Raw genomic sequence first — 283,247 nt, 5'->3', positions numbered from 1 at the left:
TAGTGCAGAATCACAGAGCATCTTTGGTCTTTTAACCCCAACGCCAAACTCGGAAGGCTCTGGGCTGCCTCCTGTCCCCCTCTACCCACTCTCCATGCAGAACCTCCACCCTGCACCCTGTAAGGCATCGTTCACGCAGCACCCCGGCGTACGCCCTGCTCAGCACAACCCTCAGGACCCCAAATGCATCCAGGTATCGAAAACTTGGATAAATACTGACCATCACACAACTGCCTGCAGGAACTGGCATCTACTGGTTCAAGCTCTGGTTCCACAGCCAGATGCCTTAAAAGAAATGAAAGCCAAAGTCTCATCTTTGAAGATAACTGGAGCCTTCATGCATAAATTCATTAATCTAGCAAGCTCCCAGCAGGTTCAGCACTGCAAAGAGAGGACATTCATTGCAATATCGCAGTCCATGCAGCACGTTCCCTCTTTAGAGGGTATGTTTCACATGCAAAGCAAGCCCAGTTACTGGACACATTACAAATTCTCCTGCCTGCCATCTTCTGGACAATGTCATCACAGTGCCATCACAGCTGTACACTACGAGGGCATGGCTTTTTACTGGCTATAATCAACATACTAAAAATACATGACCGTTCACTGGACTCTGTTAGCGGTTTTCAGCTTTTTACTTGCTATCAGCCAGGCGTCACCTTCAATTCTTTACCTTCGTTTGTGGCTTTGCACCTCTTTACAGATCTCTGTGGTCTCCAATTTTGGTCCTTACCAAACAGATGTATCACCCAAACTGGCCACTAAGCTTGGCTGCAAACTGCATATAAAGTATCAGTAGAAATATTATCCCTCTGTACCATAGTAACAGGTAGCATAAACCTACTTAAGGAATTCATTTTAAAAGTATACCCAGCTCTCCACCTGCAGACTTTCTGTGAGATACATGTTCGCAGACTGCTGTCCCAAGATACCCAGGGGTAAGAGTTATCTCTCTCTTCTTACACAGGCTTTCTATTTGTGAACTATTTAATTTTAATATGTTTTAGAAATACATCAAACACACTGGACTGAACTGCTGTGATTCAGCAGTTGCTACACAACCAGCAAAATCACCTCTGCAGGTCAGAAGGCTGAGGGAAGCAGAAGAGACAGCTTGGGGCACGCACCAGAATAAGCACTTACTTTTCTTTAGTCACTACCCCACGTTTCATGTTGAATACTCCCAAGATGAGGAACACTTCCCATCCATGAGAAGTTGGCTTCAAACCACCAGACTGACTTCACCAAGGAACCCTCCAGCAGAGGCGGTGACACAGCACAGCTCTCCAAAGCAAGACCGAGCTTCCTTTGCCAGCTCTTCCTTCCACGCAGTCCCATGACCGATGCAGTTCAGCTCAGCTGTAGCCAGCACTGTGCCCCAGATTTAAACCTATAGCTCAAGAAGGCCTGTTAAGTTTTCCATTTACATGTAGAGCTGAGGAACAATATTCTTTATTATCAGCTTAATAAGGCCTGGATTTTCTTCACAAGACATTTACCTTTGCACCCCTACTGAAGGCAAAAACCGAACGTCTTTTGCACCAAAACCTTAACAACCAGATGTCCTGAGCAAATCAAGCAAGTTTGGAGCAAACTGGCTGAGTAGCAATGTCTGGACAAGAAGCCTGGACTGCTTCTTGCACTGATAAAGAGTAGGACTGGCTGAGCTGGAATCTAGAGAAGCAGCTCAAGGGTGCTTGTTTCTCCACGCAGGAAGCTCTTGTTGGATATGCCCTACAGATGTGACAGCTCTTTGCTAACAGCATGTGGACGAGGTTCTAGGTCAGGCAACTGCACAGGGTGCTCAAAACTCTAAGAAGCTGATGGGCTAAAGGCAAACCCACCTAGGAGTTAACACTTCACAGTAGAAAAAGCAAGACCTGATTTACAACTTAAGCATAACCTCAACGAATGAAGAAAAAAGGGTACAAGGTAGTCACTGAAAGCTCTACGAAGCTGAGGGAGGCATTAGATGCCTCTGCAACATAGGGTATCCAGAATTTGTTGCCTTTGTTAGACACCTGCTTCTCCCTCATCCAGTGCTTCACTTACTCTGAAATATTTTCCAAGTGGTAAAGGATTTTGACGAGTTAAATAAGCTCCAGATAAATGAAACGGCCAAGATGACCCCGGAAGAGCCAGTAACTGGACTGGTCAGTTAAAGTCACTTTGTCTGTCCAAGCCTGTATTTGACAGATGACCTGTCACTGTGAAGGCACCAAAGCTCAACCGAGGCATCTCAGACTAATGCTGTGGTGCATGTTGTGCACATGCTTGGAGGCCACCCCACAGAAACCTACCCTTGCTGCTGTTTCTGCAGCACTGAAGATAGAGAAGCAGAATAAGGTGAGGAAGGAACTACTGAAATGTTTGGACAAACAATAAAGAGACAGGAAATATGACCTTCTTATAACTAGATTTCTTCCTTCTGATTAATCTGAAATCAAATCTATTTGATGTGCAGGGTCAGCATGACCTGTCATCACTGGATTCACATCCTAAGCTGTGCTGAATAAATTGAATACGTGTGATTTCTGTTGTGGGCGACCTATCACATCTGCTTGTGCTGCATGTTCTTGGAAATTTATTGTGTAATTTAGAAACCTTGGAAAATACTGGAATTTACTTTCAGTTCGGGGAGGGGAGCAGGGAACTGTCAGACAAAATAGTTGTGTTTGTATATTTAGTTCCTCCTCCCACATGCAAATGTCTTATGAATGATGCTTAAGACTTGAACTGGGACGCTGTTTGCATCTTCCCCATCCCTTTGTTTCTTTAGCCAAAGCAAAAGAAAACCCACAGCAATAACTTGACATTTAGTAAGAAGGAAGAATCCAACAGCAGTGTCACTGAGTCTGAAAATAAACCTGATGCAGAGGAAATGCAGGAGAAAAGGGGAGCTCACTCTAGTCCAGGTCACAGCACTCACCAGCTTCAGCGCCGAGTCTTTGTTCCAGTCTGCACCGGAACTGTGCTGTTTGGCGACACTCAAAATGACCCTCTAGAATGTGAAAAAAATTCTTAGTTTTGAAGAAGAGTAGGAACTGGAAAACACTACCAGGCCTTTTACAGCTGAACACACAGACACAGCTGTCCTGTAAAAACTACTGCAAGTCAGTGTGGTCTGAAAACACCAGTTCCTGCCTACAGGCCCAGCAAGATTCAGTAAGAGCTCACAGCAGGCTGTAAACAACTTTCTGTATTTCCCTATAGCACCGCTAATTTAATGCTAATATGAAGTCATAAAGGAACGTCAAGTCACTTTTCTCTTTCATACATACATTTTTGTAAAACACTCTTCCTTTACACATACTAGGGCTTGAATTAAATTCAGAATAATAATGTAGCACTACCTTACAGCTTTACTCGCTACAGATCATTGCTGCCACAATCTCATTTTTTTCCTTCTGTTCTCAAAGCACCATTCCTTACACTGCAGTCTCCTGTTCACAAAAGGAAAAATACAAGAGTTGAGACAGATTAAGAAGCACAATTTTTTTTCTCCCCTTAGAGACAAATCAACCTCTGCAGTGATAAGCATAGAAAGGAAAACAGAATCTTGCAGTAGGCAAACAAACCTTGCAAGGAAAAGCTAACCCAAACTTACTACGCTAAGCCTGGCGAGTTGGCTCTGAGTAGTCACAAATAACTTCAAGCTCAAAATTTTAGCAGCAGCCATCCTGTAAAATACTAGGAAGAAAGAATGAAAGCAATAGGATGGAGACAGGTCTAAGTTAACAGGGATCAGAGGCTCTAACTCATTACTTGTAACACACAGCTTACACTGCAGTTTCTACACGTGCTGATTAACCTGACTTACAGATAGGAGACTGAAATCAATACAGTATTTCAGGAGAGAAACACGGATTTTTAGGAGGGAAAATTGGTTGTTTAGTCACATCTACTTCAATGTGTAGTGCTGAAGTCATCACAGGAAAAGGACTTTATTTAATTCAAAACACTTCAGAGCACTAACAGGAGGTGAGGACATGAGCTTTGTGTTAATGACAGCAACAGTACTACAAAAATGACTGATCCCTTTTGAGATCAAAAAGGCTGTGTACTATTTTCATTTCCTACTATCTGTTTTTAAGGATTGATTATGTGTAATACCACAAGTCAGACTTGAAACCCTGCAAGAATGTATCACAATAGATTTCCTATTTAAGCCATTTACCAAAACTAAAACTCAGTCTATCAATAGACACAGAACTACACTACTAACAAGCTGCTGCTATGGAAATAATCTTTATAAACATCCATTACTTTCAGAGCACCCATAAGCTAAACTACACCTTTTATATAAGCTTGGTCAAAACCTTCCTGCCTCCAGGCTCATCTCCATTACTCACTGGTGCATTTCTCGCTGCTGAGCTGCTGTTCTGACACAGTTTACAAAGGAGAGGGGAAGCAGCAGTTGTAAGCCCAACGCAATGCGCAGAAGTGACACAGCGATGTGGATTGAGATATAAACGTACGGCATCTCTTTACTCTCATTATGCAGCAGTTTCATTAAAAGGCACTTGCTGCATGAAGAGATTGGTTAAAGGCTTCACAGTCTGGTCCAAAAGTGTAATAGGGACATACCTCAGATACCACTGTAACTTTAAAATCAAATACTTTTTTACTACGGATATTCCAAAACCCTGTTAGAGAAAAATGTATGCGTATCAGGCACTAACTATATTTTAAATATGAAAACCTCAGAGTACTATTCACTCTTCTCTATGCAAGCACTTTCTCTAGTTACCAGAAGCATATCAGTAGGAGACAATTTGCATCACCTCAAAGGGCAAACTGGATAGCTGTAACAATCCAAATGCAGATGCGTTTCACAAACGTCCTGCACAATATCCTGTTACTGTAAGCACATAAGTATTCTCTATTAAACTGCTAGCATCACCTGTTGGTGAAGCTTCAAAACTGCAAGCAATTATTTTTAAGTAAACATACCGATAGCTGGGAAAAGAACTGCAATTATCTCATGAATTAGATACAGATCTATAAAATAAACTAGTGAAAAGTGAAGACAGGACCACTCTGTATTAAAGACATTCTAATACCTAAGTTGAATTTGTACCCTGTTGCCATTTAATAACTGTGCCATTTTTGTACTCTAAGCAATTGCATTAGAAGCACTATCAACACTAACCAGAGTTCACACCAATGCCAAAATACCAGCAGCGTAACAGAGAAAGAGATGCAGCAGTTACAGGTCAGGGTGGTTTTAGGGGTTTTGTTATTATCAGGTGTTTTTTGTTTTTTGGTTGTTTTTTTTTAATTCTTCATATGCCATTTTATATAAACCCAAAGCATTAAGCAATTCCACTCAAAAAAAACCCAAAACAAAACAAAAAAAACCCAAACAAACAAACAAAAAAAAACCAAAAAAAAACCCCCCCAAAACAAAAGCAATTTCAGCAAGACTAGGAAACCTACATGGAAAATAATATCCTCACCCGTTTATTGTTGATTTTACCACTTGGTAATGCGGCTGTTTTGAACTCAGTGTAAATACAATTTAAGTTTTGCAGAAAAATCACACACCTGTATTTTTCACACATAGCAAACACATTTAAAGTTTGAAATTTGTGTGCCTTGACTTGCTCCTCTTAATGTCTCTTTAGGGATGTCCATTGTCACTGATTCCATAGAGTCCAACTCAGTCTCTCAAGTGAGGTGACATACAAATTCAAAAGGTGTAGATTTCTCAAAGCCGGTCTTCTCTGTAGTGCATTGTGCTAGTGCATTCAACCAGTGTGTCAGTATTCAACCATATAAGCTTGAGGGTTTGTTTGTTTGTTTTTTTTAACTACACAATACAGAAATATAATTTTACATGTAGCTTCGCATGCCGTATGGCTGCTTGCCCTACTATAGGACAGTGCAATAAATACAAATATATGCACACTAGAAAAGATTGAACTGCCATGACCTACATCTCGTTTATGAGTACAAATTTACCTAGTCAACAATATGACAAATTTAGCAGAAAAAGTGGCGATGGCAGTAATATTCTACTACAAAAACAAGGCTAGAAGCAAAGTGTTCTCAAGCTACAGAAAACTTCCTACCTCCTATTATATGATGTAGGGCCCAGTTCTGCCAAGTGCAGAGTTGTGATCAGTAGATTGCATCATAACATGCTTTCCCCTCATTTAACAATGAATACTTCTACAATTTATTTGGTTTTGATAACTGTTTATAAATAGCACACTATAATGACTATTAAACTATACAGCAACATGACATTTATAGCCTAATCCTGAATACAAAGTTCAAAGAACATGACTACAAAGGCCAGAGAGCAAATGTCATTGACTAAAAGCATTTCCACTTCAGAGTTTATTGAATGTTCTCTTAAACAAACACTTCTCGATCGTGAAACCAAAGGAACAGGATTTCCTATTCCCTCTCCGCTCCAGTAGTAATTTAGCCACACACCACCCTTATAAATTAGTGATGGATTTTAACAGGTAGCCCCTTGGGGCTATATATTTTATATACTTTATATATATGCACATTTACTTTGAATTCTATGTAAAAGTTGAAAAAAATGTTTGAAAGAAAAACTCAGAATATATCACAGCTTTTTCAGCGAAAAAAATACAAATTAGTTTTATAACCACTATTCAATTTATCAAACTTTTTTTTTTTTCTGAAGTATTTACCTTTAATTATGTACACATTACAGGAAATAAAACTTTTTCCACAAACATTCTCTAAGGTGACAGTTATCAATAGAATGATAGAATAATAGCAGGAAGAATATTAAACAAATGGGGGTGATCAATTTCTGCTTTTAAAAAGTAAAAAGTCACCATATAATTAAGTACAAAAACCTGCATTGAATGACAACTGCTGGTGTAGTAACTTGATCAGGTATGGAGACCAAGAGTATAGTAAAGCCCTATGGTAATAATATTTCTGTAGCATTACCACTTGGTATGTGTATACTAAATGTTGGCAAAGTTTCTGTAGCGTTAGCTTATACAAACACAGGAGTCCTCAGTCTGCTGCATAAAATGGAACAACTGTGTTTTAATTCTCCTGAAATGCACCTGAAATCCAGAGTGTCACTTACAAACTGCATAATGAAACTTCTCTTCAGAAAAATATCTGTTTGGCATCTCCAGGGCTCTGTTCCATCGGACAATAGGGGCATTTTAATCTGGGGACAAAGACAACGCGTTAGAACTGTGGCAGTGTGCGACAACCCAGCATTAAGCTTTTCCATCCATTACAAACGTATCCAGTTGGCAGTGACAGTCTTTCCTCTTTTTACCCCCGTAGCACGAAACAAATTACTCTTAAGCCATAATGCTTTACTCAGCTCCATTAAAAGTCACCTTTAGCTGAGAGAGACCTCAGCACGCTTTTTCTTCCAATTATATTCTTCCTCATCTGTCACCTGCACACCTCTGAATTATTAAATACCAAGAAATTACTCTTCATGATTAATCTATTATTTCTACTTCTGGATTAGTTTGTTGCATTTTAATCATTTTAAATAGGCTGGTAGCTTTCATTCTAATTTCCTCAGCACCCAGTGCGTTTTACCCTCCGGTTCTCAAAAATGCTGTGATTTTACAACCCACTTAGATCAGCTCCTGCAGGCTATCACTGAAGCGGTCAGCCTGGCCTCCCTGCTGAGGTCTCCACTGATACAATTCCACCTGCTTACAATATTTCTTCTAGCATTGACCCCTTTTTTCCCCATCCCCCCACCACCCCAAGTTAATACTGTCAGAGCTGTGCTGTCGCTAAAGCTGATCAATGAAAGCATCAGGAACGAGCGGTCATGGACAGGAGTAATGCAGCAGCGAGTTCACTGGCTTAAAATGGCTAAAGTCACCCACGAAGGCACACATTTAGGCTTCCTGAACAGGGCAAAGAATGCAAACATCACTCCATATTTGCATTCATAGCGTCACTTATTTTCACGCTGGATTTTTCGCAAAACAGCTTAGGGCTCTAAATTAAGCTGACAGCCTCCACAGAAGCTGCATATATCTAATTCAAATTACTACTGGTTCTTCCTCAAGGAAATCCATATAGCTCTCTCCCTTCTATTTCCTCCTTCCCAAAAGCCTGCAGGCAGGTCACTGATATCTAAGAGGGAGTATTTCCACAGTGATAATTCAGCTACCTGCTCAATTACTAAGCCCTAATTCCCCAGAGGTTTAATTTTACCTTTTAAAGGACATTTTATGCATTACTAACCTTGCTCGCAACAAAGAGTCATGTGTGTAAAAGCCTTCATTTTGAATTTAACACAACACAATGATACTTAGAACTTGTAAAATTACTCTGCTCATTGCATTCCTTCATGCAATCCCACTTTCTACAACATCACAGGGTTTATTACGCTTTTCTCCAGCATATCAACCCAGCTTACTTGGCTCTTAAGTCATTCTCAAGATTAACAAGCTTCCACCAATCATGTAATTATGGACTCAGTTTTCCCAAAACACAGTATTCTAGTCTTAAGATCTGCCCTTGTCTGTATGTTGCTTGAAATAAAAGAATAGCACTTACTTGCTGCCATTAAACATTTTATTCAAAGCATCTCTTGATATAATATGACCACAGACTAACTTCATAGGTGGATTATTATCTGTTGTTTGCTGACGAAGAATGGGACAGGCAAATATTGAATGATACCAGCACTTTTTACCAAGGTCCACTTCAATCTGTGAAAGAAAGAAATCATCATAACAATTTATCTTGGGAAACTACATTTCCACATAATTATCCCTTTAGGTCATGGCCCTTACTTAACGGATTTCACAGTTCAGCTGTGATGGCAGTAAATACATTGCGTGGATGCCTGACAATTTCCCAGCCAAAAATACTTAATTGTGATCTTAAAATGGTGATTTCTTTTGCTTCTCCCCATCCCCAAAGCAGAGTATTCTGCCAAGAGACAAGCGCATATTTTAGTGCGGATCCATGCCCTGGCAGGAAAACTGAGCTGATGACCCAACAAGACTTTCTGTATTTCCTAGCCAGTGATTTCCTGAGTGGTTTAGATGATAGATCTAATTTTAAAGCGGGGGGGGGGGGGGAAGAGGAGGTGGGGAGAGATAAAAATCCATGAATTGATTATATTAATGTTCTATAGCTTCTTGAAAGACACTCCCAACGCTTACATGTCATGTCATTAATGAAGTCTATCATAATAATTTCTTTTCAGTAGCAACACAGAAGACACTGGTACAGACAGCACAATTCTTGCCATCAGGACCAAATTATTTCAGAATGGGACATGTCACAGAGAAGAACATATCCGTGACTTCAGGAACTGAAAACTGCAAAACTCCTCGCTTCTGTACCTGAAGCTCCTGGATCTGACCAGTCCTCAGTTCTGACAGGTTTCACCTTCAACCAAATCTGACAATATAACCTTTTCATGCTACTTCATATCTGTCTCTGCACGATGAAAATAAGGCTTTCCATCCTCATACTGCCTTAGCAGTACATGCTAGAGACCCTTAAGTTTATACAAACTGAGTTTATACAAATACTACTAACTGTTCTGCATCTGACAGCAACCTTTTCCCAAGGGCTCCCCAGCTAATCACCAGACATCAGGGCACGAATCTGGCACACTTGGAGGTTACACTCTCAGTGTTACAAAAAACATAGCTGGGAGAAAGTTATCACACACAATTACACTATAAATGAATCTCTTCCAGCTACAATCAAAAAGGCTAACTCAGTTCATGACCAGCTTCCGCTAAATAGGTTTTATTTCCAAATCAGGAGCAGGCCACTGGAGAGTTGCATGCACTCGATAAGAGCTATAAAGGGAAACTGTCTTTCGTAACAAGTGAACTTCATTCCAACTGATAGAAATGAGATGTGCTGGAAGCATAATGCACTGGATCCTAACTCAGTTCTCACATCCCCAGACGTAGCACTAATTCTTTCACCTCCTACCTGCCTGATAAAGAGTCAGAGCAAAGCAACTCCTGGACAGAGCTTAAGCATAGTTAGAGGAAGTTGATGTTTCTCAGTGGGATGCATTTTCCTTCCAGTTATGTTCAGTCTATGGCTAAGGAGATGGTGAGAGATCTGTTTTGTTAACGTCATTTGATCAAGGACCCTTTCAATGGGAAAGGGGATAACAAGTAAAGGGGGGGAGCAACAGTCAAAACAGAGACACAAACCTGCCAGGCTAACATAATGGAGACGATAACAAGAAACGACCTTGTCAGTCGCAGTAATTGATAGATCATCAAAACAGTGCAACCAAACACGGACTTTGCAGAATGCAAACCTGAGGGTCTCGGAGGAGAGGAGGTAAGTAGAACTATACCAAATGCAGGAGGAATGTGCAGGGGAAGGAGATTGGGGAGCAACGGTCAGAAAGGGGTATTAAAAGGGGCCAGAAGGGCCATGCCAGTATTTGAGGGTTCCTGAACATCCATTTGCTTGTGAATCTAGAGTGGCAGTGTGTGTGCTTTCACCAGTGAATTTCAATCTTTACCAAAGAGAAGGAAGGGATCTTGGCTGTCTCTACTCATGTTTTATGCAAGCCTCGTATGTGGGTGCTGCTGAAGGCAGCGCCTTGTCTGTGGCAGCCTGTGTAGCTGGTTGTATCAGCGTCCTTTGTGTACGCGCGCGTGGGTGGGCATCTGCGATTCACGCTCAGCTTTGCTACTGGTTGAACCTACAAACGGGAAAGCAGCAGCCACATCCATCAGCCTGGGATGGAGACCTCAAGGTGTCTGTACAGTAGGAAGCTCCAAGCCCCGGAGCTGCTGGAGGCAGCGGCTGTGCATAACATCCCTTAATATTCAGCACAGAAGAAACCTGAAAGCAGCACTCAACATTAGAAATCTGCCCTGGGATAGCTTAGCATCCACTCACCGGTAGTTCATCCTTCTGGTTCCAAACACCTGTGCACTGCCTTTGTTCAATAACTGCCTTGATATTAATTAGAGCTGGTAATGCTACACAACCTGCTGAAAAACTGCAGAAAAAGGAAATGTTAACATACGGTGCCTGTTAGGAAATCAGCATATTTTTTTGTATTTCTACTTTAAAAGTTAGCTGGCACACATTCTGGACTGAAAACAATAGTTAATCTCTGCTCTGAGTCTGACAGTGAATCGGTTTCTTCTATCACGTGCTTTGATTTTTAGCTGTACAGGAGGAAGACATCACGTTAGCTTATATAGGTAGTTGCTCTCAACCATGGAAGAGTACATGCAGTCTAAGAGTTTCCACATAACCCACACATACATGCAACTCATAATCCTTTAATTACATGTAATTATAATGTAAAGAAACATGTCTTTCCACCTCCACCTTAAATCAAGAAAACAAATGTAGAAAAAACATAGGAAGGCAAGCTAAGGAAGGAAACCACAGCCTGTAAAAAGAACAGCAGTATACAACTGAAAAAAGTCAGTGTCCCAACAATTCAGCCTGCTTTGGGAGTTACCCATTACCAGAACTTACCACATTATTTTGAAATATTTCACTATGTTACAAAAGAAAGCGTGACAGAGTTTCCACAAATTAACAGATCTTTTGATGGATTTAAGTCTAATGACAGTACTATAGGTCTGGAAATAATCAGCAGCAGAAACAGGATTTGACCTTGGTATCAGCCTGCTCTGCTTCTTTAGCAGATTATTTTACTATTTGTGCAAGTTTTGTTGTCTACAGAAGTCACAACCTTCCTCTCCTCTCTGCCCCTCCAGATGCTTGTACTTATGTTTCTAGAGGAACATTTTGGGTAGTTTACTTGGGGGCGGGGGGGCGGGGGGGATGTGCCTGAAACCTCTAGATCTCTTGCCTAAGGTTAAAAACAAAACAAAACAAAAAACCAAAAAAACACCACAGCACACTCCCAAAAAACCTCTCACCTCCAACTGGCCATTTTAATCCTTACACTTTGCTTTTTGGTTATTTCAGCCAAGTGCAACTTGTGTTAACTCTGTGGAAACTTCAGACAAATAGTATTTGTAGAAATAAAAGCATTACTGCTTTAATGCTTCTGTATGGAAACATCTCTGGAAGAGCCCTTTAAGAGTAAAACAACTCAAGGAAATGCTAAATTAAAGTGGTACCCTGTAGTCCTTCAAGACTCTGACACATGACCTCCTCAATATAACAAGAGTTTTCCCACTGACTCCACGCAGTAACTCAGACCACGAGCCCTGTACAGGATTAGATAGATACTGGAGAAACCAATCGGCCTTAAAAAAGTGACCGCTACTCATGTTCTACAAAGTAATATAATTTATAGCAAGGATTGAACTTCCAGCTGGTTTAATTTCTAAAGGATTTGCAGCACTCAAAGGTCACGCCAGTTTAGATCAGTCTTGTTTATGACAAGAGTATCGATACCACCTATACAGTAAATACATTTCAGTGCAATCGATTTCACACCAGGCACAAAGCAAGCAGCCAGCCAGTCCAAACATCAGTAATGGGGATTTTTCACTTCACCAAAAATCTCCTGGCCTTTTGCTCTGAAAACCACATTACAGCATCAGTGCATGAGCAATTAAAATGTAAAGGATTGCTGTTAGTTTGACTGAAACAGGAAGAAAGATGTAAAACAAAAAGCAGAGATCTAAGTTTTAGATATCTGTAAAACCCTCAAACTAAAACTCAATGTTTATTGTAGGAAGACAATTAATCTGAAGTACTCCCTTGTTGCTTCTGTTGTATTTTGTGACAAATGCCAGCAGGAGAAGCAGAAGGTCTGACAATTTTAATAGCTCTAAACTAAGCACAGAAGTCTAATAACAGTAAAAACAACAACAAAGAGGTAGCGAAGCTTCTGCTAAGTACCAAATCTAGCCCAGAAAGATACATATGATTTATTTTTCTATTTAATGTCTGAAATGAAAATGAGAACATCAGGCAAGTATATCAGGGGAACTGGCATGCAAAGGCTAAATAGCTGCTAATCTGTTTTATCTTCAGAGAAGCTAGAAGGAGATTAGATTGGTTTTTCTTCACATTTCCAACAGCCTCCTACAGATTTGCATTTTGTCAGATTAGCTACTGAGCCTGAAAATACTTCTTTCTTCTTTGCAAATGAGGTCCAGCAAACAATTTAGAAATTTTAGCAGCTGAAATCACAACATAACTCTTAAGCATTCTTCTAAGGAGAAGACAGGTAAAGCAATGTGTGGATTAAAAATCAAGGTGATCAAACAATGACAGAATCATGGCCACCACAGTTTGGGTGGGTTGTTTTTCTTTTTTTTTTTCTAGTTAAAACAGCAGGGACAGTTTTCACGCATTTGCCATCCTCATCTTTTCCACTGGTGTCTAAACTATGGAAGCCAAATTCCATCCCTGAATGCTTCCTCTTGAGCTGCAAAGGCGCAGGGTAAGGCCCAGCACGCGGGAAGCTCTGATTTCTAATCTTTGCAAGTCTTGTTAGAGCTAATTGTAAACTACTGTTTATTTAATACAAGCTAGATGAGACTACTTCTCAGTTGTTTTGTCCTCAACAAGAAATAGAAACCAAACCACTATGTACCTGGGCTTAAGAGTAAGTGGAAAGCAGCGTACCTAACACTGAGAGGCGATTCAACCGAGAGACCCAGAAGAGCACAGGCATCTCTTGTGAAAATGTCACAGATGTCCGCCCATTGGTTGGCATCCAACAGATGAACGTACGGAGAGTTCTCTATACCTTGCCGCAGATACACCAGGCTGCCCATCAAAACCTGAATATCTGAGAGGGACCAGGAACAGTTAGTTAGTTAATACCACAAATAAAAGCTACTGCCTACAGTCGTTGCTTTTACATGGAAGCAGACAGATACACCAAATCAATACAAACACATCCTCACCTCTACAAAACACAATTACAGCCATCACAGAACAGATGTCTACAGCTACCAGAGCTCCAGTCCACTATGGACAGACTGCTGGGGTCACCTGCCCCCCGCCCCCAAGCACAGCATGCTGCCTATTAATTTGCTTCAAACAGGTTTACTTTTTTTGTAAGCTTTCTGACACACACAGTACCCTAACAATTAGGCTTTACTGGATCCATTTTGAGATGGTTCACTTAACTCTCATATTCCCCCTTTTTCAGAAGTTTCATTTCTCTTTGTATTACCCCACGCAGCAGAAAATAGCAGATGACTATTCCAAGAACATTTCTGTGCATTTTTAACACTTCACCCTGGCAGCAGGCCTATTCTAGATGTAAGCTACTATCATTTAAAGAGTCCAAAACCTTGAATTTAAGCAAGTGTGCAGATATATTAAAATATAATTTCCTGTCCTCTTAAAAAAAAAAAAAATAGATAACTTAATCCAAATTGTAAGGATTCAGGTTATACATGTTAAATACAAAAATAAGACGCCTCTAAAAAAATTAAAATAATGGAGTAAAACAGATTCAGAACATGATTTGTGTTTTACTAGGAGGGGCCACAACCAAAGTCCCCTTAACGTGACCGAAAACTTACCTTTCTGATGATTTAGGGCAAACGGCTGGAAGTTTTTCGCATACTGAAGTGCTTCTCTTTGATTTGCTGTTCCACCCATCAATAAACTAATGAAATATAATCTGTGTAGTTTAAATTCCAACGAACTATTCTGTGCCATAAGCATTTCTCTGTTGGATACCGCCCACCTAGAAGAAACGAGGAGGTACAATGGGACATGACACAAGAGTAATTAAGTGTCAGCCCACATGATATGAAATTATTACAATCATCAACCACCTATTTCAAGAATATGACTGTTCCCTGAACTTCTGATGAGTCTATACAGAGCACAGAAAATGGCCAGACCCTTGACAAGAAACTGAGCTACACAGGGCCCGCAACACGTGAACGATGGTGTTTCTGCTGCTGCTGCGCAGGTTAACCTCTGCAAAATTCACACTCACTGCCTGGAAGGAAACATTCAAGGCCAGGTTGGACGGGGCTCTGAGCAACCTGATCTGGTTGGAGATGTCCCTGCTCCTTGCAGGGGGGTTGGACTGAATGGACTTTGAAGGTCCCTTCCCACCCAAACCATTCTATGAGTGAGACTGAGACTGAATCAGGCACAATATGAGGTAGAAACTGCTAGAAGCTACTAGATTTGGATTAATACCACTCTGAATCTTAACAATTACAGACAGTCTTCAGCTGCATGTTGAAGAAGTTTGACCAAGCCTTTCAAGAATGTATTTTTCCAACTTCCTCATTCACCAAACATTTCCTTGAAGCCACTATGTTTATATCTATGCATATGTTGCCCTGGAGAGGGGCAGCGTAGCTAGATGACATCAAGACCTTACAATGGGGGACACGGAAAAGGGAAAATAGTTTAAATATCATACTTTACCCTACCTAAACTTTGTTTTCTGTGCTATTTTCAACTTGGGCAATAAAAATATTTCTCACTTTCTGGGTCTCATTCACCACGACAACACTAATGTTTGGCTCCCAAATAACACGGAAGAACTCTTAAACAGACATCAAGTAAAATGAACTGGAATTTTCAAAGCATGTCATAAAAAGTTATTGTATTATTTAGACTTTATCCATCCTTTTCTTGTTTTTTTTTTTTGTGGTTTCCACCCCTCCTTAATTCAATTTAGTCAGGTCTAAATCAATCCAATTTTTCTCCTAAGAACTTCAAGTTTCAATGTTCTTCAGTACATCTGTTTCTCATTAGTGTTAATTAGTTATACTGTTTTCACTGTGGGGGCCCATTAAGCAAAGAGCTTTTCTCTTTTCAGCAAGGAAGTGAGGTAGTCTCTGTTCCTTATAAAGAAGAAATACGTGAGGCTTCTGTTCTTTTTCAACCAATATTAAAATAAGAAATTAAGCATTCTTACAGCACTGGTAAAGCTTTCAATGCAAGTTAGCCTTCTGCATTAAGATGTGGCATTAAATTGCAAGTAGGTACTTGCTCATTATTGTGGTGAAAATGTCAGGAGTCTGGCTTTACCGGCAAGGCTTTGTAATGACAGCAGTAACCTTTCAGTAGGAAACAGTGAAAAATGTAGTCCTTGAACTAAGAACAGGCCTTACCGTGCCTAATTTTTAAAAAAAAAATTCAAATGGGCTGTCTCAGAAGACTGTCACCACTGTCATCTCCACCAGGAGGGAAAAGCACACTCAGTAACCATGGTGCATGCTTGCTCCTCTCCTTGCCCATATTCACAATCACAGGACGCGGTACTTCACCTTGCTGAGATTGAGTCTATTTTTCAAAATTAGCTTTTAGGCAGGCTCTCCATTTTTAGCTCTTTGAGTGGCAGCACAGATTTGTATCAGAAGAAAGCAGCCACAGAAGCCAGGCCTGAGGTGTTTCGTCTAGGATGTGTTGTTCCTAGTTCTAATGGAAAGGATAAAAGCCAACAGGTGAGGTTTAAAACATTCAACCTACATACTCTCTACCACCGTCCAAAATCATTACTAATCACAACACCTTCCTCCTCTCCAAATGATACTGAGTCTTTTCACTTCTGAGACTCAAAACCATCTGAATTTTTTAAAGTTGACAGTATATTACTCAACCCACAGGTACACAGAGCTCTCCTCTATCTCCCACAGTGGATTTAGTTAAAATGACTTTCACAAAGCCTAGTAAAGATTAAATTAAGTTTAAACCATACCCCAGAGGTCCCAGCAAATACCAGGACCTGTCTGCCTTGCTCCTTTACAGACATAAGAGAAAACAGTTTCTCTTCCCCAGGAGATTACAGTCAGAAGCTTTGAACCTGCAAGTAATTCCCACCAGACCTTCACATGGAGACCCTCCTGGGCTCAGAAGGGCTAGAATCCGCCCAGAAAGAACCTATGGATTTCTCTCCATCAGCCAGTTACAATGAGAAAAGTCACTGGAAATTAATAGGATCCTGTGGTGGTACAGAGATTACACGCCTTAGGGTGCAAAGTCTACAAAGTCAAGTTACACACCCTACAAAAAAAAAAAAAGTCATGGCCGGTCACACCAAATCTAATTCTGAAGTGCAATATTTTAAGCATTGGATTTTGTATTAGTAAGAAAATCTGAAAAAAACTAGTTAGGGTCTTTTTTCTTTTTTTAATCAGCTATGACTACTAACTCCTCTCTATCACCGCAGTAGGGCTTTCAAAGTCTTTTTGAAAAGTCATTAATCTGACAACTCCCTTTTGATGGCAGTGACCAGGAGCCACCCGCGTTTGCTTCATTTTCAACACCCAGTTAAGCCGAGCACCAGCTGCAGAGTGCTGGCAGAGCTAGAGAGACCGGTTATTGTTTTCATCCCAACCTTCTGCAATTTTTCTGGGTAAACCCTGCTATACTCCCCTTCCTGAACCGTGATACTGTAATTAATTATCCTTGTGTAACATTGGCTTTCTGCTTTAACATCACCGTCAGAAGCCTAACTCTAAACTGGGCCAGTCTGGGACTGCTTTTACGCACCCGATGCAAATTTGAGCCATTTATTAGCTTTTTGCCTGAAGAGCACAACGCCATCCCTCCGAGCTCCTCTCACACAGAGGCTGACCCTCCAGGAGCAGTTTCTATCCCTCCTCCTGAACACCCACATCTGCTGGGAAGTAACATGGGAAATATCCTCATTAGCAGCAGCAGTTCTGTGGGATTTAAGACATCGGTTACCTCCTAAACTCTAGAGTTTTGTCACACTTTGATCATCCTCACTAATAACCATGTTTTTTACATAAGCATCACTACAAATAAGGACCCTCTGTGCTCAGCAGCAGGCAAAGAGAAGCAGATAGCTTTTGCACTGAAATGTTTAAACAGAATAAACATTATAATAGAAATGAGACGAGTGGGGGAGGAAGACCAGCATACAAACTGTGGTGACAATACACCCTATTCTCTCTCCATTCAGCTGTCTTTGGAATAAGAGTTCCTTTGAAGAAGGACCATGCCTTCTCCTTTGTTTGAAAAAATACTTAACACATTGCAGGAACTACAAAACATGACTAAGTAGCAATGAGTAAGGCGCGATGCCTAGCAAACTGGAGTTAAAATGAATTTAGTGACTTCAAGTGAACGGACGTACCAGCAAGTTACTGCTCCTCGGAGAGTACCCTTCACAACACCTACGGTGCTATGTGAACTACAAGAAATACGTGGTGTAGCTGACGGTACATTCTGTTTCAGTTGTAAGACCAAGCACTTCAGCGCTGCTTCCCTTCAGTTAGCCACTCCAACAGCAATAAAGCACCTGAGCTTTCCACCTGCGTAACTATATTCAAAGATCAGCTATTTAGGTCAAATTTCGCATGACCCAAAAGCATAATCCAGGATTTAGTTTATGGACACCGGGGTTTGACTGTCTTAGTTTAGATGCCAATAAGCTCTGAATTGACATACCTGTGTTGGCTGTTAAAGGAAAAAGAAAGTGGATAAAGAAAAAAAAAAAAAAAAAAAAAAAAAAAAAAAAGTATCTCAAGTATAGGAATTATGCTCTGGACTGAAACACAGATTTTGAATATGCTTTTGTTTCATTGTTTCTATTTTTAAAAGGTCATTTCCAATTTGGTTTGTGGGTTTTTTTGTTTGTTTGGGTTTTTATTTGTTTTGTGAGGTTTTTTTTCTTACTTCTGAGACCAACCTAAGCTTATTAAAGCTCTCTTAATTTAAAAAAGAAAAAAAAATTAGGCTGAGGGTTTGTTTGGGGTTTTCTTATTTTTAAAATAAGAGCTACTCTGAAACAGTACTGCACAGTTATGTATCCACTACTGTAAATCATAAAACAGTAGCCCATGAGACATTTCACCACCTTTCCATCCTCACTGTCACCCTTAGCATCAGCTTACATATCTAATGGTTGTAAAGTCTACTAGGTCAAGCAAATATCCTGGTCTAAGGTTGACCGACAGACCTCAGATCCTCCCAGACTTGGTTTTCATCTGAGCGTTCGGCATTATCCACGGACTTGCATATGCCGAATCATTTTGTTCGGAAGAAATCTCACTAACAAACAGATCTCACTGTCAGTCCAGGCTCCCAGCGGCAGCCCACCTCGCACCCAGCATAAATCAGCACCCTGCAAAGCACACACCTATCCTTTTACTCCCTCTTCCCACCCTCTGGGCCCTTATCTGGAAAGGGAGAGTGACTTGAGAAAAATTGAGAACTTTGATCCTGAGTCAAGTTCTGCTCACCCCAAAGTCTTGGTGAAGCCCGAAAGACTTGGTGGTACCCAAAATCTTTAATAAATTCTTGTATCCTTCGTAACTAGACCTTTTAAAGTAATGATACACTAATAAAGCTAAGTACTGTCATGGCAGACAATTGTTTCTTCAAGTGATGTTTCTTCCCAAAACCTAAAATTAGCATCACAAATGATTCAAATTAATCCTTAATCTAAGAAAGAGACCTTTAGTTAAGCACGGCCCGTGTGGAGGGACACAGAAGGGATAAAACAGGGAAGGGGTTCACTCAGTAACTAGACCTCTCAAAGGACAAACAGGGACACATCAAAATACACTGAACATAATACTTAAAGTGAAAAACTAAGGATTTATTAAAAGCATTCAAAAAACATAAAAGCACAGAAAAGAAACCTGAGTAGACTCACTCTAGCGCAGGTCTCAAAAGTCTAACTTTTAATGCTTCCAATATTCGATTTAACTCCACAAATGGTTCTTTTTGACTTTGATCTATTGATAGACCCGATTCCTGAGGAAAAAAAAAAAACAAAGGCAGTTTTTAGTTAAAGCATAAAAAAAACCCAGGATTAAACTGCTGGTTTTCTGGCAGCTTAAATATCCACTTGGAACATTCAAATAAGGACGCTAACACAAAGCATGATTTTCCATGGTTGATATTAGAATAAATAGAATCAGCAAGGTTGGAGAAGACCTCTAAGATCATCAAGTCCAACCGCCAACATTCAACCCCCACGCTTATCGTTACCTGACAAAGTTCCTCGGCTACATCCAACATTCCCTGCCGGAAGAAGTGCTCCACCATCACCTCGTTGAGGATTCGCTGGCTGTCAGCCTGCCAGCACCCATCTATCCCCACACTGCTGATGTCAGAGTCAAAATTCTGAAACATACAAATTAACAGTTAATAGGATGGAACAAATCGCCCCACGGAATTTTTCCTCGCTTATGCAGGACACCTGTATCTCCACCCTGATGCTTTCTGCCTTTACTCAGTTGGCCCTCAATAACTGTTTAAAGTGAAATAGTTGTGTCAGCTGCTTAATTATCTCCTGTGTACAGAATAAAAATCCTTTGGCTTAAGTCTGAATATTATCCACCATAAGGAATTATATTAACAAATTACAACTCTAGCTAGAAAATCAGAAATCTAGTTAACTAAGAAAGGGGTTTCCAGACCACGATGCGTTTTTGAAGGAAGTACCTGCAGAAAAGGCTTTTTCCGTATGTGAAAACTGAAAATGCATAGCGAACACAAAATCAAATTGCCTACAAGAGAATCAAAATGGCGTTATCAAAGTGTCATTGTCACCACAGCACACCAAACTAGAAGTAAAAGCTTTAACTCAATAATTTTTTACATAGCTGGGAAGGTAGACAGTGCTGAAAAAGGAAAATGTCACTTCTCCCTACCCCCAAACAACAATGAAATTAAAGTCTCTGAAGACTTCAACAGCCCAGCGAGAGGATGAGCTTTGAAGATCTGAGAGATCTTTTATAGATCTAACCCTGATGATCCTACTGCTGTGTATTTTTAGGCCAGTGGCCTATGGATGTATTCCAGGAATAAGTAAAAATATTGTCACAGTGACTCTTTAGTAACACTTGGCACTGCGCCTCTTGGCAGCAGGAGAGCAACACTTATTCTAACCCAAGATATAAACCAGGATTTTAACTGCTAATACGTTTTATGATCAGGATAGGCAGGTTAATTTGAATAAAAATCCTCACCCACTGCCTAAAACAAACCTCTTGCAAACGAAACAGTCTGCAAGTCAGTGGATTGCCTGCTGCCTGACCTGATGGCCTGGTAATTATGGCTTTCTTCCATGAAGGAATTTCAGAAATCAGAAGTCCGGTGAAAATAGCAGTGCTTCAGCTAAAGCTCTGTGACAACAGACAGCCCTGCACAATACGGAAATACACGCCTAGCACAAACGCATGCTCCGTCAAAGCAGGCAGAGCAAACACCACCAAGTTGGCACAAGCTATCCGTCACCCACGTATTACCGGTTTCCCGTCAGCCAACACGACACCGGAGCAGCAGGTTAGCCCATACTCCACCTGCTCTAAGGTCTGCCAGCACAAAGCTGGATAACCAGCTTCAGAACAAAGCTAAGCAGGCGACACGGGTTTATGTTAGATCGGCACTTTGAACACCAGGGATGGGACATCGCTGACCTGCAGCAGGAACCCAAAGAGTCATATGTTGTTTTGTCAAAACACATGCCAGGCAACAGACATTTGCAGAGCAACGCTGTCAAGAGCGTTCAGGAACCTACTATTAACCTGTTCCAGAAGTTAAATGCAGCTGGAAAAAGTTTAAAAAAAGTAGAGAACTTCATCATGGCAGCTTCAAACTTTCAGACCAAGGGGTCACTTTTGTCTCTCTTGGGAATACACACAGTTACGCCTCACTGCTTTTTCTTCAGGAGGTATCAAGTACCTAACCAGAACTGAGATGTTAGCCTCAAGGGCTGAATCTGCTGCCTTTGTAGGCTGGCTAGAGAGGACCGGAGTGGCACGTGGTGATCAGTTACAGTAAAGACAGATGCATGGCGGCACTTCCCACAAGGAGGGAATCAGCCCTTCAGAGCCAGCCTTACCAACAGCGAGCACGTCCACCTCGTAACGGGGAAGGGGGAAGTTAAAAGGGGCACAGAACCATAAATCTGCCAAGCTTCTCGTTCTTCCTTCCAGTACTCTGTGCAGCTCAGCTTTGCACTGTATCTTCCTTTTATTTGCCACTTATTAGTTTCCTTCATCAGCCACCTCCACATCTCCTTTGATGCTGCTCTGCATCATCATGAGAAAAGGGCAGCCTTCCAATTCCCGTATGGGTGGCTTCAAAACCACCACTACCTTCAGGTCTCTTAGTAAACTTCCAGTAAAACATTAACCTTGGGCTATCAAGTTGACTCTTCCATCTTTCAGAGATGGTGGAGCAAGATAAGCATTTAAATTACTGCCACTGATTCAAGTCTCTCATTTAAGAACATTTTCTCTTGGGTGTCTTAACCTGTAAGCTCCTTGTCATGCGGTTCATCTTTAAGCTGTATCTTGAAAAAAAATTAAGCGTCTTGAAGACTAAATAATACCGCTCTTATTTGTGCCAATCCTTTGAAGCCTTTAACCATCACTGCCAGTTCAAACACCACCAGCAGGTAACAAACCCATCACCAATGCATTAGAGAAATAGCAGAGGCAGCAGCAAGAATACACAAGCTTGCTTTTGTTACTCAGGTATCGAAGGGAGGGTGGGGGAAACCATCAGTAATCTAAAAATAATTAGCTGAGTTATTTTGCATGCAATTACAAGTCCTACTGAATATATAATACTGTAAGAAGAAACTGTATTCTTCTGCACAGTTACGAATCATTAGAGCTGAACCTACGCCTTAAACACAGTCACATCCTTCTCACTGCTTGGGGGCAGAGGTGGCAGAGCCACTTACCTCAGCTCCTTCACAAAATCCATATTTTATACTGAAACAACAAAACTTTGAGCCTTGAGAACCTTTTCAAAACCCTACTGTAGATTTCTTAAACCGTGTAAAAGATGGCAACAATGAGATGCTCTGTAGATTCAAGTCACATCATATCAACCTGAGGACCTCAATGTTTTTCCCTCCCCTAATCCATTCTCCAATCAACCCAGTCTTGACCATTTCAATAGCTTTTTTTTTTTTTTTTTAAATCAAAACAGTTTGAGGTCTTTCTTATGTGGGATTCTACAGTTCTGCCTCCTCTGGGTCTCGAGGCACTTCAAGAACTGACTGCACATGTTACAGTAAGTGACTGTCGCATGTCAGAACAAATTACTGCTTGCCTTTTGTTTATACATTCAGTTTTATTCCTCACTTTCTCAGCTGAGATTACTTCATGCGTTCCTCCCCTCTTCTGAATTCTGACCCAAAATACAAATAAAACACCTTTGCTTACCTTGTCTGTTCAGTTTGTTGGTTCGTAAGATAATGCTTGACTTACAAAGACTCTGTATTTATGCAGCCATATTCTTCACAGCAACATAATTTAATGATGTTCAGTAAACATTAGTTTGTTTGTACATTAAAAAACCACTAACTTCAGTAAAAGTTTGCTTTCCCAAAACAAAGACTAAAAAAAAAAATTGGCCCTTTAAAAAACAGGCTTAAAATTCAGGGAAAAAAATGGAAGGAGCTACCATTTACTCCACTTACTTTCCTGAGTTGAGGCATTTAACCACTACTTGGATTGCTGCTAGAGGAAAAACATTCACTAGCCCCACCAAACATGCTTTGAGATGAATTCAAATCATTCCAGAAGAGCGACTGATTTACAGGGAGACTGATGAGTGAGCTACCTGATAACAACTTGCTGAACAACAGTGACAGATGAGTGCCGGAAGCAAAGCACATGCTAGTACAATAAAGAAAAAACTGGATGCAAACATTTCCTTTCAAAGGAGAAAATGCTCTTCGGAAGAAAGAGGATCAGAAGCATGTAATCCAGGTAGAACTACTAGGAAAAAAGGACTAGCTTGTTTGATAAACTTTCCAGGAACTGCTAACTAAAAAGCAACACACAAAGTGTTGTTATTTCAGACTTTAACATGGCTCATATTTGATGCCAAATTCGAACTTCATTTTTCAAACGCTTAGGAGCTCCTGTTCTCAGAATGAACTCTGCAGGCAGACAAACCTGGGTCCCATCCAAGCTCAGCAGCAGTGACTATGTAACTTAAAAATCGACCAGGCTAAAATGCTTACATGTAGGTGCAACCCTGCCTCAACACTGGGAAAAATAAATTTAACCTGATTATTTGCCATGAGCAGATGATTCAGCAACTTCTTTCAAAATCCAAGCTTTTTAGGACATTTGTTGATTCTACATGTAGCAACAGGTGTCATTTGGGAAAGGAATGGGGGGAGGGCAATTTCAACAGGTTATGGGACTCAGATGCCAACAGAGGCTTTGCTGGCAGGTTTCAAGCATGTTTTCCACAGGCACAGGGAAACCACATTACGTACATATGGAAGACTTCCTTCAAATGTCACTGTCCAGGGAAACATTAAATTCCACCTGGATTTAAACAGTACACGTATTCATCTGACAAGCAGGTCAAGACTTCAGGGTACATTATGAAGTCAAGGAAAGCTAATAGAATTCAAACTATTTGCATCAAAAAAAAAAAAAAAAAAAAAAAAAAAAAGAGTGTTGTTGGACTTCAAGTAGACAATCCTAACAGATGCTCTGAACTTCATTAAAATACATCCTTCGTTACGAGCAGAACCAGGGACTCATGCAATTCCCACTGCTGCTGTCTTTTGATGTAAATACCACAGACACAAACCAAGAGTGAAAATCCAGAGGAACGAGCACACCGAATACCACAAGCTGAGCTCACCGGAACAGCCCTTCTGACACTCACCAGGCACAGAGCAGATTACTGGTATCCTTTCTACTCTACGAAAGCACACACTTGAAATTTAAAAAATGCTTTTATTTACAGCTATCCTTTTTCAAATAAAACCAGTAGATAAAACAGCCAAAACTATGCACATGACAACTGAAACAGCTATTTGGAGATTAGACTCAAGTCTAAACTTTATTAAGCTGGCAAAGGTTGTTTCCCTTGCCCTCTGTGAAATACAATCAGCAATGTCCACGGAATATTAACATCCTCTATATATGGCCTAGGGCTGCTCTACCTCTGAGTATTTAAATGAAAAAGACACAGACAAACCTGAAAGCTTATTTGTACAAAGTCCACTTGGTAAAGCAGAATAGGAAACTTTCAAACTTAGGACAAGATTACACAGATTTATTTCAGGCTTCAAGCCAGTAATAAGGATGGAATTTTACTCTACTTAATTGGTTTAGATACAGCAGCAAGGATTAGAGACAGATGCGTCCTTAAGCTTTGGATAACAGTGACGCTCGGATTAAAGCTATTAGTACAAAGTTTGAGCTCTCCATGATGGTCAATCATAGATATAAGCAAAAAATAGAAGAGTTGCGTAGACATTCTGCCCAATAATGCAGCATTAGGTACTTTGTTTCTTCATTGCACTACTGTCAAAATTATGCTTTAACAGATTATCATTACTAATAAAGTTTAAATGATGTTCCCAAAAGATGAATAAGTATTCTGTAATGCTGCAATGTTTTTTGGTTTGTTTTGTTGTTTTTTTTTTTTTTTTCCACTAGTGTCTTCCTTAGTAAGATCATAATGTGCATCTCAAACCAAATGTTTAAATCCTATCAACATAAGCACGTTTTGATATGAAACAATCACATAAGAATGTCCAAAAAAGCAAGTACAAGATTCCTTGCATACAGAACTTTATCACATGGATAGAGAAAAGCATGACCTGAAAGTATACATGTAGCATCACTTACTGCAAAAAAAAAAAAAAAAAAAAAAAAAAAAGAGGTTTAGTATTACTTCCAAAAGTTGATAATATCTGTCAATACAAAAATGTATTCAGATCCCAGTTACTCTTGGACGTGGAACTCATAGAAAAATGTCTCACACACAAAGCTTCAAAGATAAGCTGCCCTACCTTGTTATTTTCTTATGGTATAGACATAGATACTATGAGAAGTTGAATCTACTCTACTTACATTAGGAACACCATGCGTTTTAAAGTTACGCCCTAAGAAGCAACGACACACCGGCAATATGTACAAAGTGTCTGTCTGTCTTAAAAAATTCTGGTTTTTATACTGCCTGCTAGAACAAAATGCCACTTTTGAGTTATTTGCTACTGAAAATTAACTAGGAACGTAATACACATATATATCAAAAACCAGTATTTCTTATTGAGACAGATATTGAAGAAAACATTTTGCTGAACAAGAATAACACACACTATTACTAAGTTTAGTAATTGCTACAGGGCATGTTCTCTCAGAAATTAAGAGATTTGAGTTGCCCCAGAAGGAATATTCTGTATACAAGTTGCAAAAGCAAGTACTGCACACCCCACCTGCCTCTGCCCCAAGCCTATGCTCCTGCAGCTGACAAGATTTAGTTAAGATTAAATTGTAGTATAAATCCAAATTTTGTAAAGCAGAGTACACATAACAGAATATAAGTGACAATACAATCAAACCACAATATAAATACCTTATCAATGGCTTTTCCAACTCGGGATACACTGCTGTGAATGTCTTTATGATCAGAGGCCAGTTTTTGAACTGTGTCTTTTATTCTTTTACAACACTGTGTCATAACGAGTGAAATTGTCCCCGATAAGTCTCCATCTTGATCTAGACAAGAGAGAGGAAAATTACTAACTTTGTTATAAACAAATGACGATACTAAATCTCTTAATATGCCACAACATATAAAGACAAGAAATGATATTGAAAGAAAAAAAATGCAACGTAGAGAGTATTTGCAAAGCAAGATCTGTTTAAACGAATGCAGTTGTACAGGACACGGTTCACGCAAGGAATTAGGAATCTAGTCGGGAGCACAGTAACACTGAGTAAGTGCAACAGTTTAAAAAATTTATGTAAAGTTCTCATGTGTCTCAGTCACAGCAGATTAACAAATACATCGCAAAGAAACACCCCAATCCACAAATCTCACAGGATAAAATAGGAAGCTACTGAACCTATCACAGCACCAGTTTTCTTTTAGACCGTTCCCTGAAGATCGGTCAGAACATCACGTTTAACTTCAACAAGATGCAAGTAAGATTTGGATTAACGAGGGCCCAACTCACTCTTGCCCCGCAAGCTACCCACTTATATCAGACTCTCTCTGCATCTGAGCTGTATGAAACTTTTGCGTCCTGACTTGTGGAAATAACTCTAAGCAGTTCAGCCAACCAGCCTCCAATTCCCCTCAATGAACAAGGAGCAGCTCGTAAAGGACCTGACTGAGAACATCAGATCCATTCTTTCTTCTTAGAAGATTTATTCTCTAGAAACTGTGACATTTTTACACTGATGTCCAACCAATAGGTGCAATGCTGTATGACCCATTCTGTGGGCAAAATAATCAGTATGAAAGGTTTACGAGCCCCTGACCACATCATCACACTCAACAGTTTACACCCTTCATGCTTCAACTCAAACATCACTCAGGAGCTTTAGTCAGAAAAAAAATTTACATTTTGTGCTTTACTCCAGTTTTTTTCTTCCAGCTTTTGACTTCAAAATACAAGGAGAATCTCTTTTTCCAGTCTTACCTCTGACGGTCTCTCCTTCCTCAAAGTTCATTCCACATGAAGAATTTTTCCTATAGGAACACAGACTTAGAAGACTTCAGCTGCACAGGAACGCTAATTTAATTGGGAGAGCAGTCCAGAAACGCTTCCCTAACCCTCCAGATCAAAAATTTTCATGTGAAAAAAATAAAATCTTTCTTCTAAAGAGATATTTTTGGGATTTTAAGAACAACCACGTCTTCCATAAAGTTTGTTCCCTTCTTATTTTGTATTTTAAGACCCCTTTGGTTTCAGCTGGAGTCCAGTTTCTGCTATCTCACAGAGAGCAAAACGCAATCACGTGGAACTGCTGCTGCAGGAACAGCAGCTTGAAAACAGCAGAAACAAACTGTAACTCTTACAGCGTACCCTTTAATAACATGCCTCAGAGAGAGCAAAGGAAATCCAGAAAAAGCTGTAATCATAAGGGGTACGTAATAATTTACCAGCCACTTATTCTAGATACCTCCCTTTATGCATCCCAACCCTCAACCCTGCTGCTGACGTCAACAGCAAAACCAACCTTCTGTTGTTACACACTGGAACTAGCTCATCTCTAGAAAACAGCTCCTGTTTACCCCCACAAGCCCCGGGTGAGGAAGCTTTAACAGCATTTTTGCAACAGCCATAGCTTTTCAGAAAATTAAAAAAAAAAATAAAAAGAAAAAACCTTAATTCTTTTTTTTCCCTCCAGCCTCATGAAGCTAATGGTCATCTCCCAGGCAAATGGATAACAGAGCTCCCTGTTTTCCCTCCTGAATGAGTGAGGAGCAACAGGACTGAAACAGTCTCTCCACTGCACATTCACTAACTTGACTCTATGCATCCTAAATGAAAAATGGAAAATCCACTCAACTGCTACATAAAGTTCAAGAATAATCATTACTTCTTGCTTGCTATTTAGTTTTTACGACATACAAATAAAATCACATGAAGGCTTATAAATAAACTCTCTCATTACTTCTGCCAAGACAAAATGATCAAAGATTACGCAACAAGCAAAATGGAAATAGTCATTCCCCAATAAACAGAGAGGTCAAAATACATTATCTTATTAGCTACTTTTCGCAAGAAAGGCCATTAAGCTAAAACCCAAACAACTTAGATGCATCCACCGTTTTTAGCCCAAGCAAGTAAGCGGCCCCTAACACTTACTGTACCAAAAACCAACTACAGTAAAGCAATGAAAATGTCTACACAGAAAAAGCCAGAGCCATAAGATAAAAGATTTCCCCTCTGCACTCATCCCTTCCAGCTTTAATTAAACTCTGAGCCACCTCTAATACATCCGCAGAAGAAAGCCTGCAGACAGTCCTCCCGGTAATTCAGTGTGCACAGAACGCTACACACCAACAGCTTCTCTCTGTATTGTGCATGTACAGTCATCACTTAAAAAAAAAAAATTAAAAAAGATATATTAGCAAGCAGACACTAGGCACAGAGTAGAGTCCAAAGCCAAGTTTACTCAGCCAGACACATTTATACCATCCAAGAATATGTAATCCTGCCTTGGCTACTCCAGGAGGCAAGATACATTAGGGGAAGAGAGAAGAAAAACAAACTTTGCCTTCCTCTTCACAGGCCTCAGCACAGGGCTGTCCTGTACTCAGGCTTCAATACAAAAACAGCTCAAGCAACGTTAAGAGACCGAACAAGTGAGGAAAAGAAAACCAGTTTAGAGGCTGAAGCAGTTTCTAACAGTTTCTTTTTCTCTACCTACTGCCTTTTTATATCCACTGCCTATTTAAGGTCTTTTCATAAATCTTTGCCCTTATATCTTGTCCTACAGCATTAAATTTCTTCTTCAACAGTGAGTCCTCTTCAACACTTTTATTTTCCTTTTTTCCTTCAAAATTATATATGCAAGCATTTTTCTGCAGCTCATGCCCCTGGATTACAGAGCTCCACATTAAGAAGTCTGGCTGCTTCCACTTCCATGAATTTTCAAAAATACTCAGGATACAGTATAGAAAAGTCGCCAATATCTGTTCTTATTAGAAAGTTATAAACCACATGTTAAAGAAAAAAAATAAGAATTTTCTCACTTATGAAGCCAGCTTACCCTCAGATGTCAAAATTGAACAGAGTCCCCAGATGTTTGAGACTGCACTAATAACACATTGGCTTCGTTCTAGAGTACTGAAAAGAAAGTTTAATTGGGAATGCAGTCTGCTGGGACAGCATCACCACTTACTTGGAACGTGCTGAAAACACGTCCTCGGCCTTCACAGGACAGGCCCAAAAACTGTTAACCCAAGCCTGGATGGAAAACTCAACGAGTACCCTGAAGGAAGTGAACACTGGAACCTTTTAATTTTACTACGAAGAGAGCAAAAGCTCTGGACCTCTAACAGGATTCTGACAACACAAATCTTTACAGCCCCCCAGAGTCCTACGAAGATCAATACAAGCGTAAGGGTCATGCCACGCAGCTTTCCAGGCAAGGTCAGCATCTCAGTTTTGTGAAGACAAACTTAATGCACAAGCTCAAACTGTTTCGAACAGCACAAAATACATGTATTGAACCACAGTTCAAAACAACGCCAGAAAGACCAAACATTATTTCATCCCAAATAAACGCCTCAGAACCAGAGTTCCACGTCTGCTCTCTATGGAAACTGCTGCGTACACCCAGCAGCTCTAACACACTCGTGTTTGTGTTCCTGGAATTACACACACTCCTAAGTGAGCTTTGCACCTGTATTTGTACAAGGCTACAGCAACCACATTTTCCTCTGAACCAAACAAACGCCAATTCTGCAAAACAGTGAAACAGCACAGTTTGCTTTCAAGTTTAGGCTCGGGAGCAAGTTCCCATTTTTAATCCCTGAGCCATCACTCGCTTCCTGCACGGCTCTGGGTAAAACACTTCAGCTGTCTCACCCTCCCCTCCCACTCCATCAGTAAACACTGCATTACCTCCATCTCGGGGATTTCGCAAGGTTTAAATGGCTCGTGTTTATAGCGCGCTTTGGCCATCCAGCCCGCCTGCGCACGGGCTCTACATCAGCTGGAGAACACGGACAAGACTTCAGAGGCCGTGTTGACTTCCTGCTGCAGAGCGGCTTTACCCTAAACACTTCCAAACCCAGCCACACCAAAAGAAAACAACTTAGTGACTTAAGGCGGGTGGGGGGGGGGGGGGGGGGGAATAAGAGGAGGGGAAAAAAAGAAAACAAGGCAGCCGTGCTGTTTACTTCCCGTGGGGGTGACTAACGCCATTGTAACTCAACATAAAGGGGCAAAAGGCACGGACACGCTGACCAGGGTCACGCTGTACCTGCTGATCAGGAACAAACCCTCCTCTTCAGCACACAAACAGCAGGAGAGGCCGGGGGGGGCGATACCTACTCCTACCTTTAACTTTTCCCTGTCAGAAACGCAGACAAAGCTCCGACCCTGGAGGGGTGAGAGGGGACAGACCTCCCGCTCAGCCCCTTCCTTCCCCGGGGCCGGCCAGAAGCGAGGGGGGAGGGGGGGAGTCTCCTCGGAGGGGGCCCCCAGCTCACAAAGGCCCAAAGTTTTGGGCCTTTTGACCCCAGAGGAAGGAGCCGGGCTCCGTCTCCTCAGGGATGCGGGGAATGGGAAGGGGGGGGTCTGCACGTACTCTCGGTTTGGAGGATCTCCCGGCGCAGCCCGCCCGCGTACTGGATGAGCTCTTCCAGGTTGCGCTCGCAGAGCTGCCCGTAGCCTGAGAACTTCTGCAGCACCTTCTCCAGCTCCCGCTCCACCGTCACGCACTGGTCCATAGCGGCCGGCACCGGGCCGCACTCCTCTTCCTCCTCCTCCGCCGCCGCCGGGCCCCCTTCACCGTCCGGGCCCCCCTGCCTGCCCACCCCACCCTCGCCGCCCTCCGCCAGCACCGTCCCGCCGGCGCGGCCCAGCTCGGCCCGGCCCGGAGCGCCCCTCGCTTCCAACTTCCCCGTCTCCTCAGGCTGCGGCAGTTGTGCACAGGCAGCGCAGCGGGCAGCCGGGGACCTCAGCGGCGGTCGGTACAGGCAGAGCCGTGGACACCTTAGCCGGGGACCTCCCTGCAGCCCGTGAATGGGCGGGGCAGCGATTATTACTCAGGCAGCGCGGCGGACAGCCCTCGCCCGCCGGCGGGACGGGGCCGGGGCCCGGGGGCGGTGAGGGCGGGCGGGGGTGACTTCTACCGGTGCCCGGGGTGGCCTCGGAGGTCTCAGGCGGCGCTGTGCTTTAGGTTTTTCAGTGAGGAGGCCCATGGGGCTTGGCAGTGGGGAGATTAGGAGATCCTTCAGGTGTTACCGGCTCAGGCAGGAAGGTAGGCAGCTAAGAGCTGGGGCCTGAGAGGGGGGCCTGTTGCCATGGCGACGGGGAGGCGGCGCGGCCGGGCCGGGGCTGGCGGTTCCGCGGCTGTCCCGGGCCCGCGGGAGGCCTCGGGGGGCCGGGGCGGCTCCTCTCGCTCTCAGGGCCGACGGGGTGGGTGTAGTGTGAGCGCTGAGGTAAAACCCCCGGCCGGCGGAGGGCTCCGCGCAGTCGGGTGGCACCGGGGGTAGGCGGGGGTTCACGTCCAGCCAGGCTGGGGGAGGCAGCTGCCCCACACGTTTCACAAGTACATACCGGAGAGCGGCTTTAAACAGACTCAGGGCTGCGTCAAGAAGCCTGGCGTGCCGGAAACGGAACATTTACGCTGTCATTAGGTTGTTAACTTGGTCGGTAAACTTCCTCTCGAGTTTTGTGTTGACTTACAGACTGAAGTGTGTCTGGCTGGCGAGGGTCTTGTAAAAGTGTGCTTGAAATAAATGTCTCGAATACCACTTGCTTAACATACTCCAGCTTTGGTGTTTGGAAGTAGCAGCACAAGCCAGATACAACTTCGTGTTTTCTGTAGCACAGTACAAAGCTCCTAATAAACTTGGACAAATTTGACTGCAAAACCAGCATTTGGTCTGAGTCTAGGACAGCGTTGCTTCATCTGTGCCCATATAGCTGGAACAGGACAAGAAAATCAAGAAATCTGCATTCTAAGAATACAGGACTTGTGTAGGTGCTTACAAGTCTCTCTCATTCTGTCCGATTTAGGGCCAAACTGCTGCTTTTGTTTGTATTCTTGCTCTTGATGTAATAACAGATGATGTTTGAATGCATCTCATTTCTTAGGTCATTACCACAGTGGTTTATTTGTTAAGTTCTTTACCACAAGCAAGGTCTCTCTTTTTTTTTTTTTTGTCATTAAACAGAGCCCTTCAAGGGGCAACAAACAGTTTTTCACAGAATAGTTTGGGAGCGGGACCGTCAAAGGTCATCCAGTCCAACCCCCCTGCAAGGAGCAGGGACATCTCCAACCAGATCAGGTTGCTCACAGCCTCATCCAGCCTGGCCTTGCATGTGTCCAGGGATGGGGCATCCACCACCTCTCTAGGCAACCTGTGCCAGTGTTCCACCACCATAAATTTTTTTTTCCTAATATCCAATCTAAATCTACCTCCCTCTATTTTGAAACCATTACCCCTCATCCTATCGCAACAGGTCCTACTGAAGAGCCTCTCCCCATCTTTCCTGCAGCCCCCCTGAGGTACTGGAAGGCTGCTCTAAGGTCTCCCCGGAGCCTCCTCTTCTCCAGGCTGAACAGCCCCAACTCTCTCAGCCTGTCCTCATAAGAGAGGTGCTCCAGCCCTCTCATCATCTTTGTGGCCTCCTCTGGACCCTCTCCAACAGGTCCATGTCCTTCTGATGTTGGGGGCTCCAGAGCTGGACACAGTACTGCTGGTGGGGTTTCACCTGGTGTACAGTTTGTAACAGTTTTTTCACTGTTAGGAAAAAAAAAAACAAAAAAAAAACCAACACACATAAAACCTGCCTAAGAAAAAAAAAAAACGAAGTCTTCTATTTCAAGCTTTAATTAATCTGCTCTGCTCCTGTAAGTTGTTTTGGCCTTGATTGATGCACATTTCTGTGCTGTTGGCCACTGCACGTTTGTAGGGAAGGAAAATTGCCACAGGAGAGGAAGGGGGGACTACCATAAACTGCATAAAGCCCTGAGCAACCTGCTCTGGTGTCGCAGCTGACCCTGCTTTGAGCAGGAGGTTGGACTTCACATCCTCCTCAGGTCCTGTCCAACCTGAATTACTGCCTGCACCACCGCAAACCCCACGGGGACTGCCTCACCCAAACAGCCGCTGCTTTAGCTGAGGTGTCAATTTCTGGCCGTTGTATTGCAGAATAACACCTCTATATTAAATCTACTTCTGTTTGGCTCCTTGTAGATAGTAGGAAACACCTGATTTAAAATTCCTCTGTGTAAAACACAATAGTGTCTGGGCTGCTGTCATCTCGCTTTGAGACTCTCGGACGGGGTTGTTGTTTTATTGAATAAATACCAGATAATGACAAGTAGTCACAAGTTCGTATAATGCATAAAAATGTGTTGAAATGCACCTGTGTTGCTTAAAAAGTACATCAAGAGACTCTGTCTTAGTGACCTCCTAGCAATTGTACTTACAGAGTTGTCTGGCTCTTAGGAAAACTGAATTTCAGGTAGTTTAAATACTAGTTTGCTGAATTTTTTCTTGATATACGGCAATATTAAAACTGTCCCAAAAAAAGGGCATGACAATATTTTAACATGGTAAGGGATTGAATTAAGACTTTCAGTCCTCGGTTTGACTGTCTTCAAAATTACAATACTTTTCTTAATATTCCCTCCAGAAGTCTGGAAAGTGGATTATTGTCCGTATTCCCAGGCTGCGCAGTCAGCAACTGCTCATAGGAGAGGGAATCCGTGCCATTTATCAACGGGCAGTAGAGACTTCGGGTTTGGCTGGCTGACAAGAAAAGATGGCTGTCCCAGTTCTCAGGATTTGGTCTTGTTCTCTCGTAAATCATAGTAAAATATTTTTGCTGCCAAAATTGTTTAAAAGCAGGTCCTCGCTTCGGGTTTTTATTTAAAGGTGGAATTTATGTTCTTCATTCTCTTCACATTTGTAATATTTGCTCCGTGAGCACAGGACTGATTGAGTGATGACTGTGTAATGTTGTTAATTAGGTTGGGTTAATCCTGGGGTCTTTAAAAATGTCAGCATGTGTCATCTCTGTTTTCAGCCTAAATGAATTTTAATTCACTGTTAAGATATTTAGATTTTCCAGATAATTAAAACTCCCTGAAAAATTGTTTGCAGGTGACATGTCAAAGACGCTCTGAGCTGCAACTGGAAACCAACAAATGACGGCTGTATCTAGAAAATATAACCACTTCCAGTAGAATCAGCTTAATAAATCAGGGATGTAAAGGTAGGGAGGAAAAAGAGGACCAGAGAGCCTGGGAGAGGAACCGCATCGGTTTAGGTTTTCTGTGCCAGGCCTTCGGTCAACCGATCACCCGCCGTCCCTGCTCTTCATTTGCAGCTCTGCCCCTGTCCCATCTCATTGCCTGGATGCTTCTGTGTTGGTAGCTGCTTTGCTTTTTTGTTGTCCTGGGGGGTTTCCAGTAGTGGTTTGAAACATCATTTTTACTTTCTGGAAACGACTTCAGGGGTTTGAGTTTTGGCAGATGATTGGCTTCATCTCTGCGAGCGACTCGTCATCAGCTACCACTGGTGCATGTTAAGAATTGATTTAACTCAGCCCGTGAGCATTAGGAAATGACATACTGGTGACAGCCTCCCCAGCAGTTGGTGTTGCAAATAGTTTAGCTGTGAGCGTAGAGGCGTAATTGTTGCTGGGTGCTATCCTGACGAGGGAAGCAAGGGCATCCCCAAACAGGAGAGAAACAAGGGGATTGGATGGAGAAGGGTCTGCAGCGCTCATTATAAACAAATTAAAAAACCCCAACAAAACCTCACGGTATGTTTTCTAACTGAAATTAAATATAGAAGGTTCCTTTTCAAACACCATCTCCCATCTCTTCCTCCCACCCATCACTTCGCATACGCTGGAGCTGCTCACTTGAAAGAAAAGGTAGAGAAATCAGGCGACTCCTTGCACGTGTAACAAAGGAGGTGGGCCCTCACAAAGCTTCTGAAGAAGAACTGTGTTCCTGGGGTGTGTTTGCAGGGCTCGGGGAGAGCCTGCCGCTGGCTCTAACGGTAGGTGATGGTAAGTGTGTGTTTTATTGAGTCCCTTGGCTCTGCCAGCTGCACTAACAAAACCACTCTCCTCTTTTTGCCAAGGGGAAAGGATTCGTCTTATTGACGCTTTGCCACTTTCTCATTAGGGAGATGGGCCCGGATCTGTTGAAGGGGTAGTTTGCCAAACTGCAGCGGCTTTGAAGGAGAGAGCAGCACTTCAGCCCAGCCTCCCGCAAACTCCTTCTCCGGACTGTGCCTCCGGTACGTTCTGTCCCAGCTGGACCTCCCGCCCGAGGCTCGCCGCAAACCCAACTGAGCTGCTGAAATCCCTTTGTGTTTAATCGAGCAGCATCAGCACAGCTGGGTTTTGCAGTCCACCTTTAATCTTTACCATTTAAAAATTCAGGAGAATAAAGTTTTATATGACTCTCAGTGGGAGGCATGACAGTAGTCAGCAGCTCCTTTTGCCACCCCTCTACTCGTCCCCTTTCAAGAAACAAAATGAGCCCGCTGCTGAAGAAAACAGTGTCATGATTTTCTGTCTCAAAGAGGCCATAGCGGCTGCGCGCTAACTTGCAAAATAAAATGAGCTGAACCTGGGTTGTTGTTGTTGTTTTTTTTTTTTCCTCCTTTGTAAATCATATCAGCACGCTGAGAACCCTGTAATTGTGTTTTTAAAGGCTTTGGGGAGCACGGCCACTTAAGTGCTTTCTGCAGGTCAATATTAATGTGTCTTTTTGAAATTCAATAGTACAGAAGTACTTCAGCGTGTACACCCTGGGGGGTTGTCAGTGTTTTTAAACTTACGCTATGCTATTTTTGTGCTCATCTGTATGAGCTGGCAATTTTCAGACAAACTATGGATTCTTAAAATAACTAAACATACAAAAGAAATGTTGAGTTTCCTTCAGAGGAGAGCCTTTGTCTCAAAGACAAAGCTTGATTTTAGTATGTTTTTTTGTAGCAGACTGAAGGGTTTTTTTTAGCTTTCCAGTACCTAAAGGGGCCCTACAAGAAAACTGGCCTTTTGACAAGGGTGTGTAGTGACAGGACAAGGGGTGATGGCTTTAAACTGGGAGAGGGTAGGTTTAGATCAGACACAAGGAATAAATTCTTCATTGTGAGGGTGGTGGGACACTGGCACAGGATGCCCAGAGAGGTGGTGGATGCCCCATCCCTGGAAACATTCCAGGCCAGGTTGGCCGGGGCTCTGAGCAACCTGATCTGGTTGGAGATGTCCCTGCTCCTGGCAGGGGGGTTGGGCTGGGTGGCCCTTCCAACCCAAACCATTCTGTGATTCTACGAATCCAAATAAACTGTCTTAAAACCTTCCAAGCACATGGACTCCATTCCGCCTGTGTAAATATTTTTCTTCTCATGAAAATCCTCGATGGGGGTGCGCGTGGGATTTGGATCACCCCGGTAACCGATACCCGCGGTATTGATATTTATTTTATTATTTTTTTTTTTTTTCTTTGCAGCAAACGCAGCCGCCAACTCCAAACCCGGGTGCGGGGGCCGCGGGGTCGGGCCCGCGGTGCTGAATCACCGGGGAACGCGGGGTGCCGGGGGGGGGGCGGGCGGGCACGGGGCGGGGCCGTTCCGGGTGCGTCCCCCCCCCACCCCCCCCCCGCCGACGTCACTTGTTATGGCTCCGCCGGCGGCCGCGGCTCCGCCGGGGCGGGGACAGCGGCGGGAGGGAGGCGGGGGGGCCGCGGCCCCGCGGCGCTGACAGCCCCCGCTCCGCTCCCTTCCCTTCCCCGGCCCACGGCTCGGCCATCCCCGGCCCCGCGGCGGGAAGATGTGGGTGAAGCTGTGCTGTTTGCTCCTCTACTTCCTGGCGCTCTTCGTCCTGGCCAGGGTCTTCGAGGCCGTGGCGTGGTACGAGAGCGGTTTCCTCGCCACGCAGCTGGTGGATCCGGTGGCTCTGAGCTTCAGGAAGCTGCGGACCATCCTGGAGTGCCGAGGGTTGGGACATTCGGGCTTGCCCGAGAAGAAAGATGTGCGGGAGCTGGTGGAGAAGTCAGGTACGAGGAGCTTTCCCCGGTCACCCACGCGTGGGGAGCGAGAGGTCGGTCCCCCGCCGCCCCTGCGTGGGGAAGAAGATCCCCGGTGACCCCTCGCGTGGGCTTCCCACGCCCTTGAGACGGAGACCCAGGCTCTGCTTCCCGCACCCACGGGCCTTCGCAGGGCTGGATCTGGGGAGCCAACCGGCTTCCCCCCACCGAAGCCCGAGAGGCCGGGGCGGTGAAATGGAGGAAGGCCCCGGGGGGAAGCTCGGGGACGGTGACGTGAAAAAGCTCCGCGGCGTTCTAAGCCCGAAGAGGCTGCGTGGAGGGAAGGCCTCGCCGGGACGGACGGGTCACCCGGCGATGGCTCTTCCTGCGGAGTTACCGTTGCGTGGGCCCTTGGGGTCGGGGTGGCGAGGCGGTGGTCGCACGTATGGCAGCGAATGTCATCCACCGTGAAAAACGAGGAGGAAAGAATCCCAGTATGTGCCGTGGGTTACTATTTACAGCTGGGGCCGGCTTTTTTTTTTTTTTTTGTCCATCTATTCCTCTCCCTACACGTTTCTCGGTTTTATTACCGGTATTGCAATCTAGGCGGGTACTGAGGAGAGCGGGGAGGTTACAGCAGGAGGGACGGGTACTGAGGGATGCGGTGGTTTTACAGAAGAGGAGCAGAAGTAGATCCTACGTACAAAAAAAAAAAAAAAACAGCTTGGGAAAAGGCAGGGAGGCATTTCAGGAGCAGGGAAAACCAGGTGAAGGAGGTGGACATTTGAGGGTGATGAACAGCGAAGGACGGACAGCGATGGAGACGGAAGGAGCAGCAGGAGTGGCGTGAAAGTGAGGATGCTGGCCTGGAGCTGGCCCCGAGGACTGGGAGATGGGGCTGATGTAATATCTGTAGTGCCAGCCAAGCAGGAAAATGTGAGTAGCTGCTTTTAAATCGATGATCGAAGGGCTGCTGGTCCAGGAGAGAGAGAAATCCCAGTGATCAGGACAGGCCGTGAGGGGCTTACGTGTCTGGACAGAAAAAGAGAAGGATTTGGATGAATATAGTGAGTGCCATAACCTGAAAAATGCTAACTCTTTAAATAATTTATATTAATGCTGGGCATTCAAATCCAATTTGTTTTTGTTGTTCATTGTTTATTTATGTTTATTCACTTTGCTGCTCCAACAGTAAAAAGCATTATGTAATTTCACTTTTGCTTCCAATCACTTTCACTCCTTGGTTGTCAGGTACTTCCATGATGTCATGGTGTTTGGGTTGCAAATGCTGCAGGGAAGTGTTTAACTCCAAACAAACTGTATTAACCGGCTTCTTCAAATGTCATGGAAACACTTCGCATACCAACAGGCTTTGCAGCATTTTTCTGTGATTTATTTTTTTTTTTCCTAAATTCTATGAATACTTTTGGAAAGACTTTCAGCTGTAACACTTTTTTTTTATTTTCTATGTTGAAAGAAGCAGCTTTTTTAGACAAGATTTAATTTCTCCAGGCTTAGTAGATCAGTTACTAGAATGCTAGTTGTCATTAACAGCGTTCGTAATGATTGTGAAACAAAACGTAAGAAGGAAACGAGATTATAAAGGACACATTATCAGATGATTTTACTGTGAACTCCTTACGTCACCAGGATTGGAGTTCATGGGAAGTTTTTCCAACTTTGCAAACAGAAGCCAACAGCTAAATTATTTTGTCTGAGATTCTTGTAGTGGGACAATCAACATGGTTTTTGGTACAAAATTATTGATTGAAATTTTGGAATTCTGTTTGAATTATCAGAATTAAGAAGTTAGTTGCTACAAAATTACTATCCTGTGAAATGAAAGCAAAGATACACAAAAATTACTCTCAGCCACACAATATTGTTATTTTCAGAGAGCGAGGCTTAGATGATTTTCACAACAAACTGTTACTGGAATTTATGAAGTGATTTTTCTTGAGTGCCATTTTAATTGACTTTATCCAATTGTCTCTCTTTCAGGAGACCTCATGGAAGGAGAGCTTTATTCTGCTCTCAAGGAGGAAGAGGCCTCTGAATCAGTTTCCAGTACAAACTTCAGTGGTGAGATGCACTTCTACGAGCTGGTAGAAGACACGAAAGATGGGATCTGGCTGGTACAGGTATAGCAATTTGATCATTTGGTTTTATATGTTCATCGCATCCAAAATGTGTTTCAAAGGAGTTTATGAGGGTAGTTAACTAATAGTAAAAATGTGTAACAGAGAGATGGTGACAGAGATAAGCTACGTCAGGGAGATGATAAGGAATAAATCTGTTCAAAAAACCAAGAAAGGCTGGAAGTGACAGAGTTCCTATACAGAAAGGAAGAAAAAACCTGTTATTCTTTGGATTGCTTTTTGAAATCCAGGTACTTTAGAAGCAGAAAACAAGCAAAGCAGCAGACACTTCAGCACACAGGCTATGCAAGTGCTTGTCCCTGGTATGGTAAGAGCTTGTGTAACGTGTGAAGTAGGTGCACTGAGTATATATAGATGCTTCCAGCTGGCACAGGAGAGGTGCCTCTGGTGCTGCTCTTCCTTCTGGTTGCACTACATGCTCAGACCCAACCAGTTTAGGTTTTTGTGTATCTAAGGGCCGTGGAGCACTTTACAAATCTCTGTTGCCTCTTTACAAAGGGAAGATCTCAGTGTGCTGTTTCTGCAACTGATCCCAGTAACTTAAAGCTAACCTTCTCCCAAACGTTTTGGGCCCGCTGAATTTAGAGTGTGCTTCCCCAGGGCTGCATGAGAATAGGAGAACATTTAGGAAAAGAAAGAAAGACTTTGCAAACAGGATTCTGAAATCATCGCTCTTGAGAACATAAGTAACCTAGACCAAAATGTAAAAATGCTTTTCTGCGTCAACTTCTCTATTGATAAGAGATTTTTTTAAGACGCATCAGGCTAACAGCCACATCAGGCAATCAGAATTCTGCACCAGACAACTAATTGTTCAGTTGAAAGCTCTTCTGTCTGGTTTGGCTGGTCTCCTGACTTCATGTTTTCTATTTAAATAGATTATGAAGATTTAATGACTTCCTGTTATTAGACTTGCATTATCACTACATCAGATCTCACCCTAAAATAGACAATGAAAGGACAGATTACCTTCACAGTTGAAATGGCATTTGTGTTTTGGGAAAGATATATTTGGAGTTTATTGAATCTAAGTTTCAGGTTTAAATCATACAGAGCGGGATTCTTCAAGCAGAGAGTGAGTGTTGAAGTTTACAATCTTCAAGCTAGTTGACAAATACGAGCATGAATATGCTATGAAAAACTTTCCCTCCTCCCCATGCAGCTCGAAAGAGTAAAATATGGTAGTTCTCCGTTGTCTGTTGCTTGCAGAATTTTCATCGTAATATATTTTCAACTAGCTTCATAATAGCAGATCAGATAGGCTGCATTTTGATATCTCTAGTGTGATGAATGTTGTCATCATTCTGGGAATATTTGCACAGCTATTCAATTAGTCACAATAGCTGTGGAAAAAAAAAATAGTGGAATTTACTGAATAATTTACTTGCTGAACGCTATTTGTTTCTCCACAATAAAAACCACTAGACATGTCAAATTCCTTTTTTTCATTCCTGCCTTTCGAGTTTTCATCACTTTGAGTTTTCTATTGCTCCCTTCCCCACCATAACTGCTGTTTGGATAACTCCTGTTGTCGTCACACAATTCTTCGTGTCCTTTCACAGGTTTTCCCATGCCCTTTTCTTAGATCTTGTCCACGTAGAGCTGTTTTTTATCATCACTTCCCTGTTCTAATTCTTGATTACCCTCCTTTGCCCATTCTCCTTTACCATTAAGCATCCTGTGGAAACTTCACAGCTGATTAATCAGCTCGGTGCTTAGGCAGAGGACAGCGTGAGAGCGAGGATGCCTCGTGGATGGGTTTGGTGACAGCAGACAAGGTCGGACCATTCCCCTCCTCTGTTGTTGCTACCAGCTGGGAAGCAGAAAGGATCTCCAGATCCATTTCAGGATCCTTACTCTGAATCTCTGTTCCATGGAGGCTGCTGGAAAGCAGTAGAGGGAGAGGCTCAGCTAGCACGGTGGCTGTTGGTTGAGTTGGTTTTGAAGACTTGATGATGATGTATGGGAGGATGGGGACTTTGAAGGTGATTTTTATTCTTCAGTGCATGTAAAGGAAATTTCTGGGGTGGCGCAGGCTGGTAATGTGATAGCCATCACGGTCTGCAGAGAACCAAAGGAAAAAGAGGAAACAGTTATTTCTTGATATGTTTGACACAAATTTGGATATGAATTTTTCATGTGCAGCCAGCAAGATGAATTCCTTGAAGAAAGTCAAAGTCCATACACAGGGAAACAGTGTTTTGTGGCTTTTTTTCTTTATTTTCTGGAAATCCACATGCAAAGCATCCAGGCTCAGAGGTAATTTTTTTACCAGTGTAGTTGTTCACAGGTGCCCTGTGCTCCTGTGTGGAGCTTCTGTAGAGCCACAGACAGCCGCGTGTTCTCTCTCCTATTAGCTCATGATCTCATCACCTTTCCTTTTATGCCCTTCTTCTCGCTTGCCACCTGCTGCTGTGCACTTCTTTGGCTGGCAAGGATGAGTGGTAGTTTCTAGAGCTGCTCCTCTTGTTGGTAGAGGAGTAACACGTCACGTTCTGGCCTTTCCAGACTCTGCTATGGCTCATGCTCTCTGGTTAGTGTCTAGGAGCCTGTCACATCCAACAATATTGTAGTCATTATGACTTTTAACAAACATACAGTAAATGCTCTACAGATAAAAATGAAGTTAAAATCTGAACTGATGTGTATTTTTACTTTAAAAGTAACATAGCGGTAGAGAGAAGTAAAAGGAACTTTCTTCCTGCCATAGAAGCAAGAGAACAAGCATTTTGATCGTGTCTGGTAGAATTGCTAAGGACATTATTATGGATATAAAATGCTGCAGTCTGTTCTGCATCTCAGCTTCTTGTTCAAGTGGTGTAGCCACAGAGCAAGGGATGTGCCTACAGGATTTTGGTGGTGGTTTGTTTCTTCTTTCTTTTTTTCAGCTTGCATGTAGGATGAGTAGTTTTTGTATTTGCTTTTTTTGATTTTGCCAGAGGGTCAGTTGTTCTCACTACAAGGAAATTAAGTAGAAACACTCAATTCTTTCAAAATACATCGGTCAGTATTTGTGTCTGTTCCAGTAGCCCTTCAGGATCATTTACCGTAGGACGCCCGATTCTAACTTTCAGTATCCTTCTTGAGAGTCTTCATATCCAGTCAAGGGTGCAGAATACCATCAACTAGAATGTAATAGTTCTCATATTGCCTGGATATCTGTGTTAATTCATGACAGAAGCTCATTTATTCTCAGCCTCTGACTTAACTGACAGTTTAACTGAGCCGTTCAGATTGGTGCATGGATCACCCCGCCTCCCTTCAGAAACTACACCTAATTTTGAGGCTTTTAGTTTTTGCATGCTGTGATGCATGTAGTCTTCTGTCTTTGCCAGTTTTGATCTAATTTCTCACGGTCTCTTTCTCAGAAGAGAAAAGCACAACATCTCCAGACATCTTTAATCCCTATGGATGGATCCCTGAACCAGTTGTGAGTTCTTAGGAAAGAGCGACTATGCGGAAATTCAGCTTCATCAGCACAACGCCGAATAACAAACAGAGTGAGATGTCTCAGAAGTCATGAAAGTACAGACAGTCATGTAGAAACTTACTGACGTTATCTTGAATAAGTGGGCTTTTTGCCATGCTTCTAATAACTAACTCACCAGTCCATTTATAATTAATTGTATTTCTAAATGGCAATTGTCCAAATATTTATTATTCTGGTTTTATTTGTGGTAAGATAGCTTGCAACATAGCTGTTCATTATAAAGGGTTCTACGAAAAGCACATAATAAGCTTAATTAATAGACATGGGTTTTTGAACCTTTGTGTATCCCTAAAAATCCTCCAGCAAGTGCACAGACTCTACAGTAAAGTCAGGCTTCATTTGCTTATTTACCCTCTGCGGGCACTGTGGAGGAGCTCCTGGAGCTCCAGGGGTCTAGATACCTCAAACTGGAAACTGCTGAACCAGACTGACAATTCTTGCATACATACAACCTTGCCAGTTCGTTAAGTAAGTCAGAAATCAGCTTTGCCTTTGGCAAAATCATGCAGTTTTTTCCGCTTCACGTGTCTGTACTCCTTCACGCAGAGACTGACCTGCTGAGGCCGGGTGAGGACTGACCGCTCCTGAGAGAACGACCTGTACGTGTGTATGTGCAGCAGGAAATGGTGTCTCTTATTTAATAGGTTTTGTTCTTCTTGATGGTTTAAAGCCTGTCACAGTGCCCTAGTGCCCAGAGTTGATGAGCACTTGGAGTTGTTGTCTTCGTGGCAAAGCGGTAAAACCAAGTTTTGAGTATTCACGCGTATTCAGAATTGTATGCTCTTGGTATGAGCAGGTGTGCCTGACACCTGGTATCCTGGCCAAATTCCAGCTTAGATAATGCCTGCGCTTCCTTTGGCACTTTCGTTTGGATACAGTTTTCTCTTCCTTTTGTGGCACACACTTTTATCCCATAAAGGCTGAGAGATGCTGCCAATGTGAATATTTTTCCATCACAAAAATATATATATAAAAACCACATGCACATCACTTCGCTTGCAGCTTCTGCTGTATTGTGATGATCTCACAATTCTTGCTTTCTGCTTTGAGTTCTTTTTTTTAGTGGTATTCCCATCTCTGGTGCAATGTAACAAACACCAATGGAATGACTGTTAATCAAACTAGCAAGGCATAAGGGCTGTCAGACGTGTGAAGTAGACAGTTCATCAAGATGTTTTTCCCTTCAGTGTCACTGAGGTTACTTTCGATTCCTGAGGCTGTTAGAAGCAGTAATAACTAGTTTTAAGGGCCGATTTTAAAATCTCCTCTTTAAAAAAAGCTATCTGTCAAGGGTGTTCAGGTTCTGCAGGAAGTTACCCTTTGTGGTCTGCAAAGTATTTGGCTTCCTGCAAGCTGCTGGAGTGGAGGCAACTTGTTAAGAGCGGTGTTTTCATTTCAGATGAAATGTACCTGGTCTTGTGCACGGTAGATTGTAGGGATTATTGCCCATTAAAAAAATACCGGTTAATCCTACTTCAGTATCTTTGCTATGAGGATATCTGTAAGCTCTTTCCCTCATCATGCTGTAATTCTTCTTATGCATCGAATGGTTAGTATGATCCGTTCCTCTGTATACCTTTACCATAAGAGAAAGCAGAGAAAAGAGTTGAAGGAGCTAGAATTGGTTAAAATAATGAGAGCTGAAATACCATGAAGTGTTGTTTGTTCTGCATTTGTCGATCTCTGACTTGCGTTCTCATACCTTGTGATACATTTTTAGTTGTGAGTGAGCTTCAAAATTTACTGAGACAAGTCTTGTTAAGTGACCTGTTCCAAAATCTTTACATACCTGTCTTGAAAGGGATTGAAGAATATCTGGTTTAAATGAAGAGAAAATAGGAGAGTGCTCAAATAAGGCTACTGTCACGTTGTGTTCAAGTACTGCTGGAGTACCAGAGCAGGAATCTGTCTTTGCACATCGCATTGCTACGGCAAACTTTCACCAGCAGCAGTGTCTCCTTGAGCCACTTCAATTCTGACCCATCTTTTACTGGTATTTTAAGAATGCGTGTTTCATAAAACAAATTTTTTAAAAATCCTTAATCATAACCGGGAAATGAAGAAGCAACTGCATCAATGACAGTTTTGAAGTAGACATTGTGATACCTAGGCATCTACCTACGAGACTTTTGGTTTGGATTAAGCAAGAGAGACAAAGTGCCTTGCTGCATTGTCCTATTTTTCCAAGTTTGTGTATCTTTCTGTCTCTGGGGTATTTGCTCTTAAAGTCTGTTTGCTTCTTTAATGTCATAACTATTTTAACTTTCTGCTCAAAATCATTCTATTAATTACATTCTCGATTGGCCTCTTTTGGGACAGTTCTGTCTCATTTAAAGTCAGAAGAGCTCTTCCAATGCAAAAGCTACCCATGCAAATGCCTGAGATAATCAGGATTTTGATGATTTCAGTATTGCATGTCCTGAGATGAATTCTATTTTGTTTTCTGTGGTTCCTGGAAGCCACCTTTTTAGGTATTTATGGAAACAAAACAATCACAACATGTGATTCCATTTTTACTTTGCACATCTTGGCAGAATAACTAACTTGCAGTATTGCAGTGTTGATGGTTGAGAATCTCCTGACCTTTTGACATCCTGTGTACTCCTACCAAATTCACAGATGGAGTATGAGGAATTTTGGACCTGAGACTTCAAAGAGAGCTTGTGGATGAATGTTCAGTGAGGGCTTGGCCTTCTCTCCAGCATCTTCTTCCACTAAAGAAGCTGGTAATTCATATATAGAGGAAAGACAGTCATTCAGATCCTGCAGTTAGAGCCAGTCCTCTGGCCTGGGTTAGGTGTGGATTAGGGAAAAGATCGATTCCGTGATGTGGGATTGTTAAATGGCAGGGTTATTTTGATCCTGTTGGATTTTCTTAGTCCATTAAGATGATTAATGGATTAATTCAGTTATCTTCATTGTCTTGTCACTCTGACATACGACATTTTGCAGATCATGAACATAGCTAATAATAAGAGGAGCTTGAAGGGTGTGTGTTCCTCTAAATGTGGTGTTTGTTTCCCAGCTGTGCTAGCTGATCTCATAAAAGATACCTTCTTCTGTAAGCTTTGTCTTTATTTCTTCAAAATGAAATAGAGCACATGACTGAAAGGGACGGTCTTGATGAGCGAGTTCAGCTCTCTGCTAGGCTGTGGAAAATGTGTTTATAAAATGGCTTACTGTCTTTCTTAAATTGTTGTCAGAGTGTAATACTCATATTGACTGTTCCCTGCTTCTTGGAAACCCCTATCCAACGTCTGGCCTAAGCAGATTCATGGCTAATTCGTTCCTATTGCGCTTAAATTGACATCGCCCTTTAGCTTCACTGACTCCTGATGTCTACCCCACTACTCCCAGTACATAAGATCAGTCAACCAGTTTGTTTCGTCAGGCGTAATATATCCTGGGCTTTGCTTATTTCACAGCCTGTTAATACTGATGGCTCGTGCTTCCTTTTGGATCAACTAATAGACCCAAGCTTTTCCTCCCATCGCTGTTTCTAACTGATGAGCTCCCCGCGTGTCCTGTTCATTACTGGACTCAGTTTCATTTCTGACACTTTGCATTACAAGATTGGAGCCGCTCTTCCTGTACAGTGTCATAATCCTCTTTTTGTACATAGATGTGCTTCCCAATTTTATGTCATCTACAAATGGTTTTGGGAGGCTTCAAGTTTCTGCGGGAAGGGCATTAATAGGAATATGTGCTGAACTGAGCTCTAAGGTAAATCTATTAACTCTGTTAGCACCTTTCTGAAGAAAAAAAACATCTTTTGATGTTTTCTTGCCTTAGCCAATTTCTCACTCACTTGAAAACTTTTTTTTTTTTTTAACTCGGTATAAAAGCTTATCTCCAATTCTCATTAAAATTTTCCACATGGCACAACACATGATACTCTGCCAAACTACAGACAGCGTACTACATTCCCCTTCTCTTGAAACTTGGTTCTTTTCCTGCAGGAAAGGATAGATTTTGAACTCTCAACTTAATCGGGAAGGATACATCTTTGGTAATTCCAGGAAAGGAATGGAAAATTCAGCCGTCTCTGCACCTTTACATTTTTTCTACAGTTTTGCATACTGTTGAGATCAAACTAGTGGGATAATTTTTTTAATTGCTCTTAAATATAGTTACTAACTCGTTATTCTCCTGTCAAAATGTAAATTAGTCTGACAGGGGTTTATAAGAAATCTTCACACATTCATCTGTGACTTTGTGAGCTTGTTGTATTGCAGTTCTCGGATGGAGATTACCTGCTTGCTCTGATTTAAGTGCATGAAGTTACTCGAGTTTTGTTTCCATCTTCAAGTGATACAGTCTCTTCCCATCAACTCGCTAACCTGCCCGTGGCCAGCCATCTCCTCTTCATTGAAAACTGAGTCAGAGCATTAATTTCATTTTAAAAAGAAAATTCTATTACATTTCTATCCTGTCTTCATTGGATGGTGATCCTGCTGCTTTCCCACCTGTTCTATTCTTATTCATACGGCTGAAAAACCTTTTGGTGCAGCTTGTAATATTCTTTGTATGCTCTAACTTGAATTGCTCTTTTTTTTTTTTTTCTTACATTTTTTTCATTTCTCTCATAGCTTTATTTGCTAGCTCTTCCTTTTGACCTTTTTTTTTTTTTAATCCTTGTAGATTCTCAAACTATTTCTAACATCTTTTTGGAAGTGCTTGGTAGGAAGAAGTGCAGGACCTGACAACTTTTATTCCCCTTGCTTGAAGTATAAAAATCCTGATAGTTTTTACACCTTGGACTTGAAGAACTTCCAGGCCTCTTCCACATTCAAATTCCTGGTCTCCTCAGTCACAGGTTTTTCAGCTAAATTGCTTAGCTTATCAAAATTCACACTTCTTAAATAAAATCTGTTACAAGTTATCTTGAATTTAAACTGAATTACATTGTGATTGCTTAACCTGCAGTATTTTCTCAGATTCCGACACCCACAGAGATGAGGATTGCTTTCCAAAATACAAACCCTTGCCTCTGTCTGGTGAACTCCCAGTGTTGTAAGTGGGTGTTGTCTGCAAGGAGCAGCTGCAATGGGCATGTTTATTTGGGGTTATTTTTGCCATAATGACATAAAAAAGGCATGAGCTCAAGAAATTTTACAAAGCTTCAGTGTGCATAACCATAGTAGGGTTCTCTCTACCTAGTTACCAAATGCAAACTGCTAGTTCTGTTGTTGTCCTACAGCATAAATAACTTTCCCCAAGAGGAAATACTTTTTTTTTTTTTTTTTTTTAATAGGAAGGTAATTAAACTGATATTAAAAAATCCACCAGTGCAAACAGCCAGATGGTCTCCTTTAGGTGAAATTCGTGAAAGGAAGAAGTTGAAAATATCCAAAGTAATTGTCACAGTTATACCGCGTGATGTAAAGAAGCCTCAACAGCACAGCAGATTTCCCTTGCTGGTTGTCCCAGTGCTTGAAGGTTATGTTTAGCTAATCAAAAAGGCTTTTCTGTGTAGGGTGTGTGTTTTGAGAGTAACTTGAAGGATTCTTATTTAGATGTTCACCTCTGGTTTTATTTAAACATGTTGTGCTCAGTGGATTGAGAGTGTAATCTGTAACTTCAGTTTACCTTTGTTTCCCTATACAGAACATTCTGTGTAGTGAATTCTCTTATTTTTAGTTTCTGAGGTGATGCTAGTTACACAAAGCAGGTAATTTTTTTTTTTTTTCTTTTTTTTGAGTCTCAAAGGCCAGGCACACTTTCCAGCTCTGTGTATGAGCCTGTATGTAGAGAACCGTTAATCACGGTGACAACCTAACTTCCAGAGCAAAGCTGACATTTCAGGTTATTAAGTCAGACGATTGGGAGAAGTTTAATGGTGGGTAAACAAATACCTAACAAATGGAAGTTTCAAAACTTAATTTAAAAATGTATTTTAAGCGGTTGCCAGTCAGCCTGCAGAAGCATGTGAGGCATTTCAAAAATAGAAACTGCGATGGCTCATGGAATAATGCATGATCAGTCATGTCATTCAAAAATTACCTGTCAACCGCAGGCAGGCAGATTTTTATTTTTTTTTTAATTTTTATTTTTTTCCTTCTCTGTGCAGTTATAAGTCAGAGGACGAGTGGTTATTCTTTGTCCTTTGTGTCTGCAGAAGCTTACATCTAGGTAACCTGAAGTACTGCTGTAATACACTAGGTTAGAACAAATTAGACCTTGCGATATATCACAGTGAATTATCATCCTGAAATGGCAGGTAGGACACTGCAGTTGGTGGAACAGTCACGTAAAGTTACAGAGTGAGTCACTGGCAAAGCTGGAAGGTGTCAAGATTTTTAGGCATTATCTGGGAGTTAAATCTCTGGTTTGCACTGCTCAGAAGTGGGGTTTGGCAGTCTAATCTAGTACCAGCTACATACGTTCTAACCCACTTTACTTGCTCTGAGACAACATGTCTTTGGTATGTTGTAACTTCTTGTGGAGAATGGTAATAAACTAAGGGTCTTTTTTTTTTTTACTGTGAAGAAGAGGAACCCGCTGCACCCTCTTCCTTTCTCCCGTACTATGACCTGGTTAATGATAGCTTTGTTACTTTCCCAAGGTTTTTGTTAACTACCACTGATTTTACTGTCTTAACAGGTACTTAAAATGATGATGCACTTTTCTCTTTCTGCAGAAGCTGAATTTCTGTCTTAGAGCTTCACTCTCTTAGTGTGACTACCAGTTGTACATACATATTGTGTGTTTGAAGAGAAGGGGAAAACAGTATCAAGGGTGACCAGATCACTGTTTTGATGAAACTTGCCCTTTATTTCAGGAAGCAAACTTACTGTGATACTAAATTATTATTTCCTTTTGGCAATAGGTCATCGCAAACGACAGAAGCCCACTGGTGGGTAAAGTCCACTGGGAGAAAATGGTGAAGAAAGTATCAAGATTTGGAATACGTACGGGCACTTTTAACTGTTCCAGTGACCCCAGGTATATTCATAAAGGATTATATAAATCCAAATAATATCTTAAGGCTCAGCTGTGTTCTGGCAGCAGGGCTTGCTGTGTTGTAAAAGTAGCTGTGACAGAAGGCGGCTTTATTCATGTTTTTATCTCTACTAAAGCCTGTTCAGAATTCTCCATGACATTATTTATCGGCATCATAAACCCAGATCTGCAGCTTCCTAAAGCATCCTGTGGGAAATACATTATTAGACTACATGGAGTGTAATGTAGAAATGGAAGGGAATGGATAGAAGAATGTGGCCTTACAGTCCAAGCATTAGGACTTGCCTGCTTAGGACAAAGCTGAAAAAAAAAAAAAAAAAATTATATCCCATGTAAGAGAACGGTATCAGTTGTAGAGCTGTTATTTTGCCATCTGGAAAGGAGAAACACAGGTTAGCATGTACCTTGCAAACAGTGCCTGCTTCTCAGGGTTACTGACAAATCCTGTTCCGGGACAAATGTGCGTATGTTTATATATAAACTGGCACACACCCTTTGACAACACACAGTGCGCTATGCACGATTCACTGTTGTTTGCATAAGTTTTTGAACAAGGAAGAAGAGCAGAGCCAAATAAGCTATTAATAATCTGTGCTGCTGTAAAAAGATTTTTTTTTTTTTTAACATTTTGTTGGAAGCATTTGCTTCACACAACAGGAAACTCTGTGTAGAATTCCAGTACTATGTACGATACGCACATATCTTACACAGCTTAAGTCCTAAGTGTTTACAGAAATCTCAAAGTTAATCATAAGGGAAAATTCTTAGACTTTGGAGTGCTTATGCAAAATCATCTTGTATAATCAAAACACTGGTATTTGAACATCTTAAAAATTTGGCAGTGTTTCTCTTTGCATAGCTCCTAACTAGTCTTAATGTTATGATCAAATATTATGTTCTCAATTAATTCATTTTTTTGTGACAGAAGAAATGTTTTGTTGAGTAAACCCTCGTGAATAGCTTTGATCAGGTTGCAGCTGACATTCAGAAGAACACCGCACACTCAGTAGTCAGGATACCTTCATTAGTAGAGCGATAGCTTATGGCTCCTTCTAAAAATGTTATGCTCAGGTTCCTGAGATCAGGAGTTGTGATTGTCTAAATAAATGTTGACAGACCAAAACCAGAGAGGGTGCAGGTACGATGGCTGGTGAATGAGGCTGATGGCCCCTATTTCAATGCGCAGGGTTCTCAGAGACAGTTTCCGTGCTTGTTGCTGCTCTGTAATGTTTTGATTGTTGAAACTTGCCAGACATTTGCCAAAAGGAGAACTAGATAAATTGAGTGGCATAATGATGCTGATACAAAAGGATTAATGAGAGAAGGGATCTTCTGAGTCACCAGGCTCGTCTCATAGTTACTGGGGTCTGGATCATGACTCAGGGTTCAGCCTTGAGGAGTCTCTTCTTTTAGTTATGGATTTGGAGTTCATCCCATCTCAGACTGCCTGCCAGACAGCAGAGGTGTTCTTTTAGCCCAAATCATCCGGCAGCGTGTGTCTGCTTCCTCCTCCGCTGGTTCTGTGGTGCGCTCTCTCACCACGCTTCTTAACCTGTCTGCGTCCTTCCAAAATGGCCCCAGCAGGAAGAGGACATTTGTCAGCCTCGTTAAAGCAACTGCAAGCAGACCTGTGTCTTGTTAACTTCACCCCACTGCTGCTTGGCAAAACTAGGAGAGAAGGAAGCACTAGGAAAGTTACCTGCAGGCTCAGGAAAGCTGTGGGATGTTGAGTTACACCGTAGTGGTTCTCTTCTTGGCTGGAAGGCCAAGGAAAAATAGTTTCTAATACTAAAGCTTGATCGTGAAGAGTCAGCTTGCGTATTTTTCAAATCCAGTTGCAGAGCATGAATGACTGTATAGCCTTGTTTAGTACAATAAGCCATGAAAATTAACACTGTTCCTCTTCTGGGTTATAAATACATATCTCGTTACAACATTTCTGTAAGATAGATAGCAGATGTGTTGTAAGAATAAATACACTTTGCCAGAGAATATTGGGTGCTCATATTTCCTGCTGTTACATGTAAAGACTCCCAGGGGCTCAGCACGTCTCATTTTTGGACTCATAACAGAAATTTAAGGACTGCAGCTCCAGGGGTGTGAAACTCTGCAATCTAACTTGCCATTTTCTTTGCAGATACTGCAGGAGGAGGGGTTGGCTGAAATCCACTCTCATTATGTCGGTTCCGCAAACCAGTACCTCCAAGGGAAAAGTAATGCTTAAGGAATACAGCGGGCGCAAAATCGAAGTGGAGCACATTTTCAAATGGATCACAGCCCATGCCGCTTCTCGGATCAAAACCATCTACGACTCCGAACATTTAAAAGAAGAATGGAACAAAAGTGACCAGTACCGCGTGAAAATATACCTGTTTGCCGACCTCGACCAGCCGCCAGCGTTCTTCTCTGCACTAAGTGTAAAGTTTACTGGAAGAGTAGAGTTTATTTTTGTGAACGTGGAAAACTGGGACAATAAAAGTTACATGGCAGAAATTGGTGTCTTCAAGACACCATCCTACATACTTAGGACTCCCGAGGGGATTTACAGGTATGGAAACAAAACTGGTGAATTTATATCACTACGTGCCATGGATTCCTTTTTGCGCTCGTTACAGCCAGAAGTTAATGATTTATTTGTTTTAAGCTTAGTTTTGGTTAATCTGATGGCTTGGATGGACCTGTTTATTACACAAGGCGCTACTATAAAGCGTTTTGTGGTTCTTATAAGCACTTTAGGGACGTATAATTCATTATTAATTATTTCCTGGCTACCTGTGTTAGGTTTTTTGCAACTACCCTACTTAGACAGCTTTTACGAGTACAGTTTGAAACTATTCAGGTACTCTAACACAACTACTTTGGCTTCTTGGGTAAGAGCTGATTGGATGTTCTACTCTTCGCATCCAGCCCTCTTCCTCAGCACGTACCTTGGTCATGGTTTACTAATTGACTACTTTGAGAAGAAAAGAAGACGCAATAACAACACCGATGAAGTAAATGCTAATAATCTGGAGTGGCTGTCAAGCCTGTGGGACTGGTACACCAGCTACTTGTTTCATCCTATTGCTTCTTTTCAACACTTTCCTTTTGACTCGGATTGGGATGAAGACCCAGATTTGTTCTTAGAGCGGTTGGCCTTCCCCGATCTCTGGCTTCACCCCCTGATACCAACCGATTACATAAAAAACTTACCCATGTGGAGGTTCAAATGCCTGGGTGTCCACCCTGATGAGGAAACGCTGGAAACCTTTCAAGACAGCGAAAGTGACTCTGACAGTGAAAACAAAGAGGTCTTCAGTAGTGAAAAAGAAGTCTCGGAGGACGATGAGCTAACCGCGTTTCGTAGGCGCGGTGAAGGAGAGCCTCGGTGCAGTGCTGAGACCTGTTCATGTGCCAATAAATATTGTCATCGCGAGCCATGTGAACGGAAAGCGAGATCCTACGGCTCGTGCAGCGCCGCAGGTGACGTGGAGCCAGACTGGTCAGCCTGGCCCTCTGAGATGTTGCACTGTACGGAATGCGTTGTGTGTCTAGAAAATTTTGCAAACGGTTGTCTGCTCATGGGCTTGCCGTGCGGCCACGTGTTCCACCAGAATTGCATCGTGATGTGGCTGGCCGGTGGGCGACACTGCTGCCCTGTCTGCAGGTGGGCTTCGTACAAAAAAAAGCAGCCATACACACATCCGCAGCCTTTGTCGAATGATACCCTCTCTTAGCTGTGTGCTGATGTCCTTTGTAAGCTTTCAGGATATTACTGCTTGCCTTTTAAATGTTAGTCACTTAAAAGATTACGTGGTTTGAAGTTTTAGTTTAAATGTTAGTGCAGTGAACTAAAATATACACGATGCTAACGTTAACGACAGAATCATTTGGTTGCCTTGTCTGTTGAACTGAACGCATACTTACCGTACGATAATTTTTTTTTTTCTTTTCAACATCTGGAAACTTGATGCTGTTTTTGTAAGCACAAAAATGAAGCCTACAACAGAAGCGTATTCCAGCAAACGTTTACAAGTTAGGATGTGGGTGAAACAGAAATTCTAATCGGAGACAGTTGCTTAATTTAAGTGTTTCTTATTTTAGAGTCCGTTCAGCACATCTTTGTTGAATAATGTATGTTGTAAGACAGTACCATTTAAAAATAAATCGGTGAAATAAATTATTTTAAAAGGAGATTTGTAATGTTAATTGTTTTGATAAATATTTTGTGTGTATGGTTACAGATGTCTTGCTGGTCTGATTTATCTGTGAAGACAATAAAAATATAACACAACTTTCGTGACTAATAAATCATGTCCTAGTGACGCAGAAATTCATTGCTCCAGTGTTAGCCACTGGCCAAGCAGAAGGTGATGGTGCTTCACTGGGTACTTCTTCCTTCATAAGCCCTCTGAGTTGAGGTGCTTCTCTGCTTGACCAGTGGTTTTCCAGCTGATTACAACCCGCTGTGTCAGATGGAGACCCTCTTCTACCAGCTGTCTCTCCAGCACCCTCATCTGCAGACATCTAGGAAGACTTCAGGGTGGTAGCACCTCTACGGCCTCAAAGTAAACCATCGTGAAGTAGCAGAGCACTGTCACGCAGTGACAAACATGGATCGTAAAGGTAGAAATTGCCACGTTCCAACTGCTGGTGTTTTGAAGTGATTTCTGATTTCTTAGAGAAAAGTGCCTTGGAAAAAAAAAGAAAGAAAGAAGAGCCTGAGATGATGTAAGTAGAAGAAAAGACTAAACTAGAAAGGTGTTTTCAATTGTCTCATTGCTTCATTTCCTTCCTAGTTCTTGCCCAGGTAGTATAGAAGGAGGATAATTAAATGAAGATGATAATAGGAAATGTAAACACAGGTCCCTCTCACAGTTACGATCCATCTCTCTCTGTGCCTTTACAGAGAGCTGGGAGGTTAGTGCTCACAGGGGACCTGGGCACTATTTTTTTTTTTTTTTTTTTTTAATAACATGTTTTGTGCCTCCAGTCACCAGGTATGTTCCCAAGAGGATATCCTCCTTACTATCAAAGAGCTGTTTTTAATTGTGAGTACTTTTTTTTTCCTCTCTCATTTCCTTTTTCCTATTGCAGTACTGAAGCAGGGAGGTAGAAGGGGCATAATATCACCAACTCTCCTGTGGCCCAGAAAGGAATTTTTATTCCAGTTGAGGCCTGTCAGTACATGCCCTTTATCTGTCATTACAGCCACAGCAGAGCAGTGGAGAGGCATAATGAGGGCAAAGAGCACTCCTGCTTCCAATTTGTGTGGCAGTGGGACACTTTTTACCCTACGTGCTTACCATAAGCAGCTGAAGTTGAAGTCCACGTTGTTTCAGGACTGGCTTGAAACCTGCACTGAACTGAGGCCTTGCCATCTCAAAAGGGGAAACGGAGAACTTCTGTGAATCTAAATAAGGCTGTAGCTCATGCCCTGAAGGACACAAGCGATCCGCTGTATCGCAGTCCACTGCAGCCTTTCGCTGGTACCTCGGCATTTTGCCAAACGCTGCCAGCGGTAAGTTCAAGCAACGCTGCGTGCGCAGGGCACTGTGCGCTTCTGGAGCGCAGCTTTGCTGCTGAAATCTGACCTCCTCCTACAAAGCCCGAGCAATTCTACGCTTGTGTACAGGTTCAGCCTTATTTGCAAACCATTCTGCACACCTGTTTCAGCTGAAACTTGTTTTAATGACCCTAGTTGCTGTACTAGTCCAATTCTTTTGATGAACGACGCAAACTGCTGTTTAATTAGCAGGAGAGCCGCAGAGGGCACATCCATATGAGCAGATAATTATGACCATAGGTGGCTGTGAGTGAAGGTTCGGTCCCCTCGTGTCCGTTAGCCTGGGTTATATAAACTGCTGTGATCCAGTTCCTGGCGATGTATCTGTTTCAAAATCTACAGCAGCTGGTGGAGTGTATTGGTAGTCCCAGCAGGAAAGAAAAAGCAGCTGGAGGTATTTATTTTATGAAAAGCTTGTGTTAGTAACAGCAGAAGCATCCAAGTACAATTGTTTTCTACAGAGTGCAGAATCTCAGATTGCCCTTAACCAATGTGTTGGCAGTTTAGTGTCTGGAGAACAGAGCAAAGACTGTGCCTATAACAAGGTCAGCAGTTTCACCGCTCGCTTGTTTTGCCTTGCTGGGCTGGGTTGTGCTAGTATTTGTAAAGTGTTTTAAGTTAATGGAGATGCTAAACATTCTTAAAGTAGCGTTTTGTTCTCAGACATCTCCTGCCTGAAAGCTGGTGACCAACTGTAAACAGAAAATGTCAAGCGATTGGCGTGAGGTTACTTATTTCAGTAGGTTTAATGAGGGCGATGGGCGTTTTGTGCTGCTATTAAGAGAGAGCGGTTTTAGGTAACTTCTGAAGGTCTTTGCCAGTCTCAATTTCAGCAGCTACTGTTTTGTTACGCTGGCTTTCCCACTGCTGGTACCCAGTCCAAAATGAGCGCTCTCCTTTCCAAAGCTTATTTAGATCTTTGTGCTGCATTAGGTTTTGGAAGAAAAAGTCAAAGGTGAACTGTACTTTTTTTTGTAACTGTTATTAAAATGCCTTCCTCTAGGAATTAAATAATGAGGGTATTTGTAAGGTATTAGGAGTTACATTAAGCTAATAGCACTTTTTTCTTCCTAAGCTTTGGCACTCTTTCTGTGCACTGGTGATTATTTCTAGTCCTGTGCGTCTCGGCTTGTGCATCAGGGCGTAAGGAGAGGCAGCACCCAGCCGCGCGGCTCCAAGCTGTCTGTTCGTTTTGGCCAGGTTACCCACCCTTTGCTGCGGAGAGCACGGCAGAGGCTGGAGCTGAGCCAGGCCTGGCAGGTGGGCCATCTCCAGAAGAGCCCTGGCAGCTGAAGACAAGGCAGGCAACGTCTTCTGTGCTAGCAGCTGCTTCTCGTTCTCTTTGGGTCTCCTGCAGGTCCTCCCTGGGCTGCAAGGGAAAGACATGAAGCATAGTTTGGGTCACCCCTTGCACGACTTTATAAATACTCTTACGGTGCTTTCATGCAACCCGGGCGACAGAGTGAGGGCAGGCAGTGACATAACCTGCTCTGCCATCTGCTTTTATTGCTCTCAACAGGAACAGCCCACCGTAAACTCCAATTCACTCCCCTCGGAGCAGGCGGCCACGCACTACGACCACCACCGCCAACCCCCGCTAACCCCTCCGCGCACGGAGCTGCGTGGGGCCGTGTGCACGGGGCCGTGTGGAGCGCCGTGGGGCCGTGTGAAGAGGGGCGGGGCCGTGTGAAGCGCGGCTCCGCCCATCCCGACCGCTGGGACACCGCAGGGGGCGGGGCCAGGAGTGGGGCGAGGCCCTCCCACACCGGCCGCGCATGGGCATTCCCGGCAGGGGCGGGACGGGGGAGTGCGCATGCGTGGCGAAGGGGCGGAGTTGGGGAGGGAGGGTGCCGCATGCGCAATGGGGATTGCCCGGCCCTGACAGCGGGCGGAACCCGGAAGTGTTTGGCGGCGCGGGGCGGCTGCCGCCATGGGCCTCTTCGGGAAGACCCCCGAGAAGCCGCCCAAGGAGCTGGTGAGGCCCCGGCGGCGGTGCCGCCTCAGGCGGAGGCCGGGAGGCGGCGGGGGCTTGCGGCTGGGAGGCAGCGGCCTAAGTGCACGGCGTTGCCATGGCGCCTGGCGGGGGCTGCGGTAGGGGCCTGGGCGAGACAGCGCGGCCCTGGGGGCCTCAGCCCGAGGCTGAGGGAGGGCGGCGAGCCCGCACCCCCGCGGCCGGGAGGAGGAGGAGGGTTTGGAGCGGGGCGATGGGCCCCGGTGAGCTCTGTGCCGGGGCATCGCTGCGGTGGCCGGGCCTTAGCAACAGGTGAGGAGCCTTTGTGCCGTGTCCCCGAACGGGCTGGGGGCACCTGCGCTGGGTTCCTTCGTTTTCTCTGAAACGCAGCAGCTCCTAAACGCGCTCGGTCCGCTGTCAGAGCCCTCCGGCACACTGGGGGTGCGCAGGGACCTGGGGGGGGGGCTTCTCAGGGGCACAGAAGCAGCAGCCACAGGAGTGATGCATCCCGGGTGGCGTGGTTTGGGGAGGCTTAGTCAGCCGCTCCTGGATTTTTAGCTCGCTGTTAGGTGGCTTCCGGAACTTTGCGCTCTCTGGCTTTGTTAGAGGCTTCTAGCTCTGGTTGCGAAAACTGGCTTTAAAATATGAACGGCTGAAATATGGGGACTTGGTGAGTTTTTTGAGTCTGCAGGCAAAGTGTGCAAGCCTTGCTTCTACTCACAGATTTCTAATGTCGATGAAATAACCGAGATGCTGACTGATTTGACTGCTGCCTTTCGTAAATCACTGCTAATGTGATAATGAAAAAACATGGTTTAGGAAAGATAAATCCATCAGAAGTGCTAAAAAAGCAACGGGGGGAAAGTGGCAGACACCAAAGCTGAAGGTGTAGAAAAGCTGCGGTGTCGCAGATATTCCCCACTGCTTTGTAGCTGCCGGGTTCCAGGGGAGCAGGCTGTGGTTGTCACTTGTTGGGTGACAGCACTGGATGAGGAATGTGCCTTTGATGTTGTGCTTTCCCTTCCTCCCCCGCCTGTGTCGGAGCGCCGTGCAGGCTGGTTATAGTCTCCTGCAGTGGTGTTGGAAGATACCACATAAAGAGCTGGGATTTGGGGACTGCTGCTCCCAAGGCTGGGATAAAGCAGCACACAACCGTTCAACCCGCGCGCTGTGCTTGTACTGCACTGATAAGTTCTTGTTGTTTCGCGTCTGTTGACCGCTCTTTCCCCTTCCATAACTGACAAGATTGCCATGTTTTCCAGTAACACAGCATGTCTGTAGGTTGTCTTTGAGCTGGATGCAGAAAAGCCTGCAAAGACGCTGGAGAACAGGCGTGTCTGACCCACAGGGAGAAATGACGTGGGTCATCTTGCTGCCGTGAGCACCCTCTTGGGTTGCAGGCTGGCGTGATGACTTCACAGGCCTTAACAGCGATGCTGAGAAACCCGTTAGCAGGAAGAAATTTCTTTCCTTCTGTTTCTAACTGCTCAGCTTTAGAAGGAAGAAGTTAATTCTGCTTACTAGATGATGGGGAAGCAGCACCGCTTACCTCGTGTCCGCCAGCAGCTGTACACAAGATACTGTTGTTGAGTGGGGCTGCAGAAAGCAATCCGAGCACCACAGGAGGTGGCTGGTGACGGGAAGGGGTTAAGATTTTTGTGATGCCAGTGAGTGACCCTGGCTTTGTTGTTTGCGTGCTCGCTGTCTGTCCACAGGAAAGAACTTCCTGACTGAATGATACGAGGCAAACATGTCCAGTCCTTGCGAGGAACTAGTGACACATCTCAGCCTGTCTAAAGCTGGGGGTCTGCAGTACACTTGATGCTGCGTCTGGATTGTTTGAGCTTAAAAAGTGGGTTCCCTCCAGTGTAGTCTGAGTGATTTAGAATCATAGAATCATAGAATGGTTTGGGTTGGAAGGGACCTTTAAAGGCCATCCAGTCCAAACCCCCTGCAAGGAGCAGGGACATCTCCAACCAGATCAGGTTGCTCAGAGCCCCGTCCAACCTGGCCTGGAATGTTTCCAGGGATGGGGCATCAACCACCTCTCTGGGCAACCTGGGCCAGTGTTCTATAACTCGCATTGTAAAAAATTTTTTCCTAATATCCAATCTAAATCTACCCCCCTCTATTTTAAAACCATTGCCCCTTGTCCTATTGCAACAGGCCCTACTGAACAGCTTCTCCCCATCTTTCCTGTAGCCCCCTTGAGGTACTGCAAGACCGCTATCAGGTCTCCCCGGACCCTCCTCTTCTCCAGGCTGAACAGCCCAGGCTCTTTCAGCCTGTCCTCACAGGAGAGGTGCTCCAGCCCTCTGATCATCTTTGTGGCCTCCTCTGGACCTTCTCCAACTGGTCCATGTCCTTCTTGTGTTGGGGGCTCCAGAACTGGACACAGTACTCCAGGTGGGGTCTCACCAGGGCAGAGTAGAGGGGCAGAATCACCTCCCTCGACCTGCTGGCCACGGTCCTCTTGATGCAGCCCAGGATGCGGTTGGCCTTCTGGGCCGCAAGGGCGCATTGCCTGCTCATGTTAAGCTTCTCATCCACCAGCACTCCCAAGTCCTTCTCCTCAGGGCTGCTCTCAATCCATTCCCCGCCCAGCCTGTATCTGTGCCTGGGATTGCCACGACCCAGGTGCAGGACCTTGCACTTGGCCTGGTGGAACTTCATGAGGTTGGCACGGGCCCACCTCTCCAGCCTGCCCAGGTCCCTCCAGATGGCATCCCTCCCTTTTAGCATGTCGATGGCACCACACAGCTTGGTGTTACTGGCAAACTTGCTGAGGGTGCACTCTATCCCACTGTCCATGTCGCCGACAAAGACGTTGAACATGTTTATTTCAGCTCAGTGTTTTGCTGGCTGACTCGCTGGTGCGATGCCATGGTTTGTAGCCGTATTCCTGCCCGAGATCCGCAATGCAACTTATTTACTGCTCGACAAATCGCTGTGTCTGATGTAAGTGGCAGCGTGCAGTTGTCTAGGTGAGAGTCAACGGGGTTTTCTCCTCCTTACATACACAAAACTCGTGATGAGTGTTGGGAAGCCCAGGGAATGCAGAAGCACACAGCTCTGCCTTCACGAGGACAGTCATGTGAAGCAGCTTACTCCTGGGCGGTGTTAGAGATGAGCCATCAGTTTTCTGCTGTCAGAGTTACAGGGGTTGATGACAACATACGGCCAGTCATGATTTCATGGTGTCTTTGTGCTGAGTTGAGCATCTCAGAGACTGCTTGTGAATCCTGCTGTAGCTTGTTTGACAGTTGCTGATTGTGCTTGTACTTAATGCATGTTGGTTTGTTCTAGAATACCAGTTTTAGAGCAAATCTCTGGAAGATGTGACATTTGAGACGTGACAGTTGGCCAGCCAGAGTTCAGTCATGCTTTACCTCAGTCTCTTCCCCTTGTATTTCTCCCTCCGGTGTAGGCATGCTCAAAAGAAGGACCTTCTTAGCCTCATATCAGGGTGAACAGTTAATTTACATGAAATTTTCTGCTCTGCTCTGAAGAACAAAAGGGGAAGCTGCAGTTGGTCCTGCGAAGGTGTGATTTCCCCTCCCCGTAATAAACCAGGATTCAACTAAAAGTATAGAAGCTCTCTGAAATCCCATCAAAAGTTCTGCACACCCGTAATACGTGTGCACAGAGCTCTACGGGGCACTTGGGTCATTTTGCGTCAGATTTTGTGCTTGAGCAACTCGGATGGTGGTGGTTGTCTGCAGTCAAACCGTGGTTTCGTTCGTCATGACTGAGAGCATTTTTGTTGAGACTGGTAAAAGCCCAAGAATTTGTTTTGCTCTGCTGGCCTCATGCAGTCAGGAGTGCTCTTTTACAGTTCTGTTATAAAGCTTATTCAGGTAGATTAAGCTTTTAATTTGAAAAGTCAGGAGTGCTCTTTTACAGTTCTGTTATAAAGCTTATTCAGGTAGATTAAGCTTTTAATTTGAATTGTGAAAAATCACATAAAAATCAGGGTGATTTTCATACGAAACTATTCCTACAGCCAGCTAGACTTCCTGAGCGGCCTGTGCGCTGGCGTGTACGGAGTGCCGGTGGATCCATGAACTAGAGGTCATCTCAATATTTCGGGGTTTCTTTAGATACTGCACCAAATGTGTGCTGCTAATAATAACAGTCGCATCAGAGCTTCTGCTCTGTTTGTGTGCTAGTATTGTCTCCTGATTCTTGATTCTGGTGTTGTACAGCCCCGCTCTGCTCCTGTTTGCCACAGTGCTCCCAGTTCTCAGCTGCTGCCAGGCCGTAGAGGGGGTGGCTGTGTTTGAACCCAAAGGCAGGGGAACGAAGCTGGCGGGCGGAGCTGTCGCGTAGAGGGACCCGAGCAAGCGGGAGGAACGGGCCAGGAGGAACCTGACGGTACTGAGCAACACAAGGTTGTGCACGTGGGACAACCGTCTCTGTGTGTAGCGATGTGCAGCCTGGGGCTGGCTGGGCAGCAGGAGAGGACCTGGGCTTCCCATGGATAATAAACGTGAGGTAGCAGGGCGTCTTTGTGGCGTTGAGGGCAAACTGGGCTTCATTAGCAAGCTGTAATCATCATGTTCAGGCAAGTGGTTGTTCGATTATTCTGTTACATTCTGGATTAATGAGGCCACATCTGCAAAACAGTGTCCCAGTTTGGGTACCCAGTGCAAGAAGGGTATCAACAAACTGCTCCGGGGAGACCTTATAGCGGTCTTCCAATACCTCAAGGGGGCCTACAGGAAAGATGGGGAGAGGCTGTTCAGTAGGGCCTGGTGTGATAGGACAAGGGGCAATGGTTTTAAAATAGAGGGGGGTAGGTTTAGATTGGATATTAGGAAAAAATTTTTTACAATGAGAGTTGTAGAGCACTGGGACAGGTTGCCCAGAGAGGTCACGGAAGCCCCATCCCTGGAAACGTTGAAGGCCAGGCTGGATGAGGCTGTGAGCAACCTGATCTGGTTGGAGATGTCTCTGCTCCTTGCAGGGGGGTTGGACTGGATGACCTTTGAAGGTCCCTTCCCACCCAAACCATTCCATGATTCTATGAAACTGGGGAAAGTGTGGCAGAGGGCCACCAAGGTGGTGGAGGACAGGAGCCCATGACACAGGAAGCGAAGTTGAGGGAACTGGGCTCATTTTAGCTCATTTAAACATCACTGTTTAAATTAAAGCTTGCACATTTTGAAGTGCTTCTTTTGATATTGAATGGTTAAGTTACATGGAAGTATAAACGCATAGTTTTAAAGTTGGAATTTCAAGTAACTCTTACTTTCTCTTTTTAAGGTCAATGAATGGTCCTTGAAGATAAGGAAAGAAATGAGAGTGATTGATAGACAGATCAGAGGTTTGTACTTATGTCTCATTTCTTGTTTTTCTGTTCCCTGTCTGCCTTCAATTTTTATTATTATTTTTTTTAAATTTAATTGAGGGAGGCTGTGAAACGTAATAACCTGGGGTACTCTATTGCATCTGGAATAAAGGGGGACAAATGTGACCCTGAGGCTAGACTTAGTCTGTGTTACAAAATGATGTAACTTTGAAGTTCTCCAAGTAAAATTTTCAGAAGAACCTGAATATTGTGTGCTTCCAATAAGATACAATACTTCTCAAATCCCTTTTGATAAGATGAATTAGATGACTTATCCCGAACTTCGCCCACATTGATTTAATGAATAGTATCCATGTGGTATGTAATTCCATGTGTACAAAGTTCCGTGGGTATGTACTGGTGTGGAGTGCGCGTGCTAAACAAAAGTAGCTTGCTGTCAGCTTGGAAAAACTGCAAACAAAAGAGAAGGAAAAAAAAAAACAAACCAAACCAACTTTTCTCAGTAGGTGTTTTGCTGTTAAATTATGAGCGTTATGCTTTTGAAGATGTCTTGAAAAGCAGAGGAGTTGATTTTGTCCTCTCTTCTGCCCACCTTCCCAGGATCTGAAAATAGATTTGAGCCTAGATTCTATTTTCCCCTTTTTGTCTCCTGCTGTGTCCTCAGGATTGGTCCATGGGACGTGCTGGTAAAGGGTATTTTGTGTCAGCGTCTGGTAATTAGGCACGTGTCTGTTCTGAGTGACTCCTCAGGGAGTACGTTCTCCTTTTCCCCGTTCATCCCCAGCCACACGCTCCTGGAGTAAGCTGGCAGGGTTCATGTGTTCTCCCACTTGTAGATTTGGACGAGCTGGTTGGAGGGAGATGCCCGTGCAGTACAAAGTCTATCTTTGTCCTCATCTGTAAAATGAGAACAGGGTTTTACGCCTCTTCCAGGAAAACCTATGGACAGTGGTGTTCATTATGCTTGGGAATTGTTTTGAATTCTGCAAGGCACTTTGTGTGGCTGTATCAGGCACAGAGCAACTGAAACGTGGCTGACTTTGTTAGCAAAGGGTGTTTTAGAGGCGGCATCTTCCATAGGAGGACGCTGCCCACGTGTTCGCTATTGATAGTTTATTGAAATTTTGGTTTTCTTTCAACTTTGTGTGTTATAATATTTCTAGTGGCCTATCTAGATATTGGGTTATGTGGTAGTCTGATATTTTGATATGGCTGTAAATCTAATTACTGTAACAGCTCTAAACATGCCTGTATTTGTATTTCAGAGTGTTACATTCAAAGAAATGCAGTTCAGCACGTGAGAGCCTAGACTGACCACCAACTGTTGGCAATTCTGATAATGCCCATTCAAATAAAGTACAGGATATCTTTGCCATGCCCATATTGTGCTACGATTTCCCACCTTACCAAGTGTCAGCTGTGGAGTATGTGGTTTTGCTGGATGCTTACCAGGCTAGCAGGCTGCTGCTGAAAGACAACAGCCGTGTGTGCCAGTAAAGGTCTTCTCAAAAATTGCCCACCGCAGTTGGATTCTGCCACGCTTTATCATTTCGATTGAGATTTACATAGGCGATTGCTGTAAGCGTGGAGTAAGGATGCTGAGCTGGGGCCTGTCCCAGTTTCCCTGGCGAACGCTGTTCCAGATGTGTTTTCATACGGCAACACCTGGATCCACCTGGGGCTGACTGAGTGGGCTTGGATCACTCGAACACTTGGCTCGCCCAGGGGCGCAGTTACGAATGTAGCAGCGCCCTGTTTCAAACCAGCTGGTGCTGGACTCTCGCTGTTGTCGTGATTTCTGTTTGGTGTAGGTTGCTTTTGAGGGCTTGGAAGGTTCGAAGAAGTGAAAGGTGTCCTTGTGACTTCAGAATTGGTTTTTTTTTTTTTTTTTGTATTAATATAGTTGGAGTAATACAGTAACTTTGTGCTTTACTGAGCTTGCAAGTCTCTCTCGCAGGTGCTTTGGACTGGGCTTTGTGCCTCTGTTGTGCTTGGTAGTGCTGCAGAGGGACTGGTGTAGCGACTTTGGCTCGTTAGAGGTGCTTAGCTGGCAGTGTTCCTCAAAGTCAGAGTGGGCTGTTTGTGCATATTTGTGCCACTGATCAGCAGTTCCTCATGCAGTGAAAGCATTCACTTGAGTGCAGGCCACCCTACGCTAGTTTGGATGTAGTAACACGATCCTTGTGGTTATTTTTAGCCTGACAAAGTGAATGTCAGGATTCCTCCGTAGTGCTGGAGTACTCTGGTGCTTTCTGTTTTCTGCTGTGCCACTTCAGCTGTTTCTCACCTATTCTGATGTGCTGGGACTCGGCTCGCTCCCTTGTCTGACACACAAATGTCTTCAAGCTTGTGACGTTTCTGCAGATAGCAGTGGCAAGTAGCAAGGAGTATGTTTTTCTCATTATGATCCTACAGATTTCTGCCAGTCCTTTACTAGAAATCATTGTTCTTGTGGCCATTTCCTTCAACTCCTAGCAGGAAGATGAGCCTAACCCTCACTAGCTGAATTCTTTATTTACTTTAGAGTAATTTTTTTGCCTACTCCAAGATCCACATTTCATCAGCGGCTAATTTATTGCTGAGTCTGGAAAAGGAAGGGGTTGTTATAGCCCCTGCTTGTTACTGCATTTCTTACTCTGAGCTTTTTGAGGTATCTGGCTTCTGTTGTACGCAGCCAGCGTTATCTAACAAGGCAGGCATGTGAACAGTCACATCAGATTTGCTGGAGAAACCTACGTTATTTAAGGAAGCCTGTTTAAATAGCTGATTTGAAATATTACACACCAGTTTTTGCTGATAAATTATCCATAGCTTTGGCACCAGCCAGCCATCTTATAGTTTGAATATGCCAGTTTATACCAACACCTAAGGACAGTGTGTTTAAAGTCTGAGCAGTAGAAACTCAAGACCTTAACTCCTTGAGCAGAAGTATAGGCTTGGCTGGTATTCAGTTGAGGCTCAATGAGTTGTGCCTGGCGGGCAAGGATGAAGGCTTTTTTGGCAGTAATTAACAAACCTGTGGTTCTAAGTAACTCTTAAAGTTGCGGACACACCCTTACAAATTCACTGTATAAATGGTTACGCCCTTTTTCAAAGGCGGTGTATATCTAAAACTTTCTAGCATCTGTGAGATCAGCCTTCTGCAATCTTTCTGAATGTATTTCTTCAGAAAAAAACCCCACATTTCAGAGGTTTAGAAACAGTGAGGACAATTTTCCCTACATCAGCCCTGAAATTAACTTGAAGGTGGGCATATGGTTTAAGCTTTGAGGGTAGTCTGACAGGTAAATATTTTTGTTAGTAAAATATCTGCCTGTCTTCTGAGATTACTAGTTTTAAACTCCTTGTGACAGCTTTGTTCTTTCCTGGTGAAGTGGAGCTATCTGATGAACATGGAAGAGGTAATCTTGTAAGCAGCAAACCAATACAGTAGTCTTAAGCTGTGTGTGTATATATTTTTATATCAGGCCAGTTTAATTATCAGCAAGTTATTCTGGAGTTGTAAGTCAAGTACTCATCTCAGAGTGCTTTGTTCTTACTGGATTTTTTTTTTTGCTTCTTAAGAATTCATCTTAGCTCAGCTTCATGCAAGTGGTATTCCTGGGCAGTCCTTTGCAGTACTCTTAACTGCAAAGGGAATTACAGAGCTGGGTATTTAGTAATGAGAATTTTCCTACTAATATTTAGCTGAATTAATCAGTGAGCATGTAAATCAGCCTAGAACAAGGTCTTTGAGTAACAGAGGGGATCTGAAATCAAGCAGAAAGAATTATTTTTATTGGAAATACACCCCAGCAAATGACTGGTTTCTCTTCCAAATCCTTAGCAGTTTGTCACTGTCTACTGTGTTTTCCTGTACTCCAGATATCCAGAGAGAAGAGGAGAAGGTGAAGCGGTCAATAAAAGATGCTGCCAAAAAGGGTCAGAAGGATGTGTGTGTGATCTTGGCGAAGGAACTGATCCGCTCTCGAAAGGCCGTAAGCAAACTCCACGCATCCAAAGCTCACATGAACTCTGTTCTCATGGGGATGAAGAACCAGCTTGGTAAGAACAACTTCAGAGCCCAAGTACAATGACTCCTCTAGCTTTAGAGGTGAGGTCTGAGTTTCCATTTTCAGAACCAAGGTCAAATGCAGGCAGAAACTAGCAGAATACACATATACACGCGTGCGCAATATGTGAGTTGTGCCAGTAGCTGCTCTCAGATGCTCTGTGCTGGCCACCTATCTGGTAACTGGCCCCAGATCTCCTCCTCTGCCTCAGCTGCTGGTACCTGGACCTGTAGGCCCCTGAGGTTTGTGGTCTTCCCTGGTCCACCTTGATTCCTCCGTTTCTCCAGCTTTGTCCTTCCCCTACACATCTACTAAAAAAGTCTGTTGCAATACATTTCCTGCGGTATTTTCCACACCTTAAAGCATTTCAGCCTGTAACAAGAGCAGAGCAGAAAGCATTGAAGAGAGGGAAAGACATGGTGGAGGTTAACATGCTGCTGAAACGTCCAGGTATTTCACCCCACCTCAGCGTTATCTGAGCGAGGTGCTGGTGGATTTTAACGTTACATGAGTGATAAATCAGGAGTCACAGTGTGAACTTTAAGGGTGATCTTGCGTTAAGTCAGATGTGGTTCCCTGTGGACCTCATTCAGGAAAGGAAAACAGGGAGTATCCAGCTTGAGGTGTCTTTTACAAGGAAAAACTTAAAGCAGCCTCCTCCTTATCGCCTCTACCAGCATCCTCATCTTACTGGGAATGTGCTGATGTGCTTACCCGAGCAATAGGAAGGAATCTAGAATCCAGTCTGGGGTTTGTATGCACTTGCTTCATCTTGGGAAATGACCGCTAAAGGCAAGATTTCTGTTAGTCTGTTAACACTACAAGTGTAATTTTCTTAAAGCAATGACGTATTGAAATGAAAAATAATATATGCTGTACCTTCATTTTGCTTCATTAAGGAGAGGCTATTTCATATACAAACAGGTAAGTCTTCCATGACTAGGAAGCTGCAAAGTTAGATGACACAATTCGAGAGCCTCAAAATCCCCTTAATTATTGTGTTTTGATCTTGGTATATCAACCTATACGAGAAGAGCTATAAGCTGTATTATGAGAAGAGCCTCTGGAAAGAATATTGTTAAGTTCAGCTTAAACTAGGCTTATTTTCAGCTTATCATCTGCTTCAGTGTTAATTTTGTTGCTTACTGTTTGCTGTGAAACTATTGCACTAGAACTTCTGCCAGAGTTGTTTTTCACTGCCCGGAGTCAGGCGGAAGGTCAGCTGGACTGTAGCTCCACTGGTGAAACCCTCAGCAAGATCTCTGGTTTTTAATTAAATGACCTAGATGCAAACAAATTTCTGTCCATGTGGGGAGGATGTAATTTCTCTGCTTTCGGTGGTGCATGGATCCTTCAGGTTTTTCTATGCCTCTCCTTCACAGCTGTCCTGAGAGTAGCAGGCTCATTGCAGAAGAGCACAGAAGTCATGAAAGCTATGCAAAATCTAGTAAAAATCCCTGAAATCCAAGCAACGATGAGGGAGTTGTCCAAAGAGATGATGAAGGTAAGATCTGTAACATAAATAAGACTTGAGTGAACAAAAGGTGGTCGTTAGCGTGCTGTGCAACTGCTCAGGTGGCCCCTTTGTCAGAGGGCTTGTTTGAGCTGTGACAAACAGAAATTAAAGTAGCACAGTAATAGCTGGAGACTTTATGGCAAGTTACTGTATGCGGGGAACACCCTGACTCCATGATGCCTGCGAAGCTTGAAGCTGACAAAAGCTGCTCAGGCTGAGGATGGAAGGAGGAAGACCGGTCCCCGTACAGAGCAGTTGTGGCTCGGTCATCCTGCGCCCAGGGGCTGCGGAGACGGAGACTCAAAGCAGGATTCACAGCTGTGCCGGTAACTGCCTGTGTCCCCCAGCTTCTGTCTGTTCTGGGGGAGACTGAGTTTCCTGCTTTCACGGATGAAGGTGTTCAGTAAGAAGACCCACCACAGCCTGTTGTGGAGCAGGAAGGTGGAGGTCCCATCGCAGGCAGGATGGCTATTCAGATAATCCAGCTTAGCGTCTCCATCTGATGAAAGCGCTCTGATTTTCAAGTATACTGCTTCCCTGTCGTGGCTATTTTCTTTTCGACTACCAAAGTTGTTTTTCTTTTTCCTCCCTCTTACCCCTCTAGATTGTTTACGTCAAATCAGCTAATTTATTAATAATTTTACTGTTGTGCACCAAAACAATTTGGCCATACCTAGGTTGCAGACCTTGCAAATGAGGGTTTTCAAATGCAGATTAAAAAAAAAAGGGAAGCTGTGTCAAACACTAATTTTACAGCGTGTTATACAATTTGTGCTTCATGACTGGAGTTTGCAGTTGTATTTCACGTGCTGGGTTGTCGGTGTTTAGATGTGCAGCAAGAAGTAATAATAGCTTGAGGGTTTCAAAGTGAGAACGAGTGAATTTAATCCTCGGTTTCCCTGCTGCATTTCCTGTGCAGCAGTTGTACGGATACGTGCATAAACCTTGGGCAGATGTGTTGGCCAACCCTCACGCAACAGGAGAGCCGTGATCTCGGAACCCCGAGCAGCAAGCAGGCGGTTGTTAAATGCCTGGATAGGCGTCACCTGATCTGAAAGTAGGAAGTGTGTCCTCTACTGTTTCCAAGGGCGTCATGCTCTGCCCTTTTGTTTTCTGCTAGGCTGGTATTATAGAGGAAATGCTGGAGGACACTTTTGAAGGCCTGGAGGATCAGGAGGAAATGGAAGAGGAAGCAGAGATGGAGATTGACAAAATCCTTTTTGAAATTACAGCTGGTGAGTTTGTGCGTGTTTGCCGAGAGTGGAGCCTTGCCCCTGCTCTGTTCGATAACACGCAGGAATTTAAACCTGTGTCTGCCCTGACTTCACTGCGCCCTGCCAGCGGTGTCTTTGCTTTGCTAACAGGCAGAGTGCTCTGACAAACTGGTTTCTCTGGGAATACTGGCCAAGAAGGCTGGTGAAGTTATAAGTAAGAATTCATCAGCTGATGTCTGTGCAGTTCTGTAATTGAGGCTTTGAGATCAGTGGTTGTCTGTTGAGTGGGTCTTCTTGACAAGGTGAAATCTGTATGATTGACTAGATCCTATTGTTAATGAAGCCAAGAAATGAACTCGGCTGCATTGCCTTGAGTCTGAGGCGATGCTGTGATTCCTGGCTGTACAATGCTGTTAGTGTCCCGAGTTGTTGGTGTGACAAATCTAAGTACCAGAGCTGTGTTCAGCTGTAACATCCTGACAGCACAGTTCCCCAGCTCCTGCCCTGCTGTTACCTTGTGCCCAGCTGCTGGCTCGTTGCCCTCTCTTGTTTCTCACATCCTGCTTTGCTTTGCTTTCTTGCATCCTGTTTCCTGGCTGGGAGCAGCTCCCTTCCTGCTGGGCCGGCTGTGTGAGTGGGGAGCTGCTCCTGTCCAGTTCACCGGCAGCCACAGGAGCTCAGGAGGGGCTGACAAGTCAGTAGTGCTGTGTCGGCCAACAGCCCAGGGCTGATCGAGTTCAGAGGAGGCAATGGAGGTGATGAGAGGGCTGGAGCACCTCTCCTGTGAACACAGGCTGAGAGAGCTGGGGCTGCTCAGCCTGGAGAAGAGGAGGCTCGGAGAGACATTATTGCAGCCTTCTGATATTTAAAGAGGGCCTACAAGAAAGAAAGACAGGGAGAAACTTTTTAGTAGGGTCTGTTGTGATAGGACAAAGGTAATGGTTTTAAACTAGGAGGTAGACTTAGACTGGGGATAAGGAAGACATTTTTTACAGACTGAGGGTGGTGGAACACCGGCACAGGTTGCCCAGAGAGGTGGTGGATGCCCCATCCCTGGAAACATTCAAGGCCAGGTTGGACGGGCGGGGCTCTGAGCAACCTGATCTGGTTGGAGATGTCCCTGCTCCTTGCAGGGGGGCTGGACTGGATGGGCCTTAGTGGTCCCTTCTGACCCAAACCATTCCGTGATAAAGTCAAACAGTTCTTGTGAGTGACCTCTACCAAAAGTGACGGGTCGAATTATTTTAAATATCTGTACCTGAAAGTTGCTAACGATCAAATTAAGACCTAAGGTACGCTAACGAGCCTGTGTGTTGTTTGCAGGGGCCTTGGGTAAAGCACCTAGCAAAGTCACGGATGCTCTTCCAGAGCCTGAACCCATGGGTGCAGCCGCTGCTGTTGACGAGGAGGAAGACATTGAAGCAATGCAGTCGCGACTGGCCACGCTCCGTAGCTAAGGGTGACACCCGTGTACAGTTTGCCTTTATTTTTGTTTGTGGCGGGATATTCTGTCCTACCTTCAAAATGCAAAAATTTAATATGTGAGAATACTTTATGTAATATATATGTATTTTTTCTTCCTTGGGGAGTGTATTGTCTAAGAAACTACTGTAATATACTTCTTCCTGGGGAGCACAGTCTGTTCAGCCCATTTCCGCTGTGAGGCCGTGGCGAAACGGCACTGGTGGTGTCATGTTACGTGTTTGCAGATAGAAAGTCCTGAAATACATTCTGAGCTTCCAGTACCATCTTTCTCCAAAAGGCACTTTGGCGTAATCTGCTACCAAAACCCTTCAGTGGTGTAAGATCTTTTGTTTTTCTGAATCACTACAACTTTTATTAAAGCTGCTTTTAACAGGTGCTCCCGTGCATCAGTTTAGTTTGCATCACTTCAAACTCTTTTCACAAACAATATCCTCCTCTAACAGCTCCCTCTTGGTTTTATAACACCTTCTGTTGTTGGGTGTGTGTTTGGTTTTGGTTTTTTGTTTTTTTTTTTTTTTTAGCGCATTGCCCATCGCAGCTGCATTTGTTACCAACTCTGCTCATCTGCAAATCCAGTTTTACAGGCGAACACTCCCCAGCCAGACCTCTTCAGCTGGTGTTTTGTCAGTCACTGAAGTCCTACACTTCAGCTATCCTCACATTTTCTTCATCCTTCCCAGCACTATCACTTCACTCTCCCATGACCACAAGTGGTGAAAAGCCATCTCCTGTTCAAACAGCACGTTTTTAGGGTCAAAAGAGAGGTGCGTCTCCTCTCAAGGAAAAACTTCAGGCAAAACTGATGTCATGACTCACAAAAGGGAGTTTGCAAAGCAAACTTCCACTGTGTCTCACACCTGAATGTGTCAATGGTACAAGAGCCTCACAGGCAAAGGAAAAAGTTTCTAATTTTAAGGAAGATTTACCAGAAGAAAGCTAACCCTATAAGCACAAGAACAGGCACGTGGGACAATCTGTTCCTCATGGTCTTAAATCCGGAGAGGACAAGATAAAAAAGGAGAAAAAAAAAAGAAGAGTTGGTAAGGCTGGGTAGATAACAGCTGCAATAAAAAGAGATTGAAAACCAGCACACTGGTGAGAAAGTTCAAACTCCAACCTCACCAACAGGTCTTTTCAGAGGTCTGTGCGTGTGTAAGTGAAAATAAATCAGTGTGACTCACGTCGCTGGCTGGGAGGTGAGGCACCTGTACAGCAGCTCCCCACAAATACTCCTGCTGCCTCCAGGAAAATAAATGAAACTGCTTTATTTCATTTACTTCAAACTTGATACTGCGAGAAAGAACATACCCACACATCAGCTTCGTTTATGTTTCTGTTTTTCTGGTTCTGGGTGCTTGCTTTTGTCTCAATGTTGAGAGGAAGGAAGCAGATGTACCTGCTCACAGCAGACAAATCTTTCACTGTCCCACTTTCTTCTAACTTAAGAGACTCCTACTCCCTGCAAGCACTGGAGTCCCTGCTCTGCTTCAGATACTGGGGGATGGACAAGAGAAGGTTTGTCTGAAAAAAAACACTGTCACCTGAGACAGACTCAGAACAGTTAATGCTGATCACTGGTAGCAGGTGAAGTACTACAGGGAGGGGAATGCATACAGCATTTGTCCATTTGTTACATGAAGTTCAGAAAAGTGACTTTTGACTAACTAGGAGGCTTCCTCTCCTGCTTGGCTCTTCCCAACAGCCGTCCTGCGCACTTCAGTGCTGGAAAGGACACTGAAGAACAGAAAGGTTCATTTTGCCTCAGCTAAGTGCCTCTTTTAAGTTTTATGATGTTTTCAGTCTTTCTCCCAAGTAATTTTGGAGCAACCACGTGCGCCATTGAAGGCTGAAGCTGCAAAACCCATTTGACGCAGACCACAGTACTGGCAGTGGCTGGGAAGCAGCAGTCAAGCCAAGCCGCGTTTTGGTTAACCAGAAAAAGCCATACACAGATCTGTCGCTAAGTTCAACGCTCTAAGTCTTCAGATCGTTTAAAAACCAGTATGAACAGTATACACCACACAACCTGATTTTGCATTTCAAAGCACTGCATCAACTTAATTACTTTTTTTAAAGTCAATTGAAGAAGCCAGGCAAAGAACAATATCTGAAATAGAAGAATTTTATGTAGACCATTCAGTGTTAAAAACCAGAGAATCAAACATCAGTTCAAATTAAAGAGCAGTTTCAAACAGAAGACATTTGATTAAAAGTTTCTTTTAACATTTAGAAATTTAAATACATTTACCTAAAGATGGTGAACCACCATCTCTATGTTACTATACAATAGCTTAAAGCTACTTTTAAATGCTAGTTCTATGTTAATGTGAAATTCCAGAACCGCATTCGTATTTTTTATGCAAATTGGCTATTAAACTGGGTGACTCCGTACTTCCTCCCACCCCAAAATAAATTTTTAAAAATTGGAGCTTTACAATGTCTTGAATAATATTTGTCAAACGAGTAATTTGGAATAGTTTCTGACAGTTCTACAGGAGGTATTTTGTACAGTTTGGAGAGCAACTCCGTATAAAGTTCTATTGCAACTGAGCATTCACAGTATGCCACAGTCCATACATATTACTACATATACATATCAGGTTTGTAAACATTGGAAGAATACACAGAACATAGTACCACGATCCTCTGGTACTGCTGAAAGGAAGATGAGGTAACATTCATATAATCTCAAAGTCCACAGAGGTCCTGACTGAGGAGTTAAAACAGCTGCCAACGCTTCTGTTTCATAGTGTGTGGTTAAGGCTTTCTGCTTCACGGTCTGCTAAGGCTGGATTCATTCGCTCTCAGTATCCCGACTGCGTCTTTAACAGCGTGGTATATGACATTCTTCACCTAGGAGGGAAAGGAAAGCCTTTCAGTTTTTACAGCAAACAGCACAGTTACGGGCAGGCTGGAAGACTGACATACAGAAAAACATCTGCACGGCTTTCCAGCTTTCCCGCTTGCCCACAGCCCGTGCGGCTCTCCTTCCAGTTTAAACATGCTCGTCCGCCAAATGAGCTTTGTTTAAATCACTAACTGGTGAAAACAAGGTTCAGATTTTACCAGGATACAAACTGTTAGCCTGAGGAGAGTATTCTGACTTTAGCTAGAGGGAAAACAAGAGATGGAAGAGGGAAACATTTGAAAGAACCTCAGGAGAAGCTTCAGGTGCCTTCCTCAAAGCTCCTAAAAATCAGTAACAACTTAACAGCCTATGGAAATTCCTCGTCAAAATCCAACGCATTACACCGGATCTGAACATGAAAGCAACCTGGGTTGTATGGATGGCTGAATCTTCATCTTATGGGTTGGTGAGGGTTGAGTTGTTTGGTTTTTTTTGGTTTTTTTTTTTTCATTTGTCTGGGGTTTTTGTTTTGTTTTTTTGAAAGGGGGAGGAGAGACAGAGTTCCTCTTGAGCACTGGTTAAGTTACCTGCAATTTATCTTCATGGTTCGTATGCGTATGCGACAGATATCTAAATTCCTGAGTGAGCCAGAAGCAGTGTTTGACATGCTCTGGGGATACAAAGTCTTCTGCAACTTTAATACAACTGTACAAATTATGAACCTAGAGAGAACAAACAAGCGTTAGCCATGTGCTCAAATGTCTGCCCAAGGGGGTCAGGCTGTAACAGTGTCCCCGGTCCTTGCCTGGTGCGGAGCTCCTGCTGGAATGAAAACTACATCTCCTAGAAACTGTACAATAGCCCAGCCTTGAACTCCATACTCTTGATGAAGGCGTTTCCTTAGCGATCGGTCCAAGTACCAACTCTGATCGTGAATGGGATCGTGATCTACAGGGTTTTCTTGACCTTGTTCTTCTGCAACCTGGAAAGTCACAAGATGACAGGTATTACAACATACCGACCCGACTGGATAATTACGGTCTGTCTGTGGTATTCTGTTTGCAGAGACTTGCACCCTGTGTTCAGACACAGGAGTTACACAACGAAAGGTTTGGATTCTTATTCAGTTCTTAGTTTGTCAAAACCACATCATTTCTCAGTCCCACTTGCTTCACAGAACATTGCAAAGATGGGTGTAAGAAATGCAAGTAAAGCCAGTTTACAGTAAGAAGCAGCGGAAGGGTTAAGTGACTCCATGCGTTCACAGTGGGAACTACCGTCACATACGGGACCAGAACTCTCACACGGCTATAGCCCGTCACTGCAAAAAACACACGCGTGCAGAATTCAGCGGTGTCTGCCCTGAGCCCAGCACCAGTCAGTGTGCTCACTGATCAAAGCAGGATACTAACTAGACTTCTAGGAGCAAGGAGGCTGGGAGGCACAACAAAAGTACTCAGAAGAGAAATTCGAGGGGCATGGGGAGAGAATATATGAGAAAAGTTCCAGTATAAATCCAGTTTGCTGTGGCAATCATTTACACCCAGGACAGCAGCCTGAAAACTCATTTGGGAGGAGATAAACAGCTTGGATCTACTCCAAGACAAGCTGCTGAAAGCCCCACGCCTGCAGGCAAGTATGCTACAAGGGACCAAGAAGAGGTGTGAGCCACAAATGTCAAAACTCAAAATGCCAGTGCTTATCAAAGTCAGTACCGTGTTTTATCAAGTATGAGATTTGTTCTGCCGCAGTCTCTCTAAGCTTCCACCCAAGACGGCAGGCAGGCTGAAAAGGCCCACAGTTCTTCAGATCATCCCATTTATTCGTTTTAAACACCACCATATTAGCTATTTCCACTTTTAGAGCACCAAGGAAGTTTCAGAATTAAGACCACCAAGAACTCTGGACCATTTCTGGTGAATTTAAATACTGTAACAAGCCCTTTTGGATGTACTATCACTTCTCTATTAAACCTTAACTCCTACGGACACATCACCCAGAATACCTCATGCTTCTCTCCCTTTATCCAAATCTCGTAAGGGTAGGGGAAAAAAAAAATGTAGGAAGAGGCAGAGAATGAGGGAGAAATTTATGCGCCACATACTGCTCTGACATTTCCCAAGAACATCTTGCATGCTTTTAAGGAGGATCTAGTTTAAGGTTAAACTGTGGTTTTGCTTAAATCCAAAGCATTTAGTTTTCGCTCGTTACATGACATCATTACTTGTGTGTGCAGAAGCAGTGTGTCTACATACAGCCTAACTTCAAGCTTCAGCTTGCTACCCTGCTCAGATCCTACAAGATTCATGGCACACGACAAGTTTCGTCCTGGATACAACTCAAGTGCATTTGTTTCCAGAACAAGTGGGATAGAAAGTCCACGGGTACATACTTGCAAGCCTACACAGACAGAAGATCGGTTTAAGGTACAACAGCTTACCTTTTTAAGGAATTCCCGGATCTTCTCTGTATCTTTAGCTGCATAAATGTGCCACAGAGCTCCAGGTTTTTCTCGACTTTCAGTAAAACGCTTAATTGTCAATTCATCAGAGTCACCATCTTGTATGGTTTTAAGCACTTCTGTTGAGAGTAAACACGAGCAGTTACACTAAAGGGACCCAGAAATAACGCCCCCCCTCCGAACACAAGTCAGACTTTACCTTCTTCTTGATCAGCCTGGCCTTTGGGGATGCCCACATAAACCATAACATTGGCTGCATCAGACACATCCAAATGGAGGTTTGTTGTGCCATATTTTCTATCCTCTGGTGTTATTAAGCCTGAAAAAAAGTAGCAGGTACTAAGATGAAAAATAGACTTTATGCCCCTCTCAGCAGCACTGTCTGAAAAGACCAGCGAGCTTTCACTTTTAGCAGCAGATGACTGCAGTACAGCAACACACTTTAGATCAGGACCTTGCCCCATCTCATTTGTATCTTCCCAAGCGACCAGGTTACAGGCTGACACATCGACCCGTATCGATACCTAGCCTGTATGATATATAAAAGCCACATTTCAGTCCTGCTAGAAGAGGGTTTCTATAGCTGTTTAGAATAAAGCATTCTCAGAAAGGGTCTCTTTTTCACCCTAAGAAGCAGCTGCCACAGTGACTACCAGCCATGACCTCTTTACTGGCCGTGATCATGCGCAGTTTTAAATGCCTTCTGAGTGACAGCAGATGAACTAGCCACGGAAAGAACTGTGCAAGAGGAGATTAAAAACTAAATGATACAGCCCCAAAGGAGAAGTAACAACTGTGACACAGCCAGAAGCAGCAAAACAACAAATACAGGTGGCCAGCTACAGGAAAGGGAGGCTGTGTATCGACAGGTAGAGCAAGTTGACTGGAAGACTGGGAATAAATGTTATTGGCTTGCACTCACCTGGACGAAAAACATTTAAAAACATCATATAATGCTCTGGACATCACTATAAATGAGCCAGAATTAGGTTTTCAGATCAATGGGATTAATCAAATTGTCTACAACAGCAAGGATTCCTTTCATTTACAGTAAATTTAAATTTGACTGTATGGCCAACGCGACCTTTAGAGTGACAAATTCCTTACCGTATGCGTTGTACATCTTAGGGCCCAAATCTGGTCGTACAAAATAGTTGGGAAGTCGAGAGGCAAGGTTGAGTTTGCCGCCTCTCCTCGTGTATTCTGGCAATGGAATATTTTTCATCAAATCATCAAACCTAAAGTAATATAGCACAATTTAATGTTAGGAATTTGTTAACAAAACCAAGCAGACTAGAACAGACTGCAACAAAAGGTTTCTCCAGTCAAGAAACTGTACTCCTTCCCCCAGGGGGTTTACTGGACACCACGAAATGAAACAAAACAAGTGAGACGCAGAAACATAGCAGATACACAAGTTTAACTGCTCTGCAGTAACGCTATTTCCTTGCGTAATCATGTCAACTAATATCAAATAGAGTAAACCAGAATACTTAAAAAGGTTTGGGGAAAAAAAAAAAGCTTCAACTGGACTTCAGATTTTAAAATGACTCGGGCTTTTAGGAAGCTTCCAAAGTTTAACCAATCATTAGCAATTTTAGGTACTCACTTTGCTTGGCAATAAATACAACGACCTACATAAAAATTTATCATAAAACTTGTGTAGCATTTCCAGCTATGTCAGGCATCTCTGAGCAACAACATGGTTCACATGTGACTAATAGCTTCTCACAGCTGAAGCAGGTGTCACAACGTAAGAATATTCCTGCACTCCATTACTTAGGGGGCGTACCACACAAACGACGAACAGTTTCTTTGTAAATTCATACCGAGAAGGCATCATATCTCTGAAGTCTTCTCCTGGAGGCCAGTCTTTAAGCTTCAACACCATTGGCTCTCCTTCTTCTGTTCTCAGGCGACCTATTGCCAAATATTAACAAGTCTTACTAATTAATAGTTGTACAACTCAAAATCCAAAGAATCAAGACAAAGGAATCCTTATCTTAGTTTACAATTATGTTCATTCCACAAGTATGTACACAGAACCAAAGCCATACAAGTTCACCTGACACCACAGTGGGGTATTACTGCCGTGAATAACGTGGTACCACAGGAGATTTCAGACTGGACAAGTAGCCTTTACCAGCTGCCCTGCCCAAGCACTTCCTACAATTTATCTCAGGCAACTGTTTGGGTTTGAGGCTAGAGCAGCTGATAAAGCCAAATCTTTTCAAAGATCAGGTAACAGAAAAGAAAGGTGTAAGTGAGCCTTCCAGCTCCCACTCTTCTTGCCCCGAGTACCAAATTCCATAAGTTTACATCACACAAACAGATTAATTATCCTAGAAAAAGTTTGTTTCACCTAAAGGTGAAAACAATGCCAAACCTCATGCTCGTCTCCCAAAACCCATTTTTATACAAAATAACTTCAGTTCCTTAGGAACAAAAGGCACATGCAAGTTAAAACAGCAGAACCCAATTACGCCAGCCCTACACTTGCTCTTTTATGTTCCGCTGAACTGGGCAAAAAAGCTGACGGGTGAACCTACTTGCTAGGAAGATCGCAAACTTTCTCAGAATGCTTCCCCGAAAGACTAAAGGCAGCCAAACATACTCCTGGAAGAGAGCCCTCCATGGGGCTGACAGTTTCTGTCCAGTCCACCATCCCACGGGCATACACAGTGAGAACACATTGCAGAGACACTGTCCAGGATGAAGAAAAAGCCTGGAACATCTTTTATGCTGCTCAAGGACGACAATTTTTTGCTAGGACAAAATTATTCCTGCTGAATATTTTACCTACTGGAACAAAAATTCACACTACTTACTGGAAATATCTTCAAATCCATCCCAGAAATCTCCCACAGTAGCTCCAGTGATGATTTCATTGGTCCTGCAGTTAACCAGATCTACTTCCTGTTGGCCAAATTCCTTCCTAAAGGACTCTGGTCTCCAGAGGTCTGCGTTTAATTTGTGATGCACTCCTGACACCATTACAGGCTATGAAGAAAAAGAATACATTCTGAAGAATTATTAAACACATAAACAAGCTACGAGGCAGCTTTTTATGCAGAGCCATTCTGCAATGCATTCAGAAACTGATTTCAAACAGTAAAATATACATCCTTTTATCCAAGGATCTAACAGTGTTCACGTCGCACATTTTTATGAAGGTTTAGCGTTGCTCATCATTGCCCTTCAATTAAAGGGCAAAGCACATGAACTGAAAATGGAAAAAATAGAAAAACTTAAATACCTGTCCCTGCTTCCAGCACTCTCTGAAGACATTCCAATTACTTTCATTGTTGGGATCTTGAAGACATAGCAAGCGGTTATCACATAACCAGTAGTGAGGCGTATCAAAGCCCATTATCGTAGGCTTTATAGTCAATCCTTGAGGTTTCTTAGGCAAATCTGTAATTGTTCTGTTTTGCACCAGGGAAGCAAAAATGTCGTCAAGGATTTTGGGTGTACTCTTGAGTCCATTGTCTGTCTGATTTAAAAAAAAAAAAAAAGAACAAAACAAAAAGAGAGAGAAAGAAGAACAAAAAAAAAGAGGTTGGTGCACTTTTCTGTTGCCTTTTTCTATAGACTTTAAAGAAGATACTTGCCTCTTCGAAAATTTTTCACTTGAGCTCACAATTGTGCAGAGAAACAAAAATCTGCAGAACTTTGCTGTCTAGAAACTCACCATCATTAAATGCCAATGTCATTTCTGACACTTGGTCTACAGCATTCTGGCATAAGAAGTTCTGCTCTGATTTACGTTTCAGCAACGCTGCAGAAAACCATGAAATGCAGCATGGAACAGGACTTTCTTTGTACCAAAGAACAGAAATGCAGTTTCATCTCGGAATTCTCAAGGCCAATATTTTACCCCACTGTTTTGAAGTCCTATCTGTAAGAGCAAACAAAGCCCTGGAACATCTGAAGTGAACCAGTCTGCAAATGACATATGAGAAAAACAGTCACCCACCACAGAATGTTTTTCCTTCCATCTCCAAGTTCCTCGATGCTTCTATTTCGAGTCTAATGGACAAGCCAATTAACGCACCTGACAGGCACTACCCTAAGTAAATTCATCTGCTTTAGCACTTGGTTTCCAATCCCTCACCAAGCAAGACTGGCTCACAGTACCGCTAAGCTACTCCTCTAGAAAGTGCTAACTGGAGCATTGCAAGACAGACAATTAAGTCCTTTTTCCCCAGACGAAGACAGAATTTTACCTACTGTGACATATGTCTGTGGTAGTTGTTCTCAGAACAGTAGTCTAAGGCTGGTATCAACTCAAACCTGTAAACCAAAATTTTTCATATACCTTTCCTCCAGAAGAGTTCAGCAGATTCCGCAAGAAACCTGTGTTGTTGTTGCTCACCGGCGTTAATATTGCACTGTTGAATGTCTGCAGGGCTGCAGTGGGCTTCGCTAAACTAGGGAGTGTCTGAAGAGGTTTATTTTCATTCTTGGAAATAGGGATGAGGAGTTTCTCTGAAATGAAGAAAAGAACACACTTGAGAATGAAGCAAGTTATTAATCAGAGGATTAATTCTCTGAACAATGAGAAGTGTATGCTTTGGGTTTTTTTATTTTTAAGACAACAAGGTACCCCTATATGCACATGTATGTACATTATATATATAATCTCCTCAATACATGCCGATTAAATACTTTCACTTCACTTTCTTCAATACTCCAAAGGTTTTAAAATCACACACGCTAAAATAAACACATTCTCAAATTGAATTTTCAAGAATGCTTGCATCAACGGGATATTAACCTAGTTTTCAAAGGCGAATATGCTAACTCTGCCAGGTTTTACTCCACGTCATTGCCACGGATCAGTTCTGCAGCACAGGCACTGAACGCCCATCCCAGCATGCAGATTCTCCGTGGCAGATATTGCTGGGTCTGATCTATATTCTTCTGACAAACAGCCACAAGAGACTTACTCTTCACTGGTTCTGCACATACCTTTGTTTTCTTTATTTACATTTCCACTTGTTAGGTTTGATAACCAGCTTAATGAAGGAGAAGTATTTACTGAAGCCGTTTGTTTACTTCCAATTGCTGACTTCAGAGGAGGATCGTGTGTACTGACTTGTGGGCTCAGGACAAAACTGTTCTGTTGAAGGCTGGTCCTCTCTCCAGGTACCAAGTTCTGAAAAAACAAAGTGAGAAGTTGATTAGACACAAACACACTCTATTCAGAAAGGGGCAGCAAGTGACAACACATCCAAATTCATTCTTTTTAAAAAAAAATGGTCTGGTCCTTCAAAAAATCTTAGATCTCCACAAGAGGTCAGCATTGAATCTCAGTATGAGCCGGAGATGACGATTCAGCAGGATTTAGGATCCCCCAACTTTAAGAGCAGGCAGAGTCCATCACCACTCAAGACAAGCACAGAGAGCTGAGTTTCCCACCTGCATTCTCTGGGACTGCTTTGGGAATCAAACGCAGTTTTTATAGCGGCACTCTCACAATTCCAGTGAAAGCTGATGTGCAGAGCAGTGCTAAGCTGGAGGTCTAGTTCAGCAGTCTAAAACAAATACATAGCGCTCCTAAATTTTTATCTTAAGAAGGCAGCAGAAGACCACTCATCTGCCAGGTCTAAAATACACCTGCCCATGAGTGCAGCCTGCCTGGCCAGCACAATCCAAGCACAGGACGTGTGCAGCTGATTTATCTCCTGTGCAGTTGATTTATCCACTCATTTGGAGATTCCAGGTAAGAGGCTAACAAGAACTAATGCTTTGGCCTGGGATTCCTGCATGACTGGCTAAATTTCTTCTCTCTTCTCAAATACCTTCCAGTCAAGAAATTATTCTGCACCTGCGTCTGCCTATTGCTACGTTCTTTATTTCATCTCTTTATGGCTGCTGATGCTTAGTAAGGATTCCAAACATGACATAACATAAAATGCTTCAGGAAGTTCATTCTCACACAACCAGTGCAATGCCTATTTTACATAAAGAGAGGTATAGATAAATTTCAATGCAGCTGTTTGTCCAGGGTCGCAGAGGAAATCTTGAGAAACAGAAGATTAAAGCTAAGTCAGTCATAGGCTAACTTTTGAATCACGTAACCATCTTCCTTGCTTTTAACACTTCACAACATTTTAGATCTCTTCTATTGATTACCAACATCAAAATCAAGTTCAGCCTGCTTCTTACACTTAACACATTGATTCTCAAAATAAGTTCATGGCGAAGGATACAATAAAATTAAAATTACTTAATTCAGCTGGTTTCCTGCATGATGCTGCAAAACGAAGCCATTAATTTGTGCTCTATTTTCAAAAGTAAAAAAAAAATAAAATACTACATCCATTTACAAATAGCATATTGTGGGGGCTGGTTTCCTTGTTTTTAATTTAACAAGCAGCAAATTTTCTACTAGGATTCCCAGAGAATACTGCTTTAGCTCTCACACTTTTATTCACATTTAGTTCTTTTACAAATTCCAGTGCTCTTCCACCCTACTTATTCTTTTAGGTGCTGCATGTATTACATCTTAAGGACCCAAGGGATAGCCTACACTTCACAATCATTCCCACTAGTCAGTTCTTAAGACTCTTCAGGATTCTCTCAATCTAATCCTATTTTTTCGCTCTAAAAAAAATAATCACTGAGCATTTTTCAAGGTTATGTCACTTGCTGAGGCATCAGCGTGTCAAAGAGACACAATGAGATTTTCCCCAGAACTTAAAAAAGAACTGAACCGGAAAGATGAATACCAAATACAAATTTTGAACAAAAACCTACATGGTGGGGCTGTCAGTAGTGGTCAGGATTGACATGCCTACAGAGTCAATTACCACTAGCTTAAAATACAGGCAGCAGACTGAGGCAAACCTGTATTTCACAGACATAATGTGAGACAGTAGCAATACCTGTTTTGAATCCTCCTTTAGAGTTGGCTTCGATAGTGCCTTGAACTGCTTATTTGCACACGGACAATTTGCCTTTATTCCCCATTTTGTTCTTATGGAGTGAACAATATCACCAACATCATAGAGAGCTGAAGGAAAAGAGTCATCAGTGAGCTCACAAGTAATTAGAACATCCAGCATTCAGTAAGACTTTTTAAGAAACTGCGTATGCTGTGCAGGTAAACAATAGAACATGAATACAGTTCATCATTAAACAAGAAGTTTTACTGCTTCTTTGTAAAGGTCAAAGATAATAAAACAGTACTAAGTACACAGGCTATTCCAATCTTTGGACAATAAATACTAAGCTTTTACTAACTTTATCACTAAAAAAAAAAAAAAAAAGAAAAAAAAACCACACCCCTCACTCAGTACAGTATCAACAACATACAAAAGACAGCAAAAGCCTACAGCATTTTTTTCATCTCAGTTAAGTATTGAAAATACCTTTTCCGGGAATTATTTGTGTAGGCATTAGATTCTCTGGTTCATGCGCCTGCCCCTTCACACATTTAAACCAGGAGAAAGTGTCTGAGTCATCATCTGTAAAACAAAACCATTAAATTGTTTTATTAATGCATCTCCTCTGGAAAGCTACATATTTTCCTGTTATTGATATACCAAACCACAGTTTTACATGTTCTGTTGGGAAGACTTATTGTCTTGCCGTTTAAGGTTGTTGTTGACTTCCAAGTTCAAAACAAAGGTTTTACTTCCCCTCTTCTCACTTGGTTTAAAGTAGCAATACGCATTCTCACCTTCATGTAAGCTTTTTTTCTTCATCCTGTAACAATCCACGCATACGCCAAAGCCGCACTTAGAGCAGACCCAGTGAAGGTTGAAGATCGTGGTGTCGCAGACATCGCACATTTCTCGAACTCCACGAACTGCACGCTTCCAGGCTACCTGTCCTGTGGTAATTGACAGGTGAGTCAAAGTGTTAGTTTAAAACGACAAAATATTCACATGTTAAATACAGCTACATTAAAACACTTTAGCGATGTAAGATGCAGACTTGGTTTTGTATCGGAACTCCAAACAAAGCTTTTGCTGTTACAGGCTCAGAAAAGTAGGTCCAGAACAGAGCCTAAGCAATCAAGACCATTTTGCTTTCTCCTGTGCAGCACCAACTACATCTCTTACTCCTGATGTGCATTTGCCCAAGTTAACATGCCACACTGCTGACATTCTCTTAAGTAGAAATTCCACACCTACCTTAGGGAAAAAAAAAGTTACTACTAGCAAGCTAAGCCTAACGTCTAGCTTGCCCTTATAGTGGGCAAAGTAGTTCTTTTCCTTTTTAGTAGGTTTTCTAGATGTTTATAGGTGTGTATCAGACCTTCGCGGAATGGCAAGTTGTTGTTCTCTGAAAAACTGACCACTGCTGTTCAGGTTTCTTATGTACCCATTACATTCCACCTCTCCTCACTCCAAGCCCCTTCTTCAGTTCACTCAAAACATCCTAAACGTTGACAGATCTTCCGAAAAAAATTACAAGCCCTTCCAGGGCTGCAGTATACAAGGATTATTTTATCCTGATCTTCATTTCATTATTCCACCAGCTGGAAAACTAGACTAGACAAAAAAGCACACATGTTCCTCCTCCTACCTCTTTCCACACTTGTAACTTCTCTGAAACTTTTCTGCCCACAACATTTCTTAATTTTAAAAGCAAGTTATGAGAGACCATGTCCTAACATACGCTAAAAAAACCACACCAGGATCCAAGACATCTGTTGCTTTTCTTCTACATAATACCCATTAACTATGTATGGAACAACACTAGAATAGCTTGGCACAATTTGTTCTTAAGCAGGACTTAAAAACTGTTTGACTACTTGCTTCAAAATTCTTCCAGGAGACAGAGGTCTAAATGTCAACAGCTCCATTCTTCTCTGCCTTTTAAAAACATGCACTCTATTTACCATTTTCTAGGCCAAACTTTCAATTTCCCCAAAACAGGATGAAGGGGTTTTTTTTTGTTATCTTTTGCATGTCATTTCATACTTGTTTTCTGAATTTTGTCCTTTTCCACTCCTCCTAGTCCTTTGTCTCCTCTCTCTGTAGGTCTCCTTTTGGAGGTTTGTGACCAAGGAGCAGCGTGACCTAACAAGCTGTTCTTTCTACACTGGTCAATCTTTCACTACACAGGGATAGTGTCACACGTGCTTTTCTACGAATCCTTTAAGGAACTCTCTTTAATGAAGCTCTCCCAATTTTCTCCTTCACACTTGTTTATCTTGTGACTCTACCTAGCAGTCAAGTAACTCACTGGTAAAAAGAGAGAAGGGGTGACCCTGAAATATACTGTGCAGTGCAAAAATATTCAAACATAAATGATCCACTAAAAAGTAGTGTCTGAACAAAATATTGTGACATTTGTCAGAGACAGAATTTTTATTAAAAGGTGCCGTTGCAACTGAACTCCGCCAAGAAAAGTTTACCACAACTTCAAATCATGGTGGCAGGAGTATCTACGTTTTTCTTGTGCCAACTGAGAGACGCTCCTTCACTGAACTGTTCAAAGAAAAATGACTATCTAGATTGTAAATTGCTTCTTTACTAGCCAGGGCATTAAAAATATCCTCCATTTTAATGAAACTGAGTTCCCTTACTCTCACCAGTCAGGGCAATAAACAATCAAAGAGGAACTCATGATATTTTGCTCCTTCCAAACCAACTCCAGAATTCACATGTGTCTTTGCTTTTTTAAGCACAGGATGTAGGTGGTAGGTATGCTAACAGATTCATCCTCTGCTATTAAAAAACACCACACCTCCCCTTTGTTTCACGAACTTCATGCAAAATTTTATCCTTCTGAAAATGTTTCGGTATTTCAGCCTGTATCTCTCCCTCTGGCTCTACAGGCCTGAATATGTTCCAGTTCAAGCAAAGAGCAGAGGTCGTAGATTGCAAGTAGTGCAGGGTAAGACCTCACAGCATGCATTTCAGAAATACCTCAACTCTTCCATCCCCTTTTGAAAGGCATTCAAGCCTGTTCTTTTTTTTTTTTTCCTCTTTCTATTCAAAACCTTGGAGTGAGTGGTAAATTGATATAGTCTTTATATTATATAGTCAGTACTACCCAGATGCAGAAGACATTAGGTAGACAGTCTTCCGAACTGTACTGCATCTCAGTCATGTAGTTATAATCCAAAAAACAAAGATAGTTTTAAGAGTAATTCTGCTCTGAGAAGTGATTATGCAAGACCACATGTCTGCTCATGTTTGCTACAAAGAGGTTCCGATGTGGTTGAAAACTTTTGTTTGAGGATGCAAGGTTTGCCCCATCTGCGCTGATGAAGCTCTGCAGTCAGTTACCCCACCAACAGCACCTCTCCAGTCTACTCCCAGTAGGGCTGAACACATAATCACTTGAAATTGCACCTACAGGCGCAGGAAAAAAGATTTCTTTACTGACTTGATAGGCAGCGTTAGGTCTATTATGCAATAACAACAAAATAGGACCAAAGCAACCTAACAGAATCTGCACAATCAAAATGAAAGCTTTATTTCAGGTACACGCTAAGAATAGACTGTTGTCAGGTGGCTGCTTTTTTATTTATTTTTTTTAAACACTTCTGTTTCATAACAGAATTACACTCTCTGCAACAGGAAAAGTATTTTGATAAATTGAGAAAAGTTTTCTGACAATAAAGAAGGGTAGAATTACTCTTCCCTTTCCCCTGCCTGTGAACAGAGTTGTTCACACTGGATCTTAACCAGTACCTCTCTCTGAGAAGAGAGGGAAACACTGGAGTCTTATATGAATGATATTTCCAAATGCACGCAATGTATTATCACAGGTCAGAAGCTTACAGTTTCACGTGAACCTATTAAAATACAGATTATTTTAATACAAATTCATCTTACTGTGTGGTTCAATTGTAGACATAACTTCCTTTTCAGATATCACTAGCTGACAAAAGTGATCTCCAATGTTGGCTAGGATATACTTCGCTGTGTCGAGATCTAGACCCACAACATTTTTTGATAAAGGTAGCCATAAGCTGATAGCTTCAGGGTCATACTGATTTGGAGTTAAGAAGCCTTCCTCACGCAGTATTCCATGCTTATTGAACTGCAACCTGTGAAAGAGAGGGAAAAGGAGAAAGAAATCCATCATCTCAAGTTTTTTATTAGTTTACATTCATTCCAATGAGTCAATGACTGAACTGTAAACATGTATTCTGTATGTCAATGAGTTTAACACTTAACAGTTTCAACAGACATGGGTAAACATACTCATTGTTAGCATTAAGTATGCTTAATGTACAGCTTGTTTAAAAAAAAAAAAACCCAAACATCATATTTTTGGTAGTAAACTAGATTCCCTAAAGATTTTTTTTTATTCACACAAAACCAAATCAGGTTAACAACAGTTTTAAAATGCATTGGCATTAAAGATCACATCTAGAGGAGGCAGTAACAGTAATTTAATCTACAACTATGTACAACTCACAAGAGACATCAGAACACCTTAAAAATACAATATATTTCAGGAACAATTAACTTGAAGTAGCTGCCAAAAAATAGAGTAAAACTTGAGTAAGATTCTTGAGTGATTCTGTGTAGGTGGAAAAGATGAGATCTGTGTTGTTAATAGTTTATTAAATAAAAAACATCAAGAGTTCTGCTCATGGTTTCAGAAGCCTTTTAACAAAATGCTGTAGAGGAAAAGTTGACTTCTGATAACATCATGTGCTCACTGTAGTGTTAATGTGGCAAAAAAAAAAAAAAAAAAACACACATGCTGGCAACTGGTATCACCAGACAAACGCCACCTTCAGACTCTGCAGATTTTCACATTAAAGAAAGAAGGTTCCATCAGCTTCAAATTCTAAATTGAAGGATTAAGTTGCTTTGAACTGCACTGCAAGTCTGGATTTTTACCCTGAGAAGATGAATTTGTACAGTCTGTTGTTACTCTGGTCTGACACATTTTTTAACATTTCAATTAATGTCAGATTATCCCGGTATTTACTACAATAAAATTTCTAATCTGAGGTTAAACAAGGGATCAGTAACACTTTTTTTTTTTTAAAAAAAAACCTTTAGCTGCAAAGTGTGCAAGGGGGGTGGTGTTGCAGTGGAAGAAGAATAAACCTCAAGAAACAAATAAAGGAGTGAAAAAGGTTTGGTTTTTTTTCCCCCATGATCTTTGTAGTCTGTTTTCAGTTCTCTCTCTTCAAAAGCTCTTCAGGCCTATAGCTTCTTTTCATTCTACCTGGAGACTCAAAAGAACATTATTCCTCTGAAAATCAAAAGGAAAACTGAGCGTAAGTAAGCTTCCCATCTCCTTTACGATAACTAGTATTTTTGCTTTTCCTCTCTAATATCACAAGCATTATCTTCCGCTCACAGAATAAAGTCTATGCCTCAAAGCTTAAATAGGTGTGGTGGGAAATAAAAAGCATGCAACAACATCTGGACATAAGATTAAACATTTCACAGAAAAAAATTACACAACTTGAAAACAAAGGAAAGGAAATGTTAAAAAACAGCCAGGTGTTGCCGTTTGACTACTGGTTTTCCAGATGGGCTTCAAGTACCAGTTTAACACTTTTTGAAAGGGTTCCTCATGGTGTCTTAAAAGCTATAGAGATCAAACATCAAAAGAACTTGACTGTTCAACTCAAGAATCAGGCGCTGGGGGCTGTGGATGTGTTATAATGGATCTGAAGCTGCAGATCAGGTTTGGAAAAGCAATCACCACTCCATGCTCACCAGGTTTTCCTTAAAGTTGCCTTGCTGACCCTCCCCATCCACCTTCCTGAAACCCAGCGAGTGTATTGATTAAGTGTTTCTACGGACAGCTTTAAAAAGTGGCACAAACTCAAGTATAGAGTAGAACAAAGAACAGAGCAACACAATGCAAATTATTATTTTGCCCATCACTATTCCATGACTCCAGCTGAAAGTCCCCCACCACTTACTGCAACTCTTCCACAGCTGTGGATACAAGTCTAACACTTCATATGTCCAGCTGCTAAACTCTGGGGCACGTGTACAGAATCTGCCCTCTGACTACTATCTCCAACACTACTGAGCTGTAGCACTCAAACTGCACTCGTGTTATCCCACTGGCACTCAGCCCAAAACAGCAAAATAAAGAGCTCAAATTCCTGCCAAAATATTTTCTACTCAAAGCAAGCAGTTAAATTTCTGAGGGCTAAAAACCCCATAAGCAATCTCTCATTATTTAGGTATACTAGCCTTACAGCTTAACAGCTACACTCTGACATGTAGCAGTTTTGAACCAGAGACCTAAATGAGACCACTTTGACCAAAGAACTGGTTTTTTTTTAAACTGTCCTGGAAGATGAAGATTCATGTTACTGCTAAGAGTGAGCACTCAACAGCCCTGCTTTCAGCAGGGGAAAAAAGGTCATATGTCCAACTCAGACATGGGGCATGTCATTCACATGTAAAGAATATAAAGGTCTACATAGAGGCAAAATTGCTCTTACCTTCTAAAGTGAAAGAATCGACAGAAGACAGTGGAGTCTCTTTGCTCTTTGTTCTTCCGATAACTGTCCAAACGGCATTCCCTGCATTTATGCAAGTGAGGTGCAATATTATTGCAGGAACCATCCTGTACAAACGCTTCCCCACTTTGCTGCAGCTTCTTCACTTTAGAAGCATCTGCTAAAATGGACTTGCGGACAATTACTGCAGGGAAGAGTAGTGTAGATTAGACAAGTTTCAGTTTGTTATATAAAGGTGCAAGCAAATGTATTTTAGTGAAAGATCCATGTCAACTTCTCCTGTGAGCTTTACATTAAATTGAAACAAAGTTATGCTAAAATATTTGCAGCTGTCAGAAACCTTTTTTCAGGTCAGTAGAAACTTTCTCAAGCTGGAGAAACAGTCTGTGGACCCAAGTTTAACAGCTCCTTTTGCTCCTTCACAGAGGAATATTTTGAAAGAGTGTCTGCTTTTAACCAAAGTTCTTCAGCCGTTGGGGCTGGAGCATCTGAGCAGACTAGGCCATGAAGCGACCACATTTCACAAGTAATGAATACAGAAGTACAACCTGGCCATTTCTCAGTCCTGTTTTCACCCTTCACGACGCAATGGCTTTCAGCATCTTACTGTAACAGAAGCCAAACATATCTCTTCCTCCCACACTGTGAGTGAGGCCTAGCAGGTTACAACAGCAACTTCCTGGCTGGCTGTGTTAATTATGGAATAGCACATGGTAATCCAAGACCAAGCAACTTGAGATTGGAAAGGAAGAAGAGGTGAGTGTGTAGGGAGATTCCCAGAACCCTGAATGATCAGCTGTACTGCCTGATGTGCAGCACAATGCATAACAGCAGGAGGCAGCTCCTTAAACAACTACAGCCTTCCCATTCTGTCCCATGTGGAAAACTTGAAGAGTTCACAAAGTGGAACGGGGACACAGAAAACACAGAAACAAGGTGGGTTGTTTTGGGTTTGGGGGGGGGGGTTGACTTTTTGTTGTTGTTGTTACTTGGGGTTTGTTTGTTTTCAGAACAGTTATTACATTCTGAAAGCCCCTCTTCCACAAAACTTTGTTGTTAATTCCCATCTCTCACCATCTTACAAAATCTAGGACCATTGCTAAAAAAAACAAAAAAAAACAAAAAAAAACCAAAAAAAACCCCAAAAACCACCAACAAACAACCATTCTCATTATGCCACCAGCATTTGCATTCCAAACAGAATCTTGCTTTTGTAACCCATTTTGCCATTCTGCTCTTGCATACATTTTGAACAACTTATTTCTAGAAATTAATGATTAGTCCTTTTCCTTTATCAGGAAAGGATGTTTTTCTCAAGTTTACTGCATTTCCCTTGTAAAAGAACCCACAAGTGACTCAAATTCCAGATTCACTCACATGATTTAAATCACTGATTTTGCATGCATTACAAAGGACCTACTTGTATGTAGTTACACATAAACTACAAGGACTCTCCAATGACAGGAAGTTTTACAAATACTTACTATTATCCTGAACCTTGGCACTTCCAGTCCAAAAGCTTTCGTTTTCATTTCTGTCAGAAAGAATCTCATTCGAATTTCGTCTAATAAAAAATTCCATGTCTGTAAGTTCATCAGTCTTGTTTCCTCTGTGGCTGTTCTGGCTATTGCAATTGCTCTGTGGTTTAACTCGAGACTCAGCAAGAGAGTGAAGATGAGCATCTGAGGTTGAAGGTCTACAGTCTAAAGTCCGCTGCAGTTCAACAGCGCTACTGACTCTGGGTATTGCTATGGTAGAGTTAAGATGTTGCAACTGTTTTACAGAAACGCACTCTTTTGGAAAGTTTGTTGTAGGCTTCATAAGAGGTTCATTTGTATTTTTCAGGTTGGTTCCCTTTTCATTAGCCGAAGTCAAAGACGAAGATCTTGAGGTTGTCAAAGAGGTATATTTACCATTTTGATCGTTAAGATTTTGTGTTTGTTCTTTAGATATAAACCCCACTTTAGGAAAGGCTGTCAAATCTTCCTTCAATGGTTTAATTCCAGTATTAAGACAAGAAGGATGAGTTTCCGGTAAGCTTCGTCTACATGTGCTGAAACACAAGACACACAATAATCAGACAAAGAAAAAGATGTCAAACGAATCCAGGCATCAGCTGCTCAATTTAGTCAGATTTAAAGCTTGAAAGAAGAAATTTAATTACGTACTTGGAATTCTGATGTTCTAAGATTTTAAATTTTGTGTGAGGTTAAATAGGTTTGTGTTTTTAAGGAGGCTTTTTGTTTGATTTTTAAGAGTTGTAGGTAATGATAAAGGCGTGTGCATACGTAGACACACACAAATTTAGGTGCTGCAGCTATTCCACTACCTTCTCTCACAATCAACCAGTTACTTTCTCATTTTCTCCACGCAACAGCTGTATAACCAAATGCATATTTGTTATACATATCTGTGTGAGAAGATTCTAATACTCAAGTAACTTCTGGCTGGCCCTACAAGTCTACGTTGGAGGTAGTAAAACCACAGAAAGCGCAAATGAAAAAAAAAAAATCTTTTCTGCATTTATCTTGTGAGATATATTTGCAAAACTAGATGGAAAAAACCCCCATACCACCTGTTTTAAAGCTAAAATACAGAATTTGAGTTGTCCTGTCACACTATTTCTATCATATATGTTCATTTTTTGAGAGAGAATTGGAGGCACAAGCACAATACGCTAACCTTCAAATTATGCAAGTTAGGAAGAAGCTGTGATTACACCCAGGAAAACAGCTACATGGTACAATACTGTTCCCATACCTGCTATGGTCAGAGAACTCACTAAAACATACTCTTCATCTTAGGCCCCTGACTGCCTTTCCTCCTGTCACAGCTGGTGTAGAAGTTGGTATTTTGGAGACATTTATCTGATTGAAAAACACGCTGACAACATGACTTCTAGAGCTAGATTTATAGTGGAAATGCAGTATCAGCCCAAATTTGTTCAAGGAAAGTTTGGAGTAGGAAACTGTACTGGAAGGTTTCACACCCAGCTGGATGTTTTCTAGCCTCCTACAGGTAACAAGTTTAAAGCCACTGGTGCTCAAAAGAAACAGAATTGAGGACCTGTACTTGATCTGCAAGAAGCTAGTGTACAGGACACCTGCCTGAATGCGTTCTGTTTTTCTTGGGAGCAGGGAAGGAACGTGTCTGACAAAAAGTAGGGACCACACCTATGTATAACTGATCAGTTTACAGATGTGTACAACGAAGCAGTAACACTGGCTTGTGAAGCTGCAGGGCAACTACCTCAAAGATAACATCAGCAACGTATGCTTGCAGCCCAGGAAACCAACTGTGTCCTGGGTTGCATCAAAACAAGTGCAGCCAGCAGGTCAAGGGAGGTGATTCTGCTCCTTTAGTCCACTCTGGTGAGACCTCACCTGCAGTACTGCGTCCAGCTCTGGAGTCCCCAACGTAAGGACGTGGACCTGTTGGAGCGAGTCCAGAGGAGGCCACAAAAATTATCAGAGGGCTGCTGCACCTCTCCTGTGAAGACAGGCTGAGAGAATTGGGGCTGCTCAGCCTGGAGAAGAGAAGGCTCTGGGGAGACCTGATAGCAGCCTTCCAGTACCTAAAGGGGGCTTATAAGAAAGATGGGGACAAACTTTTTGTCAGAGCCTGTTGGGATACGACATGGGGTAATGGTTTTAAACTAAAAGAGGGTAGATTTAGATTGGATATCAGCAAGATTTTTTTTTTTTTCTGATGAGGGTGGTAGAACACCGGAACAGGTTGCCCAGAGAGGTGGTGGATGCCCCATCCCTGGACACATGCAAGGCCAGGTTGGATGAGGCTCTGAGCAACCTGATCTGGTTGGAAATGTCCCTGCTCCTTGCAGGGGGGTTGTACTGGATGGCCTTTAAAGGTCCCTTCCAACCCAAACTATTCTGCGATTCTATAAAAAGAAAAAAAAAAATCACATAAGCAAGCATATTATCATAGAATCGGTTGGCCTTCTGAGCCACAAGGGCGCATTGCCGGCTCGTGTTAAGCTTCTCATGAACCAGCACCCCCAGGTCCTTCTCCTCAGGGCTGCTCTCAATTCACTCCCCGCCCTGCCTGGATTTGAGCCTGGGATTGCCATGACCCAGGTGCAGGACCTTGCACTTGGCCTGGTGGAACTTCATGAGGTTGGCACGGGCCCACCTCTCCAGCCTGTCAAGGTCCCTCTGGATGGCATCCCTCCCTTCCAGCGAGTCGACGGCACCACACAGCTTGGTGTTACTGGCAAACTTGCTGAGGGTGCACTCTATCCCACTGTCCATGTCGCCGACAAAGATGTTGAACAGGGCTGGGACCAGCACAGACCCCTGAGGGACGCCAGTCGTGACCGGTCTCCACGTGGACATCGAGCCGTTGACCACCACTCTCTGAGTGCGGCCATCCAGCCAACTCCTTATCCACCGAGTGGTCCGTCCATCGAACCCATGTCTCTCTAGTTTAGAGAGAAGGATGTCATGCGGGACAGTGTCAAAAGCTTCGCACAAGCCCAGATAGATGATATTTGCTGCTCGTCCCCTGTCCACTGATACCATCACCCCGTCATAGAAGGCCACCAAATTGGTCAGGCACGATCTGTCCTTGGTGAAGCCATGTTGGCTGTCACCAACCACCTCCTTGCTCTCCATGTGCCTTAGCATGGTTTCCAGGAGACATTATGTAACAGGATAATTAAGTCTAACACTTTTCTATGCCAATAAGACAGAAGACTAGTTACTGCAGTTCTTTAAAATGACCTCTGAGTTTGTTTTTGTAAGAACTGGAGTAATTTCTGGAGGAAAAATATAAACTGTTTCCTTACCCCTGAGGAGTTTCTGCACCAAGATTGGGTGGCGAGTTCGCTGGCAGGGGCAGGCCTTGATGCCTTTGGTCTTTATTAGCAGGAGTACATCCTAGCAGTGCTTCACCCAATACTGTTGGTACTGACTGCACATGTCCCTGACCGGGAGTAACCTGGAAAGGAGATTTTAACAGTTAGGAAACTTCAGGATAACAGAAATACTGCTTTGCAGGGTTCAGCTTAAAAAGAAAAAGAAAAAGTACATTCATGTCCTTCCCACAGTGTTTACTAAAGCTCATTGAAGACCACTCCCCACTCAGTCCATAAGACAGAGAGACCTTAAAGCATCCTTTAAACCTTATAGGTTCCATGAAACACCATGTTAATTCATTTTCCCCTCAATTAACAAACTTTTTTTGGGGAAGGAAGGTGTATCAAAAAGCTTAAAAGACAAAGCTCTGCTCTTCACAACTCCCAGTGCAACAATCTTTCTAAAATAATTGCAGTAATTAGAATTCAGAAATAGCTTTCAGAGTTCATCTGAAAAATCTTAGGGGAAGTTAAAACTCTGAAGTCAGTCTGACAACATTACCAAAAATCTAGATGTGAACTTCCCTGTAGTAAGAAAACCTTTGTACCAGGGTTCTAGAAAGCGTTAAGCAGAGAAATCCTGTGCCGACCGAATCACTAGCTTTACAAAACAACAATTCTTTTAGGAACACAACAGGCCTACTAAATTAGCAAATGTCCTTATAAAGAGTAGTTTTCTGTGGGGCTTCTTGCTCTAACCTCCATATTCCACTCCCACATGCTCAGCTTACTGTTGGAAGTTACACTACAGACTCATTACCATCAACTCCAAAATATTTCCTTTCTGTTTTGGTATAACACAGCTGTGAGGCATCAAGGCAAGCTCAAAAAATGCTGGAACTAATTAACTCCATATTAGAAATCAGAGTGCTATCACATACTGAGTAAAACAAAAAATATGACTTCAGCTTATCACTCCCATATATTCACATCCACCAAAATCAGAGAAACAGAGCTTCTGTTTTCCTTATTAGAAAGTACACTCACTTGTAACCATTTTGAGAAAACAGTTGCAAGACATTTCCCAACAGTACAAAAGTGATAAAGGGTCCTTCAAAGGAAGGCAGACTAGAAAATTAGAAGCAAGTAACTTCACTACTTTAAGGAAAAACTATGGTGAAACAAGCTATGAATTCAGATAACCATAACTCATCTGCTGGACATTTGGAATACAAAATAAAAGACTAGCTTTTCATGTATCAAGCAGGCTGCTCAATGGCTGAATACGCAGAAAGCCAAAGCCTGGCAAAAGGAGCACCCAGAAGATGCTAGAGGTACTTAAGCACAAGCTATAGAAACAACGTAAGTAGAGTATGACTTCATGCTGATTTGCTGCACACTCTTCCTCAGCAGTAAATACAAGACAGATCACTCTCTTCAGTAAGGCATCTTATCCTGTACTTGCTACCTCATGCTGTATCTTTGTGAAGCCATTAAAAGATTTCTAATAATGGTATCTAGTCATTAACCAGATCTACGCAGCTGAACTGGCACAGAACCCCAAAAAAAAAAACCCCAAAACAAAAGCAGACCCTCCCATCTCACCATAACTCCAGAGCCTCCAGAAGACTGTTCCTGCCTTAAATGCAATTTTTGGTCAGAAACACCGAGGCAAAATTATAGGAAAAGTTTGAAGTACTGTTGTTTAGCCAAGCCATTACTTTTCATTTGCATTTCTATACTTAAGTTACTGAGATCATCTTTTGACCTTTGAGATGGTCTTCTTAGATCTCAGTGATACTTGGCAGGTCACTCACAAAAGAAATAAATGTAGACATGGAAGTATTAGAGAAGTACCCATATTCCCTTTTTTTACTGAAACAACATTCTTCCAGACTACTGCTTGTGCAGCTTGAATCCTCAAAGCATGCAGGTGTAGCTGAAAGTTCTGAGTTTAAGTACAAAATAGTTAAAAGAGGTGAAAAGCAAAAGTTATAAACTTGAGAACTGCTTTGTGTTTTCTCCCACTACAGAATACATGACCAGGCAGGCTAACTCCTAAGTCGAAGGAGGAGGAGGCAGAAAAAGTACAGTTAAAAAAAAAAAAAAAAAACACCAAACAAAGCCTTCAAGGCTCAGTAACTTTTTCTCTGATTATCACAAGGCAAGATGTTTTACTCATGTCTAGACAAGTTTCAAAGAACTCAACACACCCTCCCAGGGATTGTATTTATTATTCTACTTTCCCATCTAATCCTTATTTAAGAATGTTCTGAGAAATGACATAACCATTATATAACAGTAATATGTAACATAGTAAGACATTACCTCAGGAGAAGATTTTGTGTGTTTAGCATCAACACTTCCACTATTCTCAGACGATTTCCTTTTCACACCCCCAATTCTTTTAGATTTATCTAGAAGAGAAGGTGATCAAGTTTAGTCCACTTATTACAAATATGCTAGTTAGTGTTTGAATGACAAACAATAATAGGTCTTACCACATTTTCCATTATTGTCATATATGATTTCAACATGAATTAACTCTGGATCAAGAGTCTTTAAAGCTGGAATCTTGGAAAGGAACAAAAAACACAGAAGCAGCCATTTAGAGATGTGAGAGTTACTGTTTGAATGTATTTATATTAGATGTTGCGGTACAGACTAAGGTTAGACACTTAATTTCTAGATTTTTGAATATCGAGATGAATTTAGCAATACACTGTTGTGACAGTGTCTCTGCATGAAAACACAGATACAAACTGGTGCTTCAAAGCACTGCCTACATAACACAGAACACAAAAGAAACGAAGATCATACATTTGCCTCACTCTTCAAATAAAAACTCCAGGTCTCCCTCATTTTGCACAGAAGGTCATTTGCTACTTGATAATTCTACCAGCAGCATACAGAAACACTTTGAGGCAACAGTTATTTTGCTGTTCTCCACTTTTTCAAGCTTATTACAGTAAGGACAGAATTAAAAATGGTGTTGTTGAACACGAGTTCTCACGCATTCCCCATCTCCGTTTGTAAATGCACAGTAACTGGTTCCTACCTCCTGACAGTTGACTTCTAGAGTTCTTGTAGCTGGATTGCCATTGACAACAACTGCTGTGAACCACTGAGTAGATGGATCCAGGCTATAAATTCTAATTTTTGAACCAATGATATTTTTTCCACCTTAAAAATTGAAAAAATACAAGAAAAGGGAGCTTAAGAAAAACTAAGCATGAAGATCATCACAGTTACCAATGCGAGTTTAGCAACTGTACTGCATGCAAGATACAAGCAAGCAAATCAAACTGAGAATCTTTAGACAATTTCCACACTGCTGGGTGGCGGCAGGTCATGATAAAACTATGTTCCAGCTGCCTCCTTCCTGGGATAGTTCAAAGTTTTCTGGAGGTTAAGACACGCAGCAGAGGCCAGACTGACCTCTAGATTTCAGGCAGTGAGGCAGATATGAGAATGAAAATTCAGTGATGAGATGTGAGTTTCTCCTCTCTTTACAGTATTGGAAATGACAACTCTCAAATTGCAGTATTTACATGTCCATTAAAATAAGACATTTCACACATATGCGAGCATACAACTACAAGTATGTTCGTATGAACTCAGTAATTAAGACTTTGAACATGGCAAACCTAAAAACAACAACTTTAACTTGACTAAAAAAAACACTCTATACAAAACTTTGAAAGTTTTTAAAAACAAGCAGAACACTGGGGGGGGTGGGGGGCGTTGGAAATCAAGCTACCATAAACAACTCCAAGTAATTTCTGTGAGAATTGCTACAAATTCGATACCTCTTTCACAAGTGCCAGGCCATCTATATGTGCCTAAATTATATACTCACTCTTACAAAGGAAATACTTGAAACTTAAATCTCTATAATCCTTCACATTTGGCATTCACTGCTGCCAAAGAAAGTGGAATTGGTATTTTAAAAAAAGTCTTTATCCCTATAACAGATTACTGCAATACACACCACCACTGCAAAGATTTCCCCTTTGACTTGGGTATTTATTGCCAGAATATGCTTGTACCTTGTACCAAGCGTGTTTCATCTAGGTGTTTCTTAACCAAAGCCTGAATTTCTTCATTAACATGTTGATCATCCTTAAGAGGAAGCCTGGAACTTTCCATATCCTGTTCAGAAAAAAAAAAAAAAAAAAAAAAATTAAAATATAGAAGCTAGTATTAAGGATAAAGCTTTTGATTAACAAAATCCATAATATTTAGAAACAAGATAGCAGCAACTCATACAAGTCTAACAAGTTTTTTGTTACCCTGTGCTCCTTCAGCTCCTAGGATATTGTATTTATTGAGGCAGACATAATTTCCTTACCACTAACCTGGATCGACCATCTGCAAGCCAGACTGAAGAGAGCTCTCCAGGTCCACTCTAATATCGTTCTGAAAATAATCTGTCTTTGTTTTACTACATTGCTGATAAGCACCGCATTTAATTGAGCCATCCATTTTTAAATTCAGGATTTTAACTTCTCAAATCTTTTTTTTGTCCCAAGCACTGTTCTGATATTTGTAAGAGGCAGAAGGCTGAAGAGCTTGTAGTCCAGAAACTGTTATTCAAGATGTCAGAAAAGCAATCTTCTCCATTGCAGTATTGAGATAAGGCTTCTACATGAAGAAATCTTCACTCTGTTGTCTGAGCCAACACGGGCAAGACAACAATCTGCAAGCTCAACTTTAGCTTTAAGTGATTCTTTTGTCAGCTTCTCAAAAGGAGTTGTTTATTTGCTGACAACTCAAAGTAGAACACTAATGATGGCACTACTAGCAGTCTCAACATGGGACATCTATTACTAGCTTTATTCAGACTCTTTATGCGTCTTGAGAGTAGTTTCCTGAAAAGGTTAAATCCTTTATTGGATTTAACTTGATATAGATAACTATTATTGATTAACTTGATATTAACTGGATATAGACTTGATAACAGGAAGATTTTTTTACAGTGAGAGTGGTGGAACACTGGCACAGGTTGCCCAGAGAGGTGGTGGATGCCCCATCCCTGGAAACATTCAAGGCCAGGTTGGACGGGGCTCTGAGCAACCTGGTCTGATTGGAGATGTCCCTGCTCCTTGCAGGGGGGTTGGGCTGGGTGGGCTTTAATGGTCCCTTCCAACCCTAACAATTCTATGATTTATCAGTAGCAGACACCAGTCAGTCATGCAGGGCAACTGTTCAATGTGCCTCTACTTAATGTTCACTAAGAAGCTTTTGTCCCAGTGCTCAATAAAGGGACTATAATTCAACTACCTCATTTACACCCTGCCCAATCCCAATTTTTTTTGTCTAGTATTAGAAGTGATGTGTTTCTATTACATAGCAAGATTTCAGACATCCCTGCAACTCCTTTAATAGTAATGACAGTCATGTCCACAAAAACAAAGGGAAACTATTCTGGATTATCCCCACCATCAACACAACAAAATTGCTGTCATCTGAACTGAATAACTGTCCCAGAACACTCCCTCACCCAGCTCTCTTAAGTGACTATGTCCTGGATCAGCTTCAGAAGGTTTTTAATCAACAGGCACATTACATTCAGAACTGATATTCATCAGTTATAGCAATAAACACCTACTCCAAGTTTTTAATCCATCTAAAGTTTGCATTTATAATATATTCACTTGACATATCTTAAATACCAAGATAAAAGATTTCTCTTCCACCTTAACAATGTCATACAATGTTACCTGAATGGGTGTCAAAAGGTCTTTAGAAAGAAAAACACATCTCTCTTCACCAAGATAGCGTACTGAAACCATTGATCCCAAACCAGCTTTGTCCACTAAGGATTTGTAAGTCTAGAAAAGTAATAAACATTTTCTTAGAAACAGAGTAAGAAGATCTCATCATTCATCATTTCCATTTAAAATGTTATTTTACTCTTGCATCTATTTCTCTGTTAAAATTCCTACATGCAACTGTTGAAACAAAGCAAGTTTCTCAGAAAACTTCTAATATATGCCTAATAAGAGAGTTACTGGACTACACTTGAAATTAATTTCATTTATGAGAATGAGTTTGGAATTCAGTTCAGGTGGCTGTCATTAAAAATAATTTATCATTCATCTCAACATGAAGAATTCACTAATATTAAGAGTTCTAATTGTGGGTATGTTAATGAAAAACCCTCCTTATGGTATATTTGGGGAATAACTAGCAAATCGACGGAGGCCTGCTGCATGGCTTACATTAAAGTTCTCAAAGCTCATGCAGTATTGAGAATATACTGAAGCCTTAGTTTAGGTGCGTGTGATGACTTGGATGGCCTCACAGTTGTTATACCACTGCAGTAGAATGATGAAGTTGTGTTCAGGTATACCAAAGGCTTTAAGAACAGACAAGAAACAAAAACTTCCTTTAAAAGCTTCTGAGTTCTTCCTAACGTACAAGGTTAAGTGACATCTAGTCCTGCAGTAACAGCTCTCAGTGGAGCCTGCAACATCAGAAGCTGCAAGAGTAACTCTTCCCTATGTGAAAGGTACATCGGTGCCCCATTTAAAAAGAGAAAAGAAAAAAAAAAATCACCCACAAAAACACACAAAAAACAACCCACAAAACCACTATTCTGATAGACTAAGTGTCAGAAGGACAGTTAGTTAGAAAGACAGGAAGACTGTCTTCCCCTTTGTTGTTTTCACTTCAGTTCAGACAGCATTGGCAAAGGGCAGTATCACCATAAGAGGAACAGGAGTCTCTGAACTCTGCAAAGCTATTCCATTTGTCAGAAACACTCTCCTGCATACTTGAATCACTAAATTGTGATCAAGATTTAAATAAATTAAACCACACATCTCTTTTGACCCCTTCTTTCCTGCCTTGTGTGGTGAGAAGGGGAAGTCTCACTTGCCAAGGCAAGCTCCAGTACCGTGATTTACTTTATCCTACGCTGTTCCTCTGCTAAATGAGCTTTTAAACACGTACATTGCCTGAACTGACACTTCAAACACATCATGAAGGAAGCTTCTTGCATAACAAAGCAAGTATCCAGCATGAACTGTTCAGACACTTGGAAAGCAACAACAGCTACGTTTAAACAAGCAGGTTTTCAGAACATTGTATCAGCAAAATCTCCTAGCAGAATTGCTGTTATTAATGCACGGGTCAGGAAATAAAATCAAAGATTCATCTTCCTACTTCCTCTCCCATCCTATTTGGCCCTACTTCCATTCCAATAAATACCTGCTTACATTAAAACTTCAGCTAAAATGCAGCAACATTAATCACATTACATACTATACAACTAGAGAAGTTAACAGTATTAAACATGGAGTACAACTTCAGCATAATTAATGTTCAGCAAACGTGCATATTCATTTATTTCACAACTACCTCAACGACTAGCAATATCCAAAGGAGTCAAGTAAAACTATACCAGCTGAATACATTAAGAAACCTTCCCTGTTCACCTCTGCTGCCTAATTTGCCTAACCAGCCATGCATGGCAGCTACAGAAAGCTTAGTTCTCTGGCTTGTACAGCATAGCTCAAGTTTTTATACGCACAAAATCCAGATCTCACAAATTATGTGTGGCAGACAGCCATCACGTAAGAGTCATTAAAATTATTTTTGTCTCAGATGAAGAAACACTGAAGAACTAACAGTACTTAAGGCAGAGTAAAACAAGAATTTAAGATAAAAATAAAGGCTAACCTTACCCCTTTTCTCTCTATTCTTAACTGCAATTTTGTGAAAGAAGGAAGAAACATGAGACTAAAGGGAGAAGGAGTTAACAGTGTACAGAACAGTGGTTTGGGAGGGAAGCAAAGTCATAAAAATACATTCCTCTGTCTCCAGGCACAACATACCAACTTCAAATGCTTACAAGCTCCGCCTAGCTCTAGCTGCACAAAGAGATTTAGTCTCCTTTCAGATCACATGTAAGAGTACACGAGTGAAGCTGTACTTGAGAGATTCACACTTGTAACAACTCTGTCCTCAAAAGATGGAACTGCAGAACTAAAGTGAGTTAGGTCAAGTGTATACTTGCCATTGCAGGCCACTGGACAGGAGACATAGAACTGGCCTGAGATTTCCTTTCGGCCAGCACCAGCTTTTGCTCCACCAGGAATGCTTTCATTTTATGGCTGTAGACTTCTATCCATCTTCTCTTTTCCCAGGACTCATCATCAAATTCTACACAAATCTACAGAAAGGAAACAAAGGAGTGACTAACCACAAAATTCGGATACATACAACATAAAAAGGATAAACAAGCAACTATTTCAGTAAAGAAAAAATAATTAGAAGTACTTATAATGCAACTGTGATTACTGCCTTACTGTCACACAATCAAGCAATCACTAGAGCATCCCAGGCTGACCTAGTATTTTATAAGCAATAATCACTGTTAACTGGTTTGTCATCATTACTGAAACATAAAATATTAATATTCCTATTTAACTCTACAATCTTCCCATCTCAAAAACTGTCCTTGAGCAGCAGAAGACTTAAGAGTGTTAACTCTGCCACTAGTGTTTACAATCAGGGAAAAACCCAGCAAAAAATCCCCAAAACTTCAAAAGACTGTATACAGCAGTGGCGCATACATTTTCCACCAATTCTAGAGTGCCTGAATGAACAAGCTGGTTTTCCAGAAATATTTTAGTTAAGACTCCCAAAGAATAACCGTAGTTAATTTATTGACAGTACAAATAACAGTAAGCCAATAAAAGTGATCAAATAACAGAATGTGAAAACAGTAATTTGCTGGCTGCTTTTAATTGGTATTTATCTTTACAAATCTCTGAAGCATCTATACAAACTTTTCAAGAGGAAAGCAGCTGTCACTTCATGGCAAAATCATGGTGGCTTGACTAATTTCTTTGGGATGGCATTACCCTTCTTTCATAGGCAACATGCAGAGATTAGCAAAGGATTGGGAAAGACCACAAATACAACTCTGCCTGAATATAGGAATTGCAATGTCTTCGTAGAGAACACTGTTCGCACAAAAAAAAAACAGAAAAAACACTCCTTCTTCCCATAAAATACAACGATCTAGTTCAAATACATTTAACTAATTTACCCTAACAGCAGAGAAATCTCAGTTGAGTGAATCTTAGAAACACTGCCTTGTGTTCAGCTTCCCTCTGAGGCAAAAGGCAAGTACAAGCATGCACACAAAAGAGCATTACCATGGATAGGAGCTGTAAAACTAATGGGTGCAGAAATTAATTTAGTAATTTCAAAGTTCATGGAAACAATAAAAGAGATAAGCAAATAACACAAGTACCAGAACGGCTTGTTTTGTCTATACTATCAACAGCACACAAGCAGGAAAATACAGTTGGGAAAATACTTTCAAAAGCAGTTGGCAGTCCTTCTACTCTGTAGCTTGCTCCTGACACTATACAAAAAGATTAAATATTTCTACTCTTTTAGAGATTTTTTTCCCCCCCAATCCATTACTATTTTGACTCTAACTATACGTTACTCTTCCACATAGCTGAGAGAGAGGAAAGGAGATGGCATGTGTTTTGGTACAAAAGCTCTCTATGCTTCAATTGTCTACTTTGCAACTTCTTTAACGCTCCTGTTGGAGAATGAATTAAATCAATGGCTTCTGACAGAACCGTAACCAGTTACAAGGCTCACAGTAAAGCCCCCAACAGCACCTGCTCCTTCTCCTTTTAAGTCCCAGAGAAGGTCCTTAAGAAGAGCTTTCTGCAGCAGCAACATCCTCCTCCTCACTCCAAGTATGGCATGGGCACAGCCCCGCTGGCCAAAGATGGAGAAAGCTCCACCCCTGCCGCAGATCCACAACAAGAAGCTCGGCCTCTAACAACTCGGGGACTCTTCATAACAAAGTTTACACTTTCAAAGAAAAGTTAGAAGCGCCCACAATTTCTTCTTGTTTGACAAGGACTAGGTTCTTCTTCAGTTAATCAGAGATCACAAAGTTCTTCCCGTTAAAAAAAAAAAATAAAGGGAACAGTTTAAATTGAAAGATGGTACTGTTCTTGCTGTCAAAGAGCCTGCCACCAAAAGTCCCTTGCAAAAACAAGTAAAAGTGTAACAAGACGTCACTACTATAATGCAGTTTTGTCCTTAGCGAGTACTTTGTATACTACAGTAATTGCCCAGACACAGCTGAATAGTTCTACTGACTACAGTTGCCAAATGGCCCCTTAAGAGCTTCACAGTCAAACTGTGAAAGTCACTTGACTTCCACCCAATACATATAGTTAACAAATTACAATAAGCTGGCCATAAGTGATTGTGTGTTTAAAAATCCTGTTGGCAATCATTATTAAGTAGCTGACACGCAAGATGAGTCCAAGAAACCTCCAACACCATACGTGAATTTGGTATATCTTTTAAGACAGTAGAAATACTTGTTGATTACCAGCTACTTCAAAGAGCAAGAAAGAAAAGTCACCAATCCCAACAATATAGGAGTGTTTCAGTTTCATCTCTGGAGAAAAGAAAAATCACTCACAACTGACAAGGTCTTAAGTTCCATTTAGGAAATACACAAAAATAAAACGCTGAAGTTTTCAACATGCTGGTGGAAGAAAGCACATGTATAATTAGTTTGCGGTAATTTCCAGTGTTAGTACAAGCACACTGGGAACTCTAGCTAGAGGTGCACATGTTTTCAAGCATGTTAAGCAGGCAGGTTGACCAAGAAGACCTCTCTCCCTCAACAACACTGCGTGTGTGTGTATATCTGTGTATGCACACACCCACATGCATGCACACACACGAAGCTTCCAGGTCACAGGGTAAGCACTCTCCTCTTAGAAGGTCTCTAAAAGTTCATAGTTACCTTCAGGTCTTGTTTGGATATGTCCGTGTGCGAAACCGCTCGAATCTTGCCTGACTTCCAGGGCCATTCCGAGATGCGACTGGTGTCCCACGACCTGTCGTCTTCCTCCGACAGGCTGAGGAACTTCTTCCCCACCAGCAGCGACCAGCTGCCCTCGAGCCTCAGCACCATTTTAACTCATCGGGAGGCCTCCAGGGAGAAAACCGACGGAAGGAGGAGAGAAGAAATAAAAAAAAAAATAAAATAAAATAAAGACAAGGCGGCGGCCAGCTGGCAGGCCGCGCTCCGACGGGCCGACCCCCGCCCGCCTTTCCGCACGGGGAACCGCGGGGCCCAAAGCGGGCGGGAGCAGCGTTGCTTCCTTCTTCCTCTCCCCGGCCTCCCCCCACCGACTCCCTCCCCCGCTTATGTTCAAGCGGCTCAGGCCGAGCCCTCAGACACCCACGGGACGACGCTTCCTCGCCCACGGTCCTGTTAATCACTGCCTCGGCGGGGGCGGCTGGAAGGAAGTATCAGAAGCCGCTGCAGTGCGGCTCCCAGCCATTTCCAGCCCGGCCGGCCGCCACCCTGCCTCCCCAGCCTCTTTGTTCCCTCCCTCCGACGAGCCGAAGCGGGAGGCGGCAGCTGAAGGGAAGGCAGGGAAGGAGGCGACCGGGCCAAGCTCCATCCGGACGCCTCTCCGCCTCACCAGCACCCCCTCCCGCCCGCCCAGGCAGCCCTCGAGCCTTGCCCCTGCCCTCACCTGCTTTCCCCCCCACCGCCAGCCCTTGCCGCCGGTTGCCCCTCCCGGCGCCCCCCGCGGTCACGCACGCCCGGGCAGCGGGCTCCGCGGACGCGGCGCTTCCCCTCCGCCCCCAGCAACAGCCGCTGCGGCGACCGAACCGGCGAGCGTTACTACTCGGCCCCGCGCTCGCGCGCACGCCCCCTCACCCGCCCCCCGCCCCGGCCCGCGGCCGGCCCCCGCCGCCCCATCCCTCGCTCCCATTGGTTCTCCCGAGCCAGAGGGGCGGGGCTCGCGGCAAGCCTCCCGCTGCGATTGGCCTGGAGGGGCGGTGCCCGCGCTCCTGGCCACGCCTCGAAACCGTTGCTCAGCAGATGGCGGATCAGAGAAAAATAAGTATCCTTCCGCAAACCTTCGAGAGAAGGAGTGCGCCAGCCCGCCCACGTCCGCGAAGAGACCAAAGACGGGCCAAATGGAAAAACAAACATATTTCAGGCCGTAGCGTGCCTTGAGACTTATGTTTCCGCGTCAGGCGAGCTGAGCCTTAAGCCATAAGGGCCGCTTTTGGAGACGGCGGAGGGATCTGAGGGAGGCAAGAGGCGTGAAACGCCCGCTTATACGTGCGGTTCGCGGCGTACTCAGATATAGCACAGGGGGAGGGGGCACCTATAGAGTGCTTCTGCGCAGGCGCACATCGGCAAGATGCACCTGCGGGGGCGCTGCGGACAACCTTCTGCGCACGCGCAGATGGGGAAGGGCCTGACACCTGCTCGGGGGCCGGGTCTGCGCCTGCGCAGTAGGGGTTTGGCAGCGCGGAGGGACGGGCGGGGTGAGATGGAAACGTCTACCAGGCCACCATTTTGTTTGAGTGCCTTGGAGGCTGAGAGAGACTGGGAGCAGCGAGCTCCTGCGTGACAGGAGATGCTGTGGGGGTTAAAATAATGTGCACTAGAGGTTCTTTGGGAGGATGGCAGCCTTTAGAGAAGCTCTAGTTGTAGCTGAGCTAGGTTATGTAGTTATATTTACAGGCAAATGTCTTCCACCACCTCAGACCCCTCATTCCTTTCATGCAAGGCCTGCGCGCTCTTACAAAAGACTGTAGCCAAGATAATGAGAAAAACAAGTAGTTAAACTGAGAATATGGTAACAAGCCAGCTGATGGTGTTCTGCAGTGACCCAGCAAGACACACATACTGCTCTCTTACCACAAGACTTTCCTAGCAGAAGATGTGGGAGGAAGAAGACCAAAAATTAAAAAAGTACCCAAGGCCAAGAAGCCATTGAGTCATCCAGTTTACTGGAAACCAGTGGTATTCAGCTTATGCTTTCTCTGAGGTTCCTTCCATCTCGAAATGTCTGAGCTCCAAAAGTCCCCATCAAACAGCATCAGGGGCTCTGCTACAAGTGGGATATTTCTGCCATATTCTGTCTCATGCTCCCATTTTCTCAAAGAAGTCAATCCCACCGTTGTGTTAAATGTGTTTTTAAAGTTTTTCCCATCAGTTTGCTTCAGGACTCTCCACTGATCCCTTGTCTACTGCTACCTTCAAACAAACGCATTCATGTATGAAATCAAAAGGCACAAAAAATTCCTCATGCACCATGATGAGGAAGTTACTGTCCTTCACGCCATGGAAATCAGGCAGCCCAATTTCCTTCATAACTTTAGGGCCTCTTCAGTGATTCCTAATAACAAGATGGACCTAATAATATGTAGCATTTTCAGCAGGGAAAACAAACAGACAAACAGAAGTTGAATAATAGGAAATGAGTCTTAACGTATCAGCAACTGCATGTAGTCTGAAAAAATACTTGGTAGCAGGCACTGAAAGGAAAAAACAGGTACGTTTGCTTCTCAGATGTAAATATTTAATAGAGTAGACCTACAGAATGGAATTTGTGATAAGATATTTTATAAAGCAAGCTATATTTGAAACCACCAAATTACTTGTTTCATTTTAGGTATTAGGTTCTTGTCATGGCAGCAACAACAGTGTATACATCATACGGTATAGGTGTTGTATACCCTCCTTATTTAAAGGCCTTAGTTTTTATGCAGACATAACACTTTGCCTCCAAGAGTTGCTGATTAAGACATACAGAAAGGGCGGTGTCAGGCAATAAGGAAGCAATATTAGTTGATATAGTAGATCAAACTGTCAGTAGCACTCCAGTTGACTAATGGTATTTTTTTTCCATTGGCACCAGAATAAAGGTAAGTTTTAAGGAGAGATTTGAGAAACAACGTGGTTTTTGTGAATGATCAGCCCGCATATGCAAAGAGTAGCGTGAATATTGATCAAAGATGTTTTAAATTTAATGGTTCGAGTAGGTACTGGCCTAGAGGGCCGAGAGTGAGAGAGCAAGCAGAGGGTGATTGCTACAGTGACACAGTCCATGAATGACCTTGAAAATGAACTTACACTTTTATGGGAAATTATGCTAAAGGAAGAGTCATATGATCAAAATGCAATATTCTGAATGTATAGAAGTAACACAAATTAGGAGAAACCAGAAGAGACTATGGTGAAGCACACAGAGTACAAGTTGACAGGAGCCTCAACAAAAATCAAGCATTTGGCAAACGAACAAGCTTTCAGGCCTGAAAGAGTAGAGGTATTCAAAACCCAGGGGCTAGAAATTGAAGACAGATAACTTAAGATTTTTAAAAATTTTTAAGCAGGGAAGATAATTAGCTACTTTCTCCACTTCCCTACGATTCTTCATTCCTTGAAGATGTTAGATCAGGACGAAATATCTTTTAAAAATTATCTGGCTTCTTTAAAAGTTATAAATTTGAGGTAACCAGTGAAGTCCTGGGTCAAAAAGTCAAAGATACAAAATTTTAAGTTGTGACTATAAACATCTCTGAATTTGTTGCATAGTTTTATAATATATTTCTCAGGATTTTAACCATACAATACAGAAAAATAAAGTGGTGTTTTTGTTGCCTGATTATTTTATCACCACTCACAATAGTCTCCACAGAAACTAACGTCTACTGGAAAAATTTAGTGTCTGTATGCCCACCCTCACTCACGCAGTGTGTCAATAGAAATATCAAAATGTTCCGAAGTAGCTTTCAAACAAACAAACGCTATGACGATGGCATAGATGCAAGTATCTAACTCTGGATTATATACATCTCAAGAACAAAATACCATCCAAAGTACTTGCAAAATAAGCTATTGCTGTAAATATGCAGAACTGATTAAACGACAAAGCGGCAGATTTCAACCTGTTCTGCCTCAAGAAGTCTTGAACCTATTTTTTTACAGCTGGCTTGAACTAGGCTAATAGATAAGCCTTTAGCTCCTATTTGAGAAAGGAGTGATCTCTGCAAATAGCTGCTCTTTAAACAGTAACTTCAAAACACGCTTGAATAAATTCCTCCTTTCAGCCACCGTTAAGTAAGTAACTACTTTTCTCTTGTACACGGTATCACTGTGAAAAAAAGTGTAAGAAGCTTTGGGTGAAGAGAAATTTGAGTTTAACAATACATGCAGTAAAACTCAATAGCCAATTTTATAACTATCAGTACCTGAAAAATTCCACATTCAGACATTTAAGTCTTCTTCTCCCCATATAAAACCTGGATGTGCTATTCAAATATTTGTGCTTGAGAATTGGTCTCCCACTGACTAAAAGTATTTGATATCACCAATCATAGACACTTTGCAAGAAAGAGACATTTTATTCCGAGTAGGGCTCATAGCTAACAGTAATTGTCGTGGCACTGTGGTCTTAGAAGATGTTTTCTGTGATAAGTGGGGGCAGGTTGTTTTTCAGGGCTCTCCTACATTTCCAAGATAAACCTACAAGTTTGTGTGCAGTTGCAACAATGATTCATGCAAGATCCTACGGATACAGTTTTTTAAAATCTCTACTGTAGCAGTGGGCTTCGTTCTCCATCAAAGCCGCACTGGATAAAAGGCGGTACAAGCACAGAAAAAGAATATAAAGTCCTTTTTCTTCTCACATGGTTAATGGTGAAGGTGTAAGGATGTGTAATTAAAGTTGAAAACACTTATGGTCAGACTGCAAAAGTACCAGCCTGTGCCAACTAGAAACAGGGCTTTGGGACATGCCTAGCAGTTTCATTTCTCCAATGTGTCTTGACATACGGTGCTGAAGAACGAGTGGTAACAGACTACCAGAAGCTTTATTTTTCACTAGCACCCAAATTGATGTCGTTTAATTGCTCCCTAAGTAGCTGAAGTAGGTCACTTACTACTCCTATTCAATCTACCTCCAGTTGTAGCATGAAGAGATAAAAGCTTGTATAAGCTCTTTTCTCAGGCACAGTCATGTTACCTCAGCACATCTCGCATGGATTAGTTTTGCAAGACCAGCAGGACTAGTTCCTTCTTTTTTTTCCACGCTTATCTCTAAGTTAAAATAAAATAATTTATGTCTTACGTTAGTTAATATTCTCACCCTGTCTAAAGCTAAAGCAAGCATGTATTTTGACACAAAAGTACGTTGCAGTGCTATGTAATTAAGTTTCCTGAAGGAAAAATTCCATAAGAAATGCTGAACTTACTCTTTTGCATTACCATACTTCATTGCAGTGGGGATTAATTTGCTTTTCTTTTGCTAGCTATAAGTAAGTAGGATGTAGATTTGCTATCACAGCTCTAGAAACAGGAAACTGTGAGAGGACTTTTAGGATAATAAATCAGGATTGACTATTCAATTTTAATTCACTATTAATTTAACATTTAATGAATTAATTATTTAATGGGACGTTAAATATTGCCTGGGGATTGGGATTGGATATTAAATTTTTCAGATTAATTCTGAAGTTAAACAGGTATTTATAGATAGAGTGATGCAATAACCTGTAAAGAATAACCACGAACAAACATTAGACAGAAAGTGTGGCCAGTAAATAAGTGCTGATTTTGTTTTTCCTTGTCTGCTCCAGATGAAGAAAGCATGTTTTGGAAGAAAAAAAAGTCCTTTCCCTATGGGAGTTAATAATTCAAAGGGTACAGGGTATCATTCTTTAATAAAATAATGTAAATCAATATTATCTTGATGGAAATAGCTGAATCAAGTCTGAGGAACCACCAGCATCGCAGGAATGTTGTGTTGATATTGCTACCCACGTACAAAAAGAGCCACTGAAATTTAGGGAAAGCTACACAGTGAACTTTAAGCAACGTTCCTTAAGGAACTGAGGAAAATTGTTCTTTGTTAATTACCTTTACCTCCGAAAGCCTCACAACAAACTGAAAGCATGTCATGTTGTTCATATTTTGCTGCTGAATAATGTTCAAGCTCTTTCATCATTGAAATAACATAACCTGGATTTGGCAAAGACCAGTTAGCCTTTAAACCATTCCCTACCACTGCCAGAAAGGTTCTTCAAGTTTATTACAAGTGCTTCCTGCTGTCTCTTTTAGTTTTAAACAACTCTGTCTTGTGACTGAGCTTATTCCTTTGGGAGAAAAGTTACACCTTTCTCTTGTTTCTCTGACAAAAAATGTTGTCAACTCAGGCTCCCAGGTCTGTGTGGCAAGGTGTGGGGTCAGTGAATCCCGCGCTAGGTGACAGAAATGTTACTAATACCGAACTAGCCTGCTACATGCTTTTCTAGGATCATTTGGACAAAATTCAGTGTTGCTTTTGTTTTTTCAAAACTACCTGTGTATTCTGTTGAAAGTATTTGAGACACTTTCAACCTTGGTAATTTAATGTAGTTTTTGACAAAATAGCCGACGTGGGAAAAGTAGTGATTGTTGTGAGTGATGAGTATGGGCAATTTGGGCAAGAACTTTGGTTGCTCTTGAACGTGTATTTGCTTAAAAAGAGCCTCAGCCTTTTTGACTTGAATGCAAAGAAAGCAGTGGAGTGATCTTGATGGCTGGTTTGTACGTGCTTGAGTCTTGTCCTATGCACTGCAAATCCTTTCACTCCCCGCAGAGAATGCTGGCTTTCTTGACTCTCCTTCTTTTGTCCTGCTGCTTACGAGCCATGGGTATGTAGCAGAGAACATTGTATGTTTTACCTGCTGGTGTAGTAACTCTGATTCCAGCTGGAAAATACAGTTTCTTTTCATGTCAAGGGCCAACTGAGAAATATGACCTTTTTTTTTTTTTAAATTCTGCATGTTGTGCTGTTAGGATGTTAACAAAGTTAAAGTAATGCTACTAGCTTCAGTATTGCTGAAGCTAAAAAAAAAAAAAAAAAAGAGAAAGTAAAAGGTTAAGATCCCAGATATTGGTGACTATAGAACTGGCAATTTTTAAAAAATTGTATATTGCTAAATGTGACCTAGTTGGTATAGCACAGAACTGGGAGCCAGATCTGGAATCTAACGCTAAGTGTGTCATTAAGCAGATAATTTAATTCATTTAATTTCTCTGTAAGATGGGGATAACAATAATCGTTCTTATGAATTGCTTTGTGTTGTGCACCTGAAAGATGATGAGTATTATAGCTACTAATTAAACATTATTTTAATCCTCAAATTTCCTTTTCCTTTTAAAATTTTTAATAAGTGTTTACACTCCCTAATGCCAGGGAAGAGAAAAGCATAATTGTGAAGCAGCTGCTAAGAACTTTTCCCAGAAGATACTTAATATTGAATTGGGATTGAGTCATCTCTTTCAGATAAAGGGACAGAGCAAGAAATAATATGCAAGCGGAAAGATTTTGAGTAAAATATATTCAAAGCAGCTGACACACCTGTGTCTTACCTCCCGTGTCCTCTCAGTTCAGAAATGGAAATGAGCATTGTGTTTTCTCTACGGCTTAACTAGAGAGAGCAAATGCAAGAACAAATACTTGAAAAAATAGGTACAGCTGTGAGTTACAGGCTTGTTACTGATGCTCTTTCAGTCTCTGCTCTCCTGCCTTGTGCTGAGGCCTCTTCCTCTGCACCAGCCAGCCCAGCGGAGGGGAGCACTGGGCAGTTGCTTGGCCACTGGGATGGCAACTGAATTCCAAGCTGAGGCCTGCAGTGCAGCTGGGCATTGATACTGGTACTGGCAATTCTGGTGTGTTTCACTATGTTTGTCGCTGTAAAGCACTTAGTAATTTCCTACTCCGCTTCTAAAGCTCCCCAAGTCAACCACATGTCAGTGAAACTTAATAGTGTCTTTTCCCTAACCATCTCTCTTCACAGTTGTCAGAGACTAATGGCTTTTCTCCAAACCCTAGAGTTTGGCAGTGGAGATTTGTGCCTAAAATTAAAACAGTAGTTCTAAAGCAAATTCCTGACTCCAGTGAAACCAGGAATTTCATCTACTGTTTTTTTTTTTTAAGACATCATGTGTCAGCCTTGTCTTCTCATAAGAAGAAGATTGCAATCTGTCTTGTCTTTCATCTCTTCTAAAGGCAAAAGAAGGCAAAATTGAACTTTTCTTGCTTTCCAGTATCTAATGCCCTACGTGGTAAAATTGTCTAACTGCAGTTATCCAAGAAATGGAAATGACATTTTCCAGTTTCCTTTGCAAAGGAACTAGTACTGCAGCATAGGTTTCTAGTGCTGGTTCTTAGTCATATTTCCTAGGCACTAATCATCACAGAATAAAATTTACAACTGCAGTTTTCTAATAAGAATATAACAGACACAGCTAATAACAGGTAACAGACACTAATTTGGTGGCTTTCTGTGATGGGGTTACAGCATCAATGGACAAGGGACAAGAAACTGATGTCATCTGCCTGGACTTGTGCAAGGCATTTGACACTGTCCCGCACAACATCCTTCTCTCTGAACTGTAGACACATGGATTTGACGGATGGACCACTCAGTGGATGAGGAATTGGTTGAATGGCCGCACTCAAAGGGTTGTGGTCAATGGCTCAATGTCCAGGTGGAGACCAGTGATGAGTAGTGTTACTCAGGGATTGGTATTGGGACTGGACCTCTTTAACATCTTTGTCAGCGACATGGACAGTGGGATAGAATGCACCCTCAGCAAGTTCGCCAATAAGACCAATCTTGTGTGGTGCCGTCGACACGCTGGAAGGGAGGGATGCCATCCAGAGGGACCTTGACAGGCTGGAGAGGTGGGCCCATGCAAACATTATGAAGTCCAACCAGGCCAAGTGCAAGGTCCTGCACATGGGTTGTGGCAATCCCAGGCACAAATACAGGCTGGGCGGAGAATGGATCGAGACCAGCCCTGAGGAGAAGGACTTGGGAGTGCTGGTGGACAGGAAGCTCAACACAAGCAGGCAATGCGCCCTTGCGGCCCAGAAGGCCAACCGCATCCTGGGCTGCATCAAGAGGAGCATGGCCAGCAGGTCAAGGGAGGTGAATCTCCCCCTCTATTCTGCCCTGGTGAGACCCCACCTGGAGTACTGCATTCAGCTCTGGAGTCCCCAACACAAGGAGGACTTGGAGCTGTTGGAGCAAGTCCAGAGGAGGCCACAAAGATGATAAAAGGGCTGTAGCACCTCTCCTGTGAGGACAGGCTGAGAGAGTTGGGGCTGTTGAGCCTGGAGAAGAGGAGGCTCCGGGGAGACCTGATAGCGGTCTTCCAGTACCTCAAGGGGGCCTACAGGAAAGATGGGGAGAGGCTGTTCAGTAGGGCCTGTTGTGATAGGAGTAGGGGTAATGGTTTTAAAATAGAGGGAGGTAGATTTAGATCAGATATCAGGAAAAAAAATTTTACACTGCGGGTGGTGGAACACTGGCCCAGGTTGCCCAGAGAGGTGGTGGATGTCCCATCCCTGGAAACATTCCAGGCCAGGTTGGACGGGGCTCTGAGCAACCTGGTCTGATTGGAGATGTCCCTGCTCCTTGCAGGGGGGCTTGGACTGGGTGGGCTTTAAAAGTCCCTTCCGACCCAAACCATTCTGTGATTCTAGGATTCTCTGTGAGGTGTTAACTTCCCTTACTCACACCACTTGAGATGATTAGCATTGTGCCTCTGGTCCCAGCAGAGGTAGGATGTGTCTCACTTTTTATAACATGTAGGTCACAAACTGCCAATACAAAAAAAAATGTATTTAATGAACTTCATCCACGAGCAGACATCTCATTGTCTAGCCTTACTCTGCAGGGAATGAAGAGAAGCATCTCCAGAAGGGGATTCATACTATAATAGGTGTCTAGAATAAGTGGGACAAATTATCCCTCAGAGATGTCTGATCTTCCTCATTTGCTGTAGAGGTCCCTGATTATCGACTTATGTTCCACCATTTCTTTTTGAGTAAATGCTGAACTAGATACAAACTAGATACAAACATAAAATGATGCCTCTGCTACTCTTTGGTTTACACATTGTTATCCAAATTGGGTAAACCCTTTTCTAGGTTTACCATCGTAATCAATATGCTTGCTCAAAATATATTTTGTGTAGATTCTTTCAAATTTAGCAAAAAGTGAGTAGTGAAAATAGAGGCTTAATTAGCACTAAAATTGTTGCTTTCTAAGCAGACTTAGCATGAGAAAACAGGATGTGCTGTAATTGTTAGGGCTTTATGAGCAGGTCATAGCAACTGATGGCTTAAGAAATGCTGTGTTAGAGCATGCGCCTAGGGAGAGCGCTGCAGGTTCACTGGTGGAACTGGCGTTATTACTTAACCTTTTTGCGCTTACATTTTCCTCTCTGGGATTAACAAATATTTACCCACCTTTAAAAAGTACCTTCTGTTGTTCAGAGAAGTGCTGAATAAATACGGAGTAGTATTACCATCATCGGCAGGTAATCCTGTTAATCTAACACGCACCCTATGGGTATGGCGAATACGTTCCATGCCACTTGATCGTTGTAGTTAGATTAACAAAGGATATTGCAGGGATTAACTCCTAAGTGATGGCTGCAGCTGCCCACTATGTGTGTTCACTGTAGCCCAAACCCAGGGTATGAAATCCTCTTGCCTATAGTGAATAGAAGGAATGCACTTGACTTCTGCAGCACCAGTTCTCTGTTCAAAAGAGCAGTACCTTGACCTAGGTGATACCAGTAAGAGGTTTGTAACACAACCTGTTGCACAGTGCTCTGGTAGCTGCTGTGCTGCTGGCACCAGGGAAGACAACTTCAGTGCTAAGAGAGCTTCAGGTCTCTGCCTACCGCACCAGTTCTACGGAGTTGTTGTAAGGTTAAATCTATCTCATGTCCCACTGCGCTCTAACAGCCACAGCTCACAAAGTCGTGTCTAGACTACTTTATAAAATATTAGCTGTGGCCAAGGCCCTCCTCAGTGTAACGCAACTTCAAAGTTGGCTCTGCTTTGAGCTAGGGGTTGGACCGGATGACCTCCACAGGCTACTTGCAACCTAAATTATTTAGATATTCTACAAAGTCAGGTGCAGCCTCAGAGGCATGGAGTTCAGCATGAATTGAAAATCCCCCCCTGGATACTGAGGACATACCGATGTAGCTGTCTTGGAGTAAGCAACACCAGTGCCCTAACTGGTTTCAGGGTAGTTCTGGGAAGACCGTGTGATTTGCCAGCACACTTCTCACGGGATAGAGATGCACCTTCACAATCCTGCTGTTGGCAGTGCTATGCACTGCCTTTGTTTTGTCCATTTCATTTCAGTGGTACTTGGAGAATCCCAGAGCTGTGATAGGCATTGGAAGTATTTTCAAGAGAGGATGGCTGAAATGGGGTCTGAGGGAGAAGAGAGTACAGAAAACACGCCATCACCTGCATACATTGCAATTAAGAGTCTCATTGGAGTGTGGAGAGAGAGGGAAGGAGAAAATGTGCTTCCAAATGCTTCTCTTAGCAGCTCAAGAGGTTGGAACTTGCAGTTTTCTGGCTGGAGACTAATATGGAAAATGGAGATTGAGCACAAAGGCTTTTTTTTTTTTTTTTTTAAGCAGTTGGCTGTTGTCCTTTTCTCTCTTCATTACCTTTATAGAGTAGTTTGTGGTATTAAAATATAGACTTTTAGGAGTCTGAATTGCCAGTTTCAGCTGAAGCCTTTTCAAATCTTGTGCTAGGGAGTTGGACTGGATCACTATTTGTGGGGAAAAACTACTGCTGCTTTCCTCAGTCAGACATGCATCGTTCAGAAATGTGCTAGAATATTATCACTTCCCAGTACCAAATGTTGGGAGTGCTCTATATGCTATTCCCACACCAGTCACTCTGACCTTTGTAAATTATAAGCAGACACTAGCCAAGAAACCGTTATCTGGTCTAATTAACAGTGGCATTAAAGTGAGATACTGTCAGTCTTCAAAAGGGAGCAATATTTCATAGAATTATAGAGATGGAGTCCTCTATAGATAAGCTACAGAAGGTAGCTTGAAAACTCTTATCACAGTGGGTGTATTTTTCCTTTGTCTTTTTTTTTTCTGAAGCCTCTAAGTTGTTTGTTTGGATCCTGTTTTTTTCTTTTTTTTTTCATTTCAATTTTGGAGCTTAGCCTTTTTTGTCCCTTGGAAGACAATTCTTCTTCTTAGTGCCACATAGAGAGAGAAGCAGGATGATACTGCAAGTTTCTCATATGCCCTGACTGCAGAGAAAAAAAGTAGTTATATAACTTGTCCATAAAGAGGCATCTTTTCCCTGACATCCTTTTTACTTTTTCCAGAATTAAATAGTACTGTGGTGAAATTTCATGTTCATGCCTATATGTGGTATGAGAGCCAGTGTCTTTAATATGTGCTTGTGCTTTGACACTCGGCATTTCTCTTTGCATTTTAACTAAGGAGAAAGTAGTTACAAAGCGATGAGTGGTTTACACACCGGAGAGGAAGAGAACAGGACACGCGTGGGAGAGGCAGGTGTATTGTGGCATATGGGAACAGGAGGAAAGCCCTGGCAAAAGTATGGGAAACCCCCTGGAGAAATGAGTGCGCTCACAGTGAGGATGCTGCTCACCTGCAAGTACTTCTGAGCAGCTCCTACGGGAAAGCATCTTTGCCAGGTGCGCCAGTGCAGCCAGTTTCCTTCTGCCTCCCCTGGGGCTCTGCACAAAATTGAAATCTGTAGTTGCCACATCCTCGTTTGTGCTGGGATTTAAATTGATCCTAAAGGTCAATAGCAGCTTTTTATTAAAACTTAACATGAAGTAGCATTTATACTGTTATTAAAGCATGTTTTTACAAACCGTGGAAGTCTAGTAATTGCTTAGTAATTTTAATCCTATGTGCAGGATACTGCTAAACAGAACAGTGCCTGCAATACTGAATTGGTTGGTTAAAGGCAGTTCAGCAAGGGATGGCGAAGAAACCCACTTTGCTTTCCTCTCTTATTGCCTTCAAATTTTTTATTACATCAGTCTGTGAAGACAAACTGTCTCTAGAAACTGCTAAGACCAGTCTACAGCAGTACTTTAGCTTTCCTCTAACATAATTAGGGCTGCCCATAGCCTCCCCCACATTCCTTCTCTGTTTCTTGAAGGAAACCTCCTCTCTTCTGCTCATAAGAGGGGCCTCTTTCACTTATTATTTACAGCTTCTTGTTATCTTCAGCATTCCCATCTGCATGGCACCTCAGTGAAACCTCAAGGCCGTGCACTGACCATATTTCTTTCAGCATCCCTCTTAACAAATGCCATGTTCACACTAAGACTTAGTTATCTTCCTCTGTCTGCTTTAAGGGCAAGAACATGGTCAAGTCATCCTTCAGTACATTTACTATTGTATTGTAGTCATAATTAAACACTGTACAATAATAAAATGTAAAAAAGCCCATTCTTCCAATGCAAGAATCTAAGAACTGGATGTACATTGGATCAGACCAAAGCTCTGTGCGTCTTAGTATCTCCTCCCTGGCAGTAGCTGATAATTAGGTCCCAGAGAGGCACACACCAGCTAATTTAAAGAGTAACCCTCCCCTGGTCTTGACTCAGTATGCATTGTTCAAGCAGTTTGCTCAGGAAGTGGCCCTTTCCTTTTTCAGAATTATTAAATGTCCTGTTTTAAAGACAGAACAGGCTTGGTCTTGCTACTGGCTTCCAGTCTTGAGAGTACCCCTTATTATTAGAAGTTGCTCTTGCAGTTCTTTTAGAAATTTCTTTTGCTTAACAGAGGGAACATCCCTGTCATGCTTGCATTCTAACTCCAGTAGACATTCAGAGAGCTAGCGTTCACGAAGAAGAAAAGTCTCAAGAGGAATATGGTGAGGATCTGAACCTGCTATGGGGAAATCCCAAGCTGACATTCTCCCAGCATCCAACCAAGATATCTGGGCAGCATGTCTTCCTCTTTGTTTGCAGTCTTTATCAAATATGTGAGCAGGTTCTTGTCTGACAGGGAGAGGAGAAGTGCTTCATAAAAATAAGGGAGTTGTACATCATGTACCTAAGCGGAGGCAGTGTCTCTTCTTACCTGCTCTATCAGGAGGCTATACAATTTGTGCCAGAAGATCTCTCTTCCAATAGTCTGTTTTCTGATCACCATATTTTTTTTTCTCATACATATATATATTTTTTTTAATTGAACTGTTTCCTTTCTTTTACAATTTCTGGTCCCGATCGGGGCTGAACTACGACACTGTTGTAAGCTGTCCATAGCAGGGTGTTTAGGACATAAACAGTAACAGGCAGATCATTTGGAGACATGGAATAGCCCGGATGGTTGTGCATGTCTAGGCTGAGGTAGAAAGATGGTAGCAGGTAACAAGGGACAAGAAGCCTAATCTGAGTGTCAGAAGTACTGTAAAAATAGTGGTAATTTGTTGATGTCTTTATTGACATTTAAGGCTGAAAAAGTAAGTTCCAGTCTAAGATACAGTCCTTTTAAAATCAGTTTAGAAAATACTGCAAAATATTCTGAAATAGTAGAATGGAAAACATGCTGAACTGAGATAATTTCCCATAGAGCTGGAAGGTCTGCAGATGCCTCACAGCCACGAATGAATTAATCTAAGACATATGAATTTATTCTAAGGCAGAGACATCTTGTATCATGTAAGTTACAGAAGGGGATACGGGAAATAAAGAACAAACTTCTCAGAAGACACTATTGATGCACAACTTCAGGTATTCAGAGCTTAATATTGGGAGATGTTGAATACCGCTGACTGATCTTTGTGCTGTAAAGTTTCACGTTAGAATATTTGGTACCAAGCTATCTCATTTTGGTTACCCAAAGCCAAATGATACATTCAAGCATGCTGATCTTCATGTTTTCCCCAAGCTCTTGCAATGAGTCACTGAGAATGAAGAGTGCTTCTCCGCAGTCACAGTTCCCAGCTCTAATGCCAGACCACACCACTTTTGAGTCAAAATAGGCATTTCTTAATTTCTCTTTGCTAATGGGCATAGCTCTGAAGCAAGTAATTCAATAATAAAGATGGAAATGGCAGCCAGGAAATGCTGACTGTCTCCACATGCTTTAACAATACTCCCCATAGAGTCGAATTAACCTTTTCTGATCTAGTCCATTTCTGTTCATAAAGCTGTAGTTTTAGAAATGGGCATTTTTCATAACTGTCTTCAGGAGCTGCATTTTTTCTGAGATCTTTGCTCTACCATGTTATCTTTTTAGGGTTTTGTTTATTTGGTTTTTGTTTTGTTTCCCAAGTAGAAGTCAGGAGATAAATCCAAGAGGTCACCCCTTCTCTTCCAGTAAGTGGAAGACCAAACATTTCTCTTCCAAGAGGCTAAGCATATGTATCTATATATGTGTATATGTGTGTGTCTGTATATAATCCTTGATGGGATGCAGAATATCTATTTGCTGATCAAACTATCTTTCTTTTCCTGATATTTTTAAGGTACTGTAACAGTACTATACAGTATGTGTGTGCACTCCTGCTATTGCATGTGTATTTTATTTATTTTTATATTCATTTTGTTGTTTTGGTTTTTCCACATGAACTTCAGCACCTAAACATCACCACAGGTTTCATGTCTGATATTTTTCTCTATACCTGAAGACATTTCCTAGCTAGGTTGTCTGTTCTTCTCAAGCTGTTCTGAAATGCCTCTCATACAGATTTGATCTGTTGGAGGACATCCCTTCTTGATAGGAGTTGTCCCTCTCTCTGCACTTGCTACTTCCTGACCTTTTCTCGGTTTGGCGACAGAGTGCCCTGTGCATATGCATCAGTCACTCTTTTTGTTCTAAGAAGTCTTGGCTTGGCAGTTGTTGTTCAGCTGTGAGGCTGACATCCCCTCTCCCTGGGGCCAGAGAGTAATGAGTCTGATTATGATAGAGCTGTTGGGGGGTCTGACTTTTCCATGGCTCTGAACTGCTCAGGAAAAGTAGTTGCTAGGAGAAGGCTGCATAGTATTTAGGGCAAGGGTGGTGGCTCTGCCTTCATTACCAAAGCTTCTTTATTTTGTTATTTGGGGAACAGAGATCAAACCATCTAATGGTGCAATCTGCATAGGATTTTTCACTGCCTGACCTTCCACTGCTAACGCTGTTCCAAAATGTTCCACTAGCATTGGGTGGCCTCTCTGCTGAGCTGGCTCTGTAAAGTAATTCATATCTGTCCCTACAGCTTTAACTCTTCTTGTGTTTCTCCATTATTTATAGACTGGGTTGGGTGGTTTAATAGCAAAGGAAAGGCTTTCTTCAAGCAAGGCATCTTTCCAGAATTCTTGGGACGTCATATGCCGAGGTTACAGTCACAGGGCTGTATGACTGTTATCCTAAGACCATGAAGAGTAGGTAGGGGGCATTGTCACCCTTCCACTGATGACTCAGTAGAGCTGAATTTCTCCTCTTCACCTTCTGTTTACCAACTAGCTATTTAAGTAAAGCTCGCGGCATTCACAAGGACAGGCTTGTTAGGTTTTCCATCACCAGACTACCTTGTTAACTAGCTGTGTATGTTTGAGCCTTTAGATCAGTCAGTAATCATCAGATGGTGATTGTGTCAGTTGTGTACAAAGCAGCAGCACAAGACTATCAGAGAGAGCTGCCCAGCGGAAGAAAATATCTTCGAGCCTTTCTGACGGTTGCTGCCCAGAAAAGAGAGCTGCAGGTCAGCAGTGATGGCGACTAGCAGGAGTTGCAGGGAACACGGTGAGCTGGAAGAGGCTGGAAGGAGCCAAGAGGGCATGAGGCTGAGTTATCCTTTGGGCACTAAAATGTTCTGCTGCAGCTTTGGGTGTTGTCCTCTGTGTTGTCTCTATCATCTGATATCTCCTCCTGTTGGTCCATTTTTCTATGCTTGAAATACACAGCAAGTACTAAGTGGCAAGTTCTGTGTACTGTGGTGATTACACAAATATTCGTGCAGAGATCTGTGTCTTATACTTGATAATATCACAGCATTAATTGTAATAATGTTGTGGAGTATCTGCCAACGTGCAGTCTAAAATCTCACACTAAATAATCTTGACGTGAAAAATCTTGGATAACATATTTCCAAGTACTTATTTGGCTATGATACACAAGCAAGACAGCCACAGGATGATTCACTGCCTTAGAGTTTGGGCTAGATGTCCTAACGGCTTCTTTCGGAGAGAGGGCAGTTCTTCCAGAGAGCAATCTTGTCTGGAGAAGATGTTAATTTACACTTGCTTATTGCAACAGACCACCCACTCCTGTCATTGCGGTGCTCGTACAGCAGTCAAAATGCTGGCTGTAGCGATTGGGCCACTGTGGGCCCTTGCAGTCCCGCAGGCAGGAATGTTTGGTGGTGGCCCTGTGCCTCCAGCTGCGGTTCCACGGCCTGTCTGTAACCATGAAAATACCGGTGTTTGTAGCAGAAATGCTGCTGTATCCCAGGGAGGTGGGTGAGGAGGTAACAGCTTGTTCCAGGTCACAGCATGAGGTGGAAGTTCCCTCTGGTGGAGGAGCAGACCCACTACAGAGAGAAGAGAACACGGCGATGTCGCTACTCCCTCTACAAGATAATTTTTAGAGGTGCTGAACTTTAACTACATGTATGTCTATACCTGCAGCTTTAGCTGAAGACTATGGGTGCTATCGGTTTTCTGGGGACCAGATCCAGAGAGCCGACATAACAAAAGACGATCCCGTTATAGAGGATTTTGAGCTGAGCAGAAGAAGAGTGTTAGGTAAGGGCTGGATATTGTGTGATGACCGTCCCCCTGTGGAAATGGACAGCAGTGTGAAGATGGCTGTGGCCAGCTGGGATGGGAGAGGTCTGCGGTCAGCTCAGAGCTCTGCTACCTCTGGTTTGAAATGTTCAGTCTCTCCGTAGAAGAGTTCCTCGCAGGTTACTCACGATACATTAGAGAATTTCAGCCTCTTTCAGCTATGCTGTCTCAGAATGATGGGGAAAATTTGCTGCAGATGCACAGTCCAATAAAAGAACAATGTGTCGGGCACGGAGGCAGGGATCCTGCAGTGCAGCCAGGGCGGCCAGAGCCCTGGCCCTAATGCCTGAAACCAGGCCAGCTGCTCCACAGAGCGGCCTCAAGTGAAGCTTGGGGCTGGTCTCGTGGTGGCAAACTTGAGATCTAAGGGTTGTCACAAGACTAAAACACATCATGAATTCCCATGGGCATGTGTGCTTCTGATAAAAGAAAAAAAACCAAAGCAGTGGAAGATGATTTCTGGCAATTTAATCACATTTGGCATGTGCCAATGCAGTGAAGGAGAACCCAAGAGAAATGTAGGGAAGAACAACCTGGCAGGTCAAGCCAGTGTCTGTGTGGGCAAATGTTCCTCCTGGAAATTGGACTCGATAGCCGTGAGACCCCCTAAGGAAAACTAACGTGGAGGAGAGATTGGGGGATTCACCTGGATCGTGCGGCTAGTGCCTTTGTTGGCTGTGCCCGCAAGCCTTGGGGGCATGGAGGGGGATCCCTCTCTTCCTCTGTGTCCCAGAAGCCCATGGAGACCATGCCTTAGCCTTGCCCTCCCTTTGATACCCAACAGTCGGTGGGGTTTGCTTCGCGTCCTGCTCGGCTGCTCTGGTCCCGAAGCCCACGCGTGTCTGCCCCACGCCGCAGCGTGGGGAAGGGACCCCTGCCCGGCTGGTGCAGCCACCGCCCTCTCCCATTCCTCCTTCCGCACCCGAAAACTCCGCTGACGCCCAGGGCTCTCCGGCTGGGGAGGCCGAAGCAGGGAGCGTCGGAGAGGGGGCTCCTCCTCCTCCTCCTCCCGTGGGGCGCAGCACGGTGGGGGGCGGCCGCGGGCCCTGCCCAATCTCCGCGGCCGGGCCCGGCTGCGCGTTGGCTGCCGGCGGTGCCGCCAGTGAGGCTGCGCTGAGGCTGCGGGACCGGATGGCCGAGCCGCCCGCCCCGCTCACTCGGGCGGCGGCCGGCGGCGGGCGAGGAGCCGGGGCGAGTCCATCCCTACCGGGAGAGCCAGCCCTGCGGCACGCAACGCCATGGTCTCCTGGATCATCTCCAGGCTAGTGGTGTGAGTAACCGCCGGCTGGCACCTGCACGCGTGTGCCCGGCGTGTCCACGCGTGTGCCTGCATCTGTGTGCGTGTGCGTGTGTGTGCGGTGTCCCCGCCGCGCCTCGCCCCCTCTATGGGTACGCGGGTGGCGGCGGCTCGGCTAAATTTAGCAGGGATGGGGCGCTCGGCTGCTTGGTGGGTGAGGGAGAAAATGGGTGAGCGGAACGTTTTTTTTTTTTTCCAGCGTGGGAAAATCACCAGGGGGTGGAGGGCAAAATGCCGCGGTGCTGCACAGCGCAAGGTGACGGGGCAGAAGGAGAGCGCTTGGCAGCGCCCGCTGCTCGGGGATGGACGGGGCTGGGGTCGGGGGGTCGGCAGGGGGGAACGGAGGGAGCATCAGCAGGTGGGAACGTGGCCGTGGATTTGGGCAGCGGCGCTTTGTTAGCGGGGCTGGGGCTCGCGAGGGGGCGCAGGGAGGGGCGGCCGCGGGGTCTCCCAGCCGCTGCTTCCCCCCCCCTTCTTTTTTTTTTTTTGTAAAAGAAATATCAAATATGCTTTTCTTCTTTGCACCTTGCCGCCCAACCTCTCAAAAGACGTTCTCGATTTCCCTTTAACCTGTCAGCCTGGGAGGAGAGGCGTGTGGCTCTTTGCGCTTGTCCTACAGCTTTTCCATAGCTGGAAGCGCTACGGGTGGGAATAGATGTAGCAATTCCCTGGAAATTCTTCTCCAGCAACAGGGGAAAATGGAACAAGCTCGAGATATATGTTCATCTGCCCCACCTGAGAAGGGATTCAGTGAGAAAAGGGCATTTTTGATGCTGCTAGGAAAATTCCTGGGGTGGGGAGTTTATGCTTAAGGTGGGGCGGAAGGGTGGCTGATCTGCCTGCCTTCTGGAAATGTGGCTGGTCAAGGTTAGTGCACGGAATCAGGTGATTCATTTGCCAGTTCACTCTGTCTGGTACATACAGCTGCAGACTCAGAAGAACATCTGTTGTGCTCTTAACTTATTGTAGAGGGTCTACAAGGGCCTGTCACTTTCTTTGTCTGAAAGAAACGTGCCATGATGTTGCACCATCAGCATAATTCCAGAAAGGCGTTTTCAAGGTCTCCTCTTTTGCCATATGAGATGAAACATCAAAAGGAAAACCCACCTTGATCTTAGCTGTCTCTCTGTATCACTAAGACGTGAGATGGCTGTCAGATACAAAGATTTTGGGGGGTTCCACGGTTGAATTTAGCCCCTGGGAGGGATATGATCTGGATTCAGCTGCAGCTATTGCTGGCTGTTATTGGATTTGCACTTCATTCTGGGAAAGCATGTTAAATATTTAAATGATTTCATTTGAACAGTATAACTGTGCAGATATCTCTGATGGCAATGTGAGATGTAGCGTGTATTGTCCAAAGCTGCTTTTCTTTCCTCTTTACTAGAGTAATTTCCACTTTGAAAAAAACTGTCATCATTTCACCCAGCTAATCCTCAAGAACAAAGAATGTCTACAGAGAGACGGTAGTTTAACTTAACTTGCCTCCACACAGGCACGTGTACACAAGTGATTTCATCCAAGACACATAGACTGGGTAAAAATCAGATAGGGGCAGGACACAGAGCCGTTGCCATCTTCAGTCAGGTAATTAGCTGAACATACAAACCTTCCTGTTCTCTTCAGCTTTTTCCGAATAGCGTGTCACAGTATGAATTTTTCTGTGTGGAGGGTGGTACCATTTATTTACTGTACTAGAATTTCAATAGAAAACAATAATGGGAGTATACAATGTAAATATTAATCATTTAGTAATCGTAGCAATAATTAAAAATAATTTTGCAAGGAAACCTAGAGCAAGCCAAGCTTAATCACTGCTTTCTTTGTGCTGCTACTTAGTATATAATCCTTTAAGGATGTTTTGCACCAGGAGGTACTGGTTTATTGTGATCCCAGTAAGAAACTCGGACTCTGTAGGGTGTTGCTTAAAATGCCATTTATTAGAACTGCATTATAAAGAAAAAGGGGAGAGTATAAATAATCTTACATCCCTTCAGATGCTGGGAACCCTGAGCTGCGCAACATGGAACAGCCCTCCAGTCTGGGCGCAGCACACCATGCTGATCTGTCTGTGGAAGGGTTACCTTACATTTTGGTCTTTTGAGACTTACAGGATTTTCTTTTAAAAAAAATACAAAACAATTCTAGTCATCATTTCTACTTCCAAATTAAAAGAATTTTCACAAGAGAACTTGTTGCCATGCTCTCAGATGAAGACAAATGAGGACAGGCAGGTGGTTTAATTGCTGGCGACCAGTGTGGTTCCTACAGTCTCCTTCGTTAACAGTTAACCAGCTGAGTTTATCCTGCATCCGAGGGGTATGTGCAGCGCAGTGCGGGCCAGAAGGCCAAGGGATACGTACAGCACGGCACTCAGGCTAACTGTTAGGTGGATCACCGACTCCCGGGTGTCCAGTGGTCTTCCAATTAGGAGGTGACAAAGATTTAATCCGCCTAATCTGGTTTCCCCATCTCATTATGAATCACTGGTTGATCCATCAGTACAGATAGCTGTGCTCTAAGTAGAGTGACCACCTGGTTGGGCTTTTTTTCCCCTGCTTGTGCCTATTTAGTTGTTTCTTCCTTAAATCTTATTAGCTGATAAGGGTTATGAGGAAAGTGGTGTGGTTTAGTCACACTGTGAATATTGCTTTGTGCTCTTACGACTTCTGCTGATCTCCATGGAGGTTATGTCTGATACGACCTGGCTAACGGTATTTTAAACAAAAAGCAATCCTTTGCTTTGGCGCTTGAGTGCTTTGTTGCTTCCATTATCTCTGATTTGATTGTGACTGTCTCTGTCCTGGCAATTTTTGTTTCTGAAATCTTGCTGAAGAGCGTGAGCACTTCTCACCCACTTCTGTGTGAAGTCAGGCAGCTTACTACAAACCATCTCCCACATAATTTCAACTTCGGTGTTTGGACTTTGTGTTAACGCTGCTCCGAAGGGCTGGCTTGTTCTGTTCTGCCTGCAGAGCTGTGTGCTGATAACCTCCAGAAAAGAAATGATAAAAACTTCAGAGCAGCGTCTTACATTGCCATAGCTGTGTGTTAAAGACTATTGTTGTTAAGATCTGTGCTTGGTAGTATTCAAATGCAAACCAAAAAGATAATCCTGTCCCTGGATGTCTTTTCTTTTTTTTTTTTTTTTTTCCTCCAAGACCTCAGTTCTCATCCAGCCGAAGTCCAGGTAGTTTTTTCACTCACCTCAATGAGAACAAAATCAGGATGTTCATTTTCTCATGGTAATAGATTACAAGTGACTTTTCCGCCAAGGGATATCTGGGATCACTGTAATTGCGAGTGTGGCATCTTGGAGTTATTTGTTGCTTTGGCTCTCACAATAACTGGAGTGGGACAGCATCGTTATTTGTTGGGTTAGTTACAACCCCTTTTCTATTCATCGTACATCACAGATGTGGATGAAAGGACTTCTCGGAACACCTGTATTTCAGTTTCCTCATCTGTGAAGTGTAGTGAACTGTGCTGAATTTATCTTCCCTGAGACAGACCAGAAGGGATCAGTAGCATGTCCTGTTCATTTCAAAGGAGATTCTTTTTTTTTTGCTTCAAGTGGTTGAAGGCAGAAGGACTTGGGATTTGTTTTTGTTATTTCAGTACAGTTCAGCTACAGAGCACAGCACTGGCAATCCTAGATGGTTACTGATCTGCTATACTTTTTTGGCTGTTGCCTCAAAGCATTTTGAAGTTAGAAGTGGTGTATATATACAAATGCAACCTATTGTATTTGCATGGAAATCCTATTATTTTCTCGGGAACATGGAACTTGCTTTTTGTGCTTGGGATCATGCAGAACAGAAATACACATTTTGGCTCCGGTTCTGGAAGTTAGGCACATCACGTTGAAAGGCTTTCAACAGTCATTCTGGAATGTGTGGCAGAGGAAGGGGACGTCAGCAGAAGTGGGACTGGATCAGACAGGTCATCGATAGTTGAGGTGATACTGTGTGACTTGGGCATTTGAATTCCTGCTGTGAGGAGCTTAAAAAAAATGGTTATAAAGTAGTTAAATAACGTTCTTTATGGTGAAAACCCACAGCCTTAATAATACTTTTTTCCTCTATTTGTTTTCTTTTAAATCAAAACATCAGTAAAGGCCTGTCTGATCTCTTGTGGTTTGATGTGAAATGGGGTGGCAACCTCAGATATGTTTACTGGGAATTCTCAGCGCTATGGGGAAGTAACAGGGATTTGGAGATTTATCAGAGATGTCTTTTCTTACGGCTGTCGCTGGAAATGGGTAGGTCTGAACTGAACCAAAGAATTCTTTAAACTGGAGTGAAATTTCCTTCCCTGTCACAATTTCTCAGCTTTCTCTTTTGTGGTTAGTGTGATGCCATTTTAGCAAGGGTAGGGGAGATCGGCCACCCCCATCCTCAGCTGGTGTAAATCCGTAGTGCTACTGAGTCAGACATTGATTTAATCAAAAGACGCTGCTTACATCAGTAAAGCGTTTCTGTTTTAGAGAAACTTAGCAGATCCTTCCTCCTCCTGTTTTTTGTGTGTATGGGAAACTTGAAGAGATTTATGAATGAAAAAGAAAAACAGAAGTCATATAACAGATATTATATGAGGGTAGAAAATGATAACTTCTGTCCTTTTTACCAGAGGCAGAGTCTGCTCAGGTGGTTGAGAGCTGTTCTCGTGAAGGCATAGTACAGCCCGTGCTGTTGGTTGTTGGTATGTCAGCATTGGGGTTTCAGTTGATACACACCGCGTATGTGAAGGTCCGTCTGCACAGCCCACGTTATTCGCTTGGTGCTGGCAGCTGGCGTGAAGGATTCTGGCGCTTATTGCTGTGTTCAGGCCTCAACACCAGTGCTGCAGAATTATCTGAAAATATATCAGTGGACCTAATGTGGCTTGAGCTCTTGACTAAGGCTGTGGGAAGAGGTTGCAGTAGACTCTTTCACGTGCTCTGAAGCTGAGAAGTGGGAAGAGACCACCTGCCACACGTGCAGAACTCCCTACGAAACGTTACCTATACAACAAGGTGGTGTAATCCCTCTGAGACGGATCTTGCAGTTTTGCGCTGCTGCTCTCCCTCGCCGTGGAGAGCAAGTGATCTCTGTGGCTCCCAGCTCAGCTCGACGTCCACCACGTGCATCTCTGCCGCAGCCTTTACGGCTCCGCTGAGGGGGCAGAACCTGTTGGGGACAGTAACTGACAGAGGAGCATCCAGCGCAGGTGCCACATTTGCTTTGCCCTTCGCGTGAGATGTGACTGTGCCGATCACACCGCAGGGGATAACGCTGCCTGCCGCTTTGTCAACTGTGACCCAGATTTTCCTGCGTAAGCACAGATGTGCTGGAAATGCTCTTGGCCCCAGTGGGGAAGGTTTTCTTGCACGCGCATCACAAGTGTTTCTAGTCCTGCTTTAGTAAGGAAGGCTGTTTTGCCCAACTAGAAGTTATGGAAGGGGCTTGGCCTTCGCAGCTGCCTTAATACAGTATTTTGCCTTTGTTGGGACCCTTTCCATTTCACTGTATTAAAGCACTTCAGAGTATTAATTTAGTAAGTATTGTGTCACAAGTGTGACTTTTACTGCCATTTTACTGGTAAGAGCAGTGAGGCACAGAGAGATCAAGTGATGCGTCCAGTATTCCACAGAAAACCTATGGTAACAGGTAATACATTTCTTCCAGGCTCCTTGATCGATACATTAATGAAAGGGGATCTGTTCAAGGGAATTGGGCATTGTGTTTGTGGCTTGTATTATGGATTTGTGATGGGTGTGGGAGGGATAGAAGAAGACTGCATGCTACCTGAAGCAGTCAAACAACCAAAGGCTTGAATATTCTGAATAAAGACCTATTCCTTTTTAGATCCTCAGTGCTGTTGTCAGTGTCATAGACAGCAGAGTGCAACAACCAGATTGCCTGATTCAGGCTACTGTGTAAACTGAGTCTACACAACCTAAAATTGGTTACTTAGTCCCAGCAGGGAGATTTAGAGCCAACCTGTGGGCCACGGATTGCTGGCAGGCCACAAAACCTCAGGCACTCCTTGAAAACATTTCAGCTCTAAAATGGAACTCCTCGTACAGGCGGCTGTCAGTTATGTACTAACCAATTTAATCAGGTGATACAAATTCTTACTACATTTTTAGTTACAAGTTTTGTAATTGTAACTACTGAATTATGGTTTTGTAAAGTACTAACACTTCAACATTTTACCAATTCCATGTGACTTACTTATCATCTATCCTTAAGCAACAATGGGATGTAAAATGAGCTGTATGTTTCTTTTCAAGTGGTCCATTGATTGGGAGAGGTGAGAAACACTTCTCTGTGCTCTTACTGCAGTTAATAGAAGGAGACAGACATCTCTAAGGAGCTTCCATTAAAGGTCATGTGTTGCACAGAGAGCTGTTTGATCAAGGGGAAGTGCTTTGTACAACGAAGACAAAGGAGGACATCTAATCATGGCTCCTACTTCTCGAGCAATTGCTTCTAGGTACTGAGCAGTGCATTTGTGTTTCTGCTTCCATGCTTTCGGCAGACAGAGGTGGTATCTTGGGAACTTTCAGGCTACTCATAAAGGTAGATAAAGAGTTGGGCGCTGCAGAAGTATTGGCCAGTTTGGATTGCCGTAGAACCTTTATATGTCAACATTTCTTCTATGTCCTCATTAGGCAGCTAGGACTTGAGTGTGGATTTCCTTTTGTCTTGAGTGCATTGGGCTTGATCAGGGCCACTCAGCAGATTTCCCATAGGTCTTCTGAGATGAAATGGCTTCATGAAGACATGCATCCATTTAATTGGGCACTTTGCAAGCAAAACACGTGGCAAAATCTTACAGAGGAAGGTGTCACATACTTTTGTTATTCCTCATATGCTGTTTAGATTGTAAACTCTTTTGGATGGGAACTCTCATTTAGTATTTTTGGTTTTACAGCACCGTAGACAAGAGGATTTAGTCTCTAGTTGGTTCTCCTAAGTTCTGTAGAGATATAAAAATAAATAATGTAGGAATAAATGCAACTCTGCCTTCTAGGTGAATCATTTATGAGACTCATCCTGTGCTCCCTGGTAATTTCTTTGTGACGTTATTACTGGTACGGTGTTCACGTTCTGTTTTGGTGTTTCACATGCATGTAGTAAGACAAGATTCCTGCTCTGAGGAGCTCCTAGTTTAAACCGGTGAAATATAAGCAAAACAGATGGTGAGATGAGTGGTAGAATGAACTAGAAGAAGCAACAAGATGAAAACTGTTTTTTATCTTTGTGTGTCTTGTGTGCTTCTGAAGAGAAGAAGTGAGATAACAGGACACGCCTCCTCATTCTGCAGGCAAGACCCAAGAAAACGCTTCCGATCTGGAGTGGCATGCTAGAACTAGAAACATGGGTGGTATTTCCACGAGCTTTGTGCGCGGAACAACTCCATCTTTTGAGAGAAAGCTCAGAGCAGGCATATCTCCTTAGTGGGGCAGCCTGCTTTTTGTTTCTTGTAGACACATTTTGCAGGTTCTAGAAGGGGAGGACAAGGAATCTTAATTTGATGTGGGTGGTAAAGCAGCGACCTGCAGGCTGGTAAAAGCTGCCAGCTAGCCAGAAGAAGGGCAAGGATGGTATCGAAGAAGGAGAGAAGTTGGTTGTACAGTAAGAAGAAATGAAGAGCAAGGATTATGTTTCAGAAGGGACATGCATTTGTATGGAGGCAGAGGATTAGGTGTCAAGTTGAAGATTGACTCTTGGGAGCGACAGGGGGACAGCTGGGAACGCTGGCCTGGTGTCACGCTCAGTAAAGGTTTGTTTCTTCAAATGCTGCCTACTTGCTTGCTGTGTCCCTTACTGCTAATACACTAATTGCTAATAAATAACCAACCAACCAATTTCAAAAAAGGAATCCATCAGCTGGTGAGTAAAGCTGCAGTTTGTCTTCCCCCTTCTTTCTCATGGAGTCAACAGTAATCTTCTGCTTTCCAAAATGGCAAATTTTACAGGACAACAAAACCAGCATTGAAGAATCTATTTGTGAGGAGCTAGAAAGAATGCCCCTCATGTCTGGAATTTTGTGCTTTTTTGGATGGGTCCCAGGGATTCCAGGGCAACGTGTGTAGCCTGCCTTTGAGTCTACGAAGCAACTGAGTGCTGTGGGCGTCAACAAACAGTTGCAGCTCCTGCTCAAGCAGCACTTCTACTCTGTTGAGTTCATAGTATTGCTTCCTTTCATTCAGCTCAGTTGAGCTTATTTATTTGATTTCTTGTTTCCAGCCTCTAAATATTTTTTTTTTTTTTTTTTTTTTTAGAGAAAAGCCAAAAACTGACAGTCATTTCTTGCCTCATGTTTTGGAGGGAGGCTTATGACCAATAACCAGCCTCATATGAGGGAGGAGGGAAGGACTTGTGAATACCAAGAGCCTGGATTCAGTGGTGCTGCAAAACTCCCTGTGGGAAGAGGGCGAGTTATTTATTCTTTCTTAACTTGGTACCTGTAAAATGGGCTTAGTGATAACTTCTGTCCATCTGAACTATCAGTTCTGCTTTACAGAAGCCAGTGGTCAAAAGTTCACAGGTGCTCTGGGATGTTTTGCATGGATCAACCTCTTTTGTGGTAGAGTTCTCCTGACTGTCAGTCCCTGAGAAGCACTCATGGAGGAGTGAAACGAGGAATCCTGGATGGCATTTCATGAGGAATGCCCTTCTGGAGAGGATGGATGGGAAGCATCTGGTCAAGAGTAAGAGCAGAGCAATCCCAGGAAGATGACCTCCTGTAATCACAACATTTCATTGCTACCTTTGTCTCGATGTCTTTGGCACAAATGCCCTAACACTCGCTGTGAGCGTGTTGGGAGAGCAGCTTACCTAGGCTGCAGGTCACATTAAACAGCCAGAGTGATACGGTTGCTGTTCTGCCTCAGGTGGTTCCTGCAGGGCTGCTCTGGGCCATAGTCAGCCTTGGGCCCTTTTTTGGACTAGCAGCTCAAGGCTCTTGAGCCTTGTCTTGCTCATGGATAAGTTCTGCTTGTCCTGCTGCCTCTTCTGCTGTAGACTTGGGAGGGCATGTGTCTGTACATGTCTAAACTTAGACCTATGAGCCACCCATATTATGTGACCCACAAGAAACTATCCCCGGTGTTAGATCAGCCTGGGTAGCACCATCTGGCTCCTAAAATCTACCTGCAGAATTTGTGGTGACGCTTGAAGGAAAAACATGGATGTTGGAGCCACTCTGAGGCTAAAAGTCTTTAGGTTTAGTGATATGTTTCATGGGAAAAGGTAGAATGGTTTCACTGGGCTTGCACAGCTGGAGAATGAGCACAAGACTTGTGGCCATATGGAAACGGATTGATGGTCAGTGTTTGGATTCCACTGAACATGTTCCTTTGCAAAAAAACCCCATTGTTCTCGCTCGTATTTTTTGCTGGAAATCGCAGCAGGGATTGCCAGGGACATAATGGACACAGGCACTGAATGAGACGTTCTCCCTTCCAGATGATCCATCTAGGTCTGAGCTGAAGCACACTGGCAGAGCAGCTTGGAGGCTGTTTGCGTCCTCCGTGGCTTCATTGCACCAGTTTTGCAGGTGAACAAAGCATTCCACTTTCCAGGTTTATGGTTTTCACTCTGCTTATAAGGATTTCAGTCAAAACAGAAGGATGTTGCTATTTAGGAAGAACATTAATAATTAAATTGAGATACTCAGGGGAGTATGCCCCATAAGGCTGGATTTGTTGAATTTAAGTAGATCATAATAGTTTCCATGGCAACACACTTTGCTGTCCTATATACAGAAAGCGCCTTTCTTGTAGGATCAAATGCAGAGAGGAAGCTGTTATTTAAAACAGATACCTTAAAAACATGACAATGAAATAAGAGTAAATAGTTTCCTGCATAAATGATGTTGGGATTTCTCATGTTTGTTATATTGTGCTAACCTCTCTTCATAGCTGTCAGATTACAATCAGTCAAACCAATCCCCTACTGACTCTAATGATTTAGGGAGAAGCTGTGATCTAATGATCCTTTCTCAGGATATAATCTCACTCTTACGTATCCAGAGCTGTAGAAGTATGTAGCTGTAACTGTTGTGAATCTGTAACATAGACTACTGTGGTGATTTTGAACAGGCCTACTGGAATCTCTGTGCCTTACTGGCTGTGCCTCTGTCTGCGCTAGTAGTCTCCCATCTCACTGCATTAGATAAAGCTTATTTCATCGGTGTTGGGATAGCATTTTGAGATCCTTGTGACTGGTGTGTTCTGTTACAGCTGCCTGTTGGATGGGAATTTGTAATGACCGCCTAGCGCCTCAACACTTGAAGATAATTGAGTAGCCACACATTCACTTAGAAGATTTGGAGATTCTTAGATCCAACAGGCGTTGCACCAACTCTTTTTCTCTAATCTAGCAATCAAATAAGTGTATCATTTTATATGTTCAAAAGAGCTTTACAGGCACACGATCAGAGTTACAGAATCTTTGTGAAATGAAAAGTGATCATCCGAACAGAAAAGATGGAATTGAGTAGAAAAGTTCTCCATGTAGCCTTCTAAAAAAAAACCAGGGAGAAAAAAGTTAGTTCATATCTAGAATAATTGCAGCTTCTCTGTTTTGTCAGTGGAAGTAGGCTAAGTGGTGCCTTGCCAAATTTTAACAAGAACTGCCACAAAAATTCCCGGTCCTGGCTTGTGGTAAACCTGAAGGACCAAGGGTGGATGTTCTGCAGACAGAGGGAATAAATAGCTGGAAAATGCTGATTCAATGCAAACCTCAATAATTTTCTTATCCCTAAAGCAATCCCAGGGCTTCAAGCTGTGTTAACTGGTGCAGTTCTGTTGAAGTCAGTGAGCAGGGTAAATCTACCCAGGTCAGAATCCTGAGGTTGTGATTGTCGCTCAGAATGGTGAGGGCCTTGTAGAGGGTGCCCTCAGCTGGGTCATAGAAAATTGAGTATTATAGGGCAGAAATTGGCCTGTTCAAGACAATAGAGGACTTCTGTTCCTTATGAGCCTCCAGTTAAACTGCCCTTTGAGCAGTGACAGATTGAGGGATAGAGGGCTCCTAAAGATTCTGTCAGGACAGTTATTTTATCCTTTTGTTCATTTTTGTCTTGGGAATTTTCACCACTAGATTGGCATATGGCTTTACCTGCAGTTCAGAAACGAAAACCGATCAAATGGGATGTCCCAAAGCCTGGAATCAAGATCTCTGACCTCAGATCTGGACCCCTCTGTTGAGCTTCACTATTGAGCTTTTCTCTGGTGAATGTTAATACCTGCTGAAAGCTGAGATGAAGAGCATAATCGCCCTTCTCTTTAGATTCAGTCTAAAGAAGCCTAATGCCTTATTGCAGACCACCCAAGCATGTGTATTTTAAAGGCAATTTTAATCATCTCAGACAGGGAGAAACTCTTGTCATCTCTCATGCTTCATCCATGTACGCTTATGTGAAGGTCTGCTAGAGAGGGTGCGCGTTGCAGCCCGCTAGCTAACCAGGGCCTGCTGCCATGAGCTCTTAGCTTGCATCCCTGATCCTGGCTATCGTAAACCCCTTTCAGTGCTGCTTTGCAGGCTTTCCAGAACTGGGAATCCCAAAAGCTCGTTGACAGCCATTTCCCGGGCCCAAGGGGATGTGACAGACGTGACTGATGGTACAGACCCTGTGCATATTTCTACAGATTATTCCTTGATCACTGCAGAATGAGCAGAGCTGGTTGAGAGACTGCATACAGCCAGGGTGAAAGATCTTGCCTGCTGTCCATGAGGCAGGACATGCATTTTAAGTACATAAATACTATGCCAGATTTTGCACAGTACTGGAAACTGAACCAGTCAGCTTTCCTTGTGGTTTGTGTATGATTCACAGCTAATCTGATGTAAATTCACCCTGTAAAATCTCTTTCTCTCTCTGCCCCCTCCCACCTCTTTCTCTCCTCCCACCCCCTCCAGGATTTACTTACAGATTAGATACTTTTCCTCTCTTTACTGTAGTGTGTCCTGAGGTTTTTGCACTCAGATGTGCTATACAGCCACTGGAATAGCTCAGCATTCTTTTTCAATTATTATTCTGCTGAGGTTTGCAGATACTTGACTGGAACAAATCAGATCCCTATTCAAACGCTATTGTGTTTTACGTATATTCTTGAAACCAAGAAACCTCACTCTGGGCAGTCAGTCCATAAATGGCTGAAGCTTGTGAAGACGCAGTTCTCGAGGCACGTTTTATACAGCTACATGTTGTATGTGAAACAATTAACCATTTCACTTCAAAATAGCGATGCTTTGTTTCTGGAGAGTGGCACTTGCAACACTGTCGTCCTTCTGTGTGAATCTCCTTTCCTGGGAGGGAGAACAAGCACTGGACTGTGGCGTTTAAACCAGCAGTAATACAATGAAAAAGAAGTGATGGCAAAGCATACATAAGATAGCAGGCAGCGTGGGTGTTCCCACAAAAAGTACGAGCTGCCTTCTCAAGCAGCTGCTTACTTAGAAATCTCTGTGACGGACTTGGAAGCATTGGCTGTCTTTCCCTTTGCTTTCCTCTAAAGTTATTTCTGTGAAGTCTCCATCTGTCTCCTAAGCCTCAGTTTATATTTCATTTTATATTTTGAGTAGCTGCCAGCTGCAAGGTATATATGTGTAAGAGAAGGTGAGAGGGGAAAAGAGGTGAAGTCATTAAACCAGAGGAAGGAGGAGAGGCAAAGCCTTTACTGTTGTGAATTGTACAATGCACTGGCTTTTTATCCAAGCCTGAAACAAAGAGATGTTCCTCACGGTCTAAGAACGGAGCTACGCCTGTGTCAGAGGCTTTGATCTGAACACATTTGTGTTTGGGGAAATGCAGAATAGAAGAGAGTGGCGTAGCTTATCCCTTTTACTCCCTAATGCTCTCAGCCAAAGCCTGAAATTCAGAAAGAGATGAGAAGTCTGGGAGAGATCAAAATTTAATGCAAATGGGAACATGACATCTTCTGTCAGAACGAAGACTGAGTGTCTGGGTAGCAATACTGCTGGCTGGAGGCATTAAAAGACCTGAGTGAAACCCCCTCACCCCTTTGCCAAATTGTGAGACTGGATTTGAAATCCTGACTTTTATAATATGTGCGTATATATCTTTCTGTGCATCAGATCCTTTGATTTGTACTTTGAACCTGCAAGATTGTTTGCGTACTCTTTTCTGAGAAACCATTTGAGTCTGACAATTTATTTTGAAGTGAGATGTTTCTATAATCACTTCCAAGAAATCACCTGATGAGATTAAATGAACAAATGTGAGAATTGGCAGTACTGCGGTACTAAGCTGGGCTCACGGAGTGAGATCATCTAAGTGTAATGATGGAGATGATAAAGGCTGGCAGAGAACCATAGCCTAGAAATTGCAACTCCTCTTTCCAGATCTCACATTGACTTTACCTTGGGCTGTGACCAAGCTGCTGATTTCCCATGGTGAAAACCATTTAATTTCCAGCACGGTCAGTAGAACCTGTAGATATTTGTCATCTCTGAAAATCGCCTTTTGTCTCAGACTTCTCTAAGGATTTTTACCCTAGGAGTTTCTCTATCCAAAATCTATGATTTTCAGTTGGCGTCGTGAAGCTCTCAGTATGGAGTGCTGCACCCTGAGATGCCTGTCCTTGCTATGGAGTCTCTCCTGCACTTTAGGTAACAGCCGGTTGTTAATAAGTGTAATGCAGATGAACGGTAGTTGTGCTATGAAAATTGGTGGAAGCCTAAAGAAACCCCTTCCTCCGTCTTATCTTTGGTTAAAGACCCAAAGTTCACTTACTAAAACACTGCAGGGACTGAAATCGAGAGTCCTTGGTGTAACGAGAAAGTGTTTAACCTGTTAAGCTTCAGGGAGAAGCTATGGTAAGGTAGGAAAACACCAGAAATTAAACGAAGAAATTGGATGTTGGTCAAGAAATACAAAACCTGGAGATACTTAATGAGATAAAATTATTTGAGAAGGGCAGGGAAATAATTATTTTTGTAGCAGAAGAATATTCAGTTATGGGATGAATTGTAAGGTTGGCAAGTTAAATAGATGTAAGGAGATTCCAAAGTTCAGAAAAGAAGCCTTGCATTTTAAGAAGCATCCCAGAGTGGTGAGGAAATGTGTCTAATTCCAATATTTCTGCCTCGATGTGTACATTTCTACATATATACTCTTCGTTGAGCAAAGACCAAAAATATTTTAGAATCCTGTGCAAGCTGCATGAGTTATATCTGTCACATGCAGCTGCAAAGTGAATTGCAAGTCAGAGATTTTTAACTTGGGCTGTGGCTCTGGGCAACATGCAAGTGTTACTGAGGGAATGGCATGAATTTTACAGGCTATGCAACTACATCTCCTGAGAGTATATTAGTACACCCACAGTGTATGCTGGTATGCTCCAAGCCAGAAACAGGGACAATATCCTGCCCAACCCAAGCAAGTTAAAGGCACAACAGACGCAGCTTTTGCGTGTCAGCACTGCTTGATGAATGTCCAACCAGGGGATTACTCAGCTGGGCCTGTGAGAAACCAGTCTGTAAACTGGGGATATGGGAACTTAACTACTTCCCAAAGGCCTGGAGAGAACTAACTGAGGGTGGTAAGACTTACAGAGACGCTGATACTTCTGTGCTCTCAGTTATAGTCCTGAAAAGCCTCTTCAGGTCAGAGAAATTAAAGCTTCTTGAATCCTGGGGTGTGTGTTTGTCCTGTCACTAACATAGGTGAACCCTTTGAAAGTGCTGAATATAGCTCTTCTTAGAATCATTTTAATTTACTCTTTCTTCATTTAACTTGAAATTACAATTCTCCAACTGGTAAAGGGTGATTTTAGGCACTACGGTGGAGTTTGTTATTTAAGGAAGCCCTTTAAATAAGTTTTAGCTCTGTCAAGGCTTTGCTGGGTGTTGCAGCCTCTGATGTTTTTAAAAATGGTCATAGCATGACTATTCCCCATGTGTATGGGTAATTTACTTTCTCTGTGAGCTTCCCAGCAAAAGAAAGGATGTGTGATTTTATCTCCAGATACGTACTGTGGGCTATGGTGTTTGGCACAGAGGTAAATAAGCTGATAATGACCTCCCTACTTGTGGCTTTATGCAAAAATAGCTCATGCAACAGCATTACCATAAAGCCATTACCTTCTGCAGCGTCCCTGCACAGTTAATGACACAAAGCTGACACTGTGGGTATGTGGCTGTAGAGATAAGGGCAATGTAGCTGTTCTAGCTCACTAGAAGCAGCTAAGCAAGAGAATCAAAGCAATAAGTGTTTGTAAATATTAATTTCATCTTCCTCACCCCTTTTTTAAAAGCTTTTATGGTAGTGGCAACTCAGTCCATGTTAATTCCTACAGTTCAGACAATGGTACTTCACACGCTTCCTTTGGCAGTCAAGTTTTATTTTGTAAGTGGCTGAGTGAGGTTTGTGCTACTGCAGCAGCTCATTTGGAGCAGGCTAAAAGCAGCATTTTCAGAGTCCTGCTGTAGCGTGACGTCTGTTATTGTCATGCCATGACCCCAGCTTAGCTCCTTAGGGAGGGCAGTGCTTGGGATGATGCCCTTTTCCTTTGGGAAAGGGTGTGGTGTGGCTGAGCAAGAAGGTTCTCCAAGCAGCAAGGAAAAGTCTCCTCCTCATTCAGGGAGTAGGTCACTGTCTCTTCTGCACCTCTGATGATGGGAAAGGTGCAGTGCTGCTGTTCTCCAGATCTCAATACAGGATTAGTTTAGCAAGAGGGTTAGCTCGCAGGTTGAGGAAAGTAATTGCTCCCCTCTATGTGCCAAGTGTGAGACAGTGTCTGGCTGGAGTAGTGTGTCTCATTTGGGTCTCCCTTGCATAAGGAGGGTACCGTCAGGATGCAGTGAGTCCAGTGAAAGGGGGGCTGGAGCACACTGGTGCACCAGGAGAGGTGAGCAGGCTGAATTTGTTCAGCCTGAACAAGAGATGGCGAAGGGGAGATCTTGGTGCTCGCTTCAAAAACATGGTGGGTTGTTACAGATAGAATAGAGCCAGGCTTTTGGTGGAGGCGGACAGCGAAAAGGTGAGAGGAAGTGGATGCAAGTTTCAATAAAGGAAATTCTGTTTAGATATAAAGAAAGAATTATTCAAAGTGAGGGTAAGCAAACACTGGAACAGGGATCCAGAGGTGAAGATACTGAAAATTTGTCCAGACAGGGCCTGGATCTACCTGATGTAAACTCAAAGTCGGTCCTGTTTTGGATTAAAGACTTGTAGAGATCTCTTCCTACCTAAATTACTGTGTGATTCCAGCCTAAAGGACACGTTGCTGTTTCTTATATTACATTCACCATTCTTTCACTTGGACAGTGTCCAGTAGCACAGGAAATTATATCTGTCACATAGGTTTTGCTCTTCCTCTTCTTAGATGGAAGAGTGTGGGGAAGAAAGGTGTTTACAGTGGTTTGGTTTAGTGTTGTTGAGGTTTTTTAATATCTAAGCTGTCATTTGTTGATACAGGCGAAAATGGGCTGAAGATTTACATCTGGCAGGGGATGGGTGCTGCTTCTTAGGTGCTGGGCAAGTCTGGTTCCTCTGGAGTCAGCCCTGGAGGAAGTTCTCTTCCTCTCCAGTGAGCACGAGCGATGAGGCACTCTGGCACAGAAGCCAAAGCGTTGGCTGTCCCCCGTACTCTTCAGAACTTCAGGGGATTATTTAGAGTGCCTACCTGCTGTTTTTTATCACTTATCCTAACACTGTGATTTAGGATTATCCAGTAAATGGTCATTTTCCTTGTAATTTTTTTTAATTAGAGACAAATAATTTTACTGGTAGTTGAAGCTGAATTCAGAGGTGTAGCCAGGAGCTCTGATTATTCATTAGTGATCTGTGGCTTCAGCATAGAGGCTTGCTTCCTTCTGATTTCCTCTCTTTTATGTCTAGGTTAGACCAGAGGCTAGGCTGTATCAGTTTAGCTCCAGCTGCAGATCTCTCCCTCCTTGTTTATCTCAGTTGTACCATGCATTTCATTAAGATGCTCTTATTAGCCATATAAAATTGAGGGATTAAAAAGGATGAATGAAATGAGAAAAGACCCCGGAGGAAAGAACTCTATTAAATTCGTGGTAGAAATCCTTGTCAAATGCATATGAGAAAAGACTAGAAGTCTCTTTTTCAAGCTGTGTAAAAGTGTCTCATTTTCCTTTCTTTCCTTTAAAAAAAAAAAAAAAAAAAGGCAGGTCCTAGTAAAAAAAGCAGATGCCCAGCCCCTCCCTAAAATGTTGTTACAGTACCCAGAAGAAATACCAATCTGTGTCTGTGGGCCATAAAGAGAAATGTGGTTTGCGTGGCCTGCGAACTCCCTGTAATGTCGCAGCTGTTATCTATAGCATGTGACGTTCCCACGCCCGTCCTAATGCAAGCGTTGAGATGGTCTGCGTATTCCGAAATTACCTGTAGAATCGTCTTGCCTTAGCTTTCCTACACTCTTCCTTTAAAACTGGATGTTGTTGATGTCCCTGACGTAACCTTCCTGTATAATTTCAACTGAGTCTCCCTGTCCTTACTTAAAATCGAGATCAAACACCAATGAAGTAGAAATCGTCAGAAATCAATGGAAGTGCAATCGGCTTAGATACTCAGGTCACTAATATTTATACTGCCGTCTGAAATCCTCCTTTGAAATGTGCTGTCAAAATGAAAGAGATGTTTTAAAGGTGGGTGAGAGTTGGTTTGTTTGGTTTTTTTACTTAACTAGCGTTAGATACTAGGGCTGGTACGTAGCGCTTACGATGGAGTTGGGTCCCACACGTTTTCACTGTGGCTGGTCCCTCCAAATGTTTGGTCTTCTGGTTTTTCCAGTTAATGTTCTGGAGTCCTCAGAGACGTAAGAAGTTACAGTCAGTTACTGATGGAAGGAGAGTTATGCAGTGTATTATTAATTTATTAGCATATTTATAGAAATGTCCAGACAGTAGTAAGATTTTCTCCTCAGGATGTTTCGCACCAAGCTGGCCATGATTGTAGCGGTACTTGTTGTATAGCAAACTGTTCTCCTTGGCTCGTGTAGAGACTTAACCGAGGTTTCCGTCCTCCTCCAAGAGCTTGTGGAGATCTCTTGAGACCCGGTGCTGCTCAGAGCAGCCTTGGGATTGCTCGATTTGTGTCAGTGGACTAAACCATTGGTAACCCATGGGAAATCAGTATTTTTCATGGCTTTAGCTGAATATTTGGGCCCAAGAGGTCTTTTGGTTTGATTTTTAAATCACACCGGTGAGTTAAAATATTCCTTGTACTTGGTTAAGCACTTCTAGTAATATTCTGTCCCCGGGAAGCTGAAGTAACGTTGCTCTAAGGAGATCATGTTGCAATTGATCTGGACGAGTTATAGTTTAGTTTAATTTTTTATTCCTGTTTTCTGTCCTGTGAGTACAACACTAGAATTCTAAAGTTCTCTTTCAATGAAGAAGAGACAAACAGGAGCTTTTGTATTTCTTACCACCTCCTCAGCCACTGCTAGAACTTGGTTTGATGGTGAAAGATTTCTGTAACCTGAAGTGAGTTTTAGGATGCACAGTGTAGGATTGTGCTCTAAATTGGGATTTCTGTACGTGTTTACACTTCCTAAAGGTTGATTCATGTAGCATCAGTTAAAATAACTCCAAAATACTGTGGTTTTATATGAAAATGATGCGGAGCTTCTTTGTCGACATGCAATCCATATTTTATACCTTTTTTAGCCTAGAAATTAGTTTGGTTAGGTTATATGTTTCTTTCTGTTCCTTTTTGTGTCATGAGCCTACCATAAATCTGTAGGCTAACTCACAATACAGATTTTAAACCATCTGTCATCTCTGGAATATAATGTCAGTGCTTCTAAAAAAGCCCTTTTCCACATAAACATCCCCCTCTCCAGAGTCAGGAAAAGCAGCACTTACTGTTTAAAACATAGCATTTCGTTTTCAAATGGCCATTTATTTGGCTTGGAAAAAGACAGGGCTCTCCAAGCAGGAACTATACGGTCAGTACTGGATGGAGAAAACATCAGGGGCACACAGATGCTAAGCCCTGCCTTTTTGGAGCAGTGAAGCTGGGTGAAGAGCTGACCCGGTCACATAGCAGAGAATGTTTTCTTCTTTAAAAGGCACAGATTTTATTCCCCTCAGTGTCACACTTTGATGAATTATTTTTTCTCCCTCGAAAGGGTCTGAATGAAGCGGTGGGCTGTGCCAGCGCCAAGAGAAAGCTCAGTGCCCCCGCGGACTGTTTTCTCCTGTGTTCTTGCTGAGCTGAAGCGTGGAGAGGGGAGGAGCGGCGATGGGGCAAATGGCTCCGAAGAGGCCAACGAAACACTATCTCTTTCAGGCAGCTGCTCAGAGCCTCGTGGCGTGTGCCAGGAGCGGCGTTCCTATCAAACTGCAGCTTCTCACCAACAGGTCATGGCCCCACACCAGCCCTACACACTCTCCATGCAGACCCTTCCTTCAAAACATTGCGTTGGGGGCCAACAAATTCCCCTTGCTCAGCAGCAGCCCATCTCCACTGGGCCAAGCAGCTCCACTAAAGGCAGCGTGAAGTAGAACAGACCCGCTTAGTAAGCCGTCTACCTGCAATAAATTCGCTTCCTAAAATAGCGGCAGAGCCAAGGGATATTTTTGTAGCAGCTACACAGACCTTTTCTATTCTGAAGGACTGCAAAGAAAACTTTGAAACGTTGGCTTGTGTGTAAACTGGTGCAATTCTACCTGAGTTTGAAGGCAGCCTGGAACAATAACCCTGGGAAGGGTGAAGTACCTGCTTAATCTCTATTGGGCTTTAAATGTGGCACTCAGGGGTGTCCGTGGAAGTGTCAGCCCTGGGAGATACTTCAGTGCTGGTAGTTTTAGTAGGAGCATCAGGTTTTAGTTGTCATCAGGTGCTTTATCTTAATGATCCAACTATTTTACAAGATCTCTCCATCAGTAGTATTGTTATAGGCAGAAGAGAGAAATGCTAAAATAAGAACAGCTGTGGAAAAGGAAATCATATTTGCCTTCTTTAGGCGAGTCTGGATGTGGGATCTCAATGTGAGTAAACGTAATAGTTGTGTGATAGCTTGAGGCTGGCCAAGGCCACTTCCTCCACCCGTCCCTGTTGCCGTGTCTCTTCACCTGTTTGAGCGTGGCCGTCTTCCAGCTTCCATGTGAGGAGTGCCCTGGCTGAGAAAAAAAAAAAAAAAGGTGGTGTCAACTGGAGAGGAGTATGTGCAGCTTTGGGAGGATCAAGACTGCTTAAATTAGAAGCATCAAGGACAGCCCTTGCTCCTGCTATTTCTGCTGGAAGGACAGTCGGGCGTCGCTTTACCCCACGGTTTCACCAAGAGGAGCGATTAGGTTTCACCTGCTGTTAGGTTATGTTAACCAAGTCAAAGTGTGTGGTTTACTTCTGTAGCAGCCTGGCTGAGAAGTCAGAGGTGGATCTGGACGGAAAGCGGAGCATCGGTGTGTTAGATGCTGAGTTCTCCTGGGCCTGCCCTCTGTTTCCTTGGTGCTGTGGATGTGCATGGTGCTTGAGAAGCGCTTGTGAGGACAAGGTTTCAGCGATCCAGAGAGCTAAGCAGGTCCCCCACCGAGGACGTGGGGAGGAATGTTTCCTAAAGCAGAGGGACGTGCTGGGTAACCGTTCAAGTGGAGCTTTACACCTTGTTAGTACCCGCGGAGGCAGTGCACGACTGCCTGAGTGACATGGGCACAGCTGCATGGTTGTCCTCTGCAGCAGGGAACCAACGTTGCCAGAATGTTTGATTCCAGTTGCAAATGGAGTTTGAAGTGAGCCTGACCTGCCTCAGAGGTGTCAGGGCCAAGCACTTTCCTTGGAGGATGGTTTTGTCACTGAGGCACCGTGCGCATTTGATATTCTCAGAGTGTGTCGGGGTGTCAGGCTGGCATGGCTGAGGATCTGCGTCTCCTGGTGCCCAGGGTGGAGATGGCCACAGCTGCACCCCGAGGGTGAACAGACAAGTTCCTGACTGCCCTGGAGCCACCGTGCAGGACCTGTTCTGCTGCAAAATGACCACAAAGAATCTGCAGGAGCCATCTCCCAGGGAATACCAGCCCAAAGCCGCCTCCTCTGCAGCTGGTGCTTCTTCCATGGAAGTCCCTTTTTGAATATCAGGCATTTGGGCTGTCAAGGCGCTCGCATTAACCCTTTCCCTGACCTCGTGCGCTGCTTATTTTCACTTCCACAGCTGTTGGATTTAAACTGGGAACCTTTGATGCTAAGACAGTGCTGTTTATTTTTAATCTGTGGCACTGTGTGAACCTTAATTAGGACTGATAATAAGGAACGCAAACCTACTGGCACCCTTCTTGGCTGTTTCAGCGAGGAGTGCTGGCGTGGTGACAGCTCAGCTGCTGCTCCGTGCGTAAGAAGCACGCACTAGCCAGCGATCGTGTTGAGGAAATATGAAATATTTCAATGATTCCTAAATGCATCCATCTCTGTGTTTGAGCAGAAGTTTGCCATCTTGGCTGCTGTGTGCCGATGATACGGAGACATTAGTTAGTTATGAGTAAAGTAAGGGCTGTTCTATTTATGCTGTAGCAGTACAATGTCCTAAATGTTTGGGCACCCCAAACACTGCTGGTGTCATGGTAACTAGATGAGCAAAACTTGGATGGCTTGGGATGTGGATGGCACTGTGCTGTAACAGTAGGTTACCATCCAGAAGACTCAAGATAATGGATATGGAGGCATTTCTGGAGGTAACCTGAGTCCTGGCCAATACTCCTGAGATCGCTGAGAGTCTTTCCATTTATTTCAGTGGCTGCTCTGCTGAGTGTGAGTTAATTTTACAGGTAAATGGCTGTAGGACCAGGCCCCTCATGAGGAAAATGGCATCACCAAATCATCAGAACTCAAGACACTACATGAAACCCTCCCAGGTGCTGCTGCTGCCAGCTCTCATGCTGAACTCCAGTCTATAACCTAGATGTCGTTAGGAATATTGTCACATCTGGGTTAGCCTGTGCTCTGTGGTGGTCAGGTCACTGCACCAGCAGATCCAGAGAAGGAATAGAAGGATACAGTAGCCAGGGCTGGCTGTGGCTGTACTGGCAAGTCGAGACAGAGGAAGGTCTGGTGATGGTGCAGCTGCTCCCCTGGAATGTGACAGAGATTGCTAAAGAACAGCAGTTCAGTTGCTTTAATATTCCCCTGATAATCAGGAAACCCCACAATATGGGAAGCTTCATCCCTTCCTCTCTCATTTAGTGGTGGATTTGAATACAAATACCAAAACCAAACCCCAAATTCTATGTCATGTAGTTATATAAATAAATACAGTTACTCAGTTCTACAGATTAACTCTTGGCAGTAGAGAGGGTTTCTCACCTCCTTTTTGACTTTTGTTTTCTTGATTGAGTTGAACATCCCTTTACTGGGGACTACTCCCATCAGGAGTAGAAGCAAATAACCTGTTATTTGTCTTTTCTGCAAACGAAACAATTGTAGCATTTGCAGTTGCTCCTGTGGATGTTTTCCGGTGTCCTTCCACACACTTTCATTGCCCTTCTCCTTTCTCCTGCCTCCGCCATCTCCCTTTTGACTAAGAATGACCAGAAGTGCACGTGGTAGTCCAGACTGAGGATTGCTGCTGCTGCTGCTGTGCCTAATAGGATTATAAGATTTTCAGCATTAATCCTTATCCTAGTCTTTAGGAAGACTAACCTTTTACTTAGATTTTTGCCTCCTGTTGCACGATTAGTTGACTCTTCAGTGATTTCTTTACAGTTGCTGTTTTGTTCTTTTTCAAGGCAGTTGTAATTGATGCAGACCTCCGGCATGGAGCAGTGTAAGAAGTGTTTAGACTGTTGTGGTTATTTGTTTAGTGCTGCTTTTCCTAACTCACTGATGAATGTCACTACTTCCTTGCTTTTCCCTGTACACTGAGGGTGTTTGTTGTAGCCCAGGCTGTAGGAACACAGCTCTGTAGCCTTAAACATAGCAACTACTACGTCAAGCTCTGGGAGTCCTTGGTTTGCCGATCAGGATGTCTGCTTCTCCTTTTGCACAGAGGGTAAGAGAGCCAAGGCTTTCCAGGGTACACAGCTCATTCAAAGGAGCTTTGAAAGATGGAAATGGGTGGGGAGTGGGTTGACTCTGTATTTGTAGCCTGGTTTCCTAAGGAAATGAGGCTTAAGCAATCTGTTTTTCCACTGCTGCTGACTTTTGCATCTGCAAAGTAATTGTGGCCAAAATAGATGGGTCAGAGAGGTCTCAACTATTATGTTTCTACATTATTCTTAAGAATTAGCTGCTGGATAGGAGATTGTCTCATAGCAGTGCCTGCCGAGAGGTAAAAGCTGCAGTGTTAACTCCACAGGCTGGTCATTAATTTGGCTTGCCAGCTGACAGCACCAGTGGAACAGCCAATGCACGTATCACAGAAGGAGTCCTAGCACATGTGGTCCCGAGGTCAGCTGGCAGTTGTGGGAGGGAGCTGAGGACCTGCGCTGCGATTTTGGGGATGTGTGAGGGAAGCTGAAGGTCCTGTGGTGTGGTTCAGAGAACATCAGGTAGAAGAGGATTATAGAGATGAGGAGGAACTGCGGAATGCCGTGGTTGGAATTTGTGTGGCTTGGGCTGCTGCTTCTCAAACTGTGGGCTGTCCGGGAACAGCTTGTTTTAGAGGCGATGGGCTGATGTGCAATGAGAGAGCAAGGAGCACAGGAACTCCGGGATGTGGGAGAAGACATACAAGGAACAGCAGAAAAGAAGCTGGTCACTACAGTCATTAAAAGAGAGAAGGGACTGAGGTGGGTTGTGATAAAATACCAAACCCACAGTAGTTAGGAGCAGTGTTTTTTGGGCGTGGAAAGCAAAGGCTCAGCTTGGTAGGCAAGGAGGGGGGTAGTGGCAAGGGGAGAGAGGTTTAAACACTGATGCATTGAGATGGGGTAGAAACCACACAAAGGAGGCTGGAAAGGAGACTTAGGCAAGGAATTATTTTGTCGCTTGGGCAGAGGGACAAAGAATCAGCCTTGGTTTTGAGTACGGTGTGCAGGAGGAGTGATTTGGCAACAGTCTGAGCATGGGGATGAAGGAAGGCAGGAATCACCGATATCTTTAATTATACAGGAAGCAAGGATGAGGGGGAGGAGTATTGTCTTCAGCAGGGGAGAGGAACTGAGGGAAGAGATAGAGGATTGACGGGTATGTTTGATTTCAGTCAAGTGTACTCAAGCCTGATCCAAAGCCCAGTGAAGACAGGAACCTCAAGAGACTTTTTGGAATATGCCCATGTGCAGGTATTTGTCTCCAAAACCCTGAATATGCTGTACAGAAGTGCCTGAACGTATTTTGTCTTCCATTGGTAGGGTGTATCCAGAGGTTAAGTGACTCCAAGCCACATAGTCAGCTATAGCAGTGACAAGACTGGGATCCAACATTCCTTCAAACAGTGTTCAGTCTGGTAAACCATAGCAGTAATAAATATCCATATATGCACACAACAAGCCACAAGGCAGATCAGTCTCCAATTTGGGGAGGGCACACCGCCTTATTAACTGTCCCTTGCTCTGCATATGCAGAAGTATTACAGTTTCCTTCTCTCACAGGATTTTTTTTGTGTGTGTTTATTGTCTGCAACTAATTGTTTTCTAGTGATCCTGTAAACTGTTTGCTTCTTCAGGATCCAGTTACTTTCTGTTACCAGCACAAACTGAGGAAATGAATATCAATCATTCTGTGATTATTTGCAGGAAATAAAAGCGTGAGATAGCAACCAGCCAGGGCCAAGAAGGAAGGACAGAAATGCGGTACTTTTTATAAGTAGAGCCAAAAATATTATTAATGTGCTCAGCTGTTAGTTTCAGAGTATTGTGGAGCTTTTTTCCTTTCGTGAGCTCCACTTTCTTCAGGTTAGGTTCTGCTATCATTGAACTCAGAGCTAATTTGTTATTAGCTTCAGTGAGAACAGGATCAAGCTATTGTCTGGGTGTCCTTCCCTTAACCGATGTTGCTGTTCGTTAAGATGCTGCAAGGGACGAAAGTGTCTTTAGCTTCCCAGAATCTTTCTGAATCTAATCCCTGCATATAGCACAGCCCACGTGGGTGAAATAGGTTCAGAGCTGACTGTTTCCAGCAAAGCTTTTTGAAGCCATTGTGAAGCCCCTGTAAAATCCTGGATCTGCTCGCTCAGTAGCTGCCTTTCTGAAGTCTGCACTGTGCTTCAGGTTTTGCTGTGCTGTGCTACAGTAAGCATGATGAATAGCAGACAAATTGTCTTTGGTCACTGCTTCGGAAGTTAAGATGTGTGCTGGCTCCCCCCAGTCTTTCACAAATATCTTCTTGAGCTACGGGAAGTACAATGGTACACCATATCCCAGAGTGTTAATTTTTAATGTCTTGGGCACGTAATGGACTCAACCGAAATTATGAGTCCCATGGCACACAATTGCTACTGGCAGGATGGAAAAGACGACTGCAGGTCCATGTGGCCCCACACTTAGGGGTTGAAACATTGATCATTTCCATTCCCAAGAGCAGCCGAGACAGCTGTATGAATTTAAAGCAAAAGCTCCAATGGAGAGAGGAATAGTTGTGAGCCAATAAACATTCCTCTGCAATCTATTAAATTCAGACTTTGCAGCATCGTCGTCCTGCATTGAACAAAACTGACTGAAACCTGGGCAGGGCAGAGTGGTTTTGACAAGCCTATGTTTATGTCCAGAATAATCGAAGTGAATGAGCAGCTAGGCAGTGATGCAGAGAGGAGCTAGTACAAAAAATTCTCAACCGCTTTTTCTCAGTAGTGCTATTTTTAACTTACAGATCCATATTTCTTTCTTACATGAAATCTTGAAGCTGACAGCATCCCTTTCAGACTTGAAAATGAAACCGTTTGAAAGAACAGTAGAGCTGGGATTTTGGTGGGCAAATTTCTTCTCCTTTGATGAGCCCAAATTGACTTTTCTGAACAGGGTGGGGCTCTTCCCTTTAGCAGGTATAACGTAGGATAAGGCCCCAGCATTCAAACCCCTGTGCTAGTAGAACTTGGATGCTGCTTTATCCTCTGACAGCTTTTCAGAGTACTGAATAGAGGTGGAAGGGATTTTAGACAAATGATTCTCATTTTGTCCTGCCTCTGAAAGCAATGCTCCTGTGTTCCTGATGTCACAGTAGATTATTTTGAAACCAGATTTTTAATTTCCTTTTAAAAGTGTGTTAGCCTTTTTTGTTGTTGTTTATTTGTTTTGTTTTGTGTGTAACTCATGAGGTGCAGCTATGGAAACCATTGCAAAAGGAAAGTCAGCCTGAATTCCTCCTCTTCGTTCATGTCACTGGTAATAGTTTCTCTGAATTCAGTGATGCAAAATCATTCCTGTACTGTACTTAGTGCACTCAAGCTTAAATAAAATCCTAACACTTTTTGCTAGTGCAAGAAACACGTTTAACAGACAATGGGGGGAAAATCTTTCTCTGTGACAGGAAATCAATTTAATCCATTTATTGTTTGTTTGTTTTTTTTCCAGGCTTATATTTGGCACTCTTTACCCTGCATATTATTCTTACAAAGCCGTGAAATCAAAGGACATCAAAGAATATGTGAGTAATGAGGTTTGTGGCTGTGCTGCAAGGTTTATTTTCTAAGACTGCTCCTCACCACATTGTAAAGATCTTGCCTGTGTTCTGGGAAAGCTTGTAGAGGGGTGCAAGGGGAAGGCTGGCCTGAAGGTGGGCTGGCTGATTGCTAGGCACAAGTCTCAAATAAGGAGACTTGGGTTTGTGCTCCTGGCTCCTCTGCAGAGTTGATGTGCTCCTTGACAAATGTGTGCTATTTCTCCGGTGGTGCGAGCTATATACGGCCAACTTAAAAGGTATTTGGCATCCAGAGCCTTACGTGTTTTCCTTTTGTTTCTGAAGAGCAGCATAAATCAAAGCCTTTTCAAAAAGCCTTGAAGCTTTAGCTGCTCGTTGAAAACAAGGATCAGAGGAGCACGAATGACTGAATACTCAGACAGAAACATCCTTCCTTCTGGAGCGACCTATTTACAGGCAGGTCTGGCAGCTGGGTGTGCTGTCCTGTCCTTTTGCTGAAAAATCTTCCCTGGGCCCCAGTTCCTAAAGGCGTATGGGACCATCAAGGAAAGTGAAACACTGGAGAATCAATGGATGCTTGGATGCTGTTGGAGTCCTGTAGGATTTGTAGTGCCCTCCACAGCCTGAGCTCTGTTAACATCAGTGAACCCGACTCAACCTTCAGATCTTGACCCTTCAATCCTCCCAAGATCCTGGGGATAACAAGCCCTTATTCTCCTCCGGGTAACAGTGTAGATGGCTATCCCATTAAGTCCTTAGTGCACGCTCAAACTGGGACTCGCTGTGGCTGCTGAGATTTTCCTTTCTGTCAATCTCCTCCTTCAGATAATGATTTTGGGTATTTTGAGAATCCTGTGTTACAGCACACATCAGATACTTCAGGTGAAATGTCCCTGCAGCCCTTGGACAGCTGTGTTCTGTAAGTTTGTATGCCCTTCGCCTGGAAATGCTGAAGAGGTGCGTTAGCATTCCCAAACAGTGTCTGCCACTGATACTTAACATTTCCATAGTCCTTTTCTGGAAAATATTTTGTTGAAGGGTCCAGTTCCTGTTGGAAATTCAATTGCAAAAGAGGAACTCGCATCAGACGCAGGGGGTCATGACCCAAATGTGAGAGCAGCTGATCTAAGACCTGATCTGCACGTACAATTGTTTTTCAGTTTAACACACCAGTTGTGGCAATATGTTTGTTAGGGGTCTGATTAAAAAAAAAAAAAGTAGTAATTTACACTGAAACTGTACAAACCCTTCATTCAAAAACTTAAATTAGTTTATTTTTATTTTCCTTGATAGTAGTCATTTTCATAAATGATGTTTTAGGCTGATCCGAGCCCCTCTGCACCGGGTCTTAGGGTTTCTGTTTAAAAGTTTTGCTGGCAGTAACATCTAACTGACAGAATCATGCTGGCAGTGAGGCTTTGAAGGAGCTGCAGTTATATAAAAAGTCTGGCAGAAGCTGCCCTGGGAAGACAACGCTCTCGGGCATTTGGCAGTGCCATTCTACTGCTGTAACGCTAAATATAAATATACCTATAAACATACATGTAAGTCCCAGGGGAGCAGGTACATAGCTGGGTGACAGGTGCTCAGGAGTAATTTCAGTACCTGCAGGGAGGGTGGAGAGAGACTACAGGTACTGTCCCCACTGCAGTGGAGAGAAGAAGCCACTTCAGAGCTAGTGAGATCCAGATTTATTGCCACCTCCACCATCCTTTCCCCAGAACAGCACCTGGTGTAGGTATCTCTCTCGGTGCTGCCTTCTTTCCAGCCTTCCCTTATTCTGTTGCAATTATCCCAGCCTTAGGTAACACAGTCCAATTCTCTAATTCATGGATTTTCATGGATTTTACTTCCGTGAGCTTTCTAATGTTCCAGCAAAGCTGCTTAGGGTTCTCCCTTTTCAAATAGAGCAAATTAGACAACAATTTTCAGTTAAATTAAAAACTTTTGTCTTTCCTTTGGAGAGACAGATTCTTAAAGCTATTTGACTTTTCTGTTTTACAATGGAAAAAAAAAATATTGAGGGGGAATAAAAAGTTTCTCTGTCATCTCCAGTACTTGGAAATTACTCTGCACATCACCTCTGTGGTGACAGTGCCGCAGAAGAGGACCACCAAGGAGCACCACGTCACTTGATAAAAAAATCACTGAAAGTGCTGATGGCATGTGACAAATATGGTGTTTCTTTCCAGCCCAGAAAGAACCAGTACTGCATACCTCAGAATAACTGAGCTGTGCTTTTAAATGCCATTTAGTGCTCAGTGGCAAAAATCCCCAAATTCCCGAATTACTCGAGACAGTACAGTTTCCCTGACCAGGTCACAGTCCCCAGACACTCCTGCTGTGTCTGTCAGTATCAACGCAAAGGAGAGCATCCATAAACCATCGACCCCACAGTGGAGTTACCATAGTTGAACACAGTGACAGCACAGCACAAGCTTTCACTACCAATATGAGGTAAAATGGTCTCACTGTGGTGGGTTGACCCCGGCTGGATGCCAGGTGCTCACCAAAGCTGCTTTATAAATCCCCTCTTCAGCTGGACAGGGGAGAGGAAATATAACGAAAGGCTCGTGGGTCAAGGTAAGGACAGGGTTGTCACTCAGCAGTTACTATCATGTGCAAAACAGACTTGGCTTGGAGAAGATTAATTTAATTTATTGACGATTAATAACAGAGTAGGGTAGTGAGAAACAAGAAACAAACTGAAAAAAACCACCTCCTCCCTGCCCCCCCCCACCTTATTCCCAGGCTCATCTTCACTCCTGAGTTCTTTGCCTCCTCCCTCTGAGTGGTGCAGGGGGATGGGGAACGGGGGTTGCAGTCAGTTCGTCACACGTTGTCTCTGCCAGTCCTTCCTCCTCAAGGGAAGAGCTCCTCGCACTCTTCCCCTGGTCCAGTGTGAGGTCCCTCCCATGGCAGAGTCCTCCACAAACTTCTCCAATGTGAGTCCTTCCCGTGGGCTGCAGTTCTTCAGGAACTGCTCCAGCATGGGTCCCTTCCAAGGAGTGCAAGTCCTTCAGGACCAGACTGCTACACCATGGGTCCCCCATGGGGTCATAAGCCCTGCCAGCAAACCTGCTGCGGTATGGGCTCCTCTCTCCACGGGTCCACAGGTCCTGCCAGGAGCCTGCTCCAGCCTGGCTGCAGCAGGTCTGACTTGGAGCCAGCTGACGTTGGCTCTGTTGGACATAGGGGAAGCTTCTAGCAGCTTCTCACAGAAGCCACTCCTACAGCCCTCTGGCTACCAGAACCCTGCCACGCAAACCCAATACGCTCACCTAAGCCCTAGGTAAGGGATTTAAGCTAATGGACTTGCCCTTGTCACTGTAATGGGCTCAGGGTGTGGATGTGAGGAGGCAATGCCACTCAAATGATGCACGCTAATTCAATAAGTTACAATGAGTTGCTTGTGCTCCTGAGCCCTGGATCATGGGATGGGCAGTTACTTCTTTATCTCTTCCTGGCTAATTTCCCCTGCCTGTAGATATTATGTAAGTAATTACATTTTGTTTTAATTGCAGTTTGGCCAACACCCTTTGCTGCTGAGATGAGCCAAGTGAGATTTTTAATGCCCTGTGATAGGGCTGTGGTCCTCCACTGGTCAGTGGAGCTTCCTCTCTAGGGGCAGAGTCAGGCTGCTCTTCTTTTCATGAAATCTGCTCTCAAGGCCACAATGTTCCTTCCCAAGGGCTTGTGTGGAAATCTGGTGTGTGTTATGTGCTGAGATGGGGGCAGCTCTGGCATCTTCAAGTCTGCAGTAATTGTTAAATATGCAAGGGGTGGAAAAATAACCTCTCTTTTCCTGTGGGAGTTATTCTGTGCACTTGTGCCTGTAAGAGAGAGTTCAAGGCCCTTGGAGAAAAATGACCCAGCTACTGTTTTTGTTTACCAGGTGAAATGGATGATGTACTGGATCATATTCGCGCTCTTCACGACAGCAGAGACATTCACGGATATCTTTCTTTGCTGGTGAGCACAAGAAGGGAGAGGGTCTTTGACATAAGATGGAAATAAAATGGAAATGTTTACAAAGGGCAGAAAGGGGCACAAAGGTGCATTGTCTTCTGAACATGGGGCTAGCAGCTTCAGATGCACAGTGGGGTTTTGTGTGGAGGAGCCGTGCTTCCTTTCTCGGTGCTGTCATAGGAAAAGCAAGAAAGAAGATGGAACTGCTCAGTGATATCTCGTTAGCGAGAAATCATTACAGGAGTCTCAGTCCCCTGCCTGTCAGAGAGAGGCACAGCTGATCGCCGAGTTGGATGCTTGCGGAGATCATCGTGTAAACAACAGCAGCTTTAGCTACAGCCATAGTTCTACACTTACCTGGCTATGTCCTGCGGTAAATACACAGACTCTAGGGATCAGGCAGAAACAGCCCTGCAGCACAAGACTTTGTGGGTTGCTGCGTGGGTGGTTGTTCCTGTGATGTTTTGCCAGGCCTGTTCCTGGTTAGGCTGGGTTTATGGTTTGATGGAGGACAGTGACAGTCTGAACTGATTGGGGCTCTCTGGTGCCAGTGGAAGGATTTTCATGGTAACCTCTCTTGGGACAAGAGCACATAAATGCCCATTGATTATGTTTACTTACTTAAATTTGGATGCTCAAGCTTGGAAATGTTTGTTGCTTGGTTGCCCTTTTCAGTAAGGCCTTTTTAGTGGAAACCAGTGAGATCAGTTGACTTCAGGATGAAAATTTAACTGTAGCGCATGGCTCTCGCCTACAGCCTGTTCCTGCGTAGCACTCTAGTGAGTCCTCCAGACAAAAGGAATTGGGGGTACTTGGCAACACGTCAGATCTGTTAAAAAGGAGATGAAAGACATTATTGTCTTTCTATCTAACTTGCATGCAGATCTCCCTCCACTGTCTTCATGTGGAGTTTTGGTTTTTTTGGAGGATGTATTATGTGGGTCTCGGGAGGAAGGAAAGAGGGCCTGTCCGCCCTGTGAAATCAAGTATGCTGCAGACATCCTCAGTGAGGTGGAAGAGCAACCTGGCAAATCCGCGCTGAGAGCAGAGCATCGCAGAGGCCCACTGGGTCGGACTTGGCTGCTGTCTGGCCCAGCTGGCTCAGTGACAGCGCTGTGGGAGCACAGCAGGAGTCTGTCTGGGTCCAGCTGGGCTGGTGCGCAGCCATTTGCAGGGTCTCTGCTGCTCTTGCTTGCACCCGCCTACAAAGCGTAGTGTTGGTTGCCCGCATGAGGATGCTGCTAGGTGGCCAGCCTTGAGCTCTAGGCTTTATCCTCCAGATAAGAGTTTAGATAATCTAGTCTCAAGAAGTCCCTGGCTTGTTGTTACAGCTAGAGCGTGTCCTGCTGTTAGTTCGTGTCCTGCATATTTTACATATTTTACCTGAAAGCCACAATGTGGGTCTGTACCTTTATGTTGCGTGTTGCTTGGACAGCAAAGGTTCTTGTATTTGTTTCGGTCAGATAAGTGTTAACCTTAAAAGCAGAAAAGCAGAGAGATGAAAGATGCATAAATATGTTGATGAAATACTGATTTGCTGGTTTACTCTTTGCTCTCTCATAATGTCTGGGGGTGAAGGCAGCATCTGTGCTCTTTGCGTGTAGAAAGCTCCTCTTACGACACAGCAGAGTCTCTTCCAGACCATTTAAATAATAGCCCTGCTACCCCAGTAAAAATTTACCCACATGCCCAGTCGAGATGTGTGCAAAGGTGAGTGAATGTGTTTTGGTCTTGGGATTCTTTGGTAAGCAAAACCTGCCCTAAGTTAGACTGGCTAGTCCGTTCCTGTCCTGAGCATCTCTAATTAAGGGCAGTGGTTAAATTGGGAGCAGACGTTAACAGCTCTTTTTCTTCTAGGTTTCCATTCTATTATGAACTCAAAATAGCCTTTGTAGCTTGGCTGCTCTCTCCGTACACAAAAGGTTCCAGCCTCCTGTACAGGAAATTTGTTCATCCAACACTGTCTTCAAAAGAGAAGGTAATCACAGGTGCCTGGGTCCTCTCTGGGTGGAGCAGATCTACAGTGTGGTTACTCCAGTCTTTGTGTCACTCATTTTCATTGAAGGACTGGGAGCTGCTGATTCTCTTCCTCTATGATTTGATAATCTCCTTTTGGTTGGTGTTTTTGTTCTTTGTGGTTGTTGTGTTTTTAAATACTGGCATCTGTTCAGCGCACTCACACGTATTAACTCATCTTTGTGCACTTGAGAAGTTAGGAGGGAGGGGGATAAAAATACCTCCTGAGCTGCTTTGCCCATACTGACTGAATACAGCTGGAGTCTGTGTTGTGACTGGATATAACGATTAGAGAAACAAGGTCTGGCAGCCAGGGCTCCTTAACTTTGTTCCCAGCTCTGCCTAAAACTTTGTGCAGCGATGAGACAAATAGCCAAGCCTGTCTGAAAGGGGCTTAGGATGCGCTTGCCTGGCTGGGAGATGTATAGCATGCTTAAGTAAGGCACGTAGCATGTTGAGGTCCTGGTTTGAGAAATGTCTTGCTCAAATTCATGATGCTAATTTTGAGGGCGGACGTTAGAGCTTGGATCATTTGCCTGCCTAGGAGATTCCTGTGGCTGTGAATGGGACATTGTCGGGCAGATCCCTTTGGCTCATGTGGATACACAGGCCGAAAATAGCTATCAGTCACATATCAACGTGCAAACCACTAAGAAGTGGATAGCTGTTTCCCATGTTGGCAACTGTGGAAGTGCAAGATCTCCATTTAGCCACAGGCAGCGCATGAACAGTTGCATCACAGTCCTATCCAAAGAGGACAGTGGAGATCAGTCCTCTGTCTCTCTGCTTCCTGGAAACTTCTGCTTACGCTTCTCATAAGTAGTGCTTGTGCATTTTGGGTTGCCAGCTCTTATCTACTAGGACTAGGGAAGGAATCACTAAGCAGCCAGCAGCTTCTCACAGCCTCCAGTCCCTACTAACCCAGCACATCCAGTAGCTGAGTGCTAGAAGTCATTGTCATCCATTATCATCCATGATCATCCAGACCCCTGTGTCTGGAGGGAGGGAGGATGAGGGCAGGAACTTTCATAACCAATTCACTGTATATTGAGCAGCATCGAAGTCCAGAAGCTCTGGACCTACCAATTCCATGGGCATGTTGAAGCCAGACACTGCAATGATGTGCAGAGATGTCTCAGATACTTCTGAGACCACCAGTCCTGGACCCAGGGCAGTACAGCTGCTGCTGCCCAGTGTCATAATATGATTCTTTTAAACTATGGTCCATTCTAATTTGTTTTTAGAGTCCATAGATTGCAAGTGGCTCCTGACACACCCTGGTCCATTCTGCCCAGGTGGATGTGTCTGTCTTGCTTCCAGGACCTATTGGTGATGATTGCACTGTACAAGTGTATCCCAACTTTGGGTCCTAATCTTCCATTTGCAGAATAAAGAGTTCCCAAAGCCTGCAATGGGAGTTACTACTCCTCTGCAAACCTTTCCGCTTTGCAAGCATTGGCTGTGAACCTCTCTCCAGCCAAGGTAGAGGAAATGGAGGTTGTCTACCTCCATAAAAGATGACCTGGCCCTACCAAGAGTTTGAGACTGGGAGCACTCTGAACTTGTCCTTCTTGTGCTTTTTTTTTTTGTTTGTTTTGTTGTCTACTGTGACAGGAGATCGATGACTGCCTCGTCCAGGCAAAAGACCGGAGCTACGATGCCCTTGTGCACTTTGGGAAGCGGGGGCTGAACGTCGCTGCCACAGCAGCCGTCATGGCAGCTTCAAAGGTAAAGGTGTGGGTCAGGACGGTGACATTAGCATCTCATCTGCATCCGTGGCCAACAGCAGCCAGAGTGTGGACGGGGAGAGATGGTGGGGGTAGAGATTGTCTTACTGATTTGCATCATGCCTTTCAATCTCCCATTCACCAGCCACACAGGTGCCTCTTGGGAGGAAGACAGTACGTGTGGTGCTTAGTAAACCTGTAGGAGGTTGGAAATGCAGGATTAAAACTAGGGTTTGCCTCAGGCCTTTGTAGAATTTTACATTTTCCATCAGTACCGAGGTGACAGTTTTAGCAATACTGTTCATCACAGCTTGTGCTCTTCATTTTCACTGTCAAAACAGGAGCATACTTTCATGAAAGATGCTGATGTTAGGTGAACACAGTTAACACCTGTGGCAGGTAGAAAATGATCTATTGATGAGATTGAGAGGTTGTTCATGGATTGATTGACTGACTGACTGATTTTTATAACAAAACTGTGGCAGGGAAGTATTTTTTTTTTTTTTGGTCAGCACCTTCTACGGTGAAGGGAAAAGCCGTCTGCACCCTAGTTTGTCAATTGTTATGCTGAATTGTTGAGAAGTCTGGAGGATCCAGTGACCTATAATTTGGGTACTGACAGAAACCAGATGTGATCTGAAGTTTGTGAAGGCTAAAAGTTCATCTGCAAGGCTTACACAAAATAGCTGGTGTATAATTCTCTGGAGACATGTTTATGTAAGAGTGAATGGGAAGTGGCGTTAGTTGCTTTTGGTGAATGAGGAGATGTCGGATGAGTGGTCTCATCTGAAGAGGTGCATCCTGTACTCTGTTCCTGGCTTAGAGCCAGCACCAGAAAATAGCCGTTATCTCTGTTTCTCTGCTTGTGTAAAAGCTGCAAGGACTTGATAACTGCATTTTGTGGTCCTGCTCTCTGGCCATGGATTATCGTGGCTTAGGGTAGATGTGCACAGTGACTGTACTCTTGTGTTTTGGAGAAAATACTTGTATAAGAGAGGGGGCTTTCATGCAGTCAGATACAATGCCTCTTGCAAAAGGACAGTAGAAATGTGGGCAAGGTAGGCACTGGTATTAGGAAAAATATTGGGAATGGGAGTTGAAGTTATTTTCATCTGTCAAATGGTTTTCTTATGACCTTGGGCACATCATTTTAGTATGTCCTGGTTTTACCTTCTAGTGAAGTGGGGAGCCCCTGGGAGATGTGCCATGCACATGTAAGATCACAAGGATATGCAAAAGCTATATCCTGTTCCAAAGAAAAGCCAAAAATGGCCTCCCTTTTCCCTGCAAAGCATTGTGCAAACAGTGGCTGTCAGGCCTAGCTTAGTTCTTCTCAACTGTTGCTCTTCAGTGGGGAGGCTCTGCTAACCCAGGGACTGGCTAATTCAAACCTGGACTGAAACCGGGGATAAACGTGGAGCTAAGGCAAAGCTGTATATCACATGCCCAACGAAGCAACACTTGTGTGATGCCGCCATGACATTTAATGCTTTTACAGCTGCTGTGTAAGCCTGAAGAAGTCACACCATGGACATAAATAGGCTCTGGGAATGCCTGTTTTGCAGCACTGCCTTTGCTCTGAGCCCCTTCCTGCAAGGTGCTGTAGACTCTCTGTGCTAGAGCTGTTTTTAGGACAGAGTGAGAAACTGTGTGTGAATCCTGAAGAAACTCTGACTCTTGTTTGGGTAGCTCCTGAATAAGCGAAGCTCAACAGTAGCCCAGACCCAGAGTGCCAACCTGTTCATCTCAGGACTGCAACAGTGTCTTCTTCAGCTCTTCATCCTGAATGAACAGTCAGCACCACAGTTTTTCTTCCCACTGCTCTGCTTTTCTGGTGTTTTTTTTTCTTAAGAATCTCACTGCCTTGAAATGTGTCTCCAGTGGCAGTGGAAAGCTGGGTAGAAGGGAGAAAAGTCTCCAGGGTACAAGGGAGCCATTGTTTTGCATGAGTTAATGAAGCTCCCCATTCAGTGCTGGAAGAAAGCAGCTCTGACTTGTGTGGTATTGTTCTGTGGCACATCTGCCAGCCTAACTTGAGAGAAAACAGTTAAGATACTGCAACCTGTGAATGGACCAGAAGACTCTTTCCTGCAGGGTACTTTGGGGAGGTAGAAAATGATCTGTTGATAAGATTGAAAGGTTGTTCATGGATTGATTGACTGACTGACTGATTTTTATAACAAAGCAATGACTGTTCATATTTTTGTTTCAACCTTGATGTTTAAATTACTCTGAATGTGTATGGAAAAATAGGACTCCTGGCTTCCTTCATCACTTTGGCATATGGCCTCCAGCAAGCTGCTTGCGTGTGCCTCAGGGTGAAGATCGAAGAGAAAGGATGAGCTGATCTGGCAGGTTTCCCCCTCCGAAATAGGGTAATATTCCTGCTCCCAGTGCGTTACTGTGCAGCAGCTCTTAGGACCTCCTTAGGTTATCTCTATTCTATCAGAAAGCTAATCCAGAAAGAAAAAAAGGGAACTGTTTTTTTGAGCCCACAAGTGTGTCTCGAGTGCCTGAGCCAGCACAAGGGAAGGGAGAGAACTACATTGTGAGGAGTATGGGCGGAGGAAAGGAAAGCAAGATCTTCCCTTCCTGGTCATGGGAAGCAGATGGATGAGCTCTGGTGCTCATGAGACCACACCCTTTATGCATTTACACTCTTTGTGGTGTAATGATCAGGAATGGTTGAAGCAGCTTCTGCCCTTCTCAAACTGAATTTGCTGTCTTTCAGGCAGGGGGAGTTGAACAGCTGTGATTTACAGCCTGATGTGTTGCAGTACGGAAGTGCTGAGCTGGGGTTCCTCAGGCATTCAGGATGTGAAGCGTGATGGGTTGGGTGTGGAGGTGTCTCTTTAGCTGTCTCTGTTGCTGTGCAGGGAGCTGTTTCCAAGAGAGGAGCGATACAAGCAGGTACAGGTAGTAACAGCTTCTGTTGCTCTGGTTTTCAGCTGCCGTTAAATGCATGTCAACGCCCTTACTTGCTCACTTGAGAAGGAGTTAGAGCTAGATTATCCTGTGTGAGAAAAGTTTAAATGACTAATTATCTGGAAAACACTTTGAGCTGACAAATGCCGGACAAGATTGCCATGCTGTCCTTGGGGGGGGGGAAGCTTCCAAGGAGGGAGGAAAGAGAATACTGTTCTTGAGGCTTATCCTGGCTTTCCCAATGCCATGGTTTAAGAGTATCCAGCTAGCCTATGATGAGTGTTGAGTGTAAATAGAAAGTGAGCCCTGAACAGGTTCATTGAGTTTCAGCCTGTAATGGATCATGTTAAAATTGGAACCTGTAGAGATGACCACGTATTCAGAAGTACTGAGCTCCTGCAGCTTCCGTGGAAAATGTGGCTTTTACCAGCAAGTGAATGTGAGGATCTGTCTTATTTCCTGCTTCACTTGAATTAATGGGCAAGGAAAAGGTAGATTTTATTAAGAAATGGACCCTCAGACTTTGCAAGTCAGCGTCTTCTGGGGGCAAATACACAGTGAGATGCTGGGCTGGAAGTGTACGCTATACAAACCTGTTTTCAATAAATTAGCTTAAATCTAAATGCTCCCACTATGCATAGCCCTGTCCTCTCCTTTCTCGATGAGCTATGGTAACTGATCTTATTGTGCTCCACGGGATCCATCATGGTCTTTTGTCTTTCTTGACAATATCTTTGGGCAAGGCCCATCTCTTCATTCTTTTTGTCCATTGGGCTGCACAAATGACTAGCGCTCTGATTACCGGTTATGTGTGACAGGCTGCTACTTACATCTTTACCACAGGCTAAGACGCTGCAAGCTGTGCGTAGCCACACTTTCCTTATCTCTGATCCCTTGGCCCTTTCCCCTTTCTATCTTAAATACCCTAAACTTTTAGTTGGCCAAGTGCAGGCTTGTCTCCTTTCCTCCTGCTCCCTTCCCCTGCTCTGTTTTGTTTTGAAGCCACAGTTGTGCTAACATTGGCACAAACCTGTGCCAGTTCATTTTACAGGCTGAGGAGCTGTCAGTGTCCCAAGCACCCTGAGTCTTCCCAGCCTGCTCGCTTGGGTGTTTTCTCTTTCTCTCTCTCTCTCTCTCTCTCTCGTCTATTTTTGATGCTCTCTAAGCAGGCAGAGCATTGGATATCTGGTCTTATTACCCCTGCTAGGTGCTCAACACAGATTTTTCCCTGCCCTCAGCAGCTTGTGTCCCCACCAAGGAGCATAATCTCATCTGGGGCTCTGTAATCCTGTCCTCGTTGCTTGGTCATTCTGTCACATACTGTGACTTCAAGAGGTCAGTCCTAAGTGGCAGGATTAGATGACCGGACAGTAAATCCTGCTGCTCTTTTTGTGTTTTCAGTCAGTTCCAACTAGTTCGGCCATTCCTGCTTGTGAAGGGCCCAGGGCACTGACTGCCACCTTCTTTCCAGCTCACCTTGGGGGAGGAGAGGAGAGGAGAAGCAAAAAAAAGGAACCTGCTTTTGGGCCACAGCAGAAGGGCAGCAGCAGCAAGGCCGTTATGGCCCTGGTAGTGGGGCAGGTGCAAGGCCTTGGCCAGGCAGTGGAGCTGTCAGATGGAGGCCTTGGCCGTAAGTGGGTTTTTTGTTGGCACCAGTCAGGTTTCTAATGTGAGCAGCTGGGATGTGTGTGGCTGCAGTGAGGAGAGGTACCAATGGCTCGGAGGCAGCACCAGCCTCCTCCAGCACACTTGTGTGTACTCCCTCACTGTCACCATGTGCCCAGCACTTTCTCATCCTCTGCCTGTCACCCTGAGCCTCTCACCACCTGCTGCCTTACCATGTCCCAAATCCCCAACCCTTCTACTCCCTGTTTCTCTTCCCAAGAGCCCTGCCATTGCCTCCTCTGTCTCTGCAACCCTCCCATCATGAGTTTTGCACTCTCCTGCAGCTCTCTGATGCTCTCCTTGAAGCTCCTGGGTTTCCCAGATCCTGTTTGCATGTATCCTTATTCCTCACCCTGAACAAACCAGTTCTGCCAAGAAGGCCAATGTCTTTCCCCACTCGCAGGACAAATCCTGCTCTCAATCACTTAACCATCCCCAAGCTGCACCTCAACTCTGCTCTTCAAAGGAGAGCTGTGGAAGACATCTCTCATCTGTTGATCATTGTAACCCAGAGGTTTCTGGTAATGTACCTTCCTCTGCCCTTCTTCTGCCCCACTGTGTGTAGGGCAGGGACTGTTTGCACAGCAGCTGATGCTGTGGCCCGTTGTGTGCCCCTTGGTACGGCCTGCCTTCAGGAGGGGGAGTGGGGCACAGTACGCTGCTGGCAGTGGGCGCAGTGCCTTGGCAGGAGATGATAAATGAGGTGGAGGGAGCAGGCACGCATGACTGGTGTCGATGAAAAGCCTGTTTGTGCCTAATAAGTCTGAGAAACAGTCCAGGAGCCTTTCATGCGTGGGGAAATATGGCTTGCGGTGCTGCCAGAGCTAGCACTCACTGGTTATCAGTTAAAAGGACCAGGCATGCAGACGAAAGCGGGAGGGTTTCAGGGTGTGCATCCACCTCCTTAACATACAGGAGTGCAGTGTCAGCACTTTCCAAACGGCTTCAGCTCACAACCACCTGTCTGGTCCGGCATCGTCGCTTCCATTTCTACCTTTGGACTCACCACCCCCTGGCGAGTCACAGTGGTGACTTTAGGGTTCCTTAGCCCCAAAAAATTTATTGGGAAGTTTCCCATTGCGTTTGCTGATCTTTAAGCCAGTGCACTGAAAGGGAAACGCTGCCAATCATTTAGATTTTATCCTGTCTACTCAAACTGCGTCTTTTCCTTCATTTCTAGTATCTGGCTGGCATAGTCGGTGTGACTGCTTGAAAGTCAGCATGTTGATCCCTAATTTTTCATGAGAATTGAGACCTATTTACTGTGGGAGGTTGAAGCCCAAACTTGTGTGGGAGAGAGATGCTGCCTTTTGCAGCATGACGGTGGAGAACTGCACTTTTACTTGAATTGGGAAGGAGGGAGGCAAGGAGTGGGGAGCACCCTTCCCTTTAAGAGGCTGGATAAAGCCTCTTTGTAACTATGAGATCCCACTGCTTGACAGGAAATTGTTTCTTTGCTTACCAAATGTATCAGCAAACAGTTCTGTCCAGTCTGCTTAGTACCGTATCTGTAACAGCCACACTCTGTTCCCCGGTCTCTGACATGGCCAAGAGTTGCAGAAGTCAGGAATGATTTAGAATGTGTAGGCTGGGAAACCTTTGAGGACCCATTAGTGTTATCTCAGAAGCGCTGAGCATGCTGCTTTTGAAGGTGGCTTCCTTTAAAGGATCTCCATTTGGGATCCAAAATCAAAGATCTCATGGCTGAGCTATGTTACACCCATAAAAAGGAACAACAAATGGCTTTTTAAAATCATACGGTAGCGTGCCACTGATCACAGTATTCTGTGAACTGTTCCTGTCATGGTGTGATGCATCTTCAATTCTTATGTCTTTGAGAATCTGTTTTTCTGAAATCAACAACCCCAGCGCTGTTTGAGCTACAATCCAGGTAGCTGCTTCGAGTTTATCTCTCTCGTTGACTCTTTCGTTGGTGTCTCCAAGAATCAGACAATAGCCAGTGAATGCACAGGACAGCAGAACCAAACAATAAATTTATGCAGGGAGATCGGGCTGGGAGAGACAATAACAAACAGTTCCCAGGAGAGGAAATGAACTGCACAAACAAAAAGGGTGGATGAAATTCAGTTTCCACCATCAACATTAACGTCAGCTGGTTTCCCTTTGAGTCTTTAGTGCTGTCCAACGTCTCCAAAGTGGGTAGTTGTTTAAGGCACGCAGGCCCTGGCCATAAGGATATTTCTTGTAGGATATCTGTGGTCATATGGTGGCAGCAGCAGTTTCCTCCTTCACTCAGGCCTGTGCTCAGAGCATAAAACTGATGGTTTTGCTCTCAGCAGGGCCTGCCTGCAGCCAGACGTGATAACGCTTCTGCCTGCAAACTCCCACTCATCGCCGTGAGTAATTCCCCAGTGTTACCCTACTTCTCAGGACTAAAATGACTGCCACGTGTCCCTCACCTAATCCTGTGCCTAAATTAGTCATAAATGCGCTCTGTTCTTAATGATCTTAAGTCTGGATTACGGAGGTGGCCGGACACTGGGGGTTTCTCCAGTGGGAAGCATCGATCAAGTGCAAGGAGTGGAGTGGCAGCTCGTTGTGTTTATAATTTACTTTACTCTTTAAACACACTTGCTAGGTAACACCCTGTCAGCTGGGGTTATGGAGTGGTTTCTCCATCTCTCTGGGAGAGCTGAGGAAGGGAGAACCTACGTTCAAAGGTGTAGTCCACAGGTGGGTGTCCCTGCTTTTTCTGTGTATGTGAGTCCCTGCACATGGTGCCCAGTGTCATGCTCGTGTCTCGCCTCAGTTACTTATGCTTCAAATAGATCTTATTCTCAAAGCTCGTATGTGTGTTGCCACAATGGCTCTCTTTTTTCCCTTGCTAGGTCTCTCAGCTACTTCATTTACACTTGTATTTGGACCAGAAAAAAGGGCAGGTAATCTGCTGAGTGCTTACACTAACCCTAACTAACGTCTGCCTCCCCATTAGACTAGTTTGAACTGTGTTCAGCTGAGATTGGTCTGAGGCCAGATGCTGTCTGCTCTGCTTCCAGTGGGTAGATCCTGCGTGCTGAGCTTTAAAAGCCTGTCTTTTATCTCATCAGCAAACTGCCTTCCAAGTCCTCTGCTGGCAGAGGGACTCCAGCAGCCAGGCAGGGAGCTTTGTATGTGGAAAATCCTTCTAACTCCAGTTGTTGCTACTGCATTGGCCAAGCTGCGGTGTTTGCTGTTGTTTTCTCACTAATGGATGAAGGGAGCCTCTCTCCCACCGCTGTGATCCCCTTAGGATGGTTGGGATTGCAGTGGAGCTCATGAGGCCAGGACTTGGCTCAGGAATGAAGATGCTTCTCTGCAAGCGTTTTCTGATAGGTGTGGTGGAGGAAGTCCTGCTGACACCGTAGCAATAACTGACAACCTAGGAACACGCACCTCACCTTGTACTGAATATCTGCAGGACAGAGGCTGTAACATGCATGCAGACATGTCTGCTACTGTGGAGAAGAACTGCTAACCAAAATTGCAGCAGAAAGAGAAGAGAACATTAACAGGTTTAGCATTGCGCTGGAAGTGTGGTCAGCATTCCCTTGCCTGTCCATTAACTACTGATCCTAGATTGCAAAAAGCCAGAAGGTGCCATCCTGTATTAACACTGACCATATTAAAAGCTTCTCTTTTATGACGTGACATTTTTTTCGTTCCTGATTTGTGTCACTTCACCATGCTGTGTTGTAGTTTCCACAGCTGCAAAATGGAGGTTGTAGGTATTAGAGGTGTTTTGAAGCCTAAATAATGTCCACGGAATTCTTTCAGATTGTCAGACTGAAGGTATGATAAAATCTAGACACTGTTATTTATTTATTTATATTTGGATCATATTTAATGGGACTTTTATATAAATTGCAGATTTTTAAATTATATGCCTAATTTTATTTACCTAGAGCCTATGTAAAACTACCTACGTATGTGGAGTATTTAAAATTAATAATTCCATTGGATGTAAACCTAGTTTTTCCAGACTTCTAAATCCATCTCCATCTAAAAAGTTTTACTTCAAATGTGAATGTAGAGATTAATTATAGAAAGGAAAAGTAGTGAAGACAATTGCAGCTATTTCTGATGGAGTGCCTTTTAGAGTGCCTGACACAGTAATGACTTCAGGTTTTGGAAAGGATCAAGATTCCTGATCCTTCCGAGCAAATATTGGCTGCATCAGTGTTTGTGATCTGGGCTCACAGAGGTTGATGTTCGTTTCTGGTGATGACGATGTCTGCAACATTTAGAGGAAGGCAGCATGCAGGTTAGCTGGCTTTGAAAGCTCAGTGTTTGGATGATGTTTTGCCCGAGCAAAAATAAGGAGAGAATGTATTAAGTGCAGGGAAGTAAGGTATGCCTATACTACAGTTGCAATTCTGACCAAAGCAGGTAGAGGGGTAAATAAATTAATTTTAGATTAATTACTATGCCATGTGGATGGGAGCTTTAACTTCCCTTAGAATCACAGATGAGCTTCTGCAGCTTAAATGTCTGTGTCTTGATGGGCGATGCCCTAATACCGTTGGTAGTGTCATGAATCTAAAGAAGGTTGTTACCAAGTGACAGCAGTTACTAGGGGGTGATGTACAGTGTCCTTTTTAGTATTTGTCTTTTGTCCTATTCAGTAGCACCGAGCCCTGCCCCAGCCCTCTCTGCCCATGTAAAGAGAGAACTGTCCCATGTATGGACCAAGTGAGGCTGGTCCCGGGAGAGGAAGAGGTGAAGGAAGCCTGAAGAGGTTCTCTTTCAGCTTCTGCTGTACTTTCTCCTATGGGGTGAACTTTCTAGGGACAAGAAGATCAGATGAATTTGGGAGCAGGTACACTACAGTGAGCAGGGAACAGACACACACACGCTCCCACTTGTTGCCACAAAAACCTCACCATCTAGGAAAATCACTGTCTACTGGATCAGAAGTGCCATGCCTACGAGGACAGTCTGTGTCCTAGGAGAAGCAGGATGAGGTAGAAGTTGGGTCTAGGCAGGCAGTCTTATGCCTAGGGAGAGTAAGGCTCAGTGTTCCAGCACCAATTCATGCTTGTGTCCTCTACCAGGAGATGAAGTCCCCAAAATACAAGTCCCACGCTGCCAGCACAATCATGCTGACAGAGCAGTTGGTGTTCAATGAGAGGAAACAGAGAGGTGGTGTCATCCATACTCCCACAGCCCTTCCAGTCCCCATTTTCAAAAGGTTGTATAATACCATCTTGCTGTTTTGCTGTTGACACAGTGAAATGTTGTTACCAGAGCTACTGTCATGATATTACTGCTGTCACACTCTCTGGGATAAAATCAGCCCAGATCCATGTGGACATGCTGCAAACGTGCCTCTGGCCTGCAGCGTAGACATAGCTTCAGGACCTGGATCTTCTCTCTGTGCAGACACATGGTGTGCTGTGCTGAAATTCCTAGGACACCTCCCATGTCTCTAGCAGTTGGAAGAGCATCTGCATGATCACAACCGAGATGGTAAACAAAAATCCCCGTAACAGCATAACAGCTGCTCTTCATCCTCCACGTGATTGTTTTAACCAAACACGGCCCAAGATGTGTGCTGTGCTAAATCTATTCTGTTGTGAAATAAAGTTATTAACTTTTTTTTTTTCTTTTGTTAATAAATTATAAGTCTTATTGTGGAATAGTAAGTGTTACAGCTGGATAAAATCTTTATTGCTAAAACATAACTACAGCAGTGCAAACCCTCACAGTGCAGCTTTTCAAATGTCTGTGATTTCATATACGGCAGCTGCTTATCTGACAGGGAAATGAAGGTTGGTACCAACAGTTTCCGTTTTACTCTGAAATCATCCGGATTCTGTTATAATCATAATTTCTGTCATATTTCTCTTTGGGGTCAGGTAGAAATGTGGCAACTGGGAAAGAATTGTGAGTGTTATGTTGTGCCCTAGGAGCGATTAAATCAAGTCTATCCTTGCCAAGACTGAAAGTGCAAAGATTTGAAAGAGAAGAAATGGAAGTCAACAGACTTTCACACGTGTTCAGTGTCCCCACTCAGCCTGAGGCTTTGCTATCCCTGCCATTTCTGAGATTTGGGCAAACTGTTTCATGATATGGTAGGAACAGTAATATTTTGCTGTTTGCATGATGAGCAACCTTTATTTTTGCTGTTACAAACTCAGGTGAAATTAAAGCAGAGATCAAGAAAAGACAATTTTTTTTTTTTTTTTTCCTGGATGAAGTTGTTTAGCACAGGTGCCATAACTGTGTGTTTAAGGCTGTGGCTGTACATATTATATGCTAATGTCGTGGACCCACAGGCACATATCAGACTCTTGTTTCAAAGCTGTCTCTGGGGCCTTCAATCTTCATATGCCGCTATATCACAAGTTGCAATGCAAGAATATTAACAAATCTTCTTCATTTTCAAGGCAAAAGAGTGTGTTGGTGTAATCTTCCCTGCCAGGTTGATCTGACACATGAATCTTGTCTCTAATCTGACTCATGTCCACGTACAGAAGCTGCTCCCTGGAATGAAATGATATTTGGGTTAGTGCTGGCTGAGCAGAGCAGCTGGGAGGAGGTTAAAAGCTGCTGACACTTGAGCTGGTGGTATGGGAGGAATACAGCACTCGAGTTACAGCAGCTCATCAATTGCTCACCCTCTGGCTTTGCTGCTCCAGTCATTCTGCGGCAACAAAATATTATTTAGTGTTCTGATTGCTCTCAGCTTGCTCTCGCTAGGGATCTGTCTGTTGTAGTCAGACTGCAGGGTAGGATGTCTTGTGTTAGCTTCAAACCAGTTCCTGAGAATAGGATGACTGTGCAGGAATTCAGTGCAAGCTACAAAACCCATCCAGAACTGCACCGCACTGAGCTCTGGGCATCTGAGATCACACTCAGCTAACCAGCCATGTAAGGAAATTCAGTGTGCCAGTCCAGCGACAGTTGCAGCCATAGACTGCAGAGTAAATTTATCTTAGACTGGCCTGAGAGGAATAACTTGAGATTCGTGTTGGAGTAAGAACATGTTTCAAGAGTTGCTCAGCCACTGGCAGGAGTAGCTGAAATTCAGGCATCAGCTCCCGTGACAGGTTGGAAAGTGATGTGGCAGAGGTGAGATTTTACCAAACCATCAGCTCTAGGAACTCCACTGCCAAGCATATAAAATCGTGAAATAAAATGTCTTGGTATACAAGCAAAAAAAAGCCCCATCCGTTTAAAATACTTTTAAAAGCAGGACACATTAATGAGAAAGAGCAAAATCCGTCTGCAGGAAGAATATGGTGGGTGTGTGGAAACTTCTCTGTAAATCTGCAGAAAAGGTAAATGCAAAGTGCTGCCAAATGCAGCATACACAGAGCCATCTTAAGAAACCAAAGGTTCAGTAAAATAAAGAGAAAAATCCCAGTGTAGCTTCCTGGCCAGCTCCCCCAGGTGACTCTGCTCCACAGAGGACAGTTCAGTTTCATTTTCCCTAGATGATGCATATTCCTACTGATGATGCTTCGGGACAGCGTTGGGGAAGTTCTTACTATGTGCTGTTTGCTTTTGGCTGATGCAGAAAAGTGCTGTAGTCCAGGATGTATAGCCTGCCTGTGGCGGAGTTGATATGCTATGGAGTTGAGAAGGAAGTTTGAACACTTAAAAGATTTTTATTGTATGAAAAGCTTTGGGCTGAAAAGTTGGGAGGCTACTGATCTACCGGTTTTGTTAAACAGGACAATATTTCCTATTGTTTGCTGTGTTTGTGACTTCACCTCAGTCAAAGCATCCATTGAATTTTTCCTAATTTACGCTAGCAGAAATAATTTTAGAATCAGGCTCTATGTTTTTATTTCAGTATTTTTTCCAAGATTGTACTATGAAGTCTCTTTTAGACCCTCCCCCCCTCAACAAAATGTTAAAACCTAAATGTACTTTTTATCAGTTACGCTATTTATATTCTGAATGTCGCTTAACGTCGCCAGCAGAGAAGGATGGATATGTTCTGTATTGATTGTATTTTATGGCAGTGATGTAGCATGAGGGTTACCAAATTCAAAAAGAGGTGTACTTAGAGGCAGCTTTTTGATTAGATGTAGTTTTAATGGAAGTTGTCTTTTAGCCAACCCATCCTTTACAAAGAGCAGCTACATTCCTTTCAGCAAGGAGTATGTTTGTTGCCTGACTGAGAGCTAGTCTAAAAAGAAAGAAAATTATTGTGTTAGTTTATTTCTTCCTTAAGCTGCATGAAAAAAAAAGCACTGGAATATTTGTGTTTAACAATAGCTTTTTCTTACTTTAAAACTTCAAATTTTCTGTGCACTGGAAATTCTTTGTGTGACTTGAGAACGACTGGGTGAATGTCATCATAGGTGATGAAGTTCAAAAGGGAGTTATTTTGAGGCAGATTATTTAATTGTGTTTCTGAAGCCTAGCACCTATATGGCTTAGCGAAGAAAAGTACCTACTAGAAAGATACAACATCCTGCTCCTTTAGATGTGGCCAGGGCTGCTCTGAGCTCAAATGACTGCACTGAAGAATCAGAGATGCTCGTCAGAAGTTTGGATGACTTTTTGCATAGGAAAAAAAAGGAAGAGCAAAGAGAGGGAAATGATGCTTTTTACAACTCATTTTTGTCTTCTTTAGGTTACTGGACCATGCAATTTTTTGTTTTCCTGTTGTCATGATGGATTTCAGTGAGCTGGGGAGGAGATAGGCTCAAAATGCACTGAGGAATCTAACTTTTATGTGTGTTATTTGCTTGCTTGTTTAACTAGGGACAGGGGGCCCTGTCTGAGAGACTAAGGAGCTTTAGCATGCAGGATCTCTCGACGATTCGCGGAGACAGCAGCAGCACTGTTCCTCCTTCGGTCACTGTACGAACAAGTAGCAAACAGAGCCAGCCAAAAACATCCAGAAGTGCATCGGAAGGCACTGGCAGCTCAGGTAAGTGCCAGCGTTATTTTCAGTGTTGTGTTGTCTGGAATATCACACTGTTGAATGAAGTCATGCAATTGGCAGGGATATATAGAAACAGACATTGCAGGCAGCACGTACCAGAATTCACAGGACACAGACACGCTGTTGAGTCTCTTGGCACTTAAGAGAGAAAACAGTATCATCGTTTGATGGTTGCTATTCCTGGCTGGTGCCAAGGATGGGACTTGATCGCGCAAGGGAGCCAGCATCAGTCCTTGCAACTCGACCTGAAAAGTTAGGCTCTAGCCTGGGGGCTGCAAACCATGGTGGGTTTTTAGTGAGAGGGGCTAATGGAAGTGCAAAAAGGGGGAACAGGAATGCACAGTAGTGGGCAAGGGTCATTATTATCATCAAAATCCCCATATGGTGAAACAGCCCTTCTGTCTTATGTCATCTAAACATAATTATGAGTTCTAATGCATATCTGGTTTGAACTAGGCCCACTTTTGCTGCTTCTGAACTGCACAATAGCTGTTGCAACATTTGACAGTTGTAGTTTAAGAACTTAGTCACTGATGAAGCCTATTGAGAAATAAAATGCGTATAAAGTGCTCCTAGAAGCAGAGACCAAGATCTGACAGCAGTTTATGATATGAAGGATGTCTGCGTAAGCACTGTTGGCCTCTGAAGGGCAATGGTTTGTTTTCAAATTCTGAAAGAACAAAGGGAAGAAACATCATGGTGGAAATAGATCCATTGCTAAGGATTTAGTTATAAAAATATATTTTAAGCTTGGTTAAAGAAATCTCTGTGAGCCCAGATTCAGAACATTTAATTTGAGATAGCTTTGAAGTATAGTTCTGAAAAATTGAGACATGGAGGGTTATCCCAAGCAGGGGGTTCCAGATGGCTTCTGGGATTCCCAAACACCACCAAAGATCGTGCAACTCGACTGCTGTGACAAGGAGCCACAGAAAGTTGCAGGTGTATTGCACTTGGTAGCTTGTGAAACATATGCTGGCAAGTTTGAAATTTAGCAGTTTCAGCTTGTGTGTGTTGAGGTCTGTGCAAACATTCACTGTGCTTCAAGCTTGTTTAGATTGCTGCCCTTTCTAGTTTGCTTTTAGTTTTGGAATGTATTAGAAATGTCTTGTCTTGTCCTTCCTAAAGAGTATCCGTCAAGCCCTTTAAAAATTCTGAGAACTACAGCTCACAGGCTTCTCTGTGTATTTTTTTTTTTGACATCATCTGTTAAATAAACTCTCTTTACAGGTAAGCTGAAATAGCTAATGTTGGTGCACAGTGGTGTTATTCTGATGTTTATGTAAGGTCTTGTATATGCTTCTCTTGAAGTAATCAGTCTGAAGGTAAAAGGTTCACGCACAGAATATAAAACTCTTATCCAAAAAACCCCACCAAAACACATATAATTTAGACCAAAATAACAAAATGGCACAAATAAAGTGTAATTTAGTTATCTTAATTCCGTGTTGTGTAGAGCAGCCTTTGTAGTTCTGTTTTTAAGGCAGAGAACTCTGCTCACCCAGCCACAAACCCCTGTCTTAACACACACAAGTGTTTGGTTTTGATCTGGTTTCGTAGGAATACTGTACAAGGACCTCTCAAAATGAATCTCTAGGAAACTGAACTGTTGATAAAGTTTACAAACTGAGCCTGGTGTTTATCACAAATTTTTGGATCCGAGTAATTTGAGATTTTGGTTTTAATTCTTCTTTTAATGAAAACAACAGAAATTTGCAAAACCTTCCAAGACCTCTGTCTATCCCATGTCACTTAGTGATTTCACTGTGGTCCCTAATCCAGGAGCCTCCTTCCAGGCCCCTTCTCCACCTGCAGTCAATACCAAGAAGCACTCCAGAGGGTGATTTCACTCACAGGCGGTGGCATCACGCTGTGTGGAAGGCTACGGCCACGGATTTCCTCTCGCTTTTAATCACATTAAGTGAAGGATGTGGCCCTGGTCTCTCCAGTCCTTGCGCTGTTTGGTGTGGTCACAATTATGTGTGTAGTCAGAATGTTCAGAGGGGCAAATAGATCACCCAAGAGACTGATGTGTGTTTATGGAAGAGTGTGAACTGTCAGCCAGGCTGTACCACATCTTGAGGGCCGTGTTTGGGGTGAGATGACACTGCTCGAGGCACACCAAGCCTAAACATGGTCCCATCACTCCGCCTTCTGTATTTGTTTAGTTGGAGTGTTGCACATAAGCAAGGGGCAGACAGAATTTGCTACTGCCTGTTAGTATGCTATATATACATGTATGTATATGTACATATATGAGTATGTGCATGAGCAGTCACTACAGAAGAGCTGACACAGCTCTTTTTCCTGTCCCAAAGCCCTCAGATAACACAAATGTCCATGTCAGCGGTCCCCACGGTCTCACAGAAATGTTAGACTTCTCTTTATATTCCTACTTTAGAGAGAATGAGACGTAGTCGGTCTGACGTCAGAGCGAGTCAGCAAAAACCACTCCAGCCTGTCTGTTTGACGTGAGGATGACTCAGCCAAAGAGCTTACCTTTCCTGTAAAAGGTTTTTCTAACCAGCTGTTAGAAAGCCTGACAGCAGTAGCTTGGATACACGAAACAACTTTAAGAACATTAATAGAGGGCCTGGCTGGGGCCGCAAGCATTGTACCCTTGGTCAGAGTAGAAATCTTGCTTTATGGAGCCTTTCAGTGAAGGCTTGAAGGAACAAGTCCTGTGTCTGCAGAAGCAGTGTGGTGGTTAGGAGGCAAGGCTGTGAGTCAGGACATGTGAATTCACACCCCACTTTATTGCAAAATACTGATATGACCTGGAGCATTCCTTTGTTCCTCAGTGTGTCTGTGAAATAGAACAAATTGTGCTTCCCGTGTCCAGGCCCTGAAAGCCATACGCGCTAGAAGATGCTTGTGTATTTTAAGGTCAATACCTTTAGAATATTTCTTATGTGGCTTTCCTGTACACCTTATTTCAGTGATTATAACATGTAAAGCATCTGGTCAGTAGAAAAGTCCTTTCTATGGATTGGGTTTCTCTCTTTGTAGTAACAGTGCTTTATCTTGCCACTACGCCAACCTGTTACAGTCCTCTGCAAGTGCAGCTTTCACAGTCACCGCCTGAATTTACAACTGATCAGTAACTGCAGCAGGGGCAGGAACCTGAAGTTTGATTTTGAGTGGATATGGTGAGGAGTGCTGCTGCACGTGGGGTTTCCCTGAGGAAGGGGGCATTGCTGGGTCACAGCCAACCTTACAGGTGGAAAAGCCAGGCAGTGGTGTCGCAGTTGTAACCCTTTTCGTTTTGGGACTGACATCGCCACGCCTGGGAGTGTGTGTGAGCATCACTCAGTTCTACGGGGCTCACAGTCTTTGATGGAGGAGCACATCCACAGATTGCCTATGGGAGTGCTTTTATAGCCCCCTTTATTTCTCTCATACTGCTGTCAGGGATGCCCAAAGGCTGAAGAATGCATTTTTCATCTAGCACAGGCTCTTAATTTTCCCAACAGGAGAGACAGCCACGTCAAAGAGAGAACAGTAGCCTTACAGTAGCGAGATGTTAAGTGCTACCCTCAGGTGATGGAACAGCCTAGCTATGGCCACTTAAGCTATACAGTAGCTGTGGACTCAAGAAGAAATCCTGAAAATGGCATAGCTGTGCTCGTAAGGCAGCAAAACCACCCTGGAAAAACCAGGAGTTATTTTCTCACGCTGCCAGCTTTTCACAGCAAAACCTGCTGGCATGTGGCGAGCTGCCCTGCTGGTCTTGGTCTCAGGCTGTGGAGGTCCCCGAGCTGCGAATCAGTGGATGGTGGGAACGCGTCCTGGGGAAATACTGCTGTTGCTGAGCCTCCTATTACTCCCTGCCCTCCGCAGCTGCTGCCAGCTGTTGCCAGTGACAGATCTGACCAGACCTCTCATCTGATCTGGCACCACTGTTATTAATTGCTTGAGCATTCACTTTTATTTTCACATGCCCATATTTTTTTCTTGTTGGTTGAATCAGCTAAAGGGGTCTTGTGAGACCTACATTAAATTAGTGTTTGATTCAGATTAAAAGTACTTTCTTTTACTATTTTTGAGGGATTATTTTTACTTCAGACCAATTTGCTGATCTGCCTTACTGGGAGCCTTCAAAATAACTGCTTTGGGAGACCTTGGGAGACATTGTGAGATCAAGTGGCCAGGAACTAAAAGCTCCTCAAGCCAGCTTTGCTACTGAACAAGTAGTGCATGGAAGCACACCCTCCCAGTAAGGCAAAGACAAGAGTTGGCTCTTTAGGTCAAGGTTACAGGAATTTAGATGCATCCCGTTCCCTGAGCAATGGAAACACAGCCCAGTCTCATGTGGAACTCTTGTGTTCCTCCATTCCAATCCTGTTATAGAACCATAGAATGGTTAGGGTTGGAAGGGACCCTCAAAGGTCATCTAGGCCAACCCCCCTGCAAGGAGCAGGGACATCCCCGACCAGATCAGGTTGCTCAGAGCCCTGTCCAACCTGGCCTGGTTATGTGACTGTGTTTAAGAGCAGATACAATATCTGAAAGAAAATGATTTGGAAAGTTGTGGGCTGGAGAGAGGTCTATTGTCTTCCCTGCACAGATCAGACTGCTGAAACTCAGATCTGTTGGTATGAACCGCCCCCCCAACTCCCCCTGTGAGCACCAGGAGTGATTCAGGTTTGGGTTTCACATCTCCCAGGCATGCTTTCAAATCCACTGAACCCTGTAGAAGGGCTCTCCTGACGTCAGTGGGCTTTGGCTCTGGCCAAAACCTGGCTGCAGGACCACACTGTACTCAGGGTATATTAAATAACTCCTCAGCTTGTTTCATTTCCAGTGTTTTTATTTTTATAACGTGACTGGTGCTGGTTGGAGGGATTTATGACTCTCTGAATTCCCTCTTGACACGAAGCACTGTGTGAAGAGCTTGACATTTAGTTAGTAAGGACCACATGCAGACGCAGCAAAGGTTTATTTTTGCCTGCTGAAGAGCCTCTTATAAGGCCAAGAAATAGAATATGCAACAGTTGCCTTTCAGACAAGGGGAATTACTCCTCGTTTTCCTCTACCTTTTGCTGCCTTTGCTGCCTTTCGATGGTGCCTGCTATACGCTGAGCAGTCCCGCTCGTCTGGGTGGCCATCTGCTCAGCATATAGTGGGCTCCAGCTGTATTCACATCCCATTTCTGTGGGATGCATTCTCGTCCTCCTCACACCCAGTCAAAAGCCACACGCAGACGGTGCAAAGGGGCAAAGGCTTCTTTTGCCATGATTCGTGTGTGGCTGCTGGCCCTGCACACAGCACGTTATGTGAGGCATCACCGCTGCTGCTGTGAAGCACGTGCACACCTGCATTTAGCATACACTGAGGAAACGTGATGATTGCCCTTCCTCCATGCAGCAGGCCCACCACCTGTCCTCTTTATGTGATCTTTCACTTTGCTCTTAGTTCAGCGTTCCTTCATTTAGTGCCTTGGCACCCTGTGGTGATAGCCTGTGATATTTTAGCTTCCATGCCTTCTTCCACAGGCAGAACTGCCCCTTCCCTTTGGGGACTGTAAATGTCCTGTGGCTACTCATCGTTATAGAAAACTAGAAGCTCCAGAACACCATTCCCAAATATTTTTCAAGGCAATCCTATTGTTCTGGAAAATGTCCAGTAACAATCCACATACAGACCTGAGTGGGAGGCTTTTGCACTTCTTAACCTGACAGTGTTTCCCTAAAAGCATCCTGGACAGTGCAGATAAAACTTGTTCCCTTGCGATGGCTGGTGAGCGACAGATGTGACTTAAGGAGTGGGATATTGGCCTCTGTGTCACAGAGCTCAATCCCATAGCTGATGCAAACCTGTCTCACGGCTGCTGATGTCAGCGGAAACCTCCAGTGTTGGCTGGGCACTGGAGGCCAGCCTTGCTTTTGGGTGAGCCGTGGCACGTACCTCGGCGGCAGGAGATTTGCGTTGCATCGCGGGACAGTTAGCGTCCAGAGCTGACACTATCTGGGCCAGAGGATCCCATATTACGCAGCCACCCTCTGTATTGCCCAGACCAAGTGCCCTTTCTGCTTAAGCTTACCCCAGGCAGAGGTCATTCCCAGCTGGAATGATTTTGAAGCAGAAATGGGCAGTGTGCTTTCTGATACTCTCTGCTCCTCTGTGCGGGAGAGAGTCAAGCCTGTTTTTTTGTTTTGGTTTTGGCTTTGTTTTCTGCAGAGCGCTGGAGGCTTTGCAGGACAGAACAAAGGTGGGGGAATATCAGCATTCAGGCTATGTCTGGACAGTTGAATCCTCACCAGCCAGAAAAACTCCAGAAAGAAGTGTGAGAACAACCTGTATGTACCCGTATGTGAGCTCTCAGAGAATAAACCGTCGTAAAACTGTGATCAGATACCTTCTGTGTAAAATCAGAAGCTAAATCCACAACAGATCTCTTGATGTTGGTTGAGACTCATCTCTTTTATCTGAAGGCCATAGTTTCATGGCAGCACCCAGCCACTGTGAGCCAGCACTCCCATTAAAAGGGTATGACCCAGCTGCTTGCTTCTGCCCCATGGACGTGTTTAAATCTTATTTCTATATGCTGACCCCAGTCAGGGAACTGGTTCAAGTTAAATGCTGTTCCTTGCTTCCAGGTTGCTCTTGACCTGGGTCAGATCCTCAAGCCAGTAGAGAGCAGCAGCACAGACATCAATGGGACAAGGAAGGTAGAGGCCAGAGTATGAGGGGCGATGGGACATCTGCTTTCAGAAGCAGCACTGGTTTATGCTGGTTTAAAGTGACTGTGAAACTATGGGAGAATTCTAGTGTCTACAGTGCAGGATAATCGTCACCAAAGAAATTACACAGAGCTCAAACCTTTTTTTTTTTTTTCCCTCTTCAAAAGCTGTTTTTATCTGGAGTCATTGATGCCACTGTGAGGGTTAAATTGGAAAGCTCAAACTGGAAATTATTTCTAGGCTGTTTCCTGGAGTGCAAGCTATCCACAAGATGAAGCTGTAAAGGTCACGCTGTTTTGAACAACTGTGAATCACCCGCATTTGCACTGAAGGGTGCAGTGCCACTCTCTTGGATGCTTTCGTTCATATGGCAATTCCACCAAAATATAATTGCTGCAGCACTCCTGAGCACGTTCCTGATTTAGGAAGATCAGGGATCTGTGGATAGTTTTCCTTCAGAAGCTACGTGGATGGTTGCACCAGTGCTTGTAGAAGTCTAAATCTACTGAAAAAAAAACGCAAGCATGTAGCAATGCAAGTCCCAGTATTGCACCCTGTGTTTATTATCATACAGCCTTTTGCACTGGGTTACCCATTGCTTATCTGGGCTCCCAGGGCCCTCTCGTCAGGAGTTATTTCTGTTTAGTGATCTGAGAACAGAATAGATCTCTCTATGCACACGAGAGCCTTGAAGCCCACCTCAAAATGATGCCAAGTGTTTTCTGAGAGACAGTAGCTCAGCCTGATGAGTTCCTAACACTCAGCTCCTCTTTCAGTGTGCACGTGTTGCTCGGTATGCCGACTCCTCAGAGGTGAGTGCTGGATTTCCTGCGCCCCAATACCCACGCATCCCTTTTGGGCATGGCTGCCTTCCCCAGCCTGGCTTGCTCCTGCCGCTCTTACTCACTGGGTTTCCTAACACCAGGGGAACAAACCAGGGAAGGCCAGGCCGCGAGCGAGTTTGTGAGCTACGTGTGTGCTGATAGCAAGTATTACAGTGCTTCTCACCTTACTGACCTGTGTTACTCAAGGCTGGGGAGTGTTTCTCTGGAGAAAAACCTCAATCCTTTCTGTCCTAGAGGGTATACCACTGTCCTTGCTGCACCAGTGTAACTCCTTTGTCCCGTGTGCCCCAGTGCTAGTGTAAAACCACGGGGAACGCAGCAAGAGCAAACCTCCCTCAGACCCTGCCCTGTTTTGCCCTGTTCCCTAAGGACTGCCACGTGTTTCTGTCTTGGTGGAGAGGACGTTTGTGTTTGGGATGAGCAGGGTAAATAACAAAGCCCATAGCCGACCCTGGTGTGATGAAATAGGGTTGAATAGACTCTCCCTGCTTTAGTCTGTGCTAGAGCTGTTTTTGGAAAATGTCCCGCTGTCCCCAGCATTGCTTGTGTTTACAAACTTAGGAGTGTAGTGAACGGTTCAGCTGCCGGTGGTCTTTTCAGTGCTGCACCAGTTAGCTTGGTTGCTAAGAGCTGAGCCGTATCACTTCTGCATTTTGTCCCAGTGGCAGATGAAAGGAGGGGGAGGCCTCTGATTTGGGCCTGCCAGAGGATGCGGCTGCCAAGCGGCTTGTCTAGGGAGAAAGAAGAAATCCATACTGGCAGCATCTCACGTTGGTGGAAGCAAAAGATATTCTTAACTCCCTTCTCATCTCATGTGCTTTTTGTTTATTTTGCACGCTACAGTCAGCCTGGGGACAGCAGCAGAGCAACGGAAGGATCACAGTGCTGCCACCGTGCTGCAGCCATCGCTGCTGGCTGTCACTGCCAGAGTACCAGGCTGTGCCTTCCCACTGCCTCGCACCTGGTGTGCCCTGCAGCCCTGTGCAGCATCAGTGCTTGGAGGCCGGTGATCCCAGCCTGACACTGTCTCCTTGCACACTGCATAGGTGGCAAACCAACGCTCGTACTCGGTTTGTCACCTTCCCTGTTGTCCTTCTGTGGTTTTTTGCACTGGCGCATTTGGGGTGAGTGTGCCACTGTGCAGGAGAATGAAGTCTGTTTCGGGTGGTATCTGTTTAGGGAATCATAGCATGGTTTGGGTTGGAAGGGACCTTTAAAGGCCATCCAGTCCAACCCCCTGCAAGGAGCAGGGACATCTCCAACCAGATCAGGTTGCTCAGAGTCCCGTCCAACCTGGCCTTGAACGTTTCCAGGGATGGGGCATCCACCACCTCTCTGGGCAACCTGTTCCAGTGTTCCACCAATCTTGTAAAAAAATTATTCCTTATGTCCAGTCTGAATCTACTTCTGTTTTAAACCATTGCCCCTTGTCCTATCACAAGAGGCCCTGCTGAACAGTCTATCCCGATCTTTCCTGTATGCCCCTTTTAGGCACTGGAAGGCCGCTATAAGGTCTCCCTGGAGCCTCCTCTTCTCCAGGCTGAGCGGCCCAAACTCTCTCAGCCTGTCCTCATAGGAGAGGTGCTCCAGCCCTCTGATCATCTTTGTGGCGTCCTCTGGACTCTCTGCAGCTGGTCCACATTCTTCTAATGGGGTTCCGGGGCTGGACGCAGTATGCCAGGTGGGGTCCTCATGAGAGCAGAATAGAGGGGGAGAATTACCTCCCTTGACCTGCTGGCCACACTTTTTTGATTAAGCCCAAGATGCAGCTGGCTTTCTGAAACACTTATATTCACAGTGCATTTTATTAGCGCCTTTCTAATTTTAGCCTAAACCAATTTTATGGATTTGACTTCAAAGTTTTATTTATAAAAAGAATCACTGAATCCTTAAGTGCTTTAATAGTCATGAGTCAGTCTTAGGAAAGTCATTTAATGATGCTAAAGCAGTAATGGGTCCAATATGTTTACAAATTGGGTCCAAAGTCTTGTTGATCTGGTTTAAATTGCATACCCTGTCTTTCAGATTGTCTTGTTTTACTATTTTTTTTTTTCCTCTGACATAATCCAGTCCCTTGGACCATGTCAATGGGGATATGCTCAGGCTCTGTCTTATAGAAGGCTCATTCTGTCTCCACAGGCTGCCCTTTCTCTGTCTCCAGGGCAATAGATGCATTAATGCACTCTCAGACAACGGCCGGCCGTTTAAAATGCTCCTTTGTAAGCGCGGCTTTGGTCGCTTAGAGCGCTGACTGCGTCATGTGAGCACGTTTTCTCAGCGCCACAAAAAGCAGGGGGAAGAAAGAAGCGAAGTTTGTTTAGCCAGGACTCGGTGGTCCTAAACTATTGGCACTGGTCTTCCCTTGGTGCAGACTTTTGTGTAGCCGGTTTCAGAGTACAATCGCTAACAGTACTCATCTCCAAAGAGTTTATAGTCTAAATGGGCAGGTAGTCAAGCCTTACCTCAAGCAGGAATACTAAAGGCTGTTTTTGAGCTGTGATGCAGCCTTTTAGGCTTAAAAGCTCTTGCAGTTGTTTCTCTTGCTGACTGACTCATAGAAACCCCTACAGCTCTTAGGAGAGCATAGGCTGGTGGGAGCAAAAGTCCACCCATCGTGCTCCCTAGATGATATCCTGAGAGAAGCACTGGACAAGATAAAAATAGTTTGGGCCAAAACATGGTGGTTTCGTGAGTATATGGCCTGCAGGTGCATTTGTGCAGAGACTGACGACCGAGCTGAGCGCAGTGTGAGCTCACCCTGTGCAGGAGCAGGTCCGTCGCTGTCAGCGGTGATGGGCTCCTCTGCCGCTGAAGCTGCTTCCTTCACAGAAGAGCTCTTTCCTGCCCAGTTGCCTCACTGCAGCTGGCCTCACGGTCTGCACATGACGAAGTGTTGACACAATTCGGGACATTCATCCTCCTTTGCTCTGGGCCGCTTCACTAAATACAAGTGCATTCCACTATATATACTCCAGCGTGTCTTCTTGACAAACTCTGTGTCAGCTCTCCTTGCTCTTGTTCAGTGGCAGATCTTTGCTGCCGAAACTCCTTCCAGGTCTTTACGCAAGTTTCTGATTTGTTCCCTGTTCACAGCCTGTGGAAAGTCAGGCTGCAGCATTAAAAAACAACGGTATAATTATGTAAGAGCTCTTTTTCACCTTCAGGAAGGACGGAGTGAAAATCTCCAGGGATATCTGTTTGTCTTTTGGCAGTGCCTGGTAAACGCTTAAACGCTGGTCAATATTAAACAAGCTTGCTTGGAACTGGCATTTAAGAAGTAACAAATATTATGTTCAGTGGTATTCTCTCAACTAATGTCTCTTAGGTGCTGTTGCAAAGATCTGTGGCACGGTTGAGAGGGAGGAACAATTTTAATCCTTGCAGAGAGTAACTATATGTAGCAAATATTGAAGAATCAGCTCTAAATCAGGAGAACTGTTGGGGCTGCGTGTATTTGAGGGGTCATTTAATACTAAAATGCTCATCAGGAGCCTTAGGCAATGTAAGAAATGTGTGAGGACATTAGTGGTGAATGGGACTGATGCAGTAACGTACGCCTTAAAAACTACAGCTCAGCCGTGACTGACGCTCAGCCTGGCCAACGCGTTTGGTCAGCCATCCCCAAGGTGTTGCAGCATAAAGCCAGCCCCTGGAGTTTTTCCAGTAAAATACTGGCAAATCTCTTCCCACATGGTATTGTCACCCTGAAGACAAGGTGACAGATCACACACAAGCAGCAGTAGAGCTCAGCAAGGACCTGAATGGGACATTCACTTACTTGTGTCTTAAACAAGTCACCGTATTGGTGTATTAGATGTATCCAGCCCCTTCTTTGTGGTATGCTACAAATTGCACGTGAGATGATTACAGTGGAAAGTACTCTTAAAAAACTAATTTATTTTGCAGCAAGGGGGCTGTTCGTGTCTCTCTGAACTAATTAAATTAAATGCTGTAAGTGGTTTCATTTTTGTTCATAGTGAGTTTTGCTTCCAGCTCTTGTGCTGGGGATTTACAGATGTTTTTTTTTTAACCTTTCTTTCATTGAGCTTAAAGAATAAACAACAACTTTCCGTTGCTCTAGGCATTTTGTTCCTTAAAACTTCCCGTTACTAAATGTTGAAGCAAATTTTTACAGGCATCATTTGCATCACTTTGCAACACTACCTGTGAATGGCAATTTGGGAGTTTTAAAACTGCGTATTTAAAAATACTTTCATAGTTATTTTGGCTATTTCAAGAAAGGAATTCTTTTCCTAGAAAATCAGTAAGTCCTTTAAGTACATTTGCATTTGACATATAGAAAATTAGAACATTAATTGTTTTTAATAAACTCCAGTTGAACCACGGTATTATGGAGGCAAAGGTTAAGATTTCTGTGCTCTGAAACAATGTTCCTTCCCCCTCTACACCCAAATGTTTTCCCCTAACAGTTTGTTCTTTCCTTTTCTCTATGTAAATATTGTGGGACTCTGATGTAAGTGTTACAGATTGCATGAGTTTTCTTCTGAGGTGTTTGGAACAGACTAGCACTTAACAACTTAATCATTTGTCGATGTGTTTTCATTAACGGATGACTTTGTTGATGTGATTAGACTTGTTTGCTTTGGTTGCACTTGACTTCAGCTTTGGAAAGGATGTCTGCCTTGGTTTTGTAGCTCCTAGGCAGTGTGTGCTGGTGGAGTTGGCTGCTCCTAACTTCTTGGTTTGGCAACGAAAACTGTTGGGGAAGTACATCTCTTGGGTCAATGTCTTTTGGAAATGATGGCAAATCTGTCTTTGTTGCAGGAAAAAGAAGCTGATTGCCATCGTATAATAAATATCTGCTCTCTCGCTCTTATTAAGTGGTGTGCAAACCTTCTTATATGAATTATCCCTTGGAAAGGCTTAGCTCTGGAGTGACTTTATCTTCCATTACAATAATACAATACCTTGCTCCTGGTTCATGTAGTCTGTGACTGTGGTTTTCCCCATTGCTCATGAATAATTACAAAGACGGGAGAAAGAAGTATTGCCTGGGAAAATAAAGGGGATCCAGCTTGTCTCAAAGGTACTGCGGTGCGTGATTCCCACCGTAACTGTATTTAAGTGTCCAATTTTTTTCAGAAGATCTAGATCAAAGTCCTTTGCTCCTCTGTAATTAAAGTGGGCCAGGCCCTGACCTCTGTTGTACTCACGAAAATCCGTAGGAGTTGCTCTGGATTTAAACAGCAGCATAGATCAGAACCTGAATCAGAGCAATTGCTGAAAAAACCGGCCTGCTACTGAATGCCATTTGCAAGTGAGATTTTTTAGCCCAAGCAGAATCACAGAGATGAAGGATAACGATGACCTGGCCCAGCATTCCCTCGTCCGTGCTAGGTTGTTCCATGTGGTCCATTTAATAGCTTAGATCCCAACCCTGTCTACTTTGACTTGGAATATGCCCAGCTTCAGGGCTTCCCACACAATGTGTTGGTTGTTTCAGTTCCCTTTGGAGGAATTAGGGTAGGATGATAGGAAATAGAATTAAGAAGTCCCTTTCCTTGGGCTGTTTACAATCAGATTCTGTCTTGCCTTAGTGAAGCAAGGAGTATAATCTGGTCTGGATACTGAGAAGATATTTGCAAGAGGCAGCAGCAGCTTTAGCCGTGGTGCACCAGCCCATTTCCCATTTCTGCAGCGATTCTCCCCATTATGGTGCGGAGCCATAAATGTAAGAGGTGGAGATACCCGAAACACAGCCTGCTCTGAGATGAGGAGTGAGAGTCTCCCAAGGATGAGCGAGCCAGGAGAGACGTCTGGTGTATGGTCCGTGCTTTTATGCAGCCACCTCCGGGCTGTGACACGGTCCCTGGGGCTGTCAGCTGCATCCCTGGAGCAGCACACACTGCTGGCTCTGCCACTTTGGGGACGTCTGAGAGTGGCCTGAGATCCTAACAACGGCACTTAGAAACACACAGGAGGGCACCTGAAGCCAAGGGTTGTCCTCAAGAAGCCTGTGCCAGCCCTGACAATGTGTTTTGCTCCTCAGTCTTTACCTTCTCGAGAAACAAACCTTTGTGTCCCAGAACTCATCCATTCGCTTTAAGCCTCCATCTCCTCTCTCACAAATTCCTCACGTGTGCTTATTTTTCTGGTTAATTCCCTGCTTTACATTTTCTCCTGCAGAGGACTCACTCTCTTCGTGTACGAAAATTAAGTTTTTATCCTGTCATCACTCTGTTCACAAAAAAAAACAACTTCAGAGTTGGCTGTCATGCAGCAGCAGCCCTTTGGAGATGAGTTGCCTGCAGTGTCACAACAGCTTTCACAAACGTGAAAAGTCTGGTGCCCCAGATCTATATGAGGTTGGGATTGCCCGCAATACAGATGTCCTCCCCAAGGCAGGATTAGCAACTAATACTCCTTTCTTAAAAAAAGGGCCCTGTGTATTCAAGTTCTGCTCTTGTCAATGGTCAGAAATGTAGTGGAAAGGCCTGGGATAGACCCACTTCTCTTCCAGTTCAATGATGCTGAAACAAAACTGGTTCCCATTTGGCTGGTTTTCTTCATTCACAATGGGATGGAGCAGGGGAGAAGAGGGCCTCAGCCCAACTTCCAGTGGACTTTACAGATCTCTGCTGCAGGGGTCAAAGCAGTATGTGCCAGGTGGAGGCTGAGCTCTCCTCATCTTCATGGCAGCAGCTCGAGGACATGGATATGATGCTCAGGCTGATGGGGAGAATGGAAGAGCCTGCCGGAGACTGTGCCTCTGCTGTGCCTTTCGTGGAGATGGGCAATGTGGGTTGCAGAGCAGCCTGGATATCTTTTTCACCCGGCACCCGCTTCAAGAGAGAGAAAAATAATGGAGAAGGCACTGTACACTGGAAAAGCATGGCATTCCTGGGGCTGTTAGCAGGGCTGATAGTTCATTCTGTGTCCTTTTGCAGTAGAGCAGCTGGCTGTAGGAGAAAGGGAGCAGGGCAGATTTGCCTGATGGTGTATGCTCTTGGCTTCAGCAACCAGTGTCTCTGCACTCTGGTCGCCGAATGCTCCAACGCCCCTCCGTCCTGTCCCAGGAAAAAGCCCTCTTTTCCCTGGGGAAAGCCCTTGTCTCCTCGCAGTGGCACATGGCTGGAGGTGTGTTGTGTTGTTCGGCTACTCTGCAAACCTCACTGAGGCAGTTTGAAGGAAGTCCTGACCCACATCTGCTGCCTGGAAAGAAACTGCCTAAGCCTGCTGTCCACATCTGAGGGACCTCTGAGGAAGAGGGCAGCTGGGAGCAGTCAGATGAATTGGTGCTGGGGGCAGTACTTGGTCTCCAGGCTGTAGATTTGAGCATGTTTGGTTCAGGGTTATGCTCAAGCTCTGAACAAATGGCATTTAAAATAAACTTGACTCCATTTTTCCTTGGCTTAGAGAGGCACCAAGGACCAACTCCCATATCCAAGGTGACCTACGGCAGGCTCCTCCTGGATATCGCACTTCCCAACTGGAAGGATAAATAATAATTAAAATAAAATGTTCCTATGCTGATTTGCCATGTGATCTAGAGAACATTTAATTCTCCCTGCAGTGTAATTTTAACGTGACAGTCATATAAAAAAAACCAGAATTCAGCATTTTCCTGGGCCTCTTTGCGACATGACTATCAGCATTTCCAGTACAGCTGGGAAAAAAGTCAACTTCCAGCTCTTCCTGTGATGGTGTCTTTCAGCCTGCCCATGCAATTGGTGATAAAGAGGTAGAGACACAGGGTCAGTGGCCAGAAGATGGTGCGCATGGCTCTCTTGAGCGGCAGACACATCCTGTGGGCTGAACGCCGGAGCTGAGAGCATTTAAGCTGCTGATTTGAATTTGGCACTGGAGAGAGCCCCAGTGACCTGCTCGTGACTCATGGTGTTGCTGTGGCCAGATCACTTCCCCTTTGTCTCTCCGTTACCCAGCTGAAAGTGCTGTTGGAGTATTTGGTTATTTTGTGCTTTAAGGATCTAAATAGATTAATACGTATTAGGAGTTTAAGAATCCACTTTGGTTTTAGTTTTTGAGTTTTAGTCTTTGGTCCAGCGGAGTCTTACAAGTCAGGCTGAGACAAGAAGCACAGAGCATCATTTCTACATATGTTTATACAGCGGGCCAAGTACAGAGCCAATAATTGTGGTTAATGCCGTCTAAACAGCAAACACTTCCACTCCTGACGTGTTTCAGAATGAAAAAAGCCTGTCAGTCAAAGAAAGCAAGCACCAGCCCTGCGGGTAACAAACTGTCTGTGGAGATGCAGAAAGCTTGGTCATATTGGCTGTCCTCTTCTGTACTTCTTGCTTTGGATTGTCCATTAAAAATACGGTCTTGCTTCCCTGTCTGGATTTAAGGCAGCAAATGGATTGTGTTGTGCAAAATGCCCAGTCCCACAAAGATCTTGCCCTAAGTTACGAGGATAAGAACGCCACAGCAGGCGTTAGTGGTCTGTAGTCACGGGGCCATAATCTGCCTTCACTGGAGTTAATGCTCCGTAAGATTTACTCCAGAGTGATAGAAGAGAGACTTTTCCTGCCTGTGGTCTTGCAGCAACACACCCACTGCTGAGGGTCCATTCAATGCCTGTTGCAGCTTTTGGTGAACATCAGTGGATCTTAGACTGGGTTCTTGGCTTGAGCTGTCTCAGCTTTTAGTCAGTTAGTGCTGCTGTGCTTTGTATTTCTGCATCCCAGGCTGCTCTATTCCTACTGTCCAGAGGGCTTCAGCACTCATTTGGTGTCTTCTAGAGGACACTTCTTCTGGAAGCAGTAGATACAGGCACTACGGATGGAATCAGCAATTCAAGAAATCAGCTATTTTATTTATCCCTGAGCCAAACAAAAAAAAAAAGTCTCTTTCTGGAGTCAACATCCAGAACATCACAGGCTGTGAATTTAGTCTCTAATCCAAACAGAGCTTATAATGGCTTCATAAACAAGAGCCTTTTCATTTCTAACCCCACAGCTGCTATTACTGGAGTGTGATGTGTGAACCTTCTGTCTATTAATCCCCGGAACATGCATGGATTTGCAGTGAGGTGGCATTTGGCAGAGTGTGAATCAAACCCTCACTGATGTCCTCATTCTTTGTCTTCACGTTTAGACTGTAAATGGCCGTGCTAAATAGGTGTGGACACTAAGTATGAAAAGCCACCTGAGCCAAACTATGAAACAAAAGGCTCTGTGTTCTCTGATGATGAAGAGACTGATTCATTGGATTGTGCATCCATGAACAAAAGGCCCAAAAAGAAGGATCAACCCCTTGAGGTACTTCGATATTGTCAAGGCTCCTCCTTCTATGGCATTCCTTGAATCTTCAACTGAATTAACATCTCTCTCTAGTCTAAAAACACTGAGTACAAACAATAAATTTCTATTAGGGATGAGTCTTGCTATGGGTTCGCTCAATTTTCTGCATGTGTGGATTTCCTGAAAGAAGCCAGAATTAGTGCCTGTGGAGATCATGGTTATATGGGGCTTCTGAATTGCAAAGCTTGGATGTAGCTCTAAACCATGTGCTAATGGGGAGGTATTTGGGTGAGAGGATTTGGGTATCAACTGCTAGGTGATTTTTCATGTCTGCAGAGGAAAATTTATTCTCACCTCCAAGGCAGGATAGTTATGGTTAGAACAGCCAGCACCCACAGCCGGAGCCCTCACAGTTCAGAGCCCAGTCCCTCTCGCTTGAGTTCGCACCTAGCCAAACTCCACTGAAACCAGCTGCAGTTCTTCCTTCAGGACTTCGATGGGTTTTTGAATCAGGCACTGTATTAACAAGTATGCTTTAAGTTGTTTCATGGAAACCAAAGAGCTAAAGGAGAGGCATATCTCATACTGTGGTTTGCAGAAAGCCATTTTAGCAACATTTTGTTTTGGAGGAAATAAAACCTCCATGGGAGAAGCTGTAGGCAAAGACTTCTTCCAGATCTGGGCAGGGGGGATGGAGCCACAGCCAGCAGCTCTCAGATCCGAGCAGGGAGATCTCGAGTCGGGGAGCTGGGTTTGTTCCACCCTCCCCTTGGCTCAGTGTGAGGGAGCGGGAGCAGTGTGGTTTGGTTAGCGGTTGTATGTCCTTCTGGTGGGTTGTCCTACCTCTGGGGGCTCTCACCAAAAGCTGGGCTGCTCTGTTCTTACTGTGGAAAGGTGCAGCCTCTGTAGCTACTCTCAGAGCTGTTAAGTGGCCTCCCAGAGGAGGCAGAGCTGTTCATTCCTGATTTTTACTGTGCAGTTAATGGCTGCTTTGCTGTAAGAGCCGTCTGGCTTCCCAAAGAGCAGGCTTCTCCCAGGCTGCAGGAGGTACTGCTCTAGTTGTCTGGCTGTGTCCCAGGGCTCCTGGCTTGCAGAAAGCGACTCAGAGCCAGCAGCTATGGAGTCTGGGGTGGTGTGGGATCCCTGCCTGCCATACACAGCAGCTTTCTTCCTCAGCATTTCTCCTCCTTTCCGGATACAGCCATCTCACCCAGCTCTGTTGTGCTTTGGGGTCTTCACAGTGGTAAAATTTCAGGTTTGGAAGATGGGGTGGGTTGTTGGATTAATCCCATCTCTGTGAGAAACTACCTTGGTTTGTGGGCAAGCTGGAAGAGATGGAGATTTAGATGGAGTCTAAACAAAACCTCACTGCACTGCAGTTCCTTATCTATATGAATATTTATACCTTGCTGTATCACAGGAATGTGGAAACACAGCATGATCTTGGGCTGGAAAGTCCTATCAAACTGCAAGTATAATGTCCTCACGAATGGTAAGATCCTGTCATAGTCTTACAGGTAAATAGGTTGATGCTGTTAAAGAAAACAAGGCTTTAGATGTTCATGTGAACGGAACAGAAGAGCTTACCAGGCCTTGCAGTGTTACGTGATGCTGTGACAGGCCTCCACACTCAGGGTTTGTGCTTCTCCACAACATCTGGTAACCATTTCTTTCTGTGAAGCTTTCAAGACACAATGCCTTGCCAAAGCTCTTCCGAGAGAAGTATGCACTGCAGATTAGTGGTTTTTTTTTTTTTGTTGTTTGCTAGTCAAACTAATTTCTGTATCAGTCTGAGGAACGAGGTTAATCACAGTAAACCCAGTAAACCAATTTCATGGAGTTGATCTGGCTCCTCCTGGGTGTTCAGGGCTTCTTTTTAAAGCTCTCTGCATTAGCTGACTGCAAGGCAGAATTGCAATAGTTGGCTTCTAAAAGAATTTCAACGGACTGTGTCTGGCCTGCCTCCCAAGCATGAGGCTGATCTTGAAAAAGAGTTCTGCCTTGTGAGAATTACAGGCCCAGTGTGTTTCACCTTAGGGACCCCTTCAGCTTTGTAATGTCCCAATGAGCTGCACCCTCGGAGGGGCTGCAGCTGGGGTGGGCAGTGCACGGTGGGCTGGGAGACACCAGAGCTGCTTTCTGCTGCCAGTTTGCTCTTTTGGTCCAAGAGCTGCTGTCAGTAGCACCAATTTGTCCTGGCACCTTCGAAGGTGGTTCTTAGCAATCTTCAGCCACACCTTTAACCACGTACCAGAGGGGAAGGTGTTGGTGTAACCTGGGTAAAGGACTACAACGGGTTCCTTAAAGGGGTTACTCCTCAGCTGGTCATTCATTAATAATCTTCAGGGTCAGGATCTGCTTCTCCATTACTTCGTGCCTGAAACAAGATCATTACCACAGAGGTGCCACAAAGATGTGTGACTTTTAAGGAAAGAACGAACATTTCCTGTTATGCCACTAAAGTTTTCTCTTCCTTTTCTGCAGGCACCGCCTAGGACCCTTAGACCTCGCTTCAGGAAGAAAAGTACCTCGTCCTCTGCCACTGTAACAATGTGAGTGCAATGAGCCAATAGCACCAAGATCCACAGAATGTCTCTCTTCTGCCTTAAAGAGCTACTCGTTAATAACGTAGGAAACAGCAGTGGGATGGATGTGCTTCGATGTACAGCGTTGTAGACATGGCCTTTCTCTCTCCTCTCTCTGTATCCTGTTACACGCTTCTCGCGTTTGTCCATGCCGTGGGTAGGACAGTCTGGCAGACACCTGCAGGTTAAGAGTCCTTGTTTTGTGTGCAGAGCGTACACCCACTCACGCTAATTCTGTACATTTACGATACTCATTTGTGTCTGCGTAGCTCTAGCTCTGTGAATGCACAACAGAAACAAAAATAATCAGTTGTTCATGATGATACATTGACAATGTATTTATTTATGGCTTTATTATTAACAAAGTGGATTTGCAGAAGCCGTGGATTTCTCTTTCCTCCCTTCCTCCTCAAGACTGTGAATGATGTAGCAAATGTCAGAGTACTTTGACCGTACAAAACCTCCAAGATTCATTACCGAAAGCTGAGCTACAACTCCATTTTGCTTTCTGCAAGTAAACCACATGTATTCTGAGAAAATCGTTGTGCTAAAAACCATAGAGACGGAACCACTTACAGAGGACGAGGAAGAGACGTGCAAGAGAAAATAAATGGTTTAAACGACGTAATGAAGGGGGAGTCTTAATTTTGATCAGCCTGAGCCAGGAGAGTATTGTGTGGAAAATGATGGCGGCTAGAAGAATCTGCTTGTGGCAGATGTTCTACTGCCAATTTTAAAGTGTGAGCAAGTCAGGCTTGTACTAGCTGCAGCAAAAGAAGTTAGAATCGTTTTAGTGATGCACTTCCAGGGGAAAATGCACATTTCTCCCAGCGCTCTGCTTTCCCGGTGAGGTGCTGCTGTTTTATGTGCATGAGCAGAGCAGGGTGCTGGGTCTGAGCTGCTTTTTTGAAGCCTGGAGTTTTCCCTGTAGCAAGGAGTTTGGTTAGAACCACAAGAACCAGTTGGAGTGGTGTATTTGTATCCATATATAAATGAGAAATGTAAAAGAAGAGGAAGACGTGGTAGGGTTTGTGTATTTGTGCTTCAAGTTGGTGTCTCTTGTAAGTGTTGAGCATGTGAGATTCACACCTAAGTTAACCACGTGTCCCTTTGTGTTTGCTCTTGGACCTGTCACATAGACTAGAAAAACATTTAGCATTACGTAGAACGTGCCATCGCTAACGGATCCGTACACGGGCTTGATGATGACCAGTACCGTTAATCCAGTTCAGGTGCGGCAGGCCAGGATGCCAAAAGCCGGTTGGAGTGTATCGGGCTCAGAGATAAATCTGAAGTGGCCTTTGAAACCTTTTCTCCGCCGGATATGCATCGATATCCCAGCGGTCCCTGCCTGGTGGATCCCTGAGGTTTCCCCCAGAGCTTCCTACATATGTGGGGAAGAGAAAAATGAATTATGCGCACACACAAGTATTTGTTGATTTGACCTGGCTAGGAAGTGGAAAGAGCAAGCAGCTATTTCCTGTGTCTGCCCACAGTATTTGGCCTCATTACCTGAGATTTTTATTTCCTTTACATGTGCTAATTCAATCATATTTTGCAATGAGTAAGAAAGAAAGTCTTCAGAAAGTAAATAAAAACCCCAACAAGCCTGTCTAAATGGCAGTTACAGAAGAGTCAGTCCTTGGAAGATACTCGGCAAAAGCTTTGAGGAGCTAAGCTTGTGTGTTTTATTTTTAAGCAGCTTTAGAGTTTATTTGATTTGTCAAACATGAAAAAGAAATAGCAAAACTGCCTGCAGTGTTAGCAGAAAATAAAATCCTGTTGCAAGCAAGCTATGTTTCCCTGCTCTGCAGTGGGCTGCCATAAGAGAAGAAGCTGACAAGTTTGCACTCAATTATGCCAAAAAAAAAACCCGGCAACATAGACCTACATAACATCTGACAAATTCTGTTCTCAGACATGCTGTATTAACATTGATTCTCACTAAAATTATTAAATGTGCGTCTAATCTGCTGTTTTAGTGTAAACTTGACTGTTTAGCATTTCTTAAGTGCTGAGGTGAAATTGTTGACAAGGGAGTTGCCTTATATCTCTCAAAACATTCACTGTATAAATGAGAAAAATAAACCTTTTCATATCTCTGGCAAAAATGTATTAATTTATCAAATGAGCTGTATATTTGTGTATAGATAGACAAGAAATGTGAATGCCTGACCACGTACGCTTAGTGCTGTAGTGTTCTGTATACAGAAGAGAACGGTCATTTGCTTTCGATTCCTCATCTCCCCCACACAGGTTGTTTACAGGTGTTGCCCCAAGTCTGTCATTTCACTCTTCGGCTGCTGGCTTTCATTCTCAATAAACACCAGACGTGAAGGCTTTTGTTGCAGTTTTTCTCTTGCCAGGGAGCAAGCCTGATTGAGCGAGTGGCCTTCCTGCGCCGATGCTGACCCCTCCTGGCGACTTGAGCAAAGAGAGGATGCGCGGATGGTGGCTTCTGAGGTGTGGGGTGGATGGGGAGCAGTTCTCAGCTTCCTCCCAGCTCAGGCTCTGAGGGTGCGAGCTGGCTAACCGCTTGCAGAGCACGCCTCCTAAAAGCAAGCAATCGTTCAGCTGATGGTTTAAAACAGCTACAGATCTGGCTTAAGTTATTGGGGCCTTTCAGGCTGCTGGCCTCTATGATCAGCCCTGCTAGGGCAGGCAGGCACCTCCTGACTTTGCTCAGAGATGGCCTGGGGAGCGTAACCCTGAAAGGAACAGCCTTAGAAAGTACAGCCTTGGACCAGCACCAGGCTCATGTGAAACACACATTATATTAGGCAAGTAATGTTGAGGCTGAGAAGAAAACTGCAGCTGAAGATGGTCCATAGAAAATGGGCCTGTGAATTACCTCACCCGTTTACCATAAATTCGCCTCAATTACGAGGAGAATAAGGTTAGAGCAGCTCAGTGCCATCCTCCACGCCTCCGTTCTTGTCGTAGGGGCCAGCGTCAGCACAGTTACAGCCATCGCCAACTGCTGAATCAGGATCACATCAAATACAGGCAAGACGCGCTTCATGCGTATCACTGTCACTGTGGAATTAATCCCATGCTAATCTAAATTTTGTAAGCGCAAACCCAGCACAGAAGGACAGGAGAATCGGGTTATTTATTTCTACTGAGAGGGAGAAAGCTTTTTGGAGAGACACGATGCTCCCTAGCCTCACGTAAACAACCTGCTGCCTCTGACTGCTCTCTGAAGTGAGTGTTCTCATGTAGTGATGAAACCCTTGTACTTGTGACCGAATGCTCGTTAATCACAGTCTCCTTTTTGCTGTTTGTTTCGGGTACCTGTTTGGCATCTAGCACCGTGTTTGCAATAGCAGAGAACACGACGTTGGGATTTGCGTTTAGACAAACTATTTAAGGATCATAATTGTGCACTTCATGCGATTTCTTTCCTGTGATCGGTAGAAGAGATCTGTGATGAAATGGTACACTTAATGCCTCACAAGGACAGCCATGACAACGGTATTGTAAAGGCTGATGTTCTGCTGGTTTTGTTATACTGCTTGATACACATCTTGAATAAAGTCTTAACCTTTTCTTTAAAAAAAAAAAAAAAAAAAAAAAGAAAAAGAAAAGAAAAAAAGAAAAGAAAAAAACATCTTTAGTCTGTTCAATGTATCTGGCAGGCCAGAATAATTACTTTGATTGCTGTATTATTTTTATCTCAATTCTGGCTGACTGTATATAGATGTACTCACTAAGTGCTGCATGTCCTTCAGAACTTCTTTCTGTATTATGAACTGGAAAAAAAATACAGCTACTGAACACTCTGAGTAACTAGTGAATTCATTGAAACGCTACAGCCTTGTACAGCAAACCACCTCTTCCCATCCCGGTGGCTCTGGAGCCGATAACCAGGGGCTATCTGCTTAATGACGGGTTAATTATTAGTGGATGTTTTGAAGCTACTGCTAGGAGCAACTGCTTTTCATACACTTGGAGTGTCAGCTTTGTAGAGAAAACCTCTGATCTAGCCCTTAGCAAAACCAAAGACTAGTTGCACTGTACACTCCAAAAGTACGCCATGGTAAATCCTTGATTTTCTTCCATATATATGTGCGATCAGAGATATGCAGTGCGAGGTGTAATTAGGCTTAAAGAAAGAATAAACAAAAAAATACTCAGACTTGACTGCTTGACGACGTAGCGTAGGACCCAAAGAACGTATTCTACTCCTCAAAAACCAGCCCAGGATACAAAATGCGAGTCCTGGAATGAAACTTGGTGGCTAATACATTGTTAAATCAGTTATAAAAACTGCACGTAGCCATGAAACACCGGGGCTTTTCTATACTCTCCAGCATGGAGACGTGGGCACAGTTTATCTGGTACCGTGACAGGGAACAATACGGGAACAGACCCTGCTCTCCTTTCTCCCCTTCCCCAAGGAAGACTCCATTCAGTGAGCTATCAATAAGTATGGACAGAGCAGAATATATCCTGGGCTTATTTAAACAAGTTTATTTAAAAAATTTAAGATTAAATATGTGGAATTATTCACTTTTACTGATGTTTAGACTGTATTCATGCATGTACACACGTTACACACAATCACAGGAAACCAACAGACATCAGAACGCGTAGATGACTAGCTCGACCTCTGCTAAGTAAAATACAAACTGCAGCCCAAGATAATCTTGAATGTTCCTTTTTATTTTGGGCATTGAAACCCATAGTTCTGATCAGATGATATGCATATGTTTATGTAGGAAAGTAACAGGTATTACAGATATGTTCTAAAATTAAGACTATACCACATGTACAACCACCTCTTTCCTAGAGAGATGCAAAAATGAAACCAAGATTTCTACAAAGGAAGATTTGTACGATCATGATACTTTTGGTAGGGATCATCAACATACCAATTTCTTCTTTTCCAGAAAGAAGTGGTCATTTTATCAAGGAGTTTACATTGCGTTCTAGTGCACAACACCATCTCTCTCAAACGCTTCCTCTGGGCAGCTGACTTCTTCCACAGTTTCTTCTTATAACCAGCCTGTCAGAAGAAAACACATAAAATGCTTTGAAGTGGGTCACTGCAAATACACGTATACAGCAATACTGATACGCAAACCAGGACAAATTCCCCACTTTCAGTAAGACGGGAGTCTCTCTGCATAGCTTTTTTTAAACTTCCATACCAGCTGCTGCCCTCTAAGGGAAGGAAAACCATTAGCCCACTGACTGTAAAGAACATGCTTATATTACAAAAAAAAAAAAAAAAAAGTCTTACCTTTCTCCTAACCCAAAGGCCATTGTGCAGCCGGAGAAACCTATCAACAACAGCCTTCACTGTTTTCCTCTTTCCTTTCCGTAAGCTACAGTAAGTGAGAGTCCTCGCTGGCTGCTGAAGTATACTTGGAAGTAGAGATGTGACACTGCAAAAAAAAAAAACACCCCCAAAACAGGGGGAAAATAGAACAAGAATTAAAGATCTTCTAAAGGCAACTACTGGCTTTTTAACATAAAGAGAAATCAGAAGTGGCTGTGACTTGTTTGAAGGTCAACAAGAACTCATCTAACGTAACAGCGCACCACTTAATGAGTGTGCATAGAATCACAGAATGGTTTGGGTTGGAAGAGACCTTGAGGATCATCCAGTTCCAACCCCCTGCCCTGGGCAGGGACACCTTGCACCAGACCAGGTCGCTCAAAGCCCCGTCCAACCTGGCCTTGAACACTTCCAGGGATGGGGCATCACAGCTTCTCTGGGCAACCCGGTCCAGTGTCCCACCACCCTCACAGGGAAGAATTTATTCCTTGTGTCTGATCTAAACCTACCCTCTTCCAGTTTAAAGCCATCACCCCTTGTCCTGTCACTACACGCCCCTGTCAAAAGTCCCTCCCCAGTTTTCCTGCAGGCCCCCTAACTGCAGTGCTGAACTCTACATTAATCTCAAAGCCGTTCCACACAAAACAGCATTTTTCATCTATTAAAAGTGGTGAAACACCCAAGAGCAAACATTCCACTGTTACTGGCATTCAGAAATTACTTTCAGAACATCAAGGACCAGCAAGAGAAACACTGCCGATTATAACAACGTGGCTTCTTGGGAAGCCTACGTCTGCCAAGTATATTCCATTTTACACCCCGCTTCAGGAACTGGGAGACTTAGAGCTGGAACAGAATCCCGTCAGCTGAAGGAAAAAGTACCCCAGGAGGTTTTTCAAAGACCTTTCAGCTCTCTTTCCAGAAAGGGCGGCGCAGACCGTACCTGCTGAGGAGGGAGGGGGTGCCTCCCCCGGGCAGCGACGGTTTCCACAGCGGGGCCGCCGCCGGTGCCCGCCCTTGCCCGACGCACCGGGCAGAGAGGCTGGAGAGAGGGCGTCCCGCGGCGGGGCAGCGGGCAGCCCACGGGGCCCAGCGCCTCAGGATCCCTGCGGAGAGCCAGACCCTCAGGACAGACCCCGCGACATCGCCCTGCGCCGCCATTTCACAGCCCCTCGCCGCCCCCGCCCCGACATGGCCGCCCGCCTCCCCTCAGCCGCCGCGCGCCACCGACCCGCCACAGCCCCGCGCGCCGCCGCCGCCGCCGCCATGTCTCAGCGCACGGCCCGTTCCTTCTCCTTCTGATTGGCTGCGCTGCCCGTCACTCTCCGCTGGCAGAGGCCACGCCCCCGGCGGAGCGGAAGCCCGGGGCGGCCGTCGCGCATGCGCGCCGCGCTTTACTGGCGGTGCCGGGGGGGCGGAGGCAGGCGGCGTTGGGAGTTCCCGCGCGCGGCGCCTTCCTGCAGCCTGCCCCCGGCCGCCGCCGGCTCCGAGGCCATGCTGCGGGCGTGTCAGCGGGCGGGGGCCGCCGTGGCCACGAAGGTGAGCAGGGCAGGCGGGCGGGCAGCCCTGGGAGCCGTCCTCGCTAGCGCCTGCCCTCTGGCAGCTGAGGCCTGGCCACTCGCCTCGCGGGGATCGGGCCAGGCCGGACCGGGCCTGGCGGCGGGGGCGAGCGGAGACGGCGCGGGGCGGGGGGAGAGTGCGAGGCGCGGCGCGTCCTCTAATCGTGATTCAGTCTTCTCTGAATGACTCCCCACGCGTTGGCCGCGATTGGCTGCTAGGCTTTTGAGGGGCGGCCGCGAGCACCAATAGGGCGTCTGGGGGCTGTCAGCCGGTAGGTGAGAGTTGTACTACGAGTCCCGGCATGCAGCGCGCCAGCCCTATGTGGGGCGGAGGGGGTGCACGGCGCGCAAAGCACGCCGGGCCTTGTAGTCGGCTACGGGGTCTCCTACCGGATGGCGGTCCCGGGAGGAGGCGGGCGGGCTGGAGGGCGTGGGGCCGCGGTGCATGCTGGGGGCTGTAGTCTCCTCGGCGGTCACCGGCCGGCGCCGGGCCTGCCGCCGCCTCTCCCGGTGGGCCCAGCCTCGGGGCGGAGCCGAGGAGCGGCGGCCGCAGCCCAGAGGGACAGCAGAGCTCGGCGGCGGCACAGGACCGGCCGGCTCCGCGGCCGCGGGGCGGCTGGGCCTGCTCACCGGCGGGGAAGGACATGACCTTGCCTTTCCCCGCCGCGGCCTCCCCTGCGCCGCCCCGGTACCTCACAGCCCTTCTCCGTTTTGACCTCAGTGGGTCTGACCGCGTCGTTAATAACGGGAGTCCCAGTGCTCAGGGTAGCGAGGAGCCTCAGGTTTCAGGTGTGAGGGGGCTTGTGGTACCGACCGGCCGTAATCAGGGTCCTTCGGTCGCCGCAGGCAGACACGAAGAGGAGAGCACATGGGGTGCCGTGGGGGGAAGGTGCCTGTTGGGCCTGTTTTCTGGACCTTTGCCCTTCCTCATCGGTAGAGATTAGGATGATAATATGCTACGGAACACTTTTAAAGCAATCAGCCAACTTTAAGAAGGTACAAGGGTTTCTAGGTGAGCGTGACTCCTCCACTAAGGCCCCAACTTGTATTTCGGGTGTCTGCTTAAGAGGAATTAAAAATAATCTGCTTGGCTCACTTTTATTCTACATTTCAGTATTCATTACTGTCTGTTCAGTTCAGCAAAGAAGAAGCTGTGCATTCAGCCCCCACTGGCTCTGCAGTTGAAAGGTACCCGCTCTAAAGCTGTCAACCTTTTCCACCGCAGCAGCTGCCGTTTCCTCTGCTGCTTTATAAGGCTGGGGAGTTCTCCGGGCCAGGTCATCTGATGCCCACTAAAATAAGGCTGGGTTTGCAGGCCAGTGGAAAATTTGAGCTGGGAGTTGAGAAGACAAAAAACAGGCTTTCACAGATGTTTATCGCTTCAGGCTGTCAAAGAGTATGTCCAGAATGACTGTCCAGCGCTGGAAAAGCCAGTGTTGTGCTTTGCAGCTCAGCAGTGTGCCTTTGGTCTGTAAACGTTCAGTGGGAGAACCCTGCAAACACAGAGATGCCAGAGCACCCTGTGAAGTTTGTCTGCGTCCTTGCTGGTTGTTTCCTTACTTCCAAAAAAAAAACCCCAACCAACCAAACACTTTTTTTTTTTCTTCTCCTTTATCCCTACTCATATTTCCTGATGAGACTGAATACAATGGAGATTAAGTTTCCACAGTAAAAGTCAGCATGCGAGGAAATAGTTTTTTACACATTTTGCTTCTTTTTATTCATATTGAGGGGAAGCTTTGTGACGTGCTGCAGCGTATGCACATTAAGACTGTTGCTGGTCCTATGGACTTTCTGCAACTAAAACTTTTTTCTTTTGGGGTTGCAAAAGAGCTGGAAACTGTAAATAAGAAATAAATGTTTTACTCATAGTGCTTGTTTTGCAAGAGGTGCAGAATTTGGTGGTACCTTGCTGTTCAGCTACTGAAACGTTATTATTTTGCTTTAATAAAGCCCCAAAAGAGACGTGTGTTGTTTTTTTTTTAATATTAGGACTAGCAAGTTGTAACAATATTTTTTAAGAACGGAAATAAACCCTTTTTTACACATGTGGTGTGTGGAAGCTGACAGTGAGGCAAGCCTGCTGCTGTTTTGCAATGCTGAGATGCTCCTTTACGGATTAAACAATCCAGTTGTCCAAGAGGAGCCTGGTTGCTCGAGCAGAGCGTGGCTGGGTGGGGATAGCAAAGCAGCTGCTGCTCCCCAAAACCAGAGCAGCACGCAGGTCTGGGTACAGAAAAATCCCAGTAGGAAGCTCATGGTAGAGACTGGGAGAAGTTTTATCTTTCCGTCTTACTAGGAGCTCCGTACGTGGAGGCTCAGCAAGTTTATTAACAAGTAAATTGAAGTTGTGACTTCGAGAGAAATTAGTGTTTGTCACAGCGATTCCAGAAATGTTTTCAGCTACATGTGCAGTGCCACAGGGAAACTTTTCTTCACTTATTTGGAGTATTTCTGTAGTTCTCTTGTAACAGAGGGCTTTTTGTAGAAAGCTATGATATTTGGCAAACGTCTTGGATGATGGGAAATTAGTTAGAATTCTGCGGTCAGATATCCAGGTAACCTCTATCGTAAGGAAGATGAGCTTCCTCTGAAGTTTCTGGTTTGCTCTTTGTGTTTAAGTACATAAATCCCGTGTTGCAGAAAACCATGCAGGTCTTGCAAGCCTGATTCTGTGCAAATTCTGGGTCAGGACGCTAGAGCTTGGTGACTAGGAGAGGTTTAGCTGGGACTGAATGTGTGCGGAGGGTGGTGCGTCCTGTGTCTGGTTATTTGAAGCGTGAAATAGATGCCTGCAAGGCAGATTTTATTTTGTTAACGATGTTCTGCCGTGCTGTGGTGTACCTGTCCTGAGCAGTTCGCCAGAGCGAGCTCATGTGCGTAGCATCAAATGCCAGATTCACTGAGGCTCTTAATAGGAACCAGAGTGAAGGTGTGGCGTGCCTTTCGAAGTGATTCTCGTGGCGATGTAACAGTAGATAATGAGTGTAAAATAAAAAGGATTTAAGAAGTTAGGTGAAACAAACAGCACGTAGAAGCGCAGGAGAAGGAGGAGGAAATGGCAACAGCTGCCTTGCAGTGCCCTTGCCACAGTGGTCTGTGCTGTCTGTGTGATGCCTTATCACAGTGCCTTCTCTCTTCTTCTGCAGGACAGCGAGGGTTTGTTTCTGACTTCTACTGTACCTAGCAACTTTATGTGCTGCATTTCTTCCAAATCCCTTGAGATGTAATTTGTAATAAGTAACAGGAGTCTATAAAATGATGAACTCTTCGAAACTAGGTGAAGGGGAAATTAGAAACTACCTGTAAATTTCCAAATTACAAGGATATAGCAAATGTAAGCAAGATTATTATGATGGCTGAAAGACAGCAATGCTTTTTTAAAAAAAGAAAGATTTTTTTTTTTTTTTTTAAATCGGGGATTTTTGGAGGTAATAGCATACTTGGACGTGAGGGAGGAAAATTAGACTTGGACTTCTGCTCATAAAATGTTGATACGTAAACACCTTCAGTTGTTGTTCCCCTGGGCAGCTGTGGGATTTTCTGTTTATTGCAGCACCTTGAAAGAAAGAGTTGGTGAGGACTTGTTTCAGGTTTGGGTCATCACTGCCGTTGCTGCGTGTATACCAGGGGGAGAGTCTGACAGCACAGGCTGAGCACCTGCATTTTAATGAATGATGAATAAAAAATGAGGATTTGGCTAATCATAGAGCAGCCCAGGTTGGAAGGGACCTCGAAAGAGCATCTGGTCCAAAGAGCATCTGGACTAAAACTGATAATCCCACCCCAAAACCCCTCCTGGTGTACAAAGCACGGACGCTGAACTGCGAGAAGCAAGGTTTCTCCTCTGCCCTGCTAGCTCCCTGAACGCAGCCTGTTCCGACGCGCCGGCGCAGACGTGTTTGCTGAAGGTGGGAGAGCTCAATGGGTGGGGCGTTATCTGGCTTTGCTAGGCGTGAGTAGGGTGGTAGCCAACATGCAAAGGAGTGTACTGGCCCGGGTATCAAGGTTATGGTTGTGGCAGCCTCCGGGGTCGCCTACAAGGCAAGCCCAGCCCGAGCAAGGACAGGCGAGTGCGTTACCTTGAGCTCCCGCTTGCCGTGGCGCCGAGTGCGATAACCTCCAGAAAGCCTGGTGAGGGGCTTGGGAGTGACTGTTTATTTCCGGGGGAGTGTTAGGCAAAATAACGTAAACCCAGAGTGTTGGAAGGGACTGAAATTGAGCGGAACCATAGAAAATAACTCCTCTCTTCCCGCACACCCCCCCCCCAACTTTTATTGGGTTGAGCTGTTCACATAATGCTCGTATTTTGCTTATCCTGTGCTTCACAGTGTAATAGGCACCCATTGAGTAATCAGAAACGTGTCCAGCAGTTGATTACAAAATGATTTAAGAGGCTTTTATTAGTGCTGTTCCTTTTGAAAGGACTGATGAAGCCTTCGTGTATGCTTCTGGGGCAATCAAGTCTAATAATCAAAACATCACAGAATGTATTTATTATTTTGTCTCTTATCCTATCCATTGTGAACCAGAAAATCAACCACGGAGCATAGCTAGAGCTTGTGAAAGTCTCAGGGATAAGAAGAGCACATTTCCTCTTGCTGTACACGTACTCCTGTTACTAATTAAAAAATTTTGGCTGCTGTTCTGGAAAGAATAAGAATTCGGTGTTCCCGCCTTTCCTCTCTGTGCTGTTGGACAAGGATGGGACCGAAACCACAAGAGTCTTGCTTGTTATTTATTGCTGTGTGCAAAAGGGAACAGAGAAACTTATCTTCTAGGGTTACGGTGTAGTGAAGCATCTCTCAATTTTCTTTTTTAAAGAAAAAATGTCTAGTTGCCCAAAATATCTCAACTGTGGGAAAAGTTCCTTCTGTGCCTTGTACTCTGATTTCCCATGAGTCCTGTTTTCCTCTCTTAGCAATCAATGTGTGTGTGTCGGGGGGGGAAATACCACCTGAGAAGGACGGAGTTTTTCTTTCTGTAGGCTGAAGTAGCTTAACCAGTCTTTCTGGCAAATCTTAATTTTCAGCTAAAATATAAAGGAGATAAAAATCTTGGGTAATGTGGTTTTTGTTACATAGATATAATGAAATATCACTCTTCATGTCGTAATTTCATTTACATTATAATCTGATGCCTGTCTGGCAACTGGATGCATTGTTAATTCTTTTAAAGAGGAAGTCTTGGTTTGGAAACTCAAGGAGAACTTTTTCTATGTCTTCAGAAATAAAAATGCTTCTAAATATTAAATATAGTTTTTAATAGTTTTAAGTATTTAAACTGCCGTTGTTTTCTGCACTGCTCACAGCTGAGCTGTTCTAGCACATGAGATTGCTGAAGAGAATCTGAACTAACCCAACTGTACCGCCCAGACTGAAGGCTGGGAACGTAAATAGGCAAAATAAATGCAGAAATGAGCTGGAGGGTGGTGTGGTTTGGTTGTTTTGTCCCCCCCCCCGCCCCCGATCCTCATTTTTCAAAATGCCTCATTACTACTTAAAAAGCCCTTAACCTACAAGCTGCAGGTGAGAGCGCTTTCTTTGTTCAGGGAAAACAGAGTCCAGCATCACTGCTGTAGTGCCGGCGGCTGCTTTCCTTTGGAGGGTGTCCGAGATGCCGTGATGGAGCAAACCACTCCGATGCTCCTGTGGAAAAGATGTTTAAATGTGCTCACTGCTTAACTCTTGTCTCCTGCGCCTCTTGCAGAGTAGCCGATGTGGGAGAGCGTCACTCCGTCCGTTACGACTGCACCGAGGATATGCTACCCCCTCGGGAGAGTCTGGGTACGTAGAAGGTTTTGGAAGGTGGAATTGGTTCTTCTGTTGCGTTGACCAGGAGGGAATCTGCACCTTAGTTTCATGTGAGAGCAAATTGGTGGTGGTGGTGGGATTTTTTTGTTGAGTAACTTATTCGCATGGTTCTGTATGTTCGTCATTTGATTCAGTCATACTTAAATTAAGCTAATCAAGGTGATCATTATTTAGAAGGAAGGTTGTAGGTTGCCCTCTTAGCTTTGAGTTGGTTGTGAACCAGTATGGTAGCAGGGAGTTGCTGGTGCTGAAAGTGATTTAAAGTGGGTGCTGGGTTTGTTGACAGGCTTCTGGAACAGAGTGGTTGTCCCCAGCTGTAAGCTAAAGACTCACAAGCTGTTTGATGTTTGTCGTATAATACCATTTACAGAAATTTCACTCTTCTTTCCCCCTCAGTGTTTCTGTAGGCAAAATCATTGGTGCAAGTGTCCTGTTTGTGGGTGGAGGAGTAGGTGGAACCGTCCTGTATGCCAGCTATGACGCACAGTTCCGGGAGAGCGTAGAGAAGTCTGTTCCCTACTCTGATAAACTCTTTGAGATGGCACTTGGTCCCGCACCTTACAGTGCACCGATGCCAAAGAAACCAGTAAGTGTTTCCCGTTCACTCCCACCTTTTCATTTTTCTTTTTTTTTTTTTTAAAGAGAGTATCTGCTCTTAGTTTTCAAATTCTGATTGATTTTGTTGTGTGCTAGGTTTAAGGATTATGAACTGATGTACTACGTGGTGCTGCATAGCAGTGAAGCTTGTATGTTTGCTGTTATCATCTTGTGATTGTGGCCTGTGGGTTTTAAAACTGTTAGTTTTATTTACAGTAAAATAATCTAGTAGGATCCTAACTGAATAGCTTTTCTGCATATATTCAAATAAACTGGGGGGAGAGAGAGGTAGGGATGCGTTGGAATTCAGCTGTTTACTGTGGCTAGAGATTTAGTGTAGTTAGTGATGTAGCAGGATTAGACGATTTTTATTCTAAGTTGAATTTGTTTTAAAGAAAAATGAGAACTTTTCAAACCACTGAAACTTTGAGTGGTACAGAGCCATGCATAAACATTGTATTTTGAAGTCCTTGTGACATGACCCTGCAGAAGGGAAAACTTGATACAGCCTTCAGCACAACTCTGGAAATGGAACCTGGATGTTTCTCTGTTCCTGCATCTGAAAGCAAACGCTTCCCAAATACCCAAGAATGCTCAAAAGCTGCTCTGGCCATGGCTGTGCTGAGCTTTCAGAAACCATTTGACCTTCAAGAAACCCAAAATATTTTTAATTGGAGTTTAAGAAAGCTGTTCAAATTGAATGTGAGAATATCAGTTAACCAAAACTGTATCTCTTCCAGTTTTAGCTACACTTGACTTGTGATCATCCAAGCTCTTAATGCCTCCCAGGCACTAGTAAATTTTGCAAACCAGACTGGTCAGACGGCAAATTTATCACCTACCCAGTCATGGCTCTGTCTTAAATGCTTTTACTTTTACCCTGTGGCTTTGCATGGTGAATATTAAAGGATTAATATCTTAAAACCTCGCAATACTCTGTGCTTGAGTATGTGTGTGTCTGCCCTGAACGCTAGCATCTGAATCCTTTCAAAGGGAAATCAATGAAGTCGTGCAACTCTGATTCTTCCGTGCCTGTCAACCCCACACCATGCCTGTAGCATCTTCTGTTCAGTGATGTCCAGACAAAATCATCATATTTCTTCTTTTTTAAAAAACATATCTTTAATTTTGCAGTCTCTCATGTTTAAAACAATTATATATATATGTATTTTTTTCTTCCCACTACAATTTGAAAATGAATTGCCTAGAAACTGAGCAGGATGGGAGGGGTGACTCCTGGACCCCATTTTTTGTCCACCCCCCATTTTTGGTGGACAAGAAATTACAACTGAAGGAGCAAGCTGTTGGAGCACTTACCTGAAAAACTGAAGCTGCGTGGGGAAGATTGATGACCTAACTTGTTTTGACAATAAATGCTCAAGAGATTTGAAATGAAGTGTCAACTGAATTAATGTAACATATACCTGTATAGACTAAACAATGTTCAAGGGGAAATAATTGCAATCTGCTTTCTGGAGTTGTTTCAGACCTTCATGTACTTGTGGTTTTTATACTTTCTGCATTATCTGTAGTCTTTCAAAAAACCAAAAGCATTTCGAATGTTTGAGGCATGGAATTATTTGCTTTCATGGATACCTTAATAAATATTGCAGTGAAAACTACCACTGCTATACCTTTGGTTTTGGAGAGGTGAAAATTGTAAAGATTCCTTTAAATTAAAAATCAAGGCAAGATATTACATGGCCTCACTGCTATTCTCCTGTATACCTTGCGGTTTAGATTTATGATGCAGTTGTCTGGACATGGAAATGTTCTTTTCCATTATAATGGAATCGGTGAGACACAGGCTGTTTGGAAAACTGATGTTTCTTATTTTTGATTTTTTGAAGATACAACAAGGTCCACTGAAGATCTCATCAGTAGCAGAAGTAATGAAAGAGTCTAAACAACCTACTGCCAAATCCCCGATGAGCAAAACAGAAGCTGTTGCTCCTTCAGAGGAAAAGGAAGGTAAATTTACAGAATGTTATGTAGAGGAGAAGCAAAAGTCCTAATGATCTGCTATGTCATCCATGCCAGGGTAGATTAAAGTAGTCCTTTGGAATGGTTGAAGATTGATGTAATTTCTTAGAATTACTGTTATTTTCATTTGGATCATAAGAAAATTTCCCTAAAATGGCTTTAGCTTTTTTTTTTTTTGCTATTTTTTAGGAAACTTGTTTACTTTATAGAATATTTGGAATCTAAGATAAACAATGACTATCCTGCATAGTTTAGGAAGAGTGGGAAGAGCACTTTGGGTGCTGGACTCTGAGGCCATTTACGCCTTCTTCTTCTTGCAAGCTCAAGAAGCTTAATTTTAGATAATTACTGAGCTATTGTAAAGGCAGATCAAATTGAGCTGCTTTAGAGAGGAACAGTTGTGATGTCTTTTTACATTTATCTTTCATGTGTGTATGTGTAAGTAATACCTGGTTGCTGTTTGTCGAAGAAATTTTCTGTTCTGGTATCAGTATCCAAATAATATGTTCCTACAGAGGAAAAAAAATTGTCTTATAACCTTGTTCTTACATCATAGCTCATATATACTAACTGGTTTTGTTCTGTGACTGTATTTAACAGCAGGCAAGGCTGCAGCACAGATCATCTCCGCAACAGGTGTAGCTGTGTCGGTGCCAGCTCCAGGGATACAAACTGAAGAAGGTGAAAAAGATGGTATGAACGCAAAGGAAAACAAAATCCTGTAGCTTCAAGTGCATCCATTCTTACCTCTGTGCTGGAATTTGTTATTTTTTAATGATGCAGTTCTTCGTGCCTTTTGCAGAAGAAAGCTTCCATCATCTGTTAGTAGGTTTTTAACGTACTAAGAAGCTGAGATTGATACCTGGGACGGGTGTATGCCTGAACGCAAGAGGAAAGCCTGCCTTTATGCTGAACTGGGACTCGTACAATCCAGTTTGCCTCTGCTCTTTGTGGCTTTCTGATTGCTGTTCAGAAAAGCGTGTCTGCCCAGGGCCAAGTAAAGAAACAGCATTTGTTGTTTAACTCCACAAGAAACACTAGCTTCTAGATGATCATCTCTTTCAGATGAGACTGTAGTAATTTCTTTGTATATGAACACATTTCATAAAAAGTGTGCTAGCAATAAGTAAATACTTTCTTCAGAGTTAGCATCAGCATTATTAAGAGAGAACCTGATGGTTTTTGTTGCAGCATGAGTCTGAGAGCTCTGGGCTATCTCCTCAGTTCAGATGCAGACTTGCTGTTGGTCTTAAGAGAATTCCTTAGGTCAATACTCGCTCTTAAAGGCATTTTAAGTAGCCTTGGGCTAGGGAGTGGAGTATAATCGTGATTCACCATACCTCCCTCTCTAATCTTTCTTTACTTTGGCCGGACTTTCCAAGCATGCCAAAGAAGAACTGAAAAAATACAGGAACATATATTCATTTAAGATTTAAACTTGGCTCCATAAGTGTTTTCCAGTTCTTGCTTTGCCTTTCACTTCTAAATCTTACATGTTTTTGCAACTAGCCAGCATAAAATCTACAGATGCACGTGAGGTGCATCTATTCTACTATTTTTAATTTCGAGAACATTTGAGACTGGCCTTTGTAGTTATGGGTATGAAAAAGCTAGAGGTAGTTTCAGCATGGCTTTGTGCAGAAGTCAGATTTATAAAGTGATTTCGACTATAAAAATCAGTTTTGGAGAGAAAGTTACTTCCCTACAAGTAATCCGTATACTAATTTGGACTCTGCTAAAACAGTGTAACTCTTTTTCATTCTGAATAGGTAAAGAACCTGAGGGTTCCCACGCTATAAAAGAACGGTCACCAGAAGAAGTTGCAGCCCGGCTTGCCCAGCAAGACAAAGATGAGCAAGAGAAGATAGCGAGTAAGACCATACTGATAGTTTTCCTATACACGTTACACATGACAGAAGAATTGTTGGACTCTGTTGGCTTTAGAGTTCTAAGTTGCTTGCTCACCTCTTTGTTGTCATCCTGGTATTGTGTTGGCAGAATGAGTGGTGTTGAAGCTTCTTCCACCCACTAAGAAGTAACTGATAGTCAAAGAATGATGGAAAACTTTGGGTTGGAATGGACCTCCAACGTCTCTAGTCCCTGCGTGGAGAGTTGGGGCAGGTTCCTCAGGGCCTTCTCCCCTGGAGGTTTGAAGCTCTCCAAGGATGGAGACTGTTCCACCTCTCTGAGCAGCTTTGCCAGTGCTGCTTATGATGGAGAGCTTGATAACATCCGGTTAATTTCTCTTGTTGATACTTGGGTCTGTTGCCTCTTGCCCTTTCTCTGGGCCCCTCTAAGAAGTCTGGTTCAGTCTTTTCTGTAACACTCCTTTAGATGTGGAAGGCATTACTTAAGATGCCCCTTTGGCTTCTCTTCTTTAGGCTAGAACAAGCCTGGATCCCTCAGTCTCTCATCTGTGTCACTTGCTCCCACCCCCTAACCATGTTAGTGCCTCTCCGGTGTTCGCTCCATGGTCTGTTTGTACCTTTCTTACTGAGGCTCTCAAAATGAGTCGCTGTATTCCAGATGTAATCTTGTAAGAGCCAGTTAGAGGGAAACCAGTCCTTCACTTGATCTGTGGGATGTGCTCTTTTTTTTTTTGATGCAGCCCTGTTCATGGTCAGGACTCATTGCTACCAGAGTCTGCTCATGACCTGTGTTCAGGTTGCCATCTTCTGGGATCCCCAGGTCCTTGTCTACAGAGCTGCTGCCTCAGATTGTTTGCTAGTGGTTCAGGGATGGCATGTCAGGGTGCTGTGAAGAGTTGCCTGGAGGTTCTGGGTTGGGAGCTATGACAATTCCTTGCTTGGGTTCTAACTCAGACCTATTTATCCAGCTGTGTTACTGAGAGGTGGTCTGGCTTTTCCTGTACCCTAGAACTCATGTCCTCCTTGAGTCTTGCTCAAAACAATGAGCTTTGCTTCCCCTTTCGCCCCTGACTTGGTTTATTAGATTTTTAGTGCTTTGGGGCTGTTGGTTGGTCTTGGTTTGGCTGCAGCATGATTATTTAAATCAGGAGTTTTGGGTCCTTTCCTGGTTTGCCTCAAGGGAAGCCAGAAAATAGAGAATTTTTTTTTTTTTTGGTAGAGAGTGTTCTGCTGTCTAGTATGTCCAGGCAATCTGTAGCCAGCTACGTTGATACTTGCCTTCTGAAGTCAAACCCAGCTCAAGCTGCAGATTGCTTGCTGTGTTAGAAAGCTTCCGTGTTGTCCTCCAGGCAGCGTTCATGAGGATGAGGAGGAGAGTAGCCTCTTGGAAAAAGGGATGGGTGTCGAAGGGTGACTCCTGACTTGGGGCAGTGCGAGGACACCTGACCACAATGGCTCTGCGGACTTTCTGTGGTGAGGGGAGGAATCTTTGGGAGTGGGTAGGCTAGAGGCACTGACTGCAAGGATGCTGAACGGAAATTGCATTTAGAGTAAGTGAAAGTTTACTGTTAATATAGGTGTAGCCAGAGAAAACGGGCTTGAAAGGGAGTTAAACTGAGGCCACGTACTGGATGTGCTTCAGCCTGCTGTGGGACCTGTGGCCTTTTGTTATTTTCTTTGTGCTTGGAAAGGGCTGATGGTGGAAGAGGTGCTGGCACAGCGTGCTGTGTCTGACCCGACCTCTCTGACAGTGGTGCGCATGAAACGGGATCTTGGCAGATGCGTTGACCACACTCAGACTTTCCTCTGAGTGCTTTCGTCCTCCGCCGAAGTCTGAGCCTCTAGCTGTTGTTGCATGTGAGGGATGAGACAGATGTACGAGCCTGGACTTAGCGGGCTCAGAATAGACATGCGGGTTGTGGTTTGCTGCTGCTTGCTTCTTTCAGAGCTTTTTCTGGTGTGGAAGAGCAACACAGACAGAAACAAGAAGCTTGGAATTAGTTGTCTGCTTCATACAAAGACTTTTTTGCAAGTGAAGAGGTTGAAATGTTACACTGAAAAGGTCCAGAGAAGTATTTACTGGAAAGGTGGATTTACTTACCCTGCTACTTAGAAATAAATGTCTGACTCCAGAAATGCAGATGTTGCTCACGCTGGTTAACCATTCTGGTTTGGTTCCTGCTTTGAATGACCCATCCCTGGAAGTGTTCAAGGCCAGGCTGGACGGGGCTTTGAGTGACCTGGTCTGGTGGAAGGTGTCCCTGCCCAGGGCAGGGGGTTGGACTGGATGATCTTTAAGGTCCCTTCCAACCCAAGCCATTCTGTGATATGATTCTATGAATAATGAATAGCTCATTGTGCTTCTGTACCAGTAGGAACAGATAGTTGAGTCTACCACCACCTTGGCTAAGAAGAATAACTTTGCATTTGGAATATATCCTCCTTGTGGAAGACAGGAAAATGTACTTGTTTCCTCTGAATAACCATTGTAGCACATGAAGATGGAAAATCCCTGTTGGTTTAAATGCAGAAACATGCCAAAGGTCTTTCACTGAGTAGCTTTACTGCTGTGAGTGCAGACTTGCACCTTAGTACTCCTCTAAATCAGGAGCACGGTCTGTAGGCTGCAAGTGTAGTTCCCAAACTGACCAACTCTTGGATCGTAGAAAACAACATAAGGAGATGCAGAGGATACAATGTGTCATTTCACTAATTCTAAGGCTCTTTTCTTTATCGTATAATTCAGTTAATTCATTTGTTTCCAGCCCTTGCAGCAACTCTAGAAGAAGCCCTGAGCACGACAGCTCGTATAACGCTTCAGGCGATTACTGCCCAGGAGTCTGCCGTGCAGGCAGTGAATGCCCATTCACAAATACTGAAGGAGGCCATGGACAATTCTGAGGTAAACTGGACAAATTGGGAGGGTTTTTTTATATGTGTGTGCAGCAAAACTTTTCATTTCACAATTAAAGTTTGAAGCTTTTCTTGCAATATCTTTACTTCTATCACAGTTTTAACTGATCTTTCTGCTTGTGAAATGTGCTGTAGTTGAATACAGCGGCTTTGCTTTTGAATTTCGAGGGTTTTTTCCCCAACTCCTTTATTTCCCGTACGCAAGAAGAAAAGTTCAAATTAATACATTGATAGTCTTCACATTGTATGTTAATTCATCGTATTTTAATTCCCAAGCCCATTTTTTACCTAGGTACAGTTAGGGTATTGTACTGTCCGCCCTAAAGTGCTGTTGAAACATTCCCTTTTCCAAAGTTTTCTTCCTGGATTGTTTGTTTCTTGCCTGGAAATGAGTAGGGGATGCATGAGAGATACCAGCTTGTGGCTGTGGTGTGCTAATGATGGAGTTTGTGTGGAACCACTGCTTCCTACGCCATTCTGGAGCAGAGGATATAATTTAGTGGTTAATCAAACAAACAGGGGCATATGGGCAACTAAACAAGCACTTGAGATTTAATCTTAGTTAGAAAAACAAGTATCTTGGGAGATTGCTTTCAAGCTTAAGTATTAAGCTGACTTTTAAATTAAGCACCTTGAAAGTATTACGGTACTTTTAAGTATTAAGCTTAAAAGCAATTTTAAAATATTACAGTACTTTAATACATGTAGAGATTTCCCCCCAAAACATCGTGGCACCACACACTGATCCTCACTCAAGCTCTTCTGCATGGACAAATGGCTGTTGCTCAGGTGGAACAAAACTTTGAATCAAAGAATCAGACAAAACCTTGGAAGGAAAAAATTGTTCGTAAGGCTTCCAGCTGCAGTTGGTAAAACGCAAAAACATCACTCAGTTTGAGTGAAATGAGTGTAGCAATTTCTGAGTCTTTATAGGCTTTCGTTTATTTTTGATAACTGTTTTATTTCATGACTGTGATGACCCTCATTAGGCATCTTATGCTTCTTAGGCTACTGGGGAGCAGAAATCATCTCAGTGGCGCACGCTGGAGGAAGCGCTGAAGGATCGGCGGCGAGCGGTGGATGAAGCCGCTGATGCCCTTCTGAAAGCCAAGTGAGTTGCTTGTTTCTAAGGCTTCTGGAGTGGTCAGTTAACACTGGCCACGTGAGGGCTGGCAGATACGAGATGAGTTTCTAGGAAGTACGCAGTCAGCTGTGTTCATATTAAACTGGCGTGTTTCTGCCAAATAAAAAAGTCCCATAAACTAATAAATATGTTAATTTACAGTGTGTACATCTCAGGTGCTTGTACACATGGCCCTCACTGTACCAAAGAGTCTGACGCAGTCCTGTTCTTCTTATTAAGAGCTTGTTTAACTCCTTAGTATTTATATGTAGTGTTGGTAAGTTCAAGTAAGATGAAAAAAAAAAAATCCGTAATCCTTTTAATATTATTTTTTGATAACTTTGTCAATATTAAACTTATTGTAAGGACTCCATGACTGCATTCTCTTGTGTGTTGAGTCAGAAACATCACAAGCTGCTTCTAGTTGTAATGAAAAGTTAAACCTTACAGCACTGCTTGGCAGTTCCATCTGTCAGCAGAGTTGCTTTTAAGGTTGGATTTTTACTAAGCAGTGTGGAAGGAAAACTTGAACTCTGAAATGGAGCGCTGCTCCTAACCCAGGGTTCTGTATGGGCTGCATCGAGTCTGCGCAGATTCATTGTGTAGGGATTATAGCAGCAAAAAAAAAAAAAAAAATCACAGAGAAGTATCTCCAGATTGCCCTTGCAATGAGGATAGAAATAAATTTGGAAACCCTTTGATGCTTCTGAAGCTGAGCGCGCAACATCATCCTTTAAGTTGCACAGCTGCTATTTACGTTACAAAGTTGCTGTGCTGACTGAAAATAGTTAGGAGGTGTAACTGGGGTTTCAAAGAGTAAAACAAAGCTGGCGCAAACCCCAGATTTGCTAGCTTTCGTTCTCTGTCGCTCTACTGGATGCCTTCACTTTTAGTTATTTACTTTATTTATTTTAAAGCTTGTTCCTTATTCCAGTGAGGTCATTAGAAACCTCCACTGGGTTGAATGGATTTGGAAAAGGAAGGCTTTTTCACTTTTTCTTTAATTTCCAGTTATGCTAGAGGAAAGTGGTTCTTTCTTAATGACAAAAAAAAAAAAAATCTACAGAGCTCTATAAGTTTTCTCCCATCCTCATTTATCTCCACCAGTCACCATGTCCAAAACACTTGTGCAAGAATAAGCCATCTATATTAAAAATGTTTCCTTGAAACTCTGTTAGGTGATGGAAACCTCTGCCTTCTAATACTTAGTTTTACTAATACTGACTCTTTTTCATCTGCCCCCTTCAGCTACATCTTGAGTCCTAATTGCACTATAAATAGTTCTCATTTTGTGTGGAATAGACGCACTGACATCTTAGGTTTCAGGCTGTGAAAAAAAAATAAAATCTTTAATCACAGCATTTTAGCTGTAGAGCTCATAGATGGGAAGCACCAGCAGAGTTATCCAGTAGCACTTCCTATAAATACAGGCGGCATAAAGTAAACTTTTCTGGATGTGTTATAATTAGCAGCTGCTTTTCTTTTTCAGAGAAGAGTTAGAGAAGATGAAAGGCGTAATCGAGAATGCCAAGAAGTCTCAGATTGCAGGAGCCAAATCTCACATTGTCGCTGCAGAAGAAAATCTTCATCATATGATAGTTGACTTGGACAATGTTGTGAAAAAGGTAATGCTTCCCCGGACTGCTTGTAATCGCCGTTAGAGTAAGGACTGCTTGGCAGCTTGCGCTGACCTCCCATTCCCAAATCCTCTGCAGCAGGTTAAATATTTTTAAAGTGTAAATTCTGTCCTTTTCTACTCAGTCTTTGAGCTGATTGTACCACCAGTAATCAGACATGACAAGATCTTTGCGAGAACTTGAACTATGTCCTGAAAGAGTTTCCAGCTAGTTTGATTGGTGCCGGCCCTTCCTGTGGGTTACTTGTAATTCCTTCCATTTCATTCCAGGAGGAATTTAGCATGAGGTTAGGGAGGAGTAGGAGCAATGTGTGCTTATGGCTTGGTGGGTAAATCACTTTACAGCTCAGAAGACTGGTGAAGAAATCTAAAGGTGAAATTTATCTCTCTTTGCAGGACAGCTGATAATTGATCAATCAGGTGCATTTTGAGTGAATTTAGCCTAATAATGGGAACATCAGAAATTACTGAGATCACAAGCTTGGCTCACCAGGCCTCTATGATAGCTGTAAGCAGAGAAAAAGAGCTGGAGGTCTTTAAGGATATAAACTGAATTTCAGATACTCCTCTGGTCCTGTCTAGGCTACAGACTGGCTATCTAGTTACAGCGTGCGTGTGAGACAAAACGGATTAGTGGTAGTTCAGCAAATAATTATTGTATATGAGAGGTTTGATATCACAGGGTGGGATTCTCTTCTCCCCCAGGAGAGTTTGCTTTGGTTGGGCTGGAGGTAACGATACCTGCCACTAACTCAGGGCCTGGCTTTAAATTCTGAATGCCCCATTAATAAACTGATCTCATTTTTGTTTGTTTCAGGTTCAGGCAGCGCAGTCTGAGGCCAAGATAGTAGCTCAATATCATGAGCTTGTGGCTACAGCTAGAGAAGAGTTTCAGCGAGAGCTTGACAGCATCACCCCCGACGTGCAGCCTGGCTGGAAGGGGCTCAGTAAGTCTCCAGCTGCGGGGTCATTTCGCGCTTATTCCGTGCCGGTCGCTTCGCTTCGTAGGGTTTCTGTTCTTCCATGAGAGAATTCATTGGTCATACCTTACCTACCCCAGTATATGTTACTTCTAAATTAAATTGACACAGATCTCACCTTAAGCAGTAGCCAGTGCTGCCCAAAAGCAGTGAATTATGTTTTTTTTATACTATTACTGCTGCAGCTCTTTGCCCGAGATCTGAAATCTCATGAACTTGTATTTATTCGAGATGGTTGAGTTTTTCAACTTGAGCTCTTTTCTGCTTTCCTTATAACAGAAAAAAATGTGATAAAAAAGCATAGTTAAACTGTTTCTCTCTTACTAGAGGAATAACTGTATTACCTTGAGCTGTTGGAAATGTTCATACACCACGGTGTTGCAGAAAGCAAGCGGGAAAGGAGTCGGACTGATGATGCATTAACAGTCGGCTCACGCGCAGCGATCCCCTCGGCACGCTCCGCGCCTGTAGGCACCCTTCTTTACCGTAACTGCTTTCATTTCAAAGATAAGCAAAGCTCCAGAAGGTGGAGTGCGTGCGTGTACCATTGCTGTGGATAAGCTGCTGCAAGAACTCAAGTGCAGTATGGCCATATGATTACTGCCTGTTGTAGTCCAAAAAAATTAATTCCCTAAAAAACACTTCCCAGATATTTCCAATCAGGGTTTTAACATCAAATGTACTGAGTGATCTCGGCCTTCTCTAGCCTCAGTGTTCAGAAGGAGCTGTTGTGACTTTATTTCTGAGTTACAATGGATTTCTTTCTAGATGTCGTAACGACTACTTGAAAAAAATGTGTTTATATTGCCTAATAGTTTTCTTGAAGTATAATATGAAGTACTGCAAGGTACTCTCCCTTAATGCTGCTTTACGCTTTAGAAATGTGGACCACAAAATCATTTTTGTAGCTAAATGAATGTACCTGATCTCTGGAATGGGCAGTTTTTGTTGAAAAAAGAACACAAAACCACCCACCCACCCAGCACATGTGGGGAAAACATTTTTTTTTAATGAACAAACTGTTTGTGGAGTTTGCTGTGCTGCCTTAAACATGTAGTCTGTGGCGTATTAGTTCTTCAGAAAAATTTTATTTAGGCACCCTGGAGATGGAGCTGCCTTTCCTTGTGCGGGATAAAGGGAGAACATCGTGGGTTTTGTGATGGCTGCCCTTTGGAGGGAGGAAAAGGAATGTCCTGGTAGCTTCCGTGCACTCAGTTTCCTACTGCTGTGACCTACTGAAGTATATACGGGACTGACTTAGGCTCTGTGACTCTCACTGCGGCTTGGGAACTTGTTTCTTAACCACCTGCTTCTGGTTTATAAGAACCTAGAAACGTCCGACTGTAATTTCCAGTGTCCTCTTGCACTTTTCTGCTTCAAACTTGTATTCCTTGCTTTGGCTGAACTCAAACTTCGATCTGTGGGTTTCCAAAGGTGATTTTAGTTGTTGGGATGTTTTGGGCTACGTCTTGCCTGTAGTGTAGCGAGACTGCTCTACTCTACATACTGTTCTTCCTGAATTCCTCCAAACTTGGACTCAGAAGTTTTTAGTTTTCTATTTTACTTCTGCATGACTGACTTGCTGTAGTGAATGTGCATTAACTTTTCCAACCTCTCCTCTTTCTGTTGCAGAGATAACTGACTTAGGTGAGTTCCTGTAACTTGTTCTGGTCTTGTGAATGCAATCTCTTCTCTGTGTCCCTCTTTGTTTTTGCGGTACGTGACTTTAAATTACAGGCAGTATCAGCAAAGGGGTGGAACGTTGCATTCCTGAACCGTTTCAGGCTGAGGTTTGCTTTGGGATCCTTTCCACTAGTGCTGCATGTCTAGCTTAAACCACAAACTCTTTGTCTAGCAATACTTCCCAAAGTGTGATTTCTGGCTTGTTAAAGCCAGGTTTAAATTTCCTTTGTGAATTTAAACCAGTCGATGCATGCTGCTGAAATCCCAATGAGAAATAGAAACCTCTACCAGTTCCAGCGAAGATGTGCGATGGTGTTTGTGCTCAGGTGAGCCCACCTCGCAGCAGCCCTGGCTTGAGAGGGGTGCTGGATACGCCAGCTCCGGCTGATGCCACTGAGACATCCAGGTGCTTTCTGTGCTTCAAAAAGCCACGCAGGGCTGCTCCGAGCTGCGTCACCAAAACCAGATTCATTTAATTTGAAGTTGGCTTGGTTCTCCAAATTTGGTCTTCATGACTCATTTTAGAAGTGTTGATTAACTCTTTGATTCTGAGGTTGATTATTATTTATTTTTTCCCTTTTGATCAAAGAAATGTAATTTAAAACTGGAGTACAGTAAAACCCATTCTGTTTGTAACAGCATTAAGTTCAGCAGCTGAGCTCAGTGGTGCTGCTCAGCTTCTGGCCAGCGCTGGATCAAGCCCTCCTGTGCCGGTCCCTTCTCTGGCACTCACCAGCAGAACGGCTGCTGGGCTGTGGCATTGCAGCTGCTCTGGACCCCGCAGGAACGCTTTCCCGAGTTATCCCTGGTTTTCTGTACAGGCGATTCAGCTGGCAGCCTTGGCAGTCAGTACAGGAGTCTGAGCTGTACAAAAGTCTGAGCTGCAGCGTTTTGCAGAGCCTGTGCCATTCTCAGGCCATCAAATCTGCAAATGCTACGGGTGTCACTTGTCCTCCTCCTCTGCCAGAAGAGTCGATTGTATCGGGAACAGTGTGGGCAGCAGGAGTAGGGAAGCGATCACCCCCCTGTACTCGGCACTGGTGAGGCTGCACCTCAGGTACTGTGTGCAGTTTTGGGCCCCTCAGTACAGGAAAGACATGGAGCTGCTGCAGTGCGTCCAGAGAAGGGCAACGAAGCTGCTGAGGGGTCTGGAGAACAAGGCTGATGAGGAGCGGCTGAGGGAACTGGGGTTGTTTAGCCTGGAAAAAAGGAGGCTGAGGGGAGACCTTGTTGCTCCCTAAAACTACCTGAAAGGAGGTTGTAGCGAGATGGGGGTCGGTCTCTCCTCCCGAGTAACAAGCGGTAGGATGAGAAGAAATGGCCTCAAGTTGCGCCAGGGGAGATTTAGATTGGATATTAGGAAAAATTGCTTCACTGAAAAGGCTGTCAAGCACTGGAACAGGCTGCCCAGGGAAGTGGTGGAGTCACCATCCCTGGCGGTGCTTAAAAGCTGTGTAGATGTGGTGCTTAGGGATGGTGGTTTGGTGCTGGACTTGGCAGTGCTAGGTTAATGGTTGGACTTGATGATCTTAAGGGTCTCTTCCAACCTAAAGGACTCTGTGATTCTAAGCAGCAAACTCCTCAGCAAACACAGCTGTGGTTGTGACCCCTACTACTCTTTGAGTAGTCAAACCTGAAAGGTGCAAACTGGGGTAAGAAATCTGATTGGGAACAGCTGGCCTGGAGGACTCTTGAAGAGAGAACATGAATTCTGGCTGTCTCCCACGACTTCAGTGTTCTCTGATCAAATTTCTGTAAGCTTGTACCCAGCTGGAGGTATTGGCCAGCACCAGCAGGTCGAGGGAGGTGATTCTCCCCCTCTGCTCTGCCCTGGTGAGACCCCACCTGCAGTACAGCATCCAGCTCGGAGCCCCCAACATAAGAAGGACATGGACCAGTTGGAGAAGGTCCAGAGGAGGCCACAAAGACGATCAGAGGGCTGGAGCACCTCTCCTATGAGGACAGGCTGAGAGAGTTGGGGCTGTTCAGCCTGGAGAAGAGGAGGCTCTGGGGAGACCTTATAGCGGCCTTCCAGTACCTCAAGGGGGCCTACAAGAAAGATGGGAAAGGCTGTTCAGTAGGGCCTGTTGTGACAGGACGAGGGGTAATGGTTTCAAAATAGAGGGGGGTAGATTTAGATCAGATATTAGGAAAAAACTTTACAATGAGGGTTGTAGAACACTGGCCCAGGTTGCCCAGAGAGGTGGTGGATGCTCCATCCCTGGAAACATTCCAGGCCAGGTTGGACGGGGCTCTGAGCAACCTGATCTGGTTGGAGATGTCCCTGCTCCTTGCAGGGGGGTTGGACTGGATGGCCTTTGAAGGTCCCTTCCAACCCAAACCATTCTATGATTCTCTGATTCTGTATCCTGCTGGCTCTGCATGCTGTCATAGGGGAAAAAGACCAAGAAATGAACAGTTGTCAACAGTTTCCTCTTATTGAGCGTGACATGGATATGGGAGTGTAAATAATAGCTGTGAATCACTTCAGAGAAACGAAGATAACTTCTCTTCTAATGAGAGAAGGTACTTTCTTGTAGGTGTGGCTCAGAAAGGGATACCGGCTGGGCATTAACAGAGGTCAAGGGCTTGAAGGGCTCAGAAACCTTTCATAAAAGGCGCTCCGCTGGTCAACCACGTGGAGCCTGGGAGTGCTCGAGTGGGAGGTGGGCAAGCACCGCGGCAGCAGCTTCGCTGCCTAACTTGCCTTCCTAATGCCCTGTGTTTTCTTTAGCTGGCCAGTTATCAACAGACGACTTGAATTCTCTCATCGCACACGCCCATCGTCGCATCGACCAGCTGAACAAGGACCTGGCAGAGCAGCGAGTGAGGGAACAGCAGCACATCGAGTCGGCCCTGGAGAAGCAGAAACTCGAAGATAAAAAAGCATTTGAGGCAGCTGTGGCCAAAGCGCTGGAGCATCACAAAAGTGAGATTGAAATGGAACAGGAGAAGAAGGTAGAGTGGCGTTATCTCTGGTGAGAGAACTGGTGAAATCGTACGGTGAAACGGGGAATGACTTCTCACGTTCCTGTCTGCTGTTGGACACAGGATTACTGGCTCAAAATGGATGTTTGGTCTGACCCAGTATGGCCATCTCAAGGTTATGTAGCCCCTCTATCCTGCCTCTAGGAGATGTCTCCATGTCCTCCCACTCTTTGCCAGTGGTTTGGGATTCAATTTTTTTCAAAAAGAGTATGAAAACTCCTCAGAATTTGAATGCTGCTTTGGACCTGAAGCAAGTGCAACTTACAAATGTAGGAGTCTGGGCAGTGGAGGTTTTTTTTATCATCCGAGATTCCAGATTGCAGGCAGACACTTGTGCCAAATACTCCTGCTGTTTTCACATGAGTGCCTTGAAAATTAGGTTAAAACACTGGCCATTAGTTGGGAAATTTGCGTTGATAGGAGGGGAACAAAAGATTTCACCTATAGCCTGTTAGTTCAAAGCGCTACAGTGACAGGTATTAATGTAGGCCACTTTTAAAAAGTTGCTTGAACTGCCGCCTTTGTTTAATGGAAAGTTGGAAATGACAGAGTTCTTTTTTAAACAAAAAACCAAAACCTGTTCAGCCTAGCCTAAATAAACCTGTGCCTGCCCCTGGTGCTAACCTGCGTGCTCTAAAGTGGCTGATTTACACAAGATGAGGTAAAAGGGATATTGCCATTTTATTAAAATGTGTCCAACTAACTTGCTGCGTTACAGCACGTAGGAAAAAGGTGAAGTATGTTTTGCTTGGCAGCTGGTGTATAAACACCAGTTTGTAATTTCTCATGTTCCTGTACCTTCTCGATTGTATTTTGATAACGGCAGTGCGTGCCTAATGCGTATCAGCACCAGTTCCTGGCGCTGTAGACTCTGAAGCTCTCCTTTAATGTCTTTAGGAAGAGGTTCAGCTGTGAAAATGGCCCCCAGCAGCTTTCTAAGATGAGACGTGGGCTCTGTCACTGCCACTTCTATAAAATGTACCCTAGGTAGCCACTGATGGGTGATACAAACACTGCGTGACAAGCTGTCGTAACGTAGCAGTGTAACAACAGCCGCTCGTGTGCGTATGTGCGTACAGGTTGAAGAAGTCCGAGAGGTGATGGAAAACGAAATGAGGACCCAGCTCCGGCGGCAGGCTGCAGCCCACACAGACCATCTGAGAGACGTTCTTAAGGTCCAGGAGCAGGAACTAAAGGTGGAATTTGAGCAGGTAAGGGAGAAGAGGCCCCAAGGGAATGTGGGGGATATTTGAATCCTTGCAGGAGAGTCCTGAACCATCTTCTAGGAGACTGAAATGCGGGCTGGGGAGGGAAGCTTTTGCTGTAGCTGAGAATTTTTTGACAATTACAAGTGCAGTAACTGTTAAATTCACCCTGATAATACAATACACCAGTAATAAGCTTTTACTATATGCAGTGTCCCTAGCAAGTACAACAGATCTATAGAAAAATATCTTTAAAATAAGTTCAATATAATTAAGCAGCTGTTTCTGATCTATGTATCTTGCTCTGTTTCAGAACTTATCAGAGAAACTCAGTGAACAAGAAATGCAGTTCAGACGCCTTACTCAGGAACAGCTCGACAACTTCACGCTGGATATAAACACCGCCTACGCCAGGCTGAAAGGAATTGAGCAAGCGGTCGAGAGTGAGCACTGAAATCACATTTCTTTACGGACTGAGGTCATGATTCTTTAAGGGCCATTATGCAGACCTGGGTGCCTAAACCCAGGCTTAGGCGTGGGTTTGCCACGCTGCTCTGCGCCCAGCAAAGCCGAGCTGTGCAAGTCCAAAGCTGGAATCTTGTTCTGTCCTTGAACAGCGGAACAGACCTGCTTTAAGATCAAGTGCCGAGGGGGCGGCCGCTTTTGAAAGCGGAGTGTTTAGAGGGATGGCTTTTGCTGCTTGGGTTCAAAACTTGTGTGCCCCCAGCTGAGAGTCCCCTTCTTGGCTTATTTTGCAGGTCACGCAGTAGCAGAGGAGGAAGCCAGAAAGGCCCATCAGCTGTGGCTTTCTGTTGAAGCACTCAAGTACTGCATGAAAACAGCCTCTGGGGATAGTCCCACCGAGCCGCTGGAGAGCGCGGTGAAGGCCATCAAAGCCAGTTGCTCTGACAACACCTTTACAGAAGCCTTAACAGCAGCCCTCCCTCAGGAGTCCCTGACGCGGGGAGTGTACAGCGAAGAGGCCCTCAGAGCACGCTTCCACACAGTCCAAAAACTGGCAAAAAGAGTGGCTATGATCGATGAAACGAGAAACAGCTTGTATCAATACTTCCTCTCTTACCTGCAGTCGCTGCTGGTCTTTCACCCTCAGCAGCTGAAACCACCGGCTGAGCTCAGCCCCGATGACCTCGACACATTTAAATTACTGTCTTACGCGTCGTACTGCATTGAACACGGAGATCTGGAGCTGGCAGCTAAATTTGTCAACCAACTAAGAGGGGAGTCGAGGAGAGTGGCGCACGACTGGCTGACCGAAGCGCGAATGACCCTAGAAACAAAACAAATTGTGGATATCTTGACAGCGTACGCCAGTGCGGTTGGGTTGGGAACAACACAAGTGCAGTGAGCTAGGATGGGCGTGCCGGAGGCAGTTCAGCAATCGCTTGTGCCGGAAGGAAATCCCATGATCTCCCAAGGGTTGCAAGCCAAGCTGCTGGCAGGGGCTGGAAGTGTTAAGTCAAACCACGGGTACAGTCTTGTTTCCTTGCCTTGTATTTAACTTCACCACCTCTTGTTATTTGTATTGGTTTTGAGTTATCATGACAACCAAATTCAGGAAGCTTCTCTACAATTGTGTAACAATTTTGTTTCCCCATCTTAACCAAGCAGGCTTGTGATCCAACCAAAGTAATGTTTGTAACCTACCGTGAATGATTTGCCACTTTGTCAGCTGAATAAACCCAGACTTCAACCACTTTCTCCTGCTGTTCAGTCTCCTATTTCAACACCACATACAGCTGGGCAGTACGAGAACAACCTTTCTCCATGGCCCAAGGAAGACAAAACTTAGTGGCTTATTCCTTTCCATGAGCAAGAATTCACTGATGTGATCAGTGTGTTTATTAATTTGTACAGCTGTGTAAAAAAAAAGTATAGGTTTAAGTACACACGATTTAATACGTATTCAGATGAACCTCTGCCCCTGCATGTTTGCTATCAGACTTGCTCTTCTGTAGTTTTAGAAAACCAGGTGTTCCTAGGGAGAAGCCAGACTTTGGCTCAACCATGAGAGCTCACAGGAAGACCAAGCTCCTTCCTTCTCTCACCTTTCCCTGAATTCTTATCATCAGTGAAGAAAGACGGATCACACTCACTGAGCGCTCACCTGCTGCCACGAGTAGCTCTGGCTTTGTCTCCCTGCTGATCCCGCAAAGAGCCTGTCACGGCCCCTGAACGCCCTTTGTCTTTCATCTGCCCCTTAACCTGTAGTCCCAGGACAGGCTGGAGCAAACCTTGCCTTCCAGTGGTACTGCCCATCTGCTCCTCTTACACGGGGAACACTTGACTTTCAGCTTTTTTGGTGTAGTGCATTGTACCTCTAGCAGCTGCTGTTTCCTGACCTCAGTTGAATTGTTCTGAGCCTGCTTTCTGCTGCTGAAGTGCTCTTACTCGTCCTGCAGCATCCTGCGCATCAAGGTTTTATTTGCCACAGAGAGAATCAACTGTTAACTATTCATTACAACATGAGTTAATGCTCTCCGAAACAAGACCTTCTTTGGCTGTTCAAGAGAACTATCTCAAAAAAAACCAACCCCTCAAGCATCCTCTGCAAGCAGAGACCAGCAGCACCACTGTGAGGGCCAGTTAACGGCAAGGCAGAGAACAGAACAGCACAGTCCTCCATCTCTCCAGGCACCTCCTTAGCTTTACTGCTGTGTTCTCCAAGAACTTTACTTACTCTCCCACAGAGCAGCAGCAGCAATTTGCAATCAATAGATTTTGCTTAGGGATTGTCAGACTACAGCCATTTTTATGTCTGACATTTATTAGATGCAGTCTCCATGTACAAATTGTAGCTTTTTAACACCTGCACTCCAAAGCCTGTCCCAAAGCACCAAAAAGGATGAGGAGTAACACCACCGGTGATGAGTACTGCATTATCTACAGTCTTTACATACAGAGTAAATGTGGTATTTAAGTAGTTCATTAAAGTCAGCTGGAAAGGAGTTAAAGCTGGCATAGGTTTAAGTCACAGGAGGTCCAAGAGAAGTCTTGTTCAAGCTGTCAAGCTCTGGTACCTGCTGAGCAGCCTCCTGGAGGCAGCTCTCCTCTCGCTGCAGCCCTCCAGCCTCTCTGCCCAGCTGTTCAAGCAGGACGCAGCTGCCTGGCAGGTGCCAGCTCGTGCCGGTAGTGCTGTGGAAGAGACTGTTGGTGTAGCCCATGCTACATTTGAAGTTATCAAGAAGATGAAGCAGGACAGCTTTCAGCTTGCTCCAACAAGGACAACGTACTCTTGCCAAGCACGTCCCAGCTGAGAATGCTCTGGAATGCTTAGCAGTGCAGCAGCACCTCCCAAAAGCCGTCCCTTCAATAATTTCTCTTCTCACAGAAGCCTCCTGGCATCAAGGCAGCGGCTGCTCCCGGTTTTCCCGAGGGGAAGGCGAGAGAGACAGCTAGTCCTGGTCACTGTCGCTGTCACTGTCGCTGCTGTCACTGTCTGACTTGATACTCCCCAGTGTCTTCCTGCAGGTGTAAAACAGTCCAGTAATCAGTCACCTGATCTAAACCATAAATAACCCCCTCCAAAGAGAACATGATGGGCTGTCTGATGCCTGTTATCCTCACAGAACAGGTCCACCCAGCATTTGGTGGAGGCACACCCACCTCCTTTTGAAAAAGCAGACTACTTCAGTTACCCAGAAAGTGCTGGGCCAGCTGTCAGGGATGCTGGACTTCTCTTTATTCACTCCCTTACACCAGACCAGTGACTCCACACTGTGGTCCCTCAAGGCTAAGCCCACCATCTGAGCTGTATCAGCCCAGCAACAATGGTGGCTAGCGAGATGTACTGAAGGGCACTGACTACGTGCAGGGCCATCCTGTACCGCTTCCCTGCTCCTACGAGCCTGAAGTCAGTGTCTAGGTAGCCAGACCCAGGTAGGAAAAGATTGTGGGGAAGAAGGGCGATAGCAGATCTGAGTAGTGCAGATAATCCCATCATGGAAAGTTACCTTCCCTCCTAGGTGGGATGGACAGCACAGAATAAAAAACTGAGGGCTCATTTTGGGGGTGTGAATTGACCAGAGCCAACACGAAGGCACATCGTTCTGAAGCCAGTTCTCTGCTGCCTTGACAGAGCCCTTCTGCAGAATCACCCCGCCAACACCCTGTCTACTATACCCCTTTAGCACCAACATGGAGTACTCCAACTTACTTCTGCTCTTCAGAGAGTTTGAATTCCTTCTCCGTTCTGCTTTTAAGCCTTTGAGATGAAGGAAGATCGAGAGATGCTGCCAGCTTTACCAGTTTAATTGCCTCATCTGGGCAATTGGTTTGCTTAGCACAGTTCAAGAACTCATCCATCACTTGGTCACTGCAAAAGCAAAGGCAAAGAGTGACTGTTGGTGGGGTCTCAGGTGAGATGGCCATTAACTGACAGCAACCGACAGATTTTCAGACGGTTGAGAACCAGCCCAATTCTGCTCTAGCCAGGAGTTTCACCTCAGCCTTCATCTTGTTCTGACATGGTGCTCTTGGGAACTCCTGTCCTAGCAGAAAGCAATACTTCTCCTTGCACAAAACCAGAGGGCAGCAGCTCACTGCACAGGATAAGGACCTCACCTTAGCAGCAGCCTCCCTCTGAGTGCCCAAATCAGGCCCCTCACCCTCTTTTGTGTGGCTGGCAGTGGGCACGGAGCAGTGTAACAGCATTTAAATCAAAGGCAGTGTCTCACTGCCAGAGCCTGCTGTGCTGTCCGTGGGCACTGGGAGCCACTGGCAGCTGGCTCTGCTCTTTCCTCACCTGCGACAGCTGCTGGAGACACCTCTCCTGCCTTCAGGCAGGGAAATAATTAAGCGTTTGCAGCTGATGCCGCAGGGAGCTTGGCAGAAAAGGGAAGGCAGGAGACAGTTCAGCCAGAAGAGCCTCTGATGCATTTGGCAACAGCAAGGAAACCATGTTCTTTCTCTTTGCATTCAGGACCCATGGCAGCCACAAACCATCGGCTACACCACAATTTCAGAAGAATTATTTTTCTTTCCCGTCTTAAAGACGGGCTCTGGTGCAGCTTGGCAGTGTCAAGGCTTCCTTGGGCCACACTAGCGCAGTCTGCAGAACAGGACAAGCACAGCGTGCCACTAATAGCGACCTTTGGTACCACACACCCTCATAGCGTTCACTTCCGTGAGCTCCAAGCATGTAATTGTATTTTTAAAAACCCCAAGCGAAACGCATTACTATTCCTTAGAAGCTGTTTTCTACTTCAAAGAGAATTTTTCCCCCAAAATCCTGGGAAAAGCTAACTGTTGTAGCCTAACAGGGTACCACATATGATTTAGGTCTGGACTTGATAAACTTATCTTCAGAAATCCAGACACCTCTGAAGCACTTACGATTGGTTAATAGCATGCTGGAAATCTTTTGAGCACACAGGAAATGAGATTCCATGACACCTCAAGGATCAGCTCCTTAAATGCCTTCTTTGCATTTTCAGCAGTTTTTGAGACAGAAAGGTCTTGGAATGTATCAGTTGGATAAACAAACCCTTGTGCTAACAGGGACAGATGCACACACTCACACTTTGGAAGGAACGGTAAGTTACGGACCACTGCTCTGGGTGATAACGGAAACGCAAAATCACAGACAAAGGGGCGACTCAGTACCTGAAGTCAGAACCTAAAAGTACTCACGTGGGAATCCTATTGATTTGCTGGAAACGCTCCATCATGTTCCTGTTCAAAAGAAAACAAAATAATAATTAAAAACAACCTACCGCAAACCACAGGGACAGATACTAAATTTCCTGGATAAGCCCCCGCTGAAACATAGGCAAACTCAATTTCATTAAACGGTCTTCCCCACGGATCTGGAACAGCTCCCATGCCATGTCCTTGCAGATGCAATGTACCCCAGCTAACATCATGGATTAGTTTAACACAAAATAGCTTAACTAGTACAGAAAAAAAATTAAAAAACGTAGCTGGTGGCAATTTTACTTTAAAATATTCCGTATTTTTAGAAGGGTACTTGCCACCTCTTTGTTCCAAATGAGTCGGTGCAAAGAGAACATCTGTATTCAACAGAAAATGGCTCGGAACCTTACACTGGAGACGGGATACTTTAACCAGCACTGCAAGTTGAGAGCATGTAGGACAGTAAATTTTAGTTTCTGAAGGCTTCCAAAATTTTATCTTTAGATTTTTAATTCCAGTTATTTCTAATTAAAAGTGTAATTAAACTCTAATTAATCTCTTTAGCTGTTTGAATGCCAATGAGTTCTAAGAATTAGAGAATGGGAAGCCGCAGGAAATCAGCAGTGCCTAGTGAAGTGATACTCAAACCCTGCCTTGCCAGCAGCAGCTGTACGATGCTCTAAGCCAGTTGCTCCACTCAATTCTAAACCATTTTTAAGACAGACAACTGTAACTCGGTGCTGAGAATGAACAATACAATAATACAATACAAAAATACAAGAAAAAACCTCATCCCATTCCCAGCAGGACTTATCCCTCCCTTTGTCTGCTCTACCATTCCAAGGCAATCAGTCGTTAGTTTTTGATTTTTGTGACTGAGCCTTGAGTTCCAGTGTCAGCAAGCCAAGAGCTTGTGACAGCCACACACGTACCAGGCATCTTGGGTTCTCCCAGCCCTGGAAAACAACAGCGCGACATGGCCCAGCGTGCTGCCTGTCCATTCTAACGGGGCCTGCTCCCTCCCGGTTTGCTCATGGACAGCTTTGATGTCTTCAGCACACTTGGCAAACGCCAGTTGAATCTGTGAAGAGATTGTGCTATGAAAGCCAAAACCTCTAGATTTAACAAATCCTTTCCAGCGCAGGAAATCCAGGCTGGATTACTTTTCCCAACCCTGATAAGGAAGTGATCCTTTTCTGTATTAATCTCAGGTTTCCCTATAGGTTGACAACAATCTGAAGAGGTTAGCAAACCTGGATAAGCTCACACAGATCTGGGAATCTGTAACGGCATATGCACTGGAACGGGACCTTTATGACTGACGAGGGACCGTAACACAGCACCTAAATACAGTCTGTATGCTGCACAGACATGGGGAGACATCTCTACTCTTTTCACTGAGCTTCTGCACCGGTTTTGGCCGGGACAGAGTTAAATTTCTTCACAGTAGCTTGTATGGGGCTATGTGAGTGAGCAGCTGTGTGGTGCTCAGCTGCTCACCAGGGTTAAACCACGACAGCTTCCTTACCTCTTCAGGGTGCTGCTCCCTGCTCATCAAAGACAAGAGCTCTCCCAGCAGGTCTTGTCTCCTGGTAAACCCCAGCTGCTTCATATCTGTCCAGAGAAAGGCAGTAGTTAGCTGGTGTGACCAGTACCTCCTGCTCACATGGTTAGCATAACTAACACCATTTTGTAAGGCAAAGAGCCAATTCCTGCGACCGAGCAGGTCACGTATCAGTTCCCTCTCCCCTCATGATCAGGCCCTGAAGGTCCTGTATACCAAGCAGAGGAACCAAATGGATTTCTTCTTCCTCTCCCTGCCAGCCTCAAGATTCCTGGGTGCCAGCCTGACTACTCCCCTCCTTAACGGCCTGCAAGGTCCCAGGCACCCAGCAAAGCCGGTGGTGATGATTCCATCACAGAACAGGGAAGGTAACAGCACAGAGTACTGTCTATAAAATCAAGCAGTTACAGATCCTAAGTGGGAACTTGGACCCAAACTGCTGCTGAACAGCGAGACCCACATGGCCAGGGACACCTCCACAATCATCTGCTTCCTCCAAGGATTTAGTAGTGACTTGTATTCTTTGATACTTTTTTTTGAGGTTAGATTATGATTTTTATGCTGATAGAGCAAACCAAGTATTAAGAGCTGGCTTGATCCACAGAGGGACTAGGTGATTAGAAACCACAAGCTAAGCGGTGCTATCAAATTCTGTACTACGCTGCTTACAAAATTGCACTACGCTGTGCTACTCTTGATTGTAAATTCTATGCTATGCTAATCATAAAATCTTGTTAAGAAAATAAAGCTTTAATTGTAACTAGAACTTAGTGCTGTCATCATCCTGTGAAGGATCCCTAAAATAACCTGTCTGTCCCCTTAGCGACAGGTGACAGCAGAATATTTTCTGTGTGCTAAAGCCTGTATTTGCATTCTTGTCTCCTCTTCTTAAGGGGCAAAAAACAGGCAAAGAATTTAAATGAGTTAAACCTGAGCTAGTAAGGTACTACTCTCTGGTACACATTCAGTATTCCAAGACATTGACATTTAACTATCACACAGCCACGATCTCTCTGACAGAGAAAGGCAGAGCCGATAGCACAGGCTAATACAACAGCCCCACCACTGCACGGAGGAATAACGTCGCTCATTCCAAAGCGCCTCATCGTGGCTATTCTGAGCACTGGGACGTTTCCCAACTCCCTCCCACGTTGCACTCCTCCTGCCTTTTATCAAACTGCCTACGTAGCCATGTGGCTAGCACTAACCTTCCCAGACCGAAGGGATTGCTTCTAAGTGGTTGGCTGCATCCAGTGCTTGAAGGAGGTCCAGTATGTTTTTCGGAGTTGGATAGAAGACCTGATGAAGGAAGAGAATCACTTCAGTAAACTGTAATTTCTCCATACTAAAGCTCTGAAGCTTGCTTACCCTAACACACACTTACCGAAGGGGACATTTCTTTGTACCATTTCAACACAACATCGATTTGTTCCATCATACACAACAATGAAAAGAATTTTGACCTACAGGAGGGGAAAAATGTCCTAATTCAGTAATGATTAGATCAACCAAACCATACAGAAGCATCAGCACAATGATGGTGTTCTGACCAGATTTGTATTGCAGATCGGGGAAATTTCACTGTATGATTGCAATACTCCATACAATTAAAAAACCAGCAGTGTTTTTTATGAGATAACTAATGCTGACACTAGGTAACTGGCAGAATTAGTAAGAAGTGGACTGCATTTTAAAATCTCTAAGCAATGCAATCTCCCTGCCTGACACCAGGTTTGAGGCATCTGAATCTCTCAAATGCAACCTCAAAAAGAACCACTTTAAGAAGTGAACTAAATTAACCTGGTCACTTGTGCAAGTTCACGGTACAAGCCTGGAACCCTGATCCAGTGCAATGAATAGGAAAAATGTCTGTACACCAAGAAATGGATTTCCATTAATTTCCCTCGATTTATTTACAGGTTAAAGTCAGATCATAAGATTTTCACCCCTGAAAATACATCTTATTTTGATGATAATTACTTTTCATGAATTTACTGTAGCATCTCTAGTTCCAATGCCTAAATAGGCTTTTCTTCAACTCAGTATGCTTCAAGTACTTAACTACGTTCAGTATCTGCAGCACTTAACGACATGCCATGATTACAGCATCAAATGGTGGAAATACACAGGAGTTTGGTGCCTACATACACCTGCTGCACTGCAACCTCTCTACGCCACGCAGGAAGCGAGGTCTGACCTGTACGCTATTCTGGTGTTACCTCCTAAGACGCCATCCTAAGTGGATGGCAGGATTGTAGGAAACAACTGCTCCGTACAGTTGTTGGATAACGATTAAGTTAAACGGATGCTCCAAGATGCTTTATTTCAGTTTGGGCAAGGCCACAAACCAAAAATAAATCCTAAGCTACTATTGTTCTTAAGAGAGACTTTGTCACCCAATTCCCAAACTGCACACGCATGAGCCATCTGATGTTCAACAAGGCATCCTTCTGCACACTGTTCAAATCCCAGTTTGTATTCAAACTGACAACGATACGCAAGATGCTGAACGTGAGCTGCACTTCACTCACCAGTAGGCATTTGACCGATCCATGTCCAAGAATTTCCAGTTGTCTCCGTTCTCCATCGCCTTATTTAACCGATAGGCAAGCTTGATATCCTTGAGATCACAGCACTGCAACAAACCAGTTAGAGGTTAAAGCTACCAAATACAACACTGAACACATCCCTTTGAGACTGACTTTCACAAAAGTATGAGGAGTAATGAGCAGACAGCAAACATTTTTAATGCAATTCAGTGCAGTGGCTGCCTGGACATTTTGTTTAGTTGAGACACATACGTGACTCTCCCAGCGGGTGAGAGCTTTCTAACTTAAACTGACACCTCCTGGTGTGGTCTGATCGCCGCAGTGTCAATAGGAGGAGGTAAGGCACAGCAGACAGGGACTTGTGCAGCCATCTCTAGCAAGAGATGCACGTATCACAGGCATAAAAGTTACCAGTTTAGGAGGGATGAAGCAAAGAACCGCAGAATTACGGAGAAGAGTTACAGGAGGTGATGAACACAGATTAGAAAGGGAAAGATATTGAGAGCTAAACCTTGTACGACAGGTTGGAAAACTCACAAGCAATTCTGAAACAGCTGGAGGACTCAAAGGAATGCTGATTGCAGGGAAGAGGTACTTACCACTTGCATAGCAGTGGCAAAAAAGTTGGCTGAAACAGAGAAAATGGAGTCTGTTAGCTTCAAACTTTCAAGGAGACATACAGCAGCTCATTAACCCAGCCTCCCAAAGGACAGACAGGACATGTTCAATTACAAAGCTGAATTTGTAGCTCAGTTTGACAATGTAGCAGGGATCTTCATTTTAGAGAGAGACTTTGGTGTTGTAAGAGCTTTGCTAGCCAGTGCTCTAGAGGCAACCCTACTGCTGTGCTTTTCGAGACAGATTTAAGCAGATGGTCTGTTTGACTTCAGGAAGTTTTACAAAATCCACATTCTGTTGTCTGACGCAATACAGCATTACTTATCTAACAGGCAGGCTACAAATAAACCATCACTCACCTTCTCTATGAACTAGTGGAAGAGAACACATGCGACAGAGGCAAGTGTTCAGGCAGGCGACACACCTCTTAAGTACACGCCAGAGCTGCCCAAGAACATACAACTGCCCCCTGAAAACGTCTCCTTCCAGTTTTGTGAGGCTTTGACTCTGGTTTCTGTAAATGACATTTCAAAGTGGCATGGAGATGGATGCTGCGAGAGGGAGGCTAAGAAAGCCATACTGGGAAAAAGGACACCTATCCTGCTAAGTAGCTCATTTCATTTGTGTGGTGAGAATTTGGAATAGGTGATTTTGGTTTCTTGAAGGAAAAGTAAGATGACTGGATGCCATCAAAGACTGAAAAAATGGCTAGCCGCAGTTCTGTTCAAAGTGTCAACGTGAGATCTGCAAAAGCAGTTACCAAAAGAGGATAAGGATCCCACATTGAAGAAGAGCAGAAAACGTCTACATAAGCATCTTGCTTCGACAAGTGGCTTTGATCTGGTCTTATGTGAGCAATCACCCTTTCCTTTTTTTTTTTTTTTAAACCACTGTGTAGAAAAGCTCATTCAACTCCCCCACTCAGCATTCAGACAAGGCCTGTATCTGCGTGCCTGTCATCCCTGCCTTTGCTAACAGTGGTATTTCTAGAAAAGAGTGTGAAGGAGCAGAGCAGGCACAGTCATTGTCTATGCTTCTGGCATCATCTTCGAGCCAGAGCAAGGAACAGTCTAACACACAGAGCAGGGCAGAAGCAAACAAAAGAGGTGTACAGCATTCTGACTATTCCAGGCTTCTTCCCAAGGACAAAAAAAACCTGCTGACAGGATAACCTAATATTCTACTCCAGCATAATCTCACAATCTATCTTTGTCTTTTAAATGCCAAAAAAACATATCAACTTCTCAACTCATGTCCTGAAGCATGCACTGTAATAGCTTCTCCATCCTATCATATACAGAGGAGTGCTGCCAAGGAGTGGCTTCCGACACCTCGTTAACACCACGCTGTACACAGCACAGCTACTGACCCTTCTTTGCCATGTTCATCTTCAGGTTGAAGCTGTGTCTACTTCTGTACGTACAGAAAGGCTATGAACATCCTAGGGCAAAGCTGTGTACATACAGATGGCAGAAAGAGTCAGTGAGACATGGGATGTTCAGAATCTATCCCTTCTACAGACCCGAGCTTCAGTTTCGCATGAAGTTTTATTTCACGCAGTTTTCTGAAAAGAATTAGGAAGAACTAGAATAGGAACTCTCACACCGCACTACAACAAAAACCTGCTGTTTACCACACGTGTATTGTTTCATGAAACTGCTAGCACATGTTCCTCCTTAAACCAGCCTTGTCAATAGCCTTGAGTTTTTTATTGTACGAGCTCATTCACATGGGCTACACTCACACTCCCATACAGAAGCCAGCACACAAATGCACACACAATACAACTTCCCGGCACTGGAATTTGTCCTTCTCTGTCTCCAAAAAGTATGAGAAGGGATTAATACAAGCAAGCTGCATGTATTCTTCCTAGCTGGACAGAACTACCTGAAATTCATAGGTACCTTTTCACCCAAGCTTAACCAATGTAGATCGTCAGATATATTGAAGTCCGTACCATCATCAGGGTCCTGGGCAGTGAAACTCCTCTTTTCAACGTCATCTATCACCTCAGAGATGATGCCTGATGGGTTAAGGTCAACTGTGGAACAAACAGACAAGCAACATCACATCTCAGTTGTGCTAAGCATGCTAGCTTCAGCCTGCAAACATAACATGGCAACGTCTGAAAGCATGGTTCTTGTTTCCAAGTCTCATCAGTCTCCTCTCTCTGCCTCTACTCATGGTGCTCCACAGCAGCTGCAATTTTATTCGCACTAGGGATTGCCCTGCTACCCCCAGATTTCCACAGCACAACAGGGCACATGCAGAAAACTAAAAGTACTTTCTAGGAGGGAATCCAACAGGCATGCAAGTTTGTTTGTTAGAATGTGGCACTAGGAAAAGCAAGGCATTTCATAAATAAAAAAAACCCAGAGAGACCTCAGAGCAGTTCCTCCACATTTCTTAAAACGCAAGGACTGAGTTTGACTACAGTATGACTACTGTGTCCATTCTCTTCCCATGTCCACAGATTTTTGGCTAAAGGATCTCCAACAATTGGGCCTTCTAAGACAGCTGTATTTTACGACAGCTCCAACGTACAGAATTGTTGCAGAAAAACAGAATTCCTGTGCAATTCTACAATTTCTCCTCTGAGTGGCACAGTCTATGAAATCACATGCGTTGTAGTCAGATCCAGCCTCCACAGAGATTGAGTAACATTTGCTCTTTAGCTTAATCAACTTGTGGCTGCAAATGGAAAGGAGATGGGCTTGCTTTCCAGGTCTGCCCATTCTCAAAACACAAGGACTCTTCCCTCTCTGTAAGAGGTTATGATCCTCTGCAGCTTTTTCTTCACCCACGCAGAATCAGACTGCACAGGTAATATCAGGATTGCACACAAAATAAGTTGTCTTTTAATCCACGAATCAACCCCCTTCACTCATTACATATGGAAAGCATTTAAAGCAGGTGTTAAACAGGACACATTCATGGAGAAGTTGATATTGCACATACCTCCTCTATAAAATATAGAGACAAGATGATCATACGTTGCAAGGCTAGGCTCTGAAAAGCAAAAACATTGAAGTTACTTTGACATTCTTGGCTGTGCTTTATGCCCGAGCTCTAATTCACAGCCTCCAGCCCTTCCGGTCAGGCAGCGTGTATAAATTCACCCTGTCATTTCTCTCCTTGTCCATCCTGATGCTGGACCAGCCCTCATGCCCAACTGGGAGAGATGATACCTAAGGGTGGACCACTAGCTGAAGAACCATATTCCTATGGGGTGAACAGCCAAGCTTCCCTGCTCTAAATTTAAAACAGAACTATTTAATAATTGGCTTGCCATTCTGCTTATGAACCCATCTTTAGTGTATCAGCAAGCATGTTACTAGGGCAAAGCACACTCTCCAAGAGTAGCCAATATTCCCTGTTTTGGCAATGCTTACTTGACATTAAAAAAAAACATAATCTAGATCAAAAGCTTTTTTTTCTGAAGAGATGTAGATATATAGACCTGAACTGGCTTGTGAAGTAAATAAATCTCCTTGATCTATGGGAAGCTAACACTCAGCTGACGGATGCAAATATATATTCCTGTTATTCACTATTTCTGCAGCAGTGCTACAAGGATCCAGTTGAGACAGAGCCTATGGACCAGGACACACTCCCCCACTATACTGTAATTAGCAATTAGTAATCAATAGTGAACAAAGACGGAGGATGACAATTCAGTTTGAAATCCAGAGGCACTGGCTTGCTGAGTGGCCACAGCTCAGTACTCACACATTTTTATTTTTCAGTTCTCTTGCAAAAGGAAACAAATAGTGAAGTTGAGAACAGTGAGAAATGCTTTTTTCCACAATCCCTGGACTTCTTCCCTGCAACTAGGAATCACTGTGTCTGCTGCTGAACTCTTAAGTTAACTATTCTAGAGGTGGCACTGGAATATAACAACCATTCCGGTTCTCTCACCTATATCAAGTGCTTCCATTTCCTTTATGACCAATAAAGACATACTTCGGCCTACACCACCACATCTTCTCAGACTCTTCAGTAAAGCATTAAACGTTAGCAGATTTGGTTGTACTTCTTGCTGAGCCATGTGAGTCAGGAAGACCTTAAACAAAATCCCGAAATCTTTAGTGCTTCACACGTTATGGATCACAGTTCAGCTTTCAGATAGATATATAAGCATTTACTCAATGTAATCTCTCTCATCCCCGTCAAGTGAATGACTCTACCTCAACTGATCATTTCTTAACTTAAGGGAGTACCATCTGATTTTTAATTAATTTAACAAAAAAACAAGACCACAAAATTACATCAGATCAGACCTTGGAGAACTGTGTTTAGAACATCAAGGAAATGCTTACATTTATATACTATTTTTGTTAACTGATGTTATGTCATTAGAACTGGAGCCTTTAATGTTACCCCTCAAAATTCCATTCCCATCAAACCACCGTGAATTACAATTCCAAGAGTTTTTATCTGAAGTTGTTTGTTTGTTTTTATCTCCCAACAAAATTTCCCAATTACTTTCTGTCCAGGCAGTTCTCGGATCAGGCATGTTCTCACAAGGCAAACCATTCTGCAAGGGCAAGGTTAGATTTCGTACATTTTCCACTCCTCAATAGTTAGTTTGCGTGTTTAAACTAGCGTACTTCCTTTGCAGCAGATACTAGTATCTTTGTATAAAGCTCTTGTTTTAAGTCTTCTAATGATTGCAAAACTCTAGTGATAAAGCAGACCCAGTCCTTACACTCTTACCCTTCCCTTTTGCTCTACCTCCTTACCTTGGCTAATTCCCATCTTTCTAAGAACCTCTCTTTTAGGTATGGGACTGCTGTAATCAGTGCGTTGAAGGTGTGCACGTCAGCTGGAAAATGCAAGACAATTAATTTTAACTGACAATTACAGAAAACAGTCTGTTCTAACATTTAGATTAGATATTAGGAAAAAATTTTTTACAATTAGGGTGGTGGAACACTGGCACAGGTTGCCCAGAGAGGTGGTGGATGCCCCATCCCTGGAAATGTTCAAGGCCAGGTTGGACGGGGCTTTGAGCAACCTGATCTGGTTGGAGATGTCCCTGCTCCTTGCAGGGGGGTTGGACTGGATGACCTCTGAAGGTCCCTTCCAACCCAAACCATTCCATGATTCTATGATAATATGGCTCAGTTTTTGGCAGTCTCATGCAAATCTGTTTCCAGTGAGCAGGCCACATGCCAGCTGCACTGAAATTATCAGTTTGCATTCAGCTCCCATGATCTAGCTGAGGTCCGTACCCCTGCGCCAATCATCATTGCCATGAAACAAATATTCATGTACCCAACAAGAGGTTTCTGTTACTCAGAAGACCACAAAGCAAAATCAGGAGACACTTACCCTTGTGTCTTTCATTCAGCAAGTCTATGTACATGTCATAAGCTTTGGCATAAGCCCCATGCTGAAAAAAAAAAAAAAAAAAAAATCAACAAAAATAAACACAATCTCTACAACTGTGTGAGATTTCACAAGCCAAAAAAAAAAGTCCTCCCAGCACTGAAGGACAACTTTACCTTCACCATCCCACGGATCATTGCGCAATAGGAGTGTGCATTCCTCTCTGGCATTATCTTAAATATCCTTTCAGCATTGTTGTTCTCCCTAGAATCAATGTACAAGCTGAATGTTAAAGAACTCCAAAAAAGATACCTTTAGGAAAAGGATTCAACATGCAGAACAAAATAATGGGCTGTACTCTCAAGGGCTGACATTCAAATACATAACTTGTGATACTTTGAGCTATTCTACACCTAGAGTTCCATAAACACTTTAAAAGATTAGCAAACACAGATGTATTTAAAAAGTAACACCTGTGAGTACCGGCTGCTAAAAAGTCATGAAGTCTGTTTTATAACAACAACGCACGTGTGCAATCCACCGAGTATGGGAATACTGGCAACATTTTCTGTACCTCCATCTAGAGCCAAATGACTGCGAACGTCTTTGTAATTGTCTCTTTGGAGCCTCCTGCTCTGGAGCATCCACCTGGAGAGATTTTTGCAGAAATAAGTTTCTCAGAGTTTGAAGTCATGATTAAACACCAAATGGTGTGATTTGGTAACAACACAGAAGTTCAGAAGCAATTTATATGCTACTAAAGGGTTTTTTTTAAGTGGATTACATTAAAATAATGTCTATTATAATGTTCAGGAAGCAATAACTAGACTAAGAACACTGTTTATGTTAATAAATATACTAACAAGATAAATTATATGTATTTATGGAGTTAGTAGGCATCACTAGACTATAGCAAATACTCTAAAAATCTTTTCTCCCACAACAGTCTTCTGAGGGACAGGTATTGTGACATACATCTACTACTGTACCCTGCGATGTGATACTCTGAGGTCACTCAAGGAGCCCTCAGGTTAACTGAAATCTAGTTAATATGGTTCAGACTGGAAGAAAATTAACTAGCTTATCTACATGAGAGGTACTAGAGATGATCTTTGCAGGCAACTACAAAACCAAGACTGTCAGCAAGAAACAGATACTTCAACACAGTTCAGCAGAACTAAGCCAAGACAGGGATCCAGCTACTAATAAGTTCAGCTTTATGGAAACTATCTTTGCTACTAGGACAGACACAGGATTTTTATAACTGCCCTATCTCTTGGGAACGTTGACTGCCATCTGACCCACCTCACACCATCTCCCAGGCAGGTAGTCACAGTACAAAAATCCTGACGTCACCTTGACATACTCCCACTACATATAAAAGAAATAAATAAATAGAGATCAACAGGTTTTTCATACCCCTGGTTCTTCCAAGTCCTCTTTTTCTTCTTCCTCTTTTTCCGGAGTAGACTCTCTATCTCCATAGAAGCATAGTAAATCTAAAAGGCTGTTTGTGGTCTCCAGAGATGCAGGGGTACCTACAGAAAACGAGGACGTACAACATTTGCAGACAAAGTAAAGAACACACCATTCTACAGCCGTACCAGAAAACTTTCCAATATCCAGTTTTGCCACTTTGTTCTCTCTTAGCATAAAGCCATTCCTTAGCAAGTCTGTAAAACCTGAGTGTGACACTAATACTTCCACGAACCCATTTATAGCAGGAGACAATTTTAACGCTGAAGTAGCAAGCTAGTTCTGTGTAGCGGGAGGGGCTGCAGTAGCAGCTTCTATAAGAAGCTGCTTGAAGTTTCCTCTTTGTCTCGCGGACAGGGCCAGGTCTAGGATGGACCCACTGCTGGTCAGGGGCAAGCCAAGTGGCAATAGCCGTAACACCTCTGTGACAACATATTTAAAAAGAGGAAAACAAAAACCAAACCAAAACAGCATGAAAAAGCAGAAGCAGGGGCAGAGAGGGGGAGGCGCCATCCTTGTGGGCCTTGCAGCCCTCACCCTCTGGCCTCTCATCAAGCAGCTGTCTGGGCCCAACTCAACCTGGCCCAGCCAAGAGAAATGAAGAGAGGAGATGCGAAGAGATCCTGAGAGGCGTCCGCCTGAGCCGATCGTGAAGAATTTCTTGTGAGAGGAACGGCTGCAGACGCCAAGGTCAGTTCAGAAGGAGGGGGAGGACTAATGCTGCTCCTGGCCGAGATTCCCCTGCAGCCTGTGGTGATGACCATGGTGGAGCAGGTTGTCCCCCTGCAGCCCATGGAGGTCCACAGAGGAGCAGAGATCCACCTGCAGTCCGGGGAGGACCCCACGCGAGGGCAGGCAGATTCCTGAAGGAGGCTGTGGCCCGTGGAGGGCCCTGCGCTGTGGTGGCCTGCTCCTGAGGGACTGCACCCTGTGGAAAAGAACCCCACGCTGGAGCAGTTTCACGAAGGAGTGCAGCCCGTGGGATGGACCCCACGCTGGAGCAGGGGAGGAATGCGAGGAGTTCTTCCCCCGAGAAGGATGGAGCAGCAAAAAGCAACATATGATGAACTGACCATAACCCCCATTCCCCCATACTGCTCACGGCGGGGAAGGAGGTGGAGATAATTTGAAATGAAGTTAAGACTGGGAAGAGGGAGGGGTGGGGGGAACTTGTTTTTGTTCTTTCCCATTATCCTGCTTTGGTTTTATTAATAATAAATTGAAATAGTTTTCCCCAAGTCAAGTCTGTTTTGCCCGTAACGGTAACTTCAATGATCTCTCCCTGTCCTTACCACAAACCTTGAGCTTTTTGTTGTATTATCTGTCTCCCTTTCCCTCGGAGGGTTGGGAGAGTGAGTGAGAGGCTGCGTAGCTTGGTCCCGAGCAGGGGTAAACTACAACTAGAGTATCTGGTTTTCTACCAGAAAAGCCATCAAAAGGGTGGAGTTTTCCTCACCAAGTGGGAGAGGGAAGTGGCAACTGGCAGCCAAAACTGTCAAACAGCACAAGCCCAACACAACATCTAAAATTTCTAGTGCTTTTCAAATCTACTCCTGGGATACATCCTGCTGTGAAGACTACTTTGTGTTTCACTTTGTATGAAACAGATTTAAAAACAACAAAAGAAAAGAGCTATTTGATGGAATCATCTCCTTTCCATCTTGTAGTGGATACGAGAAGGTCTCACCTTCCCAGTATGTCTTCCTCCTTCAGAGGCTGTGGCAATCACAGTTTTCTATTGCCTCCTCTTCATTCACCCATAACAGAGACAAAGTTTAATTAAGAAAGAATGGAAAAAGACTAATTTATTGAGGGCAGGTCCACAGAAGGGGCACTCAGCTGGTATGCTACATCAGCCCAACACAGCAGCAAAGTGTTTAGCACAGATATCACTTCTACCAACCAATATGCTACCGCACAAGGGCCTTTGCAGACAGAATGGTATCATCCAGCCACACAGCATCTGCCCATAACAGGCTCTGATCTACCGTATCACAATCCTTATACTTCGGAAAAGAATAAAAAAAAACTCAACACTTAACATCTGCTTCTTGATCAAGAAATCATTTCTTCTCCTGATCACCAAAGTGACATGTCAGACAAGCAGCGGATGACGAGGGCCCAATAATTCCAGAGAATCACTTCACCAGACCAGAGTCAGTTGTGAAAGGCAGCAACAGAGTAATGAAATTGTCTCCACAGCCTGTGCTAGCTACTAAAATATTTCTGGCACAATTTAAAGAGAGCTATGCCACAGGATCTGGCAAGTGACCACATACCTGCTTGTACGAGCTGATCAAACAGGTCCACAGACTCTTTCACCTTTCTGAGGTGGATACGCTCTTTCAGAGCTTCCTCACTCACTCCTTCAATCTGAGGTGTAAGAATCTCAGGCATCAAGCACTAAAAGCAGAGTGCAAGTTAGACATGAGCTCAAACCTTCTCTAAACCACTGCTAAAACACTAACCAAACATCCTTACCCTTCACCCAGCACACTGCTTTGACAATCTCCCGACTCTCCCAGCCTGACATCAGCAGTCCTTTTGGTGACGGAGGACCATGCATCCTGATCTCTCACTTCCATGCTAGCAAGTCAACATCTAAACAACATTTCTTTTCTTACTTTTATCTAAAGAACTTGATACGATATTGAACTCCTAAGGAAAAATGTTCACTTTAGGAACATAATGGAAATACAGTACTGCCTCCATAGCTGTCTGCAAAACAGTTAAATTATCCTTTCATGTTAGTTGTGGACCAGTCTGAGAGCTGATTTCACTAACTGACAAAGCACAAACACAATTAAAATAAAAAGCAAAAAGCTTACTGGTACGTTGGGCTCTGCAAAAGTCTTGTCAAAATATTGAGGAAAGTGCTCAATAATGTATTTTGCAGCATTTCTCCCAGACTCCTTTGACAGTGAAAATAAACGCTGCATAGAAATGGGAGAGAACAAGATGAAGAGACATGCAATTAAAAGGCTGCGAGGGAGGAAAAACATTTTCCATACCACTGAGCATTCTGATGGGATCAAATTAAACTCCTGCTTCGTTTTCAACTCTTCGTAAAAACACAGGCACAAGACAACATTCCAGATAAACATTCTGGTATTTATGCCAATGTAAACAATTTCCTTGTTACTTAGTCAAGGGACAAAGTTCTGTACCAGACATGTGAAATGTTGCACTACTACCTCAAGATCAAAAGCACCTCTTTTTAGAGTTACGGCACGTGGACATTTCTCTCCCTGACTGTCATTTCCATGAGCATCACCTGATTCCCATTCACCTCTTTTCTTCGAGTTCTAAAGTCAGACTCTCCTTTGCTGTTTCTTTTAAAGCTCTTCACATTTGACTGCTGCCGTCAGCCCTCTCAATGGCTTCGCTCGTAGCCATATCACTGATTTGCAAAGACCTATCTCAGCTCCCAGTCTTCTCTCGCTACGCTCTAATTGACATCACACACAGCAGTTCCTTCTTGCCCTCATTTCCAGTTCTGCTTTCTCTTCCCTCACCTTCATGCTGTTTAATCTTATGCAAAGACAACATCAGGGGAAGACTCTTTTCCTTCTTCCTTTCTATTATCATCTCAATATTATTACTTCCACAAGCCTGTTACTAAATATCTGCTCTGTGACAAAATTAAAATTCCTGGGGCTTGGCCGGGACAGCAAACTGGTAATACGTAGTCTATGTAGTAACACAGACACAAGTGACCTTAATTTTATTCAAATTTAATTAAACTGTAAGCACAAAATCTCAACACTTGCAATACTACATATTCACAGTCTATATCCAAACTACGTAAACATAGATTTAACAGGTTGAATGCCACACCTAAAGAACTACTGTTGGGAGTTATTTAATGGACTAAGAACACGGAGGAACAGAACAACTCAAGAGGTAAGCCACTAACTGGGAGGAACGTTAGCAGAGCTGTGTCAGCTGGAAGGTCCCTACGAGGGCAGGAAAAAGCAATAATTTTGTGTGTACAGGGTGGATTTGTCCAGAGAAATGCTACAATCGTTGTGCTTTCAAAAATACACAGAGGAGAAAATTCTGAAAGAAATATGATACTTAATTTTCTTTTGTAATTGAAACTAGGCTCTAACTAGAGTTTTCATAGCCTAGATGAAGTGGTGGCGAGGGGAAAGCTTACCAAGGATTTGAAAGGAAATACTTACAGCATTGGCTGCATTTCTCGGCATAAGGAAAGGGTCATCCTGGAACATATAATGCGCAGCAGTCGGATCCTGTAGAAAGAAGAATCCAGGACTGAAACAGTTATGCACACAGGCATGCTGTAGGCATATCACACTGTCTCACGGGACGAGGAATGAACACTCCCACCACACAACCACCACCTGATGTTCATTTTACAAAAGTTCCTCTTGTTTGAAAAGGTTTAGCCTGTTTGGAAATATTTCAAAAAGCACTTCCATTACACACAGACACAGAGGCTAACACAGTGACAACAAAAAGCTGCTTACTACAACACGGCAAGCAGTAAGTTCCCTGCAAAGCAAGCAGGACCCCATCGGTCTCAGGGGAGCTGAGGGGACTCACAGGATGATATTCAGTTTCCACAATTCAAGACAGAACGGCATCACAGCATTTACGGCTGTTTCCCAGCAAGAGCAGACACTCATTGCTCTTTGCAAGGCTTGCTTTCTGGACTGAGACTGAGAAGAGGCAGCCTGGACTGGGAAGCTGAACTGGTAAAGGACCTCGTTCCTGATGTTAACAAAAGCCTTATCAAAGTATTACAGCTTTCACCGGGAGTTGCAGCCCTCCCTTAGCACGAGAATGAGGCTTTAAAGACACAGCAAAAGATGCTGAGCAAAGGTGAAAGCCCCGTAAGAAACAGATGTACAAGTCCCATCTTTAATTTACAGCCACAGCAGAAATAAGAGCCTCCAGAGAACAAGGCTACTGCGTGAGACAGACAGCTCAACCTATTTCCACGATCAGCTACTTACCCTCTTCACAGTAGAAGCCAATGCCTGAAGAACTGCTAGCTTATCCCTAAATATAAAGGAGCTTTGATTAATGCTCGGTTGCAGACTTTGAATGTTACATGTTACATTGCATGCAGAACAACCACAGCTTGGAAAATACCACTTTTTGCAAAGGGAGGGAAAATTCAACTGCAAAAGTGGTCTCAGTTCTGGAACAACCACAGGAAAAAAACAAGACTTAGAGGGGAACCCGAAAAGCATGTGTGTTCCCTGCTAACACTCCTGCCCTTATTACTATACATTGTCAAAGAAAGAACATAGGGAAGGGACACAGAAAGAAGTCCTTGGAATGTTCCTCAGAAGCTCCCACAGGACTGCCTCTCCAAGATAAGTCTTGGCAGGGAAAAAAGACCCAAACAAAACCGAGATTTCTCAGGACTCCTGCAGCTGTGGATCCTGAAGACTTTGGTTGTGTTTCAGGTAAACAAGGAAAGGCCAGTGAAAGAGTTTAGGTGAAGGCAGCATTATTTTAGGTTTACATGCAGACATCATTTGGCTATAAACGTAGTTTTTGCTGTACAGTCATGCAATTTCACTTCAAGTGCTTCCAACAAAATAGCTTTTGTTCAGCTGTGTAATTTCTAAAAAGGATTTATTCAGCCAAATATGGTCAAATGGTCAAATCCATTTTACTGAAAAGTCCACACCCAGATGCAGACAGCCAAATGAACTTGATTTTACAGATTTCTAGCGAATACCATCTTTTACAAAGAAACAGGACTATGCTTAAAATGCAGTCCATAACTGTTGGGGAAGGAAGGAAAAAAAAAAAAAAAAAGGCAGGAATGGAGTGTACATACTCTGCACAGAGAATAAGAATCAAGAATATTCCCAGAAAGCCACCAGTGGGATATCAAATCCAGGAGTACAGTAACCTGAATTTTCTTTTTCAGCTTTGGTGGACAGATTACATTTAGCTGTCCAATAACGGTTTTCTTCCAGCTGAAAAGATATTCCAGCAGTAAGCACTCACCAGGTTTTCCTTCGGGGAAGCACAATTTCTTCTCGAGTAACTGTGAGAAACAATATTAATATTGTTATCAGAAACAAACAGATGCCCAAAGAAAACACTGACCCCATGAAAATTAACAATTTAAGCTGATCCAGCTAAAGTACTAAAGCAAGGGTTTAAAGATCACAGTCTAATGTAGGCCACAATTTATTGCAGTGGTAATAATAAACACTGGTGAGGAGCTTACGCATCTTGCATCAAGAAAGGATCAGGGCCCTGTTGTAAATAAATATCAAAACGATTGTATCCATTTACCCACTCAAGCTTCTTCAATCATCCTTATCCTGTACGTTCTTGCTTGAGCCCCAGCCTTTCCCACTCTTAGTTCCCCAGTCCAGAGTTTGCCATCTCTGCCCATTTGGCTTCTAGAGTTCAGCCTGCCTGAACACTGCAGCAAAGCGCCCTCTCAGGTTTCCGCACTGACAGCCTGCCACCCACTGCTCAGTTCCTTCCACTCCAAGGATCGATTTTCCCGGTTTTCCCACGGAGGAAAAAAGAAAAAGGGCAATACTAAAAGAAGAAGCTAGAGGTTGTTAGTAAAGCATCTTAGCTAATCCATTTACAGAGGAGCATCTGGGACCTCTTCGTTACAACCCCCAGAGCCAGAGTCTGCAGAGGCACTTTTCCCACCGCACTGTGGACGCTCCCACGAGCTGTTACTGACTGGTAGGAACTTGCTCCCACGTGCAGCACGGCTCCAAGAATCCCAACTCGCTTCTCTCCCAAAACTTGTAACAGAAGTATGTCAAGGAGTACAGAGAAGCAGCAAGAACATGAAGGAAACTGTCAGGATTAACACGGAAAACTCATTTTCATTTTATAGTTTATTCTGTTTCAAAGAGCAAAACAAAATCCAAGAAGGGGAACGTGGGCATCCATGTCTTCTTTATCTCGCTATATTGTTTGGAGATTGAAAAACCACATGCAAGAAACTAGTGATTAAGACATCATACCTTCTGAATTGTCCACAGTCTTCCCAAGAGCTGTACTACTAGAAGAGCACCTATAAACCAACCAGAGGTTTGAATTTATGGTAGTCACATTAATACAGCAAAAGTAGATTAATGGAATTTTGTACTACGAGTTAGAAATAATTAAAACATTAGACAGAAAAAGTAACCGGAAACATTGCACTATTACTAACTCCAAAATTTTGATGGTTTTAAGAGATTTTTTTTTTCTCTTAAAACTCTAATTTCAAGAGACAAGCAGTTCTACACAGAAAATCATACTACATAAAATTTGTAACTATTTTTAGGGATATCATGGCTTAAAGTCGTTTTCATGAATTACTGCATCTTTGAAAGAAAATCCTGAACTTATATCAAAAAAGACACTTTGTGTTTCAGAAGCAGGGCCTAGCTGAAAGCAGTATATGACTTGTGTTTACACAAGCAGAAGACCCCGAGTTGGGATGCAGGGAAATCAAACCTGTTTAGCTACAGATGCCCAGTCTCTACAGAGCTGCAGGCAGCACACTCACGTAACCACCGCAGTAGAAGGCACATCCACATAAACTTGCTTCTGCTGTGTGTCACAAAGCTGCTGCTCTGTGCTCAGTTTAGAGTCACACGACTCTGCTAAAGGTCTTTCTTACAATTGTTCATATTTTACTGCTTTTAACACAAATCAAAAGCTTACATTAAAATACTTCTTTTCTTTTTTTTGCTCATGAAGAAATCTAACACTAAAGTCCTACTGTAACTCTGGCATTCACGTCTGCTACCACACTGACCTTGACCTTGCGGGAGATGCTGTTAATGTGTACTCATACCTCTTTTGCTTCACTGCCATACTGCATAAATCTAGCTGCTCCTATGGGTCACATAAACTTACTAGATATTCTTTCATCACCCCAGATGTGAGTTGTATTTTGCCCATAAGGAGTACCCAGTGGAGCGGGGTCTTTTCACTTGAGGCATACCCTGAAAGCAACTTCCCTACTTCTTCCTTGAGATTAAGCTCTAGGAATCACTTAACAGCTCAAACTCACTCCCGGGACGGCTCCGAGCCGCAGAGACCACCAAAAGCAGGGAAAAACCCCAGCAGAGCCGCTCCTCCTCCACTGACCACGCCACACCGCCATGCTGCCCCGGCCCTGCCCCCCCAGAGGCCCAAGACGCCAGCGCGCATGCGCACACTGCCCAGTGCTCACTAGCCCCTATTGCGCCTGCGCAACCTTTCGCGCCTCAACTCCCCAGACCCCCCCCACACCACCGCCCGTTGATTCCTCCACGGCGCCATCGCCGCCGGGTCCTTCTCTTCCCTCCGATGAGGGAATGGCGGAACCTTACCGATAGCGCTCTCGCCTCCCGCCCGGTAAACAGCACCGCCGGCTCAGCGATACCACTTGCTGCCAGGAGCTGCCCCCCAGCCGCCGCGCAGCCATGCCGGCACCCGCGCAGTGCGCTCTGGGAAGGAGGGCGGTACCACTCCCACAGCTGCAGGGGGAAAGGCTGCCCCTCCCCGGCAGCGGTGGTACGGCCCGGCCCCGCCTCCCCCCCGCCGCCCGGACCGCGTGGTGCTGCCGGTGGCGCAGCGCCTTCGGCTGCAGAGAGGGGCGAAGCGTCGGCCGGGGGAGATTCACTCGCTCGCCATGAGGCCGCCGAAAGTGGTGCCGTGGCGGCGGCTGGTTGGGGTCTCCTTCGGGATGTACACGGCCGAGGAGATCAGGTGAGGATCCGCGGCAGGCAGTGGATTGCGCGCTTCCCCTGCCTTGTGGGTGACGTTGAAGACTACTACTCCCGGCGTGCCATGCGGCAGGATGCCGGCAGGCCTGGGCGGGTTGGCGGCGCGTAGCCTCCTGGGACATGTAGTCCGGCTGCGCCCTGGCCCTCCCCAGCCACTGGGATGGCGACGACTGAGTCCCTCCCGGTGCTTGAGAGTTGGGGGACTCCTGGACTCTCCATGGGGCTGCCAAACCCCTTGCATGGCCTCGGGCCACTGGAGGTCTTGGAGGAGTGGGGAAGGGCCGTGGGGCCGGGGAGAGGCGGGATGAGGGGGAGATTCCTTGTGTGAGAGTGAGGGGGCTGGGGGGCGGCCTCGGGCCTCTCAGGAGAGCCCCTCGCTGGCAGGGGGGGTCGGGGGGAGTATGGCCATTTCCATGTGCTGTCAGCGTCAGTATCGCAGAGCTGAGATCTTTCTTGCAGAGGTTTTCTTGCAGCTTTTTCCAGCAAGTTATCTCTCCTGGAGCTGTAGGCAGCTGTCAGCTTTTCTTTAGTGTTGATGTGATGTCAGCACTGTGTATAGTCTAGGGCATAAGGCTGCTGTGGTCTAGGTGTTTTTGTTGTTTTTATACTTCCCCCGCTGCTTGAGAGGACACACAGACAAAATTACCTGACTTCTTAATATAATGGCTGGAGATGTAACAGAAATATGTACTGTGGTGTGAATGATTGTGCTCAGGTAATGAAGTCAATACAGAAATGCCCATTGCATGCATAAATTACCCGCAAAAACATGTTTTCATCAATTAAAAAAATCATATAGATGCTAAATGTTTATCTCGTTGTACCATTCAAGTGCATATTGTGGTTGTTTACTGCCACTGATTTTTGTTCTTTTCTTCCAACTTCAGGAAACTGAGTGTAAAACCCATAACAAATCCTCAGTATTTGGATAATGTGGGGAATCCAGCCGTTAATGGACTGTACGACTTGGCTTTGGGACCTCCAGACTCCAGAGAAGTGTGTGCAACTTGCATGCAGAACTTCAGCAACTGCCCTGGTCATTTTGGCCATATAGAACTGCCTCTGACTGTCTACAACCCTCTGTTTTTTGATGTACGTATGCTTAATTGTTGTCTTGCTGCTGAAATGGGTGATGGTGCTCAAGCTGCCATAAGTTTGTAGTCCTTGAAGATAGTAAATGTGCTGAGATCTGTTTTCTCTCTAAGTTTAAATGTAGTAACAGTAAAAGCAGTAGAAAAAGTTTGTTGTGTCATGATAGTTCAATACAAATAGACTGTTCAGACTTTTGCAAAATACACACTTTGTTGTAACTTATTTTACTCAATATTGACAAATAAGATGGGGGGAATGCTGATCACTAAACTATATGACTAGCTGTGGGGTCTCATGCCTTAATTAAATAGATTGGACAGTAAAAAAAATGTTAGTTGTTTTCTTTAAACAACTACTATAAACTTACATGAACAGCTACCTACTTTTATCCTAGGATCTCCAAGTGTTTCATGGACATTCAGGGCTTATTTTTGCTCCACATAGCGTGTTGTACATTCTGCCCAGTAGGTCCTCTTATCCTAGAATAATTTATTCCAAAAAACTGGATCGATGTGGATCGAACCCAGCAACCTGTCCGGTAACACGCTGAGTGACATGTGTGCCTAGAAAATGGAAGAATATAGAGTTGTAAGTTTGGTGGCAGCAGAGAGTTGAAAAATGCTAAGCTATATAGAAATCCATCAGTCTTTTTAATTTAAAAAGAAAAAAAAAAAAGGCTGTCAGGAAGATTTCTTGTATCTGAAAGTCAGACACATGCTTCTCATAGCTTTACAACTGTTGCATTTACATGATATGTGGGATACCTAAGGTAGAGCAGAGATTTGACTTGTGTGCATCTTTCGGGACAGGTGTTACAAGCTTGTTTTGAAAGCTGCTGATGATGATCAAACTGCATTTCTCCTAAGTGCTTCATGTAGGTGGTTTTTTTGAAGGGTCATCTTTCAAATATAAAAGGATTCCTGGCTGTAAGAGTAGGATTTGCCTTATTTTGGTCTTCTGAAAGTTAGATGCATAATCTGATTGTACTTTTTAGCTCTTTCTAGAGTCTGAGGAGCAGTGCTGTTTGCAGGGGAAGATTCCTCTAGGCTATAACAGGAACCTGAGCTGGGATGAGTTTCCCTCCTGAGGTGCCAGTCTCTCCGTTTACAGTAGCTGGCTCCTGCATAGGCTGTTAATTGAGACTGAAAACCTCACTTTCAGGTGTCTGAAGTTAGGTGAGGCCCATCCCACTTCTAGTCTTGTCCCAGCTTTGAAGTGAAATACTTGTATTTGACCGAGGGTTAAAATCATGTAGCAGTAATTCCTAGCCTTCAGGCCACTGGTGCTGTCTGCAGCTGGGAGTGAGTTATGTGCATTTTACTAGCGTGGAGTTTCGGGTACCACATTGTCCTTTACAGGAGAAGCTGTTAAAAGCTGTAATCACAGTGCTAGGTAAGAGCAGCCTGGGTCCCAGCGTTGCTGTAGATATGACAGGCTTTTCCTCTTGACCTCTGTACCTATTATGTTGCTGGTTTGCAGATAGCTTGTTTACAGATCATGCTTTGCATATGAGGTGGTGTGGTTGAAAGATATTTTGTTTTAATCTAATTCTTTATGATTAAATTTAACAACTGGTCGAATTTCTCAATTATAGTAGCACTCTCTTCAAGTTCAAACAAACCTATGTACTTGTTTACTCTGCAAGCTAGTAAATCTATTAGGATAATGTTTTTCCCCCATTTTCTTTCCAGAAATTGTACCTTCTAATTCGAGGCTCTTGTTTAAATTGTCACATGTTGACATGTACTCGAGCTGTGGTTCACTTACTGCTGAGTCAGCTGAAGGTTCTGGAGAAAGGGCTGCTTCATGCCGTCCATGATCTTGAAGTCATTCTGAACAGGGCAAGTACTGTGTAATTCTCTGTTTCTTTTTGAGTTGATAATCCTGTAAGTATAGAGTTATCTCAATTTTTTATTCTGTTTCTTTTAGTTTTTAGAGCAATGTGCGGATGCAACAGGTTCAGAAATTGAAGAAGAGTTAAATCGTCACGTTCAGGAAATACTGCAGAGTTATCAAATAACAGATGAGTGTTCAAATGTAAGTACCATCAGTGCTTCTCCTGAGATCTCGGATTTGGTCCTCTTAAAACGATAATGTGCAGAAGAAAGTCTGTCTTTGACTGTGTAGACTCTAGATTTTGTCCCGGAGTTCTGAACTGTGTTATATTTAGAGGGCTTTCTGGGTGAAATGTCTGAAATTAAGCTAAAAAGATATTATTTCCTGGTAGTATAACTATTAGGTTTCTGGAAAGTAAATTTTGTGTAGGAAAATGTTTTGATGATGTAAATATAATGTAAAAATCATCTGAAAACTGCTGTCAGTACATTACCTTCAGATGATGATCCTTCTCTGTATGATGCTCCAGCTGTTTTGAGCTGCAGAACATTTTTTGAGAGCTCATGCATCCAGCAAATTTGCAGAATTACTTACAGTGAAATGTTTAGGAAGAATTATGTGATTGAATTCTCATTTCCATTTAAATGCAGTTTAATGTACATTGTTAGTTAAAGGTAAATATTAGTGAAGAAGATATTTAAAGGTCTTGCTTATAAGACAAATTTAATTCCTTAATCACCTGTTTCAAAACTAACCTTAAGCACTTTGTAAATCATACATTGATGAGCAGTCAAAAGAAGTGGTTTTATCCATCTTCTACTTTCTTAAATCAACATGAGAAAAGCTTTAAAATTCAGTACTGACTTGAGAAATGAGGACTATTTATGTAATAAATTTTATAAGGAGGGTTGGGGGAGTATTGAGGGGTTTGTGTTTCCAGCAGATATGGGCAGATGATGGAAGAACACTGGAGATCAAGGCATGAATTAAATTAGTACAAGGATGTCTGTGCATTGATACTAATAATGTTCGTGTTGATAGTTATATCGCATATTAAATATAAATATAATAACATATTTTAATTTATTTTTATGATCTTCATTATTTTTCAGTCTTTTTGTTTGTTTGTTTTCTTTGTCAGGTAAAAAATGTATGCGAGTGCAGGAATAAACTGATAGCACAGTTCTGGAAATCACATATGAGTTCAAAGAAATGTCCAAACTGCAAGTAAGTTTAACTATGTGAGGAAGTAAATAGCTGGTGTAAAGTTAAATATTGTGAGCTTTTGTATTAAATTTCATCTGCCTTTCCTGGTTTTCTTTTTTTTCCTTGAAGATCTAGGAGATCGCTAGTGCGAAAAGAGCATAACAGCAAGCTGACAGTAACCTATCCTTCTACAGTGTTCCGTAAGTCAGGAGAGGAAGGCGTTCTGGATGAGCCAGCAGGTAAATATTTGTCTTCTACTCAAATATGTTTGCACTTATTTTCCTGTATTTAGGGCGCACAGATTCCTAGCGGTGACTATGCAATTTTGACTCATTTATTAAAAAAAATAAATAAAGCAGTAAGCTCAGCAGTAGTGAAGCACTCAACTCCATTAGATCGCCCTATTTGCAAGCCTTCTGTACTTTTGCAGCTTCAAGTGTCTGTATGTCAGGAGAAGGAGTACAAAGGCATAATCTATGTTAACTGTAATGTAGTTTTAGGATGCTTCGGTTTTAGCAGGTAGATGATTTTCTGCTAGATTTGTGAAATAGAGAGACTAGATTAAAAAGTAACTAGGAAGATGACCAGCCTTACTTCAGAAAGAAAATCAGGTAATCCTAACTGTTATGGAAGAATTTCCTCTTAAAGAGGAAAAGGCAGAAAAGAAAGTAAGTGACACTTCTAAGGCTTAATTAAACTAGTGTTTGAATCACTTGAACCTTCTTGATCCTTTACATAACCAGGTAGAATTGAAGCAGATTTGTGTGTGAGTTATTTAACCCTTAGAAAAGGTTTATGCAGAGAGCTTACTTTGTTTGCTAGACTGTGGTTTAAATACTAGACTAAATCTCTGGAGTTGTGGCTGAGGAAGCACGACGTCAGTGATGGGTTTTAAAGCGGAAAGGTCAGATCTCTGCTTTAACATCCTATCCATAACACATTCAACAAAGGCAGGAAAGTTTCTTTTACTACTTTTGAGTGACAACTGTGATTTAACTCAGTTGAATTGTAGGATACTACTTTGGGCTTTTTATTTGAGGCCCTTTAGAGCTGTCCAAAGATTGGGGGCATGTTTTATTATGCTGGTGATGAAAACAGTTGTTCTGGAGGGTCTGGTGAATTGCTAGATTTAGGATACCTTGCCTTACCACAGAAATCTTCAAAACCAGGCATGTTCACACAGTTGCTCTCAATATTCAGGGCTGAATACAGGTAAGAAATATCTTCCTCCTGTCAGTGTTCTAAAACCAAGGCTGCAACACCTTTTGGTTACCTTCAAAGTCTACATCTTCTGAAATGGGATGAGCTGTACAGTTATGTACATTCTGCATAGCTTGTGTCATGGTTGCTCGTTGTATTGAACCTTGGAGGGAGTACTTTTAACCTTGGCATTGATGCATTCTTGTTTAAGAGATGGAAAGGTTTGCTACGTGAAGGAATGGAGAATTGAAATTCCAGTGTGGAAAAATCTGTATTTCTGGACCTTAGCCAAAAGAACAGTAGGAAACTTTAGCTGAGGTCGTGGGAGAATTGTTTTTCCTCAGACTGTGTGTGCTGGCTTCCCTGGGACACGAGGGGCTGGCCTGCAGGTGAAGTGGAAATTGAGACCTAAAATCTCTGGCTTAAAAAAAAAGACTCTTTCTGCTTTTCAGCAGCAAATCCACATGTTTTCCTTCCTTGCTGAAATACAGCTAGCCCAGCTCTAACTTGTAGATAGATTGCTGGCTGCCACTATTGTCTCATCCACTTGGGTATTTCATGGGAAGCTTGATCTCACTGGTAATACTTGAGTCTTGCTTCTCTGTTCACCAGCTGCAGGCTAACTCTTGATTTGGGTTTTGGTCAGTGGATGAGATCATTTGAAGAGGAAGTCCAGCTCACCATTAATCAAATCAGGCATACACTTTAAATGTTAAAGTTGAGTTTTGTTTCATTTATTGTTTATATTGGTGTCCATTAATCACAGAAATGGCTTATTTTTTCCATACTGGGAAGGCTCTTCCTTTAGTGAATTTCATATCCCCAGGGCAAACATGTTAGTGATATTTTAATGTAGGTGTCAGCCAGTATGTTTTGTATGTATTTCCATTCGTTCTCTGAGCTGGAAGCACTTGTCATTGTAAGCAAAAAAGCCTTTCAGATTTTGTTTTTTTCCTTAAAATACTTTTATTTATTTATTTTTAATTTATTTTTATTTTTCAGCTATTGATGAAAGCCAGTTAGGGAAGAGAGGATACCTGACACCAATGACTGCCAAGGAATACATCCTAGCTCTGTGGAAGAATGAAGGTAAAGTCTGCAGATGTTCCCATGTGAACTCTTTGTTGTATCTTTGCCTTTAGCCTTAAGGGCTCCTCACTGCAAGACAGATTTTGTGACAGGAGGACTGGTACCTAATGAATGCGGAGACCTGGATTTAGTGAATAGTTTGATCAGCTATTCCCAAATCCTGGCTCCCCACAAATCATGATTGTTGTTTACAGAGAATTTGATGTTCGTATGGTGCTGCATCCCACATTTACATTGATTAAAGACTGAGAATGTATTTAGTGATCTCTTCTTTTGAGTCGTCTGTCCTCTGAACCTGTCTGCAGTTGCCAGGAAAAAACAAAGCAGTTTCATGTATCAGTCAGAGCTAGTAGCTGGAAACTGTTTCTTCCTGCTGTTTAGCTTTTTTTCTTTTGCTATACTCTATATTTCTGTTCAGAGTTGTTTCTAAAAGATCATGTATATGGCCAAAAAGAAAAAAGGCAATTCTTTCTAAAGTATACCTAAATGTTTTTGTTTGAAACAAACCACTTGTGTTTAACTTAGCAGATACTTTTAGCTTGATTGGCCAAATGCATCCGGGGGTTTGGATTCCCAAACAACAGCAGTGATAATGAATTTATCTTTTCTATTATATCCTTTTAGGTTTCTTTTTGCGCTATCTCTTCCCTGGGGTGGATCCTCATGGCATTTCAGGATTCAGTCCAGACATGTTTTTTTTAGATCTACTTGTAGTTCCGCCTTCAAGGTAAAATTTCCCCCAAAAAACTTTTGTAGAAATTACGGGGTTTAGCATATACTTTTTGCAGGAGTCAGAGGTGCAAACACTTACAATACAGACACTGTTCTTCTAAAAAAAGCAAATAATAAAAATCGCAGCAGTAACTGATTATAAGTTGTATTATAACTTCAAATGGATTTGTTGAGGGACTGAAATACTAATTATGAAAAAAAAAGTATTTTATTATTAGTATTTTAAATTATTACGGAATACTATGATTGTATAGTACTGGTAGACTTTCTTCTTAAGGAATCTTTCCTCTTTTATGGCTGTCCCAGTATAATATATAAGTTTTAAAATGCTCCTTGTTAGTTTATGGGGATTATTTTTCATGCATTGAAGACTTAGCTTAGAATATTTGAGGTTTATCATGCTACTTTTTGGTGGCTTTAATCTTCTAAAGTAATTTTGATCTGCTGTAGGTATCGCCCCGTGAATCGTGTTGGAGACCGACTGTTTACAAACGGTCAGACGGTGAACTTGCAGGCTGTCATGAAAGATGCCACAATTATACGGAAGCTCTTGGTTTTCATGGCAAAAGAACACTGTCAGCCAATAAAACTTACGGAAGAAGAAAGTCAAACGGTAAGATTTGCTGGTTGTCTTATTCATTGCTCTTTGGATATGTGGGTTGAGTTCAGGTAGGCTCACGTTTAAACTGTTCCAATAACGTGCTGTTGGAGATGTTTTTTTTCCTCATGCCTCTTTCCATTCACTCACCTGGTGCACAGACTCCTTTAGTCATGGTTTTTGTGTTAGATTGTATTAGATTGAGATATAACAGGCTCCTGTTATTGGAGAATGAAATATGTACAGCACAGACAGCTCACAATAAAACTTTCCCATCATCACATTTAATTAAAAATGATGGGGGAAGAAATCCTCTTTATCTTCTAAGCCTAGTAGAGCAAATTATGAGCATGGTTATTGTTGACCATTGATGTCTAAACAGAACCAAAAAACTCACAAATAACATTAATTAGTAACAATGCTTTACAATCTTAAGTGTAAAACATTTTGAAAACGTTTCTAGTTACTCGGAATTTAGCCACTAGGTGGAGGTACGTTCCTAAAATGTTTGACATGACAGAAGGTTAATGTGTTTGGGATGTGACTGGTATACCGACTTTTGGACTGTGAAAACAAAGTGATGCAGGTGATAAAAGCTCTTGGATTTACATTATTTTAATGTAAGAATAGGACTTTCTGGTAGCACAGTGATTCATAGCACAGACTAACCAGTAACACCCGATTTGGAAAGAGGACTCTCACTTACCAGAAGATGATTGATTAGCAATTGTCTATTAAAATCTCACTGGAATATGTAGCTGTGACATTTGGAGATCATAGAATCATTTAGATGGGAAAAGACCTTTAAGATCATCAAGTCCAACTGTAAACCAAACACTGCCATAGAATTGTAGAATCATTTAGGTCTCCCATGCAAGTCAGTTTCTAAAGCTTGACAGCGACCTGTCTGAAGCACTTGGTTGTAATAATTTGAAAGTTATGTTAACATAGTTAATGTCAGGGGATTTTTTTTGTGTGTTTATTTTTAAATTTGTTATCTTTAATGAGATGTAAAAGTGGCCAGTGTTTCACTTGTTGTTTAATACTATAATCCCAGCCTAGTAAATAGAAGGTATTTTTTGTTAAGTTGAAGTTTCCATTTTCTGCAGGAGACAGGAGAGAATAATGAACCTCTGGACCGTTCTGTCCTGACAATGATCCCAGGACAGACTATTGCAGATAAGCTGTACAATGCTTGGATTCGTCTGCAGAGCCATGTCAACATTGTGTTTGACAGTGATATGGACAAACTAATGACGGAAAAATACCCTGGTATTCGTCAGGTGAGTGGCAGGCAGAATCTTAGAAACTCTGGACTTTTTGTGTCACAGGCAGTTAAAACAAGAGAAGTTGATGGAATAAGAAATAAGTGAAATACTTGTGGTGACTGTATTGGCATTTTGATGATACTCGTCACTGTGATATCTGGAGAATCTGTCTGAAGTTCCATGCTTTCACATTTTAATCATTAACTTCTGTTTTCAAAGCTGTTGGAGAAAAAAGAAGGCCTGTTCCGCAAGCACATGATGGGAAAGCGTGTGGATTTCGCTGCTCGATCCGTCATTTGCCCCGATATGTACATTGGTACCAATGAGATTGGCATTCCTATGGTAAGGAGAAATAAAGGAGTGGTTCTTTTTGGTGTAGCTGGGGTCTAAACTACACTGTAATGCTTTCAGCTACGTAACAGGCAGTTTAAAATGTAGAGATTTTGTGACAGATGTGGACTCTTTCCTCCCCAGTAGGTCATAGCTGTATGTTACCACTGTGGGTTAATAAAGAAGGAGAATTGAAGAGCAGGAAATTCTTACTGTTATACTGAATGCTACATCTGGGAAAGAGGATTAAAAAAAAAAACGAAAAAGCTGTACTTGCTTCCTGGGATTATGAATTAGTGCAAACTTTATAAGTAGATCCTGTTTCTCCTGCGGTCTTTGTACAGTGTATCTTGTAACAGCTGTGGCACCCTTTAAGTAAAGGCCACAATAACATCACCAGCTTCATTCATGCTTGATGACTTTTAACCAAGCCTGGATTTGAGCTTTTTATTATATCATCTTTTCTGCTTGCCTGTCTGCAGTTAGTGGAGCTGGTGATAATGGTGTATTTTTTTTTCTCTGTATTTGTCAGTTTGTTTGCAGAATCTATAATCATGATTTATTTAATTGCTAATTGAGTTATCCTTTTCTACTGCAGTAGAAAACTGTAAGAAGGGCATAATTTCTGTTCTTATGGTAGAGGGTTTTAAAACAGAAATGTATTTATTTGGCATGACAGTAGAATGAGGAGGAGATGCATCCAAAAGCTTGAAGTAATTTATGTTCATGTTGTATGAGTTAACATTTGACACTCTTTTCTCTGTGACTTAGTACTGTTTTAAGCCAAAGTTGGACAACTAATTATTCCTCTCCTCTTTTCCCTCCTGTCTAGGTATTTGCTACCAAACTGACTTACCCTCAGCCAGTCACTCCCTGGAACGTCAAAGAGCTGAGGCAGGCTGTCATAAATGGCCCAAAGGTTCACCCTGGGGCCTCCATGGTCATTAATGAAGACGGATCTCGTACAGTGTTGAGTGCAAGCAGCCTGACCCAGAGGGAAGCCATAGCTAAGCAGCTCCTCACTCCTTCTTCAAGCGCACCCCCGTCAGGATTGAAGATTGTGAGTACAACAAAGGGCTTCTTGGAGCCCTCCTATGCCCGTAGCATTTGTTTGTTTTTTCTTAAAAATGATAATACCACTGTCCTTGCTAGTGATTCCAATGGACCCACTCACAAAGACTCCCAGGGCAGGCTTATCTTGAGTCTTAGGAGGTGGCTGAGAAGAAGTTGGAGGGAATGCGAGAAGAAAAGCTTGATGCTTTTTCAAATTCTAAAAACCATTCTTCCATCCTGAATTTTACTCCTCTCTTAATAGGCAGTGTGCGGCATTCGTCTTGCCAAGACATGGAGTAGTCTTTCTTTTGCAGCTGACTGTTCTTGGGAAGTCTTAGCAGTATGGAAGATAAAGTATTGCTTTCAGTTTGTGCTTTTATGTCCCCCTGCCTCCCTGTCCTTCTCAGGAAGTTCTTTCTTTTTTTTTTTTTTTTCTTGGTGGTCTTATTTAGCTGCTAGGACAAAAGTTTTGGTAGTTAATAGTCTTATCACAATGTCTGTTATATATACCCCTGCCTCTAATAGAGGCATGGTGGAGATGTATTTAAGACTGAGTATTTCTGTGATGTCAGTTTTCTCAGAACCTGTCAGAGAGGTAAACATAACGGATTTATACTGTGTGAACAGCTTATCATGCTCCCGTTGATAATCACTTAAATGCATATATGGGTGTTACTGATAGAGAAATTAAAATAAGACAGTTTTGAGAGACTCTGTTCTAGATAAGAAAGTACTGTGTTGTACTCAAACCTGAAATTATAACTCAGAGATCCCTGGCCTCTGCTTCAGCTACTGGGTCATGTTACTGTTTTATTCTAGGAAGTCCAGTGCTGGCTATATGGTAACAGGTATTATCAATTCAGCCCAGTGGGCTTTGTACAAATAGGTTATTTTCTCATGTACACATGGCATAGTTTCCTTTCTTTTTCAGTTTTTGATCCCCATATTGCCAAGGGAGAGGAGAGATTGGTAGAGCGTGGCTTGTGTGCTGTTAACTTGGTTTGATCGCTGTGGTTTGTGGGAGTTCGTGGAGGATAAGCAGCCTTAGAGCGTGGTTTGGTGAAGAGAAGAGGGCATTCAGGGACAAGTAGTCTTGATTCTCTTACAAAGTTTTGTGCAGAATGTTAATACCAGAGAGAAAGTGTTTTGGATGTGTGTATGTTTTAGGTTGTAGTCTTTTCAGAGGCATGCATGGAAATGCCTTATTGGCAGCAACCAAAATTCTCTTGCAGGTGTGCCGACACATTAAAAATGGAGATGTCCTTTTACTGAACCGCCAGCCCACGCTTCACAGACCCTCCATCCAAGCTCACCGGGCACGAATCCTGCCTGGAGAAAAAGTGCTGAGACTTCACTATGCCAACTGCAAGGCTTACAATGCTGATTTTGACGGTGATGAAATGAACGCACATTTTCCACAGAGTGAGCTGGGTAGAGCAGAAGCCTACACCTTAGCCTTTACTGATGAACAGTATCTGGTTCCAAAGGTAAGCAAAACTGTCAGATAAATTTATTCCTATGCGAAATCACTCTTTGATTTTTTAAATTTTTTTTTATTGTGAATCGGTTGGTTGGTTGGTTTGTTTTGTCTAATGAGAAACGAGAATGAGTCTTTTAAAAAAAAAATTTTAAATTTTTTTTTTTAGTTTATCCCTGGTTTCTGTTCTGTCTCCACTTATTGTTCTCTTTGTCTAAAGAAGGCCCAGCACATCCAAACAGTCTCGTTCCTTTTAATGTCAATGTCCAAAAGAGATTATTGGTAGCAAGTTGTACTGTGATAAATAGTTCTTTACAAATTACACTGGTGGTTTTACCCAGCTGGAGTAATTTGGGGAGCTGCTAGCACATGACTTATGACCTTCCTTCCTCAACCCTTTTTCTTGTTATCTCTTTAGGATGGGAAACCACTTCCTGGCTTGATCCAGGATCACATGATTTCTGGAGTCAGCATGACCATCCGCGGCTGCTTTTTCACCAGAGAGCAATATATGGAGCTTGTTTACCGAGGACTAACAGACAAAAAAGGAAGAATTAAAATCTTTCCTCCTGCCATTATGAAACCACAGCGATTATGGACAGGAAAGCAGGTAGTTTATAATTTATTGGGCTAAGGAGTGCTGCTGGTTCCAAAGTAAGCAGAATGCTAATGTTAAAACCAGTGCTGCTGAGGGTTGCTGAAAAGCCAGATCCCATCATCTAATCAACACCATGTAGATCTTGGTGTGTGTTATTGGACCTCTGAGAGTCATCTTTCATTTAAAATGAAATATTAGAACAGGACTTTTACCTGCTGCTCGGAAGAGTGTTGCAGATAGAAGTATAATGCTGCAGTTTGCAGGCGTGGGAGCAGAGAAGGAATTTTTTGGTCACAGTAAATAGTGTCGTGCTGACAGTGCACTAACTCATGCCAGTCACTGCTTTTAAATCTCTGAACTTAAAGGCTGTAGGTAAATACTCAACTTTTTGGTTGAGATCATCGTTAGGTTGATATAATATCTGGAAAGCCCATGTGAATGAATTTTCTACTATTTAAGATTGTTTAACATTCAATTTGAGTATTATGTCCCATAGCAGAGTAGGGGAAATCATCTGCCAGTTTTTCCTGTAAAACCCAGTAGAGTGTTTCTTTTTTTTTTTTTTAATATATCTATGTCTATATAATTATTGGGAGAATCTTTGGTGCCATATGTTTCTGGATAATTGTGTCTCAGCTCACTGATGTTTCAAAGGCTAGAGTAGCAAGAGGATAGTCCTGTCTTGTAAACTTCAGATTTCTCAGCTTTTAAAGCTTTGCTGTCAGTGGAAAAAATAATAGGATATTGCTTTTCTCCTCCATGCCTGATTCTTTACAGTGAAAAGGGAATATAGGAAATAAATAATTCTTGCTGCTCTTCCTGTTTCTTAACAGGTTGTTTCTACATTGTTAATAAACATAATTCCAGAAAACCAGATGCCACTGAATTTAACTGGGAAAGCTAAGATTGGTGGAAGAGCCTGGGTAAAGGGACCTGCAAACCGATGTCTAAATCTTGATTCAATGTGTGAATCTCAGGTATGCTGGGACAGCAACTCTGGAGGCTGGGTTGTCTTGTAATAAAATTGTGTATTGAGTAGAGGAAGGGGAAGGGAAGCAGGGGGATGACAAATTCAAAACCAGATATTAAGCAGCAGATACTGCCAGAAAGTGGTGATTAGAGGATAGGCCTGGGGGTCAGGAAAAACTCTCTTCTGATCCTGACTGATAGAGATTCAGTCTGGTTTTGTTAGACCGTGTGTCTTCATTGTTTGACTTTATAGATGGAAAAATACAGATGGTGTTAGAAGTTCTATTTCTAGTATAAATTCTGTAAATTTAAATAATCTGCCCATATTTAACTGTTCACCAATATGTGGGCTTTTAAAACTTAAACTTAGTTTCATGTAGATTACACAGAAAAGCCTGTAGAGATAATAATAAGATCAAAATTTCTGTTTTTCTGAATAGCTATGTTTTATTTTTTCAGGTTATTATTAGAAATGGGGAATTACTGTGCGGAGTCTTGGACAAAGCTCACTTTGGCAGCTCTGCCTATGGCCTGGTCCACTGTTGCTATGAAATCTATGGAGGTGAAACCAGTGGGAAGGTGCTAACGTGTCTAGGACGCCTTTTTACTGCTTATCTGCAGCTCTACAGAGGGTTTACAATGGGTGAGTAACACAAGAGCAACATCAGTGTTGTAGTGAGATAAGGAACAGACATGCGTAATACATGCTAAAATTTCTGTAAATAAAGTTTTCCAAGGCTGTTCTTGAGTGGAATGGCTGTTTGACAACCTTTTTTCTCTTTTTTTTTTCCTAGTTGACGCATAGCTTGCCTTCTAAGCATAAAGAGGAAATATAATCTTGAGTATGTCCATCAGTTTTCTCTTCTGTCCTGCCTAGTCAAAGTGTACACAGTCTTAAGTGTCTTGTGTTGAAATCTTGTTTAGATCAAAACCTCTTGTTTCTTAGATCAAAACCTATCTTACTTTTCTTCTTTGAAAAGGAACTGTTGCACAGAAACCAGAAAAACTGGTTAAAGCAAGATGGAAGAACTTTGTGGGGGTTATCTTCAGGATGTGGTTTAGTAGGCATGATGGTGTTAGGTTGATGGTTGGACTTGATGATCTTGGAGGTCTTTTCCAACCTTAAAGATTCAATGATTCTATTATTAGTCAAGTCTTGCATATCTCATTCCACTGTAAATCTTTTGGTAAATGTTTGAATTTATAGCTTTGCAAACTCATACAAAAATGCACCTGGCAAGCAATAAGAAAGTACAGCAAGGGTCACACTCTCTTCTTGCAGTAGTTGAAATATTTCAGATTACCATGTAGAGCTTTACAAGATGCTCTTATACTAATGAAATACTTAAAGTGTATAGCAACAGGAGGGCTTATAAATTGGCTTTTATCTGATGGCACAATATGATCATTTAGAATTATGTAGACACGGTCAACTGGTAGACAGCAGTAGCGAGGAACTGACAGACTGCTGTGAGCCAAGAAAAAGGGAGAAAGATCGGTTGAAGTGAGGAAGGTGATTAATTGACGATAAGACACAGAAAATAAGTCTTGAGAGGTAGGGTGCAAAAACTAGTTAGGCTATGGTAACGAGCCTGGGATCACTGGATAGTTAAAACAGAAAAAGAGAATTGAAACTGGAGCAGGAGTCTGGAATTTGGTGAAGATGAGATGATTTGAGACTGAACAAAATGAGACTTTGGGATGAAATGAGTAAGGTTCAGGAGGAGCTAAAGTAGAAGAGACAAGGTTGAAATGACGGATACTCCAAAGGTCAGCTAATAGGAACCTGGAAGTAGATGGAAGAAAAATAAAAAAGTTTGATGTGGCTGGCACGTAACATATTTGTTTGTGTGTAGGTGCATCTATTAGGATTTTTATAGACACTGTTGAAGTTAAGAATTCTTAAGTTAGGGCGTTGATTTTGCACCTTTAATGCTTAGCTTAGCTGTTGTTGCATGTTTTGTTGACAGCTTATGCCTTCTCCCTCAAAAAGCCATTCAGAATTTTTTTTTCTCATGTCAAACTACAGGTAGCCTGATTTTAACAGTTATTATATCTTTAATTGCAACTTTCTTTTACAGCTCTTTGCTCTCAAAGTCCCTGACACAAAATGTGGTTCCTTCCTTAATTAGTTTTCAGTTTAGATCATCATGTGCTCTGTCTCTTTTCTTTAACAGGGATTGAAGATATTTTGGTTAAACCTGAAGCAGACCACAAAAGACAAAAAATCATCGAAAAGTCAAGCCAGCATGGTATTGAAGTAAGTCTGTCTTGCAGAATTCCACCTCCACCCCCCCACCATTAAAAAATTTTGAAATTCTATCCTATTTAATCATGCTGCTTAACACATTAAAAAAACTCATGTCTTTCTTTCAGGCTGTTAGAGCTGCTCTTAATTTGCCAGAAACTGCATCATGTGAGGAGGTCCAAGGGAAATGGCAGGATGCCCATCTCTGCAAAGACCAGAGGGATTTTAACATGGTTGATCTGAAATTCAAGGAGGCAGTAAACAATTACAACAATGAAGTTAACAAGGTTGGCATTGAGGCATCTGTGTATACTAATCTTGTTTGGAGACTTTGTTATTAAATTAATTTCATGTTGGTGAGGGCTTCCTGACTGTTCTGGAGGCTGAAGCTTTCCATCTGTCCCTGGCATGAGGCTTCACCCACTGCCTTGCCAGTGCACCTCAGCCTTGTCCTTCCAGAATGAGAAGATGGCTTAATATTCAAGATGCTTTAAAAATTATGAATAGGAATGCTCGTGGTTAGTCATGCTTTCACTTTTTTTAAAGCCTTCAACAGGAATCACTTCGGTTTATTAATAATGCTTTGGTTTTGTTCCCTTCACCCCATCACAACTCTTTAGGTTTGTATGCCACTTGGTCTCCACAGGAGCTTTCCAGAGAACAATTTACAGTTGATGGTACAATCAGGAGCCAAAGGATCCACTGTAAATACAATGCAGGTAATGACAGCTAGGATACCTTGCAGTTTATTTATGTCATTTGTCCTACAGTGTAAGCTATTGAAAAGCTCTTGTGTGGATATCTAATACCAAAGCAAGATTTTTACTCTGGGCTTTGGGAGTGGAGGCCTTTGGCATGGAAAAATTTTAGAAGAATGTAGTAAAGATCTCAGTGAGTGATGGAGGAGAATCAATGTTTATTATAACCTTCTATTTTTTAATCAGTTCTCAGTACGCTAGGATTTATAGAAACAGCAGACCTTCTTTTTAGAAGGCATGCAGCAGATAATACAAACAAACTTAGTATAGGAGAAAGAACTTTTCCTGGCCTCTATTGGAGACTGACCCCCTATTTTCTTCATCCACTACTGAGTAGGAACAACTAAATTCTGCTTTGATTTTGGTGGAGAGGGCAAGGATCATTTTTCACTTTGCCTTTTGCAACACAGCCACCAAGCAATAAACACTGTATAGAAAGGCCATCTAAAATTCCGGCTCTGAGAAAGAATGACCAAAGGTCAAGAGAGAGGGGGTTTTGTTTTGTGCTTTGTGTTCTCTTTTTAGTGCAGTTCTGAGAGTTGGTGAGGGTAATGTAGGGACCTAAAAAAATATTTGATATCTTAGTTTCATATTTATTTATATTAAAATAAACATACAGAATGAGAATGGAAATGTTGGGGATGAGTCAGGGAGCTGGAATAACTTAAAAAGACCAGATGAGATCTACATGCCTTTTCTGCCCATCAGCAGCAAGAAGATTCAATGAACATTTGGTTAAAGAACGTTTAATTTTTTTACTATGTTTTTAACAAAAAATTGTTGGACTTGTGTGAGGAAGAAGTTAGATGGAAAAGTGATGTTTCCTTTTTTTCTCTCCCACATTTAGATTTCTTGTTTGCTGGGCCAGATTGAGTTGGAAGGTCGAAGACCCCCATTGATGGCATCTGGCAAATCACTGCCATGTTTCCAACCGTATGATTTTTCCCCTAGCTCAGGAGGATTTGTGACTGGCAGATTTCTCACTGGGATCAAACCTTCTGTAAGTTGAATACTGCTTGTGCTTACACTAAAGCTCATCTAGATCTTGTTTGTGATTTATAGATAAGTCAACTTTATTCATACTATTTTCATATGTAGCTTTTAAGAAGGGGCATAAATTGCCATTCTCAGTGTACTTCTCAGCAGAATGCTGATGAGATTGTGCTTATGTTTAGGAATTCTTCTTTCATTGCATGGCTGGCAGGGAAGGTCTTGTGGATACAGCTGTCAAAACCAGCCGTTCTGGGTACCTACAAAGGTAAGAGGCTTGTTTTAGAATTTCAGCATTTAAAAGGTACTTTTTTTTTTCTTTCTTAAGTACAGTACTGTAGACTGGAAGAAGCACCTGTATTGCTTAGATTAACTTCAATGGACTTGCTTTTTAGAAAAGTGCTTACTGTCTTGAGTGTTGAGTGTTTATTCTAAAGTTGACTTTCTCGAGGACTAGATCGAGTGGAACTGTATCATCTCCAACTTACCTGGCGCACAGCAGCAGCAACTTTTCCTTTGGGATAAATCTTTTTCCTAGTACAAATAAAGATGTACAAATTCCAGGCAACTCTAGTTTTTCTTGGCCACGTTGTGTGACCCTTGTCTTTATTCAAGCAACACCTCTAGAATATAGAAGAAGAGGGAACTCTTTAATTGTTTCAGAGTGTAGTGAGGAGTTCTAAAGGAGAGGTTCTAAAGGCCCACTTCTTTTAGACAACTGTTTAAGAGTGACAGCAGAAATAGAGAGTAGTTTGCTATTTAATTTTGAGTCACTTCAGTCCTAGGAAGTGGGAGACAGCAACATGCAGAAAGCTTTGCAATATCATTAGACGTTTCACCTGTGTGTTTTGTCTGTATGATTTTTGGCTTACAGGATTCCTGATCAACCCTCAAGTGCACTTAACATACTAATAAAACCAGTATTTTTCATGTCAGGCTTATATTGTCCTTGTTGCTTTGTAGCCTCTTAACAGCACTTTTCTTTTTTCTTTTCTCTTTGGAACAGGTGTATCATAAAACATTTGGAAGGACTGGTAGTTCAGTATGACCTGACTGTACGCGATAGTGATGGCAGTGTGGTGCAGTTTCTATATGGAGAAGATGGGCTTGATATCCCTAAAACTCAGTTCTTACAGCCCGAGCAGTTTCCTTTCATTGCAGAAAACTATGAGGTAGAACACCCGAATCTTAAGTGTTTGTATGGGGTGAATGGGAAGACTGAAATGCGTGGTTAACATCTGGCATATCTGTTAGGGATCTAGTGGCATAGTTGTTTCTCTCAGTCACTCTCAGACTAACCTACATCTGTATTTGCCATTATATTCAAAATATGAAAGTGAATTTTAAATCTATAGCAGGATTTAAGCAGTCTCAATTTCAACAAAGCACCGAGCATTCTCCCTTTTGGCTTCTACTCTAACTCTGCAGTTGGATTCAACACAGATTACTGTTCAGTTTTTCAAGTCTGATAACTTCTTTTTGCCAGTATCATCCCTGGTTATTAAAGAGTGGTGCTAGTCACATAAAGATAGAAGGAATTTAATCTCTGCTGGGTTGAAAATGAATTTTGAAAATTGTTTTACAACACCTGAGTATTTTGAGAGGCAGCAGATGACCTTTTCAATTTGCTTTGCCTTTTCTGCTACAGCGAGTATAGAGAGAAGAATAATCATACAGATAACTTTCTTACAGGTAATTCAGAAGACAAACCATCTGGATGAAGCTTTAGCAAGGATGGAGTCTCACCAAGCTAACCGGCAGTTCAAAGCCATCAAAAAGTGGCGAGTCAGGCACCAAAACTCTGTGCAAAGAGAGGGAGGTTTTCTGATGTTTTCCCAAAAGAAAATGGCAAGTGTAAAAGCACAGATTCCAGGAGGAGAAATGAAAAATGGAAGACATCCTGCTACTTTACAGGTAACACAGAAGCAGTTGAATTAACTGAGCCCTTTAAGTTGCAGAATTCAGTATGCTTTTTTTTTTTTTTAATGGGTTTTTATGTCCAAAAGTGTTTCACAGTCTACTTATACAAGTTACCTCTTGAAGGAATCGTATGTCAGCTGTGCGAGTGATAAAGTTGAGATTCATTTATTGAAGTCTGTGCGCCCTAGTACTGTAGCAGAGGCAAAAAACTCTGAGGTCGAACTGGTTTTAGAAAATAGCCCATGTTTGTGGGTGATTTTGAGGGATTGGTTTTGTATGTTTGTTTGGTGGTGGGTTGTTTCATTTTTTTTTTTTTTTTCATGTACACAGAGTAGATCTCTCTTGACAGATACAGGCTAGCTGGATGAAAGTGTCTTTAAATGCAAAGATCAGAGGGCTAAGCCAACGTAGCCAACCAAGCTAATGTTTCAAAAAAGTACTCTTGCTTAAGCCTCCTGTACATTAGGGCACTAATCTGTATGTTGTGTCTTCTAATGAAGATTGTATGGACACAGTCCAAACATGTGCTGCTTCACAGCCTTGCTTTCACAAGGAATTTACCCTGGTAGAACGTAGACTGTTAGCATGAAACTCCAAGCTGAAGGTGTTGAGATACATAACTCTGTGAGCTTGTCTGAAAATGTTTTGCCTAATCACTGGTTCATTTATTCAGCGATGCTAAATTAGTGTTGCTATTGGCGCTTTTGATAACGTCCAAAACAATTTGGTCTGGGGATTCATTCAGTGTCTCTTTTTTTTTTTTTTCCTTTTGGTAAAGGGGTAGCTGTAGATACATGTTTATCTGTGTCTCAGTATGTTATAAAGCTCAGTGGACAGACTTCCATGTCACAAGACAATTCCTCCTTCACAGAACAGCAAGGCATGTAAAAGATAGGCTTAGCTCATTTTTTGTATTGTTTTTTTTTTTAAGTAGATGTTAACTTTTTCATTTATTAAATGCAACATCTGGAACATTACTTGAAAGACTAGCAAGCTGAAGAATAGAAATAAAACCAATTAGCCTGCATAAGATACAAGCTGTGTTTAAGGTTTCTACTCAACTATTGGGGCTGAATATTGATGACTGAAAATCAGAGAAGCTCCTTTGTCAGGCCAGCTTTACACAGGCAAGGTGATCGGCAGTGAGAAGTAAAGATATAAGAATGGTGAGGGGGTTCACTGTCAAGTTAAAATAATTCATAGAGGGCTGTATTTCACTGGTTTCTGGGGTACTTACTATGATATGTTACTACAGATAAGTGGTGATTTCAAGCTTGTAAAGAACCTTGTGATCATTTGGGATCAAAAGCGTAAGTGTCAGGAAATGGAGAATGCTGTATTTATAGCCGAGTTGTTGTTTGCTGTGTGTTACGTACACCCGTAAGCAGGTAATCTCCTCCTCCTTCTCTATTGCTTGATTGCTATGTTATTTAGTTTTGGTTTTACTGCGGATAAACCAGTCTGCTTAAAAATCACATCTTATTTTCAGTTATTGAAGATGTGGTATGAGCTAGATGAGAAGAAACGAAGAAAGTACCTGAGGAAGACAAATAAGTGTCCTGACCCAAGCCTTGGTGTTTGGCGGCCAGATACGTATTTTGCGTCTGTTTCAGAAACATTTGAAAATGGAGTCGAAAATTTCATCAACAAATGGGAATCTGAGAACAGACAAAGTTATACGTGCCCAGCGCTTTCTTCTGATAGGTAGTAACTTCTCTGTCTTTACTTCCTTGCACTGAGACAAAAAAAAAATAATCTATTTTTGCTCTATGTCTGGACTGAAATTGCTAAAGATGAAAAGTTTTTAGTAACTCTTGTTGTGACCTTTGTGAAGCAAAATAGTGGGTTTCAGAAGGGGTCTTGAAAACTGTGTGCTTAGTGTGCAGCAGAGAGGCTCTGGTTATCTGTTTCTTCCAAACCTGAATTTTCCTCTTGTTTCCTGCCTTCAGATTAAAGGATTTGTTGTATTTAAAGTGGCAGAGGTCTCTCTGTGACCCAGGAGAAGCTGTGGGTCTTCTTGCAGCTCAGAGTATTGGCGAACCTTCCACACAGATGACTTTGAACACCTTCCACTTTGCTGGCAGAGGTGAAATGAATGTCACATTGGGTATTCCAAGGTGAGAAAATTGTGTTCTCAAGTGGGTCCTTTGCCATTTTTGGCACTTACGTAACAGTGCTTAATCTCACTGGCAGGTGTATTTGAGAGCAAATTATCTTTCAGTTTAATTGTAAATTGTGCCTGTTCAGAACTATTTTAACATTTTACAATTTTACGGATGTTTTGGTTCATTTTTCCAGATAGAAAATATCTGTGAAGGCTCTTTACTCTTTATCTGATGTATGGCAAGTGGCTTATTTGTTTCTGTATTTTATTCAGTACAGTATAAGCCTAAAGAAATGATGTTTTGTGGGTGGGTATTACCCTCTGATGACCTCTTCTTCCTCCTGCTAACTTTTAAACCTGTTTATTCACACACATAATTTCAATGCTACTGTGAAATCTGGCATGTTTAGTGTGATTGTCACCTACGTAGAAAGAGACATGTTTTATACCAGCCAGGTTTCCCCTGGCTCTTTGGCACGGTGACAGTGACTTTATGAGCACACACGTGTTTACCAGCCAGTTGTTGGCTTGTTCTGAGTAACGTGGATGCTGATCCTGGCCTCCTGCACGGTTGTGATGCTGTAGGTAGGAGATGATTGTTAACAGAAGCAGGGGAGGGGAAGAAAGTGTGAGGAGCATACATCATGCATGTGTAGGAAACAGGCTTCGTTAGTTCTTCTGTTCTTGGAACAGCTTATTAGCATCTCTAGTCTCTTCCGGTAATTGGGATGATGATCTAATTGAGGCAGTACAGCTACTGTTGTGCTGTGCCTGATGAGGAACCAGAAAAGTGAAAAGGAGCAGAGCAATGGTAACCACAGCTCTTGATCCATATGGCTTTGGTAGAACTGGCAGTGGCTGTGCTGCCTGATTAAATGAACTAGGTATTTATTTGATTGCATAGTGTTTTTATCGCTTAATTTGAAAGATTATTCTTTCTTTAAAGGTTGCGGGAAATACTGATGGTGGCAAGTGCAAATATTAAAACACCAACGATGAGTGTTCCTGTGTTGAATACCAAGAAAGCTCTCAAGAAGGTCAAACAGCTTAAGAAACAGCTTACAAGAGTGTGCTTAAATGAGGTGAGCCACCTATTCAGTGCATCCTTTGAGAGTCAGAAGAACAAGTCTGATACAAGTGGCTATGCTCAGTAAAAGTGAAACGTGTGGCTCTGTGGAGACTCGATATACTGAACTCTGACATATTCTATGCTCCCTCTCTTCCTCAGATTGCAGTCTCTCTTGTGCTCTGCTGCACGCCCTACCCTCTTCCCTCTTGCTCTTTCAAGTTGAAAGCAGCAAGGATGGAGTTAAGACTCAGCTCTGTGCTGAAATGCTGTCATGCTCAATGAATGCGGGTCAGTTAAAATGAAGCTGTTGGCCCACTCAGTGTGGCCTTTTGTGAGGGAGTTGGGATGGTAGGTGAGGTCTCTCCCAGTATAGTGCAAGTTAATTGTTGGGAGGAGTTTAAGCCAGAAGAGTGCAGTAGGGTAGAGTTTTTTTGCCCAGGAGCTGCCACAAAGCTTCCAGCAAAGTTTGCCCGTTAGTCTTGTGTAATTCCAGTCTCGTACAGAAAGCTTTGCAGTTGCAAGAAGTAAATGAAGTATCTTCATCAAAGGAGTAACATTCTGACTTGGGGCTTTTGTAGGTCTTGCAGAAAATTGAGATAGAGGAATCCTTGCATGTGAAGTGCAAGCAGAACAAACATCGCCTCTACAAAATCAAATTCCATTTCTTGCCCCATGAATATTACCGAGAGGAGAAGTGTGTGAAACCCAGGGAGATCTTACACTTCATGGAAACAAGGTGAGTTTGCTTTCAGATACTTTAATATTTGCTTTTCTTTTGCCTTTCCATGGGCTCTAAGTGTCACTGGATGTTGTTTATTACTGCTGCTATGGCTTTCAGAGCAACGGCTTCCTGCAGATGCGCTTGCAAAAGTCTCTGTGCAGTTGCTTGTAATGTCTTGAATAAAACTGTTAATCTGTGGCATGGTGACAGTGCAGAATTGTATCAAGGCAGATCTTACACGTGTCTCCGATATACTCAGAGAAGAGCCGTATAAGCAACATCTCATTCCTTAATGCTTAAGCATTTATTACCAGCAAAAATGTTTTGATTACTTTAGGTATTCCTTGGTGCTCTCATTGAACAGAAATAATTTTTTAAAAAATGTTTTTAAAAAATAAATAAATCAGAAGATGCTGGCTTTCCCCCCCTACCTTTCTTTTTTTCTCCTGCTTTCTTCTGGCCAAATTTGAGTAGTTTAAAGTAGAACATTTAGTGATAAGGGTCTATTGAAAACTATTTTTGTTTTGCAAAAAGGCTTCGTTGGTTTCTTCCTCCTTCAGGCCACGTGAGTTCAAGCTGAGTTAGTTTATTTAACTATTTTGCATGTGCTCCTTAGTTTAAAAAAGAGAAAAGTGCAGTACATGAGCTTATAATTTTAAGCTTTGGATGCATGGCTACATCTGTGATTATAAGAGAGATTATATCAACCTTTTGATCCCTAAAGGAATGGGAAAGGGACAAGAAGAAAAATTAATTGCCTTATCCTGGAAGTACTTTTGCATCCACCAGAGAATATGTCCTGTCATGAGTTGACTGGCTTCTTAAACAAAATTAATTAATTTTCTGACAACTTGAAATTGACGGTGGTACTGCTGAGCTTTGACATTCTGGGTTGCTGCTTCTTTCAGGTTTTTTAAAATTCTTCTAGAAGCAATTAAAAGGAAGAGTGCAAAGATGGCATCTTTTACTGAAGTCAGTGCCCGGAAGGCAACTCGGAAAGATTTAGATGGTGACCAAGACAAGGTAAAGAAAAACATTACCTGAAAAATACCTCACTTTTTTTACTTGTTTTTGAAAAGCAGAATTTGGAAAAGCATAGCTTGTTTCAATGTGAACACAAAATGTGTGAATACTAAATGACTTTTAAAATATTTTCTTTATGCATAAACTGTCTTTACTTTCTCATAAAATTAACAAGAAAATTAAAGTTAATGTGTGTTAAATCCTATTTCGTTTAAGACTGTACTCTGAAAATGCCTGTTTATTTTGGTTTCTGTGAGATAAAAGCGTATTACTCTCTTTGCTCCCAGATCAATTTCCTGTTGTAGCAGTGGTTGTCAAAACTTTGGGGAAGATCCTTTTTTCATTGAAAGGCTTTTGCATGTTCTTACTGTCATATAAGCAGACCGATAGCTTATCTATTTTGTAGACATTAATCTTGTTTAAAGTTAAAGTTATCATGAGTGTAAGTTCATTATTTCTTTGTAGTAGCGGGCTTACAGAAACTAATTTGTCTTTAAATGTAGAACATTGAACAAGTGATTGTTACATTCCAAATGTTTGGCTAAAGCCTGTTGATGCTTCCTAGCAGTCAGCCTGATTATCTGGTCTGTCATGGATTTCTAGACACAGAATAATCAGGACATTCCAGCAGAGGAAGAAGAGAACGTTGTTGATGCAGAAGCTGATGAAGGCGATGGGGATGCTACAGAAGCAAAACGAAAGAAAAACCAAGAAGAAGAGGTAATTATTTTATAGGTGCTCAGCACTGCACTTCAGTTCCCAATTTCCTCTGCTTCTAAAGCTGAAAGGGGATAGGAAAGCCTCTGGTTGTGCTGATAACTTTTGATTTGGATGGGGAGAAATCTACAGCAAATGTGAGCTGAGATTTGGGATGACCATGGTCATCATAGTTGAGCCCAGTCACTGCTGTCCTTTAAGAGTAATACAGAACCGTGCAAGTTAAAGATGGAAGAGACCTGGGTTTTTTCAAAGCCATGTTCTTTGACCATTGGGTAGGTGTCTCTGGCAGTCAGGTTGTGTTGTAGTTCACTTTACCTTTTCCTAATTTCATGCCTTTAGTTGTTTTTTAAACTTTACGGCAGTTCTTAAATACTCTCCGTGGCTCTGCATGTATTTCCATGTTCACTACTTCAAAATTCCTGCTTAAAAAGATGGATTTCTGTAATTTCAGCAAGAGGGCAGAGTAATTTAAAATCCCGAGGGAATCTGTTAATCAGAGTTAGATTATGGGAAGAGCCATATATGATACAGTGGAATTGTATTTTTTTGTGTCATAGGCAAGATACTTGCAACTCAGCTGTCAAGAATATTGATGAATAAAAATGCTTCGTGGTGCACTTTGTTTCTGTACATGTTTTGGCTCAGATAAGAATAATTTCTTTGTAGGTTGATTATGACAGTGAAGAAGAAAATGAGGAAGAAAACGTTGATGAGAATCTAGGAGATGAAGAAGCTGACTCGGACAAAGACGAAAGGACTCCCGGTGTTGAAGAAAATCAGAATGGAGCAGATGGGGATGATTCTCAACATCTTTCCTTTATGTCTCAGACTAAAAAAGAGAAAGATCGATTACTTCAGTCAGTTGAGCTGCGAGTAAATGCTGTTCTGGACAGCCACCCGTCAATACAAGATTACATGTTTGACACTGAAAATGAACTTTGGTGTGAGGTAAGATGGTAGCACCTGGAAACACCTGCATGCGGTTGCGCAGTGGTTGCATGTAGCTCCCATAACAAACGGATCTTTTCAACGGAGTGCTGCTGTTTTGTCTCAGGATTCCTAAATTAATACAGAAAAGCGGCAGTGCAATTATACTTCGTGATAGAATTTTTAGTAACCTGTAACTTTCAGAATGCCTGATTAAACTTCTTTTTAAAAACAGGTTTTAGACAGGTTTGTTGGGGTTTAATCTTTAAATATTTGATGCACCACTGTGTAGCTCTTTGTTAACAAAAGTGATGACTGGACTGTTGAAAAAGTCTAAGCATCTTAAAAAACCAAGCAAACAAAAAACCCCAACAAACACATACCCCACCCCCTAAAAAAAACCCACCCAAAACCCGACAATCAGTTGTTCAGAGATCTTGAAAGCAGTGTGGATGAATGGTCCTGAGATGTGGTGTTCTTATTAGCGTCATTCAGCTGTAATTCTAGTGAGGCATTTATGTTCCAAAACACACAACTAGGGTAATTCAAGATGTCTACTTTTTGCCTAAAAAGAGTAGGCTGGTTATTAAGCCCAATGTTCAAGCTTTTTTACAGAACAACACTACATTGTTTTGTTCATTTTTTTTTTTCCTCTTAGGTTTCCTTGACGCTTCCATTGATGAAGGTGTACTTTGATCTCTCCTCCTTGCTTGCCTCTCTTGCACGAAGCACAGTCATTCATGAAGTGAAGGGAATCACACGATGCTTGTTGAATGAAAGTACCAATAAGCACGGAGAGAAGGAACTCGTTTTGCATACCGAAGGGATAAACCTTGCAGAGCTGTTCAGATACTCTGATGTACGTAATCTATTTATAATCCTGAACTTGAACAATCTTTTGTATTCTAGGAAGGTTCCGATGCCATGGATGGCATTTGGTGGATGATGGATGCCATTTAAATTTAGCAGAGGTGATGCATCACCTTTTCAGCTCTTAAATTCTCCTCCTCTTCCTTTTTACCCCCAAATGTCTTCAGAGCTCAGCATCGCCTTTTCTCAAGGGCAGCTTGCAAATCTGTTTTTGTGCAGCAGCCCAGTGTCTAATGACAGATAATTTCACACCGTGCTTGTTATTGTCTCTCTAAATGTTACTTGAGGGAGTTCTTCCACCTAAATGAATTGCAGTGCTTGGAGATGAATCGTTCTGTTAGGCCATCTAGCCCGTAACTCTACAAACACAGGATTGGTTTATGCTACATCTTCTTTACTGCTTTTGCTACAAGTTCTGACTGGCTGAGACGGACTGGGCATTCCATTATCTTAATGTTCCTCTGCTGCTTGGGCTGGTTTGTTTCTTTGTTTATTTGCTTTTTCTAATTTCGGATCATTTTCTCATGTGGTGAGTTTTGATTCCAGTAGTCTCATTCATGTATAAAAGGCTGCGATCGCTAGCTTAAACATAAATCCCCAGAGTCATTTTTGTTTGTATTTGACTCTGAGCTGCTGCCTGGTTGTTCTGCAACTGTTGGTGCTACTTAAGCTAATGAAAAATTTAGAAAAAAACCTGTAGCTTAGCTTAGCTTAAGTTATTTGGAAATGCAGAGTAACTGCTGTCCTAACTTGCATCTGTGGTTTTTTTGCTTTCAGTTTTTGGACCTGAGCAGGCTTTACTCCAATGATATTCACGCCATGGCTAAGAACTATGGTATTGAGTCTGCCCTGAGGGTGATTATAAAGGAAATAAAAGATGTATTTGCTGTGTATGGTAAGATTTCTTCATATTTTTAAAGACAGTCTTTATTATCGTCAAGATGGGAAAACCCAGCCACAGTACTTACAAAGTTAGGACTTTGCATGATCCTTTCATTTATGTGTGTATTTTTAAGTTGCACTTTTTCATGATTTTCATCGTTATAGTGCTTTATATGAAGACTTCATTAGCTAATTATTAGGTTCCATTTAATCAGTAGAAAATTCACTAGATAAGGTTGAATTTATCTCCCCTTCACAGAGCATTTCTATTGTGGTGTGTTTATTTTTTGCAAGCTGGAAGGTTCAGATGAATTAACCATTAACGTCTGAGGACCTTAACGATGTTAGGCTTGTGTAGTGGCCCTAGAGAGAATAGGATTAGTCTTGCCTCATTCTAGCTTTTTAATTACGGGAGCCTAAGCTCCCTTTATAGTGGAGTTTTTGTCTTTCCCAAATAGCTGCAGTGCATTGTCGGAATGTTTTCTCTCCGTAGATCATTCAGAGTCCAGGTAACTAGTTTACAGAAGATACCTGCCTTCATAGGCTGCTGAAGTTAGGCATGTTGAATTTGCCTTAAGCGAGCTAAGTCTTGCTATGAATTAAACTATTGAGAAGTGAGAAGATTAATACAGGGGGAATTTTAGCAACCAGTTATACCAAACAAATTTGGCAGCTGGCAGCCCAGAATGGTCTGACCTTCAGGTTGCTCAAGAACTGCTAGGTACATGTTGACAGAGCTGTTAACGATCCCCCACCACAACGACTCCACAAGTGTGGAGTTAAAAATAAGTGCCGTTTCTTTTTAAACTAAACGGGGTTTTCTGTGGGTGCTGAACATCATGCACAGAAAATATCAGAACCTTTCTGACTCCAGTGCCTTGCTAATGCACCGGGTGAGCAACCAGAGCTCTGTCCCATCACAAATGGATGGATGTGTGATCCCCTTCTGCGTAAACAAAGATGATACAGACCTAAACTGATTTTATGTCGAGAAACTCGGCCGCCTTAGAGCACAGAGATGTTCTCCACGTTGACTAGACTCAGGGGGTTTAATTTAGACCTGATGTACTTACAAAAGTACCTTAGCCCTTGAATGCTCTGATGATTGCTCTTTCTCATGTTCTTAGGCATTGTGGTAGACCCTCGGCACCTTTCGCTTGTGGCAGATTACATGTGTTTTGAAGGATTTTACAAACCGCTGAATCGTTTTGGAATCCAGTCCAACTCCTCCCCTCTGCAACAGATGACATTTGAAACCAGCTACAAATTCTTGAAGGAGGCAACAATGATGGGTAAATGGCTTAGTTTGAACTATATTGCTGCAGGATTTCACATATGCTTTGTTTTCATCATACCTTTCTGCTATTTTGAGTAATGCATAATTGCATTAGAAAAAATGCCAGAGGCTAAAATGTTAATTAAGCCCCTGCCTAGGAAAATGTTCCAGATGTTTTTAGTAAAATTCTGTCAGCTTAAATGAAGTCAGCTCCCACATGTAATTTGTGGGGTCTGTGACTCCTTTCTTTAAGAATTAGATAGGCATTTTTATAACAAACCTGAAGATTGTTAAGATTTGTTACCGCAAAGCATTTTAAAGGACTACTACATCTGCCTTTTTCCATCTGTACCATTAAAATTGTCTTCTCTGCTTTGTTTTCATGTCTCTATTATAACTCTCATATTTTCATTGCTTCTCTAACCTCGCTATTCAGAATTTTATCATGAGAACAGTCCTGGTTGTTACTTTGATTCTGTTTTTCCTCTGCTTTGTAGTACTTTACTATCTTTTGCTTTTTTTCTCAAACGCAAAGGATCAGACTCATTTGTCTAATGGTTTCTGATGCCATCTGAGATGCCCAAGAGAATCCTTTCAGCCCTCTCGTTGCCGCTCTGGAAGGTGTAGAGATCGCATGGCTGCATGGATCGTTCAGGGCAGAGTCCTATCAAAAAAAACTTATGTTTTAAGTCTGTCATGAGACAGTTTGCTTGGTCTCATGCTTTGGATACTAATTACATCTCCCTTTTGCAAATAGTCCTGGTGTCTGTCACTTGCCAGTTGGATGCTGTCCTCCTTGGATGCTCCTGCGCTGCCTTCTTTGCTACCTGTTACAAATGGGAAAAGCTCTCAACATGATCTCGTCAGCTGGTATCTTAAACTGCCCTGCACAGATGTCAGAGATACTTTTGTCACTGAATTCAGTTTTGTTAATGCTGTTTTATACCTTTTATACTTTTTTATACCTTTATACCTCTGGGAAGGTAATTCAGCTTTTAATGGTTACAATTTACTTAAAATACATCTGAAAATCAGAAAGGAAAAGTGGAAACCTAGAGTGAAATTGAATAGAAGAGTGGAATTGTGCACAGCTAACGGAAGAAGTGCTGTTAGAGTGCAGGTGTGACCCAGCAGAGTGCTGCCCCCATCCTCTCTCTGACAGAAAATTCAGTACATGTGGCTCAGTAGAATAAAGATGACCCAAAGTTGTAAAAACTTTAACAATTTTATTTCCAATCTTCCAACCGCCGTCTTGACAAAATTCCAGCTTGCTGTAGTTAGGATGAATGAAAAACAGCCTGGATGCTTATAAAAACTGTGTAAGCAAACCAGTCCTAGCCAGACATGTCATCTGGAGAGCTTCCAAATTTCTGGGACACTATTTCGCTACAGTGAGTAACTACAAAATCAAAGGAATTCATGGAATGTCTCTCCAGTTAAAAGTTCTCTCTGTATCCAGCCAGAAGGATTTAAAATGCACATCAAAAGGATTCACTCTAACAAAGGAAAAAGGCAGCAACAAAAAGGGAATCTTTTTAGTTTTGCCTCACTGCTGTATTTTTTTTAGCAACCTGTTTAATCAGCAAAATGTGTTCAGTGGAAGGTCAAATCTGTGTTCTCTTTGAATTCAGAATGTGATGTCTTTTCATGCTGAAGAGGGAGAGTTTAGTAATGTGTGGCCTGACTCCCTGCTTGCACAAAAAGATTGGGAAGAGATGATAGTTGTTGTAGGAGGGGTAGGGAGAGTTTTGGACTTCTACTCTCAGCAATCCAAGTTCAATCTGAACAGTAGATGGCAGTGCCTTTCTGAAACTGCGGGAGCTGAACCAGAGGACTTCTTGCATGTAAATCAAAATGCGTTCTTTTCAGCGCTGACCTGTGAGAAGCCTTTGGAAACATCTTAATATGATTTTGTCTGAATTCTGTTACAGGCGCCCACGATGAACTGCGATCCCCTTCTGCATGCCTAGTGGTTGGAAAAGTTGTGAAAGGAGGGACTGGTTTGTTTGACCTCAAGCAACCCCTTACATAGTGTTCTGGCTAGAACTTGAAGGATTCTGATGGAAATGTTCATCGTAAGAGATACGTATGCTCTACAGCTATGCAACAAGGGCACGTGCTGCGTCCCCAGGCACCTTCCCTGTGCCAGTGGGTTTGTTAAATCTGGATACCTGATGAGCCTAATCTGTTTAATGAGAATCTCTGCACCTATAGGAGCTATCATTTGATCCAAATAAACATTTATTTACTGTTCATTCATGTAAAAAATGAGATTATTGGTTTACATAGAAAAGAATAACATGGAAGAGACCATCTGAGTCTCAAACAGGCTGTGCAACAGCTGTGGCAGATGGAAGTCAAAGCAGAATCTGTGCTGTCTAATTTTTGTGTGGCAGAATCCCATCTGGATGGGTAGTGCCAGCTGCCACATGGTTGCTACCTGACAAATTTCCAGTTTTGGAAATAGCACTGGGACTCACAGGTGTCACTGGGCAGCGCTGTGCTGAAGCTTCAATATTGTATTGAAGCGTCTGTGCTTGAGGCATATCCTCTTCTTTTGCTGTGCTTGTGTACTTGTACTTACAAGCTTTAGAGGATGCATTTTCCTGTTCTTTTACTTCATCTATTAATGATGTGTCTGTGACACAATGGTTAAATTCTGTTGTTTGCCAAAGACCCAAATTCAGAGTTTTCATGGTTTCTGTAGGCAATCTCCAGTGCCTACTCTTACGACTTCTTTGTATGGAACAGATCTCTGCACAGTGAGAAACTTAACATTTGATAAAGATTTATTCCTTAAATGACAACGTGAGCTGCTGTAACAGTAACTTCACAAAAGACACCTGTAAGAATTACAAAACAAGATTTTAAAAACTTTTTTCCTTGAATATTCTGTATCAAAGAAGATATTTAATAAAGGACATTGTGAAGAAATCTTCTGAACGCCCTCTTACGTGGCTGTTTTACTGAGGGGAATTTTGTCCTGTGACCAACGACCATCGGTTTGACTCTGATGGCCGTTAACAATCGCGTAGCCGAGAGCTGTTACCCGCTCTTCAGAAATGAGACTTTGTTGTTTATACATTTGATTTTAATCAGAACACAGTGTGCGCAAGTAATTTAAATTCTTTGGAGTTTGCTCAGTACCATATAGGCAGGCGAGTTTTCAAACAGATTTCGACCCCTCGTCATTCTCGGTGGTTCCCCCAAGCTAGTGAAAAGTGCCGGAGCTTACTTAGCCAGCTGAGGAGCTCCTGCTTCCAGTGGAGCTGCGTTAATGAGGATCAGATCAGGTAGTGGGCGATGTTGGCTTGGGATTGTGGGGATTGATACTCTGTGGAGTATCTTTATGGACTCCATTCTGCCTCAGCCCCTTAAAACTGTCAAATGTACTGCAAATTGTGCTGGCTCTTGACAAATGCATTAACCCGGTAGCTCTTCAGTTTCACTTTGCAGTCTTTGTAAAAGATTTCCTTGTGTCTTTCTCCAGTCATAGTACCTGCTATGTATTTCTCAAAACCATGTCATTCTATGAACAACTGGGAAAGAATTGGTTGGATACAGTCTTGCAAATGTTTAGATGGGAAAGAACAAATGTGGTAACACATTAATTAACACTTAATTTCAGGCCACAGTCTATACTGTTACAGACCATTTGCTGAGAAAGATCCCTAAGAGGTATTCAGAGTCCTGCAATGAAGAGTGTCTATGCCACATTTTTCTGTCTGGAGACGCAGCATCCTTTAGTTCTCTGAAGAGTTTGACCGAAATAACTCATGCACCCAAGGGTTCATATCACTTCTCTGTGAAGCTTCAGAGGTCGCTTTGATTGTGTTGTGGTAATGAATTGTCCTCATGGTTATGGAGGCATGAAATACAGGAAAAGTTACTAAACTTTTATTTTGCTGTGATATATCCACATACAAATTCTGCATATTTGAAATGTGTGTATGTGAAATCACGCTGTGCTGCAAGTGAAAAGAGATCGTGCCTCCTGAGCAACCTGATGTCCTTTTCTAGGCACCAGCTTGCCTTTCTGTTGCTCTCTGAAGTTCCCGAGGCCAGTGTTGCCTGAAGCAATCCTCTGGCAGGCTTGCTTGCCTCTTCAGCAGCGAGAAGAACTGCATGGTGGTGGGGCCGCAGTCAGCCAACATGCTTTGGAGGGGCAAAGGGGGCGGATGCTAAATGAGCAGGGCAGGAAAGTGCCTGTAAATATTACATGGTCTCGTTTTGAAAAAATCTACTGAAGTGAACTGTGCTTTGCTTTACACCACGTTGTGTGTCAAATTGCAGTTTCTTGCTCCCTGCGGAATCGGCTGTGCAGGAAATGGTGATGAATTCAGGAGGTGCTTAGTCAGTCCTGCTCCCAGGTTATCTAATGCTGATGATTCTTTAAATAGAGCCCTTTGGAAAATGCGCTCTGGCTGTGGCAGGGTGAGCCAACCTCCTCTTCCAGTTTTGAGTTGCCTTTAAAATTTAGGCATGAGCCAGTATCCGGAAAACTGTTCTGATCTGTACGGAAAGAACCGTAGGAAAGCACCTAACATTACAATTCAGATCTTACCTAATGTCTGCTCAGGAAAATGGAGTAGGTGGCCGTTCGTGTTACGGGCAAAAGAGAGAGGGGGGAGAGAGTACGGCAGGGCCTCGGGTGCACGTCTGTCTCCAAGCCTGGAGAACTGTGCGTGTTTTGGTGTATGAAGGTGTTCAGTTTACACTGAGGTTCCATATGCTCCGTAGCCACAAGAAAGGCAGCTGAGGGAGCAATTACTCTTAACTCGTAGGGTGAGCAGGTTGGCGAGGGAAGCACCTAAACTGTCCTTGCTGAGATGGGAGGAGTTCAGATTTGCTGAAAATACACACGCCTGCAGAAAATGTCCTGCTTCCTGTGGTGAGAAGACTTCTGTTTCTTTTCACGCAACATGCAGCTCTGTGCAGCTAGGTCTTCTAGGTTTTAAAGTTTCTTTCTTGCTCCTTGCACCCATCGCTGTACTTTGAGGAAGTACGAGCTGCCTACCCTCAAACACCGTCTGGGAGAAAGCTGCAATAATGGGTGGGTCTTTTGCTGTTTTGCCATTACAGAAAACGGACAGATGGAGTCCGTTTTGGCATGAAGGACCCCAAAGAGCTGCCAGTAGATGTGATTTCGTAGAGGGGAGGATCTCATGATGAAAGGCCAGAAGAATGGGCTAGAAAGCCCCTTGGGAGTGTGAGAATCAAGCTTTGCAAATATTTAAGTAAGATGGGAAATTCATAACTGAGACTTCCTTTTTCTTCTGTCTCCAAGTATCTTACTGCTCTGAATCAGAATTCAGTGTGATTTTTTTTGCTGCTGAGGAAACCTCCTGGTTCTCTTTGGTGGCAGATCGAGCTCAGAAGTGATGAAGAAACACATCAGATGGCACTGAGAACTCTTCACGCCGTCTTTGCCTGTTTTCTGCAGGATCACTTTGCATGCATGCTATTTACACATCTTTCTTCAAATATCTTTGACGTGACTTTGACAGTTACCAGAAATACTGCAAAACTAGTACTGAACAGTCAAATCTTGCAGTGCTTTCCTCTTGCTTGTGTATGTGTGCTGCATTTCCATTTGTAGGCGATTTAGAAGTCAGATGCGGTGCTGGCATTGGCCACGCTTTTAATGCTTCTTCCCTGGGAAGCATCTCTTCTCTTAACCGTCTGCTGCACTGTAGGGTGCCAAGATACCTGGCAAAAACGTGAGAGGAATGAGAAGAGAAAAGGTAGCTTCCAGAATTTATTGCTTTCGATGTGTTATCTCCGTTAATAATAGCAAATGATCTGTCTGGAAAGGTCAAGGTTATAAATTTGACTAAAAGCGCACTCCAGCAATGGGCTGGTTAGCATATGTAGATATGAAAGGTGGGGGAAGAGGCTTTTTTAAAGCTGGACTAGAAGAACTTAAGAGTTATTCAGCCAGAAAGGGAGGCAGTGATCCTCATCTTCTGGTCACGCGTGCTTTGGCAAGCAGGGCGGCGTGTATTGTGGGTTTTATCCTGCTTGTATGGTACAAAGCACCCACTGGCTGATCCAGATTTGTTACCAGTAAGAGAGGGGATAACAAATCTTTTCAGAATGTTGGTAATGGTGCAGCAGCTTGTATTTGCACAGCAGCTGGAAAGCAAGCTATGTTCAAGCTTAATAAATCATTACAGAAGGCTTGTTCTTGTCAGTAAATGTTAAAAAAAAATCCTAAATCATGCAATGAGAATGGACAAAAATAGGAATTAGTTCTTCTTTCATCTCAAAAGCAAAGCTAAATATTAGAAGACAAGGAGCAGAAAAGTTTGTTTTTCCAGATCCTTGGTTCCCATGTTGTTGTGCTTGTGTAGGTCAGTAACCAAGCAGTGGCAACAACACAGCTCAAAGAGATCTTTAATCATTCGGAGCTTTCCGGGACAAACCACTTGAAGCTTGCCAGTAAGTACTGAAATCTGGAAGCTACCTCATCTGCTGAGGAGTTTGGCAAGGGACACTTCACAGAAGATCAGATTGCGGAGACCGGACCATGATCCTGGGTCTGGCTGGCAGCAGGCGGATCAAGCCAACGCAAAAACCTTTCTCTGGGGTTAGGTCAGACAGGAGAACTTGTGAACATCACCCATAAGGGCTGAGATGCAAAACTGGGGTGGATGTGAAGGCTGGGGTCTGTAGGTGTGAAGGCAACTGCTGTGCGGTAGGTGAGAACATTTATCTCCTGCAGCTTGCTGCGTGGCAACCTGCTCACTCAGGCAGAAGGGAACAGTGGAAACTTTGTGCATCTTCAGTCCCTGCTTTTCCTTGCAGTTTACGTAGCATGCTGAGCAGCACAGATGATGCTTCACCCTGAAGACACCCGAGTTCAGTTTTGTAGGTAAGTGCGTAATAAAAACTAAAATAGAGCAGATGTGGCTTCTTTCAAAGTACACCCAGGGAAGAGGAGGTGAGCCCTGTCCAGTTATGTCCATAAGCCTGGTATTGAAGGCAGCCACTGAGGACGCAAGGGACCTGCTTTGGGCTCTCTGCAGTGCCTTGAGGAGCTTCAAACCCACCTCCTGAGTGCCCTAACCACCAGCTTGGGGCAGGAAACTTCAATTTTCCTGCTCTGAAACTCCTTGCCGCTGCTGGAAGTAATGTGCTGTTCGTAGGGGCAAGGGAGAGAGGAAGGAGGTCAGCTCCCTGTTTGCAGGGGCAGGGAAGGGAAACTACGGCTTTCCTGGAAAACCAGAGAAACCATTCTCCTAGTGTTTGTGCAGCCTCACCCAGAAAGATGGAGAGAAATCCTGCCTCAAAACAGGATTGCAATTATCTTTTTTTTTTTTTCAGGATTTTAAGGCATTTTCCTGTGATGTGAAAGACAGCCCATTCCCACTCCGG

At 43.4% G+C, this 283,247-nt stretch overlaps 9 protein-coding genes and 1 non-coding gene across 20 annotated transcripts; 5 read left to right on the top strand and 5 right to left on the bottom strand.

Annotated features, from left to right (window-relative positions):
• Positions 1-5,440: 5,440 nt before the first annotated feature.
• On the bottom strand, positions 5,441-31,186 carry RMND5A (required for meiotic nuclear division 5 homolog A). 2 transcript variants are annotated; one of them, XM_086746877.1, is made up of 9 exons: positions 30,930-31,186; positions 26,233-26,375; positions 19,870-20,004; positions 19,532-19,632; positions 14,457-14,623; positions 13,546-13,711; positions 10,876-10,978; positions 8,539-8,693; positions 5,441-7,171 (listed from the first exon to the last, which is right to left on the bottom strand). In XM_086746877.1, the coding sequence occupies exons 1-9, from the start codon at positions 31,069-31,071 to the stop codon at positions 7,108-7,110; spliced, it is 1,176 nt and encodes a 391-aa protein (XP_086603003.1). In that variant the 5' UTR covers positions 31,072-31,186; the 3' UTR covers positions 5,441-7,107. The 2 variants fall into 2 exon arrangements, with proteins under 2 accessions (XP_086603003.1, XP_086603004.1); XM_086746878.1 differs by lacking the exon at positions 30,930-31,186 and adding an exon at positions 30,242-30,433.
• Positions 31,187-37,027: 5,841 nt separating this feature from the next.
• RNF103 (ring finger protein 103) lies at positions 37,028-54,231 on the top strand. 3 transcript variants are annotated; one of them, XM_086747553.1, is made up of 5 exons: positions 37,028-37,376; positions 39,348-39,487; positions 49,825-49,940; positions 52,096-52,506; positions 52,866-53,044. In XM_086747553.1, the coding sequence occupies exons 1-5, from the start codon at positions 37,151-37,153 to the stop codon at positions 52,906-52,908; spliced, it is 936 nt and encodes a 311-aa protein (XP_086603679.1). In that variant the 5' UTR covers positions 37,028-37,150; the 3' UTR covers positions 52,909-53,044. The 3 variants fall into 3 exon arrangements, with proteins under 3 accessions (XP_086603679.1, XP_086603677.1, XP_086603678.1); XM_086747551.1 differs by having other exon boundaries at positions 37,033-37,376; positions 52,096-54,231; XM_086747552.1 differs by having other exon boundaries at positions 37,237-38,282; positions 52,096-54,231.
• Positions 54,232-57,345: 3,114 nt separating this feature from the next.
• CHMP3 (charged multivesicular body protein 3) lies at positions 57,346-71,179 on the top strand. Its single transcript, XM_086747554.1, has 6 exons — positions 57,346-57,478; positions 62,720-62,780; positions 66,630-66,809; positions 68,200-68,321; positions 69,454-69,568; positions 70,871-71,179. The coding sequence occupies exons 1-6, from the start codon at positions 57,434-57,436 to the stop codon at positions 71,002-71,004; spliced, it is 657 nt and encodes a 218-aa protein (XP_086603680.1). The 5' UTR covers positions 57,346-57,433; the 3' UTR covers positions 71,005-71,179.
• A 1,959-nt stretch (positions 71,180-73,138) lies between these two features.
• On the bottom strand, positions 73,139-106,000 carry KDM3A (lysine demethylase 3A). The gene is made up of 26 exons (XM_086747550.1): positions 105,821-106,000; positions 105,376-105,564; positions 102,595-102,750; positions 100,295-100,405; positions 98,621-98,723; positions 97,630-97,754; positions 97,073-97,145; positions 96,900-96,988; positions 94,563-94,714; positions 91,243-91,811; positions 89,741-89,942; positions 87,144-87,358; positions 84,029-84,181; positions 83,718-83,813; positions 83,232-83,359; positions 81,313-81,499; positions 80,660-80,829; positions 79,598-79,834; positions 79,170-79,341; positions 78,171-78,261; positions 77,449-77,579; positions 76,541-76,660; positions 76,321-76,460; positions 74,686-74,862; positions 74,468-74,602; positions 73,139-73,885 (listed from the first exon to the last, which is right to left on the bottom strand). The coding sequence occupies exons 2-26, from the start codon at positions 105,544-105,546 to the stop codon at positions 73,805-73,807; spliced, it is 3,984 nt and encodes a 1,327-aa protein (XP_086603676.1). The 5' UTR covers positions 105,547-105,564; positions 105,821-106,000; the 3' UTR covers positions 73,139-73,804.
• An 18,141-nt stretch (positions 106,001-124,141) lies between these two features.
• Positions 124,142-195,157, top strand: REEP1 (receptor accessory protein 1). Of its 4 annotated transcripts, XM_086746166.1 has the most exons (10): positions 124,142-124,308; positions 150,765-150,837; positions 154,727-154,803; positions 156,658-156,778; positions 158,431-158,544; positions 165,983-166,033; positions 171,852-172,020; positions 179,495-179,530; positions 188,666-188,805; positions 191,272-195,157. In XM_086746166.1, exons 1-10 carry the CDS (start codon positions 124,277-124,279, stop codon positions 191,341-191,343), a joined length of 885 nt encoding a protein of 294 aa, XP_086602292.1. In that variant the 5' UTR covers positions 124,142-124,276; the 3' UTR covers positions 191,344-195,157. The 4 variants fall into 4 exon arrangements, with proteins under 4 accessions (XP_086602292.1, XP_086602293.1, XP_086602295.1 ...); XM_086746167.1 differs by lacking the exon at positions 165,983-166,033; XM_086746169.1 differs by lacking the exons at positions 188,666-188,805; positions 191,272-195,157 and adding an exon at positions 184,359-184,495.
• An 859-nt stretch (positions 195,158-196,016) lies between these two features.
• On the bottom strand, positions 196,017-198,019 carry MRPL35 (mitochondrial ribosomal protein L35). The gene is made up of 4 exons (XM_086746172.1): positions 197,888-198,019; positions 197,600-197,762; positions 196,618-196,762; positions 196,017-196,380 (listed from the first exon to the last, which is right to left on the bottom strand). Exons 1-4 carry the CDS (start codon positions 197,922-197,924, stop codon positions 196,192-196,194), a joined length of 534 nt encoding a protein of 177 aa, XP_086602298.1. The 5' UTR covers positions 197,925-198,019; the 3' UTR covers positions 196,017-196,191.
• A 22-nt stretch (positions 198,020-198,041) lies between these two features.
• Positions 198,042-222,723, top strand: IMMT (inner membrane mitochondrial protein). 3 transcript variants are annotated; one of them, XM_086746163.1, is made up of 15 exons: positions 198,042-198,195; positions 203,925-204,001; positions 204,425-204,614; positions 206,476-206,596; positions 207,209-207,289; positions 208,378-208,479; positions 211,242-211,378; positions 212,397-212,500; positions 214,002-214,137; positions 214,966-215,095; positions 216,761-216,775; positions 219,546-219,769; positions 220,879-221,010; positions 221,318-221,447; positions 221,763-222,723. In XM_086746163.1, exons 1-15 carry the CDS (start codon positions 198,151-198,153, stop codon positions 222,368-222,370), a joined length of 2,232 nt encoding a protein of 743 aa, XP_086602289.1. In that variant the 5' UTR covers positions 198,042-198,150; the 3' UTR covers positions 222,371-222,723. The 3 variants fall into 3 exon arrangements, with proteins under 3 accessions (XP_086602289.1, XP_086602288.1, XP_086602290.1); XM_086746162.1 differs by having other exon boundaries at positions 207,209-207,301; XM_086746164.1 differs by lacking the exon at positions 216,761-216,775 and having other exon boundaries at positions 198,043-198,195; positions 207,209-207,301.
• A 928-nt stretch (positions 222,724-223,651) lies between these two features.
• On the bottom strand, positions 223,652-246,637 carry PTCD3 (pentatricopeptide repeat domain 3). Its single transcript, XM_086746165.1, has 24 exons — positions 246,519-246,637; positions 245,178-245,227; positions 244,186-244,225; positions 243,174-243,219; positions 242,379-242,447; positions 241,023-241,127; positions 240,474-240,597; positions 238,138-238,256; positions 237,293-237,366; positions 236,895-236,982; positions 236,722-236,782; positions 236,130-236,212; positions 235,306-235,450; positions 234,346-234,396; positions 233,345-233,428; positions 231,369-231,397; positions 230,752-230,855; positions 229,605-229,683; positions 229,429-229,519; positions 228,185-228,270; positions 227,589-227,737; positions 226,654-226,695; positions 225,179-225,337; positions 223,652-224,487 (listed from the first exon to the last, which is right to left on the bottom strand). The coding sequence occupies exons 1-24, from the start codon at positions 246,611-246,613 to the stop codon at positions 224,418-224,420; spliced, it is 2,043 nt and encodes a 680-aa protein (XP_086602291.1). The 5' UTR covers positions 246,614-246,637; the 3' UTR covers positions 223,652-224,417.
• On the bottom strand, positions 236,506-236,645 carry LOC147601038 (small nucleolar RNA SNORD94). Its single transcript, XR_015258590.1, has one exon. It is a non-coding gene; the product is annotated as a small nucleolar RNA SNORD94 (small nucleolar RNA).
• Positions 246,638-246,754: 117 nt separating the features above from the next.
• On the top strand, positions 246,755-278,809 carry POLR1A (RNA polymerase I subunit A). Of its 3 annotated transcripts, none has more exons than XM_086746819.1 (34): positions 246,755-246,897; positions 247,802-248,006; positions 249,698-249,847; positions 249,936-250,043; positions 250,984-251,069; positions 251,178-251,287; positions 253,251-253,337; positions 253,962-254,064; positions 254,520-254,682; positions 255,777-255,950; positions 256,155-256,277; positions 257,098-257,325; positions 258,551-258,805; positions 259,214-259,405; positions 260,227-260,370; positions 260,822-261,005; positions 262,540-262,622; positions 262,739-262,897; positions 263,231-263,329; positions 264,216-264,368; positions 264,544-264,626; positions 265,365-265,530; positions 266,051-266,272; positions 267,768-267,982; positions 268,228-268,395; positions 269,329-269,464; positions 270,030-270,187; positions 271,081-271,195; positions 271,799-271,915; positions 272,582-272,863; positions 273,501-273,701; positions 274,490-274,607; positions 275,722-275,886; positions 277,802-278,809. In XM_086746819.1, exons 1-34 carry the CDS (start codon positions 246,821-246,823, stop codon positions 277,900-277,902), a joined length of 5,130 nt encoding a protein of 1,709 aa, XP_086602945.1. In that variant the 5' UTR covers positions 246,755-246,820; the 3' UTR covers positions 277,903-278,809. The 3 variants fall into 3 exon arrangements, with proteins under 3 accessions (XP_086602945.1, XP_086602946.1, XP_086602947.1); XM_086746820.1 differs by lacking the exon at positions 246,755-246,897 and adding an exon at positions 247,085-247,173; XM_086746821.1 differs by lacking the exons at positions 246,755-246,897; positions 247,802-248,006 and adding an exon at positions 249,129-249,167.
• Positions 278,810-283,247: the final 4,438 nt, after the last annotated feature.

This window comes from Chlamydotis macqueenii, chromosome 4, assembly GCF_036417535.1.
Source record: "Chlamydotis macqueenii isolate bChlMac1 chromosome 4, bChlMac1.mat, whole genome shotgun sequence".
Taxonomy (NCBI): domain Eukaryota; kingdom Metazoa; phylum Chordata; class Aves; order Otidiformes; family Otididae; genus Chlamydotis; species Chlamydotis macqueenii.
This window is presented reverse-complemented; position numbering and strand designations above follow the sequence as displayed.

Bases quoted from the DNA above. Each gene is read 5' to 3' on its own strand.
- RNF103 (XM_086747551.1), top strand. From the start codon at position 37,151: ATGTGGGTGAAGCTGTGCTGTTTGCTCCTCTACTTCCTGGCGCTCTTC. The intron at 39,488-49,824 runs GTATAGCAATTT...TTTTGGCAATAG, and splicing joins ATGGGATCTGGCTGGTACAG to GTCATCGCAAACGACAGAAG. The intron at 49,941-52,095 runs GTATATTCATAA...TTTTCTTTGCAG, and splicing joins AACTGTTCCAGTGACCCCAG to ATACTGCAGGAGGAGGGGTT.
- MRPL35 (XM_086746172.1), bottom strand. From the start codon at position 197,924: ATGGCGGCGGCGGCGGCGGCGCGCGGGGCTGTGGCGG. The intron at 197,763-197,887 runs GTCGGTGGCGCG...GGCTCTCCGCAG, and splicing joins GGCGCGCGGGGCTGTGGCGG to GGATCCTGAGGCGCTGGGCC. The intron at 196,763-197,599 runs GTACGGTCTGCG...TTTTTTTTGCAG, and splicing joins ACCCCCTCCCTCCTCAGCAG to TGTCACATCTCTACTTCCAA.
- IMMT (XM_086746162.1), top strand. From the start codon at position 198,151: ATGCTGCGGGCGTGTCAGCGGGCGGGGGCCGCCGTGGCCACGAAG. The intron at 204,002-204,424 runs GTACGTAGAAGG...TTTCCCCCTCAG, and splicing joins ACCCCCTCGGGAGAGTCTGG to TGTTTCTGTAGGCAAAATCA. The intron at 211,379-212,396 runs GTAAACTGGACA...TATGCTTCTTAG, and splicing joins AGGCCATGGACAATTCTGAG to GCTACTGGGGAGCAGAAATC.
- RMND5A (XM_086746877.1), bottom strand. From the start codon at position 31,071: ATGGACCAGTGCGTGACGGTGGAGCGGGAGCTGGAGAAGGTGCTGCAG. The intron at 8,694-10,875 runs GTGAGTGGATGC...TTTCTTTCACAG, and splicing joins ACCAGAAGGATGAACTACCG to ATTGAAGTGGACCTTGGTAA. The intron at 7,172-8,538 runs GTAAGTGCTATT...CTTTGTCCCCAG, and splicing joins AAAATGTTTAATGGCAGCAA to ATTAAAATGCCCCTATTGTC.
- CHMP3 (XM_086747554.1), top strand. From the start codon at position 57,434: ATGGGCCTCTTCGGGAAGACCCCCGAGAAGCCGCCCAAGGAGCTG. The intron at 66,810-68,199 runs GTAAGAACAACT...TCTCCTTCACAG, and splicing joins GGGGATGAAGAACCAGCTTG to CTGTCCTGAGAGTAGCAGGC. The intron at 69,569-70,870 runs GTGAGTTTGTGC...TGTTGTTTGCAG, and splicing joins CCTTTTTGAAATTACAGCTG to GGGCCTTGGGTAAAGCACCT.
- REEP1 (XM_086746166.1), top strand. From the start codon at position 124,277: ATGGTCTCCTGGATCATCTCCAGGCTAGTGGT. The intron at 124,309-150,764 runs GTGAGTAACCGC...TTTTTTTTCCAG, and splicing joins ATCATCTCCAGGCTAGTGGT to GCTTATATTTGGCACTCTTT. The intron at 150,838-154,726 runs GTGAGTAATGAG...TTTGTTTACCAG, and splicing joins CAAAGGACATCAAAGAATAT to GTGAAATGGATGATGTACTG.
- KDM3A (XM_086747550.1), bottom strand. From the start codon at position 105,546: ATGGTGCTGAGGCTCGAGGGCAGCTGGTCGCTGCTGGTGGGGAAGAAG. The intron at 74,603-74,685 runs GCAAGGACCGGG...TGTTCTCTCTAG, and splicing joins CAGCAGGAGCTCCGCACCAG to GTTCATAATTTGTACAGTTG. The intron at 73,886-74,467 runs GTAACTTAACCA...TTTCCCTCCTAG, and splicing joins ACCATGAAGATAAATTGCAG to GTGAAGAATGTCATATACCA.
- PTCD3 (XM_086746165.1), bottom strand. From the start codon at position 246,613: ATGGCTGCGCGGCGGCTGGGGGGCAGCTCCTGGCAGCAAGTGGTATCG. The intron at 238,257-240,473 runs GTATGTGGTCAC...CGTTTTCTGTAG, and splicing joins TGATCAGCTCGTACAAGCAG to GTACCCCTGCATCTCTGGAG. The intron at 228,271-229,428 runs GTTAGTGCTAGC...TTCTCTGGACAG, and splicing joins AATCCCTTCGGTCTGGGAAG to ATATGAAGCAGCTGGGGTTT.
- POLR1A (XM_086746819.1), top strand. From the start codon at position 246,821: ATGAGGCCGCCGAAAGTGGTGCCGTGGCGGCGGCTGGTTGGGGTCTCC. The intron at 263,330-264,215 runs GTAATGACAGCT...TCCCACATTTAG, and splicing joins CCACTGTAAATACAATGCAG to ATTTCTTGTTTGCTGGGCCA. The intron at 270,188-271,080 runs GTGAGTTTGCTT...TGCTTCTTTCAG, and splicing joins TTACACTTCATGGAAACAAG to GTTTTTTAAAATTCTTCTAG.